Genomic DNA, 203,765 nt, shown 5'->3' on the forward strand with positions numbered 1-203,765 from the left:
CTGAACTCAAGTGGGAAAGAGTCACCAGTACAGCGGTAGTTTGGTACATTTACACATGTGCTGTACATTTTTGAGGTATTTACACTTCAATTGAGTATTTCCATATTACTTCACCATATTTGTGAGGGCAATGTTATGTTTTTACAACTTTTATTTATTTATTTGATAGCGATAGCTACCAGTTACCAGGGCGACACGAGTAAAATCTGATTTGATTCTACTTTTATATGGCACTTGGTGAGTTTGCTCCAACAAGTCGGGAGTGTCAGTTTCACTGGATTAGATACAGATACATCACATGCATGTCCGGGTTAACCTGCTTGGTTCACATCAAGCACAGTGCACACAGCTATTTTATATTCATAACAGACACTACTGATATTGTGTGGCATGAAACTAGTTCAGGGCATGGTGGATCAGTGGTTACTGCTGCCACTGGATGAAACCATGTAATCACAACACAGCAAGTGATGAAAAGACAGAGTGTGGCCCCTGAAGGTCTCAGGCCCCAGGAGCAGCTGCTCATACTGCTTTTATCCAGGTAACATCGCACCATCGCCTGCAACTGCCTGATACGATAAGAACTATAAAGTGCATAAATACATTAGAGTCAATGGCACGACAAAGTATTCTGATCGTTTCCTTGAGTAAAAGTACCACAAAACACTGTAAAGATGTCCCCGCATTCAAAATCCCCCAGAAGAAAACATGAACTGATGACTCATGCACAGTTTCATTATGACCTTATGACGGATGCAGCAACAAGTGAGCAGCATTTTTAAGTAGTTTGGTCTAGTGGTTCCCAGCCTGCAGGAGTCAAACCCCTCCTTACCCCGAGGGCTCAAGATTAGATCAATGAGAGAAAAAAAGAAGAAAACAATTCCGATTCATAAATTGCCTGTTTTTACTGTTCTTTAATGTTTAATTTGTTTTGTCAAATAATGGATACTTTCACTTCCCTGAACCTCAAACTACTATTTACATGGAACCATGTGAGAAGTTAACACTGGGCTAACAATAAACAGATGTTTGAATCCTGACGTGACAGTTTTCTGTTTCTTTTTGAAAAAAAAAAGCTGCTTTATATTGTCAAATGCATTTTATTTTGTAGATTTAAATAAAAAAAGTAAAATCTTAAAACCAGAAAACTACACACGCCTAATGATACTATATTACCACTATGTGTAAAAAAAAAAAAAAAAAAGTTCTGTAGCTACTTTAATGTGACGTTTTTGAAAACATTGCTTTTACTAATGAAGTGACACGTTTACTGAAATGATGAGTCTGAAACCTCCTTCACACCGTGAGGGGCCACAGCTCCGCTGCCTTTAACGATGGTCGCTGCAGAAGAGTTTTTTTCAGGGCGGTGATTTATTCGAAGCTCGTCCAACATATTTAATGGCGTATTTGACTTTATTCTCTGCCGTTTCAAACATCCACGCGTTCATCCAGAGGTTCGTGAGCGCTTAAGTTGAAAAATAACGTCAAGCTGCGTCTTTAAGATAAAACAAAGAGACGCGTCGCTGATAGGTCCCCCTCCATCCCCCTCCATCCCCCCCCCCTCTCTCTGTTTCTCTCTCTGGGACCCAAACTTGTTTCAGGAAAGCGCCTGAACAGGACAGCCGCCTCCGTGCCAAGGAGAAGGCGTAGACTTCCTCCAAACGCTTCCTCCGCCATCTCCGCAAGACTTCTTTCTGTGGAATCTTTGCACCGACGCGACTTTTTCCTCCCTTTTCTCCGCCACCTGGTCGCTTGTTTCTCTGCCCTGAACCAACACGGAGGATTCCTCCCGGTCGACAGACTTGGCAGACATGGGCTGGGGAACAGAGCTGTGGGTAAGTTAACAGCTGACTCAGAAAGAGCGCAGCCCTCCGCCTTTAGTCAGTACACGGAATACTTTCTACACCCCTGTAGATCAGACTGTCCTGCTCTTGCTTTCCACTGTGGGGACTCCCCCTTTGTCCACGGTAGACTCTTGGTAAAGTATTCTTGAGTACAACAGCAGGAGTGTGTCTGTGAGGCCAGAGGATTTCGCAACTCCTGCTGCTGCAGCAGCTGCATACCTTATCATGGGCAGAGTGGATCAAAAGAAAGCTTTACTGCTCTTTGTGCTCTCTGAAAGGCTCTGCATACTTGAAGGTGTGCTCCAGCAGCTTCCCCCCCCCCTCCTCTTTTTATTTTTTTACTGCACTTTGTTGATGTCTTGAACATGCACAGCTTTGGTTTTCTGAGGTGGCCGGGCACAGGCGAAGGGTTCCTTTGAGTCAGTGTCTCTGAGCTCTTGAGCTGTGAATCACACAGAGACGCTCATCAGGTCAGACAAGCTGCTCCGTCCCTCACTCGCATCCCAACATCAGTGTAAGTAAAGCAGCTGATCCACAGATCCGAGGCTCCAGCAGCTCAGTGTCTATAAGATATCAGCGGAGCTCATCACTGTTTTCTAAATCTGAGATGATGTTTGTTTGACCAGCAGCACAAGACCAAAAGGTGTTAACTTTGTGAGGATGAAAGGAGGAAGTCCTCCCACTGCAGAAGCTCCAATTAGATCTTTTGCTTCAGTAAATGCCATGGTTTATCAAAAAAGTAAATATTTCTGATGATCATCTTATTGGTAATTATATTCTGATCACACAAGATGACTTTTGTACAAGTGTAGTGTATGCACAGTATACACGATCCAGCTCAGACCTGCTGCTTTTCTTTGTCTTAACTGATAGTAGGTTAAATATCCCTGGATTTCAGACTGTTCAATCTGCTAAACAACCATATGTGAAAATGGAATATAAAAGAAATTGGAATAGGTTTTGGAAATGATGGTTATTTGATTAATCAAGAAAACAGTCAGGAAATGAGCAGAAAAATAACTATAATTTTCAGTTGCTATGGCGCCTTAAGCTCACATATCCAAGCAAAGCAAGAAAACAGCTGTCAGCTCAAACAAACTGCATGTCCACATGTACAGGAAGTAAATACTGAAAATCATAATAAAACACGATCTCGACAAACCCATTAATATGCCAGGGTTTTTCAGCAAATATAAAGTAAAAAAAAAAAATCCAAATGCCTCATTCCTCATGGTCTACATAACAAATGCAGCCAAATCCACAGATCGCTGGTAGTTCAACTACTTTTATATTTGCATAGTGATGCAACTAGTTTTTGTGTAAGAAAACTACTGAAACTACAAACACAGATGTGATTGTTTCATTTAGGGCAGGTTTATGTCCGAGGAAGAAAAAGTTTCAGCTCACACGTAAAAATGATTTGGCTATAATTGTTAATTCTTTGATTTAAAATAAAAAATATAGCAAAATTTGTAAAACTAAACAAAATGTTATGTATATTCAGCTTGTCATATGTAGTGGTTATTGGTATTTATTACCTAATGTCCAGAGAGATCCGTTGCATGCTGTTTTAGAAGTTACCCGGATAAGTGAGTCTCCCTGTTTGGTGCAGGATTCCTACCTGGACTCTGGAAGAAGGGCACATGTCTGATAGACAGCAAAACCAAAACCAAAGCTGACTACATTTATTTTTTTGGTTTAAGCATGACCTGTATGGGCACTTCTAAAATTATACTTTGTTATAGATTTACATCGTGTACATTGTCAGCTTGTCGTTTGAACTACTCTTCCTAAGCAGCTTGACTCCTTAGTGTTGCTGTGGGTTAACGTCTTCCAGCGCGATGTAGTTGGTGGCTGGCAACACTGCACTTTCAAAGCAGCCTCCCCAACACTGGGTGCTGTTCACCTGCCGCGTTCTCATCACATCGCTACAAAGAACAAGAAATGGTTGGATCTCTGGCATCTAGATTTCTGTTGCGTCATAAGTTGTATCCCGAGCCTTGGCTCAGAGTGCACGTCAGACTTTGAATCTGTCTGCTGGGGAGGAGGTGCACGCTGTGATCAGGAAACTCAGCTCCTGTGTCGTTTCCCTCTGAGTAGTTTCTGTGGTTACCAGAGCCAAACGAAAAAAAGCCCCTCCCTTGCTTGGCACTGACCTTGTCCTTACATTTAAAACAAGGCTGAAGGGAGTGGCTAGTGGCCTTCTGAGTAAGGCACATATGACATAACTGCAGATTTGATACCTGGCTGGAGGATCATCGTCTGTGTCTCCCAGTTTCCTGTTTCTCTAAGCAGCCGTCCAATTAGGATTTGCTATGATGGAAATTCATTTACAACTGTCAGGTGCAGCCACTCCCGTTGTTGGGTAGCCTGCATTATGACTGACTTTACGGGCAAGAATCTGACCTGACATTAGCCTGAGTTATGAAGCGCCACTGTGATTAGTCATAGCGAGGGGTGGGACAAGTCTGACTGGTTCCAGGGTTTGGAAAAGGCTCCTGGGACCGTCAGTCACAGGGCGGCGGTTCAGGCTGAGCTATTGATTATCTCATTCTTGAACACTTTCTGTTTTTCTTTCTCTCTCACAAACATCCAGATGTAACAAAGTAAAGCAGTAGGGCTCAGCAGCAGAATATGTTCTCCACAATCTCTTTAATCTCCCCATCAGGATCTGGATTAGCAGTAACACTCTCCTTACTGATGCAGGTGTCATCTGGTTTTCAAGTCTATTTCTTCTCGTTGGTATCCGAGACAATGCTCCATTTAGCGTCCTTCCCCTCTGAGGGCTCAATATTTATGTTTTTGCCTCCAAACCCTCCCAGCTCCAAATCCAAACACACACACACGCGTACACACACACGCGCACACAAAAACAAACAACTAAAACTAGAGATCCAGAAGCAGAACCGCCCTGTAGCTTTGCGACAATATGGACAATATTGCCATGTGTCTGTGTTGAGCTTTGTGGTCACATCTGTCTTCAGCAAGACATTTGCTGTGTTTCACGATGACAACATGAAGATAAAAGCCTGTAGAGACAGTAAAAACGGGACAAAAGTAACCTGTCCAACAGGTTTACGAGGGTTTGTGTCTGTCTCTGTGAGTGTTTGAGGGCTGTGTGTAAAGAGAGGGAGGAATGTTGAAAGGAGAGAACCACCAGTGTTTGCTTTTTATCTGCTACACCTTTTGTGTGTGTGTTTGGCCAAATACAGTTTTGATAGTAGTAATTCAAAAATTACTCATTCCAGCTGTGCAAATGTTGGTATTTTCTGATCATCTTACTCTTCTACGGGTATTTTTCACTATTCTATATATATATATATATATATATTGATATGAGCTACCTTGGTGTGTCAGTTAATCAATCAGTAGATACATTGATGGTGACAATATTCATTATTGCAACCCTAAATTCAATAGAGGGTGTTTCTCAGTCACTATGGATGTGATGTACAGAAATTAAGCTAAAGGTTACCTTTATGATAAATTACAGTGAGAGTATTTGCTACTCATCTTTGAATTTTTCATTTGGGGCTTAAGTAAAGTGTAATGGCCATTTAAAACCGACAAATAATCAGGAAAATAGCAGAATCATTAATAATGAAAATAATAATTAGTCGCATCCCTATAGGATCTTTTCTGATTCTCTGCCTCTCACTCTGGAGACACAATGACATTCAATACGCTGGAAGCAGAGTCTGTACATCACAGAATAAAATGCAGAATAAAATTTGCAGAGAGAATTTGTGCAATGCACCTTACACAGAATCAATTATGTAAACATCAAATGCCGGTAAATGGGAACAACAGCACGTGTGGACCTTTTTTATGAATAGTCTCCCAGTATCAGGGAACCACTGGATAAAATAAATGTAAATAATATAGTTATATTACGTGTCAGATTCTTTGCTTGCAATACATGCTTGAGGTAGGGTTGCAAAATGTTTTTCATTAGTGATTAATAATTTGACAATAATTTTGATTCATTAAGTGACCGTTGCATTATCTTGCAAATGTCTGTGGTGATACTTTGTCTCCCAAACAGAACAAGGCCCAAAATTAGTTTGGGGGGATTGGTTTCACACAAGACAAAGAAAAGTACCTTATGATCACCTTGGAAAATAAGTAACCTACTGTATATTGGACCTGAACTATAAAAATGCCTTAAATCAAAACGACTCATCTGATATCAACTGATTAATCAACTTAGCATTTCAGCTGTAGGGTGAGACTCTGATGCTCTGCGTGGCCTGAACTGCAGCCTGCTTCACTTCTTGTTTCAGGAGGGGGGTGGGTTGCTTTCATAGGGAATTTCTGTAAAAACATGAACTGTGTATAATCAGGGACATCGTTCCGATGCACTGGCTTTAATATGGCTGTGCTTAAAACAGCTAAAGCTTAACCGCATATTATTATTTTTTTCATTTTCAAATACAAAGTGTTATACGTCATCCTCCCCGTGTTTCTTCACAGATGGCTCCAGTGCTTTTGCGTGCGTACATGTGTGTAAACATCTGTTCCTCTGTGCGGTTTCTCTTTTAGGACCAGTATGATGTCATTGAAAAACATACACAGTCGGGCATCGACTTGGTGGAACGTTACGTCAAGTTTGTGAAGGAACGCACAGAGATAGAGCAGACCTATGCAAAGCAGCTCAGGTGAGTGCGATGGTCTCTTTCTGATGCTTTAATCTCATTTACATAAATCAGGATCCGAAATGTCATTGTGGCTTTGTCCCTTTGCTTCTTTAGGGCTCTAACAAAGAGATACAACAGACGAGGGAACAAGGAAGAGCAAGATTGCAAGTAAGAAAACAGTCAAATGTTTCCATAATGCCTCACTCACCTTTCTCGTTTTCCTTACACAGAACAACTACAATATGCAATTTAAGGGAGCACTAGTATGAGACCCAGAATCAATCCCCTGTGTTCAGCATAGCCCTTCCACTCCCTGCACCATTGTGCTCTGCTACATTCTGTCGTGCTCTTCCCAATCCTTCAGATAGTCATGATTAAGCAAATGTCTCTGCACAACTGCCAGTGCTGTTCAATGGAAAAAACCATTTCAATAAATCACACACTGTAGCTTTAAGCCACCTTCAGTTAGTCTTCTCATGTATTAATAGGAAACCTGATCACAAAAAATGTGGGTTTCGCTGCCATAAAAATGCTTAACCATGCTACTGATCTTCAGACAGGGAAGGTAGAAGATTCAAGTGACGTGATATAAAAGGACATTATTACAATGATCCATGCTAAAACTGAAACTAGCACAAAGTTTCATAGTGATGTGATGCGTATTTGTGAAAAAAAAAACAGACATTCTGCGCTGTGGCCACGAGCCTTCTGTGTAGGCCATTAAACAGCACCTTCTATAACTATACAATTAAAATCTGCGAGCCAAGAGGATTGGGCTCAACAGCACAGGTAAGGATATTCCCCAGTTACCTGTGTAACCTGGTTTCTGTGAGTAGCAAGGTTACTTCAGTGCATGTAAACTCAGTGAATACTGTAGGTCTTCAGTTCTGATTGAAGCTAACAGTCGGTAGCCCTGCTAAGATTATCTGTCTAATTACCAGATTAATGAATCCCAAAGGAGAGTATGTGTAAAAAATGTAAACTCTCTCTCTGGCTGTCTCTCCTTCCCGTTGCAGATTCAGCAGTCATGTCTCGTTCCAGGAGATTCTGAACGAGCTGAACGATTACGCTGGCCAACGGGAGGTCATTGCCGAAAACATGATTACTGGAATTTGTCTCGATCTCACCAAGCACCTTCAGGAGCTCAAGCAAGAACGCAAAACTGTGAGAGATGGAGAGAAAACGCATGGGGGGGCGGTGGGAGAAAGCAAGGGATGGAGGATAGAAAGAAAGAACATGGATGCTTGGAGCAATGCAGATTAACATGATAATGCCATCTCCTCCTTCCCCAGCACCTGGCTGATGCCAAGAAGGCCCAGCAGAATTTGGAGGCCAGCTTTAAGCACCTAGAAAACGTGAGTGTCGGCTGCTGTTGTTGCTTGTAAATGTCTAGATCTGTTAACACTGTGGTTAGTGATCACGCAGATTGATGGTGAGGCTTTATTTAAGCCTTTATTTGACATTTTTGGGAAATAGAGCTCAAGGATTTGAGTTTTTGACAAACTTGAATCCGAGAAGGAAATTCATTTATTTGTTCGAAGCTCTATTCTATCACATTTCTATTTACAAAGTCTAGTTTAGCCAATATTTGGAATTAACCCGAAGTGTAATAACTGAACTTTCTCCCTTTTACCCAGAGCCCAGGAAAAATGTTTGAAATATAAGGTACTTTAGTGATTCCTGTCATTTTCCTGTCAGTGTCTCGCTCCTCCTTAGTCTAATCGAGCCATATTTCATTTTATTTCTTGGGATAAAATAAGATGTAAAACAGCAACAGGTCACATGCTGTGTTTTCTTGTGAAGAAACATCGTGTTTACATTCAGTGTTTGTTATGTCAAATGTTTATACCTGCATACCTTTTTAAAATAATTGATCTGTATGGGGAGACTCCCTATTGATGCTACAACACGCAGCTCGGGTGCAGGCAGGAGGTAAATGGTAATGGACAGGGTAAGTTAGGGTAACAACAATAACACAACTAAGTGGGCTCGTTACCAAAAAAAACATTTTTTTTTTCTGGCTCTATGGTTGGCAGCGGAAATCTCTGACACAGATATTGGAAAATAAGACCAATTGAAACCGAAATTACATTTCACAGTAAGTGAAAATGTATGTTTATGCTCATTTTTATTTTTGCATTTTGGATCGACTGATCTTTAAAATATGATAATACACAGTGGACAGTTCCAAAGCGTCTGTCCTGACATTTATATTGTTAATACTACTAATACCACTAATGTTTGTTAAAGTTTGGGTGTGTGTGTGTGTTCATGCCTACAGATTAAGAAGCGCTTTGCAAAGGAGTGGGCAGAGGCTGAAAAAGCCACACAGCAAGCAGAGAAAACAGAGCATGACCTCAATGCTACCAAGCTCGAGGTCGAGAAAGTAAATACACAACTCACACACATCAGCATCGACAACTGAGCAATTTTTTATTCATTCACCTTTTGGTTTTTAACATAGTTTCTGTCTGCCTGTGTGGCGTCCACCTCTTTGTGTCCATGTCCTCCCTGCACCTGTGCCTGCGTTTCTCCCACTTTGCATTTTGTTTTGCATTCCTTCATTTCTCCCTCTTTTTCCTTTGCTGTCATCTTCGCCTCCCTTACTCTTGTGTCGCCCCATCTCGCCCTACTCCCAAGGCCAAGCAGCATGCCCATGCCCGCACACACATAGCGGAGGAGTGCAGGAGCGATTATGCAGCACAGCTCCAGAAATACAACAAGGAGCAAAACTTATTCTACTACTCAGAGATACCGCAGATCTACAATGTAAGCGCGCACATTCACAAGGCAGAACAACTGGGCATTGCCAAAAACACCCTTGTATTGCCCATTTGAATTTTGATTGAGCGAATATAAAATAGAATTAAAGGAGGTTGTCTGCATGTGTGTGTGTGCGGCGAACAGAAACTGCAGGATATGGATGAGCGGAGGATCCGGCGGCTGGCGGAGGGCTACTGTCAGTTTTCAGACTTCGAGAAGAACGTGCTGCCCATCATCTCCAGGTGTCTAGATGGAATCTCCTCAGCGGGAAGGAAAATTAATGACAAACAGGTAAATGTTAGACGTCGTTTATAGGAGTACGTCATTACGAGGAGCAATGCAGTATGGACAGGTCGAGTTAGGTCGTTAACGGCCAGTGTCAAACATATTAAAGTAAGCATTAAATACCATTGATGCCGTAGACAGTCCTTGCAGACAGTATTTATTTTTATTTATTTATTTTTTTTGTCTGCTAGCAGTCGTCTATCCAGAGCCTGTCTGGACCCTATTGGCCTGGGGAGATGATAAACACTTGCGTTTGAACAAACACTAGCAATGTGCTTGCAGAAAAATAGAGCCCAGAGTCACAGACACTGACTTCAATATTTAAACATTAAAAAAAAACTTCCGGTGTAGATATACATCATATCAGTCGTGACAGTGAGGAGTTAAAACCGTTGCACACCACATCACCCATGGAGCTTTAAATAGTTCCCATAAGGCTATTCACAGAGAGGCGCAGAATTTAGCAGCAACTACTTTTCATGACTTGAAAAACCTTGCAAAGTAATTCAATGTACTGTAAGTCGGGAATTGTTTGAAGTATTTTTCTATCCAATCTGTATGTTTATTGAAGACGACTAAAATATTAAAAAGTCATACACTGTTAGTTTAGTGCTAGTAAAAGTCATGTTATGACTGTTAAATATGTTTATTTATTCATTTCAGACAAATTTATGTTGCAAATTACACGTTTTTCTCAATACAATTAGCCGACATCATTGCATTTTGGACATGACGATACAACCAGCGGCCTGTTACCTTAGATTAGCATGTTAGCACAACTGCGGTCACCAGCGAAGCTAAATACTAAAAGCTTGTATATGTTTGGTACTAATCTTTTTCTCAAGAGCATCGATACTGGATAATTTATCTAGATAACCATGTTCAGTTGCTATCAAAAGTAGCATTCTAGCTACTTTCCTGACCTCTTAAAATTTAAGGTCAAATATGAGTTAGAAATTGTATACTGCAAAAGCAGTGCACATAGAGTTTGTGTTTTTCTAAATTTTCCATGGAAACAAAATTCAAATCTAAAATAAACAAGTTTTTAAAAGTTGAAAAGCTTACAGTATTCTTAATTACAAAACATTTCTAAGGCAATCCGTCACAAGACCCCAGTAATAAAACTTCCTCTGAGAAAACATGTTGTTGACTGCGTCGGCTTTAATCTTGTCTGCGGTAAGTTTTTTTTTTTTAAGCCGTTTCATTTTTTCAAAGATCATTTCCAGAGAAGTTTTCTTTTGAAATAAAAAAAACTAAATGCTTTTTACAATAAATATAAAGTTTTTGGCTGTACAATGTTCCAGGCAGTACATTTGCATTACAACCATTACATGTTTGTGTTAAATAACAAAAAAATATTAACATCTATAACATATTATCACACTTACTTAGCATGTGTGTCTGTGTCTCTGATGTGAATGAACCTTAGTTTATGTCTTCTCTTCCTGCAGGACTCGACAATGTTCATAGAGCAACACAAATCTGGTTTTGAGAGACCTGGAGACGTGGAATTTGAAGACTACAGTCAGGGCATCAAATCGGCAACCTCTGACTCCAGCCTCAACCCGCCCAAAGCGCGCGGCAAGCTCTGGCCTTTCGGCAAGAAGAACAAGGTGAACCAGCACAATGTGCACTTTGCATTTACCTTTACCTTCTCTTTTGCACCCGATTCAGTATTTAACAACCTAAAATGTGTCTTTGTTCTGTTTAACTAACCCTAAGTAACGATATCCGATCTAAATTGTCCAGTTATTTCTAATCCCTGTTAGCTGCATCTAAACATCCGCTTACAAGTTTGAGTTGTCTTGAAAACCTCATGGTCAGGGAGTGGAAATAATCTGCTCTCAAAGAGTAATTGGCTGATTTATAATCAAAAATTGCCGCATGTAATACTGCTTTGAATGAGCAGTTTCCATAACTGCTAGAAACTGGTCATTAATAATAATTATTTACTGTGCAAGTTAGAGTGGTAAGAACAAGCTGATTGGGTGTTTTTGCTCAGTCCGCAAATCAAATTTGGATTTAAATTCACGTGATTTTGCATATATTTGATGTATAGGTACAGTATAGACAGCTCTTACATATTAATGTAAGTATTAATGTTTGATAGTAACAATTTCAACACTAGATTGTGATGGTGATGGTGAAGTTTTTTGTAGATTTTACGTGTTGGCACATCCCATGAAAAAAACATTGATGACAAAGCATTGGTCCATTTCCCAATATTTTTTTGTTCAACTCAAAGTTTTTCCTAAACACTGGGTATTGTAGTTTATATTTAATAATGCATTTACTTTCAGCTGCAGATTAATAGGCATTGTCTCGGCTTGCAGGCGAGGTTTTAAGATACCACATTAGTGATTGTGGGATTGTCTCAAAATAAACCAGAGGAACATGTCACCCAGTGGAAAGATGTGAATCACAAATGCATTTATTATAATTTTAATAACAACAATAGCTCAGTGTTACAGAGGAATAAATTATTGTTTATCGACACAGAGAAGCAGTGGCGTTAGTTCTTTGTTGGTTTTGGTCTTCGGAGGTTGTTGGCTTAATATCTAACACCAGACTTATTAATTTATCCCCTAAATATTTTCATTTCAAACAAAATATTACATCACAGTTTTTCAAATTTCTCAACACACTTCCAAGCAAAGGATTGAGGCCACAGCCAAACCTGTATTTTGACAACATTTTTTGGCCTTACAGCGTCTCCTCATAAATCTTTAAACAGACCAAATCCAGTTTGACATGTCCAGCAGTGATGTGAAGAGCAGGGCCCAGCTTTCTTCTTATCTTGCTTATCTTGCTCCCGATGACGACTGTAGAAGTGCAACATGACACTCGCATAACAATGCTTTAAAACAAACACTCGGCACACATTCCAGTCATGTCTTACCCCACCACCCTGTTGCCCTCAGGGGCTAATGCTGACTCCAGTCTGCTGCTCAGACTTGCCCCAAAAAACACGCCTTGCTCTCCCTTTAACTTTTTATGCACTTTGTAACAAAAATCTCTACATCTCTTTGATTCACTCCTCTCTTCTTTTCTTCCTTCTCCTCCTACCTTGCCTCCCCTGCTCCTTGTTGCGTCATCTTGTCTGCCTTTCCTGTCTCTCTTCAGTTTCCCAGTCCTTCTCCCTCTCCCCCATCCCTGTCCCAGCAGCCATCCTGTCTCCCTTCCCCTTTCCCTGCCCCCCTCTCCAAGTTGCCCTGCTCCCCTCTTTTCATATCTAAGGTAGTTAAATTGTTCTGTCAAACCCAGGATTTCCACCTTAAAGTTACTGCACAAAACTCACTCAATGAGTGACGCTCTCAATTTGACAGACTTCGACTCAGGCTTGAACTCCATCTCCCCCTCGCCATGTTCACGTGTTCAAATCCTTATTTTTCTAAACATCTCATTGATGCTATTCTTGGTTTGTACACATGGTTCTTTCATGGTTTCTTTTTGAAAAATTGTTTGTCTACACCTGTCTCACAGTAAGTCTCCATTTTTCTCTGTTCAGACATCTCAGGCTGAAAAGCACATGGTAACACTTATTATTGTTAGTCAGATACTGGTTCTCTTGATGGGAAAATACTAGTTAAAGGATAAACTCACAATGTTTGAATGAGGTACCCGGTATAAATGGGAACCACGGGTTATCTGCCGTTCCTGCTGTTCATACTAACATTAAAGATCCCTTCCTAATGTGCTTGTACTTTAAATTATAAGGGACTGAATAAAAAAAAAACACTTGCTTTGTGCAAAAAGTCAATATCTCCCTTGAAAAACATTATACTATATATACTTATAATGTGCAAACTTCACATGCTACATAAATGTTTTCATGCTTGTTGAGAAGGACAACGTTTGTTCTCGATCAGTTACGTTTCAGGCGAATTAGAAAATGATCTTTTCGTGGCCACTAAAAATAGGCACACACTTATTCTGTGTACACATTGACACCTGGCTATTCTTTGAAGAAAAATTGTGAATTTGCCCTTTAACTAAGACCTTAGTACTCCCTGCTGCACTGACCTCTTCGGTTTAAGGTGGTAAAAGTCTGGTCACAGAAGAAAGTAGCACAACAGAGGTCACGTTGTTTTGAACTGTGCACTGTGGCATTTTGTTTTCAAGATCATATGTTTTGAGCAATAACAAATTATTAATGATTGCTTATTGATTGGTTACTAGCATCAACTATGTAATTAATATGACCATTATGTTTGAATCACAGCCAGAATTTTTAAAGCCCTTGTAACTGCCTCCTTTCTCCGGGCTCCGGCACTAAGGTTGCCCTTGGCGGCTGAGCGGGGCCACACCTGATGGGGTGGGATTCAAACTTGTGGCTTTCTGCATCACAACCTAATGCTCAACCACTAAGCCACCACTACTTCTCTAATATTTTAGAAAGAACCCATGTTTTTCACACAGATGTTTAGAAGAGGCTTCTGGGGATATTTGCAAAAATATTAGAAAACAAATTGCTGTGACTCAAATGTAATTGTAGCTCTCGTGGATTTAGCACCATTCTGGACTCTCCGGCTGCTCGTAAAAGTGCAAATTTGATGCCAATAATTCACACTGATTTACTTCAGCATGGTGAGTGAATTCACTGGCTGCACAGATTTCCCTCATTTAAACTGACTTTGCTGTAGAGTTTCACTGCTTTCGAATGCAATTGTGACCAAGGTTTATTTGACCGAACCTGTGAAAACAGCTGGGTTGATGCACAAAGTTTCGGAACAGCACATAGTCCTTACTTTTTGGCAGTGCCAGCAAGTTTACTTGTCTGAGGGTAATTAGAACATCTTTCTATTGGCAGAGGGCTCTGCGTTTTCTATGCAGGGAACTAATTTAACTGAATTCAAAAACTTTCCCCTCTAGACTAAAAAACTAAACAAAAAAAAAACATTATTTTGTTTGTTCCTTTATTCTGTGAAGATTTTAATTAATAGATATAATTTAAATAATAACGGGAAAAAAAAGAGTGGTTTTGCACATCCAGAGAGCAGAGTCAAACTAGAAACTTATTCCACTGTGTGTGTTTGTGTGTGTGTGTTAGAGGGTCAGTCCACCCAAAGGACACACATGCATATTTATTTATACACCCCCAGTGGTGTATAGTTATGTAAATAGGTTTGCTTTTAAGATATCTTGAGAAATAGTGGTGTTGTTTGGTTTTTGTTGCGTTGGTTCAGCCAAACTAACATCCTAGTTTCTTTCTTTCACTCAAAATAGTCCCAATATGTTTCCGGGCTGTTCTGGTGTTGCAGAGCTACATTTCACAGAAGTTGTTGCTCAGAGGAGACAGAAAACTGCCTCTTCTTTATACTCGGCTTAATTTAACAAAATCAAGATGGAGATATTAAAGCAGTTCAAAGGTCAAGGTTAGAAAAACATAGGAACAAATTTTTTGTTGTTACAATTTCTACAACTATTTATATGTTGTTTTCTTGAAACAAAAAAAAAATATTTAATAGATTCTATATAAATTCTTACATTGTTATAATAGTAAATAAGGAGAGGCAGCACTGTGGTATGGCATCAGAAGGCAGAGAGTCTTTCTTGTTCATACAATACGCACATTGGTTTTCTCCTGTTGAGAAAGGACGCCACAGGATATTACGATTATTTACACTCTCTCTCTCTGTCTGTAACCAAGAACTTCTAACTAAGAACAGGGCTCTCCCTTTGACACAGAATGACTATGGCTTTCCATTGTTAGATATCTTTGACTCACAGAGTGTAGATGCCTCTTGTCAAAAAGCAGTGACACCTGGTGGTAAGGATTTGTAAGGCTGTTCTAAACATGATGCTCTGGATACTTACGTGTGTGTGTGTGTGTGTGTGTGTGTGTCTAGCTGGCTGCTGCAGAGGATTTCTCTCACCTTCCTCCAGAGCAGAGGAAGAAGAAGCTGCATGCGAAGATTGATGAAATCACTAAAGAGCTGCAGAAGGCGCAGGACCAGAGGTAACAATGTCACAGCCAACCCTGCAAAAAACATAAACGTGTGGAACATAAACTTATGGAACACTCATTTGACCGGATGAGCCCTTTTTTTGTGCATCGTTACAGATATGTTTTGGGCCTACAAAAAATTAATATGAAATTTTTACCGGTAGATGCCCAATTAGCTACTGCAGATTAACTATAAGGGTGTTAAGCTTTAGGCTTTTTATTTTTAACTGGACAGCAACATCTATGTGGTGGTTTGTCGAAAGTGAGAAGTTTTGAATGCGGTACAGATATTTATGGTACCTAAACGATAGATCATAAGGTCTTTGTTGATCTAGTACAATACTTTATGAAAGTTTTTCAATCCACTTCTTGAAAAATCCATGACTTTTTCATCAGTCCACATTAAGATTGGATGGTGAGAATAGTGAATAGTGAACATCACCATGTTAGCAGCTCTTGAGAGCATAAAAGATAATGTTTGCACACCCAAATCCCAGTTCCTATTTAGAACTAACTGATCAGCACAGGAGAGAAAGAAAAGCACAAATATATATTGCTTTTTTCAGTGTACAATAGTTTTATCAAATAAAATCCCTCAAACAGGGGCCTTCCCAAAACTGCCCTTCTAAAAATCCCACAAAGCCCCTAAGAAGAGTTTAATCCCGCAATCATCAAAATACGAAAAGCAGAAGATAACACATTATCCAAAACTAGAAGAAGAAAAAAACCACGAGTCCCCTGGTTTATTCATTCAGCTGAACTCTTTCTAAATCTTGGGAACAGCATGGATGAGAAATGACCTTAAAATGAGCCACAACCAAATTTAAAGTTTATTTCTGAGCTAATCTGCTTGAATAAGACTGTGTTTGATCTGATATGATTGGCAGAGACCATGTGAGCAATATCTTCACAATTATTTTCGTCTTTTTATACAAATAATGTTAACCTTGATTAACATGTGGGAATATGTGACATCTTTTTCCAACTGAGCCCTGCTCACTGTGTGGGAAGAGCACAAACAAAACCAGATGCAGACAACTCACTGTTTTCAGGCCCGTTTATGATACACTTTTACAATATTTGAGTTTCATTGTAATATCCCTGATAATAAAACCTTATAACAAAATCCGACCACATACTTTGTGTACTTGTGGTCTGGATTGGGACAGATCTTTAGTTCCAGTGAAAGGAAATGTAAATGTTACATCATGCATTGGTGTTTAAGACAATAGTGTGTTTTCAGCTTTGTGACAACAGTTTGAAAATGCTTGTTTCCTGTTTCAACATGATGATGCCCCTGTGCACATAAAGTTTCCCCGTTTGGTCTGGAAAAACATGATTGGCCTACACAGAGACCTGACCTCAGCTCCACACCTTTTGAAGTTATTGGAACACCAGGTCTTATCACTTACCATCAGAGCCTGACCCGACAAATACCATACGCGCCAATACAACACGTCCCTTCGGCAAATATCTTCCCAACTTGTAAACAGTTCAGCCAAACCCTCCTGTCCTTATCAGCAGTGGTGCACAAGAGAGACACTTCCTTAATCAGTGGTCACATTTCCTAAACAATAACACTTTTCTCCTGCTGTTTGACCTCAGTGACGCACTGGTAAAGATGAAGGGCGTGTACGCGCAGAATCCACAGATGGGAGACCCCTCCAGTCTGGAGCCACAGATCTCAGAAACCACCCAGAACATAATGCGCCTGAAAGGGGAACTCGCCAAATATGAGGTTAATGAAAACAGATTTACAGCACCCTCCATATTGCTGTGGACGAAGAAGACCTGTTAATCATTTGCCTGTGTATTCCATGCGCTGATATTTATAATGTGCTTGTGCATATTCTCTTAATTTTATCTGAGTTGATTTTATAATTGTTGGTTTTATATTGACACCTGACAGATCATCTCCAGATAGATATCGAGTAGGTGGTCCTGTCTGTAAGTCACAGACTTACTGCATGCAGAGGATAGAGCACTGTACATGACTATTTTCATTTCATAACATTGCTGTGTCCCAAATGTTATGGTGCCCTGAAATGCTGGGACGACGCATAAACAGTGCTGTAATTACTACATGCTAAAACCAAAATGTATAAAAATACCCTTAAATAAAACCACATGTGGTTAACTTTAACCACGTTAATTTTTTTTTAAATTACAAACCTCAAAATGTGGAGTACACAGGCCAATGAATACATTAAATAAAGATCCTCGTCAAAACACTGTATACAGGCTTTGTTTACGACAGATAATATTAAGTATTTGTGCTTTTAAAAAAAAAAAAAAAAAAAAAAACCAAACCCTTTTATGTTCATTGCAGACGTGGCTGGCAGATGCGGTTGGAGGAGAGGAATCTTCTAACACCATCAACAATAACAGTCGACATAGGTAAGTGCTTTATTAAATGGACCAGTTGTGGTAAATGCTGAATATTGGATCAATACCACCCTCAGCAAAAAAGCTACAGCTAGCAATCCCTTAACTTAGCATAAATATTCCAAACAAGGAGACTCTCAACAGAGCACTTTGACCTGAGAGGTGAGGGTCAGGTGAGCAAGCTGAGGCAGCTCTACTTGCTAGTGATCTGTTAGATTACTGCAGGCTGAGAACCACCGCTGTGTGATACAGTGTTATCTAATGCATCGCACTGGCTGCCAGTAAAACAATCTTGTTTTGTCTATTGAAAATTCAGCTTATCTTTTGCCTACAATGCTGCAAAGAGCTCCTTTCAGCCCGTAACCATGTTTTTTTCTGTGAGACAGAATTAAATGTGTTGCTCTGGTATACACACACATCTTACAGATTTGAAGGAAACATTGAGACAGAAGGGAACTGTGGTGAATTGTAAAGTTGTTTTTCATGAAGTAATCATTTTGGAGTACTTTCACATTCATATTATCCAGGACATGTTTCTGAGGTAAACTGGATAGAAGATATAATACATGATAACTAAACTGCAGTTTTTGGGGGGGAAGTATGTAAATGTAAACAGTTTTTGATAACAGTTGTTATTCTCTTTCTGCAGTTCCTCTTCAGAATGTAAGGACATATGCTAAACTAGAAAGGCTACCAAAAAGCACCAGCCCCCTTTATTTGAACCCTCATTTCGCAGGTGGTAGTGTCTCCTATTGGAAACAGTTGTGTCTTGTCAGTGGGAAGTTGCCAAATAATCAATTGAGAGTCAAGAAAGTCATTTATTATTTCAGACAATTTTCTCCATTTTCCATTCTTCATGCTTAGCTGAGCTACCCAGCTGCCATCCATCTCATATTTGCTGACATGATAATTGTATTAACCATCTCATCTAACTCAGAAAACTGCCTAAGCAAAAAAAATCCAAAACTTTTCCTTTGAATCTGGCTGTTTAAGCAGTATACACTGAGGCATGGGTGGATAAGGAGAAAATGGGCTCTATAGCCAAAGGACCTGGCATCCATGTCTTATTGGTCTTTTTTCATCTATTTATACTCTGTGTCTTGTTTGGACGATCACCTCAGTTTTGGACCATTTGTCTTTGTTCATCATATGTTTGTGGTTTGTCTCTTTGGGATAATTTGCACCTCCGCACACAGGGGCCCCATGATCCCTCAGGGTATCGGAGTTGTACTGGTTAGGCCTGTTCAGTTATTTATCTTTCAATTAAAGAAATTGCATATCTTAATTTTTTTTTTTCACCCATGTGAATGTTCACTTTTAGTGTCGTAGCAGCTGAGCAGTTTCAGAACATCTACGCAGACTGTGACGATGAGTTTGAAGATATAGAAAGTCCTGTTGGCCATTGCTCTGCTCTCTACACCTTTCAAGGTATATTTTAAAACTCACACTTAAGATTTTCATAAGTAAATTTTCCTTCCAGCCTTTTATGCATCTTGTCCTTGTGTTTGTGTGCAGGCAACAGCGAGGGCACCATTTCCATTATAGAGGGAGAGCTGTTGAGTATAATGGAGGAGGATAAAGGAGATGGATGGATGAGAGTCCTTAGAGCCAATGGAGAGGAGGGATATATACCTTCATCCTATGTCAAACTCTCCCCGTAAAACACACACACACACACACACACACACACTCAGAGCTTGTGATGGAAGTTAAAAGCTAAAGGTGAATACAAAGTCACCCACGATAATTGGAGCTGATCTCTACATCTTTTATCTCAGCCTGTGACGTGTGTGGTGAGATGAAAGTGAGTGATTATAAAGCTTGTTATCGAGGCTGATTGCAATATCATAAACTCCCCGTCTCTGCTTGCAGCGACAGAAGAGGCCGACTGTCAATCCTGCCTGATCTTTATAGATTTCAGCTCTTTTAAAACCCAACTTTTGAATGTATACCTGACCTTTTTGTCACATTAAGTGACTACTTGTGTAACATATTAAACATCATAGTAGCCTGATGCTACCTTTCTTTGTGTTGATATATCCAACCACTTGACTTTCCCTTAACCTGCTGAACATTCCCTCTTTGTAACCCTCTGCCTAAACCTCTTTCGTGACGGGACAATGTGAGTTTTTTTAATAGTAGTAATGTTATATTCTAATGAATGAAAACCACTATTCTATAGGGAGTGCACAAGTATAATATCCCTCAAAGGATAAAGGATAAGCTCATATCTTTTTATGTTTGTGTTGAAACAATAATGAGGTGACCATTTGTACACTATGACATCATTCCACAATTCAGTGACCCTGAATAGATCCCTTCCTAATGCACCTCCAGTTTAAGTAGATTTATCAAGTCGGTATCCTCCAGTGTCAATACTAAATTCATCCTTTGTGCTGCTCTCCTCTTCTGCTATTCAGCAATAAACACTGAGTCGGGAAACAAAATGAGGAATGTTGCACTTTATATAGATTGTAACTTTGGAGGTGCCCGCTTAATGTGACAAAGTCAAACTGCTGAAGTCCCACTCTTAGCTTTAACAAAGCTAAATTTAAGATTTTTTTTTTTTTTTTTTTACAGAATAATGATTGCAGTGCATTAAAAAGGGATTTCTTAACAGACAGGAAAAAGAGATTCTGTGTACACAATGGCATTCGAGTTGTTTTAAGACCGACATGCAAAAATCTGAACCTATGCTTTAACTCTGCAATTTTAACAGAGCTGGTAAAATCTAACGGAAAAGCACAATGTTGTTCGTTAAAAATACACAAGTTGTTATTTTTATAATTCCTGTGTCTGTATTTGATGGTTCGGCACTGGCATCATGCAATCTGATTAAAGTTTAACTCAAAAGAAGATAGTAAGAATTTATTTAGTCTCATCTTATTTTCCAACTGTTAATAAAAGTAGCTGGAGCAATTTTTCTTGGTGCAGTTTTAGTTCTCGTGAACAACTGGTTCTTCTTTAAATTGTTTTAAATTTGTCACGTTATATTTTAAATGATGTTCGTCACATGGTGTTTTAAATTATTTAAACATCTTCGTTCATGTTGTGACCCTCAAGACATCTGGCTATACCCTCTCCAAAGCGATGGGTGGTAGCACTTGGCTTTACAGTTCAGTAATAGCAGGGTAATAGTGGGGGGGTAATAACTTGTTATAAACAAGATAATGAGTAGTTTATTTCTGTGTAATAACCATGAATGAGGGCTGTCAAATGCATAGCTCCCTGTTTCTAACCAATCTCATGGTAATATACACTCACTGGCCATTTTATTAGATACACCTGTAAGACCTATTGCAATCCAATACAGTGACCCAACTCCACTACTCACTTTGACCTCAATAATAAACAGAGTAGTAGAATTATCACCTTTCTAAAAGTTTCAACCTAAAAACTGTGAAATATAATGTTCGTTGTGAAAGTAGAGCTGCTGTATTGGATTGTATAGGTGTATCTGATAAAGTGGCCAGTGAGTGTACAATACGTAGTGGTAAAGATGGACAACATGATGGCTTCCTAAAACCATGTATTATGCATTTTATAGAGCTCATTCATGGTCATTACACAGAAACTATAAGAGTAATTACCTGGAAACACAGCTAAGGTGTTTAGTTTTCACATTACGCACTTGATTTGACCTCCTTTTACCTATACATATCTATTGCTTATGCCAAGCTATTACCCATTTATTACTTGGTAATTACAATGTCATTTCTTAACATGATGTTACAGACATACCAACCACCCATTAGTATGAAAAATGACACCCCATTACCTTATTACAGAATCATTAACTTGCTATTACCCTGCCTTTTACCTTGATGGTAGCCCTCTTTTACCATGTTATTACTGAGCTGTAAAGTGAAGTGCTACCCAATGTGCATTTCTGCAACTTTGAGACAAAATACAAATGACCTGTTGAACCAAGGTCTGACAGCAGGATTTCAGTCCAGAGAGAGTATGTTAAATAACAAATAGTAAAGGCCTACAGTATTCACAATGAAATGTCTGTGGAAATAAATCACCTAAATTAACCAATGTTCCTGGAAACAGTGAAACCAGTCAAGTACTACCTACCCTCGAGTCAATTGACTACAATGCCGTCATCAGCTGCACGAACAGGATGACAACATTGTTTTCAGTCAGTTGAAATTCTCAGGTCATTTCCTACCAATTACTGAGGCTGTTTCTGTGATTTTTCTAACATGAGATGATCATGTAGCACAAATACAGTCATATCCAGGAGAGAAAAAGATGCTTGTAGTTTATCTGTAATTAGCTGAGACACTATTGTAAAGATCAGGTTTTTTTAAAGTGTTTTTCCCATAGATATTTACTTCAGCACAGAAAAGACCTAATGGCAGAGAAGCGTTGTTCTTGTTTCCTGGGAGAGACACTGGAAGCCGCATTTAAACTGTTTGGTAGGAGATGAGTCTATGGACATGGTGATGACTTCATTTTGTTGATTGTGACACTGATTTCACAATCAATATTATTTTATTTATTATCATCACTGAAAATTTTATACTGTATGAATGTCATGTGAGAAAACATGACTTCCAAACTAGTTGTGATGCAACAAAACCCTGCTTGTTTGTACATGTCCTACGTTCCCAGAGAAACTCTGCACCTTCAGCAGATAGTTTAAAACGGTCTTCCAGTGTCACAATCTCTGAACGTGCATCATTTTTATTTACTGGAGGAGGAGGGGCATTAATATTCTCACCCTCAATGAGCCAAAAGGTTTACTCAGCTTTCTGTACCACTGCGCTTCACCATTTTTCTTAACATTTAGGGGTTTTATTGTATGATCCGTTTTTAAAATGTATTTACTTGTATCATTTGAGTCATAAATTTAAAAAAAAAAGCACAATTTCTTGTCTTTGTGTTTCTTGACAGTGTTATTTATGACAAACATTACATGTATTTATTACAAAAGGAAACACTAAAATTACAAACAAACATTTCCAGTGTGGTCACTTAAAGCAGCAGGTTATGTACAAAGGGATGAAACTTTGTTTTATAATGTTCACGCTGGTCTTTGGTAGTGTCAAGTATCATTGTGGCTTAATAAAACAGTGTCTGGATATCAGAAATGTAAACGGATGTAAAGTTTTGGGATTACAGATTTCCTCAAAAGAGAGAAATCAATAAAATGCTGCAGTCATCACAGCAAAGGTCTGTCCACGTATTGTACAAGTATTTAGTTTTTAAATATGTTAAGTTTGCTTACTAAGTTCAACAGTCACATCGCAGCAAGTTAAGGGGGAAAAATGCAATTCTCCCTCAATGTCAGGGCTGACGTATCTGCCTTGGTTACCTCGACTCACCGACTAAAAGCATCTCTTCGTCCTGTCTTCCTAATTTCCCTTTGTGACGCAGGCCCTGAGGCTTAGCTTAAATGCCCAGGATGTTGTGGGGTTAACTCCGCAGGTTCCAGTTTATTGGAGAGGACACAAAGAATCTTGTCGAACTTCTCATAACGTTCCTTTCTGTTGGCCGATGCCCCCAACTGACCCCAGAACAGCCGCAGGGCGAACTCTGTCCTAAAGGCCTCCAGCAGCTCAGGGACTGGATCCCAGCCTCCTAGTGGGAGCGGCATAGCAAACATTTGTTCAGATAAGACACCACACATGATGTAATATAAAGTCAAAGTCACAATGAACACTGTTTTTTGAGTCAAATACTTTTCTCCTTCCTGTCAAAGCATGTCTTGACTTTTTATGGGCCTTATTCAACAAACCAAGCAAACAGACATTTCTTCTTAAATGACCTATCGAATTTTACAGAATTTTTACATAAATGTTATCCCTGACTAGTTCTGTCATAGTACACCGCTGTTCTGATAATGCCACTGGCAGCTGTATTGATATTCTCCAATTGTTTTACGTCTTTAAAAGTGACTACATAAGTTCTAATCATGTTTTTCCCTGTCCCAAACAAAAAAAGCAGAACACAAACTTTAGCCTTAAAAAGCAATTTAATGCCAGCTGGTGATGCTAATGATGAAGTGTGGACCTCTTTTTAACAGGTGAGATTATTAGTTTGCACAGTTGAGATTAACAGAGTTTGGCAAGATCTCCTTCCTTAGCTTCCCATAAGATCTAAAATAGAATTCAAACCCCTCCTCCTTACATACAAAGCTCTAAATGGTCAAGCTCATACTTAAGACCTCATAGTACCATATCGTCCGATTAGATTTCAATTTCAGAATGCAGGCCTAATTGCGGTTCCCAGTTTACAAAGGTAGAATGGGAAGCAGAGCCTTTAGCTATCAAGCTCTCCTTTTTCCAGTGCACAGCTACTGGTCTTACCAACCTGTCCGATGTTTTGTTGCCTTTTTTTGCTTTTTTGCTTTTCTCTCTCCACTTTCCACTCACCCCAACCGGTCAAGGCAGATGGCTGCCCCGAGCCTGGTTCTGCTGGAGGTTTCTTCTGTTAAGAGAGTTTTTCCCTCTCTACTGTTGCCTAGGGCTTGCTCATGGGGGATTTGTTGGGTTGCCTCTACATAGTTGTTTAGTCTGGACTTTTAACTAATTAGTATAAATACTATATAAATAAAGTTGAACTGAATCAAAACAAGTGATTTAGGATTAGAATACAGGGATATTCTTCCATGAAGCCCATTGTCTGTAACTGTGTAGATGAGAAGTGGACATCACTGTGTGTACCTGAGAGCAAAGCGTGTGCGTGATTCTGATATTCTTGAGCATGCAATGCAGCACTGCGAGCCGATTGAAGGACGTCATAGAGAAGCTGACAGCCTCGCTCACTGTTCTCCACTGGATCCTCACCCTCCATTAACATCAGCAGAGGAACCAGGTGTGGCACAGCTACAGGACCCTGGACTACAGAATCTACTGAAAACAAAAAAATAAAACAACTCTGTGTTTATAAGACTTATTTCAATACATTTAGTTTCCCACTTTATTTAAATAAACATGAAGTGCAGCATTTTTTACATCATGTATTTCCAGGTCTTAGAGTACTGCTGCATAGTATGTAAAAATATTTATATAGAGCTTTTTGTGGCAGCAGAGGGGGCTGCATCTGATAACCTGATGAAAATATAATGGCTGAAGACATAAATGTGACATTTGAAAATGGTGCTGTGGAGTTATCATCAGGCCTCTGTAGACCTTACATCCTTTCTGCTTGAGGCTAGAGGCTAAAGGCATATTCTGATTATTAATTAAACACTCAATTACAAGTCATGTTTGAAGCAAAAATGGCAAAATGTCCTTTCACATATTTAATAGTGTTAGTCTGAGCTTAAATCCCCAGCTGCACAGTGCCGGTCCAAAGCCTGTTAGAAATTGGGGAGGGTTGCGCCAGGAAGGGCATCCAGTGTAAAAACGGTGCAAAATCAACACGACGGCAAAAGATCCGCTGTGGCAACTCTGAACTCACAGGAGCCGAAAGGACAAAAAAAAAATAAATACAAATCTGACTTTAAATACATTATAAATATAAATGTAATAAACTGTTTGTAAATGAAATACACAGCAAAATAAGTCAAACAATTCTTATGAAAATCTGTCTGTAGGTCTGTGTTGCCCAAATAATAGGAAGAAACTAGGAAATGTTTATTTAGTTACACAGTTTTAACATCATGAATATTTTATATTCAGTAAAAAATATTGAGAGATTGATTTCATATAGATAAACTGCTTTTAGCTCAGTTAGATTTTTTATTTAATTTCTTTAAAAAAAAAATCATCAATCACTTGCACTGTGGTGAATTTTTTGGGCAGGGTTGCACTTTGTAGAGTTTAGCTGTGTGCATCTAACAGAATATGAGAGATTCTATTTTCTTAGAAAGGTGAAAGATTTAAGCTGACCTTTAATAAAGCAAATGCACGTTTGTTTACTTCATTGGCTGCTGGGGTGAAAGTGGTGACGGGGGAAACTAAGAGATTACAGGGTGCCGGGTTTATTCATTTACTTTTTATGTGAAATAATGGGGGCTGAGAGAATAATAAATTGGGTAGACAGTCAAATTTTATTATAAGGGTACTAAAAGGAATTCTTAAAAAATTAAACACCACTCACCATCTCCCTCATTCAGTGACTTCATGAAGGGTTTGAGTGTCTTCTCGTATAACACAGCGCTCTCCGTGTGGCTCCTCCTCAGTGCTCGCCACATCATCTCCAGCCGTGTGATCTGCACACAAATATCTGTTAGAGGGAACCTCAACCACATTGTCACATTTGCATAACAATTTTGGAGAGCGAGCAGATCTTGCCATAACTACCTGAGGCATCTCCAGTGCCTTCATTACGGCAGAGAAGGAGTAAAGATTGTGGGCATGTTCTTTTAGAGCCTGAGCCAACAGAATTAATTTATGTAGGGTGGATGCCCTCTGGCTCACAGAGCCTGTGCAGCCCAGGATGTCCACAGCAACTCCCAGTGACATTAGATGATGCCTAAAAAAAAAAAAAAACAAGTCAGTAGCACACATGTAGAGCCCAGTAGAGTGGTGGTGCAAAGAGAATTGTAATAAAAGCCCTTAAAAAAAACTGTGTATTCTACATTGAGCAGGACACTGTAGAAAAATAGGTCACTGCAAAATTCAAGCTAAATGTATTCACCTAGACTGATTGTTTTGGTGCAATAAGAGTTGATACTTAAAAACAGTGCTTGATATGCCAGCTCTAAGTGATTGTGTTTTTCGTAACTTCTCTATTTATCCATTGTAACTGTATTAAGTGTGTGAGTAGTATGTACCTTTCTAACAAATCCTGTCTCAACTGGTGTCCATGTGGCAATGTGACAAGCTCCAGCCCTGAGCCAACTCCCATAATCCTCTTCTGCTCATCTGTTACACCAACGATGCGTGCTACCTGCAGCACAAAGAAATGACAATCAGGTTTTTCAAACAAATTGTGAGATATTTTGGAGAGACTGTAAAAACTGTAAAAAAAGTTTGTGATGATTAATGTTAGCTGAAGCAACATCAATCGTTCAGACTAGGGTAGTTTCATCTTATTATTTGCATTTGATTTGATTTTTTTTTGTTACTCCTACATTTACCGGGTGAGCAAACAACATTAAAGAAGATTAGACTGCTGTGAGTACCTGGCAGTCCACACTGAGCATGTGCAGAGCTGTGGTTTTGGAATCACAGCGATTGAAGATCTCTTTGAGTGCCAGCAGGACGCTGGGCTCCAGGGGTCGGTTGTTTGCCGGTAAGAGGAGTGACTCAAACTGATCCAACTGGAAAGACGACACTGACTCAATCTGTGACGGTGTAAGAAAGACATTACAATATCAGCAGGTGAGTGTGGTGCTAAAGGTGTTTCATACCACTGGTAAATGTTTTGGCCACAGAGGGTATTACGGGGCAATTTTATATCTGAACAACAAGCAGCTGTTACACCTACAGTATCACTCTGACACCTGGTGGCAAAACTGTCATAGTAGAGAAAGGGTAGAAGCATATATTCTCTGAAAAGCGAATCAGCACAATGCAAAGACGACATTCCCACTACAACACTTCCAAAGTTGCAATCTAAATCTGCGTCTGTTGGCTGATGTTTATAGAGAAGGGGTCTCCTGATGAAAATGGGTTAGCAGACTCTTTAAACTTTTTTAATAAAATCTGTAATGGTTGTTAAGCTGAGATAATAGTGGAGGGTGCTTGCTTTATTTGACCATTTACCATCAAATCTAAGTTAATCAAATTTATTATCAAATAACCACAAAAAGCAGCAAATGGTCACATTTGAGAAGTTGGAGCCACTGATTTTTTTTTAACAGTGGGTAACATTATGTTTTCTGACAAATTGTGGTTGACTGAACCATGACTTAGAAAAGATGAACTGCTTTGCCCTGCAATAATATGCAACTTTAATGTAGACTTGACAGCAGTGTGATGGATTATACTCTAACTATATAAGAGTGGGGTTTTTTAGATCTCAAAAGAACATGCATAAAACCCAACAGCTGTCAAGAAAGTTAAAATTACAAATGTACAGAATGCATTTTAAAAAAGGACCTGAACATCAAAAATGTAAAGATCACGTGTTTTGAATTTTGGCATGGTATTATAATAAAACACTCCATATCTACTTAGAACAGAGGCAAATTTGAAGACTACAAACTGTAAGTGAAATCTCATGTATACAAACTTGTGGTCGTTCGAAATGCCAGTCTTCCACTTCCTGTGCTGACTTCCTCTGCGCCTCTTTGTAAAACAGCAGCTGTGATGATGCCTCGTTCTTCTGGGCCTCTAGGAAGCCAAAGGAAGTCTCTGTGATGCGGGCGCGACTCTGCCATTTCTCCTCTGCACGCAATCGGTCCACGTGACCTTTTCGTTGGGACTGTGGCACCTGGATGCCACAGCAAGTGGATGTAAACTCTCCATAGACAATTTACATAGGGCTTCACCATTTTCCCAAATAGAGAGATGACAAGATAAACACCATCAACTGAGCTGTGAGTAAACTGAAATTTTCACCTTAATAACAAGCTCAGTGTAGAGAGATGAGGGGTCCTCGTCCAAGTCACTGGGTGGAGGGGGAATGGCGTTGGGGAAAACAGTAGAGACCCTGAGAGGTTTAGGAGGAGCTCTGGGATGCAGCTGTCCATCTGAACCTCGCAAAGTCACTCCCCCACCTGCAGGGACAAGGAACAGAGTTATGAGTTGTCTTTAGAAAGAAGCTGCATGTGTGCTTACTGATTGTACAGTGTATGTTTTACCTGGATGAGAAGGATATGCATGTCGTGGTTGTGGGCTTAGCAGGGGCTCACTGCCTGTGCGAAACACTGGGGAGATGGGGGCAGGGCTTGTTTCCTCTGATGGAGGGTTCTGAGAAATACCTGGATGAGAGTAATGGCATCCATATAAAAAATAAATAAAGGCTGTGTTGCAAGTCTCCCAGTCACTGCTCAGTAATGAGCCTCAGCCTGTTATAGTCTGAATGATACTGGACTTTTGAAGCCAATACTTGGGGATTAACAGATGAGATAATGATCTATTGGCCAACATTTACCAACATAAACAATATTCTTATGGATCTGTTGTATTGTAACTAAGATACATATCTTATATATAATTTGGCATCCCTACATTTTCATTTCTTGTTTCTCATCAGCCAACGTGCACACAGATGCAACATACTGAAGGTGCAACAATCTAGCTCTACTGTCTATAGACTTGCAACCAAGTAGCAAGGCACTCATCACAAAGCAGCATCTAAAAAAAGCTGTGAGCTACTTGCCTCAAGCAAAGATGAGAAGCAGGCTACAGAGGTCTGGTAACCTCATTTCTTTTGAACTTTGCACCATCATTTTTTTTTTTTTACATTACTAATCTTCAATCAAAACCCACACTTTATCAGATCAGCTTGTTCATGCTTAATATGGCTACAAATTCACTGTGGCTGTATTTATGTTTCCCATTATCTTATATTAGAAATGAGTATCTTTTGTATCAGTATTTCCTGATTATTGTATACCAACAGAAGAAACTTGAGCATTTCTCCAATTGCATTGCAGGCTGGTTTGTGTCTATTGTATTTACAAAAAGTCAAATTACCAAGGAAATGCAACAAAAATATGTAATCTAAAAAAATGTAAAGAGGTCTATTATGTCAGTAAACACTGACATTTCTATTATTCTCACACGTGACATTATGTGCAGCTGCTTTCACACAGCCTGAATCCAACACATGACAGATGTGTATACTGTATGTAAGTGTTACTGTATGTTTATGTTGAAATACCAGGTCGCAGGTTGCTGTCAGACTGCGCAGACTGAAGAGACGGCCTTCGACCTACATTTTCCAAGTTAGCAGGCTGACTTCCACTCCTGCCACACATGAAATAAAGTTGTATAAACATGTATGTATTTCACAGCATACAGTGTGTTCCAGCACGATTCGATTCAACAGGCTTTTCCGCCCACCTTAGCAATGGATTGTTGACTTGCAATGTGTCCGATTGTGTCGTGCTTAAGCTTCGCCTTTTGTTGGCGTCTTTTGGCTTTTCTCCCCCTACACCTATGCTGCTGCTTTTGGATTCTGCCTGTCTCTCGATGATGACACGCAGAGGTAGGGTCCGTGCGATTGGGCGGCAGATCACAGCACCTGAGGCCTTGGAAATGGGATGACGTCCGCCCACATAGTATCGAATTAAAGCGGGGACATTGTCAAACCGATCCTCCTCAAACTGGAAGAGCTCCCGAGAGTAGCCCTGTCACACAAGAACATTTTATGAAAACCACCAAAAAGGGTCCTCAAACTGTTGTCACAGCAAACTTCTCTGCTAATAACCTGCATGCTCAGTAAATATTTCTGCTGGAGTTTGTGTAGGTGACTGGGAACAACATACACACTTTGAGGAGTCTGAATTGACATTGTGATACATGTATTGCTTTTCAAATTTACAATTCCCAATATTTTCCCCTAAAAATATGTCAGAATGACAATTCATATATTCTATAAAATCTAGAAAAATAGGAAAAGTAGTTCCTTGGGCCCAAGGTGACATTCTGGAAATGGCTTGTTTTGATTTAGCCCCATAAAAAAGCAAGGAAGTGAATGTGTGGTTTAGTTGGTTATCAATTTACTTTGACAACATGGTGCTTGCAGACACATTGACACACCTTTTTGGGACGAAGAACCACTCGTATAATCTTAAAGTGCATAGGTCCATTTTTCCACCAGCAGCTCAAAACATAGTCCCCGGGGGCAGAACTTGAGTCTCGAACCAGGAAGTCTCCATCCTTCTCAAACAAAGACTCTGCAGCCTGGAGACATATCATAGTTAACATAGTCAGGTGGGAATGGAGACTCACGTGTGTTTAAAACATTCTTTTAACATAGATACTGGGCATACACACTTGTTTGCCAGTTTATTAGGTACAGCACCATTGCAAAAATGACATAACATGAGATGTGAGATGGATTTTTTCTTGGCTGTGAGCATTAACTTTCTTAAATCTTCACTAGCTGCCTGACAGTCCCAGGGTGACAACAAGTCTCCTTTGGATTTTACAGGTGGATTTTGTCACCCTTGGACAGGGTCAATGCATTCATTTAATTTTCATGCATACAATGTTTTGGTGTCTAAAGTAAAGTGTAAATACAGCGCGAACAGAAGGACCATTGAGCACCTCTCGGCTTGTCGGTCCATGGTACCAAGGATGGCTCCTCAGTTCCTCATTGCTGAGCTTCAACTCTACCTCCAGCTCCTTCTTCAGTGAGTCCATATCTCTCCGACCACGAAACACCTACAACACAGACAACAGTCCCCAGGAGAGTCACTCTGCATGGTTAAGGCTATAAAGAGCAAGTGAGAGAGAAAGCAGCTGTTTTGCTTACCTGGCTGAGGTATGAGCTGACACTCCTTCTCTTACTGAAAAACAACAGAGAAGAGTTGATTTGGGGCAACTATACTAAACTCCAGGGAGCCTTAGATGATGTTGCAATGTTTTTCCACTTAACATGAAAAATACAAGGATGCAAGGGCTTTGCCAAGGTCTGGGCTTCTCATTAATGTCAGACAAACTAAAGGGACTTTTAATAGTCCCTTTAGTTTCCCCTCTTTCCTTCCTCCCTAAGCTTCCACCTTCCTGCCTCTGTATACACAAGGCTCACAGATGAACAATTTAGAGGGCTTCCAACAGGGGCTGTACTAGATAACCCCCCAGGATCACGTGAACTACTACTCATTGTAACAGGTCTACATCTGTGCCTAGTGTGTAAACTCAAACAATGTGGAACAAATCGTGTGTTCAGAGACTGATGGAAGGATGTGCTCCAACAGCACTGTGAGGGTTGCTTTTTTGGCCTGGGTTGACATGGAATGTAACTATTAACACCAAAAAAAATAAAAAAAATAGTACACTAATAAGTTGCCATTTCATTAGGTGCATGTAGCTTAAAAGTGATTCAGTCTAATTCAGTAGCTTTGTAACAAATCCTACAAGCAACCTTTTGACAAAAGCGATGAAGTTTGCAGTTTCACTTACAAATCCATTTAAACCAGGCCTTGTTAATACACCAATAGGGTTTTACCAAGATTTTAGAAACTCTGAGGTAATGAGTCAGATTCGCCCAATCCGAGACTTATTGGAAAATATTAAGCTCATTTGTTATATTGAATTTATTGAGTCAGTAGTTTTTTCAACTAGTTAAATCTTCTGGTGAACTCCAGGTCTCGAGAGTTTTCCAGGCAACCCTGCTTAAGAAACTGCTTCCAGCTTCTCAGTGATTGAACACACCTGATCCAGGTAATCAGCAGAGATAGTTGGGAAACAAGAAGGACAGGGGCTCTTGAGTCTTTAAGGTCATAACCACTGTGCTAAAGTTTGAACAAAAAACTGTGTCTCAGAATAGTGGTCTCCATTTCCCCATAATTAGTACAGTACAGGGTTTTACTATTTATTATTAAAAAAAAATCACAAATCCACCAAAACAACCTGCAATTGTACAGGTGTATCACCCACAGTACTCTACTACCTGACAACTGAGTCTCTATGGAGATATTTTACTGTCTCTCTATATAGAGATAATTGTCTCTATATAACATCAGGGCAATAATGCAAAAGTCCAGGTTGAATGTAAAAGTTAGTCAAGACCCTGACAGACACACACATACCAGGTAAATAACAGTTATGACGTTTGTTTTGAGGTGAGAGGGTGCAACATCCTGTTGGAGGGGCGTTGGCCCAGGTAACACACCAGAAACACCTGTGCAATGTGCTGAAGAGCCACTGTTGTGAAATACCACCTCAAATCAGAAACAGTGATATAAGACTTTTTTTGTTTTGTTTTTTAGCTTTAACAGCCGATTGCTGTTCCCCTGGGTGATCTGACTAAGGAGCTAATAGCTAGCTAATGTCAAGGAAAGTATTTTAAGTACTTTGATTTGTTGTTCTGGCACTAAACATCAAGTCTCCACAGACAAAACTCCAAATTGTGCAACAGGTAGATAAGCTGACAAGGCTACAGATAACAGCAACAGTGGTGACTTTCTTTCGTTAAAAAAACAAAACCAACCAAACAAACAAAAAAAACTATGAAGTGAGATTTTCGGTACACGGTCGTGTAGTTAGCGTTAGCTTTATCGTACCTTAACGAACGATTACTACGTTAACTCCGAACATCTCGCGTGAATTTATGACGGTCGTTTAAAAAACTGCCAACGGTAACGGACCTACCTGTCGGCCCGCTTCAAAACTCACTGCTCCGGGACATGTCTCACGGTTTGTGGTCAAAAGTACAACACCAGTGGCAGCCCAGCAGAGGGGACTCTCCAAATCCTCCCAGCACCCCTCTCCTCCCTCTGCCCTCGACCTCTTCCTTACAACAGGCAGTTTCGGACGAGTTACCACACGTTTCTCCCGAGCTCTCCACCTCCTCCTCCTCCTTCTCCTCCCCCCCGCCCCAGGCCCTGGTGTTGGAACACCGCCGTCTGCCTGACATTCCTCGGATACCGACACAAGCTAAGCTGACATATCACCTGGCTTCAGTCAGGATTAGCAGGTGGGTCACAGCAGGCGATGTTATGTGACAGACTGGACACTGGCCTCAATAACACTTGAGCTACATTTTAAGCAGGAATAAGTTTATATAAGTTTATGCGAGATTATATTCTGCACATTCTCAGTTAGACCCTCTACTTTTGGGAAAAACACTCTTACGTACTCATCAAATTCCACTGAAAAGAGTCTGAGATAAAGAAACATTTTAGAAACTGAAAAAAACGGATTATTGTTTTTACAACCACCAGGTTTTATCATTTTGAAGCTTGTTAGTCCACTGTAAATGTATCATGCTTATGAAAATGGATCTACCTATTTATATTTCCATATTTAAAATGTGTCATAAGCAACTAACCCCCCCCCCCCCCCACACACACACACACACACACACACACTATTGAAGAAAAAAACTCAAAACCGATTGAGTTGGGCAGCAGTCAAAAGCCCAAAAATAGCAAAAATCCACATACAATCACATACTTGAAGCTGGACTGGAACCAGAGAAGGTTTTGTATTTTAAATCACAAGTTGATCAAACCTTTCTGTCATGTGAGCTATTGGGGAATAACTTATCATTTTGCCTCTGGAGTTGGTTTCTGGTTGCCTCGGGAAATAACAGGACTATTGGAAACCATACCTTAGGAATCAACAGCAGCCAAATGAGAAATGTTTGCCCTGGAGCCTCGTAGAAGGTAAATCCAACATTGCTTTAGATGAAAACAAGAACAATCAAATCCACAACAGCCATACAAGTTCACAGTCATTATTGTTTAAATAATACAAAGTGTACTGTACATGTTTTTCTCCCATTTGCATTGGTTAATCAATTACTATATTCCTGAGTTGAAACTTCTCATAGCCACTCAGAGTAGAGGGGTGGTGCTCACTACTTTACTGTGACACACGTTTGGTTTCTGACCTCTGGGGCTTTTAGAAGTCATCACTTTACAAATGGTGAGCAGAGATGTGCCCGAACTTGATAAGCGTGCATGTGCTTCTTTACTTGAACTCAAAGATTAATGAAGGAAAGAAACTTTGTGACTATGTTAAAGGGTCATCTCACCCAAATTACATAAATACAACATTGTCTTAGTAATCTCTTGTCTTTTTTTAAAGATAACAGAGAAATATAACAATTCAACAGTAACATCTGGCAACAGTTTCAGACTCAGAAAGTGACAACTTTTCTTATTGAAAAATCAAAGGTCTTAATTTTAAATGCATTTGTTGCCTTCTAATGTACATGAACCATACCTTGTAAGATTTTAGATTTCATTTATAACTTTTAAATGTTAATAATTATTGTGCTAACAAGCAAGTAGCATTTGGAAAAGGCTATGCTATCTTCAGCCGCATTACAAATTTCCTTACCTCTAAGTCCAGTTTGATCTGGTTTCTATTTTCAGAATCTGTATTTCCAACACTGAAACATCTGCAGCAACCACAAAGTCTGTAAATGTTAAGCTTTTCAAATAGAAACCTTCAGTGCATTCAGCACCACAAACTGAATCCCATTGGCTTCTACTGTACTGAGGTGGCAGCAGAAAGAGTCAGAGCTGGATGTTTTACAACTGGACTACAACATAAAACCAAACCCATTTGCATGGTTCAGAAATACTAGAGTGAAAAGAAACATGTTTTTGTAATGTACTGTTATGAACTTTACTTTTAATTTTAAAAATTACCCTACATTATAATTTCAGTAGAGCCCTCAACTTCAAGATTATTATTGATTGAGAAACTCGTGCACCAGCCTTTCTCCCTCAGTCCTTGACCTCTCACTGGTGGAAAGGTGTGACCAAAATATCAAAGTCCCAAAGTGTGCTGTTTATCATATTAGTCATCAAAAAGCTGAGGTTTTCCTCGTAGATGAAAATGCGAATTAAAATCAAGAACAGTGTTTGGCTAATTATTAGCCAAACATGCGTAGACACCCAGGAGAAGGTGGATCTCTCCCACACAGCCACACAAGCACTATCACACTCCAGACACCTCCTCCCAAACACACCAGCCATGTTTGGGAGGAGGGGCTTACCTGCGCTTGTTGTCCTGACAGTGGTGTCCACTAATAGTGTTGTATTTATCCGGGAGGGGGAGCTGCAAGCAGGAGGCAGAGAGTTGGTGCTTTAATTCATTGTGCTGCAGGCGAGGCAGGACACTCTGACGAAAGAGATCTTTTTCAGGTTTTGCCTGCATGACATGAAACCCAAATATTGCGGCTTGTGGGGTTACTGTTTGCTTTAGTTCATGCAAACTATACAATGTGTTGGTGTCATTTTAGGCTTATAGAGGCTTCTACAAATTTGTGATGTGTGGTGCCAACTTTGCAGTCTCACCAGATCCATAGCTGACCCCAAGGAGCACTTTCGGCTCACCCTACGCCCTGTAACCTGCACACCTTAGAAAACAAAAGCACATTTTGATGCTAGTTACATTTTTACATTAAACATTTTACATATTTACTCTTTTTGAGGCCAGTAAAAGAGAATCTATATCTGGTAAGTCTTCCTCCGTCAGATTAGAGGAATTCTAGCCAAACCTTTTTTTACAGAACAGATTAAATTTTGTGTTCCTCTGACAGGCTGCTTCATGTCCTTCCACATTGTTTCTGTAGGATTAAGGTCAGTACTTTGATACTGCTTTTTGAAAACATTAAATTCCTTCTCTAACCATTCTTTGTTAGAATGACTTGTGTTCAGGATAGATGTCTTGGTCCATTATCCGCTTTCTGTTCATTTTACTTCACTAATGGATAGTAGGATTGGCTTAAGCAACTCCAAATTCATAGCTCCATCAGAGATCCAGGTCCACAGGCAGCACAAAAGGCCCAAAGTACGAGATTTGCACCACCATCTTTCATAGAGGGGATAATGTTCTAATGCTGCGATGCAGAGTTTGGTCAACACTGAACTTAATTTCTCATTGAAGGCACAAGTTCTGGTTCTTGTCTCATCTGTCATTCACATTATTCCAACAGGCATGTGGCTTATCCACTGGCCTTGAGCAACCTGTAGACAAGCAGCAATGTTCTTTTCCTAAAGTAGTGGTTTCCTTTTTGCAATTTTTCCATGCACACTGTTGTTCAGTGTCCAAAGGTCAACACTGACATTTGCCAATGCAAAAAATGTATTAAATATTACCCAGGGTCACATATGATTAGCACCCCACAGTTTGAAATGCCTGACACCTGATAATCCTAGAGGTTTAGATATGTTTTCCAACACAAGTTGGAGTATTATTATATATAATATTACATATTATCTTGCATCATTTACTTTAGTAAATACAGGAATAAATATAACTCTGTGTCATTGTGTGTCGCGTGTTTAATTGGGTTCCCTATATATATAGTTTTAAGACTTTCATAAAAACCCATTAATATTTAAGTCAAATTTATGCAGAAGAAAATTCAAAAGGGCCCACAATCTTTGTAGTGCCACTGAAAGTGCAAAATAGATTTCAACTTCTGACATCATCCTTCTGCCTCTAGATTTTCATATTCATTGTCTTTTAAAATTATATAAAGCAATAACAAGCCAGCATAGACCTCCCAATATATAACGGTTTGACTTGATAAACTGGCTTATCGTGCTAAGCAGAAATTATTTCAACAGATACTGCTCTCTCTGCAAATTGAAAAGAACGATCATAAGATAAGAGTCTCAGCTTGTTTTCTAACACAGAAATTTAGAAAGTTGAGTCCTGCTCTAGTGTGTGTATATGTGCTTGCACGTGTTTAGTGTCACCAGAGTATGGGTCCAGTCTCTGTCGGTGTCTTGAAAGCTGATTGAGGATGGTCTCTCTGTGTGTTGCATCCTCTATGCCTGCCTCCTTCAGCTGTCCATTAGTGACATTCAGCAAACCCTGCAGGAACACAAAAACAGGAAGAATTAAATGAAATTAAAAGACTAAGGGAAGAAGACAGATAAAAAAAAATCATATTGATGCAGCTGATTCACATACCTCCAGACCATAATATTCATTTTCTAACATCTTGGTGTACTCAGGTAGGCCGATCTGCCTCAACCACCAGGCGATGGAGCGATTATTCATGTCTGAACAATGAAAGCAGAGTAGCTACGGATAACATACCAGTACCTATACACAGTCGCATACATACTTGTACACGTTTTTTTTTTTTTTGTTTTGTTTTCATTTTGAGTTTTTTTCTTTTTTGTACAAGTTTCTGAGATGAGTCTAAATGAAAGGGTAGTCTGACATGAGCTTACTTTGAGAAAACAGGCAACCTGACACGCAAGCAGAGACTGTAGACACCTACCTGATTACAGGCTCCAACAAACACTCTGGTATTTCACTTTTGCCTTTCTCCTTGTAATGTTTCTATTGCATAATGTCTCCGTATTTTCTGACTTTCCTTTGGATCTCCTCACTTCTTTTTAGCTGCTGTCATTTAAGTCGTACCCTGCGTCCATAGGTCTGTATCTCACTTTCTCTGTGTGTTATCAGTGGAAGCCCGCTCCCCATCAAACCTGGAGGGTCACTCAAAAAGCCAATCAGATTGTGCAGTAGGTCCACAGTACCCCACACATACAGCAAATCACTGCGCAGGAATTAGCATGAGCTCTCTGGAGGTGTAGAGTGCAGGTTGAGGCATGTTGCAGAAGATAGATGAGTGTTCAGGAAAACCTGAAAGTGGGGGATGAGAAAATGTTACTGTTAGGCAGCTGTCAAGTCCTGTCAAGTCAGAGAAAGGCATGAATGCACAGTGGTGTCTTCCAACCTGTTATAGATAATAACATAGAATAACTGCAGGTAAAGCATTAATGTGTGTAAGAGTGACACCTAGTGCTAAAGTAAATTGTGGCATGTACCTTTTTAAAGCCACTAAGTTAACACCTAAAAGGTAACTCGGTTTACTTATTAGGAATATGAAGAGTATGTCTTCTGTTACTCTGATTTGGTTTAAGTGTGTATACAGAAAACCTGTGTTTACCATTCAGTGTATGTAGTTTTGTGGGTAGTGACGAAGTGTGAAGCCTGTTGCATTCATTTTCAGAAAAGTCAGGTCATGCTACCTCCCACTGCTTCACTTTTGACTGTTAATTTTTAACTGTCTCCTGAAGGTTCACTCGCTTTCTGGATGCACAGTTTCCCTTAAAGAACATTTTCTTAATATGGAGAGATGGATGGTGGCAAAAACACAATGTTGCTTTGCAAATGTAAGTTTAATATGTGTTTTCACTCTTCATGATTTAAATGTATGGCATTTTAGTGGCCACATTCCTTACTTAGTTTAAGCTACACGCTCAGAGGTATTGATGGTATACAATATATACCATCAATATCTCATATCCATTCTGGAGCATCAGTGTATAGATCTTGGCATTTGGTTGAAATATGTGTTCAGTTATAAAACTGCAAAATTAGGACATAAAGATTCTTAAATAGGAAAAAAAAATTAAGAGTAGTGGACTTGGTTGTATAATAATGAGCATCGACCATGGGAAAAAAATATTTTTTGAGGAACAGTCCTTAGTACAACCTGAGTGATGTGTACCTCAGCCACAACCTCAAATACCAGTCCTCTGTCTCACATGATCATCATCATGATCACCTCTGCTCCTTGTCCCACCCTCATATTTTAAGCCTTGAAGCGAGACAGTGTAACTTTTGAAAGACAAGAAACAAATTCTTTTTTTGCACTACATTGATACTATTTCTATTTTTTCCTTTTTTTTTTTTTTAAATTCCCATTTATTACCACAGTGGTACATTTAAAAACATTATAAAGTGAGTGTGATTTTAACCTAGTCAATTTAAAACCACAAAAGAAAAAAATGTGTTTTCTTATTTATCTCACCTGGCATGTAGAGACATGCAGGTAGTTTAAGTGTTATATACAGAATATTTAAAACCTCTTCCAGTACTATAATACATTGGAAGCAAAAGTGCCTTTCAAAAGTATTAAATGTTTTACAAATAGATATCTAAAAAGTGCAGTGTGCATTTGTATTCAGCCCCCCTGAATAAATACTTTGTAAGCCACCTTTTGCTGCAATTACAACTGTCTTTTGGGGTATGTCTCTATCTGCTTTGCCCATTTTTTCTTTGCAAAATAGTTCATGTTCAGTCAGATTGGATGGAGGGCATCTGTGAACAGCAATTTTCAAGTCTTGCCAGAAATGCTCAATTGGATTTAGGTCTTGACTTTGACTGGGCCATTCTCAAAGCATATTCATGTGGAATATGCTTTGATAAACCATTCCATTGTAGCTCTAGCTGTATGTTTTGGGTCGTTGCCCTGCTGGAAGGTGAACCTCTTTTGCAGACTCTTAACAGGTTTTCTTCTAAGATTGCCCTGTATTTGGCTCCATCCATCTTCCCATCAACTCTGACCAGCTTCCGTGTCCCTGCTGAAGAAAAGCATCGTCACAACATGATGCCGCCACCAGAGTGATGTGCAGTGTTAGGTTTTAGCTACTCATAACTTTCTGCATTTAGGCCAACAAGTTACGTTTTGGTCTCATGTGAGCAGAGCACCTTTTTGCACATGTTTGCTGTATCACCCACATGGCTTGTCACAAACTGCAAATGAGACTTCTAATGGCTTTTTTTTTTTTTAAACAATGGGTTTGTTCTTGAAGGCCTTTATGCCACTCTGCCAGATTTATGGTGGGCCCGACTAATAGTTGTCCTGTGGACAGATTCTCCCACCTGAGCTGTGGAACTGTGCTGCTCCTCCAGAGTTACGATGGGCCTCTTCGCTGCCTCTCTGATTAATGCTATCCTTGCCCAGGCTGTCAGTTGAGGTGGGATGGCCATGTATTTGTAGTTTTACACTTGTGCCACACTTTCCACTTTTTTCCATTTTCAGATGATAGATTGTACATTGCTCGGTGAAATGTTAAAAGCTTGGGATATTTTTTATAACCTAACCCTGCTTTTAACTACTTTATCCCTGATCTGTCTGGTGTGTTCCTCGGACTTCATGATGCCATTCACTAATGTTCTGTAACAAACCTCTGAGTGCTTCACAGAACAGGTGTATTTATATTGAGAATAAATTACAGACAGGTGGACTCCACTCCACAGACAAATGGTTCCACTGGATTTTAGTTAGTGGTATCAGAGTAAAGGGGACTGAATACAAATGCACACCTCACTTTTCAGATACTTATTTGTAAAAAAAAATTGAAAACCATTTATCATTTTCCTTTTACTTCACAATTATGTGCCACTTTATGTTGTCTATCACATAAAATCACATCACATATCACATTTATGTTAATAACGTGACAATGTGGAAATGTTCAAGGGGTATGAATACTTGTTCAAGGCACTGCATATGATGTGATACTCAAAGCTTACAGAGATGCATTTATAAAAAATGTAACAACTTTAAATTTAAGAAACACAAATTGTAATATCTCTGGATTGTCCCTTCATAACTAAGGACGGAAATAGTTTTTTTTTTTTTTTTTTAAAGACACATTTTCCAAATAAATGACCCAAAATATGTTCCCAGATCATTTAAATAACAGTGGGTTCTCTCAAGTCTGAGCAGCTGTTTTATTAGGCTTTGGACTATCTTTAAATAATATCATGACTGCAGTGTAAACTGCAACATATTTAATTCATTTTATTGTGTGGTTCTTGCAGCATTTTATAGCCATAAAAGTAGATTCAACAACTTTGTAGACAAAGAAACCGGATCCCTCTAAATTTGCATATTATCTCCACAGTTTTGAATTACACTGAGACTATCTCCCTCATGTAGGCTCACATTACCATTAGAAGTTTGTTTAGAGGTGTTTTAATTAAAGTTGTGTCAGACCTTGCATGGTATTTATTTAATCTTTTTAAAACTTGTGTTCTGTGCCGCATGCACAAGTACAGACACTCCAGTTGTATCTGATCTTCAGTAAACATTTATGCACCATTTCATATAGAGATCACACTGTTTTTTTTTTTTAAATCAACTTCTACCACTTGCAGCAGCAGCAACAGTAGCAACTTTGTGTGTATGCATACATTGTGTGTGTGTGTGTGTGTGTGTGTGTGTTTGTGTGTGTGTGTGAATGTGACAGCGTGAGGGTGCGTCAGAGGAAAAAGGAAGTTGCGGGATGAAGTTAAAAGCCTTCAACACAGTGCAGCTCTGCAGAACACCCACCACGGAAGAAGAGCAGAACAAGAGCGCCGAAGTCTGAAAATAAGATAATGAAAGGAAGACAAGGAGGTGAATATCGAGAAAAGACACCTAGAACTGCCAGGAGAAACTACTAAAGGTGAGAGCTGATTGCAATTTTCGTGCTAAATTCATATGCTGGTAGAAAATGACAGTTTTGTGGAAGCATTTGCCTTTTTGTTAATTAACAGGGTTTCAAGAGTGCCAGCTTTATAACTTACTGAACGGACAGGTTGACAGCTGATTGATCAGTGTAGGTCGACTGATCTGCTTTAGTATCACACTGATATTGGGACAGACTGAATAATATTCAGTAATTGCTGTGTCCTAGTTCTAGTGTACTAAGAAAAAAAAAGAGGTTGTGACAAAGTGAAATTTGTAGCTTTTTCATATATGTTAAACTTGTATGAAGTTGTCATGCTACAGTAGGTTTGTGTCAGAATTCAGACGGTAAGTCCATCTAATTTCCAATTGGTGATCAGTCTACAAATGATCCGAAAATCCGTTGTTAGCTTCTTATGAAGCTGACTTTCTCTCTGATTCAGGAGTCCTCTAACAATCTGACAAACTACTTAATTGCTACAGGATGTTCTCCAAGGCACTAGCAACGACTGGTTACTGAATATCTTGCGGATAAATTTGGTCAAATCTCTCACATCTCATCACATTATCTATTAATTAGAAAACAGAAATGGAATTGTGGCGGCAGTGTGCGATGTGGCTGATCGACTGCCGAGTTCTTCCTGAGAACCATCGTGTCACATGGGAGGGCGCACAGGTAAGTCAGCTGTGTCACATATGCTCATACGTTTGTACAGTAACGCACATTCTGGTTCCTAATTTTTATTTGTATATGTATATATGTAAGGTGTGTGACCTGGCTCAGGCTTTGAGAGATGGTGTGCTGCTCTGTCAAATGCTAAACAACTTGCTGCCTCAGGCCGTCAACCTGAAAGAGATCAACCTGCGGCCACAGATGTCCCAGGTGAAACACAGGCACAAAGACACAAACTTGCTTCAGTTGGCCATTTTCATAATGATCGGCAGGCAGAAATGTTATCCGATAGGAAAATGCTTTGATTTTTATCTATCTACATCCGGGTGCTGGTGTTGAGGGTGGAGAAAAGGCAGATGATCAACGAAATTACAAAAAAAAAAGTTTCATTTGTATAAAATATTCTTCTCTCTTTAAAAACGAATTATTTTTAAAAGAATTGCAGGAATCACCTCATTACTTTGAAGGAATACAGTATATGCACTAGAAACAAGAAATTTATATATTTATTTATAATAGACACAAGTTGAAAATATTTCTTTACTCTACTTTTCACGTTTAGAACCGTATAGAAGATTTCACCATTGTACCACCATTATATCTGAGAACAATTTTTGCATTTACAAAACTACAAAATGAAACATGTTTAACTTGCCTCTGGATCTAGATCTGGGCAAAAATACACAAAATAGGGTTATAATGTACAATTACAAGCCCAGTTTCTTTCGTTTCGTAAAATACTTTCAAATTCCTGTCATGCAGTTTTGTGGGCAGAATTACACAGTTTGGGAAATACAGTTCAAGTGATACTGTTGTCTGTTTGTATGGTGAATAATTAATAATTGTCAGCAGTAATAAACGTATCCTAGCACAAATGCTGAAAATATCTCAGCTCCAGGAAGTCCAGTTTGGTTTTGTGCGGAATTAAACAAGCCAGACTTGACAATTAACTATTTTTGCCCTTGGACATTGCTAGATTAGCTGTTTCAGCATCTTTATGTGAGGCTAAACTAACCTGTTGCTGGCTGCTGCTTTACATTTGTTGTACATTAGATGGAAGTGGTATCGATAAAAGCTGATACATTTGTTTCTTAAAATGGCAAAATAATCAAATGTCTGTGCTTGAAGTATAGTTCTAAATTTTATCGTTATCTATTGCCCAGATAAAAGTAAACTGAAATAATATTTAAGCAAAAAAAAAAAACTGCAAAAAGTAAATAGTTTGTATCTGAGGGAGAGAAATGACAGAGACATGGTCAGTCAACCATTCAAGGGAAGTCCTTGAATTATATCTGTTAGAACTCACCAGGATGTCTTAACATGCTTGTGTGCAGTAGGTACTGGGCTTTGGCACGTGCAATGTGAAACACTGGGAAATCCTACGAGGTCAAAGGTAGTTATGAAACATCCGGTGACTAATAGTAGTGGAGCAGGACTCCAGTCTTATGTGTACATACAGGCACACACATTACAGCTGATGACATTACACAATAAATCTCCCCCTGTGGTCTTGAAATAAGATTTACAGCGGAAAGTTTTACTGCTGCAAGGATGAATTTGTTGCAGTTAATATGCACTCCTAAGTTATGTGATCTGTGCAGCAGTATCAGTGCAACCGAACATTTCCCCTTTTCTTAAATTAGAGTTCTGCATTTCCCAGTGTTGAACAGAGAGACATACATAGACACACACACAAAGAGACAGGGAGAGCAGTTGTTCAGGAAGTTATGTAAAACAGCATATGTTTGACCACCATGTCACTCACAATGTGCACTATGTTCTCTGTGGTTTCTTATGTAGCTACATTTCAGCTTTAATATTCTTTAATTTGTATGGCTTCTTTTAGTACTAGTGTCTTTGTAAACCTGCATTAGTGTTACTGTTCATGTGGTCCGCGTGGCTGCTTTTTAGACGCTGATAATGTTTTTTGATGTGACCGTCTGTGTGTATCTGCCTGCTGCTGGTTTTTGTAATGTGCATCTTGTGCTACATTTCTTTGAGAGTTCAAATTCAGTTTAATTCACTTGTACTTAATTAATATTTACCTCCTTTTTAAATGTTTTATTGTTAGACATATGTTTCAAAATTAGAGGTGCTGGTGACACCTCCCTTGAAAGTAGACTCACCGAACAGCATTGGCAGCCGTGCAGAGATATTTGGTTTTAAACAAATATCTCTGCACTGTGACCAATAACATTTCAGTTATGTTTGATATGTAACCTTTCACGGTCTGCTTTATTTGTCATTATACATACAAGGTGTGCAGCGCAATTACGTCAGATGGAGGGTTAGTCCTGAGCCACTGCGACTTAGTGCGGGGCCTCTGGGCTAACCTGACCTGGTGCCTAACACAAACTATTTTAGCGGTAGGGGAAACCGGAGCACCCGGAGGGAACCTACACAAACACGGGGAGAACATGCAAACTCCACACAGAAAGGCCCCTTTTTCTATTGAACCCAGGACCTTCTTGCTGTGAGGCAAGAGTTCTAACAGAATGCTAACCACTCGGCCACCGTGCCACTAATTTATTGTAATTTGATATGCTATAGCTGTAGGCTGTGCAAATTAAAAAAGAGAAAAGCAGCAGCTTCTTACATTTAAGATTGTGAACATAAAACAATTGTCAGTTTCATATATTTTATTTAACTTACCAATTAAGTGTTTTGGAAGGTTTTTTCCTCATCAGAACTGAGTCTAAGGAGGGAACATAAAAACATTACAAAAAAACATACATTTTATTAATTGACTAACTGTTTCAACACTAAAGTAAGATTTCATTTGTATTTAGTTCCTGTGTCTGAAGAATATCCGGACATTCCTGGGAGTTTGTCAGGACAGGTTTCATCTCAAAAAGAGTGAACTGTTTGAGGCCTTTGACCTGTTTGATGTTCGAGACTTCGCAAAGGTATCTCCCCACCACATCTATCTATCTATCAATGTGTCTCTCTTCTTAATTCAGTGCAGTAATTAACACAGTGTGCAGTCATACTCTAGTGATTAAGGTAGGAGTCGTATGTGTGAACAGACTCCTCCTCACTCCTCTCTGCAGCTTGCAGACACCCACATACCCCCAACAGGAAGTTGCTTGGTGATTTTCTAATTGAAGCGTTTCAGTGAATGCACAAATTCAGTATTTCACAGGTCTCTTTCACTTTCAGTGCAGGCTAGCCACAGCATTTTGTGGTAAAATGCAGTAGGCTCGAGATCTGTACTTATTCAAAATGTATGTACAGAGTAAAAAGATGCAGAGTTCTTAAGAACATAATGGGTCAACTTGAGGTGGACCCCTAAGCCAGAGCCTGACTGTGGCCTTTTTTTTTTTTTTTTTTTTTTTTTTTTTATATACAGTTTATGTAAATAGTGTGTTCCTGTCACTGAGCTTCTTCTTTCACTTTGCTGCTTGCAGCCAGTCTGACAGTCAACTACAGTAAATACAGTTGTGGTTTATTCTGTACAGTATAGTTTAAGGTGAAAACAGTGTTGTGTAAATGTGAATGAAAATACTCTATAATTACTAAGAGTAATGCAATACAAATGTATTTAATTATTTTACTTAAGTAAAAAACAAAAAAACAAAAACATCATATATAAATGTTAAAAATAGGGTCTTGGCCCATTCAAAGGGTTCCCAGTATAAATCTGGGAAGTCTGAGACGTTTAATGTATAAAACAAAACGCTCTGCTGAACATATAGTAGTTATTAGCTTTGGGCTTTAGATACATTTTTGGTATTGTGTGCGATTTTTGGTAATTTTACCTCTAACATTTATTTCAGTGAAATCATAAGAAACATTTTGTTTACAGCCAAATACATCCAACATCAGAAATATTTTTAGCCCCATCTAGATACTGTATTCTTTTTTTAATATGTCCAACAGTGCACTGTATTTTACAAGCATATCATACACTTTGTTTTTTCAATTTGCAATCCAAATAGGTCAAAAATAAATATATACTCATAACTATATACTTATTAACTGACCGGGTGATTTAGAAAAAGTAGTTACTGATGGACATTTAAAATCAACTTCCTACAATACTCTCAATTAGGTTACAAGTCTTCACCACACACTTAATCGATCCCAAAGCCAGATCTATATCATCACAATAAAGGAGGGAACAAAGGATTTGGCTTAACTAAACTTTCAAAGCCAAATTGGACCAAAAAATAAAGTCAAAGTAGTTTACATTCACAAAATCACCTCTGTAGGTATCATATGCCAACAAAACTCGTACATACTTTTGGGCATAGTACAAAATTATTAGGATGTGGTTTTAATACAATACATTACACCAATGGATTTTATTTCCCCCAATAGGATAGTACAAAGCCTGCTGTCTGTAGATTAATATCAAATAGATATCAGAGTAGATTTTCTTAATCTAACTCTATGACAGAAAGTATAAGTATGAACATCCCTAAAAGTGTTTTTTTTTTTTTTGTCTGCTTGGGAAAAAAACCCTTATTAGCTCGCTGTAGGCTAAAAATCAGTCCATTCAGATGTTTTTTCTGTCACATAACTTCTCCTACAGACTTTCAGTTCGTGTTACATCTTTCCTCCTCTCTCTCCCTTGAATGAAAGTAGACATCTGATTTAAAAACTCTAACTCTATAGCACTAACTTAGAAGGTAGTCTTTATTTTTAGATTATATTTATTTTAAATCTGCCATTAGAGGCCCTCCTTCTTTTTATGAGAGAACCGAAGCTTAGCAGTCAGGCTGCATTTTCTGTTGGATGTTTCAACTACAGCAGTCAAATTAGAGAAATGAAACTAAAAGTCTATTATTTAATACATTATAGGTTATACAACATTGAATACATGGCAAAGAAGCTTAGTGACATATGTTAATCAGAAACAATAATCGGTTTCATTTGAACTGCTATGTGAGATCTTTAAGTTTCTGATCACATCTCTCATGACATTGGTTTCACCCAGTCATTTATCATGATACTGCATTTCATTTAAACTGCCAAACAGAATAAGAGTGAAACCATGTCAGGTGGGGTTTTCAGTGCTCATCTTTAAGGTGTGAAACAGCTCTGAGTGTGTCCCACACGTAACATAACATACTAATTATGCCTCTTTATGTTCTTTATGTTGTGTTCGTGTGTGACAGGTGATAGACACTTTATCCATCCTGTCTCATTCACACATTGCAATACAAAAAGGATTCCAGTAAGTACTTTCATTCCCTTTTTGCATAACAAATGTGTTGGTAACATGTTATTTTAAGTCCTTCCTTTAGGATTGGTAAACTATATATACAACCATTTAACACTGTAAATGCATTTAACACACTATATTGCTGAATTGAAAGCAGATATAAGGATTTTTATGTTGTTGGTTTGGATGCACAGTATTTGTAACAGTGATGTTATTTATATTATTACATCTGTTCCACTATACTTAATCTCTTCGGGAGCAGATATATTTAAGTTTGTGCAATAAAGCATTTATTGATTGTAAAATTTCAGTTAGTTTTTGGATGTAATAATGAAAATCAATTGATAATTCATACTGTGTTAGTCCCATTCTCCCTACTGTCCTCCTTTACTACTACAACGCACACTTTTCTTCCTCCAGGCCTTTTCCTTTGGAAGGATGCACTCCTGATGACGAGATCTACAGCGGACTATCAGATCAGATGGAGTAAGAAGTTTTTCTTGAAAATATTATGTTGATAAACTCAAGGAAGTCCTGTTTTTGTGATAATTTGTGTTTTTTTTTGTTTGTGGAACAGAAACTTTTGTTTTGGTCTGCCACTGTACATGGTTACACTTATGCCTTTCTAAAGTTTGGTGGGACATTTTTCAAGAGTGCATTCCAAGTGCCATAAGTGCCAGAAACAGTTATTAAAAATCAAAGATTTGTAGCCCCGAAATTTTACATTATTGTCATTAGAATAACATTAGCAATTAGGAGACTGAAGTATTTTCTTGTCTCATTTCTAATAAATCTCAAACCACCTAGATTTTTGTCAAACAAACCTAAATGTGAACAAAAGCTGTTAACAAAACTGCACCTGCAATTAGGGAATGGCTCAGAAGAACAGCCATCATCTCAGGAATGACATATGCACACTATGTATATAAAAAAAAAAGAGTTGTCTTGCAGTAAGTGTAAGTTAGTAAGTAAAATGTATTTTTATAGCACCTTTCACAGAGAATAGCTCACAGATTGCTTCACATGAAAACAAAACAAATAGAAAACAATAGGACATAAAATGGGAACAGACCAAAATAGAACTCATCAAACATTAACAAGTCAAAGTCAAAGTAACCGATTATCTACAGTTCAGGCATTTGCAATTAATTTATGGTCAAGAGTTGGGAAAAACCTGTCTATAAAGGTTTGTTTTGAGAAGTTTTTCTTTAAATATCCACTGATGCAGCAGTCAATAACTCTTGTAGAAGAGCGTTCCACAATATTGGTGCAACAATAGCAGAGTGACTCTATATGTAATAATCAAAAGCCTAAAGTTAATTCTGAAACTAACAGGGAGCCAATGTAAAGAAGCTAAAATGAGGTTGATGTGACAATGTGTGTGTGTTTTTTGTTAGCATCCTGGCAGCAGCATTCTGCACCAGCTGGACATTTTTTATTGATTTTTTGCTGACCTATTGTAAAAAATATTTTTAGAGAGCTTGAAGGATGTCATGTGTAGACCACCAGCATTTTTTATTTGGATGGTGCTTTGGACCTTTACTTCACTTAGGTATAGGACATTATCAAACCCAGTGATGTTCTGATGATAAGCTTGTTATTTACACATACAAGTGATGTAAATAGAGCTAGGTTATCTGAGGAATCATATTTTTGATTCCCTATAGGAATATTAATGAAGGAAAGACAGAATTATGATGCTAACAATGTTTGCGATGTTTATCAGTGACACGGTGGATGAGGATGATGACCTATATGACTTTGTGGAGGATGAGGACCATGAAGGAGATGAAATCTATGAAGACTTAATGAGGACAGAAGAACAACCTGAAACTGTATGTGAACCCTACACAACACAAATGTCACCAAATCAAATAATTTTTTCTTGTAATCAGTTTATCAATAAATTATTTTTGATACCAGTGTGTATTTTAGAAATACCTTATTTGATTGGGCTTTTTAGAGACTTGCAACATTTTTTATTGAGGCATAATGATTGTACATCGTACTCTTTAATTTATAAAAACCCTAAGAATTTAGTGCCCAGGGTTTACTTTTTTTGGGGTTTTCTAACATCATTACAGGCTCAAAGTTATACATTGATACAATAATCAGAATATTACTTCAGTGGTGATGAAAGCCCAAGACAAGTCGGGAATATCTCTTGGGAGACTTTTCTAAACAACTTGAGATCCAAAGATGATCAGCTCAATCAATTGTACATAAATACAAGTTATTTGGAGGTTTTTCTAGATCTGTAAAAACATCCACGCTGTCTTGACTCAGTTGAGAGGAAATTGGTTAAGATGGTCAGAAATACCCCATGAACCACTAGGTCACAGGTACACCATGAACTAGATGGTACTTATACATCAATGCTACCATCTATAGTCACGTTTGTCATCACCAACGAAGCCCCAGCCCCTTCAAGCTTTGTAAACTAACCACATGGACAAAAAGAAATATTTGTTCGGCCGCAATGACCATAGGTATGTGTCGATGCATTCAGCACCAATAACATTGTACCAACTTAATTAGGCTAGTAGAATCATGCTCTGTTTTTCTGAGGTTGTTTTACTGCCAGTAAACCTGGTGCATTGCAGAGAGTGCATGGGCTAGAATTCTTTATTATATTTTTTATCATCATCATTTGAAGACACTGAACCTCCAACAGCCCATTCCCATCCCCAGCTGTGCAGTGCCGGTCTAACAATGATCCGCTCTGGCGAACCTGAACTCATGGGACAAGCTGAAAAGATAAAAACATAATTTCTTAACAGGACTGTGACCCCAAAAACATGAAAGCTGGTTCTAGAAAACATAAATCAGGCTAACGTTAGGTTTATTGTAAAATCCTGACCTCAATACTATCAAAACTTTTAGGTCTTTCATGGTCACAAATAGCAGAAATTATAAATATGATCTGACATTGCATGTTTATTCTGCAGCAGAAGACTGGCGTGGACAAACGAGAGTGCTGCCTGCAAGAGATCAGACAAACAGAAGAGAAATACACTGATACGCTGGAATCTATATTACAGGTGTGCACACATCCTCAGTCTGACGCTTCAAGCGTTTATGCGCACGATGTATAAATCACATGCAGAGAAACATTAACAAGCATCCATATGGCCAGTGAATTGCACACTAAATCTCTGAACCAAATCTCTGCCTTTACTTTTGTGCAGCACTTTATGAAGCCACTTCTAAAGTTTCTCCATCAACAAGACATTGAGAGTATCTTCATCAACATAGAGGTATGGAAGACCATAAACTACACACCTGTTCATGTGTACAGTTTTACATGAATGAATGCCCATGTTTTCTTGCTGTGTGCGTGTGCATGCATAGGATTTGGCGAATACCCATCGTGATTTGTTGGAAGCCGTCCGGAACTCTATCCTAAATGAGGGCGCCAAGAATCTCCACCAAGTGTTTCTGAGCTACAAAGAGAGGTGCACATCACACACTCAACACACACATATACGCTTATTAATGCTACAAAAACATGTACTTTATGGTTTGGTTATATTCTTACCTCCTTCAGGCTCTTACTCTATGGTCACTACTGTAGTCAGGTGGAAGCGGCCACAAAACACCTTGACAAGCTTTCGAGTATGAGGGAGGATATCAGGATGAAACTGGAGGTGAGGAAGAGACACAGTGTCAAAAACAGAAGTGCAGGGTATATGTAATTTTGAACTGAAACATCACTGAGTCATAATTGGCTGGATTAACTGCATTTTGCTGTCTATGGTTGCTTCTAATGGCACTCAAAGTATTTATTACCTTAAAAACTTTTTCCAGAATCTAGAAAATGTATTTTTATGTGCATGATGAGGCAGCGGTTTGAGAGGACACACTGGTGCACTTTAACCCAGAAAAAAACAGGATCTGAGAATTGATCAGCAACTTCTTTTGCTATATATATTAAACATAGTGTGCAATACACATCTATGACCTACACTTCAATATAGGGATTTGGTGGCAAGAAGGACTGGAATGAATGATTCAAAGAGTTTTTGAAATATCCCCCCAGTTATAAGGACACGTTGGTCACGTTGGGAACATTCTTTGCCACACTAGAAGCTGTAAGAATGGGAGTAGCATGTAGTAGCATGTAAGCACAGTAATATTAGATTGGGGTAAATATAGCTGCTGTAGTCTTAGCCTTTGTTACTCTCAAGATGTAAGAATTTAGCTGTGTCTAGTTCAAGCTTTGGTTAACCCATAGCATGTCTCTAGATTTATGTATGGCAATCATCCAAATGAGTATTTTAATATGTTCTCCTGCCCCAGTGATGCTTATGCTACAGTTTATGCTATCAGGATTGAACCACTTTGTGTTTGTATTCATTAATATTTTAGGTGAATTAAAAACTATACATGTAGCATTTACCTAAATGTAACTGGCTTCTTTGCCACTGTTGTTATTTTTTACATGGTTTGACCAGGTATTGTGCAGCTTATCGCATTATGCTTTACTGTATCTTTTTCTCTGTCCCCACATTGCATACTGGGCTTTTTGACCTTTGACCATTGGAATGGCCTTGTTCTAATTTGACCTTGCTTGTTGTTTGATGTTTCCTATAAACAGTTGTACAGACGTGTGTGACTTTATTGCCAGTCCACAATGGAGTTGTTTTGAGTATGATTACTAGTGTGTAATCGTTACAAAATTGCAATACGAAATCAGGCATCAGTCAAATGTGAGATTGCATCCTTGGCACGTGAACATTGTAACTGCTGCATTTCTGCAGCTTTTGTAAACGTGAGCGTTAATGACCGTGTCAGTTCACATTATGAAAGTTATGAAAGTCCTTATGAAAACTGACTGAATTGTTAAAATAACAGAATATTTTCACCAAATTTTTGGTAAATAATTTGGTAGTAAAATACATTTAGATGTAGCCTGTTCGTAATGCATTCAGCTCATTGTGCTTCTCTCAATCACATGATGATGTATTAGCCGCTTTCAACAATAAAAAAGTATCTTGCTGTTGATATCAGGGATTCTGGACTTGGTATTACTTTATATGAAAATGAAACAAAAGTTTGTGGTGTGGCCCACCCCTACCACAACAGGTTTTTTTTTGTTTGGTTTGGTTTCGGTACTGCATTTGGCCACCAGGGAAACTGGCTGGAAGGCTGAGTATGCCACACAAAAATCTCACACTTTTCTAGCACATCTCTACCTTACTGCTGATGTTCACGTTGCTGTCTTTTTTCTTTTTTTTTTCTTCTTCTTTGTTTTTCAGGAGTGTTCAAAGAGAGCCAATAGCGGGCGTTTTTCTCTCAGAGACTTACTCATGGTTCCTATGCAGAGAGTCCTCAAATACCACCTTCTGTTACAGGTGCGGTAGTGCAAATTACTTTGATATATCCTTTTTCAAGAACGATTGATGTTTGATGTGTTTTGTGGGCATTTGCAGGAGTTGGTGAAACACACCACTGACCCAACAGACAAGGAAAACCTACGCATAGGTCTTGATGCCATGAGAGTAAGTGTGGGTACATCCTATTGTGTCCGTCTCTGACTTTCATTTATTATATTAAAACATTTGGTCTTTTGCCTTTGCATGTGTGTTTCCAGGACTTGGCACAGTGTGTGAATGAGGTGAAGCGAGACAACGAAATCATCAAACAGATCACCACCTTCCAGTTGTCCATAGAAAACCTTGTAAGCTCACAGTTGGTGTTTAGCATGTGTCTTTTTGGGAGTTGTTCTATTTATTTATTCTTCTCCCGTTTCCTCTTTAGAGTCAGTCTCTAGCTCTCTATGGTCGCCCCAAGATCGACGGAGAGCTGAAGATTTGCAGCTCGGAGAAAAGGTCTAAACAGGACAGGTGTGTTTTGCTTATGTCTGAGTGTGTCTCTTACGTGTTTATACCATGTATCTGACCTGGTCTGTTTGCTGTTTCTCAGGTATGCATTTCTGTTTGATAAAGCCATGTTTGTATGTAAGAAGAAGAGTGGAGAGACTTTTGAGCTAAAGGAGATCATTGAACTACAGCAATACCAGATACGAGATGAACCCACAGGAGAGAAGGACAAAAAGAAGGTCTTCTGCTCTGCTTCCTTCACTAGTGTAATTATGCCACATACAATGGCGCATCCGTAAAGCGTGTATAACTTTGTGTGTGTCTTTGTGCGTGAACAGTGGTCCTATGTGTTCCTTCTGCTGGATGGCTACGGAAAATGTGGATATGATTTATTCTTCAAAACCAGAGAACTGAAGAAAAAATGGCTGGAGCAGTTTGAGATGGCTGTGTGAGTTAACACAAGGGGTGTGATAATCCATTGATTAAATAATTGACGACCTAATGTTACCGATGCTAAACATAAACATCGGTATGTATAGAGTTTTGAAGATTCACCTTTATGTTGACAGTGCCATCCGTTTTTGTATGTGTTTCTGTCCAAATGTATGTTGTCTTGCAACTGGACAACATGGTGACAGGTGACACAGCAGCTCAGTAACAATGGGCAGGTGGACAAAACCTATGATATTCATTTGCAAAACCAAAGAACAAATGCCAATAGGAACTGAAATAGTTTGTGTAGATTCTAGTGCTGTGGAACTCGGGCACAATCACAATAGACTGCTAGATCCCATACGCTACAGGAACATTGGTAACTGTGACCTGCTTTTTTTATTGACACCAACTGGGAAGTGAAATGTTCTATTCTTCAGACACTTGTTTTGAGTGACACACACACCGGAGTAAATATGGGTTTAGTATGTGAGGAGTTGAATATGTGTGACAAAAAGGTTGCACTTCTAACAGCAGCATGTAAGTGCTATTTCACAGCGTAGCAGCTAAGAGCTATATCATTTGACACACAATTAATGTACTTTAATGACAGATGGGTTTTTGGTTTTTCAGCTTTTTTGTAGCAGGTATCACAGTGTAAATGCTTCTTCTTTTTTAAAATTCAAAGTGGATTCTTATTTCTACTGAAATAGGCCTTTATACGGAATAAGCACAGTTAAAAAAAGGGATAGTTCTATTTTGGTTGCAGGCCTCATAATCGAATTGACTTAAAATAGCATTGTGACATACTTCAATGCATTGGCAAATATCAGATAATGTTTATAAGATCATATTGTAATGGTATGACACCTGCAATTTAGTTACCACACACCCGGGCACATACAGACATGGGCAGAAACGTTGGTACCCCTCCATCTTCCTTTATATTGTGAAAGGGTACCAACAATTTCATGTCTAAACCAAACACATTGAAACAAACACACACACACACACACACACAATTATTGCCAAAAATCTAGATTATTACTTATTTATTGTTGGCTTTTATTAGGACTGTATATGACTCCAGTCATTATTTTTGAGATGTTTAGTCCTGCATTAGGTAAGGGGGGTTCGGGTGGGTTAAGGGGTAGAAGGTCACAGGGTCGTATCACCCAAACGAACGTGTGGAACATGTTTCACCGTGGTGACCCCTGAGGTGAGCAGCCAAAAGCCGTTGATCTAGTTCTACATTAGGAACCACAAAAGCAGCTTAAATCAAAAATTTGTATATTGACAAATTATTAAGTATGTGTAAAGTGAAAGCAGTTTGCAGCAACCTACAGAGAATTATCACCAGCGATGGTTTTAGCTTGGTGCTCATCATATACTCACAGTACATCCCCAGTGAATTTCATTTTGTCTCATCTTACCAGAAAATCGTTGTCCCCGTTTTCTCGGAGTCCTTTTAAATGTTGTTCTCGAGTGTTACGGGGCCGTTCGCTTGTCTGTCAGGGTCTCTCATCTCTGCAGAAAACCTCTAATGTTTTGCTAGAGTGGACCCTGAAAGTCTTTATTGTCCACTTACTCAGCCTGGCTCACCTGGTAACATTCAGCACTTCAGAAACTGTCTTAAACCCTTGCAATGATCTATGCCTCACCACAAAATGTGTTTGGGGAGGTCTACAGAGAGTTCCTTGGAGTTTGCGACATGGTTTTTGCGCCAACATTCAGCGTGAATTGTGGGGGTTTTAATTGCCTCAGGTGGGCTCTATTCAAATTCTAGACTCCTCCATAAAGACAAAAATAAATTAAACAAATAGAATGCACCCAAACGCAATGTGGATGGCAACAGGAAAACATGTCCTTTTTGTGTCTAAATTGATGGGGGAAAATGGCATTTATACATATATACAAAAAAAGAACGGGGTCAAAAGACTTTTCATTGTGACTGTACTCTGATTTCGAAAGGTTTAGCTGTAGCCACATTTTCATGTTTGGTTTTGAGTTGCAGTTTTGCTGAATGCTCAGCTATACAGGAAACAAACAAATTAATTATGTCATTTGCAGTCTGACTGCACTACGTTGCTCTCTTGAGAAGAAAACCTTTTCTAACTTACATCAAAGTTGAACCACTTGTTGGATTAAAACTGAAATGTTAAATGCTTGGTTCCCCAGTTATGGTCAAAATATCCATAATTAATGTTTTCAGGTCAAATTTGTGTCCGGAGAACTCCACAGCCAACAACCATGACTTTCAGATGTACTGCTTCGAGGAAACCACCTGCTGCAAGGCCTGCTCAATGCTGTTAAGGTACCTTTGTCCCACTAGGGTTGATCTCTTAGCTCCACTTTAAAAGAAAAAAAAAACCCAGCAAAGTCTTTGGTTTAAATGACAAGACTTCTGAGGCTGAATCTCTCCATCTGTCATCTGCAGAGGGATTTTTTTCCAGGGCTACCGCTGCACTCGCTGTAAAATGGTTGCACATAAAGAGTGTTTGGGCAGAGTCCCAGCCTGTGGACGTAACTCAGGTGTGTATACGTGCATGTGTGTGTGTTTAAATACAAATTCTAATCAGCTTAATTATTTTTGAATTTTTTTTTTTTCGGCACTACGTATAATTAATAGTTCTCTTAAAATTACAGATCATGCTGGGACTATGAGGAAGGTAAGAGTCAATTATTTCTGATGCTGTGGAAATGTTACATATCATTAAAGTAGAGGTGATGATTTGCATTGTATTTTTAAATTGTGCAGACACATAAAACTTGAGGGATGATTGTGTCAGACCTGTTTTTTTTTTTGCCCTCCAGAATAAGACACAGAGGTCCACCGGACATTCCAGCATTGGTAGGAAGCAACACATTTTTTACATAGAATTATTTTACAAAATGTAGGATTTTTCAGTGTGGTGTGACTCTATAACAAACTCCTTAGTGGTCACAAATAAACCCAACATTTGTTTTAAAATGGACTTACATTGCCTGCATTGCCTGTCAGATCTCCTTCCCAATATATCTCAGTCTCTCCTTCTTGCTCTTCATCTCAGGATTTCCTAAGATGGAGGTATGTCAGGAATATTATGGCTTGCCACCACCTCCTGTAGGCTTTGGCCAACCGCTTCACCTCTCCAAAGGTGATATCATTGAGCTCACCCGGGCTGATGCTGACCTACCGTGGTGGGAGGTAACCAAAAACAAGCATATATATATTTTCTCTGAATTCTGAAACCTAAGGGGGCCACACTTTTTCTTTGTGTTTTCAAACCTTGTTTCCTGTGGTTGGTGTGTAGGTGTGAAATTCTTGTGTGTTTTTCATTTTTTTCAGCTTTTTTCCTTTCTGCATCTTCTCTATCTTCCACTTCCTCCCTTCTGCCCAACTTGCACTTCTAGCTGCAGTCTATTTTGTGAGTCATTTGAGAGGTCTTGATTTTGAAAATCTAAGGCTTGGATTGCATTTAGTTGTTTTAGTATCAGGGTCCTGGTATTGTTCATGCTTGTAAGACATTGTAATAGAAAAGGAGTGTCGAACAAAGGCAACTTTATTTTTGCGTTATTGGCAACTTTGAAACGAAGGACTTTTATTTTATTTTTTAAATTTTTTTTACACATTTTGTGTAAAATACTTTAACAGCATACAACAGTTTTCTGTTATTATGCTGTTTGGTTATAACTCACTTACTCATGTTGATCTGCTGATTCACTGATATGTTGCAATGAGTGCTTAATCCACCCAGTCCAGTCATGTGTTTGTTTCTGTGTTTCTCTGTGTGTGTGTGTGTGTGTGCGTGTGTGTGTGTGTGTGTGTGTGTGTGTGTGTGTGTGTGTGTGTGTCACTCAGGGACGAAATCTAACTGTTGGCCAAATGGGATGGTTCCCCTGCCAGAAAGTTCAGCCCTACCTTTCTGTGAGTAAACAAATTGAAAATGTTGTTCAAAACCTAAAATTGGTGAAAAGGCAACGTTTCAAATACTTATTTTTAATCAAAAGAAAGATCTCAGTACACAAAACACACAAAAGACATATACAGTATGTTGAGTTTAGTCCAGTGGGTATTTTGTCAGCTTGCACAAGCTGTACTGGCACCATTATCGGTCATATTAGGAAGTGAAGAACACGTACTGCCATAAATACAAGCGTTTGCAAAGTTTACATCTAATCTCTTTGATCTCAATCTGTCCCAGAGGCCAACACCTGACTTATCTGGCTTCAACTGGTGAGTATGAACAAATCACTTGCTCCCCACTGTTAACCTCATACTGTCGCTTTATTTCTTCCTGTACCATATTGCGCTGCTGAGAATCAGCCCACAAGCTGACACTGAATATACTATTAGTAGCCCCTGAAAAACAGAACTAAATATTGAAGTGTACAAACTGTATCATTGTGGCACTGATGGGATCTAGCTCCTCATGTAAGAATTACCGTTTACTGACTGTTCACTGCAACACAGTAAAAAAAAACAGTATCTAAAATTAGTGGCATTGCCCAGAAAAAGTTATTGCTCTGACGCCACCTCATGGTGATGGTGAAAACCCAAAACCAAAACCCCAAAGTAACACATTGGCTACACAAAGTTTCACCTCTATAACTTATTATTCTCAAACTAAACTTTTTGTCAGCATAATCTAAGTGACGCACTAGAATTACATAAAATTTCTACACGAAGCCTCCAAGTTCCAATATTTAGCGTTTATAACTAATGTGTGTGTGTGTTTGCTAAATAGTTCAGAACTCACTGTAATGTACTTGTAAACAGATAGAAGTGCTTATTAATGAATTTATTGTCAACTGAAAACAAAGGGGGCAGGAATATTCAGAATTATTATTCAACCAAAAGTTCCTTAAATCATATTCCACAAGTACACAAGTACACAAATTCCAACTAACTGAGTTAGTTTTTAAAATTCAATTAAGATTTTAATCACTAAGAATTTAAACACTATTAAACTTGGTAGTGTTGATAACACGAGTATGCAAGACTAGTCCAGATTAGTTTGACACGTGCCTTTTTATAAATAACATTTATAACAACAAGTCATCAACAATCATTCTGTAGAATGGCTCATTTCAAAATGGTTACATAAGATGGTTATATTACTGAAATATTCTTATTGATGCATTAATGTGAAAACATCACTAATGATGCAGCTGTTAAAGGCACAGCTTTTTTAATAAGTTTCTGTATCAGAATATTAAAAATTATAAAGTTTTAGTTATTGCTTTTCTTTAATAATCTCTTCAAGTGAAGACAAAGTGTTCAATGTACTTTAGCCAAAATATAACATTTCCCTCTGAATTGTGGTGTAAAATTAACCCAAACCGGAAATACATAGGACAACTGCCTCCAAACTCTACTGAGCTACACCTGGTCCAGAGTCTGGGGTATAACATATAATGAATGACACGCAAAGGAGAACACAGTAATACCATAAAATATGTTGTTTAGAAACGATTACTACAGAAAGGCCCTGATGACTGCATGAAATTACATTATATTATGTTATAAAATACATTTATTGATTGTCTGATTTATATTGCTTATAAATGCTAAATAATGGAACATTTCCTAAATGATGTTAACTGCTGCAACTGTTGTGTAACAATTAACCATGTAGCTCGAAGCATAGCTGTGTTAAGAATAAGGACCTGATTATATGTGTGGCTCCAGGTTTGCAGGGAACATGGACAGAATCGCTGCCAAAAACCTGCTAATGTCCCGCTCTGATGGGACCTTCCTTGTGCGGCAGAAAGATGGAGGAGAGTATGCAATCAGTATCAAGTAAGACTCCACAAAGCCCTGAAAATATGTAACAACAATATAGTATTGTATATTATTAGGTGTTGAAATGTAGTCAATGAAATAATGTCAAAACAGAGATTAATCTGTTAGAAAAAGCATGGACAATTGTTTTCGTCCTCTTTAATATAAATATTTGGTGCTTTTTGGAGTTTACTTATTTATTCAGGTAGTTTAATTGTGACAGTCATCCTTTTTTTTTCCCCCCTAGAGAACTGAGAACAGAAACATTCATAGTCAGAACACAATAAGTAACAAAATGAATACCCACACAAAACTATCCTCAGCTCGAGAAACAGACAACATAAAATTAACACAGTCTACAGTGAAAACCAAATTAATGGAACCAATAACATGAGTCATAAATCATCATCGACAGTAATTTAAACTGTAAATGGTAAATTTAAATACATATGGATTAATGAATTAGGCATAATAGGCAATTTTGAAGATTCACTTGAGCTCTGGGAAGTTGTCGACAGTTTTCTCGCAAGATTATTATCTATTCATCAAGAAAATTCTCTGCATTAAACAATAATGAAACTAATCATCGGTTTTATGCCATAAGCTAATCCTGACTCATGTAAATTTTTCAAAACCAAAATGTTTTCAAAACGTTTTACTTCCTTTTAAAAGCAGGGAAACACTGTACGTTTCCAACAAAACAGTAGTACCCGATTTATTCCGTAGTTGCCAAACAAAAGCCATTTATTGCAGAAGTAGAAATGTCTCTGGGAAGAAAATGGAACCAATCATATTTCAAATTACACAAGATGAAGTTCATTATCATTCCTCTCTGGAGGTTTTGTGGGCTTCAAAGACAAAGACATAAAATTGTGAAACACTGAACTTTTCCCTTTTAGCATGATTAATCTCAAAGCATTTATGTTTTTTTATTCATTGTTGTCATCACAGAAGCATCGATTAAGATCTCTCTTATGTGTTGACCTTAAAATCATTATTACAATTAGTTTTGTAACAAAGGATTAGTCATAATTTATAGCTATATTTTGTACTAAGAATCCACACCTGTACTAACTAGTAACTAAAGCTGCCAAATTCCAGGTAAGTACTGTGTAAGACTTGAGTAAAAGTATTTTGTAAGTTACCACCTCTGTTTAACCCAGTCCCTCTGTCTGCTCCCCCAGGTTCAACATGGACATCAGACACATCAAGATCACGTCCTCTGAAGGCCTGTACCGCATCAATGAGAAGAAAGCATTCAAGGGTTTAATTGTAAGTCTCTAGTCAAAGTGAGACACTGAAAAGAGGACACGGATCAAAATGGTCTTTTACAATTGCTTTAATCAGGCTACATCAACACATCTATGTTGTTTCTCACGCTCTTCGTCTGTCAATGTTTTTTTGTTAGGAGATGATTCATCATTACCAGCAAAACTCTCTGAAGGAGTATTTCAAGGATGTGGACACCACGCTGCGTGTGCCATACAAGCAACCAGAGCAGAGCAACTTATCTGACAACGCACTGAATTCCACGCCAGGTACATTACATGTCTGTATTTCTGACCGTGCAGAGAGTTGAATGAGAAAAGAAATTTTTAACCAAATCTGTGGATGGAGGCCAGCAAAAGACACTGTGCCTAACTCGAAGATGGATAGTCTAAAATTCTATCATGTCTAAAACCAACCTAAAAATACAAAAATACTTTTCCAATAAGCTCTAAAAAATGTAAACTATAAATTAAGTAGAGGAACAGAAATTAGCTGTATTTTTGTTAAGTAACTTGCACCTGGTGTGTCATATAAAACAGATGAGCCCATTGGAACATTATACCTGACCATGATCTGATTAACATTTTTAGAAACAAAAGGGTTAAATGACAAGTTATGGAAAACATCCTTTTTGCTCCTTCTTGCAGTTGCATCTCATGAAATGTGAACACTTTTCTGATTGGATTTTGCTTTGATGTTTTCTCCTTGACATAGATTTCTGCTGCCTTGTAGCTCACTTGTGAGTCGCTTTGGATAAAAGCGTCTGCTAAAATGGTTTTACATACTAATGTGTCCCTCTTCTGACTGCAGCTTTAAACTGAAACAAATCTGAGTGGTGTCAATATTCTCTTTAAACTCACGAGGTTACGTCCCAGAATGATCTTTTTAAGCTTACTCATGCTGCGATGGGGGCTTTGTCTCACAGGGGGAAGCATGAGCAGTTTTGGTGTGGCGAGGGCCCGGTACGACTTCTCTGCCAGGGACCGCTCAGAGCTATCGCTGCGGGAAGGGGACACCATCAAGATCCTGAAAAGGGGACAGAGTGGTTGGTGGAAGGGAGAGGTGTACGGCCGGGTGAGACTCTGCAAACATCCACACGTGACCACAATAAGTGTACGGATTCACAGGTATTCTGTCTTACCCGCTCTGCTCCTGCGTTTCCAGGTGGGGTTTTTTCCAGCAAACTATGTGGAGGAGGACTACTCTGACTACTGCTGACATGGCTCCAGAGATGTGTAAACCTCTACTGGATGTGTGATTCCTGGTTTCCATCGTCTGAATTAACCAATATGCACGATTGTTTGTGTGCGTGTGAGAGAGATGCTGTTGCTTGTGATTTAATGACTGTCTAGTTATGTGAATACAACTTTGTTCTAATGACCTGATGATGTGTGGCTTATTGATGCACAATTAACTTAAACACCACCTTCACTACCACCTCCACCTCTACATAAAGTTATGGGGACCAAGGAAGAACAATCCTCAGCTTCAAGCTGGGTGGATTGTGAGAGTAGTTTTGAGGCTGACAGTGCCCTACTGGCCAGATTCAGGTAGAATAATCATTTCTCCATTTCACCTAAAACAAGCCCCAAACACTTTGTGCAGCTCCCAATTTGTAGACACTGCCAAAATGTACTCGTCCTTCAAACACAAACAATCTTTACGTTTTTGAAAGGATTGAGATTTATTTTACTGAACCTTGTTGTGCCTGTTATCTCCTTTGTGCCAGTGTTCAAGACTTGTCCAAGATGTGCACTGTCCTTTGCACCGTCACACTGACTTTAATATTGATTTGCTGAAATGGATCAAGCATAAGTTTACTACTGAATTTTGCGATACAATGTTTAGTTTTAAGGCTTTGGCCTCTTCATGGACAAACCAACTACGATAACTAAGGAAAGCAAAGAAAATTCACTTTATAAGAAATAGTTACAACTGAGAACTGGTGAAAGTGAAGAATAGAAGTATACAAATAAATTTACTTTGATAATCTTAAGTGAAAGAAAGATATTACAATAAAATATTATTATTATTGTATTAAAATACAAATCTGGCATTCCTAGTTATTGCCATGAGAAATCTTGTTTTGCAGTGGACAAGTTAAAAAGTTTTGTTGATAATTTTCAGGACAATTTTGTGAAAGTTGGGACTACACTGGCCAGCAAAATACACTTAATGAATCTTAATATTAATTCTATTTTCCTCTGCTGGGTAAATGAAATTGATGTCATTGAAAAAAATAAAATGCCATCTGATATATACGTATTCTATTGATATGAAAATTATTAAAGAAGTTATATATATTCTATTGATAGACCTTTGACTTATATAAACAACCAATCATTCCAATGTGGTGTTTTCCCCAACAGCATGAAAACATTAAAGTTAATACCAATATTTAAAAGATAAGAGATAAACATCATATGGTTAATGTATCGCTACTTCTTCAATTTTCAAAAATATTACAGACACTGCTAAAAAAAATTTGATGTATACATTGATATAAATATTTAAACTAAAGAAATGTGATGACAAATTTTTAAAACAGTTCCTTGGAATAGTGATAGATTATAAATACATATAGTCAACATATTGATTATATAAAAAGTAAAAAATCCAAATCAATAGAAATTCTATTTTGATCCAGGGATAAATTGCAAATGCTTTCATACACAGTGGTCTCTACAGTAGACAGTTATTCAAAAGCTGCTCTCTTGTATATGCATATAGGCCAACATAGTGGATGCTTGCGCATCATCCCATACACTGCCACCTATTGGCCAGTCGTGGTAAGTGTTTATTTTTTTTTTTAAACTCAAATCCAAGATGGCCGACAGAAAGTCACAAATGCTGAAGATCCCAAGAATAGCTTGTTGATCCTTTTATAGAAAAATCACCTCACATGAATGTCTGCTAGAAAAACAAGGAGATGATCAGGATTAGTGAATGCTGGCAGTAGTGACAGTGGATTTGAAAATGCTGAAGCGGCTGTGGGTGGTGAGGTAGCTGATGATGCTGAGGGAGCTAAGGATGTTCCACCAGACAGAGCTCAGGGACAGAGAAAAATCAGAAATGTCTGAAAAACCAAAGACACCCGGTTTGAGGGCAACCTGCCTGGTTTTCTATGGGAGTGGAAGTTGAATGTTGAAGAAGCATCTGTTGCTCGTGCACTAATAAATGCAGGTTCCATGATGACACCTACAAGAGGAAGACCAAGTGACATGCACAGCAGCCTCCAGGCCACCCCCTGAGATCAGGTTTGGCCCTGGTGTGCACTGGCCTCTTCTCACTGAAGCAAAACCTGCCAAAGATGGTATGATGCAGAAAAGCACATGAAAAATAAAGTATGTCTGCATGCAGTGTCTTGTGACTGTGTGTCCTGGATGCTTTGCCAATTTCCAGATGGGTGGGATAGATGGGAAGTGTAAGACCGTGCTGCTTTCTGAGAGAACGGGTTTGTCTAGCCATGAACAATATTTCTCTTTCTTTTTGTAGAAGTGCTATAAACTCTGCAGTTCATCGGTCAGGGACTAGGTTCAACATTTTTGTATTGTTTGAAAGTATTAGTATTTGTTAAAATGTGAGAAAACATCAGATTAGCAGCAGTGAACGGTTTTTATTTCGTAGGTTTCTCACAGTATATCATTTTCTGCTATTGGTTCATTAAATTCATAGTTTTTGGTTCAAAAGTCGTGGACATGTTTGTGTCTCCATCAAAATGCTCAGGCTTAAAATATTGACTGAGGTTCTCATAGTTCATGTATGAAAGGGATATTATTTATAGTTCACTTATTCTTCCATATTTATTATGTCGAATTGTGGGGATCAACTTTGAAAATGGTTATTAATTCAATAATTGTGTTACTAAATAGAGCTATATGTTTTATCTATAAGGCTGGTTAAGAAGTCACATATTTTGAAATTCATTGATTTAGTTTGTCATCAAATCATGTACAGGGCAAAAACAAAGTCATCGCCAGAGACAGTACAAAGATTTTTTTCTCTGTAGGAGGGAAAATATGATCAGCCTATATTATTTCAGTCATCACCATTTTATATTAGTTTATTTATTTATGTTTTTCTTATCTAGAATATATTAATATATTTATTATTGTCTTATTGTTTATTTCTATGGTGTGTGATAATGACTGAGTAAACTACTATAGGTGTTTTTTTTTAACAATATTCCATTCCATGCTTGATAATGGCAACCCTCCGAAATTCCTGGGAGTGTTTAGTCAATGCTTATCCAGATCCAAAGTCCCAGATCCACAAAACTGCTTAAAAATCCCTGAAGGAATGTGGATTTGCACCATAATGATACTGTCAAAGATTCACGGCTTTCAGCTTGTCCCTTCAGGTGTTGCCACAGCAGAACACGTTCCACGTTTTTACGCTGGATGCCCTTTTGTCCGGGCTCGGGACTGGCATCAGGGTGGCCCCTGGTGGCTGGGTGTGGCGGGATTCAATCCTGCTGCCTTCTGCATCCCAGTCCGATGCTCTACTACTGAGCCACCAGGCGCCTCCTACCACGATACTGTGATCTAGTTAAATCGACGTGCGGCCATCATATTGAGCTTATCTTTCCCCACAAATTCGAATTTCTTTTGATCCCTCTAGTTATATTGTAACCTTCTTTAGAGACTAACATGTTAATTTGCATTGTAATTGCCAGACATTTTTCATATATTTACACAGCTGAAACAATAACATGAATGTGTATTCATGTTGGGTATGAACACATTTAAATGTCCTTTGGGCTTTTTTTTTTAAGCTACATCGTGTGAATACCACAGCATCACAGCTTTTACCAGTGATGTAGCTTTAAGTCATATTCTCGTTAAACTTGACAGTATTAGGTAGATCACTTGTGGTACATGTTATCTCACACACGACAATGTCGCACAGATACTTGGGAGTAATTACAACTCAAATGACTTTCAGTACATAGTCTAGTTTTGAGACACAATCTTAAAGCACTGAGCCAATTCACCCCTAATATTCACAGGTTATGGGGTGCAACAAGTTTTGCATTAGCAGTTCTCTGTACCCAGTCTTAGGGGGCCGTTAAAAAAAAAAAAACACAATTATTTAATTTTTGATCAACTTCAGTTATCAAATATATCTCTTTATTAGGAGAAACTTTAAACCTATAAAGCGGTATTTCAGTCTCCTAACATTACAAAACTCTGCTAATATACAATGACCAGTACTCAGTCGTAGGCATGTAAATATCTGCTTTATTTCCAAAATATCAAAACAAAATATCTAACAATTTGTAGAACATGCTTTTCACATAATGATTTAAAAGCATAAATGAAAAGCTAAAAATGAGATGTATGTATGTATGTATGTGTGTATTTTCTTTTGATAGCACTTCTATTCTTTCAGTCGTGTTGCCTGATCACGGTGGGTTCCAACGACAGACTGCCATCTGTGTGTGTGTGTGTGTGTGTGTGTGTGGCATGGACTTGTGGTCCTCTTCTCATCTACTGGTAGTACAGCTCCAAGTTCATCCCATCATGGATTTCATCTGGAGAAATCTAGTTAAGCGCAACACATCCAGACAATAGTTGCTGACGTTTGAAAGCTTTGAGCATCATCAGTCGTGGTTTTCTTCTTTCAATACAATGGACGAACATGCTGTGCTTCACTGGAATACAACAAGCTTCAGTATCATCTAACCATCTCTAGTATTTTGGTAAACAACATAAATGCTTTAGAAAATTTCTGATGTCATCTAAATTACCATGACATGCACCAGGGAAGATGAAAATGAAGGGGTCTATAATATTTGTCCTTAGAGATGGGTTTGGATTTAAGAAGCATTTTTGGCTTCCAGTGAATACAAGGAGGCTGAGTGGAACAGGGAAGATACTAATAAATATCGGGTATATGGCAAAAAATACAAAACACAATTCTTATTTTCTGATGAAATAAGTTTGACTTTTAAGCATCCAGTTAGTGATAGACAAACTGCCGTTTCGTGACTGTGAATTAACACTGCAACTGTAATAATGTCACGGGTGAATAGATCGGTTTATGGGTAAAGGATACAGTCACCCAGGGACACATGGTCCTTGAATATGGTATACCTGTGGCAACAAAGGCAGATCACTTAGCTGCAAAAAGAAAACCAAAACATTTGTTTGTCAAGCAGCATAGAATGCCAGATTAGAACTTACCATTTCTTTAATACAATCTTGTCGTGCCGTGTTCCTGTCTGTGCAGCGATGAGCTTCTTCAAATCTCCAATGGTATCCTCAGAGCTAAAACAAAGGGTTAAGGAAGGAGCAGGACTTTGTGGGTAAATGTGACCAATAGAGTCCTCCTTTAAAAACATGGGTACATCTAAGCATAGTTTAAAAGGAGAAACTACTTTTTTTGAGGAGTCAATATTTAGTCTGTGTTTTTCTTTTTTTCCCTTTTCAAATCGACTTCAGCCAACAGAGAGTGCACTGATGACCAGCTGGGGGTGGGCAATAAAAATATAAAATTATGATATGAGAATACTACAATTCAAAAATATCTTTTTAGAATACCATCAAATATGAGACTAAAGCAACTTGGTATGAATGAATATGAAAAAATTCAATATGATCTCAATATATCTTTGGTAGAAGCAAAACTTTTCTGGATTAAAAAAGAGTTCGTCACTGTTGCTGGTCCACCATCTGCCAATTAATTTTAGAATTTCCCATCACATCTTATTGAGTTTATTTTCATGATTGTGATATGTCAAATTGTTATCATGGGGAGGAAATATGATATATATCTAGGGTTAACGGAAGCTTGCTGTATCCACTCTTCAGCTAACTCCATATTAGCCGTACATGGACTCAGGTACGACACATGTGGCAGGACGTGCCACTATTTTATATCTATGCACTTTTCTTGAAGGATACTTGCACTTGACCCGGACTTTCTTGCCCAGTCGATCGTTGCAAACCACCTCGATCATCTTCTGTTTTGAAGAAACGGGAGAGACTTAACATAACGTTTTAGTATTGAATGTATGTTAAGTATTCCGCTAACACAAGACAGTATCACTAGAATATAGCTGGAAGTAAAATTTGATGTTGTGTGTGTGTGTGTGTGTGTGTTAAAGTTGTTGTTCGCAGCGTGTCCATTAAGTAAAAACTAGTATTCATATATCGGTTTAACATCATTAGCCATGCTGTTTTGTTTAGCTAACATTAGCTAAGATCAAAGCATCGTCGCAAATTGTTCACACCAATCATCCCAATTCAGAACACACACATAACCGACAATCTGTTTTTTAAAATGACAAGCATCAATGTATGTTTTGATTAAAAATTTAATGCAACAGTCCTACCTTTGAATTACAAACGATTAACAAATATCCGTCTGCTGTTTTGCTGATATCTTCTTGAACGCACTCGGTGATCGCTGCTTTACGGTAAAGCAGACTTGGTTTGTATTAGACTGTCAACCAATCGCATGCGCACAGCTTAAGATTGATAGCTCCAATCAGCCCGTAAAAAGACAAAGAATCCCATGAAAGGCGGGCCGAACTCCGAAAACAACTTGTGCCGTAAAACCCTGCTAACTGTCGTGCGCTGCAGTTCAGTTTGTTACAGGACAGCTGGTTAGAAATTGAATTAGAGAACGCTGCTGTAGAAAAGTAACGATAATGGCTGACGAAGAGAAGTTACCATCTGGATGGGAGAAACGAATGAGCCGCAGTTCAGGTAAACATACGTAAGGAGTGAAATGTGGTAGCTAGCTAGTTAGCCAAATGGAAATATGCACTAAACTTAGCTTACTAGCTAACAGACGCAGCATCGTGCTTCACAGCTAAAACGCGGCCGACCAAACCTACAGTGAAACGATGAGAGACTGAAGCTATTCAGACTATTCCGTGCTACAGAAGGGTTTTGTTAAATGTTATGTTTGGCTGCTGGGTTGCTCCGTGATTGCACCAGAACTGATCCATTAAACCTGCAGGGCCACAGCCCCGGTGCCTCACCTGCACAGATCTTCACTCCCTGGACATAACGTTACATTGTAGCATTAAATTACAGCTGTAATCAAACGTCTGGACGCTTCGCGGCCAAATTGTATCATTATGCTGATTTTGCAGCGGAAAGTAGCACATGCAGCAAACTATAGCTGGCGTTTTAGTCATCGATTAATGGTTTGGTTTATTTTAGTTGTGTTTGTTTGCAAACACGCCGCTCTCTCAAAATAGGCTTAAGTGTAATTAAGTGTAATTAAGTGTAATTTCTTTAAATGTCTTGTTTGATTTGATCAAACCTCAGCATATTCAGTTACCTGTGATATAAAACGGCCAGTCCTCAAAGTGGGAAAACAGGAATTTGGAAATGTTTTAGGGAAAAAAAACAGTTTGTTGGCATGTAGTTGTATCTGTAGTTGTCGAAATCACCCCAGTTACCAGTAAACAAATAAAAAAGATTATGCCTGAGTTTAAAACTGATAATAATTATCTTTGCTTTTGGAATTGTAAACCCCCCTGTTATAATTATCCTTTACAGAGGATTGAGGTCAGTCCAGAAGGCTTGAGCCTTGGAAGGGTATTTAACAGATCAGGCAGTTTAATGCCAATGAACTAGTTACTTTAACATGTGAGGGTTGTTCCGGTCGGGGTTTCCGTAAGTTCCGGAGGTCTTGCATAGAGATGAGTGGGTGACCCTGCTACTTTCATTACACCTGTGTTAACCACTCTCTTTTTGTCCTCCAGGCAAAGTTTACTACTTCAACCATATCACCAATGCCAGCCAGTGGGAACGTCCAGTGGGAGATGGCCGTGGAGAGCCAGATAAGGTTATTATGAGTAAATAAATAATATGGTTGTTTATTATGTTAAAAACAATAAGCTCTATGTAGTTAAAATGAGACTGAGCTAGTTTAGATTAAAATTAGTGATGGAAGGACAAAGACCTTGCCTGTTTTAAGACCCCAAAGAGATTTGGTGCATTGATCTTGGAAAGAACAGTGTCACCTGGTGGTTTCTAGAATCTCTAGTTTAGATCAACACACGTGTAATAAGGCTGCATTTTGTTTATTTTCTAGCTCTAATAATCTTGTTTACAATTTCTGTTGTGCATGCACATATTTTTTTTTACAAAGCTATTTTAATAAAATAGTCATCTTTGAACACAGAAGTGTGGTGCGTTTTGTTTTTTTTCTTATGGCTCTTTAAGCTTGTTTAGTGGTGTCGTTTCAGTGAAAGCCCGTCTGCTTTGGACATGAGCACCAAGGTTTGGTGGTTTTAATTATTGTTCATTATGCGGGATGAGCCACTCCCACTGTTAACCCATATAATTCTACTTCATACAGGGATTATAATGTTCAACTACTGATGCAGTTGATAGCTATGATGATTGGCTTTGATGTATATTTATCATTTTCCTATCTAAAATATCTGAATCCCTGAGTAAAGAGTTGGTGTGTGTATGAAATGATCAAAAGACAAGGAGGAAAAAGCCCTTCACAGTTTTCCCATAACTAAAAGTTTTATATTTAAATTGCTTGTTCAGTCCAAAGCTCCAAAATATTCTCTTTGTTTTGATACAATTTTCTGTCAATTCACTTTTCAATTAAAATATTCTGCCACAATTTGTTGCAGCTTTTCATTGAAATGAGATCACGTGTACAAATATTCAACACCAAAGCTACATGTTTTAAACTTTGCATCTTTCCATCTAATGGAAATGTATAAATGTCGATGTCTGCTGTATCTGTGTGTTTAGGCCTTGGTTGTTCTTGTATTAGCAAGTTACTGACTTTTATGTCTTGTTAGAATTTACAACTCCTTGTCTCAATCAACAATAACAACTTTATATAACTTCCTGATGTTTACACCTACAGGTGGATTATTCAAAGGAAAAAAATATTTTTTCTGTTTGTAAAACTGTTCATTATATTAGAAAGTAGTACTGTCAGGTCTAGGAGGAAAGAAAAGCAATTAATCAGTTTGTTTCTGGGAGGTTTTGAGACTAATCAGTTTTGTTTTTTCACTCACTCAGGTGCGCTGCTCTCACCTCCTGGTGAAGCACAATCACTCACGTCGTCCATCTTCCTGGCGAGAACAAAATATCACACGAACAAAAGATGAGGCCGTGGATCTCATTCAGAGTATGTAAAGCAGAGGACAAATGAGGGAAGTTATTTTATTTCAGTCTGATAAACAAATGTAATAAATAATTTTTAAATTTTTATTTTTGCAGAGTACATAGAACAGATCAAGTCTGGAGAGGAAACATTTGAGTCCCTGGCTTCTCAGTTCAGCGACTGCAGCTCTGCTAAAAATGGTGGAGACCTGGGATTATTTGGCAGAGGTACATACTCAAAAATGACCCCCTACCCACACGTACACATGCAAATGCCTAGATATGCAGTTGTTAATGTTCATGCACATACAAAGAAAAGGAAGTTGTGCACAGGGAGATAAAAGCAAGTCATACAAGTGATTAAGCTTATCTGTAGCCACCAATGTGGTAGTACATCATCTGAATATGTATGAGTATGTAATGCAGAAGCCTTTTGAAGTTCTCTCAAAATATATATATTTTTGTTGATAGTAACAAAACTATAAAGTTTCGAGAGCAATGCTTGTATAATTCAGTTGCTATCAGATATTGAGAAGTTCCATAACATCTGAGCGATTATTTATAGCATCATTTATATATTAATGAAAAACAGTAAGGTCCACAAGCTGAAAGAAACTAATTCCATAAATTACGGCCAAATGACCAAGTCAGGTTTTGTGAACATGCACGTGGTTTTGGTGTTTGGCAAATGTTCGATTTGTCTTTTTTACATTTAGCAAGTGCATGTGTAAGTGCGCCCTCCCCCACCCAAGCCATTGTTGCTGTCACTTCCCAGCACTGAGGTGACAAGTTGCCAACTTCTTACCCATAATGGGTCGAAATGACTCACCTACATTTGAAACTGAAACTAAAAGGAAATAACTGAATAAATGTAAAAGACTATCTTTTTAAAAAAAAAAAAAAAAAAAGCAGTTGAGGTAACATCAGGAATGTTTGTATGATTATGTGCAACATATTCAGTCATTTTTACTTTTACATACGGTGTGTTTATGTTTTAGGTCAAATGCAGAAGCCTTTTGAAGACGCTTCCTTCGCTCTTAAAGTGGGAGACATGAGCGGCCCAGTTTTTACCGACTCTGGAGTCCACATCATTCTGCGTACTGGTTGAAAGAAAGAAAGCCGCATCCTGTAATTTCCTTTGTTTTCATACACACACATACACATGACGCACAGTACAACATAACCAGACCTGTGATTTCTTTTAATGACACACATCTAAATAACCAATGCCTAAGCGATGAATTGTGTCATGTCATGGAGTACTTTCATTAACACTGAATAACAAGGAGCATTGCAGATGATTCCTGTAAGACCTCAAGCTTTTATAAACCGTGGCAATGCTGTAGAATAAAAACATGAGTGCCTGTGACTCTGTGGAAGTGGTTGCTTGAAACAGTTTCACATGATGAGTGAAGTTTGACAACGTGTCTGTAAATGCTTGTTTTCGTGTGTGCTCGCCCTCGAAAGGACCATTTATTGTATGTAACCTTTTTCAGTTTCTGCTGTACTGTATTTGTGCCAAAGCAGTGCCCCTCTCGGTTTTACCATTTAGGATAATGGCTTCCTTAGGATGTGGATACTGTCTAGCCATTGCAGACCCCTTCAACTGGGTTAATTAAGTCTTGTTAGTTATACGTTTTTTTACATTTAGCAAGTGCATGTGTAAGTGCGCCCCCCCCCCCCAAGCAACACACACACACGCACATTCGCACGCACGCACTTGTTTATGCAAAGCTGGCACTCCTGAAGGCTTCCAGGTTTTAACATTTGGCTCTGCAGGTTTTAAATACACCGAGGTTCAGGCGACCTGTTAAAACTGTTGTGTGATTGGCACTGTTCTCCCATCAATAAAAGTCTTTCTTTGTTTTTGTATGTTTTGCTTATTCCCTCTTTGTTCGAGTTTAACAGTCGATCTTTGTGTGTATGAGAGATGGTCGAGATGTTTTTATTTATTTTTTTTTTTAGAACAAATGGAGCTAAATGATCATTTCAATGCAAAGAATCCTTCAGATTTTGGAATGTTTTACTTTTCTTTGTCTCATGTAAAGGAAGTCAATGCAAGTGAAGTCTCTGTAACACACTGGCTCCAAAGTTCCATTTCATACACTTCCCTTCTGGTGAGCTTCTAGGAATGTGATGGCTGTTCCACAACATGGACCCATAGTAGGATCTTGCCATATAATTAATGGATCTTGTTTACGCCTGTTCATGATCCATATCATAATAACCTTAGTAATCATCTGACTCCCTTCAGTTCCACCAGTGGATTCAAGATTTTGGTTGAGAATTAAATGTTTTGAAAACTTTTAATTCCCGTAAAATGTGGTGTTGCTGTCTATATAGGTCTCAATGAGTTATTTGTTTATCCTTTTTTGTTTTTTCAGATTGTTTTGGGGCTTATGTGCCTGTTATGGACAGTGGACAGTTTACCTTGGACAGGCAAACAAGTTAGAAAAGTGCCCAAGCCAGGATCTCAACTGTGGACATTGCACATATTTGGTAACCTCAACCCACTTTTACCCACATGCCCCCCTGCAACATGATGCAAATGATACTGTAAATGCAGGTTATAGACACAAAAATTATTGTTGGATTATGTTCACACCATCGTGGTATTTTGCTTAGACAAAATCACAATACTGTAGTAAAACCATCAAGAGGAGGTGGGTTTATCAGGAGCAAAACAAGCTCACAAAGGGTTAAGGAGATGAAAACTAGGCTGTTGTGATGACCGCGAAGGTCTGGGGTGGTAGAGGTTAGGACTGTGCAAGCAAGCAAACAACAAATTCCAGAAAACAGCAGAAAGTCGAAAACAAGCCAAGTAGCCCAGAATGCAAAGGGTTGACTGAGGAAAATAGGATAAAGGTCTACAGGTTGGAGGAGCAGGGTCAGGGGGTAGCACTGATGAGATGCAGGGCAGGAAGAGAGGTGTAGGGGAGCAGCTGAACCTCTGGTATCTGAATGGAGAAGTGATGGAAAGAACAACTAGCTGCACAGGGCCAAACCTGACAAACCTGTTGAGGACGTCTTCCAGTGTTTTTTGGAAGTACACAAAAACGTGCCCCTATCCACTGGATAGAAGTGTTGTTATTCCCAAATCCAACTGTGCATTTTTAAAATCAAAGATTTCAGTTTCTAAATCTCTTAGATTTTGTGCCAACTTGAGACAATGTATCTGTCTTCCAATTCTATAATCTATAATCAAAGAACAAGTGCTATTACTGGCCCAGGACTGATTTCAGTAACAGGAACTGGAACTGCACTTTAAATGGTAAAACCTTTTTACAGGACGATGCCATCAACTTCATAAATTTAATAAATAGGAAATGGGCTCTCTGTAAAACACACGGTAAATGGGTAAATGTTAAATCCTGATGTCCAGGATTAGACCGTTACAGTGAAGGGAAGCAGATTTCAATTTCCCCAGATCCTGAGCTTTGGGATCCAGCACCAACAAAACTCCTCCTCCTTCAATGTTGGCAGCTGTGCTTTTGTTTTCGGACTGATCCATTTGATGCACCAAGCTCTGATCCCTCACACACAAGTTAATCAGTCGAAGGTCCACACAGGTAAAACACAGACTATGTTTTACATATTTCTTCAATGTATGTTAAGTAGAAATTGTTTTTCATAGTAGATCAATGTATCTGTGGTGTAGTATTGTACCTTTTACTCTGTACATCCACTTCACAGATTTAACTACTCTCTATTTTTACTGTTTATTTTTTGCCGATGTAAATTCCTAACACACATTATAATCAACTAATAAGCCTAAATGCCGCAGTATCCGTATGGACTAACCATAAAATTGTTAAAGTGAGCTCCACCATTGCCTGCTGCTGTTGTTTGTTGCTTGTTTCCACACAAAGGTAACAAACCTGGACTAGTAAATCGTTGTAATCAACGGCATCAAAACAAATTTTAAAAAAAGAATTCTTTAAAAAAATTAGGCCTAGATTGTGTTCAGAAATTTGTAGTAAATTAAAAAATGCTTCTCGTTCACTGGTGTAGATCACTTCTGCTGAGATATTTTAAGCTCTCTCATATGCAGCATAAGATGGAGATTTTGGATGATGTTGAAGACCTGGGGCTGTCAGGGCCATCCTCTTTCCACTTTTACTTCCTTCACAGATTGCAGTTATATCCTGAATTTGTGGGTATTAATTGGAATCCATTCCTCTCCCTATTTTTGCAGGGGTAGTTTCTTCTGTAAGTGGCTGGAAACATGTTGATTAAGCATCTTTGCAAACGCAACTTCTTTCTAATTTAAAGAACCAAGACTGATATATTGGCAAAACTTATGAGGTTATGAGCAGTTACTTGGTGAGGCACTATGTTCTATCAGACAACAACAGCATCAGCTTTGCTCAGCTGAATCTCAAATACTAGCAAAGCTAATTCAGCAGTGATGGGAGATGGTTTGTGCTGTTTCTGAGATGTTTATTGTCTCTATGAAAAAGACCATCATAACTGTTATAATTGTCAAACTGATTTAGTGTATTTGGTGAACATGTTTATTGTTACCTGCAGGCTGGTCTGACACTCTGCTCATCTCGACTGAGAGACACACAGCAGAAAAACGTGCTAAAGCTTCTGCAGAGGTAGAGCGACGTGTTTTAATACGCACAACTTCCACTGCATCATAAATGAGGCAAAACTGATTATCTCATTAATAGCAACGTACTGATGTAATGATCACACGCTGATTTTCCTTTTCTACTCACATTTCTTTCTCTGAAATATCCCCCTTGATTCCAGCCATGCTCTTCTTTTCAACCCCACCCCATCTCTGTCTCACTCTCCTCCTGGTTCTGTCGTACCACTCCCCTGTTTTCCCCTGTAAAATTGGGAGTCGCAGCCAATGTGAGTCTGCTGACTTTGTACCAGGGCACAACCTGATAGGGGAGGGTTTCGACGTGGTCGCCCTGCAGCACAAAGGAGCCTACGTGATTAATGTAAACACCTACCTCGACCCGAATGGCACCTGTACTCTCTGCTCCAACCGTCATCTGGGCAACAAGTTGCAGAAAGTAATTTTAATTAACAAGACACAAACGCAGACTTTTATTCTGCAGCAGTTAAACTGATTTAATGTTTCTACCTTACTTCTCAGCTGCCACTCTCTGTTGTGGACTGGCATCCACTCAGCTATTGCAATTCTGGAATCTCCAACAGAGAACACACCTCTGTTAGGTATTTGTATTATACCTCACTGCATTATTTACGTTAGGCATGTTTACATTTTCCATTTTCTTGGAAAAGTTTCTTGTTGTGGCAAGATAGCTAGCAAATATTGGCTGCTAGCCGTGGCTGCAACACACTGTCATGAATTACAGCAGAGAATTGTCTTTCCTATTGTTATTTGTATTTCATTTGGGAAGTTTTCAGGGTTACAGAAATTATGACAGACCTCGTGGGGTTAAACAGAAATGTTCCTTTCATTCTGATTCTTTCTGTAATTGTGTCTGCAGCTCACTGATTGACACTTACACCTCAGAGGAAGCTAACAACTGGCAGGTACTTTATTATAAGTAATTTATTGTCAGTAATATATATACTCTATCTAATATCTATCTATCTATCTATCTATCTATCTATCTATCTATCTATCTATCTGTCTATCTGTCTGTCTGCCTGTCTGTGTCTCTCTGTCTGCCTGCATGTCTATCTGTCTGTCCGTCCGTCCGTCTGCCCATCTTTCGATCTTTCTATTTTGTTTCTTTTAAAATGACTGAAGTTCTCCTTATCCCCGATATTATTTTGGATAATAAAAAAAAACATTTAGGGTCGGGTTGTGGTGATGTACACAGTGGCCAAATATTTACAAACCTGACCTTTAGCCAGAATTCTGATTTAGAAAGACCTAATCGGATCAGCTTTTTGAGCTTCTTGCTGCCTAAACACTGTGACTCAGTATTATTTTGAGTCTAATGTGCTTAATGCTAACAGAGTAACAGGTAGGCTGCTGATGTGTTAAAATAAGTTCATCAGATTTGCTTTACAGTGGTTGACGATTGAACGTTAAGCAGCTTGTCAGGGTTTGTTTCCTTTCTATTTTGTCAGAATGGCCTAGATTTGAAGTTTAATATTGCTAGTATGGGAGGAACACTTTCCAGGGTGTACAACTTTGCTGCACACAAGGCCAAAGAGGACCGCTACACCTTCAGCACGCATGAGTTCGTTTGCAAATATTACAGGTGACAGATTCCTTCATGACTCCCTTGTATTTTCAGTTCAGTTTGTTGTGACCATGTACAATTTAAGTCTCTTTGTGTCTAGTTACCGTCTGTCTACCGTCAGACTCCAACTCAGCACTGAGTTCATAGAGGATTTAAAAGAGCTGCCAAATGTCTACAACTCCTCCACCCAGGAGCAGTACAACAAGCTCATACAAACCTATGGCACACACTACATTCGAAAGGTTAACTCGCACACAAATAGTTTTTAGAAAATCATTTATTTTTCTGCCTTAACGATGTTTCACTTCATTTCAGGTTGAACTTGGAGGCCGACTCAGGCGACTCACAGCTACACGTACCTGTTTGTCCACACTGAATGGGCTCTCTACACATCAGGTATATGTGTCACACTTAGCTGAACAAACTGCACATTCGTACAAACACACCATGTGCACAAACTCATCTGCTGTTTCTTTGGCTGTATATAATGGGTAACTAGGCTACCTAATTAAAGTTCTTTTGTTCTGTTTTAGCTGAGTTTACGCTTGTGTATTCCTACTTTGTTATGCTGCAGCTGTCATTGGTTGAAGGTTCATAATATTTAAATTAAATGCCGACTATGTCAGTGGTTTAACCACAATATTAAAACAAACCTAAGAAAGGACACAGCTTCCTTTAATTGAGTGGAGAGCAACATGACGAACAGTATAAGCAAATTAACACTTTCTAGTAGAAAGATGTTTTAAATGCTACTAACCATAGATCAGCATAACTTCTTCCTGTCCTCTAGGTCCACTTCTGCTTATCATATGGTGTCCGTTTAGGGCTGGGGCTGGTTAGCTCCAGTTCCAGACATCCTTGCAACAGGGTTCTACAGAATCAGGACCTTTCCACCTTGTACAGTGGTGGTCTTCACCAACACTACGCAGACGTGACAGGAGGCACTGGCTGGAATGGAGATTTTTCACTCACTGAAGATAACTCCAAACACTACAAAGACTGGAAAAATACCCTTAAGGACCATCCAGCCGTTGTTCGGTACGACCTTAGTCCATTGTATGAGCTCATACCAAACAAGGCACAGAAGGAAGGGATGAAGGTTGCTATAGAGGGCTACCTGTCAGACAACACCGTGCTTAAATCCACTGAACCACATTGTTCAGATTACAAACGTAACATCGCTCCCAACTGCTGTCCTCAAGAAGCCTGGAGAGGGACACTAGTGGTAACCATCGTCAAAGCCTGGGATCTGTACGGAGATGTTGAAAGTGTCACCGATGCGTGAGTTGAAAAATGGATGATCTGTCTGGTACATTCATTTAGCCACAACATTCAACACTCACTGAGTCTTCAGTTCAGTAGTATTTTACAGTGGTAATTTTGCTTATCTTTGTACTTGTTTTGTCTACATTTACTCACTTTGTCTCTCTGCTCGCTGGTTTGACTTTAAAACAAAAAATGCTTCCCATCATTTCACTCATTTCTCTAATGAGACGCAACTTGCTGTGTAGGCTGCATGACAAGTCAGTAGAGTTTAGACTTACAGGAATATTCACATAGCTATATACTGTATTACAAACTGCATCCTATTATGGGAATAATATAGTAATTCACGCTTTAGATCATTTTAATGCTTAAAAGTAGAAAAAGCTGGACTTATTTCATTTATTTGGAAAAACTATATCAAGTATCAAATTATTTTCAATAAGGACATTTGTTTGAGTGAAGTTTACTGCTCTTAAGAGCTTTGGATCCATTGTGTTGACTTCCTGAACGGCGAATCATCTGCCTCCATCTAATCCTATCTTCTGCATCCTCTTCTTTCACACCAACTAACTTCATGCCTCTAATATCAAACAAAAAGGGATTAGCTGCTCTTGTTTTTTCTCATTCAACAGGTATGTTACGCTGTCGTTTGGTTCCAATAGCTTCAAGACAAGGATGATCAGCTCAGACAACCCCGTATGGGATGCAAAGTATGATCTGGGCAAGGTCAGTTTTCTCTGTACATGTCAGCCCAAAAGAAAACCCAATACAAATACCTAAAGCATTATTTAGTCTCCCGGCTGCAGTTACCACGTCCACCATCTGATGTCTAAAAGTTTAAAAAAGGCTCAGTTCACTCAAACTACTTGATTTGTGTGCATGTAGAGAGTCTAATCATCCTGTATGCAGGTGACAATATTTGCTTCTACCAGCAATTCAACTATGCAGTTAAATCCGATTAATAACAATAACAATATCAACAAGATGTGAGTGACACATGTCAGGCTAGTGACAGCTGACCAGCTGTGTCCCTATTAGAATCATATTTGTCTGTAATAACAATTGATCGCACAGTCTGAAACACAACATTTGAGATGTTAAAAGGAAAGTATTTTAAATTGAAATTTGATTTTTGTTAATGGAGGTGGACACACACAACGTGCTGAAACTCCAGGTCTGGGATGAGGATACGTGGAGTGCTAGCGACCTTCTGCTGTCATGTGACACAAAGCCAACTCAAGGGCCATGCACATTTACCTGTGAGAGCGAATTAGGCCACATACAGGTGAATTACACTCTGACCTGTGACGATCATCTGACTGGTGAATATTGTAACCAATACAAACCAACTCCAAACAGTCAGAGCGATATACTAATTCTTGGGTGACCTTGTATATAAAGGTTGTCAAAGGATGTGTGTGTGTGATGTCCTTAAAAATAGAGAAAACAGAATTTTCTTTCTGTTTTCTAAATCTATGATTTTAGCTTATTGATCTCGAGGAGGTTTTTTTTTAAATCATTTAATCTTGAGAAGTTAAACTGTTAAATAATTTAGTCCAGCTGAGGGTGTTGAAACCATGTAGACATTCACAACTCTTTTGACAAGTGTTTATGCAAAGTGATTGTAATATTCATATTTTCTAAGGAAAAATCAATACAAAGTATCCCTTAAACAAATTAATCTATATAAACTTAAACCTTTCCAATGTATGTACTTAATATACTTAAATAAATATAATATTACTTAAAAATACATTTTGCTTATTTTATGACTAATCAAGCAGGAATTTAGTGACTTAATGTCTAATAATAGACAATCAGTCTGGGGTTTTTTGCTGTAGCTGTGTGTGCTCCTGTGCAGTGAATGCAGATCTCTAGATGTAACACAACTTAGATTAGAAATGTATTTCAGAAATTTGCTCTTAGATGTAGTGTCATAGTAGCCAAAATTAAATCTACTTAAGTAAAGCACAGATATGTGAAAAATGTACAGTAACAAAATATTTGTACTTTGAGTGTAACATTTGCATTGGAGCTGTTAACATGAGGTCCTTTTGTTTTAAATAAAGAAGTTGCCTCATCCATTTAATGGAAGTGTGCTCTTTGTTTCTATTGACACTGTCTTCTAAACACAATTGTCTTATTTTTTGTTTTAACACACACTTGAGAACATTCATTATTTTTCTTTATTTTCTATAACTTCTTATCCTGTTCTGGGTCGTGGAGGCCCACTGCCTGTCCCAGGTGTCAGTTGGCCAGACACGGGCGCCACCCTGGACAACCTGCCAGTCTACTGTATATCAGGGCCAACACAGAGAGACATACACAGACTGACAGCCAAAATTTCCCCACTGTGGGACGAATAAATGTTTGTCTTCTCTTGTTCACACTCACATTTACACCTATGGACACTTTAGAGTTACCAGTTAACCTAACGTGCAATTCTTTGGACTGTGGGAGGAAACGCACACAAGCACAGGGAGAACATGCAAATCACACAGAAAGGCCTCAGCCGTTCAGGGATTTGAACCAGTGACTTTCTAGCTGTGAGCCAACAGGAACTATAATGGGGGCGGCTGTAAATCAGTTGCTAAGGCAGCTGTCCACTGACCACAGGGTGGTGGCTCGATTCCCGGTCCCAGCTACGTGTCAAAGTGTCCTTGGGTAAAACCCTAAATTTCCTCCTGGTGGGTCAGGTGAGCACCCTGCATGGCAGCCACCACCATGTGTGTGTGTGGGTGGGAGTGAGTGAATGGGAATCAACATTGTAAAGCCTTTTTAAAGCGGTATATAAGTGGTCATTTACCATTTAACTTTAAAATAAGCATTTTACATTTTCCAGGAATATTCCAACAATGTAATGTAATAGAATAGCGTGGAAATGAAGTTTACGACCTAGACGCTCAGATCCAGGCAGTTTCCGTGAAGGTTAATGGTTCAGATTAAGGTGATGGGAAATCTACAGGGGAGCACATTTAAATTTCCCCAGATTCTGCTCCCGAGCTTTGGGATCTAACACTAATCACACTCCTCCTCTGCTTCACATTGGCACATTTGGCAGCTGTGCGCGCAGCTCAGCAGCGCGTGTTTTTGGACTGATATGCTCGACGCGCCAAGATCTGATCTGTCACACAAGGTCATCACTTCTACTCAGGTAAACTAGAGTCTTCTTAAACCGTTGAATAGAAATCTCTCTTCTTGTAGATAAACACATCTGTAGTGTAGTTGGGTTTTTTCAGGCTCGAGGATGATCCGAGTTTCCATGCGTCGTTTTTCTTTCTAAAATCAGAGGTGGAAAGAAAATTATGCGCATTTAGGCAGTACACTTTTGAGGTACTTGTAATTTAGTACTTTTACTTGTTACTTTTCAATTCAGAGGGAAATATTGTACTTTTACCTAACAATTAGATTTAGATTTTTTTTGCAGATGTTTATCATCTAACCAACTGCAAATGCTGATGTATTGTTACGGATTAAGCATCGTCAGTACATAAAGTTGTTAAACCAGCGCCACCCAGTTTACAACAGGCACAGCACAAATCTTTCATGTACAAATCTTTCAACACAAATCTTTCATATAGACGCGCCAGGTGCGTCAATATGAGGATCCACAAACTCATTTAAGATGTAGCTACTGAGTAACGTTAATATCTTATTGAAAAACATGGTTTCGATGTTCTTATAGAAGCTGGTGTGCTGACTTGGTGACAGTAAGTTAACTTGCAGATGTGCATCTGTCTCAGATGAGGGTGGGGCACAATGTGCCACTGCCCTGTGAGTGTTAGCGTGTGCAGGCCAGCAACGAGTCCCGAGAAGTGGAATTTCTGATCAATTTTTTAAAAACAAGAGCTAGTAAATTACGCATGTACGGTTTGAGCTCGACATTTATAATAAAATGAAGTCCCAAAGCCTCAGAATTTCCTGTGCCCTTGTTACCAAGAAACAACTTAGAAAACGGGAAAGGGCTCACAAAGATGATCCAAGAGTTTAATCTAACCCTAGTATATTTTGTCTGCAGGCCCAAAAAGGGAGACAAAAACTTGTCAGGGGCAGGTCTAGAATGAAGTTTAATGCGAGGGCCACAGGAGGGCACACTTTTAAAGGAGGAGAGCCATTTAAAATCTGTTAAAAAGGGTCTCACTCAAATTCAAAGCTCTGCTTTTAGGACCAAATTACATGCTTTGTTGATTTGGAGGTAAAATGAAGTGATTACCAACTGCGCAGGGTATCTTCAAATTTTAATATAACAATCTGAAAAGTGTGTTTTTGGAGCCAGCAGAGAGTTTTAGGAATTTTCCGTCACTTTTCCTGTTGAGATATTTTTAGATCTACCCACAGATTTTTAAGGATGTTGCAGTCAGGAGATGGTCAGGTCATCGTAAAAAAGGCTGATTCATAATCTTGATTGATGATTGTCCTTGTTGTAGAAGACAGACACTTTATACTTTCACTTTCTAAACGGCACATTTTACAGTACTGTATTTCCCCATAAGTGTCTTGTCTGACTGCTTTTTGATAACATTTAAATTAAAAAAATATACAGTAGAACAATTTCTATTCTGCAGCCTCAGTGTGTACGACACTTTTGCCCCGTCTGAAAAAGAAGGCTGTGAATCAGAGGCGATTAGCTCCATGGTACAATTCACAAACATGCAGCATGAAGCAGGCATCAAAGCTGAAAAAAAAAATCACATAGTTTAATAATATGTAACTCAATCACCATATTGTGTTTGTATGCTTCTGCGTCACAGCGACCCTGAACTTTGACCTTGAACCTCCAAAATGCACTAAGTTTAATCTTGAGTCCAGATGAACAACAGCTGAAAAAAACTCTTTGAAGCTTTACTTTGATATCGCGTTCACGTGAATGACAGGAGAAAAAAGTGAAGTGAGTTGAGCAACTTCATAAAGCCTCCATCTGATTCAGCTGTTCCTGTCTTCACCTCAGGCGAATCTCAAAAACAATAACAAAACTAATTCAGCTGTTGAACTGTGATGGGAGATAGTTTGTGCTGTTTCTGAGATGCTTATTGTCTCTATGAAAAACTGTTATAATTGTCAAACTGATTTAGTGTATTTGGTGAACATGTTTATTGTTACCTGCAGGCTGGTCTGACACTCTGCTCATCTCGACTGAGAGACGCACACAGCAGAAAAACGCGCTAAAGCTTCTGCAGAGGTAGAGCAACGTGTTTTAATACGCACAACTTCAGGTGCATCATAAATGAGGCAAAACTGATTATCTCATTAATAGCAACGTACTGATGTAATGATCACACGCTGATTTTCCTTTTCTAATAATTTCTCTGAAATATCCCCTTTGATTCCAGCCATGCCCTCCTTTTCAACCCCACCCCATCTCTGTCTCACTCTCCTCCTGGTTCTGTGGTACCACTCCCCTGTTCTCTCCTGTCGAATTGGGAAGCGACTCCAATGTGAGTCTGCTGACTTTGTACCAGGACATAACCTGGTGGGGGAGGGCTTTGACGTGGTCACCCTGCAGCACAAAGGCGCCTACGTTATCGATGTGAACACTTACCTCACCCCAAACGGCACCTGTACCCTCTGCTCCAATATTCTTCAGGGGAACAGGCTGCAGAAAGTAATTTAAAGCAACACGACATAAATACAGACTTTTCTTTATAGTTGAGCATATTTAAGGTTTCCATGGTAACATTGATATTTTTACCTTCATTATCAGCTGCCACTCTCTGCATTAGACTGGCGTGCATTTTACCAGTACAAAGATGAATTCTTCAACGCAGCACACACCTCTATTAGGTATTGTATTATATAGAATTATATTGACTGAATAATGTATACTAGCAATTTTTAAGATTTCTTTCCAGTGCCTCAAGACTGGCCAATCATTACAGCAAGCAGGCGTCATCTTGTGATCTGTAAACTGTGTTTACCCTTGCATGATACAGTGGTTAGAATGGGTGAACTGCAAACTTTTTGTCTAGCTAAGTTTTCTAAATTGTTCACATTTCATGGGCAGGAGCCGAAGAGGGGAAATCATGACCATATGGATGCAATGCATCCACAATCACATTCACACCGACGGACAATTTAGAGTCACTGATTTAACTTAACACGCATGTCTCTGGACTGTGGGAGAAAAACCTGGAGTAACCCGAAGAAAACTCACTCAAGCACAGGCAGAACATGCGAACTACACACAGTAAGGCTGCAGCTGGCAGGTAGATTCGAACCAAGGAGCGTTTAGCTGTGAGGCAGCAGCACTATCCACTCCCCCACCATGCTGCCCAGGACTCCACCTAAATGATGAGTGATGCTTTTCAGAATCATGACAGAAATTCAACACAGTCTCCAACGGCAACGGAAAGGCAGACAACATGACAACATGTATTGTGATGTCAACTTCACATTCTCTATTGGGGTCTCTTATATACCTTTAATACTGTTATTACTATCTTACCCCTACCCTAAATTATCCTTATTTATCATATTCATTACTGCTGAGAATTCTTATCTTTATTTTCTGTTCATTTGTGATGTTTTTAATGCAACTGAAATTATAACAGACTTAATGGGCGAAAAAACACAAAAATGTCTGTTTATTGTTATTCCTTTTGTTATTGTGTCCACAGCTCAATGATTGAAACTTTCACGTCAAATGAAGGTCACAATTGGAAGGTAAGAACACATGTCACAACTACAAAATGCAATTTACAGGGAAATTATGTGGGGGACCTGTTGATGCCAGACGTTTATCAAAGCTCTGCAACTTCTAAACGAGCATTAAACATTTTTAAAAGTCAAGCAAAACAAGAAAAAGTGAAAAAAAGAAAATAAAAAACAGCTAAAAATAAGTTGAAATAATAGAAATCAGTTAAGAGGCTGAAACTAAATAGGAAAGTTGACAAGTAAAGAGCAAAGAGCAGATGTGATGGAGAAAAGACTCAATAACACTAAAACTGCCTGTTAGTTTGAAGATTGATATCATGAAACTTAGACGGACTCCATTTTGCAAAATGGGCAACTAAATAAAAATCTATAGTCCACACAAACAGTGGGACCTTTGATGTAGGTGGAAATTTAAAAAGCCTGTGCCTGTTATTTCTGGGACCCTGTTATTATGAGCCCCAATGGGAGAATCTTCTCTACTTGCCTCAATCTTCACTTCCTCACTTCCGCCTCCCTACTTCCTGTAGATTTTCCGCTGACCTGCAGGTTACTCTCTAGACGTTAATTTCACCTGTTTTCCAGCACAGTCTCGTTTCCAGATTTTGCTCATGCAGGTGAACTCTCCACCTTGGGTTTGGCATCTGGACAGGATTTGGATTTGGATGTAAGCTGGATTTTGGATTGCTATTAAGATTACCTGAAAACCGGAATTCTAGATATTGTCAGTTTGTATGTTAACACTTGTGTTTGGACCTTTGAGTCTTTGGATTTTGGGCTGAAAGACTGTGCAGGAAGTCTTTCAGCCCTTCTGCGAGGAAGTCAGATTCCAAGGCATTCCTGGGCCAAATTAGATATATAATCACTCAGGGCACTCAATGTATTCAGGGTCTGGCACGGGGTCTCCTACCAGCTGGGCATGCCTGGAAGACCTCCAACCAGAGGTGACCAGGAGGCATTCTTATTAAATGCCCGAACCACCTAAACTGACTCCTTTCAACGCGAAGGAGCAGCGAATCTACTCCCTTTGGATGTTGCCCTATGTCACTACTATCCTTCGCAGGAAACCCATTTTGGCCGCTTGTATTCTTTTGGTCATAACTCAAAGCTAATGACTATAGGTGATGTCAGGTTGGAACATAGATTGACTGTTAAACTGAGAGCTTCACCTTGCAGCTTAGCTCCCTCTTCACCTCAATGGTTCTGTACAATGTCCGCATTACTGCTGATGCTGCACCTAATTTACCCTCACTCATGAACAAGACTTAATTACTTAAACTCCTTCAATTGGGGGAGTGACTCATTAACAACCGAAGGGGGCAAACCAGACACTCCCATCTGTGTGTGTGCCTGTGCCTAAAAATCCTATCCATGAAAATCACAAACAGGATTGGTGACAAAGGGCAACCCTGACGGAGGCGAACACCAACTGGGAACGTGTTCGACTCCAACTGGGAACGTGTGTGACAACCCTTTTTACAATATATTTGTTCATGTTCTGTGTATTTCTGGGTCCACCAACTAAATCATATGGCTCTCACAGTACTAACGTTTGGTTAGACGTCTACAATGACTACAATCTGGATTAGATTTTTTCGTCTGTGCCATAGTCCTCCCCTGTTGTCCAAAAAGTATTAAGAACACACAAGCAAGACACACATATCCTATTGATGACCTTTCTTCATCCCAAACGTCTTCTTTCTGCCATGTCCAATCAGCTGCAGATGAGCAAGATCTCAGGTTACAGTTCAGTTTGAACAAAACCTATTCTGATCAGGATGTTTATAATGATGAAATGTGTCAAATTGTGGCACAGTGTGTCTGGCTGATGTGTCATTTTTGGAGGACAGTGGAGGTCACGCTTCCAGACTGCAGGCCAAGCAACCAAATGGGAGCAGAGAAAATAAAATGTTGGTCTCAGAGTCTGTATAGTTATGGTGCACAAAATGATTGAGAAAATGACCAAAATTTATGCTTTAGTGCTAAAAGAAAAATTGGCTACAGGTATGACTAATAAAACGGTTGCTATATAAAGATTTATTTTACAGTGGTTTATGGTTTATCCTTAAGCAGGTTGTCAGCTTTCGTTTCTGTCTCTATTTTCTCAGATTGGCCTAAATTTGGAGAGGTTTGTGTCTGCTGGTCTGAGTCTGGGGGGAACACGTTCCGGGCTGTATATATTTGCCAAAGCCAAGACCAGAGAGGACCGCTTCTCCTTCAGCTCACATGATGCCATGGTTAAACATTACAGGTGACGATTCCTTCATCACCTAATGGTCAAATTGCTAGTTAAGTTTGTGAAGACAGCGTACGACCGAGTCTCTTTGTGTCCAGTTACCGCGTATCAAACAAACCACCACTCAGCGCCGAGTTCAAAAAGGATTCGTCCTACCTGCCAACAGTCTACAACTCCACCACCAAGGAGCAGTACAATGACTTCATACATACCTATGGCACCCACTACATTCGCCAGGTACATTCACAAAGTACACACACACACACACACCATATTGTATTTCACATATTTTCTGTCTCACTAATAATCTTCATTCTAGGTCCTCCTTGGGGGTCATCTCAGGAGAGTCACAGCTACACGTACCTGTTTATCCACACTGAACGGGCTGTCCGCAGATGAGGTACATGTATCACACTTTCCTGTACACGGTCGACCAAGTGTACAGTATATTTATACAAACACACCGTGTTCACACTGCTATTACTGTACGATGACCTAAAAAGTACTGAAAACTAAAAACTATATTGGTGTGTTGTCATTATTTATTTTTATTGTTAGATTTTTAATTTATTATCCAATGCAATTTAGTTCGTTTAGTTCGTAGCCAATTAATGAGTCTGAGACCTTCCCAGGTGGCAGCTTCCCACTGAACATCACAAACTAAAGTCTTGGCACCCATTGGTTTTTTTTTGTGTGATAGAAAACCTGTACCACAAATAATACAACTCCTAATATTTTTGGACAGCTGCCCATGACGCCCATGTCTAAATCCACGCTCTGAGCAATAGCACAACTTCAGTGGTCCATAGTAAAGATTTTCCAAATGTCTGAATTTCTGAAGTTCTTTTAAACCATTCCAGTCCACAATTGTTCAGTTGGGTGACTGCTTAACTATGAAGAGTTGATGTTTTTCACTGCTTCAAGTAGAAAGATGCTTTAAATGCTAAACTAACCCAAGATCAACATAACTTCCTCCTGTCTTCTAGGTCCACTCCTGCTTATCATATGGTGTCAGTCTAGGCCTGGGGCAGACACCCGTTTCTAGTCTCCCAAATTCTTGCAAGAAAGTACTACAAAACCAGGACACTAAAATGCAGTATAGTGGTGGTCTCCACCAACACTACACAAAGGTGAAAGGAGGTACTGGCTGGCATGGGGAGTTTTCACTCACTCATGAGGATTCACAGGGTTACAAAACATGGCTGAGTACTCTTAAGAACCAACCAGCTATCGTCTGGTACTCCCTCAGACCAATGTATGAGCTGATGCCAAAGACGACACAGAGGGACGGGATGAAGGCCGCCATAGAGCTATACATAGCACGCAATGCTGTGATTAATTCACAATCTGAACCATATTGTGGATGGTACTCACCTAACCTGGCTTCCAACTGCTGTCCTCAACAAGCCTGGAGGGGGAAACTAGTGGTAACCATCGTCAGAGGGGAGAAACTGTGGGGAGACTACAATAACCCCACTGATGGGTGAGTTCAGTAAGACAAATTCTGTAGAGGTGGAAGTCTTCAATGAGACTCAGTTAGCTGTGTAGGCTGCATCAAATGCTAAATTATACTTTATTATTATTTTAATGCTCAATAAAAATTGAAAATACAGCTGGACATATGGTATACAGTCTATATCCAATGCATTATTTTTAATAAGCACATTTTTTTGATTTGCTGCAAAAAGGGAATTGAATTCCTGAAAGGTTTTGCGTTGGATGTTTGCAAAGCACATTTCAAAGTTTTGAAGAGACTTGTTTATAATACTGAAAAGAATGTAGCAAATATTTATAAAAACCATCATTTTCAAATGCTTGAACATGAAATTTTTTAAATCCTAGTTTTAATGTTACAGATTGTTCAGTCAATGATAAAGATTCAGTGATTCAGTGCAGTCAGATCAGTCAAAGAGTTTTTGTTAAAGATTTGATTGTAATGTGTTGACCCCCTTTAATATCAAACAAAAACATGAATGGATTACCTGATCTTATTTTTTCTCATTCACAGGTTTGTTAAGATGTGGTTTGGTTCCATTTACCGCAGGACAAGGATGATCATAGCAGACGATCCCTACTGGAACACTAAATATGATCTGGGCATGGTCAGTAAATTGTTGAGTGAAAAAGTTTGATTCAGTTTAATTCACATTAAGCTATTAGAAATCTTCCTTCATCAGAAATTAATTAGTTAATTTTGATTAATCTGTCGTAGGGTGTGCAAACTTTTGCACTAATATAATTGTCAATATTTTAATATAAAATTTCTTTATACACTCCTTGAATATTTTTGTTGCTTCTGATGATGAAGATTTGTACCACTTCAATGTGCATTATTGTCAGATTAGGGTTGGCATCCCTTTCCATGAAAATTCCATGTTGGGCAAACCTTAATAAACGCTATTGGTAAAATAAAAATGGTAAAATAATGAAAAATAATGAAAAATTATATTGGTGCAAAAGTTTGCACATTTTAACTGTGGAAATTAAAAGATGTGAGTGAGACATGTTAGCTCAGTGGCAGCTGACCAGCTTCAATTGTGTCCCTATTAAAATCGTATTTGTCTGTAATGAAATTTGATTAGACCCACTTGTAGACTCCAATTCAACATTTAAGAGGTTAAGGGGAAAGTATAGAAATAAATTTTTTTTCTCTTTTTGTTAATGGAGGTGGACACACATGGCTTGCTAAAGTTCGAGGTCTGGGATGAGGACAGTGGTTGGGATGACGACCTCCTGTTCAGTGGTGAACACAACCCAATTCAAGGGTCATACACACTGACCATGCGGCATTCGCATGGCACCTTGAAAGTCGAGTACATTCTGACCTGTGCTGATCATCTGACTGGAGAACATTGTGAACGTTATAAAGCATCTCCCCGCTGAGAAGTAGATTTATGACTTATTCACGGCTGCTGTTTGCTTTTCTTTAATCATTTTTGATAGCAGATCTCCTGATTGCTTTAACCGTAACAAGCCACAGTCAAACACCTTCTGCACTCAGTCAGTTTTCTCCTTTTGATTTGTTATGTTATCAAATCTTTTTTGACCACGTATATTCATCATATTTAACTTACATTCACTTATATCTAGGTCTTGTGTGACTTTCAAAATATTGTTTGTGTTCTTAAAAATACAAAAAAAAAAACATAATTTGAGGGGGTGACAACTTTGTATTGCTTCATCTAAATAAACACTGCTGCTTGTCTACTCGTGTGTGGCTGCACCGGTTACAATCATTCAGATCCTCCTGGCTGGTCTCACAGTGACTCTCTGACTAAAATGAACAATCATCAAAGCCAAATGATTCTCAAAATGTTTGACAAAATCAATGTAGAGGCTTAGCCTAGGCGTGTCAGATTAACAGATGTTATTTAGATACCTAACTATCTAACAAACATTCAGCTGGGAGAGGACCTGCATGCACAAAGCAAGTTCTACTGTATGAGATCTTCACCCGGCAGCTAAGACCTTACATCAAATTACTCACTAATTTAAAATTTTACATATGGTTTAAGTTGTAATCATTTACTTCTCAGGTCTTATTATCTGAATTAACCGCCAAGGCATATTGGCAGGAGCAGGATTCTAACTCTCACTGCTTCTCCAACTGTTTGCCACAGGGCTCAGTTCTCGGCCCTCTTTTCTCGATCCATATCTATCTATGACTCCACAGTCTCATCACACATTTCTTCCTGTCTGACAGCTCTGCTTGGATGAAAAACACATCCTCAACTTAATCTTTTTAAGAAAGAAGTGCCAGTCTTCCCAGCCACCTTTAACCTTCAGTACAGCACAGCAACAGTATCAACTTAGGATCTTCGGTGACTGTACCTACAAAATCAACCAGGAATCTGGGTTATCATTAACGACCAACTGAGCTTTACTGACCACATCTCTTCCATCTCTCGGGCATTGATTACCCTCCACAAGATCACAAAGACTAGACTGTACCTTTCTAAATATGCAGCCAAACTCCTCGTGCAGGCACTGTTCATATCTTGTCTCAACTTTTGAAATGCCCTCCTGAGAGGGCTATCAGCAGGCTCAGTAAAACCCCTCAGGATGACTCAAAGTGCAGCAGGCTTACAGGAGCTGCTCCCATCAGGTTCAAAGGTCTAACTCCCTACACAGGGGTCAACCAAAACACCCTCATCCAGGTCCACAATCCCTCCCACCCACTGCACTCCGCTGACAAATGTCATCTGGTGGTCCCTATACACCACACAGAAAAAGATCCCCAGATTTGTGTAACACACATTGGTATGTGCATGTGAGAGTGCCAACGAACCGCCGCCGCTTTCTCATGTCTTCATTCCTCCTGTGGTGCAAGTTTCCCGTGGAGCGCAAACGCAGTGGGTAAAAACCAGCTGGATTCCTTCCTCTAATCTTTGGAAATGGCCATGGAATCAAACACGGACGAGCTCGGGGGGCGGCGTAAAAACCTCTCCCCCGCCGTCTCTGTCCATCCAACATCACAGGACACCGTGTCTGACACACGTGGATCTAATTTAGGTGACTGCGCGGCGCTGCGCCGCTGACAGGAGTGCGGCTTCCGCTGCAAGGAAATGATGGAGAAGGAATGTTTCTGACGCCTCTCCGTTTGGTGGGGACTGGCCGCAGGAAAACTGGAGATCATTTTCGCTTTGCCAACTCCCATCGTAACGCACAGATCCTGTAAATGTCGATGATCTGTATGGATTTAGGATTAATAGGCTTCCCGACACTGAAATGTCTCAGGATTGGAAATGCAGCTCCACGTCTGTCTGTTGCTTTTTATTATCACAACAGGTAAGAAAATCTCGCAACCGCTGGAGTCAGTGTTCGTACGTGCATATTATGTTTAACTGTCCTCATTTCTAATTCTTTTAGTATCAGTGAAATTTGTAATGGACCACGCGAACATTTTAGTTAAAATTGTCATGGATCATATTATCCGCTATGTTTAGTAATTATCCTATTCAAAATTTCACCTTTGCCTCAATATACAGAGTATAATGTCTGAATAATTAGTGAGTTTTATTTAAGACTCCCACAAATGTCAGGGGATCGGAGCCAAAGTGGTTTACCGTCTTTTACCGTCATTTTGTTTTTTCTTTCCTCAGATAAAACCTGGGCTTTGTGGCACCATCGCTGTGGAGGAAATGTCAGCCTGGACCCAAAGCCTGCTGGTCACATCAACCTCACCCTACCTAGAATCTTTAATGAAACCAACGGGCTCAACTACACAAAGCAGCAGTCCGATGAAAACCTTTCACTGTGTACTTGGCTGATAGATGTCCCTTTGGGTGGAAAGGTATTGGTAAAGGTAGAACACTTGGGAGGTGGGTTGAACATAACTGTGCGCTGCGTTTGGACGCAGGAAGATCAGGATCTGGTCTTGGAGATTGGTAAGACGGTTCTCCTCCCCAGCTGTGCCAGAAACAAAGCCATCCTCACTTGGACAGGCACTCAACACTTCCCAGGAACAATTCAGCTGTGGTATTTTGGTGAGGACCCTTTTGCTTAGTTACCCAGTTTTATTGAGTCATAGGAAGCACTTGGCTGCTCTTGACCCTGATGACAAGAGTCTGATCTAATAATCGTTATAACATTGGGATCAGACTTGTGTTAGAGCTGCCTTTGCTCCAAACATTGTTGTTTGTTTACAGTAGAAGAAGAAAGCGGTGGTTACGCTGACTGCACGGCGTGTAACTGTGGAAATGTAAGCTGGAAATGTATTGTTCAAAATGTGCTGTGAGCTATAAATCTGTCCGTTGGAAAAATCTCATCACACTCACTGTGGTGTGTGTGAGAGAGAGATGTTACGTTGTTATGGTTTCCACTGTGTCTGTCCTCAATGTGTCTCTCTCTGTTTTTGTGTTGGTTCCTGGTGACCCAGTCCAGGAAGATGAGAGGAATTCCTCGGAGGACCGCACAACCCGCCATCTGGAACGAGGCCTCGTAGGTTGGTCTAAGACAGGGACCAGCTTTACAAGGATGACTCCTGTAAGTCAAGAAGTGCTGAGAGGGAAAGACCGGGTCAAAGGTCCTCTTTACCAAGGATTGCAGCGGAGTGCTAGGACCTTGTCTCTGTCTGGTCCCTCCTCACCGACACAGGGGCTACACCCCACCTCACCCCTGCAGGGACTCTCTGTAGCTGGGAAAACCGATAGGGAAACCCTCCCTCTTCCTGAGGAAGGACAACACAATGGAGTGGATACATCTGGAGCTACTCACCTCACTGATAGTCCCATATCGGCCAGAGAGGGAACACACCCCTATTTTCACACACAGCACACACTCAGTACAGACCCATCAAACACGGAAACAAACTTCGGCCACAAGCTCCATCGCACCCAGATGGTGCCGATAGATGCTAGTGACTCCAACACCACATGGGGCACAGAAAAACACAAATATGCAGTAACCCACACACATAAATATGCAGACAGACATGCAACCACACAAGCTCCACCCACTGTGTCCACCTTCAGCATCCCACCTTTCACCTCTTCTCCCCCCGAGCTGCATTCCCGGACAAACTGGGAAAGAGGTCCCATGTTTAACACACATGGCGAAGCTGTTAGTGAAGAGCATCAAGCACATTCCTGGAGAGGCCAGGAAAGCACAGACACTCTTAAGTCTGATCTGACCTCTGCTGTCACCTCCGAACCTTTGAAATCGCTCACTGAACGTCCGCAGGATGCCTCCAACAGTCTACACACTGATACTGAAGCTGCTGCATCAACAACATCCTCACTGGGGCCCAGCAGGAGTCAATTACCTACCACGCACATCACAGAGCTTCACACTGCTGTTAGCACGGTGGCTGCAGCATCATTTCATCCAACCTCAAATCGAACTGACTCGTTTGGATCCACCACATCACAAGTTACCAGTCACACTGCTGCGTTTGAGTCCTCTCATCCGTTTGACAGCACGATGAAGCATCACACTACCACTTCTTCTACACAGGGTCAGACGAATCCTCCACAAATTACAGAGGGCCTCGCCACATCCACCCCTGTCACACAAACACCAACACACAATACACAAACAAACGGAATTAATGCACACACAGGTAACGCTGTCTCCTCTTTGTCTGGCTTTACTGAAGTTGATGACCGAACATCAAGATTCACAAGTCTATCTTCTGCACCCAGAGCAACGCAGACGTTGGGAGATGTAGTCCGCAAGTCAGCAGACACAGGAACTACTGCTAAAACAGACACGCTGCCTCCCACTGATACTCGTGCACATAAAAAGTCATCAACAAATCCACAGACCTCTCTTCCTCCTTTGGCCCCCACCGTGCTCATACATTCCACTACACCTTCATACAAGCTTCAAACACACATTACATTTTCTGGTAGTTTACAGCCGACTCGGATCTCCCTGCCTTTTACCTCCCCCACCATGGAGTCTGCTGCGCACACACCCCTCATCGACCCCAAAACCATGCCTGTTCCCTTTGAAACACCCACAACCGAATCTACATCTTCTCTCACGTGGACACACCTGCCATTGCAGACTTCTGCTACAATTCCTGCAACGTATAAACAGCCCCATAACTATATTGCTACCACGCAGATTTCTCTGCTTTCTCTCGTGACATCGGCAAAATCCAATTCAGAAGTGAATACACCGGTAGAGGTAGTGGATGAGGATGAGTCCTGGCAGTGGTTACCCAGTAGCACAACGGCACACACTACTACAGCTGGACCCCAACCTCCATCCTGGCCAACCCCACATCCAAGCCAGGAGAGCTATTTGGACCTTACACCCTCTGCTTTAACCTCTGCACCCGCTTTGGGCTCCACGACTAGTCAGACACCCAGGTTTTACATTGTGCCTGACCAGCCTGCAGCTATTAGAGGTGGTGTTTGTGTGTTACTGTGTTGTAATTAAATATCCAAGTTCAATGTCCAGACGCGTTGTAATTAAATTTGTTCGCTTGTTCTGTCCAGTGGAGTCGATCGAGTTGCTGCTGCAGATAATTGTAGAAGAGTCGAGATCAGCGTTGGATGCAGGACTGGAAGAAGACACTGCTGCCTGGGTTAGGGATTATGTAAACTGACATACATGCATGCATCATTAACCTGTTATTATACAATGAATCTGGACTTACTACACCCATTAGGCATAACATTATGACCCCCTTTGCAGTTTAATGCAATCCAGTACAGTGGCTCTGTTTATAATTTCTCTGTTTTTGGGTTGAAACTGTCAGAAAGGTGATAATCCTACTATGTGTTTATCACTAAGGTCAAAGTGGGCAGTGAAGTCGTTATAAGAGGAGGTGGTTGTAGTTTTTATTGCACTTAATTGAACAGGTGGTCATAATGTTATGCCTGATCGATGTATATTTAGTAACTTTTGCAAAGTTCTTACTTCCTTTTTTTCAAAGGTGGAGCCATACTTACAGAAAGCCCCAGGGTTCAGCAGGCTGTTGGCAGTCTGGAGCAGGTGAGAAAAAAAAAAGAGAAAATAGAAAATAGCTAGTCCTGTTTGCAGCTCTCTTAAAGGGTGGCTTCAGTTTTTTTACCAAGTTATCCACAATCACCGCACAGACGATGACTCAAACATTGAATCTTCTCTACTTATGTTTGGTCACTTGTCAGCCTGCAGTCTGGATGAGCTTGTTTGCCTATTAATGACACATCAGCTAGACATGCTTCTTTATTCCAAAACATGTGGTTTGACATAAATATTGTCCAAATTGATGTGAATTGATGTGTGGTCCAAGAAAGGGATTTGGAACATGCGGGGGCCATGTTTGTTAGTTTTGAAATAAAGAAATATGTCATCCAGTGGACTGGTTTGTCTGGCAGAAATGACAGAAGTTAAACTAAAGTCATAATGAAACCATCTTCCAGAAATAAAGATCTTTTGATGTTTGAAACATCATTCAAACAGGTTTAATGTAGCACTTGTTCTGAAGTCTGAGTCTGAACTGTCTGAATGAAAAATATTCCATCTGCTTCACGATCTCACTCAGAACTTGAGAGTTAAAAATCTTTATCTTGCAAATAACAGATTGCTTTTTTTTTTTTTACATCCAGTTGGTAAGAGGTGCTTTGAGGATTCCTTTATAACAAGACAAAGTTTTATCTTTTAGAACACCAGATGCGTACTGAAGGTTAATCCAGTCTTCTGCTGTTGTTGCAGTGGCCACGCCGTGCAGATCCTGGTGAAGTTTGAAACTGTCGGGGCTCTGCAGTGGCTCAGCATGACGGGACCCACCTCACTGCTGGAACGAACAGGACTAGGGCAGGCTGTTCGCGAGGCGAGGAGCTTCAGATCGTCCAAGATCACCAACGTCACACTGGGAGGTAAGTCTGGGTCAAGCAGCCCATCTCGCCCTGGTGATCAAAGGTTGTAGGATGAGCTCAGCTGCAGAGGTTTGCTGGCGTTCTCTACCTCTCTCCTCTCATTCCTTGTCATCTCTTAGCTGTCAGCCTTCTAATAAAAGCACAAAAAAGTTACAGCCAAGCCAAGTCAGCGGTGGGTTATATTTGCCTGAGAGTGAAATCCTTTCTTAACCTGCATACCCAATTGCCTGAGTCACAGTCAAACTCATGTGAACATCGTAAGTCAGTTAGATTGACTCAGTTAAGCTCCCAATCCTATTATGAGCCATCGAGTTAATGCTGCTGGCCAACAGTAGTAATCTTCATCTGCACAGATTCAGAATACCACTGTGCTGCGGCACATGGTGTTAAACAAACCAACCTGTTTTTTTTTTTTTTTTTAACTTTGTAGGGCTGGAAATACACGTTCATTATTTTATCCACTCTTGTGCACTGTTCTGTTATCATGCTGAACATTACTGCTGCTGTAATTAATTTAAAATTAATTCCACATACATGTGTCCTGCTGCTGTGAACAGTACCCAGTGCTGCAATTGTGTAATAATCCCCAACAGGTGCGCTGTTTGCTAGGAACTACAGTTCCAGCTGCTTTTCGACATTGGACACAAAAACACACCAGGCGCTTAACATGTCTTTCCTCCAGGTGTGCAGACTGGTGTGTGTGACTGGTTATTGCAGTGCCCATCAGGTTATAAATGCATATCCCAGCTTGGAACTGCAAACTACAGCTGTTCTTCGATCTGCCGCTTTGACTACTGCCACCACCACGGCATCTGTACACACCATCCAGGGCAACTTCCAGTTTGCCGGTAAGAATGTTCTCGCACACAGAGGAACACGTGCACTGTTGGTTTCAAGTCTGCATGTCCATCCGGTGTTTTTGTTTGTGCATTAGCTGCCTTGTAGGAGAAGACTTCTGGTACATGGGTCAGCGGTGTGATTTGAGGATGACTCGAGCCAGACTTGTGGGCGCATGTCTTGCCACCTTACTCATCACGGTGATAGTCATCAGCATTTTGGCCTTTGCTGCTGTGCGACGCTACCGAGCCATTCTGATCCAGGCCAAAGTAGATCAGACTCGCAGCAGGTACGCATATATTCATGTAATGACTGCTCAAAGTGTGCAATCCACAATATGATGAATAATAGACACAATATTTACTAACTGAAACTGTTTTGTTTTTTTGTTTGTTTGTTTTATATCACATAAATGTTACACAAAACTGTAATTACAATATTGTCCACTAGGTGTCACAGCCTGGTTGCTAAAACACACACAGACGCTCTAGGCAAATCTGACTGAATCAGAATATCTGCCCTCAGACAGACAGTCCTCACAACTTCTGCCATATGTACAGTGGCATGTTCACTGTCATCATGTCAGGTCGGTTAGGCTGCTGGCCTAACTATAGTATTTTGTCTATCGTGTTAGGAATAGTTTCTTAATTCTCAGGAGTTGAGATACAAAAGTACATAATGTCCACGATATTCTAAAAAGTAATCCACTAACAAAGCTGTGCATTATAAAAAGTATTAAATTTGATACTGTTGTAAACATAATTGTTGAAGTCTCATTCAGACTTATTAAACAAACTCTCAAAGGTGAAAATTATGAAATTAGCTAGTAACTAAAGGTTTAAAATAAAAGATGTGGAGTAAAAGTATATTTTCCTCTGAATTGTTCAAAAAGTAAAAATGGAAACAGTCCAGTAAAGAACAAGTAACATAAAATTGTACTTACGTACAATGCGTTAGGATTGTAGATACTTACCACCTCTGCCATCCGACAACTTGCTTTGTTGTCCAGGACGGAGGATGCTGGGCTCAGTGAAGCCAGTTTAGTCAGAATAAGTTAAACTCAGTTCTCCGTGCAGTCCCCTGGTAAACGGTTAATGGTTTGCTTATACAGCGCTTTTATCCAAAGAGCTTTACAATGTTGCCTCTAATTCGCCCAATGACACACGATCACACACATTAAAGACAGTGGCTGTCATGTAAGGTGCTCACCTGACCCACCACGAACATCTACTATCTTTTGCAGTACTTTTTTTTTTTTTTTTTGCTAAAGATAGTTTCTTGACTCTGGCTGATGTTTGGGCTGAATTTGAGAAGTCCATGATGGTTTAGTGTGTTGAGGGCCAAAAACGTTTGCACAGTACTGTATAAAAAACTGTTGGACTATAAAGCAGGTCTAACTGTAGCAGGTGCACTGTAGCCTGTTGTAACCTAACTATATAACGTCTGCTCTGCGCAGCTACCGCAGGTTTAATCATTTTGACGAGCTGTCAGGTCGGTTCTGGTTGCGTTCGTGGGCTGGGTCAGCTGACTCTCTGGACAATCCGGCCTTCATGCGCTCTGATGAGTTACTGCACCTGCGGGCACTTGACCGCCCCTGTTGTTACCACGATGACACGCTATCGCTGGCTTCCACCTGCCCCAGCCACGGACCACGCATTAATACAATCTACCCACACAGGTGCGTGCACACACACACACACACACACACTGATCTATTATTGGATAAAATATGTTGGTGATTGGAGGCAAAATATTTTGTCTGTCCTTTTTATCCCTGAAGCCATTTTTTGTAGCTTAGAATTGAGAATTAACTAACTTTGTAATCGCATATATAAGTCTTTCAGATCTTAACTGTTCAGAAAAGTAATATAACAAGTAATGCAATGAGTTACTTTCACCAGGGAGTTTAATAATAATATTAACGTTAAACAGAGTGAGTAATGTAAGAAAATTATGATCAAGGTGAAAACAAATAAGCGAAATTCATACAACCTGGCTGCTAAGAGCATCCATACAGTTGTTTCTCTAAGGTGGATAAGATGGGAAATGGTAAACAAACAAGATTTTTTATGTAAACAGGTTGGGATAAGAGGTTCACCCAGCAGTAAAATTCACAAAAGCTTTTTTCTGATTAGTCTAATTACCAGCTGTGGCTGCTAAAAATTACTTTGAGGTCTGTAATAAACTAGAAATCAGCTCTATAGACATCACTCAAATCAAAATGCTAACTTGAAATTGTGTTTCTCCGCAAGTAACAAAGGAAATGTTCATTCTCGTTTCAGTGGGGGAAAATATTTGCATCTTTAGTTGCCAAAAGCGCTTCATGTCCTAGTGGCTAACCTTGACTTTTACAGCTGGGCAGGTAGAGCACGTACATTGACTTCATTGGTGGCTTTTCATTGAACAACCACGAGCCTCTGACAATTACACTAACAAGAGCAGAAAAACAGAACCACAACAACAAAGGTGTTAAAACCTTAAAACCAAAATAATGGCCTGGGTTAGATTACAAAGGCCTGTTGAGCTGAGAAGGGTGATAATTGTCTGTGGGCTTGTCATTCTCTCAAGTCCTTTTCATGATCATGTTATTCACTGTTAAAAAAACAAATATTGATTAATGCAATTCTACATACAAATTCAAATATGACAAATTAAAGGTACTTCAATAATGTTAAAAGTCAATTGATCAATACAATTTGTAATTGTAGGCATAAATTAAAACATAAATTATTCTCATAAATATACACTATAACAAACTTACTGTTGATATAAATAAATACATAAGTAAATAAATGAATAATTAATTGAAGCTAATAATTAAAACCCTATTTTTGGCTATTTTCTAATCTTTATTTGTAGCCATTTCACCTTATAGAACCCTTTATATCAACAAAAAGGGATGTTTGGGTTTACATTAATTTGACTTTCGATTCATTATGATAAAAACTACTCCTTTTTATGTTCCCCTTTATGTAGCTCCCAGTATGCATGGAGGGGGAGTGAGATGAGTATGGGGGATGGTGTGTTGGATTCTGGTAAGGCCAGTGACCTTTCGGTCTGTAGCTGGCCCGTGGAACCTATTCAGTGGACTCCCTTTCCACTTCTGCAGCAACTGGCTTCCCACAGGACGCCTACCGTGAGTGTTTGACCATTTGTTGTTAGAGACGGGGAGAAATGTGGTTTCTGGTTTCATTATGTGATCATGTGTTGTTTGCCTGTGAAACCAGGTGAGGATGTCAAGGCCACGGTCCTACTGTGAAGGCATGGAGCTGGTGGACCTGGAGAAGAGCTGGACTGCTTGACACACATAAACAAGAATCAAATCTAATCTGGCACTAGTGTTTAGATAATTGTTGCACTGTAAAGCTCCAGTTTTCTCTCCTTGTTAATAAAAATATGTAAATCATAGAGTGTAAATGTGTGTGTATATATGTAAACATGCTACAATCTGCTTCTAAAATGCTGATCTGATGGTAAAGACCCAAAAATATATTATTAAAGCTTCTGGTAAACATAAATTCTTATCAGAGAGAGATTATACAGATTTTCTTTTCTTTGTGGATTAAAAAAAAAGGGAGTTAATGCATTTTATGCGTCATTTAATTTTGTTAAATATACTGCATTAACCATTAACAGGAGTAGAATATAAATGTATACTTGTAGCACTTGTATTTTTAAGGCACTTTACACTTCTACTCCATTACATCTCAGAGGCTATTTTCAGTAACTTTATAAATTCAGATCACTTGAAGACTGTTGTGATGATTTTTTTATATATTTAACTTAACAGAAAGATTAAACCTAAGATCCGTGCAGAGCTGAATCAATCCGTATAAAGAAAATTAATACTTACTGAAAAACCTCAAACAGCAAAGGAATCCTTAATGTAAAAAACAAATCTATTACTTTCAGTCCAATACAAAACTTTTAAGTAGATCCACGTCACGTAAAAAAACGGCAGTGATATATAGTATAGCAGCAGCGGTGGGCCAAACGGGTGGCTCAGAGCCCTCCCCAAAAAATGGAATTGCTAGATGTTGCAAACAAGCCACATGTCACCTGCCAACATTGTTTATTACGCAGCTATATGGTTACCTGTTGTGATGCGTTGTTCTGATTATACTGTTCTCTGGACTGGAACCAGAGGAAACGACACGTCTGGCTCTGTCAGAGGTCAACAAAATCCAGATTAAACAAACAAGATATAATGTGTCAATTAGTGAACCTTAGAGGTGCTGGAAGGAGGATATTGTTACCGCTGGACAGAGCCAGGCTATCAGGTTTCATCAGTTTTCCTGTCTTTGAGTTAGGCCAAGCAGCTGAATGAGACATCTATCTTCTAATCTAACTCCCAACAGAAAAGAAAATGTTTAACGTTGATATGTGCCAACAAATATCATAAACTTTTTAAACCTGAATTAGAGCTCTATTATTCAGCAAAGTTTTTTTTTTTTGTTTGTTTTGTTTTGTTTTTTTGGCCCATCTGGCAGTTCACATGCACACAACCTTTATTGTTTTGGGCCTACACTCACCACTTTAATAGTGTTGTTTGTGTTGGTGAACACAGTAGAGCATTTAGCAGCTATTGATATTTGCTGAATGGGCAACTGTTTGTCATGTCAGCTTAAAATGTGATATGTCAGTGTTGTTTGTGCGCACAGCTTGTTTCTGCTGATCCTGCCTGGTCAGTAAATAAGATAAAGTATATAAAAAAATCAAAGGGTCAGTGTCTGAGGTTTGTGCATGTTAATTATCTGTGATTATAGACTTCTATATACTTGCTAAATATTTTTGCTCCAGCAATAAATTGATTACCAACCCAAGCAATGCAAGTTACACCTTGGGGCTTTGAGAAACTTTTCTCAAGGTCTTGGACCTTAGAAATGAGTATCATCCACTATTATGTCAAAAAGTTTCACATACCTTCTTCCTAACATAAGCAGAATTACGCAGGAGACACACCTCCTCTTAACACTGTGGATGAAACTCAGCTGGAATGTGATGCCTTAAATGACTGTGAAGACTGGTAGAAGGAAATAGGCAAATATGTACACTGACCTTATGTTGAACTCCTATAATTGTCCCTGCCCTGGGAAAATAAATAGGGGAGTAATTGATTTAGGAGAAAGAGATACAGAGGAAATGTGGCGAGTGAATGTCTGTTTAAAAGAGAGGGAGAGAGAGATAGGGATGAGTGGAAGTGGGCAGAATCTACCTGCTAGCTTCTTCCATATACGGTCTTAGTCCGAGCCGAGAGCCAGGACTCTGAGTTTCATTGAGTGTGTGAGTGAGCAATGCAGGGAGGGACTGCGTTTAGTATGCATTTTAGCATGAGTCATGCATGTGGCTAAGTTTTGAAATGGTTTGAGGTATAATATGATTGTTCAGAGGAAACATTGAGAATTTTCTGTCAGGCAGTTGATTGTAAGGACAATGTTTATTGGACAAAATAAAGGGTGTTGCCTTTTTTTAAAATATGAATCTTCATGTACAGGTGAAAAAGAACACAGAAATCAAGTTGGAAGTGACAAAGCAAAGTAACATGCACATCCTCGCACACATGCACTTATGCAAACCAGGCCTTAAAAAGGGAGATTCATTCATTTTCTCATACTGGTCACATGACCTGAGCAGTGCATTCTTCCCTACATGTGACCCGCTCCAATATCTCCTTATATGGATGTCATCCAAAGGAACTCTTAAAGGGATGGATGTCCTGGTGCCCTGAGTCTATACTTGGTGTGTGTGTGTGTGTGTGTGTGTGTGTGTGTGTGTGTGTGTGTGTGTGTGTGTGTGTGTGTGTGTGTGTGTGTGTGTTTAGTGTCTGTCTGAAGCAGGATAATGCTTGACTGAAAAGCTAATTCCCTGATCAGCTCATTCTACTTTGTCCTTACTTGTTCCATAGCTAATGACATATGGAGGTGTGTGTGTGTATGTGTGTGTGTGTGTGTGTGTGGGTGCTCGTAGGGCTTGATGGTCACTTCCTGCATGCAGCTGCAGAAGTGAAGCTCTATGAAACCTCCTTCCTGTCTCTTTTGGTAAGCCAGCTCCCATATATCCTTATTAGGAACCCATAGAGCCAGTGAGAATTCTTGGTGTAAGTTTATGAGTGTTTGTCCGGTGCCCTTATTGAGTTAAAACAGCACCCCGACCCACCCACTTGGTCTCAGGTCACTTTTTACCATGAGGTTTGCAAGAGGCATTTTTAGGTGTTTTATCACCATATTACATGTCAACAGTGTGTGTCTTCAATATTCCACAAAAGGGACCTCTTGGTTTTATTTTGACACCAAATGTAGGTATGTACTGTAAAGTACGCACCTGTCTATTACGTGTAAGTGAGCCAAGCAAGGTTAATGTTCCCATTGCACTAAGTTACACATTAGCAGACAAGTGATGAGAGATAAAGAGATTTAAAGCCGCTGTAATGGTTACTGTAAACATAACTCATCTGAACCCCGTGTTGTGTCACCATCGGGCCACTCTGCATGTGTGTGTCTGGCATGTGTGTGAGACTCTCGTATGCCCGGGGGGGACAGACGTGTCAGCCAGGGCGTTAACAGCGCTTTCACCCTCTGCTGTCACCCTGAGACTGTAACCATCCCATGGCCTGGCACTGCCAGCCAAGAGTATCAGTGATGAGCGAGAATATTTTGCCTTGCAATAGATGAATTAGCACAGTCTTGAATGCATTCCAGGCCTGTCACATTCCCTTGTGCCTGGCATTTAAATTAGATGAATTATGGGGAGGTTTGTCTGTGAGACTCATCGAAAGCACAAAGACAGAACAGAAAACAATGGGTGTATTAAGTCAAATGATGATTAGGGTTTATGTAAGTAGCCTAGTTGACAATTTGGATGATTTCAGGGATTATTACTATTAGTGTGTGGGGAATAAAATCTAAATGTGTTTATTTGCTCAGTGTATAAAAGGCAGATGTGTGTGCAATCCAGGCCTGTTGCATTTTGTTACGCTCGTCACTTAAATCATCACAAAATAGCTTAATTTAATCAAATGTTGTTTAGAGTCGAGTAACAGGGATACTGCATGTGCATCTTTACAATATAGATGTCAGTGATTAAAGCTACTGAATTTTAAACTGAATTGGATACATATGTGCTTATGTATTATTCTCACAAATAGCAAATACACAAACACATTTTTTGTATTTCTCCTACACCCATCAACTTATGGATTTTCAAGCATGAACCCTATAAATTGTCGCCCTCTTGTGTATTAGACATGCATCTCGTAACTATTATGATCTTAATCACAACAAAGACAAAAAATATGTGTTATTGAGCAGTGAGTGACCCGAGATTGATCTCTGTGTGGAGTAAAGGTTAGTATTCCCGATGCTAGTCCCCCTCCCCGCGTATTGTCAGAGCGCAGTCGTTATCATGGGGCCACACCCAGTGGATGCGGCTGAACCAATCAGGAGGCACCGTGCGGAAAGTTTTCCTTATATGGAAAGGGGCTGCAGCGCGAGCTGTGATAAAACCCTGCAGTCCGTTGGCTTTCATTGCAGTGAAGTTCAGACACTAAACACCACGGGAGTTAAGCGCTCAGTCAAAGTCCTGTAAACGCTGACAACCCTCCCTCATACAGGTAAGACAACTTCAGCATGATCGTGAATGTTTTTGACATACGATGCATTTGTGTAATTCGGGTGGTGGGATTCTGTGCGACTTGAGTGAAGTTGAAGCAGCCGGTGGAACTTTAGATTCGCTCCGTCACGTAACTAAAAACTAATTTTTAGTTAAACTAATTTTTCTGCTTTGAGCCGCTATTGGACATGCAGCTAGAAATGTGTCTGCATGCTTTCTTTTATATTTAGCTAATGGATGATGCACGTTGTCGTCCCTAAATCAGGTTAATAAATCAGACTGCGTTTAACAAAAAAGGGGAAAAAAAAAATGTAAGCATCATCTTCGGCAGTGTCTCCGGATCCGCTGTCTCCAATTTCACACATACACACGGGTTGAATGTAAAAGACGGGGCTGTAACTGCACGCAGTTTGTGTGTTTTGTACATGTTAAACTGTTGTGACGTTACAGTTGTAAGTCTATTGCAGATAAGAATGAGCGTTACATTGACGCGCATCACATAACCTTGTAACTGGGCTGCTCACGTCATGAGTATAACGGTACACCTGATGACAGCCATGAGAGAGGATGAAAGTTTCATTCACTTTCAATGCCATAATGGCCCTAAGCCGCTAGTCTCTGATTGATGGTTAATTTCGCTAGGATGCTCCCGGTGGAGGGAGTGGCCCGGTGTCGGTGTCATTTGAGGTTTGCCGACACATGGGTCGCGCTGCCGCTGTCTCCAAGCGGCTCTCACTTTTGCCTTATATGGCCATAGACGGACAGAGTGAGAAAGTGCCTTTGTTTTCCAGCTCTGGATTTGGGCTGGAACCTGCGCCACTGCGACATCCAGTGCCCAGCCTCTATAATTGCAAAACTTCACCTGGCTTGATGTTTGCCAGATGTAGCATAACCACCGTCAGTTTTTTTTTTTTTTTTTTGTCCTTTTGACTTATCCCGTGAGTTCAGGGTCGCCACGGCGGTACATTGTCCACATGTTGATTTGGCAGTTTTTATGCCAGATGTCCTTCCTGACGTAACTCTCCCCAATTTCTACCGGCTTGGACCGTCACGACCCAGCTGGGGATGGGAATGGGCTGTTAGGGGTTCAGTATTTTGCCCAGAGACACTTTAACATAGGCGGGACCGGGGATCGAAGCACTGACCTTGTGGTCTCTGGACGACTCCCTTAGCCTAACAACATGTCAGAGTACTTTTTTTTTCTTTTTTAATTAACCTTCTCTCTCATCTTATCCCTCCTTTCTCTCTCACTCCAGAAAATGGAAGATGAAATTGCCGCCCTCGTTGTTGACAATGGATCTGGTATGTGCAAAGCTGGCTTTGCAGGAGATGATGCTCCCCGGGCTGTGTTCCCCTCCATTGTTGGCCGTCCCAGGCACCAGGTACAGTTTTTAATGACATCCACCATAAATCACAAATGACCTGCAATTTATTACATTGAAGTTTTTGATTTTTAATCCTGCTTCTCTGCTACCTAGGGTGTGATGGTTGGTATGGGCCAGAAGGACAGCTATGTTGGTGATGAGGCACAGAGCAAAAGGGGAATCCTGACCCTGAAATATCCCATTGAGCACGGTATTGTTACCAACTGGGATGACATGGAGAAGATCTGGCATCACACCTTCTACAATGAGCTGAGAGTTGCCCCTGAGGAACACCCAGTCCTGCTCACAGAGGCCCCCTTGAACCCCAAGGCCAACAGAGAAAAGATGACCCAGGTAAGAATGGCAACACACTCATAAATCCCCTCATTCTGGAAACTTTCTGTTCACCTGCAGGGCTCAACAACAGGAAAGTGTTGCTTCCTAGGCATTTCTTTTGCTCAATCTATCATTTCCTCCTACTCCTTTTTAATTTCCAGGTTTCCTCTGCCATGAGCTGATCTCTTCATCTCTGCGGATGCTTCAGGTTTATATCTTTCTGCACTGTGGTGCATCAGAAATTATTAGTTGATGCATGGACACGGCTGGTTTCAAATTTCACTTAAAAAGTGACAACGCATCTAACAGCACTGGTGACTGCATGACCTAACAGTAGAACAGGTCGCAGCGCTGTCATTTCCAAACTAAAAGATTGTAGTTACTGATTTTATACTCAAACCAGGCTATGTTGCTGTGCTTTTCTCGGTCTGATTGTACTAACTTATACAGTTTACTTCAGGTTACTTTGATTCACAGACTTATCTCCATCTCTCTCCAGATCATGTTTGAGACCTTCAACACCCCTGCCATGTATGTGGCCATCCAGGCTGTGCTGTCCCTGTATGCCTCTGGCCGTACCACTGGTATTGTCATGGACTCTGGTGATGGTGTGACCCACACAGTGCCCATCTATGAAGGATATGCCCTGCCCCATGCCATCCTCAGGTTGGATCTGGCTGGCAGGGACCTCACAGACTACCTCATGAAGATCCTGACTGAGAGGGGTTACAGCTTCACCACTACAGGTGAGGACAAACACTGAGATTAAAGCAAGTTATTATTTAAAGCTGGGCAAGAGCTGGAAAAATCTAAATATTTTTTTTTTTGTTTTCACAGCTGAACGTGAAATTGTGCGTGACATTAAGGAGAAGCTGTGCTATGTTGCACTGGACTTCGAGCAAGAAATGGGAACTGCTGCCTCTTCTTCTTCCCTGGAGAAGAGCTATGAACTACCTGACGGACAGGTCATCACTATTGGAAATGAGAGGTTCCGTTGCCCAGAGTCCCTCTTCCAGCCCTCTTTCCTTGGTAAGTAACACAAGATAAAGTCACTTAAGGCAGTAGTTTTAAATTGAAAGAATTGGATCAGAATAAACAATTTGGACTCAACTTTACACCCTCTTAGGTATGGAGTCTTGCGGTATCCATGAAACTACCTTCAACAGCATCATGAAGTGTGATGTGGACATCCGTAAAGACCTGTACGCAAACACTGTGCTGTCCGGTGGTACCACCATGTACCCTGGCATCGCTGATCGTATGCAGAAGGAAATCACTGCCCTTGCACCAACCACTATGAAGATCAAGGTAAATCTCCACTTACAGCTCTTCACGTGTAATGACGTTCCACATACCTCTCCACTGCCTCTCAATGGGAAAACACTGTTGCTGCTTCTTCCATATAAAAATGAACTGAAGTATTAACATTTGCCTTTCCATCTTGCTCCCTGCAGATCATTGCTCCCCCAGAGAGGAAGTACTCTGTATGGATTGGAGGCTCCATCCTGGCTTCCCTGTCTACCTTCCAGCAGATGTGGATCAGCAAGCAGGAGTATGATGAATCTGGGCCCAGCATTGTCCACAGGAAGTGCTTCTAAACGGACTGTCAGTACCCCCCCAAAACACACTGCTATAACTCCAAACGACTGGCTCTGCACACATGCCTACACCAACACACTGGTGTGTGCTGAGCCCACAACACCTCTTCCATTTGCCCTCATCACTATGGCTTTGGCACCATGCCTCCTGATGGGGAGAAACTCTGCAGGAAGTGCAGAGTTCCAGGCGGTGTGAATGTGTGAGGAACATGATGTCCATTGTCGTGTTTGTGTAGGTCATTCCAGATGTCTTTGTTCACCACCTTATTTGCCTCTATGAAGGTTTATTCTCTGGTGGGTCCATTGCCCAACAGACCTGTAGTATTGCTTAATATGTAAATTATGTAATCTGAAACTTGTTTTGTTTTTGTACTTTCAGCCTTAAACAATACTTGGTCCAGTTTGTTTGTCATTATGCAAAAGACAAAGCTTCTACCTTGTATGGAGGTATATAGAGGTTTGTGCATGAGGCTTCAAGCCTCCGGTGTACACCACAACCCAATAAAGCGCACATGTCTGAATACTTGGTCTCTGTTTACTACAAAAATAATGCAGCTGGCTGCCATATGCTAATGGAGGTTAGACACTTTTTAAATCCTGTAACTATGTTCCAATATAGTAAAACCTGAGGGATATTTTAATAAATGCAACATCAGCAAGCCTTGTTAAGGGATGAGTGGAGTGTTGCATTTGTTAAATCAAAGCAACATTGGATACCTTCTATTAGTTGTATGCTGGGACACAGAATAGAACAAGACTGACTTGCTAGAGATGGGAGAGGGAACAAGAGCATATAGGCTACTAACCAAAGGCCTAAACACAATACTTACAACCAGAGACACACATTGGGGGTTCAGTGTCACGAAAATGTAAACCACACAAAATGGCCACAGCTGGCATATAAATTCAAACCAAGGAACTTCTAGCTGTGAGGCAGTGGTACTGGGTTGTCAATACATTATCTGTTCATTCATTAGTGGAATTTACATTTTTAGGATGTTTTAACTGTGATAACATTTCCTATAATGACATTGCAACACAAAAACTAGTTTGTAGTTTCTCACTTAAAGCTGCTGATTTGTATCAGAAAGTACAAATATATAGTTAATTTTGATTTGATGTAAAATATATAATTATATATCCCGTAATAGGAAATCTGTCAATGTTATGTATTTTAATTTACAGTTACAGAAACGTGGACAAAAGAGTTTTTGCTTATAACGCACACTATTTCACTATAAGAAGCCTATAATACTAACAGTGTAGTAGTCAGCTCTTTTATTATAAAAATGTAGCACATGTAGTGTAAAAATACTCATTAGAAAATGAAATAAAACTTAAGTGCAAAAGTGACGGGCGACTGTGGCACAGGAAGGTAGAGCAGTTGTCCACCAATCTCACAGTTGTTGGTTCAATCCCCGGCTCCTCTGGTCACATGTCGAAGTGTCCTTGAGCAAGACACAGAACCCCAACTTAGTTGCTCCCGGTGAGTGTTGGCCAGCTGCATAGCAGCTCCCCCATCAGTGTATGAATGTTTGTGTGATTGTGAGTTTGAATGGATAAATAAGAAGCAGTGTAAAGCGCTTTGAGTGCCTATAGGTAGAAAAGCGCTATATAAGTGCAGACCATTTACAAAAGTATTGTAAATACAATTTACTAAAAGCACCAAAGTAAAAACTAATTTCTAAGTAATGCATATTACTGGATTATAATGAATCTACTGATGAACTGACATCACTTTAGTGTTGCAACTTAAAAGAATCAGTTTTAAACAAAAGCCTAACTTGAATGTTTGATTGGGGAAAAGGAGAGTGCTTTTATAAATTAGAATTAGACTTATACAAGCAGAGTGAAGAGAAAGAGCAGAGGAACTGACAACATTTGAAAAACTCAGACTATCAGATAGAAAATTTAACTAAGAAGTTAGAAAAAAGGGCAACAGATTTGCTACGCTGAGACTTGGAGAACTGTTTAAAAGTCATCTTGTCAATGTGGCAGCATGTAATTCATTCAACTACTTAGCAAATTCAAATTCATGTCTCGGCTACTTCTCTCGTCAAAATAATCTTCAGAAAAGAAGTTTAAAAGTGTTAAGAAAGCAGTTTTAAAACATGTACAATCCACTGGACAGTGTGTAAAAGATTAATTAATAAAAATAACAGATAACATTATTTGCCTACTGGAAAAAAAAAAAAAATTTTTATCTGAGGCAGGCAGCATTACAGTTTACACCCTACCGGAAATATATTAGAAAAAGTGTGTCCATCACTTAAACGTCCGCCGGTGTGTGCAGCAGCAAATATCGTCCGTGCTGTTAACGCTCGGTGTACGAGCAGGTTAACGGAAACATGTAGCGCAGGCTGGACGAGCCTTTTGGAATCCTGCTGATCATGAGTGGGACTTGGAGAGGGATTTCAGAAGACATGGATCGACAAATTGTACAGGTTGGTGAACCGACAAACCGTATTATCAGTATTTCCTCAACGGTAAAGCTGAGCGGGGCCGCTGAACTGGCTAGCTAACGATAATGTGAACGTAGAGTATGATTAGTTAGGCTTTTTTCCACTCAGGTTGGACCATCAGGACAGTGGAAGTATGACAGTGTAGAAGAATGTCGTGTCCCAGGCCTAACTTAACACACAGATAAACAGTATTATTCATTTACGGATGAGTGGTCAGATCATACACAGGTATAAAACAGCATACGGCTCAAACAGAGACGCTTTTGGTGATGATAGTACAGATATGAATATGAATATGAATATGTTTTGTACATTGCTCCTCAGCGCCTTGCATCAGGATGCAAAAGGATATATCCTAGAAAAAAATGATACTAGCTTATTTTAGTTGCTGCGTGTTTTACCTCAGTCTTGATTGTGGGAGGCAGTCATTTTATGACTTCCCAATAAAAACATTGCGTTAAATATTGTGAGTTTTCATGTAATACAGCTTCATCTATAGTTAATTAACTAGCAGCTGAGTGTAGTACGTTTAGTAATACTACCACACATTAATAAAAGATTTGTGGTCATCTGTGATTTTTTTCTAAAAGGTTTATTGTATAGACAGAGGGTCTATGGCTCCCCATGACACTATTTGCTGTCCACCTCAGGCTGTATGTGACGAAGACACCATGTCTTCCACCTCGGTGGGAATGTCAGATTTGTCTGATGAGATCCTGTTGTGCATCCTTCGCTATGTTCCAGTGTGTGACCTGCTGCTGAGTGTGGCAAACGTCTGCCACAAGTTGCACACACTGTGCCATGACAAAACCCTGCTCACAACCGTCAGTCTGTCTGAGGAGTATACGGTAAAGCTACTGAAAATCATTTTTATGATGATGTGTACGGATAAGACATGCTGATAAGACATCAAGATATTAATTTGCTTTTTTTTATTCTTCTTTACAATTTTCTGCTAATGTTTTAGGACACGTGTGTGAACATGGGGAAAAGCATTAGATTTTTCACAGTAGTTGCATTTTAACCGAGTGAAACACTTGATGAAATTCAATTTATGTTTCACTGCAGGCTGATGACGTCTTGGTGCGACAAATATTGAGACAGCTAGCCAATCATGTCCAGTCTCTCAGCTTGAATGGTTGCTACTGGCTCTCTGGCTCGACCATGGAGCATCTTGCTCGGTGCAGGGCAGTGACGCACCTCGATATCACTGGCTGTCGCCTCACCTCCCTTCGTTTGTCCCGTCTTCTCTCCTCCCTCTCTCTTCTCAGATCACTTGCTTTTGACGTGACACCGGGCTTCAACTCTGCTCAGCTCAGTTCAGAGGCGGTTGATTTACTGAGCCGCCTGTCGGAGCTCAGACAGACATTGTTGACACCAAGCTATGGTGTGGTGCCATGCTGTGCTCAACTCCGCAAGTAAGAAACTGTCAGATTACTATAATATTATGTAAAACTGAGGTCAAGAAAGAACTTTATTTGATACACATTATTCATTTTTATATGATTATCCACATCCAGTTCTGAATGCCTGTGTTTGTGTGCATCTCTTTCTACCTGCAGGCTGATGCTGCAGTTTGACATCCCAGATGTGACAAGAGAGGGTGTCGGTGTCTGCTGTCAGTTAATGGTGGGTCAGAGCAGTGTGCCACATTACCAGCATCTGGAGAAGTTCACTGCCAGGTTGGCCCCTGGAGAGGTGGGTTTATTAGTGTGTATGTTTATGAAACCTATTTCATACATTTGCAGTATTGTAGTATTGCGTGTAGTGTCTCAGACTAGTGTATGTGTGTATTGATTGCCATAGGTAAACCAGACCTTGCTGCTTCTCTACTTGGCTGTATTCAGCGTTCACGTTCCAAAGCGCCTCCAAGTTTTCCTCGTGTCGATCCCTGGGCCGAACCCAGCTCACTGGCCTGCTGCACCCTCTCTGGCCCAAAGTTTGGGTCAACGAGGTGACCTGGAGGCACTGCAGCTTCCGCGCTCCTGGCTTGATTCCTTGTCACTAAAGAGAGCTCTTCAAGGAAACAGTCCCAAGCACCTGAGCTTCAGCCGCTGTCCAGCATTGTGGCCACAGGTGTTCCAGTCACTCTTGGAGGGAGGGGTGCGAGATGCTACGCAGCTGACCAGCCTTAACCTCAGCGGCATCAACCAGGTCCTTTACTCAGAATGTAGGAGTATGGAGGATCAGTTGGTTCCTGGGACAATAAGCCGGTTGGCAGTTGGCTGTTCCAACATTAAACACCTTAACCTGATGCATACGCACTATCATCATGACAACTCACATGGAACAGGTGGAGAAACACACCTGTGTGCCAGTTTAGCCAAATTCAGACACCTGCGCTCTCTCACTCTGCCTGGCTGTGCTCTTTCAGACAGCTTAAATACACATCACATGTCTACAATTAACACCTTTCCAGCCCCGTCGCTCCTGGGTCTAAAGAAGGCCCCTCGTGTGGGGCTCCACAATTACAAACCTGATTCCGATTCTTGTTTGTCAGGAGAGAGTACCTCAGGACTTGCTCAGCTCTTAGCTGGTTGCCCTTTTTTAGAGACCTTAGAGATAATCGGCCCCGGTTTTGTCTCCGTGTTGCCCCGGCTTGAGCCTTGCACTCGTTCCAGCATGGAGCCTCGTGGTATGTGCGCATGGGCTCGAGGAGTTGGCGACACACATCTAGCAGCGCTTGAGGCTTTGCCTCGACTGTGTCGCCTGACTCTGGCTGGGCTTCCTGGGATGTTAAAGGGGACAGGGCTGGTACAGCTGGCCAGGCAGTGCAGAGACCTACAGGTATTATCCCTCGCCAATATGGGATCACTGAAAACCATGAACTACACCCCTGCCTTGCTGGACACGCTTAAACTGTGCACACAACTACAGGAACTCAGGTTAGAAGATGTCTTTGTGTTGTCTGTTGTCCTTCCATGACTGCAATAACAAACACTAACCATAAGAGTCAGTATTATTACTACAGTCATAATTATTATATTATTAAATACTACAGTAAATAACTGATTTAGCCTCTTTTTAATATACGTGCATAATATTAATTCATTCTAATATTTCTTATTATTTGAACTAATTTTATCTTAATATAATTTTATCCTCTGTAGATTTATAACCATGAAATGCTTGGCCAACAATGAAAACTCAACCATTAGATCCAAGCGTTTTTTTTGTGTGTATTTTATTTTTTATTTTATATTTATTATAACTCTATGTAATTACATAATGAAAAGCAATGTTGTTATTGTGTGTAGGTGTGTTTGAAGAATAATTCAACAATTCAACTCACTAAAAACCACTGGTCAGTGCCCCAGTTACATCATTGTTCCGCTGTTTATTCATTTACATTGCGTGTTTGTTTCTTAGGTTAGAGCAGCCTTACCTGAACGCCAATGCATCATTCTTTGAGGCTCTGTCCTGCTGCTCTCGTCTGCAGCGTCTCTGCCTTATCTCACGCAGCGGTACCTTTGACGCATCAGCCACGGAAGCCTTCATGGAACGATGTTGCAATGTAATCATGTGCCACATGTTCATGGGCGGCACCTTGGTGGCGTGTCGCACGCTGCAGAAAGCACTACTGGACAGGTTATTGGTTGTTTGTACGGACATACTTTACATTTTAATGGTGAGAGAAATTTCAGATTTCACATGTTCTTATTTTTCTCTCTCTCTCTTTTAGATTTTCAATAGAGCGCTCAGCCCTCAGTGTGGTCATTTATCCACTACAGCATGAAGACTTGCCATCAGTCATCAGAGATATACCACTCACACTGCTGGATCGTATAACTTTGTTTCAGAGCCATGTAGCCCAACCACCACATTTGTCACCATTGTGACATCACCAGTAAGCTTTGCTGTGATTGGTGCTCAACAGCTGAGGTGCTTAGATTGTTTTTTGGTTTTTTGTTGTTCTTTTTTTCTGGGAAATAAAATTTCCAAATTATAGAGACTGATCAATAGCACCCAGAGTTATGAATGTGTTTACATTTACATGACTGACTAAAAGTGGTCTTTAAAGGGAAAATAATTCACCTGCACATGGAAATCAGAAGCCAGGGTCAGATTAATGTCATGGAACTCGTATGGATGTATCGTCTCTTATTTAAGGACTTTTCACATTTGCTGCCACTGGGACTTCAATTGTGGCTTATCATTAAAAATAATGTCTGCTATTTTGAAAATAAGTGCCAAAATATAAATAAAGAGCGTTATTAGTCTGAAACTTTGTACGTGAGCCCATGATTCAAGCTATGTTGTAATAAAGTCCATATAACTTATTATTTTCAAGCGTATTCTTTATACCATTGTCTGTTTTGTCACTTTCGACATTTATGAACATAAATGAATGGTACATTAAGTACAGCCTAAGCTAAAACAATAAGAAACAAGTATAAATTTAGACTCACGAGAATTAACCAGCTTTATTCGTATTCAACATAATCAAACTAGTAGTTTTTAAGATGTCGTAACCTCTTAGCACTCCAAGAAGAGGGGCGAGATAAACGTCTATTACCAATTATTCATAATCGAAGATGTAACGTTATCAACGGCACAGGCTTACTAATCTATTATCGTTGTAGTCGATCGGAGCTGTAACCTCCTATCTGGAATGTATAAAACTTTATTTATGTAACTTGTGTAACCTAGTTTTAAACAGTGATCTTTTATGTATTGTCCATTCTTTCCTGACACTAAATCGCTAAAACAGGGAGCTTATAAATATCGTTCGATATCTATTACTCAGGTCTTGCTTGGTTTGTGTCATCGGAACATCGTGGTGCACAACATGCCTGAATCTACGCAGGTTAGCTAACCAAAAGTTTCAGTAAAAATCTCTTAAGGTCCTAAAACTCGATATGGGTAATTAGCTTGTAGTTAAGTAGTTAAAGCTGTTAAATATGTTAACGTCCCTCGCATTTTCGTGGGTACGAAACGGGAGGCAAATCTCTGTTCCTGTTGCTAAGTTGTCCGTCCTGTTAGCGGCTAAGATCTCACCCAGGACCCTGCATCTGACAACGGTACAGGAATGGACACGACACGGGCCGTCCAGACTCCTCACACCAGCTCCCAGTCAGCTATCGAGCTCAGCGTCCCGGTCGACTGGTCCTCACGGGGATGCAGATCCGCTGGGCTCGTCCCCAGTCTCAGAGGACAGGGAAAACTTCGGCACCCTTTCTACATACTTGTCCTCCAGGAGGTCGTTTAGGAAAGCCAGTCCAGACATCCAGGACCTGCGACATCGGGAGGAGGACGACGCCACTAGGGAAGAAGGTCCTGTTAAACCTCGCAAGACATTTAGGAGGAGAAACACACCGTACTGGTACTTTTTACAGTGCAAGAAGCTCATCAAAGCGAACAAGGTCAGTCTGGAGTAGATACCCATCATATGATGTCTTACTTTTTCTGTGTTTACAATCCTGTTTATGTCCTCACAGCTGCAGGAGGCGTTGGATTTGTTCAGCCGAGACATGCTGGAGGGCGAGAGGCTGCAGCCGGAGGAGTACAACTACACTGTCCTGATAGGAGGCTGTGGTCGAGCTGGACAACTCAAAAAGGCCTTCAGACTCTACAATGATGTGGGAACCCTTTTATTTAGAATTCTTTATTTTCATCGTGTTAATATTTTTGTATAATTGTCATTGTTGTCATGTTATTCCACACTTTCAGACGTCAAAATTTTGACCCTCGTATTCAATCTGTGACTTTCTCAGATAGTGTATTAATTAAAGTGTGTGTGTGTCTTCCAGATGAAGAAGCGAGACCTGGTTCCGGTAGATGCGACCTACACTGCACTATTCAATGCGTGCGCTGAGTCACCCTCAAAGGAAGCTGGTCTTCAGCAAGCGTTGAAGTTGGAACAAGAGCTCCAGCGTGACAACTTCCCCCTCAGCACCATCACGTACCATGCTCTTCTTAAGACACACGCCATCACCAACCACCTTCAGGCCTGTTTTCACACGCTCAGGGTGCGACACATGCTTACTTTTATGCGAGTCTGTGGAAAGTTGAGCCACTGAATTGTGTTAGCTTTGTGTGTAATTATTGGTTTCTGCTTGTGTAGGAGATGCTGCAGAATGGTCATGTTGTGACACAGGAGACGTTTCACTACCTGCTGATGGGTTGCCTGAAGGACAAGGAAACAGGATTCAGAATGGCACTACAGGTATAGATGCATGATTAAAAAGAATAATGTTCCCCCTAATAACCTTCACTGTACAGAATCAGCAGTGATAATTTCTGTCTTTTCACCTTTTTTGACCAATGTTGAAATTCCTGTTTTGAGCTTCTTCATTGTGCCACAACCAAAGCCTGGTTATTGTTTGCATGCTTGAGCATAGAGGAGATAGCTTACAATGGTATTGCAGTGTCCAGAGGTGCCACAAGTTTTTGTTTCTATTTCAGGTTTGGCACCAAATGCTGAGGTCAGGGATTCGTCCAGACGCAAAGAACTATAACTTGCTCTTGAGAACTACGAGGGACTGTGGAATTGGTGATACTGCGTTGGCCGCTGCCATTCTAATCAGGCCTGACTGTCAGACCCTGAAAGAAAGACAGCATGTTTCAAAGGGGAAGTCCGAGTCCAGAGCTAAGTATATAATAGACCTTGATCTTCTGGAGAAGCAGTTATTTATCCAACCTGATCCACACAGAGACAATGAGAAGCACTTCAGCAGTCAAGAATTGACTCATTTGGTACCAGTCAGACAAAAAGAAAGTTACCTACCAGTTGAACTAGAAGAAATTTCTACAGCCCCTAACCTGCTGGACCTTTTTGAGGGCAAGAAGAGTGCTGTAGTTTCCCTCAGCACTGTAAATGGACCATCTGATAGGCTCATGTTGATTGGAGGAGCAAAAGGTTTCTTGGAGAAGATGGAGGCTAATGGACTCAGTCCAGACCTCCGGACTTTGACCCTGTTGGCAGATACAATGGAACCGGGCTATAAGTCTCTGCAGATGTTATTAAAAGTTGCCAAACAGCATCAAGTGAAGCTTGATGTCGCATTCTTTAACTCTGTGATTCGCAGAGCGGTCAGAGCTGGGGACCTGGATGGAGCAAAGGTACACACAGAGCAGAAAACTCCCTTTTATTCAGTTTAACCACAAGTATCTGTCTGGCCCTTTACCATTAGAAGGTTATAATACATTTTTTTTAAATTCAACATTTAAAAAAAAAAGGTCACTATGTAATTATGCATGTTTTTTTTTGTACTACTTTCCAGGCGGTTATTAGTGTGATGCGACAGCGTAATGTAAACGTGGATGTACAGACATTTGGAAGCTTTGCGTTAGGCTGTGAGCGACAGAAGGATGGTCTGCAGCTGTTAAAAGATATGGAGGTAAGGACATGCATCTTAAAAGTCAAAGGAGTTGGTGTCAGTACTTTAAGGGGAATAGATGTGAAACTGTTTTATGGAGAGAAGAAGAAAGTTAAAAAAATTTTTTTTTTTATTTCTTTATGTTTCACAGGAGGCAGGAATTAGGCCCAACGTCCAGGTGTTCTCTGCTCTTATTGGCCGTGCATCTCGGAGACTAGATTATGTTTACCTTAAAACCATCCTCAAAACCATGAGTGATATGGGAGTATGGCCCAATGAGGTTATCATCAAACAGCTGGAGTTTGCTGCACAGTATCCTCCCAACTATAACCAGGTGAGCTTACTGTACATGAAGTCTTCATGCTATTGTACTGAAAGTTTGCAGGAAAATAAAGTAATGGGGTTTTCCAAACATAACTGGGGCTAATGATAGTTCTTAGTTCTTTTCCTCATTTAATCAAAATTAGATTGTTATGGGAGTCAAAAGGACTACAGCGTGTGTCCTGTTTCAATTATTGAATGCACTGTAGATGAGGAGTGCGTTTGTAATCTGTGGCAAAGCCTTTCCACTAGAAGTCATGACAGTGAAAGCACCCATTGCTCTGTCTACAGGAAACTGACACTCTGAAGAACTTTCTCAGACTGGTAGTACTATAAAAGGTTACTTGGAATATGATCACGTAATACATCTCATGACAGACTGGGGTGTCAACACGGCCATTTTCAAAAATAATTACAAATATTTGGAAGCAATGCTTGACCATGAATACAACTAAAACCATTCTACAAACTTTTAGTTACATGTTCATACAAGTTTTTAAAAACTGTCTATACTCATCACAAGGGGCTAACAATATTATAACATAAAGTCAGCAAGTTTGAATGATGTAAATTTTCTGGAGGAGAAAGAGGATTGAGATTTTGAATAGAACACCTGTAGTTTTATCAGTGTCACATTCATAACGCAGAACCTTTTGATTTCTGCTAATAATTGAGCTCAAAACCTCTTATTTATTGTGTTTATTTATTGTGTATATTGTGAATTGTTCATAGAGGAATATAGAGGAAATATAAAATGTTAAATTAAAGTTGAATAAAGCTTTAAGTAAACATACAAATCAATGCATATAATTTGAAAAAAGTATTTTTCTTTCCTTCCCAACCCCTTTCTTATCATCTTTTCTTCTTTTCACTCTCCTCTCTGCACTATGAATCCCAGTACAAGTCTAGAAACAACTACCTGGTCCACATCGATGGTTTCCGTGGTTACTACCAACAGTGGCTGAGAAATATGCCAGCCTGGAGCTCTGAGGATGAACAGGCAGAGCTGGAGCTTGAGACGTCTGCCGCACCACTGAAAACAGAAGCTGCAGATATACTGACAGAGGCCCAGAGGAACCAGAGAGCAGCTGGAAGGAGATATCATTCTCGTAACAAGGACAAAAACAACAGCACTGTGTCAGCTCTGTAGCAATAGTACTAAAAAGATCTCTGATTCATCTTTTTGATTTTCCGTCAGCTGTGTGGCTCTGGATGGACTTTGGGTCAAAGCAGGGTCTTATGGTGTGGACTTTCTGTCCCTTGACTTATTGTGATTTCATTTTTCACAGAAGCTCAATGTTATTGTCATTTAAATTGCAATTAAAGTAAATTCGTACATTCAGTACAGCTGAGAAATTAAAATCTTATCTTGGTATATTTTATGGTGCAGTCAGTGTTAAAAATACTGAAGGTATTGATTAGATATAAATAATATATGAGTAAAATGTGGAATGTACTTGGTGTTTAGAAAAAAGAGTATTACAGCAGAGGACAAACATTAGGTACAAAGTGATAAAGTGAACATACACAGATTGTAACAAATATAAAGACTGGGAAAAGTGCATAAATCACAGCTAAATTGAATCAATATGCAGATACAGCTCGATTTGTTAGCAAAAAATTTCAAACTGTACAAACTTAATACTCAAGTTAAATTGCAAGTGTTTGCCTAAAAATATACTCCACTACAAGTAAAAGAAGAGCTGAACAATCAAGTTCATGCTCTTAATAATATCAATTCAAAAGTCTAGTTCAGATTTATTCAACAAAGCTTGAAGGTGAAAATGATCAATCTCAGAACTTACTTGTCCCCAGGTGGCACTTTAAGGCACACAGACTAGAACACTAGGAACAACTACAATTGGAATGAAATTAACCAATATCATGCAAATAAAACTGGCAAAGAAAATGTTTAGTGATTATCTGAAATAAGAACCAAAGTCACCTAACAACTTGTTTAACTTTGAGCCGTTTCTAGTGTACTCACAGGTATTTAATTCAGTACAAATCATAATGTATTAATATTTTTTACCTGCAAGTGTGAATAAAGCTGTAAAATGAATGTAGGGAGTAGAAGCACAATATTATCCTGTGAATTGCAGTGGACTGAATGTAGCCTAAAATGGAAATATTGTTGCAGGTACTAGTAAAGCAAAAACACAGTACTTGAGTAAATGGACTCGGTTACTACCAACTCTCGGTAAAAGCTGGAACACAGTTCCTCTTACTTGGAAAAAGTAACCATGTTCGGTATATATAATATACGTATATATTAATGAATTGGGTAGGCGAACACAAGACATAACCACTTAATGAAATAAATAGATTCAGCTGGGAATTACTTAAGCTTTTTATTGGATAGGCCGAAAGGACAAAACAAATACTAATAAAAAAATTGTCAATAATGTATTTCTCTTATAGTGCAGTCCAGCAGGTGGCGGTAGCACTCATATCAGCTTGTTCGTCAACGGCCAATAAAAACAGCGAAGAAGACGGAGAAGTTTGAGAACTTCGGCGCGAAATAAAAATATTTATGTTGGTTAGGCGGACAATAAAGGTAAGAAAACCTTGTTGCTTTGAACTAAAACAGTTACCGTTATATATTATAAAATATTCACCTTTCTATCAAGGCGTGTTGTAAAAAGTACATCAGTTTCACTTATGATCGGTGAGGATTTTACACGAAACAGTCAACGCTGCATGTAACTTTCTGGACTTCCTGAAGAACTAGGAAATAGTTTTTTAATAGTAAGAAAAAATATTTACGTTTGGTTTACGTTAGGTAATTTTTCTAACTAATGCAAAGTCACATCTAGGTGATATACCGTGTATATGCTTTCAGTTTTCACATGTAAGGAATTTTTCTTAATTTATCTTAAGACCCGACTAAAGGCCGAATTATGCTTCTCGGTCGATACACGCACGAGGACCTACGCTCGGAGACGTTCACACATGTAGAACGTGCATTTTAATGCTAAAATGGATCCGATGAATGTCCAAACCACCTCAATCTGGCGTCTCTGACTTTATCTCCAACACATCTAACATGAGCTGTCCCTCTGATGTCCTCATTCCTGATCCTGTCCATCCTCGTCCCTCCCAAAGAGAACCTCAACATCTTAAGCTCTGCTACCTCCAGCTCTGCCTCCTGTCTCTTCTTCACCTCTTTTCCACACTCTCCGTTGCTCTGAACCGTTGACCCTAAGTATTTAAAGTCGTCCTTCACCTCTGCTCCCTGTAACCTCACCGTTAAGCTTCATTCCTCTTTTTTCCAGAGCAGAGCTCCACCTCTCTAGATTTTCCTCCACCTCTCACTGTAAATCACAATGTCATCTGCAAATATCATAGTCCATGGAGATTCCTGTCTAACCTCATCTGTCAGTCTGTCCATCACCAGAGCAAACAAGAAGGGGCTCAGAGCCAATCCTTGCAGACCCACCTCGACCTTGAACTCCTCCATCACACCTACAGCACCTCACCATGGTCTTACAGCTCTCATACATGTCCTGCACCACTCTAACATACTTCTCTGCCACTCCAGACTTCCTCATACAACAAAACAGCTCCTCTCTCGGCATCCTGTCAATCTACAAAGAAACAATGCAACTCCCACTGACCCTCTCTGTACTTCTCCATCAGCATCCTCAAAGCAAATACTGCATCTTTTGTATTGCTGCTCACAAATGCTCACCTCTGCCCTTAGCCTGACTTCCATTATTCTTCCCCAAATCTTCATTGTTTGGCTCATTATCTTTATTCTTCTGTAGTTGCCACAGTGTCCCATTTCCTCCCACCCTCTTAGTTAAACTCTTTCTCTGTATACACTCCTGAACTTCCTCGTTCCACCACCAAGTCTCCATGTCCACTTTCCTCTCTCCAGATGACACACGAGTACCCTCCTACCTGTCTCCCTGATCACATTAGCTGTAGTGGTCCAGTCATCTGGAAGCACCTCCAAACCACCCAGAGCCTGTCTCATCTTCTCCCTGAAAACTACACAACATTCTTCCTTTTTCAACTTCCACCACATGTCCTCTGCTCTGCCTTTGTCCTCTTCATCTTCCTCACCACCAGCATCATTTTACACACCACCATCCTGTTTTGTCTGCTACATTCTCCCCTACAAATACTTTGCAGTCACTGATCTCTTTCAGATTACAAAGTTGAAACAAGATGTCGTCCACCTCAGTGCTTCTACCTCCGCTGTTATATGTCACCCTATGTTCCTGCCTCTTCTGGAAGAAAGTGTACAGTCATTTCCATCTTCTTTGCAAAGTCTACCACCATCTGTCCTTCTGCGTTCCTGTCCCGAAGACCAAACCTGCCCATCACACTCTCATCACCTGTTTCCCCTTCACATACATGCCAATTGAAATCTGCACCAAACACCACTCTCTCACCTCTGCGGATGCTCTGCATCACTTCATCTAACATGCACCATGTCAATCAACTCTCTAGCTTTTCCTGTCATAGTCCCAACATTCAAAGTCCCTATTGTCAGTCTTACACTGTTGGCTTTCCTCTTCACTCTGCCTACAAACACACCTTCATCCTCTCCTTCAATCAACAGTAGCTCAATTTCCACCGTTGTTTTCTGCACTCATTGCCCAGATGAGGGTGTGATGTATATTGGAGAACTATAAGAATGTCCTGTTTTTTGTTATTACATAATCCTATTATTGTTTTGAAAGGTAAATGGAAGGGTCATTTCAAAGACCAATAGAAAATCATAAAACCCCATGTGAAGTATACCATGCAATCAAACTCAGTTTTTTTCTTACCCATTATAAATGTTCCTTTTTGGAAACAAAAACTCATAATTTGAAATGCGCATCTCCAACCCGTGAAAACAAAATGTATAAACTGAAAGACTGAATAAAAAAGATGTACAACAATAGAATATTTTAAACAACATATATAAATATTATATAGAATCAGGGCGAACGGTTACAATTCTTGTTCTACTTTTCCGTATTTCTTTCCGGTCTAATTACCGTTTCGACTAAGACTCCCAAGATACAATCAGCTTGTTTGACTCACATCTGCACACAACGCATTGTTGAGGTTTGGGAGGTGGGTGGGCACGTCGGGGCCTCTGAGACCTACGGTTACCCCATAATTACAAAGACATGATTGAGCACCCTTTTTTTAATTGTACATCTTCTTTTGCCAGGCAATCTAATGTCAATAGCTGAGGACAGTGGAGAAATAATCATCCTCAGTGATGATGATGATGATGATGTATCTTGCAGTGAACCTTCAGTTCTCATTGTGGAGCTGGAGGATGTGAAGACAAGTGGTAACATCTGTGTTTATTATACACCAACTGCATGTGTTATATTGGAGGTTATAAATAGTCACCAGCTACTGCTGTCTTTCAGATGTTTTGTTGACTCAAAGTGCTCTGGACGAAGATCTGGTGATCACCTTTTCCCGCCGTGCCGAGGTCCTGCCTCATGCACGCTACGACTGTCCCATACATCCTTTCACGTTAGTACATTGCCCCGCACACACACACAGTTTGTTTAAAACTTAGGACTCATTTTCGGCTACGATTGAGAAAAGGCTGTTTCACTTCTGTCCCGCTCAGGGCGTCCGACGATGAGATCAGCGCTCCTGTGGATAGTAACCAGCTGTTTTGTGATCAGTGCTTCTGCTACATCTGCGACAAACTTGCGTCATTGGTATGTGGTGAAGTCTGAAAATATGCTTATTGCCACTGTAGTGACTACGTACATCCTCACATACTTGCAGTCTAGAATTATACATGGCACAAAAACAGACACGATTAACATTCAGGTTTTTTGTGTGTGTGTGTTCAGTGTGAAGTGTGGTGTGACAGTGGCAGGTGTCACTGCAACAGCCACAAGAGGAGCAACTTCTGGAACAACCTTAGAAACGGCATGTTGCTGGGAGGACTGAAGAAGTTCAACCTAACTCTGTTGGAAATAGATGCTCACCTCCGACAGGCAGGTAATGGCTCTCACACACAACGTGCATATGGACAAAATGAGATTCATGAAGCGAAAACCTCAAACTCAACCACTGTCTTATTGCAATTGCAAATAATTTTGCTGCTACTGATGTGGTCTTCCTTCTGTTTAGAGATGATGCTGCAGAGCTTCAGACAAGAGCTGGCTGCACTGTTCTCCATCTACGTGAAAGGAAAGACATTACAAGAATATGGACCGAACCTACCAAACCAGCAAGGCCTCATCCATGAGTGAGATACAAAGCAAAGGAGTCACCTAATTTAAAAGTCTGCTTCAAAACTTTAGAGCAGCTACTGCAAAGGCACAAATGACCTTGTCCAGTTGCGACTGAAAATCAAAACCGTGTAGTTCTTTAGATTAGCGGTAGTGAGGTCATAATTCAGGTATGACCTCAGGTTCACGTCCTAGCAGACTTCTTCACTGCCTTTTGTTTCAGTAGATTTCTGTGTTGCTGCCGTGTCACAACCAAGAACCGGCGATTAGTTAAAATGCCATTAGAGCTAATTAAAGCACTTCCATTTTTTCCCCCATTGGACTTTTCATTTGCTGTTTGCTCATACACATCTAAACTTTTCTTTTTTGCAGTTACACACCTGTGTATGAGTCTGTGTCATTGTTCCTGAACAAAGCAGACAAACAAGATGCCAGAGCTGCTGCCATCATGAGACTGGGAGCCACTGAAGACTTTATTCGACATTTTCAAGCATCAGGGTAGACACACACACACACACACAGATACAAATGATAGTTTACTGTTTAGAATATTTAATTTCTTCAGATAAGATTTTTTTTTTGTTGCTTTAGTTTAATAACTCTTAATATTATTTTCTGCAGAACATGTATTTTACTGTCTCCCATGGCAAATGCTGCTCATGCCAAAATGGTGCTACTGCAGAGGTAAATGCGCATTCAGAACCCCAATTTGTGTCAATTCTGTAACAAATTTATTTGAATATTTATCCTTGTGCTCTATTTGTGTGTTTCGGGTTTTTCAAGGGTCATAGAATCAGTCCAGCGACAGATGGTGATGGGTGATTTAACTCCAGAGTTCACTCTCAAACTGCAGGATTTTTACAAGAGATTTTATTTCCCTGCCGAGATGAGGTGCATGAAAAACAGGTGTGTGTGTGTGTGTGTGTGTCTCTGTGTGTGTGTTTTTCTTTTTATCCTAATAGTCACATTAAAGTATGTAGGTTTGTGTGTATTTCAGCCTGTGTGTTCGTCCCTGGGATGATGTCCTGCTTGTGTCTGTGCTGAAGGGGCAAAATGTGTCAGGTGTTCGCAAAGACAAGGGCAAGAAAGAAGTCCTGATTGAACCGATCACTGTAGTACTGCTGAGAACAGAACTGCTACAGCAACAACACAGGTACAAAAATAGATCAACACACCTCTTCACACATATTTGACCCCAAAACAAGGATTTAAACCAAACATTTCTGTGTCGTGTTTGCAGGTACAGAGAGTTGTACCGTTACCTGCGAGTGATCCAGACCGACGATTCCAAAGTGTGAGTATTTAGGATCAAATAATAATATTTACTGAGGATTGTTTTTGAACAGGAGTATCTCGTTTTCTTATATTACTTATGTAAAGTCTCATCCTAATGACAGATTCAAAGGTCAGAGAAAAGAATTGTCTCAGGTATATTGTCTGCATAGATTTACAATATTATAAATATTTCTCTAAAATTGTTAAGGCTACATCTTTTATTATTGATTTAAAAAGCGCATTTGTTTTTAACTTCTTATGTTGCAAACTAATATTGACTAGTTGAGTTGCATAATAATAACTAGCAATGGTTTTTTTGTTCTGAATAAAAAAAATAAAAAGTTTCATGTGTTTTTGGTTTTCTGTTTTTACAATTTAGCATCACAAAAACGGACTTCATAAAACATAAACATTTATATGCAATGTAAAACGTATTCTTTTACAATAAAATCCCAACAATAGAAATATAAGTTTTGACATCAAGTGACGTGATGCTATGTTGTTGACCTGCTGCCATTGGTTCGTGTCACTTGTAGTTTGCAGCAGCTTCAAGACCTCCTCCCTTTCTTTAAGTGCATGGACGGAGATATGATGTCCGCTGTGAACAGTTTGTTCCCGTCTGTGAACGCCCCTGCCACCCGCCTCACTCCGTCCCTCTTTATGTTTTATCTCCGCGTCCTCGAAACGGCTACAGCGCCCAAGCTGACGGTCAGTGAGCCGGCACAGCTCTGCTGTTCTGATGCAACATGGGAGCCAATTAAAGGTCAGACAAAGAGACCCCCCCCTTTTTTTTTCTTCTTTTTTTACACTGATAATCTCAAAACATCTGTTCTTATAAGGAGAACTCTCATGTGTCTAGATGCTGTGCCACTGAAGCGTGCTGAGCTGGTGAAGTTTGCTCTCAGGGCTCAGACACTCTGCACTGCTGTGTTTATAGACGTAAGTCTGCTGCTCCCATCACAAGTTAGTTTGCTTATTTGAAATCTCTGTATGAAATGGAATCTAAATTAAATTTCCACAACAACACAACACATCCGCCTTTTTTCTAATTAAATATTTATTTATTTATTTTATTAAATAAGACTTTTTACAATCAGAATTGCACTTGCAGAGATGTGCAGGCTTTGAAAACAGACCACTGCACTCGCTTTCTCTCTTGTCTTCAGAAGAAGTTAGGAGATTGTTGCCTTCAACTTTTTATTGTTTGTAAAGCGCCTTTCTATCATCCAGACTTACTAAAGTTGCATATTGTTGTCTACTTTGTCTTTCATGTTCCTCTGTGTGACTGTATTAATGTTGTCCTGACCCAGTCCCAATGTTGGACCCGTTTACTCACAATTGTCAACACACCTTGTGCCTCAGTCACCGCTTTACCATCACCAAACCCACCGTTTCTACACGTATGTATTTTTAGTTTATCTACAGACCTTTGTTTTGTTTTTTTTTCCCAAGTTTGCATTTATTACTACAACGTATTAAGTGTTTTCTTTCTGTTTTTTCTTCACTGGACTTCAGGAAGCAAGGGTTGTTGTTAACTCCTTACTCCGCAACCTGAACGGGTCAAACATACAGATCCCACGGTTCTTTCAGGAGGTAGGTGCTTCAAGATGTTCAGACTCCTTCACGTAATCAGTGGTAATATTGGTGTGTTTTTGTTTGCAGGCTTACCCAGATCAGGCCTTGTTGCTGTTGGTAACAGGGGCTTTATGTTGGAGAATATTTAGTGCTTCTCTGAGTCCAGTGCTGCCTGTTCTCAACACCTTTAAGGTATCTTCCAGCAGTTACATCCTGTTTGTAAATCCAAACAACAGACACACAGGTTCTTCCTTATCGACCACGTTGTAGCTGAAAGAAATGAACACTTTCACAGAACGTCTGTGATCACTGACTTGATCTAGATAATGTTTCAAAAACAAACTTGTTTCCCAACTTGTCCTTTGCTATGAGCTGCCATGACAGACATGAATCATGACAATTTATTAATAAGCACATTTAAAAACAGCATTTAATACAAATGAAAACACGGTAGATTAAAGAGTCTCTAGAAGTGGCAGACTTTTTTTAAATCCAGTATTAAAAAATAATTCTAGAGTTGTACAATCTGCTGGCTGTTTAAATAATAGTACAGTACAGTATATAAACAATGGTATGTAAGTAGTTTTACACAAGTATCTCAAATTCTATATTACTCATAATACAGTAAGACTTTATCTTGTGCTGTTTCTGAGTGTATATATTGAGTCATGAAGTATGTAAAGCTTGGATCTGATCTTTCTGTCTCTCAGGATAATGTGTGGGCTCTGGAGTGGCTGTGGGATGGTTTGGGGCTGCGCCTCAAATCCTTCCAACAGGAAGTCAAACAGGAGATGGAAATTGCAACAGGTGTGTGTACAGTGAGCTGAATTCCCAACGTCCAAGTCTTTGGGTTATATCAGTAGTATATTGAAGTATATTGACAAGTCTACCAACACACACATAAAAATATTCAAAACCTTCATATTTTACACCTCAGGTTAGTCGTCACCTTTTCATCTTTTAGCGCTGGTAACCTGCTGCTACTCGGCGAATGGTTCTAGCATATCACCTCCTCATGCACCGACAGAGCATTAGAAACCAATACAAGCATCCCAGCACACATCAAAGTCAACAGCACCACCAGTGGTCAATAGCTTTAGTTTTAGTGTGTCTGTAAATGAAGACAAAAAATAGGTGATAGGTACATGACGCCTCATGGAGTGAGAGTTTCCTAACTGTGCTGACAGTGTTGACGCTGTATTTTCATCACTTAATAGCAACATCTGGTAGGATACAAAAAACATGCAGCATAAAGCATGTGGAGACTGAACTAGGTTCATCTCTTCTGACATGTGGATGAATGGCCTCCCCATCAAATGTGTGTGTGTGTGTGTGTGTGTTTGAGATGTGCCTGAGGCAAAACACAGCCACATGACAGTCTTTTTTTTTTTTAAGATTCGGAAAAACTGTTACCCGTTCTCAAGAACATCATAGTCACTCTGCCTTCTTCAGCAGAGACCTGGAACCAGTGAGTCACTGTTAATTTACAACTTTAGCAACAAAAGCACCACAATCCTTTGAGTTAGCAGAGGTCAGGTGTAGACGTTTGAAGGTTAGGAAAAGGCTGTATGTCTCATCTGTTGCCTTTTTTTTCTCATGTCCTCTTATGTGGTGGTGGTGATCAGCACATATAGTAAGTTGTTCTGCACATGTGGTGATCCTTCATTATTTGTCTTATTTTATAATATTATTATTATTATTATCTTTTAAACCTTCTGTGTGTTTTTTACCTTTTGCAGGCAATCCAGCAGCAGTTAAGTTCTGCATCTCTCACACCAAGGCCCTGTCTCAGAGTCAGCTGTAAGTCTTAAAGTTCTCGAAAAAACAAACCAAAGTTGATGGAAACATGGTCTAAATTGTGCAAAATAAACAAAATAATAATGAAGCGTAGTCAGTGTTGTTCAAATCATGATAAGAAAATAACTGACATTTTATGTTTATTCATTTGGAAAACACAAGTTTCGTGAGTTGTGTTAGTCACACAAAAGCTATTTAAAGACCTTGGGGGTCACTTTTAGATGAAACTATCAATTATTTTGGAAAATGAGATGAATCCATGCTGACAGTTACCGACAGCTGCTGACCTAAATAATGTGTTCTCAGGCTTATTCTTAAAACCATGTTAATTGGTTACTGTCTGTCTAAATAGTCTTGGTGCTGCTATGATCAATTACATTTGATTAATGCATCACAAATATGAGGTTACAATAAATCATTTCTTGGTTAATAACTTACTGAATGACTGCATTTAATCAGTTAATCAATATTTTTGATATGAGGATTTAAAATGATTAGTGTAGTTCCTTCAGTTGGAGCTGATCCTCACACTTTCTAATAGCCATTTTGTTGCAAATGGAGCTAAGTGTAATTTTTAAAAAAGGATTAATTTTAAAGTTGATTGTAAGTTACAATGTGTTAAAAATTTCTTTTGTTTTTTTTTTTTCCTTTTTTGTTGTTGCAGCTTGACCTGATTGCACATTGATTGTTGAAGTCTTGAAACACTTCAGGTCTCTGCATGGTCTTCTCTCAAATACCGTGGAGTTTAACTTCATGCAGCTGTCAGGAGCAGGGCTCCAGACCAGTGCGATGCAGAGCTCATTCAGCATTTAAAAATCCAACACATGTTGCTGCTTTATTCTTTAATGGCCCGATCAGTGATTGTTTATGTGTGTGTGTGTGTGTGTGTCCTTTGGGGACTGGCACTGCACAGCTGGAGATGGGGATGGGCTGTTGGGGGTTCAGTGTCTTGCCCAGGGACACTATGACATGTGGTCGGGAAGAGCGGGACGCAAACCTGCAACCCCATGGTGGTGGACAGCCACTCTACCAACCGAGCCACTGCCGCCCCCAGGGATTGATTGACGTACTGCTGGTCTTAAAAAAAAAAAAAAAAAAAGACACCAGCATAATTCTACAGTATAAGACTCTTTTATTTTAACTTTTGAACTTTTGTTTACTTTATCAAAATTGTTCATATGTAAATAAATGAAGAACAGACATGTTTACTGACCAGTTTGGCCAAGTTTTATTTTGTTTAAATTGCGTAATTTAGAATCTCAGTGTAAAATATAACTTTATTTTCAGAGTAAATATACACACTAACATAGGCTCATATTTGCAACATTAACAAATATAAAAGTACTGTGTTTAACAGAAGGAGGTTCTGTCCTTCAATCGGCTGCGGTTCTGAATCTAAGTGTTTCCTAGAACAGACTGGTCCTGGTCCAGATCCTTACTTAAAGCATGTGGGTGTTTAGCTAGTGCTACGATTAGACTCCGTCATCGCTGTAGCTTTTTTTTTTTTTTTTTTTCTAAAAAAATATTTTGAGAACCCACGTTAGTTAAGTTTAGCAACCTGAAAAAGAGGTAAGGCTGGTGTTGTGAATTTAAAAGCTAGGGTCCTGAAAGAACAATTTTAAAAGAACCCATTAGAGAGCAAGACATTCTTTTGAGACAGTGTAATGACAATACTAAAATCCACAATCTACAAGCCTCAACACCACGATGCTTTCACAGTACAGTGGGAGCTACAGATTTTATTTTTTTTTTATATTTAAGTTGTACCACGTAAATACAGCAACTAGTAAAAATTCACATTCACTGATGAGCCAGCATTATAAAAAAACAACAGTCTAGCACTTCAGCTAAGGAAGCTAACAGCAGTGATAATGCAGGGTAATGCAGACGTGCATGACCAAAGGGACTGAGAACAAATCACTGATGCAAACAGCACGTCTACGCTGAAAACAGTCCGTGTGCTCCTCTCAGTCCAGACGACTACATAACCCGCTTCATAGCTTGTTTTATTTGCTCGTATGCATCTGATCACTAGTCAGAGCATAGATTTGCTGTTTATGTTCCTGTGTTTACTCCGAAACAATTGAGGAGTCAACAATTCTGACTCTTTTTTTCACTTGTTCACAGTTGCAGATAACTGATTCACAAAGTTATTGGTTATCTTAAAGAGAATTTAACTTTAATATAGTTATAATAATTTTATTCGGTGTCTTTCACACTTTATGTATCATATGTATTTCTATGGAGATGCACTGAGCTATAAGAGAATTGTAAAACTGGTGGACCGCGCCCTGCGTGGTTCTGTTTGATGAGGTCAGACAAGTAATTCATCACTCTTAAATCATTTTCACTGGTGCAGTATCCCTGTCTAAACAGATATTTCTCTTGCTCTGTGTTATTCCACGCACCAGTGTTTGGATGGTGTAAAGCAGGAGTAAATGTGTACAGTAGAGCCAGGTTTGCTAATGCACTCAAGCAGCTCTCCAGGTGCAGCAGGTAGGTCAGGCCTCGGCCAATGCTGGTGTGAGGGTCAGCCAGTCGGCTGAGGAGCGACCCGGAGTATGAGGGAGAGCGCAGAGTCTTCTGGTCCAGGTCCAGCAGGGCCAAGTACCGGCTGTAGCGAGTCGGAGAGTGAATGATACTGGAGGAAGAGCTGGATGATGATCTGGTCAAAAAGAAGAACATTTTTAGGCTGCGCCTGGTTGAGTGCTAAAATCTAAATTTAACGCTGCTCATGCAGAACCTTCAAACTACTTACTGATTTGCACAGTACAGAATATGTTGTTTCAATATTATACGTCACTAAATTATAATATAATTGTTCTTTTAAGTAGAAACACAGATGGAAGGAATGCAATCTATTCAAAACGCAAAGTGTAAAGACTCAAACTGTCTGAAAACCTGAAGCTACCGTGCATTTTGTTGTAGGAGTAACTTAAATCCAAATGGCAGAAACAGTACTGAACAGTCTTGATTTGATTAAAAATGGATTAAAGATTAAAAAAATAGATAATTCAGCCCACTAAGAACGTCTGAAGACCCACCTGTGTATTCCAATCAGTCTCCAGGTGAGTAAGTCGGTCAGTTGAAGTGGTGTGGTCAGAAACGGCATCACAGCATGTCCATCGGAACCAGGGGCAGGCAGAAAGAGACTCAAGGCCTCCACCATCTTTCTTACCGAACTCTCGTCTCCTCCAATGATGACTAGTGTCCGGCCGCTCAGAAGACAAAACACAGCATGCTGGGAGAATGAGTTCTGTTTGAGGAACCTGAGGGCTCTGAGGCCAGCCTTTCTTCTCCTCCTCTTATGTAAATGGCTGCTGCTGTGGGTATTTTGGGTAGGAGAGGGTGGATCTGAGGAGCCGGCGAAGCTGGTGCAGTCGGACGCTTCATCGATGCTCAGCAGCCTGAGAGGACTGCGGGGTGGAGGGCAACGGTCAACTTTCGCCTGTGCAACAGGTGGAGCAAAGTCCACATGCAGCCCCGGCACTAACTGCACACTTTGATGGACCTCAGAACCCGTTTGCATCGACTCCACTAAACCTGTGTAGTAAAAACAGTTTGGTTAAACTTTGTCAATGGGACGCTGAAACTTTTCTCACTAAATCCGGGAGGTCACAAGATGATTAACTCTTCTTCAAGCTTTTTATTCTGAAATAAATCAGACTTTTCTTTTTTAGGAATTTAAATTGAAATGGTCATTACAATTTTTGCCCTTCCTTTTGTATTTATTCATTTTTTCAAAATACCTGAATGTCTAAGTATTTTTTTTTTTAAATGGTAGTTTATAAAGCTGTATTAACAAGTTGGAATCTTTTTTCCAAGCCCACAAATCCCACTGTGGCTGGATGAGCATTACAATTCCAGGAAATGTGTAAGGGAATCTGCATTGCTCCTCAAGGATCCAATGTTTAGCAGTTGGTTGCAGCAACCTTTCCACCACTTTGGCCAAACCTTTTGTAGCGATGCTGAAAGATCTACATACACCATGAACTGGAGCACAAATTCCTGTTATTGGAGCAAAGCATCTCGTCGACTGATTGGATTTGTGCCCTAATACTGAGCATGCAGCAGGACCTTTTGAACACAAAAGGACGACGGCATGCGAGTGCACAGAGCAGCAACAGTATAAAACATAAGTGAGGTTGAAGTGAGCCTATTATTTTGCAATGAGCTTGTTGTGTAATCATGAGCACAAACATGTTTGTTTGCTCAAAATTAAATTCTTTGCATGACGCACATCAACAAAACATGTGCTAATGACATGTTTTTCAAAATGCTCCACTGTATGGTCGTTATTTAGGCCTAAAATGCTCCTTTGATTGGATGGTTTTCACAAAGGTTTGCACACAGTCAAAGCGCAGAAATGTAGCCACTTAACCCTGAAGCTCAGAGGATAGAAAGGTTTCTACCTTTGGCAAAAGAACCAAAACAAACTCATTCGTGTATTCAACACTCAAACACAGTCCCCTTTAGAGAAGAGCAGAATCACACTTTTTTTGGAAGTTCAGATTAAGAACTTTACTAAAACAATGGTTATATGTAAATGTGGATGTACAGTGTTTTCATACATTCATTAATCATGTTTGGAAATAAATAATGTAGCAGATGTGTTACCTTGTTTGGAGATTATCTGAGGGCTCTCGTCTGTGTCGCGTTGGGTTACGTCCTTGATCATGATGCCACCTCTACATGATGTTAGTTGAAAGGACTCTTCTTTGTCAGCAAAACCTACATCTTCCTGAATATTTTCATTTGCTAAAATTGTTCCATTCCCTGTGGTCTCTTTGAGCCCAGAATCACACTCAGCTAGTGTCTCTTCCCTATTGTTGAAGTTGCTAATCAGACTTTGGTGCTCGGCGTCTTCTTCTGTGATGGCGGTGAGGTCTTCGGGACAGATGGACTCAGTGGTGCTAAGCACCTCGATGCTGTCCTCGCTGTTGGCCCGTCTGGTGTACACTCGCATGCGCCTGACGCCTGCATCTGCCGCTGCTTGCCTGAAAGGCGCGTCCGTCATCCCAGCCGCTGTTTCTGGTTAAAGAGAGTAAACGGTCAGCGGGTCCAGCTGTAACAGAAGCAGCTCAAAGGCATATTACTGCAGCTGCATTCGTTTTTTTTCAGTCAATCAGTTAGTCAGATGAAAATTCAGGAGATAAACTACTGAAGTGCAACAAGAAACACCAAAAGCCTCACAATACATCATGAATAAAACAATACAGGTTCCATTTTTTGCACCAATGCATCAAGTAGATGTAGAGGAGCTACATCACGGAAGAAACACCAGTCCTTAGACCCAATCCTCTAGGAACCTTAAGTAAGCTGTCAGGAACCACACATCAGACAAATCACAGCCAAATTCAGCAGACTGCATCCTCTGGGGATGTTTAACTGAGTGGTAGATGTTGCTAGGAGGCTTTAAGAATACACAAGTTTCCAATGTTTGTTTCAAATTTTAACTGATCAACAGTCCAATGACAGAACACGAAAGCCGTCAAGTTTGAGAAGCTAAATGTTTCGGAAATGTTTGGTGTTGATAAATGATGCAACCGAATAACCGTCTGTCTTTCCGTTGACGTACCTCTGCTTTCTGATCCAGCAACGACATGCTGCGTTCGATAAGACTTCTCAGTCCCGAGCACCTCGATGCTGTCACTGCTGCTTATGCTTCCTGTTGTCTCCATGGCAACACTGGGGTCAGGGGTCATTGTCCTGGTCACTTCTCCAGCCTCCAGTTTGATGGGGATCTCTTCCACGCAGGAGCAGAATGAGTCGAGGCTCATTGGTTCCGACTGAAACCCCTCGACAACCCGCTTACCCACTGTCGCCCTCTGTACCTCAGTGCTCTCCTCCTCCTGTTCATCTTCTGGGCTGCAAACCTCAAACAGGAAGTTGGTAAGCCTGAGCCTCCTGGACAGCTGACGTGTGACAAGAGCAGTTTGCAGTACACTTCTGTCACCCCGCAGGCGATGTTCTGTGTCTGCAAGCTGCTCCTTCATTAAAGACAGGAAGTAGGTGTTGCAAAGCTCCTGCAGCGTCTTGAGACTGTGTTGTGACCTGCAGGAGGAGGAGGTGGAAGTGGTGGGAAAAGGCTCAGGAGGCACCAATGCAGTTGGATCATTCAGGGACTCAGCGAGGTCGTAGGGCAGGAAGTCGGGCTGTTTGAGCTTCCTGTTTGGGTAAGATGTGACCTGGCAGAGGAGGTCTCTGTGATTGAGGATCGCAAGCTCCACAGCTTCCAGCTCAACAGCGTTGTCTCCAGCTTCTGTGAAGCCATTTGCTGTCTCCTGCAGCAAATTCATCCGTTTATACCTGAAAGTGAGGAGACGGGTTAAATTTAGTGAGGAGACTGAAAGTATAACAGTAACTTCAACACCCCGAAACACCAAGCCAATGTTAAAAAAAAAAAAAAAAAAATCAGCTCTCACACCCGTGTGACGGGAAGGCAAAGCAAATCCAACATACAAACCAGAAACAGTGTTTTCTTACCATTTACTCACCACTCGGTCACCGCAGACAGTCTATAGCTACCAATCGAAGACACGTGTAACACGTTTCAAATTGTTCCGGCAATGACCCAACGGTGGCTGACAGCCCACCGTCAGAATAACTTGTTGATTACAAATATAGTCACCGCCTCAGTTTGGTTCTTCATTTTGTCAATTCTGTATTTGAGATGACGTTTCTTTCCTATCTGTGAACAAATCATGATGTAGGGATCATGATGTGTGGTCGCTTTTGGTCTGCCCGATCATGCTTTTGATAAAAAGTGATCGAGTCCAGCCACGATTTGATGCTGGGACAGTCCCACTTGGCTTACAATAACAATCTGATTTCTGACCCTCTTACTCTGCTCTGATGCCACGTTTCAAACTATCCTGCTTGCAAACAATATTGACCTGAAAAGTTGAGGCAGATTCATTTTTTTTTTACAACATATGAACAATGGCTACAAGTGAATGTGCTCTGATGCCACTGATGTGAAGGTCAATCAGACGGTGCTTCAATAGATCAAACTAAATTAAAGCTTTAGAGTTTTGCTGGATTTGACCTAAAACTAGCACATAAATAGACTTATTTTTCTTTATTTACACTTTGATTACTTCCAGGTGAACATGAAACGATAGATTCCTGAGAACTTCTCCATCTTACTCGAGTTCTTGTAGTTTTCTCTGCAGCTCCATTGAAAACGCCTGTCTGTTCCCAGTCTTGAGGCTCTCAGATGCCTGCGAGAAGCATGTTGACAGTTCACAGAAGTTCTCCACCAGCTTCGCCTGGTCCGAACACACGTAGGCCATGCAGAACGGACGAACCATGCCCCGAGCCTCCAGGTCATACAGGGTCAGGTGGTGAACGTACGCAAAAGCGTCATCCGCCGAATCCCCCAGAATCACTTTGGAGTCCTCGCTGAAGTTAAGACGGGGGCCAGGGGATGAAGCAGGGGACTGGCCAGGGCCGGAGGCCTGATAGTCCACGGACATGATGCGAACAGAGAAGTGGTTGAGGTCAAAGGAGCCGATAACTCGAGGGTCATCTGGTATCGTCAGCACAGGCTTTGGACCCACCTAGAAACATAGCAAAGGTCTGAAAGATGTACTGCTGTCTAAATAATGACATTTTAGAGATGGAACAATTTACTGATGCATTGATGAATGAGAGGCAGTGTTGAACAAAAAGGCTTCACCGTTTATGAGCAACTGGCTCAGACAAGACAGGCACATAAACGTTGTGGACACTTTGACTGCCACACGTTCATGGGTGTTGTTATGGTCACCGCTTCAGGAGGGAAGAAAGAACTGCATTATAAGTGTTTGACTAGTGGCGTCGTAGTTCACCTTCTCTGTCGAGACCGTGCAATTCGAGTCTTACATAAATCACTTCCTAGACGCCTCCTTCAAAATAATAGTCTTCCCATTTCAGAATGTGGACATTGTGGTTTTCAGAGGAGTGACCTTTGGCTTTAAGATTGCAGATGGACTGTTGAATCGTGTCTAGGGGGACGGGCTCTCCTGTGTTGAGCCATGTGTTCATGAAGTGGTCGTGCATACCACACAGCTCTGCTTATGTCTTATGTCTCCTTGTGACCTTACCAGACACTTACAATGGAGTTCTTCATCCCTCCCGAGGTGGTTGAACAGTTGTTTCTACTCTAACTCATGTGACTCCAACATGAGAGCAGGGTGGGACAACAACCCCCAGGTGACCATCAAACCACTCCGCGGGCTTTATGTGCCTGCCTCTCTGTGCCAGTTGGTCGGAAGTGATGAAGCCTTTGAGATGGGAGGTGAAACATCTTTAAAACATCTTCAAGTGCAATTGCCACTGAACAGCAGTGTCGAGATAACGGTGACCTAGATTACTGATTTCACTGACTTTCTGATTTCTCTTTAGTTTACAACATTTATTCCTGGCCCGTTTAAATTTAGCTTTTTTACACGTACATGTGTCTAGAGGTTTGTAGTATAAATACCCATGTATGCTGGAAAAACTACAGCATGAAGAATAGAGAACATCCAAACCAACTCTACAAATAAGGTTAAACACATTACCCGCAATCAGATGATCTTCATTTAACTAACTGTGTGACTTTTCAAGCTGGACCGGCCGCACGGGGGATGAGTTTGGTGAGTTTCTTTAAAAGGGCTGATTATTCATGTAGTCGCCTATTTTTAGTGATAGCTTTCACGTTGACATGATATCGATCATGATGTAATGTTGATAGAAATTGCAATGTAAAAACTACAAAGGGGGGAGGGGGAGGGGGTACATCTTATAGGCAGCTATCATACAGGTTACAGAAAATAAATATGTTTGGGAATTTTTGTCATAGTTGGCTCATTTTTAAAGTCTGAAATCGAGCAATGAATCCGAAAAATATATTCAACAGATTCATCAACGAATATAAAAAAAATGTGTTCTTTTTTATGTATTTCAAGAACCAATATACACAATGTATGAGACTCAAACTAAACATAAATACTATGAAGCACTCAGTCAGTTTGTTCTCAGTCTTTGTTTTCAGTTTTGGTTCCTTTTCTTTTTACACTCCAAAATGTTGTTTGTGGTGTGGCTGGGATGCAATAATGCAACAATTTCCCATCAGTCATCTATTATCACCATTGCAGCTCTCATTGAATTGAATCAGTAACATCTGGAAGCCACCGACAGACCTGTTATCTTTCACGAAGCCTTTACAATGTGTCAACAACTTAGATATGTCCTTATATCTTTACACCCGATCGATGCTTCAAATATTCCCAAGCTCCGAACCGTGTTGTGCAGCACATAGCATATACAGAAAATTGTCTGATCTGCCTGACTCTTCATCTTGTGAAGCCAAACTCGTGTCATTTTGTCTCTCTTGCAAAAGACATCTTAATCTTATCAGTACTTCCTCAATAAGAGGAGTGAAACTCAGTTGTGACACCATTAACATGACATTTTTATTTGGGGCTCCTTCTCTTGATTCAGAGCCCCGAGTGATTCCACCTATGAGAAATGTTTCCCCTAAACCACTCACACGGCCTATTCAGTCAAATTATCCAAAATTCGGACTGAAAAATGAGAACAAACTTCTACATCAGCACGACACTGGTGTCTATGAACCTTGAACTCCCACTTTTGGATGTTTTAATAAAGTCTTTCACAGGGCAACAAGCAAAGAGACAAGCATTCACGCCTGCCGGCAAATTAAGAGTCACCACTCGACCAATGTTAACTGAGCGTCTGTGGATTGTGGGAGGAATCCGAAAACACCTGGGGAAAACCCAGGCAGGCACGGGAAGAACACGCAAAGTCCTAAACACACTTCCTGAATAAACTACCAATCTATATAAAGTATAAGTAAACTCTATGGGCAACAGTACAACGCTGCTCACACGTCTATAAAAAGAATAAAATAATGTCATATTATATGTCGTCTCACTGAAAACCACCAAGTCCGTTTTTGGAAAATACTTCTGCATTTTTTTGTAACTTGTGCGTTTATTCTATTTATGTTTTCAGGATTGGGTTGTGGTTTTCTGTATTTTTGTTGCATTTTAAGTATTTGGAAAGCATTTCTGTACTTGCTGGTGTTTTCCATATTTGGTGCATTTAGTGTGTTTCCTGCAGTTCTGTTGTATTTTCTGTATTGTGTTTTCAGTATTTGATGCAGTTTATAGTGTGTTTTTTACGTATTTAGTTGTTTTTTGTCACTTTACCACATACTGATGTACTAGTGCTGTACAGTTGCTGATGTATTCATGAGTTGAGCTTTTATGGTCATTAGTCATAGTAGTACTTTCACTTCACTAACTGATGAATGAAGTACTTGCATTGTGATACTGTTACCTAACTAATACTTCTTCCACCCTTGAGAAAAAGTACAGCAATGTGTATCCAGATTGAAAAAATACACACCTGCTCTGAGAATTCAGCGACCAGGATGAAGTCTCTGTTGAACCGGGCCGAAGTGGTCCAGGGGTGGGAGAGTGGGAAAAGGGGGACCGAGAGCCCCTCAGGTAAACCAGGACCCTGTGGCTCTTGGAGCTCTTCTCCCTCCCCAAACCCCTCAGCGCTGGTAAAGGCCAGCAGGTCCGGTGACCCGATCATCTTGAGAAAACCATGGGGGGTCTCAGCGGAGACATAGGTGCTCAGCGGCGCGGCCGAGCTTGAGGATCGTCCCGGTGCCGCCGGCCTTCAGTCGGTGAGTCAGCTGTTCACGCTACAACAACAACAACAAAAACAACAACAACCGGAGGGTTCGAAAAAGTTGTTGCCCTGTTCAGCGCAGTCATCAGCGGCGGACACGGACGGACATCTTTGGAGTGACGCTCCCCTGTTCACAACAACAAGCGCCGCGTAATCGAGCGGCGCCCCCAACGACGAACGTCCGACAAAGTTCAGGGACAAGCGAAAGTTCCGCGCGGGCGGCGGCAGTCACACGGTCGGCCAACGATCGTCCCGGGATTCCCCTCTGTCGTATCTAGCACGGCCGATTCCCTAAAAACACGATCTCCGTGTCACCGATTGTACCAACCCCCCCGCTCACTTCCTCCAAAATAAAATAGACTTTGAAACAACATCCGCTGCAGTTAGTCTTTAATCAAGTAAACCGCCCTGCGCCTAAATGCGCATGGATACTGCAGTTTGTGCTACTGCATTAACGTTACACTGTCAGTTTCTATTATTTTCGATGGAATTTGCATATTTACTGGAGTGAAACTATTTATACTTGAGTATTTCCCACTTATGATACTCATGGATTACATGATCTCCACTGCACCATAGTAAATGTGGCTTTTATTAATTTATGTAAAAACTACTGGCTACACAAGTGAAAGGTGTAATTTTTTTTGTGTAAACTACAAAATGTACTTTTGAAATACAGCTGCTGTAGGTCAGATGTCACAAAAATAAGCCCCGTGTTCCAAATAGGCTTAATGAACTTGGGAAATACACCTGTGATAGTTTTAAGCATTGGCTTTGCATGACGGGAAACTTATAGATACCTTGTTTACTCATGGGAATAATTTGTGTTCATAGGATGATAACACCGTTAGTAACATATTTCATCGCGCGTAAAACAGGAAATTGTGAATCTGCATATTCATTACACTGAAATTCAGAGTGTTCACATAAGAAAAATAAACTCCTGTACAAGTGGTGAAAGATTTTGACATTTTACTTAAAAAAAAGCAGCGATACCACAATGTAAAAACATTCTATTAAAAAGTTAAAATTCCACTAAAGGAAAAATACTTCTTATACATTATTAGTACCAAAGTAGATGCTAAAGTACTAACTGTTTAATTATGGTGCCGCAGGAACGGATAGAGGATTTTTAAGTGCACGAGAGTGGAAATACATAATTTTTTAATGCAAAACATTTCTGGTTTAGTGTTCTGCTAATTTAATTTAGCAACAGAGCTTCTCTCGGTTTTATTAAGTTTTAGGATTATAGCAATTAATACGCCGTTTACTCTTTACAGCATATATTTTTTATATATCCTGTTCAATATGTATAATACACTTTTTAATTTTGTGTTGCTCTTCTTGAAATATACTATTTTTTATCAAACTAGATTTTAAATAAATAAAAAAATTAATTTCAACCAAGTTTAAAATGACAACACTTTTTTCACATTAATCCTTAAGAAATGTATATTTCTTGCCATCATATGAAGCACTGTACTGTAGCAGTGTAATTGTAAATGGTGAGATGACAATAAGAGTCTTTGTGTCCTTATACATGGACACAATGTTTGTTTAGGAATTTTAAACGTTGACGTCACACGTTAGCGCCCATTTATTGCTCTTGTTTACACCATCAGCTGATAGTAGTAATCAGCTGAAAAATCACATGATGTGAATTTACCGTTTCAACATTTCCTTAATAGCTGCCAACATTTGAAAGACTTTCTAATGTAACAACCCTCGGGGTTGTTAAATAATGCAGCTGCAGTAAGATCACTTTAAAGGCAACAAAGCACGAATGTAAACAAGTGCTTTTTATTTTTTTATTTCCAGTTTCACTGTTCAAAGGAAAAAAAAAATTATGTCTCTTACTTCCAGTAAGTAAACGCAATTGAAGAAACGCTCCGAAAATTTGTACTGTATTTAAAAACGACTGCATAAAATAATTAGGCAACTTTGACAGTGATTTAAAGGGTTAGTTCACCCAAATACGATTGGCAACGGACTGAACACTAAATAAGACAAATAATATTTGCACACTTCACCCTCCCAGTATAATAAAATAGACAGGCCGAGTTAAATATGTCCAACTCAGGAAAGTGCAGTGAAACCTGGTGGTTTTCAGCGTAATTATTTTTCTGCATAGTAAGAATATATTAAAGGAGATGTAGGGAAGTGACAAATACACAGAACACACACACAATTAAAGAACACTTTAGCAGAAACACAGACTCCTTGTGTAAAATAATGATCACACAAAGCGCTTGGCTGCTGTGAGTGTGGGGAGTTATGATCTGCCACGTCCTGAAACACCACTTTAAACATCCCGATTAATACTTCCTCAGCTCCTTCCACTGGAAAGCTTACAGTAAGTATTTTCTTTAGTATGATTGTCATTTTCACTACCTCCAGCTTCCTTGTAGCATCTCCTCCTCCAGGACAGACATCAATCCATGGTCCCTGCCATTTTTAAATACAATCGTACCCTGTTCCCTCGCAACAAAGCAGGACAGAGGAGATAAATGAGGACAGTAGGCAGTGGGAAGTATCATCTCTGCCTAGAACCAAACACCACGGATGATAAGATGAGATTAATCCTCTGATCTGTGTGCAGGGAGTTATATGAACAGTATTTCAGGCTCTGTCACAGCACAGTAGAGCATGAAGCCCATCTGGTCCACCTGGTCCTCTGACAAGCCGCTTAGCAGATTGACAGCTGGTTTGAAGTAACTGTGTAAAGCCCCTTGTTCGAGGTAGCCAATCAGCTCTGTGATACACTGCTGGAACCTCACATCCAGGCTCGTCTCAGACCAGTCGCCCTCACTGTCGCTGAGGTGAAGGATGAGATTGGCCAGCACTGCAGCTTGAAGTGGTCGCAGGGCGGGGTTCAATCTGCATACCCCCTTCAGGATTTTAAGTATGTGTCTGCGGGATCCGTCATCAGCGGCGTCGAGCTGAGCCAGACGCTGAGTCTCCCAGGGGTAGAGTGACAGGTGCCAAGCATTGACCCAGGGAGAGGTGAGCTCAGGCTCGGCGGTCAGGACCACGTCACACTCCCTCAGCAGAGGCAACATGGTGATAAACAGGGGCTGATCACTGCTCCCTGGACTTCCCCTTTCATTTCCAGGCCTAAAGGATTATAAAACATCATTCATTAGACACATCAAGTTAAAAAGAAACAAATATGAAAAAAAAAAAAAATATTACAATCATTATGTAAGTTTTAATCACCTTAGTCAGCCAACTATATTTATACATTAGGAACGTTATTAATCACAGGCAAACATAAATATAGTTGATTTTCAAAATACATTTAAAATATAGATGTAGGAGTGAACTAATTACTGCGCTCAGAAATGCTAGTTATATTATGAAAACCCACTTGTAGCTTATGTCCCACACTGAAAGCAGCAATGAAATGATGGACAGAAAGCAGGCACAAACCGAATCTCCAGTCTCAGGTCTGGTCCTCCCAGTACAGGTCTGACGAGACAGTCCAAAGTGCTGCTGATTGACGGCCAGTTGATTGTTTCCATGACAGCTTTACTAAACATGTTCACAACAGCTTCTGCAGACAGGTAACCCCCCACCAGGTACCTAAAAGATAGAGGGGACTAGGTTCACTTGCCCTGCTGCCTCGTGTAAATATTAAATATTTTACTATTGTTTTAATCCAATGCGCAAAGGCTGATGTGGAGTAAAAGGCTTTGATGGGTAGTGTCAAACATTACACTTGTTGCTGCTCAATCATGAAGTTGAGAGAGGATAAAGAGCTCACAGACAACTTTTTGTGATTACCTGTCCCAGTAACTCCGTCCTCTAGGAAAGTATTCCAGATTGATTCGTCTGACCATCCAGTGCAGTGGGTGTGTGAGCAGTGTTTCCTCCCCCGGGATGAGACGCCACAGAGAATCTTCTAGCTGCAGTGGCACCAGCAGACATGCATGGTCTGCACTGACCACCTGGACACACAGACAAATCATAGATCTGACCATCACTGAGCAATAAAAGAGTGTTGAGCAGCCAGAAACACACTCCATTTTTGAGTGTGTTAGTGTGTGTGTTTCTGTACCTGCAGGTCATCCAGCAGAGAACCTCCGAGGCTCATTTCCCCAAGTGGCATGTCAGGGTGACGAATGTGCAGAAAGGCCTGGATCTCACTGCAGATGTCCAGAGCCAGAGACTGAGCCCTCTGGACCTCCTGTGGTGCTAGAGCTGCTCTTGTGTGATAGAACTGCTGCAGACGCTCCTACACAGTTTATACAGTTTGGATGGACACAAAATGTGAAACAGGCAGACAGGTACTGTACTACATCCATGTATATGCATCATTCCGAGAGGCACAAAAACTGTTGCCAACAGAGCAACTCTGAACATGAAGTGAGCAAAAATTGTTAAAAGTTTTTACATTGCCACAATATTCAGTCTTTTGTGTCTCTAAGAAGACTTGAGAGCAGTGACGGAATGACTTTTTTTTTGCCTGGTAAGTGGCTGCTGTTGCTGTTACAGATATATTTAAAAAGTTGTAGCAGTAATTTTCAATAACACGTACAGCTCTGAGTTACTTATGTCTGACCCTTAAGCCACCAAGGGGTATTTCATTTTTCCAGATAATTGAAAGTTGCATCTAAGGATTGCAGGGCTGATTAGCACCAGCTCTGCAGGGAGGCAAGCTTAGTGTTGTGTCCTGCGCTTTGCCCCAGGTTTTACCAGGACTTTGTCCTGGTTCGTGTAAAGGGCTGCAGTGGAAAGAACTGCAGTGATGAGCTAAATTAGGGCCTAATCAGACAGGACACACTTTAAGATCAGAAAATGTGAGGTGCATTGCACTGCCTTTTTTTTTAAATGCTAAATGGCCTTAATCAGACAGAATGTTTTTTTTTAGCCATCTACTGCTTCTTTAATTTTTACTGTTACTAGGCAACCATTGAATCCCTAAAAGCCTAACCGCCAAAAAAATTCTAATTAGTTAATCATTTCTATAATCATTTATTTATCTGCAAAATGGACAGGTGCAGGGTTCCTGCTCTGGCTCTGGCTTCGCCAAACAGAGGTGGAGAGCTTTTCCACTCAGAGTTGAATTTTTGTCAACAAATGTCACAATGGCAGCATCCTTTTTTTTTTTTTTAATTATCATGATGATTAATTAAACACCTGATGTGCAGCATGTAGTATTAAACTACTGTATGTAGTATTAAAGCTGTACCCAAGGCAAAACAGATAAAATGTACATCTGAAAAATAGTGGATTCTACTTTAGATGTTGGCCCTAACATTACCTGTCTGTGCTTTTGGCACAGATAAACATATGCAACTGTTTATGAAAGATAATCGGGTCAAGCTTTCTTTAAAGGCAAATCCTATTCCTCTGTTTCCTTTTTTAAGTCCAGTCATGCATCTGCAAATGTCCTACTAACATTTACTTAACGAATTACTTCATGGCATTACTGCAGAACAATTCGTGACCTTTCTGCTTATATGGATGTTCTGCCCATTAACTAAAAGCTGTTTCATGCTTATTTGACTGCTTTCATACAGTCACTGCACACGCTTATGCAGCTCCTGGGGCTCTGTCCCGCGTGCCGGTGCTTAACAATGCGTAACCCCCGAGCACTACACTTTACCAAACATGTTACACATGCATAAATGAATGAGCCAACACTGTGCAGAGCTCTTAAAGCAGTTGCTAAGAGTGAAAGCAAGATCCATGCCTTCAAGAGTTAAGAAGCAAAGTGTCAAAATGTACCTGCAAACTGAGCACACACAGCGGGAGTTTTTTGGACTTAGTTTCAGGCTTTGACTGCACATCAGAAGAGGATATTTCAGGTTGTTGGCACAGATCAGCTGACAGAGAAACAAATGAAAACAGCTGTAAAAAAGGGGTCTTCAATTATGATATACCCAATATACCTTATGCATTTAATATGTATGATATAACTGTGTGTCTGAACACTTTCAGTTGCTGAGATGTAGTCAATACCTTTCTGCTGTTTGGCGGCCTTGGAAACGTGTTTCATCACCACACCTTCTATTCCCTTCCTGATCAGTGTGGGTGAAGCAGAGACCAAACTCAACTCCTCCCAGCTGTCAGCCATCTTCTGTTCCACTTTTTCATCATTGGCTGCACGGCCTGTGCGCTCTATCAGCTAAAGACAAACACTCGCCGTCACAGACGAATAGTCACGCATCCACCCCACGACTAAAATTGCACGGCCCAACCATAATAATATTTTAGCGTGACAAATAAAACTAAGAAAAGTGTACAATGGCTTTTGCTCCACAGTGATACATTTTGTAGTAATTCAAATCTTCAAACCCGGATCAATTTTCTATATTCACAAATAAGAGTATCTAGGAAGACCCACTGGTATAAACAACTTAAAACCACTCACCCGTTTCACTGCAAGAGTAGCAATACCTAAGATGGCAGCTCCTCCAACTCCCAGAACCAGCCGGGCATTAGACAACAGGAAGTCAATCACCACGGCAATCCCATCCTCTCCTCGCCTCCGACTACCCTGGAAGTTCATTGCTTCCTTTCTGTGGTTAGCCTTAGGAAAGGAGAAAGGCAAAAAATAACAAGATATAACCATGGGATAAAATAAAATAATCTCTGTAAATCATGGCAGGAATTTGCAATGAACAATAAACCATTTCATCATATAGTTCTACCTAAATATGTAAAGAGAGGTGACCAAGCAAAACATTACATAAATGAATTTAGAAGATGAACAAATTCCTTCATACTAGATGTAAGGAGCCACTGAAGAAGTTGACCAATGTGTAAATGATGTTAATAAGTTGGTCAATCACCAGATTTCAACCTTAGCCAACATCTACGGGGATAGTTTGTGCAGACACATTAGACAGATTTCTCCAAAAGCCATCATCGAAATACCAACTGAGAAATGAGTAATCATTCACATCAATCTGAAAATCTATAACAATAACCTTTGAAACTGTGCCTGCTCGAACACTTATCTTTGCTCCTTCCTTTACTTGTCATCGGTCTGTATGTCGGCAGAGCCACAAAGCGTTTGTCATGATGACTAAACATGTTTTATCTGCCTGAAAATAACATCCTTTTCAGTTAAGCAACTACTGAATCTCCGTAAAATAACTGCATCTAGAAACATTACCTAAACATAGTTGCGACTGCATGGAGAAATTAAAATCCATTTGTTTTTTCTGCAGGAGGGGGCCTTTTTTAACTATAGTTAGGATTTAATGTACAATTTTACAATATCTTCTACCAGCTTTATAACGACCAGTAAAATAGAGTCTGTGTAATATTTAACTGTTGTAATATTAAGTTACAAAGAGTGTTTTGTTTTCCTTTGCCAAAACAGCTGAAGGTCACCATATGGTTTGTATGATTTGTATAAATAATTCTTGTTTCCACATTACATTCACATATACATATTTTCTGTTGTACTTTATTTAACATAGGCGTGACTGAGCATGTGAGTATTAGTGCATGTGGGTCACATGAATACTCACAGTAATTTTACATTTATGTGCAAATAAATAAAACGAAGAGATTTTAAATTATTCTGTCAGACACATACGCGAGTGCAATTTAAAATTCTGCCTCTCTTGCTGGCAAATAGAACAATTCAAATTTCAAGGTGAGATTGTTTGTTGGTTATTTTAGAAATTTTCACCATGTTTGTTAAAAGCTTTGTCTTGGAAACTACCGACACTGCAGCCTCTCACAGATAATCTGTGGTCATATTTTAAGACTTTAAAAATGGGAAGCTCACATGAAAATCAGAAAGGCAAATACTTTCAGTACACACAGTCTTTGCCATGAAAAATAATTTGTTCGAAATAGACAAGCTGTTTAAAGTAATGGTTTGTGACTAGGTCTTTTACCAAAGCAGCAGGAAAAATGTATTAACAATGTCTCTCTTCCATTGTAGTCTCTCACTAGCCAAATAGAATTCAACTATCATTATTGATATTAATTAGACCTGTGACTTTCCTTTTGTGACAAAAGGCCTAATAGCAGAACAGCTGATTGTTTGCATTCACAAACATTATTCATACAATAAATGTAACAGGAAACCACTTTGTAATGTGGTCTGAGCTGGAAAAAAGTGATCATTACATACAGTAAATATATTTTTATGGGCTGAATGCATGAAGCTTTATTTAGTTTCAGACACCTGAGAAAGGTGTCAACTGTGTACGTGTCCTCTCTCCTTGCCAGTTGTACAGTGTCCCAAGAATGCAAACATAATCTTTTTTTAGATTCAACCCATACCTGGTCCACACTGTCATTGGTCAAATATATAACCCCCTTCCTCATTACGTTGCAGCACATACCAGAGCAAAGGTCACTTTTACCTGTTTAATTGCTGATGTTTAGGTACATTGCCCTCAGGGAAAAGGCGAATGTCACCCGGTGGTGACAAAAGTTACCCAACATTGGTCAAACAGATATTGGAAAGCAAAGCAAACACCTGATACATAGATATAAAGAAATCTAGGGATGTCCCGATAACACCTTCCCCAGACTTAGTACTAGTATTTCAGGGCTGGTATCGGCACAGAGACACCTCTACAGAAATAGGTCAGTCATGTTGTTAAAAGGTAAAATAATTGCCAGTTGCAGTCCTACGTTAGGAAAACCAGCATTAACGGAGTACTTTGGCTTCTACTATATGAATGTTAAGTTAAATAAAGGATTTTTTAAAACTCCTCATCCTTCTGGATGGTCCTGTGTACCTCACTATTTACCTGCTCACTGTTGACCCTTAGAGTGACAGACACTTCATATCCATTGCACCCAATGGAGCCTAAGAATGCAACGCCACAGATAACGATACCATACCAGGACATTATCACCTGGCAAACCCACATGAACACCTGCCCCATTAATGTTACTCATTACATGAATGAGGGGGAGCAGGAATGAGGTGAACGTTTGAGGGAAGCTAATATCCGTCAGTGAAGCTTAGCTAGGCAGCAAATCGGCTAGCTACATTAGCCGCGACAGCTTAGAACTTACTGTTAAACATACTCACCACACAGTGCGGAGAGAAATATTACAAATTGACCCCGAACCATTAGCGCGCACTACAGTGATCTTCCGCTACTTTTACAAAAACAAATCCTCAGACACTGTCACTGTCATATAGGGTAATGTAATGGTAAATATAGCTCCACTAGCTAACAACCAGCTGCTGCTTCTTCTTCTTCTTTTTAATTGCAGTTGGCGCTCAACGTTGAGTCGCAGCAGCGCCCCCAGCGGACGCTCCTGAACTACGTGGAGGTGTCTGGACTGAAGCATTCTGTTACTTCAGCTGGTTCCAGTGGTTGTTGATTCTTGTTGACTTACAGATGGACTTCAACCAAGAAACGTTTCCATTTAAATTCCAGTAAATACTTAGTACTCATTAGGATAGATATGGTCCCTCTAGCCACACAGCAACTGGTGAGGAACAGTAAAACAAAATATGTGAGGAATAAAGTCTATATTAACAACAATAATAATAATAAAGAATTGACATTAAAAATAAGTACAGCATTATAGCATTGCATTGGGGGTTTATTCATTTGTTACTTGGAGCTTTAGTCGATGAATAGCAGCTCCCCCAATGGTGTCTAAGTGAGTGTGTACATTTATCCGGCATAACATTAGGACCACCTGTGCAATTTAATGCAATCCAATACAGTGGCTCTGCCTCGAATTCTGCTTTTACAAGATTATAATTTCTCAGTTTTTAGGTTGAAACTGTCATTCTGTGTTTATTATTAAGTGGGTTGTGGAGTGCATTATAAGAGGTGGTTGTAATGTTTTTGCCACATCATTCATTTTAAATAGGGTGGCCAAAACTTTCGAACCACCTCTTCTTTTAATGCACTCCAGTACAACTGCACTACCTATTTTGACCTAAGAATGACAGAACGAGAAGCGAAGTAAAGTGCTTTCGGTATCAGTGCTATACGAGTTCAGGCAGCTAATTGACCTTTGAAACAGAAGAAACACACCAATGTATTGTTCCTTGGCCTAATCTCTAAACAGTCAGCTTGGCAAAATGCAAAATATGTCTTAATGATGGGGAAATCAACTTTTGAAACAATTTCTGTTTTATTTCATTCAGCCAGCACCGTTTTAGTCGAAAGATGTAACAATTGAAACCCATTAAACCACCTTAAGTGCCACCTGTGTTTACAAGTCTCATTTTGTCAGAATCTTGCAAATTACTACTTTCAACTTTTTCTAACATGTTCAAATTTACAACATAGCAGAACGTCCGAAAACCATGATCACCAGTCATCCTGTTTTTAGAAAGCAATTCCTCCTTTTGAACCAAGGTTATTTTTGTTCATGTGTAACTTCAGACTAAAAGTCAGCTAATGGGTACTTCTGCCAAACCAAGTTGAAATGAAGCAACACATGTGCCTGTTCAGCAAACCTCAGGCACAATACATGTAGAAATTGAGCATCTTCTTACCAGAGAGTGTATTTAAATAAGTCATGATCGGGTTGGCTTTGCTCAATTTAGTTCTGGCAGACCCATTTGAATGAGGAAAATTTTGATTTAATACAGAAAAGCAAAAACATAGCCTCTGTTAGGGTAGAGCAATGTTTCTGAAACGGATTAAAAAAAAAAAAAAAAAAAAAAAAAAGGTCCAAGTTTTTCATCAATCCATAAAGCATTAGTTTGGTTGATCTGTAGAGTTGTGACCACCACCAACAGCTCAACAGCTGGAGCAAACTGCAGAGAAAGCTTTAGTGCACATCTGCCAGTAACTGCAAGAACTGTGGTAGAGAGGCCGAAGTGCGCAAACAGCAAAGACCTGGGATGAGATATTTTGGTGCAAAAAAGCCCAAAAAGAAAAACAAAAACAGAAAAAGATCTCTCGTGCGTAAAAGCTCCCCCCAAATCAAAGACTATACAAACATATTGTACAATATAACAAGTTAGATTACAGGTCAGGTTTTATACAAGTCCTCCTATTAGCTTTTGAGGTCTGAACATCAGTCACCAAAAAAAAAATAAAAAATAAAAAAAACATGCCATATTGAAATATTTCTGAACATAGAAACAAAAATCTTTTGATTTAAGGTAATTGAAAAGTTTAACAACAGGGCATACCTGCAGCAAGTAACTTGCAGTGTCATCTGCCAAAACAAATACACAATCAAACCAATCCAGACTGTGACCATGCTCCATGTGCCAGACTAAAACTGGAGCGAGAAAACGTCTGATTAAAGAAAAGTTAATCAGGAGGTAATACTGAAATACATAAAAGAACAGATACATTTGTACACAAGCGACTGAGACGAACTCAGTGTCGTCTCATTTTGACTTTGCGTCCCGAACCCTCGCTGTGTTTATTGTAGCCCTGCTCACGTCTCCAGTGGTTTTCTGAGCTGATGTGACGACGATGACGGGTAAGCGAAGGATGTCTGTTCTCTTCCTTATCCATCTCCAGAACCCTTGGCCTGTCGAAGGTGAATGATACAGAGATAGCAAATCATATTCTGCGCTGTTCATTATTTTAAAGTTTTTGTAACACATGCTCAAATAGAACACAAACACTGTTTAACTTTCAGCATACAAAAATGGGTCTACTTAGAAATGCGTGCTATGTGGCAGCCATCATTTTATCTTCTTTCTGCACGCTAAAATACAGAGCTCACTTGTTAGTAACCTACCAGGATATGCGTTTTTTTTTTTGTTTTGTTTTTGTTTTTACTGGCCAGCAACTCTGCATTTGTTTCAGATTCCCACGTGATGACATCCTTGCTGCCTTGACAGACTAGTCTTAACCAAATGAATTTGGGTGGTTGAACTGATACCCACTGGGAGGTGGATTCTAGCAGACCTAATTGTTATCCTATGATGTGTCATGACCCTTACATACAAATGCTTGTGAATTGTATCAGAGATACAAGCCGGAAGTCACATCATCTCCATTTTTGCTTGACTGTGATGTTTCTGGCAATGTTGGTGTTCTGTCTCTGTTTCCTTGAAGCGTAAAAGGCTAATATATTAGTTTACATTTTACAGTAAGTTTGTACGTTTTACAAAACTAGCTATGCTCTGGCCTGTTTTCCTGTTGGGTCTGACTTCGAAGGCCCCTTTCAGTTTGAGTCAATTTATTTTTATTGTTCTATGCAAGTGTGGTCAGGTTTCACACAAACTGGCTTTGACAAGACTTGTATAAATCACTGGTGTAACCTCTATGTAGGGGTTTATACCTGTGAGCAGCATCAGGTTCTGCTTTGCGATGAGAGCGTTTCGCTTTAAGAGACGCAGATCTCTTTGCAGGGAAAGAGCTAAAAGGGCTATACGTGTCCAATCGGGGAGCATCAGGTCTGGTCCTGGCAAACAGAGGAGGGAGCACAAGTAGAAATACATGTATTAGTGCAAGATTCTATGTAAGATCATTATAACTTAAATTTAAGTAGGGTAGACTCACTTTCTGAGGATGATAACTGCACGCCGCTCTTTGATGTCTTGGGGTCGGATGCAATGTGTGATGTCATCTGCAGCGTAGCCACTGTGACAGAGGGAGAAAGCTTTTGGTGACAACTTCAGGTCTGAGCAAATACAAAAAACAAAAACAGTAATTCAATCAATGACAGCAAAACTCAGCCATAATCACCTGAGCACTGTGACACTGCCTCTCCTCACGGGCAGGACAAACACAGGCTCAGAGACCCGGATGGGCTTGAACTGGAAGCGGCAGCCGAAGCAGAGAGCACTGTCACTGAAAAAGGACACTGAGACGATGGGCCGTGCAAAGATGTGCAGGGGGTCTACATGTGACACAATGCAGCCACCTGGTTGATAATCATTGATGACTGCACTGTTGACAAACCCTTCTGGGATCACCCCATTGGACACTAGACGATTGATGACCAGCTCATGCACCCAGCTGGGGATCTCATCCACCTCGCCTTTGCGGTACAGCCTCTCCTGGCCCGGTCCACGCTTCTCCAGCTGAGCTCCGTACGTGTAGCCCTCCCCAAAAAAGTACTTGTTGCGGAGGGGCGCCCTGTCCACGGTGTGCTCACGGTAAAGTCCAGCCTCTCCTTTTGCGACCACCTGGTCGATCTTCTCCTCGATGAGGGCACATTCCTCTGGCGTGAAGATGCTCTTCTGCTGGATGCTGCTGCTCACCCTGTGGGCCTCCTGCTCCCGGAGATCCGAGCTGTCATCGCTGTGCTCGTATTCATCGTCATCGGACTCCCTGTACTTGCGCTTTCGACTTTTATCGCTGCCGTTACTTGTCCTGTCCACGTATTTATTTTTGTACTCGTCTGTGTGTGGAGTCATGGACTTCAGCTTCTCCCTGAGGTCAGAGTATCCGCTGGCTGCCATGTCAGCCATTGCAATATGACTGTGGACTAGTGCGACGTACGGTCCTTAATAGCAGATAAACATATATCAGCGCTGCATTTCAGCACCGGTTTATCGGATTATGGTTAATATACACGGACTGGGTGTCGAAATTAGTCTCTGCTGATTAATTTTGTTAGCTCTACTATGCTTACAGCGGTGCCTAACGCACCAAAGTAGCGGTAGCTAACATTAGCGTTAGCTCAGTTGTTCCACTGCCATATGTGTGCATGGAAACTGCAGTCTGGCATGAAATCTGGCAAACGGTAACGGCTACTATTACAGGCGAGCAGAGCTGAGACAAACACTGCCAACACTGCACCACGCTCAGCCAGCAGTGAGGCTACCGAAACCTAGCCGAAGGGCTACTTAACGTTAGCTGAACTAGCCTGGCTTGGTCTGTCCGTCGCCGCCTGGAAATACCGACAATCCACGCAGCAGCATTTCACGTGTCCCCACCAAGTTTATAAACCTCGGCGCTCCGGTTTTCACTCAGATTTTAACTCCAAAAAATAAAAATAAAAAAAGCCACGGAGAACATTGTGGTGCTGGCACAAAGCCCGGTAAGTTTACACGTCCCCAACGAGATCGCTGCAAATAAACTCGTGTAACCTGCCAGAGATGTGCGCATGCGCGGTGGTGACTGCCTTTATGGGGAGGGTCTGTCATGTGTCCTGTCCGAACGTGGGAGGACGCATAAATCCATGTTGGGAACGATGAGGGGACATTTCAGACCACTGCTAATTTTGTCCCACTAAACTCTTATTTACCTCCGTAACGGACACTCCCATTTAAAGGACTATGTTACTGTTTTTTAATAATGCCTGATAATAACGGGAGAAGATAAGATAATCCTCACACTTTATGTCACCTGTAGGGGAAATCCAGGTGTTACAGGTGCTGGACAAATTCTATGTGCAAATTCTAACAGCAGAGTGTGCATGTGGCATACATATGTCCCTCAGTATTGTTCAGACAGTGGGGCCAGAGAGGTGGGAAAGATTTAAAAGGCAACTTTATTCTGTGTTACCAGGCAAATCAGTCAATACATATTTGGGTTAGTTGATTTTGCTGGGAACAGAGATGTACGTGGTGGAGTTTAATACTTTGTGCAATGCATATTTACCTGCAATAAACACAAAGTACTCATGCATGTTTTAGTTGACATTTACAAATGAATATTTACTCTTGATTAACACTATATTCAAACGTATTTAATTTAGGGTTTAGGGCTTACAAATGTATGTCTTTGTATTACATATTTTCGTAAATAGGTAATATTTGTAATTTGTGTATTATGCTAAGTAAACAAATGAAAAATGAACAACATATGTTGTACACTCGTGTCTAAATACCTGGAAACAACTTGGAAACTAATTTTACAGCTCTGCACACAAATGTGCTTCTACATATTCTATATACTTGACTGTTGTGGGTACATATCTTCACTTGTGCATTTCAAAGTATAGATACAAAGCCACACAAAGTTTGTTTAAACCCTCAGCTAATCAAATAAAATCTTCTATTTAAAGTTTACAAGTTTTTACTTCGGGCAATAAACAAAGAAAAACTGTTACTTGCAGCCATGAATGAGACTATGGTCATTATATAAATATTAATGATCCCTTTTTTTTAAAACACCATATAGGTTTATGCTGATACCCAATAACAAATAACCACACAACTTAGTCTCTTTTTAAAACTGCTTATTTTATTTAGAAAAAATATTCTTTACAAAATAAGTATGCTTACGCATTATCTTTGGTTGAACGTTTGAATTAACCTTTTACACTAACATGATGTTTTACATTCAACAGTAGCAATAAAAACAAAATAATATTATATAAGTTATAAAAGCTTGCAGTGACAAGACACAGGCCTGTGAAGCTGCCTCATACACAGATAAAACAGATTTTATGTAAATATCTGAATTACTGAAAGTGCAATTATCAGCGTTGATCCTGAAAAACACTGATCAATATTCAATCAACATTCAGTGCTTCTAGGTTGCAATTAATTCAGTTAATGCAGCAAAATAAATAGAAGTGAGACTGATTTGTGCATTTACATACAGTATCAGGTGTGTACGTATTTGTATGAGCCACAGACACCTGAAGGTAAGAAGAGGTAGGCGGTTTTTCTACAGGTGTAACTACACGTATGCGTGCATGCTGTTAAGACTGTGTTACAGCATGGTGATTTCGCTGGGTGGCAGGGCGAGCCTCTTCTCCCGGACAGACATCATGTTCTCCACCTGCATGGCAATGACTCGACACAGCTCCAGGCCCTTTGGAGAAAGACAACAAGCATAAGCAACAATAGCACTGCAGTTCCACTGAAAATGAAAAGTTGTGTCCCATGAAGTTTGTCTTTGTCTGTGTTACTGCCTTGTTTGCACAATACCTGCTCCAGCTGCAGCTGAATGACCCGCTGCATGCTCACGTCCTCCAAGGTAAGGTCCACATATGGGTAACTGGTACCTGCAGTGGGCCTCTGGGTGCGGCAAGACTGCACATCCACCAGGGGGACCACTGCCATCAGCTCCTGCACCACAGAGACCGAACATAATCACACAGTGAAACTATTTAACTCGGTTTCTCAGCTCATGTTTCAGTCACGATGAGCTGAGTCACATCAGTGCCTGCAAATCGTGCATGTGTCTGTGTCGTTCCCTACATGTGTATTTTTGTGCAGGAAGTGAAGACCATGTTGATTGACTGCAAGAATACAGGGGGCGTAGAAGGTGGTGGAGCTGCTGCTGTGGATGTAGAAAAATGAGGAGCCGAACATGGGGAATGCGCTGACCAGCCCTGCACATACAGAGACACAGAATTTACAGAGAAAACACAGACTGTCACATTTATTCTCTGAGGGGAGACATGTACTGTATACTACATGTTTAGAATTCAGTATCTGGTGTTTGAGAAGCTTGATTTCAAACTATAAGTCACGATAGGTTATACTATTCTCAGTTTGATATGTTTCTCATAACCCACACCTTTATGAAGTGCAAAAATGAGTCCGTTAACACACAAATAATTTCGCTTCACCTAGACCTTAAACAAGATTATCAGTTTGAAAAATGAGACGATATATACATCAGATACGTCAAGCACTTGAAAGATACTTTTCAGGGACTTTTTTTTTTTAACTAGGTAAGAAACTCATTGAGATTTTAAATCTCATTTTCAAGAAAGAGCCACAAAACAGTACAAACACTCATACATTCACTCAATGTTAGTAAAATAGTTGTGTTTCATTACATTAAAAGAAACCATGTGTCGTTAAAAACAATAACACCTCCCAATAGATTCAAGTTCCCTAGCATCCAAAATCTCTTCAAATTTAGTCCCTTTTAAGTTCATTTCAAGGTAGCAGAAACCGAAATATACATATACAGTACAGAAAGTAAAATAAAAATACAAAAAAACTAATTGCGACAAATTGTCTGTGGTCACACATTATAATGTTTGGATTTTTATATGTAATATGTTTTTTAAATTTAGAGTTACAGACAATTTCGGGTTTGGCCATTGGTTTACATGTTGATGTTCTTAATCATAAACCTCTGGCCAAAATCGTAAGAAACGAGCCTACGAGCCTTTTCCCTACATAGGCCCATCACCCATTGCCCCCTAAATGCTAGGAACCTTTAACAATAACAGTTACTCACAAAATTAATGTTCTGGAATGTGAGTTACTGTAATCGTCTACTTGCCACATTACAATAAAACGTGTAGTGAAATTCTTCATGTCCTCTTGATGTAAACAGAAATCTTACCCAAAAACTGTGCTCGGGCCTGGTGCTGGTTGAGGGTCTGCACCTGCTGCATGTGCTGTGTCACCATGGCAACCCACTGCTGTGGCGGCTGCTTTTTGAACAGAGGTGTGGCGATGTACTCCGATAATTCATGTCTGCATGAGGAGAGAGGAGCAGAAAGAGAATCTCAGATAAACAGAAGTCTTAGGGATTTGCAGCCTTTTTCACAGTGGTTTGCATCGACTCAGCGAGCAGTTCTGTTCTGCTGCTGCCTCTGCGTGTGAGATGTAACAGGACGTGATAACTGGAAGAGCAACATGAAATTTTTTTTGAGTTGAGAAATAAAATAAAAAAAACTGCTGCAACAATTGAGGCGTTACTTCTTGTCTAATTGGCTGCTCCTGCCGTGACCATACGCAGAACTATTCATGTGACCAGTATATAAATAATACCGGGTTGGGGTTGTAATAGAAAAATGAACTATGACATTTTACACTACCTCATCTGGATCTTTAACCTCCACATCATCAGTTCCAATCACTGAACTTGTACCTCATTGGGTATTATCCCGTTTATTTCTGACATAATGGAAAATATATTCATCTTAGAAATATTGATAATTGTTGTAAATATTATTGGGTAAAGGCTAATGTACATATTAATGTACAACGGAAATCTTATCACTGATGGAGTAATTGGAATTCGGTGGTTAAAGTGAGGAAGGAAACCATGTGTGCTCCTTCCCCTCTTTTGATCCTTTTTCTTGTTGTAGTAGTTGTAAGTGCAAACCTCTTTTTTTTTTTATTCTTACAACTTTATGATCCACAACTGTGGATCATTTACTCAGTAAGAATAGGATTAATAAGGTCAAATGCAGATATTTGGTATCTGTACTGCCAAGTGAAACCACATTTTCACACAAACAATCTTCTCTGGGCACTAACAGAAAGAACAGCTCAACCCTTCTCTCCTGTTCTTGTTTTCTCACATGCTGGGAATGAAGATCATATCTTTGGCTCTGTGCTGCAGGGCGGCCAGTTTGGAGATCTGGTGGAACTGTTGATCGCTCACTTTTCCATGAGGAAGGACATTCAGCAGACCTTTACGATAATCCGGCAGGATCTGAATACACACACACAAACACGGTCACATAGGTATTCAGATAACACATACTGTATTTATGTTATGTACCTGTACCTGGTTATAGTGCATGGCGACACAGAGCTCATTGTCAAACTTGAGTGGTTGAGTCCAGACGACTCTTCTGAACCAGAAGCTATAGTCTGAGTCGACCAACTCGGCTTCTGTCGCCACATCCAGGATGTACTCGTGTTTGTTCAGGGGACGCACATTCTGACCTAGACACGCGCACACAAAAAGGATGTAAAAAACATTTGTGAGTATGTATGTTTGACAAAACCCAGTGGTTCTTGTTCCTCAAGCCCCTCTGCCCTGCTAGTTTTCCATCTTTCCCCACCCTACCCCACTGCTGATTACCTGAATCAGGTGTGTTCAGTCAATCAGAAGCTGGAAGATACCATCTAAGATGAAGATGGAATGGGGGACGACGAAGTCAGTTGGTATCTTCTAGCTTTTGATTGACTGAACACACCTGCTCCAGCAGCGTTAGTTGAAACGTAATGATGATGTGTATGTTGTGTAACCTGCTGTGGCACACGAGCAGGAGAAACTGTTACCGTCAGTGGGGAAAGGAATGGGTTCAATCACTGCACTCAAAATGTTTCTTGAGTAACAAAAGCATTAGTTAAAATAGTGCAAGTAACAAAAGCAGAGCTATTCTTTAAGCAGAGTGGTTTGTTTTACATAACTAAGAAATTATATCATTGAATTATAATTACTGATGGCGCTTATTGTAATGGCCTTATACATGTTTTGATGATCAGGTTTTGAATGTAATAATTATAATCTTATTTATTTTACAAACTGCTGGGTAGCTGTGATTTGACACTAACATTGTGATTGTATATTTTTATTAATCAAGTTCTGAAATGTAACAATTATCGATTAAAAATAGATTAAGTACAATGTTTACCTCTGAAATGTAGTGAAAAGCTGAAATATAAATTAGCAAGAGATTAAATATACTAAAGTAAAGTAGAAATACCTCAAAACTGTCCTAAAATACAGTATATGTACTTGTACATATACTGTACTTATTTACTTTGCACCATTGGTTATTATGTTGAGCCTTTTAAATCAAATGCAATGGGGGGAGATTAGTGTTGAACTTTTCATTACTGAAGCAGAAATTGTGATGCAAAGAAAAAAGCAATTTGCTGAAAGACGGTAAAACGTGTCACGGCGCGTGCTGCCACGCACACAGTTTGCACATTGGTACATAACGAAGAGGAAGACGTGGACTGGATTGTTTCTGGCATAGACTGTGTGTTGTGACATGGTTATCGGAAATAAAAGGTGGAAGCCGAGCCATCTCTTGTTATTTTGCCATGACAGCCCTATCGAGGCTCATCCTCACGAGTAACTTTCTCCGCAGCTAGAAACCAGATAACAGTGTGATACATGATCTGCGAATGGCTCTGCTTCACTGACAGGGAGGAAGCCATTGACTTTGTGCACTGATGTTTAATGTGTGTGAGAGACCCTGTGGTTAGTGCGACTGTAAACACACCTCTGTTGGTGACTAAAAATATGGCGTACTCTTCCATGGCTTCCAGCCTGTGTAAACCCATCTCATAGCACAGCTCCTCAATCACCTCCAAGGCAACCTGAAAAACACAGTATTAACACACACACGTCTTCTTATAAGGACCCTGCTCCTCATGCGCAGCCATACTGGGGAATCGGCAACACTTACTGTGCATGTTTTGATTTTCACGTGGCGCTCGATGCCTCCAGGAAACAGAAACAGCTGACGTTTTGAACTTCGTCCTGCCTGAGGAAATAATAACACACTCACATAGTTTACATAGAGCACGGAACGTGTCAGATTGTGGCTTCGTTTTTCAGGATTGCCCCACATCTAAACCTACACAAACACTGTATCTGGGGAGCACAAAGTAAACACCGGAGTAGCTATAGTTTCTTTTGTTTAATTTCCTAAAACAGCCGAACATTGTTTTAGGCTTAAATACTGTATTTGTTGGTATTATTTTCAGACTACAAAGGCTGTATTAATCATTTTTAAACAATGGAGCCCTGTGGTACAGAGGAAGAAGCTCTAACAGGCTTTAGGTGTGGAACCGATGTTAATAGCATCAGCTGATTGTTGGTTTTAGTCTTTTCATGAGATTGGTTGACAACAACAGAAAAATACAATATAATCACATTCATATTTTGGTCCAACTAGCTGCCACAGTCATTTGCTGCTTACAACAATCATGCTATATTTATATCTTGCTAAATTATAGCTCTGGATGTAGGTCTTCTGTGGTTAAATCTGATACTTCTTAGCACATGTTTCAGCTAATATTTCTACTCTTTTACTTCTTTGTGTAGCAGTATATCTTTACACTCTGTAATTAGTAGCTTGACTCATCTGAATTCTTCTTCCTCTACTGCAGGTGCTGTAAATAAGAGCTGGCACTGACCATCATGGCCTTCAGCTCCATGCTGTTGGGTGGAACACTGCGCCCTCCGTACTGGAACGACTTCTTCAGGTTCTGCTCGCATGCCTTAGCTATGCCTGAGACATTTAAACAAAACATTAGAGAGTACATGCTGGTAGCTTTGGTAATGAGTTCAACAGATTCACACCTGGTGATAGTTTACCCTGAAACTGGGCCCCGGTACAACGGAAAGCCTGCTGCAAATATTTCAGCAGGAAAGGCTTGAGGACCTCAGTGGAGCGGTGGAAAGCAGTCAGGATGTACAGCAGCCTCCAGCCTCGTTGGCAGCTATCACTGTACAAGCCAAAACAGCACAGCCACAGCTTGTTGAAGAAGAGTACGGTGTGTGTGTGTGTGTGTGTGTGTGTTTGTTTGTTGTGTGTTTGCTGCTAGACTTACGGTTTGGAGCTGGTGTTAGTGGTAAGCTGTTTGAGAAGCTGGCAGTAAGCCTCATCCCTCATCAAGGTGAACTCTCCTACAAGCTACAAAGAGGAGACACACACACACACACACACACACACTTATTAACACACGGTTAAAGAGAAAGTAAGTATAAAATGATGGTTTGGGCATTTACCTTAAGGAAATTGCTGACCACCTCCTGCTCTGTCAGTCCCCTTAATGGGGCATCCCCCATAAAACGCATCACCGCTACACAAAATACACAACCCACGGACATTAAGACGCACAAGGATGAACAATATTTGAGTCCTGAATGGCATTTTTAGAAGAAAATGTAGCTGTATGAACAATCAAAATCTCATACATCAACTCATCTCATTTTAACAGAGGATGTAATAAAAGTCAGACAATGTCATTATAGGACAGACAAGAGACGGTGAGGACTTACAGAGGAAGAGATCAGCTGCAACTCTGTTCATCGCTGGATCAGTGAACTCTATCAGGGACTCATTCAGAGGAGTCTGGGAAAGAGGCAAGAAAAGTAACGTAAACAAGTGAATACACCCTTAAAACCACACAGCCTTATGGGAATACAGTGCTAAGATGCTTTACGTTATAGTAAGAAGAAAGGCACCTTGGAGAACTTGATCATTTCAGTGGGCTCCCGGGAGTCTCTGTTCTTGCTTTTGCTCTTCAGGGGATCTCTGAGAACAAAACCAGACACAAAGTGCAGGCTTTGGATGTAAACGGTGCTGGAAGGAGTATTCACCACCAAAATTTTCAATGATACGCTATAAAATGGATTAACCTGCACTCAGCATTCGAAAAAGCACAGAAACATAATCAACTAAATGTGCTTGATATTCAAGGAGACATTTGTTATAGTAAATATATTATTCATTGTTGTTAACTTTAAACTCAATGCTTCAAAGTAGTTTGTTGAGATGGAACTATTTCTAAATACTTAATACACTGTTAGTAGGTCATTATTTCTAACAGTGCATCATATTTTGGTATTTAACAAAATGTTTTGCATTCAAACTCATAATCAGCAAAATAACTAAAGCTATTGAACAAATGTAGTATAGTAAAAAGTTTCACTCAGTAACATAGTGAACAAAGCACGATAAGATCAAATGAAAATCAGGTTTTCAGTACAGAACTTGGACACATAATTTTTTTACTACTTTTGAGATCATCTGTGTATCAGTGTATATGTTTTTCTCTGGCTTACCCCTTCCCGCTGGGGCCTTGTCTGAAATACTTCTTGGCAAACTCCAACATGTCATATTTACTGTCCAGCAGGGCTCTCTCATCCAGCTCTCCATCCGAAAAACCATCAAGGGAAACTTTCTAAAAGGCAAAGACCGACGGGGAATAAACAACCTGCCACTCAACTCGGTTTGATGCAAAAGCTACGGCACTACTGTGCACCTCAATTGTTTGATCGATCTCATGTGCAGCCATGGTGGATGCCACAGCAACAGCGACGGCCGATGACACAGCGAACTGCCCCGCTCCTCCGCGAGGCTCGGATTTGCGGTCTAATGGCAGCGACAGGAAGTCAGGGGGAGCAACGGGATGCACGCAGTCAGCCGGGAAAGCTCCGGAGCGGCCGAACACAGCACCGAACTTCCAGCCTGGCAAACACAGGGCAGAGGGATGAGAACATGCAGTTATACAAAACCACATCCACATTGTTGCTTCGTGGCCCTGAACGGTCTGCTGTAAGGCCGGAGCAGTATTAGCCCTTCTTCCAACTTGCCACCATAGTTATGCTGATGCTGAAGTTGGACATAATGTCTAAGTTCTATATAAACTAAATATGCAGGTATTTCTATCACTTGTAACAATATTGTAGTGACTTCATTGAATTCCCCAAGAGTAACTCTCAGGTCCATGCTTGACCCCAACCTCCATAGGAGGGTCAACATCAAGTCTCAACCCTGAGAGTGAAAAGTGTCACCTGTAGAGACAAATGCACAAAAAGCTATTGTCCAGCTCTTCGGGGCAATTTAGATGATATTGCTTTTCTGGCTCAAATGTTCGAATTTGATGAATTTTCACCTCTTTTACCAACTGCCTGCTGAACATAGTGAAGAATTTAGTTGGTAAAGAGACTGATATTTCTACCTTTCAGCGCTGGAGTTGGTGGAGAGCCAAGAAAGACATTAAAGTAGTAAAGCTCTTTTCAACTGGCTAAAAACTCCAAACTAATGCTAAAGTTGCCTGATGGATTACTGAATGGATGACCCGGGCATGGACATCTAGGCCACAAAAGACACAAAATGACCACAAAGAGGTGCACAACAATAAAAAATGAGCAACATGACCAAAAGCAGACACAAATGACTATAAACAGACACAAAATGTCATTATATACACATAAAATAACCACGAACAGACACAAAACCTTCGAAAATCGATATAAAAGGGTGAAGACCACTTCCCCTGATTGTGCCCAGGAGGCCCATTTTCTCATCATCTGTCAGTGTGTCCACTGGCAACTGGCGGGTTTGCAACACCTTTCAAAGTGAAAGGATGTGTTTTCAGTGTGGTCCATTATCCCAGATTGGCCTAAAGTGCTTTAAATAGGGACAAGGCCACCTCTCACATTCACAGTGAACACTATTAGGATTCAGACAGAAAAACTCTTGCTCTTTTATCCAAATAAAAACAACATATCAAAGTAGATGAAATCCAGAAAACATAATCATATCCACTATGAGATGTTCATTTATGAATTTGAAGTCAGATGAGGGTTTAAATTACAAATACTTGAGCAGGAACTACTCTGTTTGGGTAATGTCACTTAATATTTTGTTGGGCAATTCGGGCATTTTATGAACTCTCACCAAAGTCTTGTGTGTCCCTCTTCAGTTCCTCCAAAAACACCACTTTCTTCCTCACCACACAACCGTAGCTGGAACCTGGAGGGGTATAAACACACATTACAAACACCGGCTTGCACCACAAATGTGCATAAAAGATGAAAGACTTTTTGCTACGTGTGCCACAGTGTGTCACCTCTCTCCAGGCCATCCATGACCTGCAGCCTGATGATGTCACCTTTGTGAAAACTGAGCATGGAGCGGTCGTCTGTCACAAAGTTACATTCTGCAACCACATAGTCTGAGTCCTGAGAGAAGGAAGGGAAAACATATACATTTTGGATTTTCCCATCATCCCTGAACCTGCCTCATGTGATCTGGCTTCACTCATGATATTAAAAAGGTATGAGTATGTATTTTCAGTATGTTTTACTCTGTAAGCTGACAGATGTTTGACAGGTGTGTGTTTATGCACATGCTGTACCTTTTTGATCTCATTGATGAAGGTGTCTATGAGGTGTTTGACCTGTGGAGCCTTGGCTGAGAACAGGATCAACTTCTCATTGGTCATGTTAAACTCCAGCATGTTTTGTGATGGGATGGTTACAAACAAGATGTCAGCATAGCTTAAAAAGACAAAAACAAAACTAAAACTAAAATAAACTGTGTGATTTGGAGGTAACACACACATATGAGGATTGTCTCACAAAATAAGTTCAGCATTGCCAAGCTGTCTTCAGGGTAGCTGGATTTACCAAAACAAACAAAGATACGGAAATAGTAGAAATGAACAACATTATAACAGTAGAGAGTAGAATAATAGTAGAGGACATGTAAAAATTATAAAAGTGATAGTTCAATTGTAAAAACCAAGTCCATTAGAATACAAGTGACAAATTAAAACATGACATCTGTGTGTGTGTGTGTGTGTGTGTGTGTATATATATATATATATATATATATATATGTATATGTGTGTGTGTGTGTGTGTGTGTATATATATATATATATATATATATATATATATATATATATATATATATATATATATATATATATATACACACACACACACATATACACTGTATATCTGGTAATAATTGTCATCTTGCAAATTATGTGCTTTAAATGACATTTTATAAAAACATTTTCCTTTTTGTGTTGACAGTTTGTGAAGATGTTAATCTGTCTGTTTACCATCAAATTAGTAGTTTTGTCTCTATTGTGATTAGATATTTATTGGGATTTTTTTTTTGACTTGAAGATTTAGCTTTAGTAGTTTTTTTTTTTTACATGTTTACACCACAGTGAACCAAAATTGCACCTGATAAGTTTGAAACAGGTCTCTGCTGCCCAAACACAAACTAAAAAAGACTATAAATAAACTATAAAGAACTATAAAAGTTCAAGGGGTCCACTGCTACTTAGGTGTAGTTTTATGTGACTGAATGGTAATGGTAACAATGTGAATTGTTACAAATTATTAAAACAAATCTCCTTGGATTAGAAGGATTAGAAGACCCCCCCCCCACCCCCTTCTTTATAGTCACTTATGTCTATTTGTAGTGATTTTTATGTCTCTGCTATGGTAGCTTGGCATCTCTTTTAACTAAGCTCTTTTAAATAAGAAATATGAACCGTAACTTTAGAGGCTCTGGCCTACAGGCCTCGTGACGTCTCAGGTCCTTAGGCCCTCACCTGGTAAACCAATTTAATAATTTAATTGTGGTTATCCCAACAGGTTAAATGAAATAGAAATACATGCTAATGCAAACAAAGCAAAAAAAAGCACGTACGTGTAAGGCCGGAGGACTCGGAAGTAGTCTGGAGCGGCAGCGCTGCTTTTTACAGTCTTCAACAGCTTAATGCCGCTGTGGGACACTGACAACACCTGCACACCTGTTCCAACACTACCCTGTACAAACATAGGTTGAAGAAAATGAGAAGGTGAAAAAATATGGAAAAGAAATTACTGAAATGTTCCACACAGTAGATATTTTGCTCGTACTATCCTCACCGAGGCAGGGAACAGTCGGGAGAAGTAAATTTCCCAGGTTTCTCTCGCCGCCGTGACGATGGTTTTCTTCACGTGCTCTTCCACCGGATCCACATTCTGTTGAACTCCGTGCTTAGCTGTCATTCGCACAAACAGACACATGAACTGATGAATGTCAAAGAGCCGTGTTTGGACTAGAGCGTGAGGTCTAAAAGAATGTCTCCAGGACGAAAAGACAAACTACCGAAAAGGGCTTTCATTTTCTGCCTTTCATCCCGGGTGATGCGAACACACGCCTCCGACAGAGTGTCATTCACTATCTGTGCGAGAGAACAGACGAGAGGAGAGGCAATGTTTGAAATAATGTAGTTTGATCTTTCTGTGATTGTTCTGGTGTTAGATAAAAAAAATGTGGAGCACAGGTGGCGAGAGGCTAAAAGAAGCTGATTGAATTAACAAATGCATTTAACCAAACAACCACGAATATCAAACCGAAGCATTTATTTATTGATGTTTCGTTCATTCATCCAGCACTGATTTAACTCTCTCTGAAGTTACCTGTTTGAAAATTAGGTCAAGCACCAGAGGACTGTTGAAGCTGTCTTTGGGATAGAAAACCTGTAAAACAAAGTAGACTAGTAGTAGACTACAAACACAATGACAGTGGATCCTAATGTTTTGTGTGTGCGTGTATTTGTGTATGTACCCACCTCTTTTCTGAGGTAAAGCCTCCAGGGAACATTGGTGTAGGTGTAGTGTTCTTCGTTGGTGCTCTGATGAAGCTGTGTCTGTATGGTCTCTGTCTCCACTGGGAGCTCACGAGAAACTGCATCAAAAGATTGAAGAAGAATTTTAGAAACAATACAAACCACTTGCATCCACTGCCTCTGTTTATGAGTACAGCCATGCATGTTTTTAACGACTACGAGTTACCTGGAGGAGGTGTGGCCGGAGGACGATCTGAAACTCTTGTCTTTGGACTCCTGGTGGGTTTAGTGCTCGCTTCTTTCATTCCCGATGCCAAAGGCGAGAGAGCAACAGGAGGTTTGGGCTGGAGAGGCATTAACATTTTCTAACTTTTAAACCTTGCATGTGGAGCAATAAGTAAATCCGTGTTGTTGCTTATTCTAATCTGCGTATTCTAGCATTTGTCAGGTTGTGTTCACCTGTGGAGCGGGAGGGTTGTCCATCTGCGGTTTGAGGATCTGCAAAGCTTCATCCCGAGGGGTTCGCTGCATCTTAAACTTTCCTTCTGGTCTCCTAAATACATCCACACAGTGTCAACATCACAGTTGTAATGTACAGTATAATCTGTATGTGAACTACAATGTTTGTTGTAGTGTGTGTGTGTGTGTTTGTGTGTGTTGGATGTGGGTTTTTGCATTTTCACCTCTTTCCAGGTGGCAGCGGGTCCGGTGGTGGAGGTGGGGAGTTGTACCTTTTGATGATTTCTTTAAAATATATAGTTACATAAGCATCATTGTAGCACACAAAATATCTTTTCAAGTGTTGTTTTAAATACACGTGTCGAATAATTTTCGTGTGAGAAAGCAAGAAACAAAATAACCGCATTGGCTACATGATTATCCTTTAGCTATGCTTAATAAATCTGTTTAAAATGAGCGTTTTTACACTTTTAAATTCAGACACCTTGGATGTCCTGACTGGGAACGATTTGATCTGAAGTCCGAGTTGAGTACTTCACCACCTCTCCAGCAGGGGGCGGTGGAGACGTTACCACAGGGGCTGAATAACACACACAAAACGACACATGCAATAAGCTGTTATGCTCCCCTGTTTAAAGCTCTCTTAAATTAGATGCCCTTTAACGGGAATTTCTATTTCCAACTTGTCTTCTCTCTCTTTTACCAAACTTCCTGGCTGGTTTGTCCTTGTTTATGGGGATGCCTGGAGCCTTCCTCCGAGGGACGCTGTCCTTACCTGACTCAACCTGTGTGTCACAGAGAGAACAGAGAAATTGCATCGAGGCATTTGCAGACATTGCATTTTATCCTAAAGGTCAATGTCAGATGAAAGCAATAATAAAAAAAAGAACATTGTGCTGTATTATTGCGGCACAGTTCTGTTCTTGCAGAGAGCTGCAGAAACGCAAGAAAAGAAAGCGTGGAAGAGATAAGAAAAACAGATAATCTGCTATTCTCCATAATTATGTTTTGTCAGCATGCTTTCCTGGAAAGGTAGCTGTGGCGTCAACCTCAGCAAACAAATTCATCTCATGCTGCACTGAGCTACAATTCTAAATCCCATTCTAATGTTAAAACTGGGATTATTAAGATTATTAACTAAATGGCATACACTCTGTAGCAAAACATCATAAACAACTTCATATGACAGAAATCTACTGAATAAAAATACTGAAACGTTGTCTTGGATATGTTTGGAGATGTACTTTCCCACTACACCCACTTTCTCCTGACTAATTAGGCATAGAAATTGTTTTATTTTGTTCAGGAAAATGTTTCCATTTTAAGTGAACCTTTTAGTTTTTCCACATCCCCCCCCCCCCCCAAAAAAGGAAGCTGCATCCTGTTTTATTTTCAGAACATTTCTTGAAATTTTCAACAACAACAACAACAACCAGTTCTGAATCATTATGCAAGATGTCAGTTTGGATGGTTACCTCACGTGTCTCAGAGTTACTGACCTGTGCAGCAGAGTTAGCTCCAGGCTGCGCTGGCTCAGTTTTGTTCGTTTTAGCGGAGCTCGGCTGAGACTTGGGGTTAGGGTGCGAGGCCTGAGGCCGTGCTCCGGGCTCAGCAGGACGCTGTGATGGAGTGCGCTCTTGCTGAGCAGTGGAAGCATAGGGGCTGGATGGGATGTTTGCTGCAGCGTAGGGTGTGGGGGTGAAGTTAGCGTAGGGGCTCGGGGGGATGTTTGCATATGGACTCGGAGGTATGACACCATAGGGGCTGGGAGGGTGGTGAAGCAAAGGGCTCATGGGAGGGCTTGTGATTGGGGTGGCGGGGGGGCTTACTACGGGGCTGCCGACCATGGCCATAGCCTGCCTGGTCATCTGCCGGGCCTGAGAAACAGGAAAATGGCACATGAAATTCAAAACAAGAGGCCTGAGATAAACAAGAGACAGACAAAAACAGACGTGGCTCCAGATGGAGGGTGTACCATGATGGTGGCCTGCTGGTTCACGAACGCCTGCTGCTGCTGGGACAAAACAGCCTGCTGGGCATCTGGAGGAGGAACACAGTAAACAGGATGAAAGGATGGAAAATGATGTCTGATGAGCTTTTCTCTCAGATTTCTTTTCACACTTGATACAAACCAGTTGTTACAGGTGCCACGGCAGCAACAGGAGGTGCCATCACGCCTCCCACAGGAAGGACTCTCACAGCTGTGGACACACAAAAAAAAAAAAAAACACACAAACACATTGCTGTCAGATTTATTGCTGAGATTTCCCCAGTGTGAATACTTATTTATGTGTGAATTTGTTTAAATCCATGTCAACTATACACCAATCGGACAAAATATCATCACCACCTGTGCAATTTAATGAAATCATATACAACAGCTCTGCCATGAATTCCAATTTTACAAGGTAATAATTCCTCATATTTAAGGTTGAAACTCTTTTGAAAACGAATGAAGTGGCCAAAACATTAGAACCACATTCTTATTTTCTACTCCAGTACGACTCCACTAACCACTTTGACCTCAATAATAAACACATAGTAGAATCATCACCTTTCTGACAGTAAAAAAATGATAACCTTGCAAAAGCAGAATTCATGGCGAGGCCACTGTATTGGATTGCATTTGATTGTGTATGTCTCTCACTGACCTCCTGGTGGAGGCGGGGGGCCAGTCGATTGGCCTTGCTGCTGCCATCCCCCTCCGACTCCCCCGGTCCCCTTCAACCTGCTGGACAATCCTGCAACTGATTCTACATCCTGTTTGAAGAGGAAAAGTGTTTGAAAATAGAAAATCGGATCGCGACATGGATGCACAAGTGTTAAACTGTTAAGCATTAGCGTCAAATGCACGATCATTTATTTTTTTACTTAAAATGTTGCCAGCTTTGCCTTATTTTATTTGCAAAAACTCTTTCTTTTCCTAAATAAGAAAGGGTCCTGTTGTAATATTACTTAAAGTAGTGTATTTAGTTTCAGTATGTCAGATCAGCAGTACAACAGTGTCTAGATTGTCCCTTTGCAAAGTATTGCTGCTGCAATGGCTTTAGGATAGTTTCATCAGATTCTAACTGCAACCCAGAGTCCTGGTAAAAAAGATCTGCAACAGAATCTATTTCTCTGCAGTTGATTAGTATCTATTAGTATTATTAGGTTCGGCATGTAAAGAAAAAAACGTCAGATGACTTAATAACCAATAGTAATTCATATTGGCTCTTGAGGAGCAATAAGGAGGCAGCAGCTCCACATGGTTGTAGTGTATTTAGCGTAAACACATACATACACACTGATCAATGATGCTGCATTAATGGTTTGTTTTTCCTCCGAACATTCAAACGCGTTTTGACATGTTTTCTTTCCACAATAAATCTGAGTTACCATTGAATTAAACTGTTAGAGCTGTGAATCCAATCTGAATGCAGACCCCATGCTGAGGGAGCAAGCTGCAAACTTCAATCACAGCTTCACTATAATCCTACAGCCACACAGATTTCTTACAGAGAGGATTTCCCCTCTTGAATGTGCAACCATTCCATCAGAAATCAGCCACTGACCCATAAATCTACAGGAGGCTGTGTTTGTAAGCCATGTCCCATTAAATAGTAAGCCCTTCATTTGCCAGAGTGTCAGTTCCACGTAAGCAGATCTGCGACCTAGCAGCTGTGACAGTTAAGGTAACTGGGTAACGTGATCGGCTGCTGGGCAGGTGAGGTCTGTAGAACACATCTGATACATGCCAATTCCTGTCAGCCACATCCGATAGCACGGCTAACATTCGCCACATCGCCGTCTGAACCGAAGACTGATCCAACACAGCCAGCACTCACTGCATCGCTGCCCTGTCTAAATACATAAAGCTTTCACTCCAAAAACAACCAACCATTTTATTACAACTACTACTGTTGTTTGTGGATGTAAGTCCAAACTGTAGGACGGTTACACCACTGTTGTCCTCAGCTTCAGCTTCATTCAAGTTCGACACACACAATAATTAATGCAGCCATAAAGTGCCAAGTTTTAGGTTTAATTTGAGCAGGTATACATCAACTCTGAAAGAACTGGGTGAGAACTGTGTGCCATCGTAACACATAATGCCCATACTGCAAGCTTCAAAATCAAAAAGCCAATGGCTCGCGTCCCAAGGCACTACCTTATCTGTCAAACACGGTGCTGGTTCTTTTTTAGTTTGAGGATATAAAACCAGAAACACCGGAGCATTCTGTGGGCTCAGATTCAAGACAAGGACCTGAAACACCGAGGTAGAATAGTCCTCAATGGCTCAGTCGATGACCTGATCGATGACCGGAAGAACCAGACTGAGGCATCAGCAAGAGCTGAAGGTGTCTGATGTATTTGGGATCATACAAAGCAAAGTCTACAGACATTGAAGACTTAAGCAAAAATGATTGTTTTGTTTTTATTTGCATGCATCTGTCCAATTACTTCTGAGCCCCTCAACTTTGAACACAATGCGTTATAGGGTCATATCTCCCCCACTGTTGTTTTTATATTGATGTAATCCTACAATTTAGATCAAAGAACTTAGTTTATTAATGTAATATCTTTTTTTTTTTAATATCAAGATTTAAAAAACATCATTAATCCCAGGGAAGCTGCCAAGAATGGATTTCACTTATTGTCATTCCTGTTCTTAGTGAAAAGCAAAAGGCTTTTGTACATTCAGAAGAATCTAGCTACAAAACTGAATGTGCTGAACCAAAACAATAAACACGTAAAGTAAAAATGTGTACAGTCGGGACTCTGTGTTTTATTGCTGTCCAATCTGAACAGACAGCACTGGTCTAAGTATCAGTAAGTGACACAGAGCTCGCAGCCAATGCCTCATGAGTTACACGTCTGTGTTTGGTATTTACACAGGATCCTGCTGCATGAAGGAGAAACTTTCATATAATTTGTGTTTACATGTGTAACTAAAAAAAAAAAAAAAAAAACAGGCTCCATCTGCACAATTAAAGAAATATTGACCGGGCTCATTTTACTGGATGGTTTATTGACAAAAAAAATGAATGCTTGGTCTCTGTATTAAAAATCTAACTTCTCTTTTAAAAACTTGGACCTGGATCTGAAGACACATCTGTATCTGGTGTATGTTACAGTACACAAGTATATAAAGTTAATGTGCTTGGTCCTGTAATTGTGTCTGTTCACTGTTTTTAAAATCATACAACTTTTTATTTTTTGCATATGACATCTTTTCCTCTTCTTTTTAACAGTTGCATTTTTCATTTTCTGCACTTTTTTAAGCCTGTTAAATTCACCCCATGCTAAGCAGAGCTTTAATTGGGGTTTTACATTTTCCTGTACAGTAATCAGTGAACTTACTCCACTTCCTTCAGACAGTACCGGGTCAAACAGGCTGTCAAGATAACGATCCATCCCTCTCTGAGGCTCCAAGTCTGCGAGAGCAGAGGAGAGGATTTATGAGCTTCTATGATTAAAATCAATGTGTGTGAGCGCTCAAACGTTTGCATTCATAATGTACCTTGGCTAGAGAGTCCATCAATGCCAGGTATGGCTGAAGATATAACATCATCATTCATGTCAAACCCACCACCCAACAGGCTTCTGTATAGTAATAAGAAAAAACAGCCTCTTCATCAGTATTCAAATTTAGTACAGGTGGAAAAAAATACACAGACTGAACCCTGCAATGCCCTTTAGAGGAAATGGAGCCAAATCTAAACATTACACTGATACCAGCATATACAGAGCTACATAATCATTAACTGGCCATATTTTCAGCTCTGCTTTCAGTCTCTAATAGCAGGTTGGGGGGGGGGGGGGGGCGACAGGATCGGGGCTTCTATCCCCGCCTCCTCCGGTCTACATGTCCAAGTGTCCAGGGCAAGACCCTGAATGCCAAGTTGCTCCTTGTGTGTGTCATCTGCTAAATGACTAAATGTGAATGTAATATCTCCTTTGGCTCTATAGCTGCTAAATGCCCCTGTATGTTCACCAGCTAGTCTCAGCTGCTTTTATTTTGGGCTGAGCAGTGAATGGGTTTCTTTTTTGTTGACACTTGCCTGCTGTGGAGAAAAAGGACACCATGAGAGCAGGCAGAGTGAACCAAAACAGTGAAGTAAAATAACTTAGTACTTGAGTGTATGTGCTTAGAAAAACTACTGAGGATTAACTAACTGGATGGAAACCTATGAAGATATCTGTGTGTGGCCTACATGCTGGCATTGCGTCGCACTCTGGTCGGTTCCTGCGCAGAGATGATGAAGTAGCTGGTGTGTTTGGGAAAATCAGTAGGGAGCTCCAGGTCTGACATCAGGTCCAGAACGTAGTCCGAGCCCTCCAGCTCCACCCACTGAGCCGGCTCCTTCAGCAGCACCGACCAGCCTCGGCGGCCCTCCACCACTCCTCTACACACATCCAAATACAATAACACACATAAATGTGTTCACACCTACAAAAATTATGTAGCAACTTCGTTTGTTTCAGTGTTTATTTGATATCAAATTTATGTATTTGGTGCTGATTATTGACAGTAAGATGATACCTGTGCTGTAAGATGTCTTTGGCCATCTCCTCTCCTGTGGTCCAGGAGTGTAGAGAACACAGGAAGGACACACCTGAAGCAGAAGGGACAAATTGTTAATGTGAGAATAAAGTCTGACAAACAAACCAAACTGTGAAACTGTCCTTTTGTTTAACTTTGTTATGCATTAAATGCTGTCACAGTCAGATTATGAACTATTATCACTAAGATAACGTTAGCAGCTCCCTGCTCTGTCTGTTAAGATTTATAGAGACACCTGCACCAACAAACTGACACAGCTAGTGAACCAGAGCAAGTATCAGGTGTTGTCTAATCCTCAGTGGACTTGTCAAACGGCCAGAGGACAGATTAGCTGTAAGAGAGGAGTGAATGAGAGAGAGAGAGAGAGCTAACTTGTCTGTACTAAAGAAAAAAAAACAAGAGGTGAGGATGTTTAAACTCAAAGGGAGGTCAAATAAATGGGTTTCAAATTGCCAAAGTGGAACGTTTCACCAGGACACAGATAGTGCTGGTGAATGCATATTAAAGATCTATAAATCCACATCCGGTCCTTTTCCCCAAACAGTCCAGGGACTTCAAATCTGTCTTTGACTACCACATGTTTGTCTGTGCTCACCATCGAAACAGTGTATGTGCAGGACGGTGTGAGCTCTCTTGCGATTGGCAGTCCACTCGAGGAGACAGGGTGGGTACGTCCGGATGTACTCTGGTCCAACATTCAGCCGCTGCAGAGCTTGAAGCAGACGATGCTGACACACAAAGTTGTAGCCTTCCGGCCCATAGTCTGAAACAAATCTACAACAGTGAAAAGAAAAAAACAGAAATATCTGAACATCTACTGCAAACATATGCAAAGGAGCTCAGGCATGTAGAAAAAGAGGAAATATCAATTCCAAACCTGAGAGGAGTAAAATTACTCTTTTATTAACAGTATTGCCTTTTCTGAGAGTGTTTCTTACTTTAGCAGGTACTTTGCCAGTCTTTGAGAGGGCGGGAAGGCAGAGAGACAAGAGGAGAGCAGGAGCCAACCACGCTCGGAATTCAAAACGTTTGGATTCTTCCACACCTAATGGAGGAGAAGATGGAAGTGAAGAGCGGATGATTATGCTCAACAAAAGTCACTTCTACCTAATAGCTACAAAAAGCCTCACCTGATTGGCCACCTGAACCAGGATCTCGTCTCGGAGACTGGGATTGGCGAGTCCTCGCTGGATGATGTAGTTCCCAAACAGATTCTCCTGAGCTCCATTCAGGTTCGGGTCACCCATGAACCTTAAAATCTGTCAAAATCACAGGCAGCAAATATAACACACCCTTTACAAGTCAAATCCCACCTAGGAGGACTGGACCTTAGTAACAGAGACAGTATTTCACATTACACTTGTTTGAAAAAGTGATACAATTTACTTACAGGATACTCTGAATAATTTAATCGGTGCATTTAATCTGATGGTTGGTTAGAAAATGTTACTTCATAAGTTATGAAGATGTTTTTATCCAATAAGTCTGTGGGTAAAATCAACCCACATATCACAACAAAACGTTTTTTTTTAAAGGGCAACTTGACCAATATTTAAAATGCTTCCGGAGCTGCGTTTTGGGAAGTACATGTTATGGTATTACATTTCTTTCTGCCTTCCATAGATTACACTACTCCAGATGATGTCATCCAGAGGAGTGTTTCTATATTTTCATAGGGTGCAGGCAGAGGGACGTTTAACACACTTTACATTATTTTATTTGTTTAGCACATACCAGAGTGAAAACATCCAGGGCTCCTTGTCTCAGCTCCTCATCCACTCGAATCAAAGAATTCTCCAGTGGAGCAGTCAACATGCCGAACAAGGGATCCTACAATGCACACACACACACACACACACACACACACACCCACACACTTTTTATAGTTACAGTACAGTAAAGTCAAGTGAAGATGACTAAGGTTAATTATTGTTTCACAAAATTTCCCATTTAGATACTGTGTGTGTGTGTTTGTGTGTGTGCCTTTACCCTAAATATGGCCCGGATGTAGTGTGTCATGAGGTAATTGTTGATATCCAGTGGCAGAGTCAACTGAGGGTCCACCTGAACCTTCGGAGCCTGAACCACAGCCAAGCAGTCAGAATGCAGTTCTTCACCACCTGCACACACACACGACAGAAATACAAGACGCTAAACATCACTGCGCCCACCTGAAAAAGGGGCGGAATGCATCTGTTGATGGGAATTTATTTATAGCACCGAGTGATTGCATATCATTGTGTGTGTGTGTGTGTGTGTGTGTGTTAATGTATATGTACGTATTCTGTATATATGTTAGTGTGTGCTCAGTCACACACCTGAGGCCGCCTGCAGCAGTGCTGCCAGCTCAGCAGGGATAGGCAAAGCTGTCACATTCACCACTTCTCTGTTGATGCGATCCTACACACACACACACACACACACACACACACACACACACACGCTTAAATTACACACTAATGCTACATCTTCATCTTGGTTTCCAAACATGTCCCTCCTCCACACTTTCATCTCGTTTCCCCCGTCACTCACCTCCTCTGCCTTCCTTGCAGGCTCCACCACTGTCTGACAGAAAGACAACAGTATCACGCTTCACACATTTGTTCATTTTGCACTAATGCTGTAAAGACACCAACACAACTTTGCACATACCCTCATGTAACGCTGCCGGTTGACGACGAGCAGCACGGTGGAGCGTAACTTAATGAGGTTCCTCCTTCTCGAAGCAAACTTTTTTCTGTTCAGGAAATGGTTAAACATGGATGGTGGATTTTTATACAGACAGCAGAGAGACAATAAGAGAGAGGAGTTGAAGGAATAGGTGGAAATGAGCACGTTTGCAGTAAAAAAAAAACTGCCTGAAAACACAGACATGCTGAAATAAAAAGTCTTTCCTATCACGTCAGTCGCTCTAAGTGGAACTAACAGGTACAGCAGACACCACAGCAGATGTGTGTAAATCACACTTACAGTGCTAGGTATAGTTTTGGTGCACGTAATCTTTCAGTTCCCAAACTCATCAAACTGTGACATCTCTCAAGTATCATTACAGATTCAAAACATTTGGTGCTGAGAATTCTTTCCTCATTAAAGCAGTGAGGGAATTTTTTTTACAGATGTGAAGAAAATTTAAAATTTTCTCACGTCTCCAGGTTTCGTCAGACTCTTGGTGAGCAAGTGATAAACTTGGGAAACTTTTGATGGATGAGCACAGCCTGAATCCTTTGACCCAGTCTGCTTTTATCAAGGACAAGTGAAGCAGGTTTGTTCATGATAAGTTTTGACCTTATCATGAAATAAAAGAAGTTTTCGGCTCAGCCTAAATAGCCAACTTATAACTACAAATATGCACTTAAGCCAGAGACTGCTGCATAATAAAGAGGCCAGAAAATGCTTGAGGTAAAAGTTTGTTTCCATGCTGCAAGTAAAAAGGTGTCAATCTACTCTGTTGGTTTGGGTAGATGGTGATAGAGTGGTTAACACTGAGTTTACAGGTTTGTGTCTGTAGCTGACTATAGCCTTTCTGTGTGAAGTTTGCATGTTCTCCCTGTGCTGCCATGTTTGTCTGTGTTTGCCTCTCTGTGTTGCTTGGTAGTCAGAACAGAGTGAGCTATGGAGCCTTAAAGACACAACATTTCACTGACTTGACCAGATAAGTTGTTGCATTAATAATTTGCAAGCTATAAGTGAGTGAAATCAAATAAAACAAATAATAAAAAACAAATTTCTTGAGCTGTTCTTACTTAGAAGAGTCTGTATGTTTTCCCTTATTTCTCCTTACTTAGGTATGTTCACAAACATTATGAGTAATTACATTTAAGAATTACATCATGTTCATACTGGGAACATGTTTGTCAGGTACTGTAACTATTACCTGGTCAGGTAGCCCCTGCACCGAGCTTTAAACAGGGTTACACAGTGCCGGAGTCTGATATAGTTCTTTCGGGCAAAACACACGCGTGTGAACCTCTGCAGAGTTATGGCAGCGATGTTCAGCAGACGATCGCGCTTGCCCTCCAACAGCTGATACAGCTCCTCTTTCAAGAATATCTAACACACACAAACACACAGAAATTCAACAATATTTCTAGTACATGATTTGCTTTGCCTCATGTGTGCAGGAATATTTGTTCCTAAGAGAGCTCACCTTGCTCACTCCCAGCTGAAAAGAGCCGCTCATTAATGGGCCGAGCTGGTGGAGCATGGCGACGCAGTTTTCTCCATCTGCAGGTGGAGCGTCCTCCAGGCAGAGCAGAGATTTATACCTGTGTGCACAAACAAGCCCACTCACATGTTAAAAATGTCAATGAAGTTGAATTCTGAAATCTATGTGAGCTTTAAGATGTGTATCAGCTATGAATCTAAATCTTGGGTTATTATTGGCTGTGAGATCGAGTGTGAGACTTTTTGGTTGTTGTGTCGTTGTTTGTTTTTAGTAGTTTTAGTGTGAATATAATTGACTGCAAATGAGTTTATTTTCTGTAACACAGTAAGTCAGACTACTTTGGCAGCCAGTGGTCATTTGGTCTGTGAGATCAATTGGTTTGTCTGTTTTTTCCTACTGCAGCAACTGGCAAGTGCCACATTGCGATTTCATCACAAAGAAACTGGTGTGTGAAATATACTCTCGCCCCACAAATAAATTGATAATTCAAGCAATTTTGATAAAAGTGTACAGAAAGTCGAAACAGACTAAACTACAGTAGTACTACATTTTAGATTATATTGTTGCACTGGAGCTCAGACAACCTTGTCAGGAAGCTGTGAAAGTGCAGTCTGATTGGAAAACCCTCCTTCCTGATATGGATGGTCTCCATGATGCCAGAGTAATGCAGCTGAGTGTTGACCAGATCCATGTCAAACACTCCTGGCTCCTACACACACACACACACACACACACACACACACACACACACAGACACACACACATGCATGCACAGAGGGAGACAAATGCACACAAATGAGTTTTGTAGCACATTTAACTCTATGTACATTTAACCACTGCAAACCTGCACACAGCAGCTGACTTGCAATTATACCTTATGATGGTTTGGCTTGATGCATCGCACAAAATATGGGTTACACCTGTCACAGATAGATGAAAATAGATTGATGGATAAAGGGATAAAAGTCTCAGTACATTTGATTTGTGCATGGAAGTTAAAGTTTCCAACTGAAAAGAAAGTCAACTTTCATTCGAAACTACTATTTTCTAGACTTAAAGATCCAGAGGCCTCTGCATTAGAGATATGACTGAGCTCCAATTAAGCAAAAATAATTAATCTTCCCTAGATAAATGGCTAAACACAGATTACAAAGAAAGATCCCTAATCACTTTAGTCTAATGACTCACCAAGGAATTAATAATATCCACGATAATAATGATGAGAACTTATTGTATATGCACAAGCCCAGAACACGGGGCCTTTTATTTATTTGAGCTGTGAAAGAAATCCTTCTGTATTTTACTTAGTGTCATACACAGCCTATATCTCACAGTAAAGTTTGGACACTCACAGTATGACTCATTACTTTGAGTCACTGCTAACAGATACGTTGTCACATCAGTATAATAACACATCTGCCATGTCAGGAGCAATTATAAAAGTGTGTTAGACGTTTCTATGTTGTCCATAGGAATAAAAGGATGCTCCTTTGATCAAACCTTTGCATCTTCTCCAGCAGCTCCTGCAGGCTGCTCTGGAACTTTGCGCTGACGGTGTTGGCCTGGTAACGTCGAGTCCCGCTGCTGCGCCGCATGTTTGACCGCTGCTGAGACACAGACTCTGAATGTTTCAAGAAGAGGCTGGATACCATCTGTACACACACATACACACACACAACATAAATATAGAACAAACAGGTTAGCCAAAGACAGATGAGTCAGCCTGGAGTATCCTATCGTATAATATGTGGATGATGTTTGTAGAATCAGTACTTCAGCATCCGATTCAAAAGTGGTGCTTTAATCTGGCTTTCAAATAGCAGGATAAAACTATTGAGCATAAGGTAAACAGAAAATGTTTTCCTACCTCAAAATAAAAATTACTGAATTTCTACTTGTATACTTTCTGGTAAAAAAAAAGAGCACCAGCAGGCACTGGAGACATGATCAGCACTTCTCATGCACACCTCAGTAAAACAGTAAGCACACTAAGTCGTGGTAAAATGGCGTGTTTGCATATCTCACTCTATTCCTGCTCTGGATGAAGAGGTCTAAAACATCCTGGCGGACCATGTCAAAGTTTTTATCCAAGAATTTGTGCACCTGCAAAACAAATCATCAGAAAAGTGAGTGAACAAATTACCAACTTGTGATATCAACCTCAAACAGTGAACGAATAAACGTATAACAGCTCTGAGCATATTATGTAAGTCAAGCAAGAAGATGAAAGAATTATTAAAGAATTTTAAGGAACCAATTTAAGAGATGTTTGAGGGAACAGTACGCAAGAAAATGAAAACAAAATCAAATGAGAATCATTCAGAATTGAATGTAGAGAAATCAAAGGTGCATTAGTTTATAGAGTTCAGATTCTGTAACACAACAATATTTAACTGCAGTGTTGGGGATAGTGTGGGAACATGAAAACTATAAACATGTTGTGGTTATATGAAAAGAGATATATTATATAACCTAAAACATTCAGAGTTATGAGGGACAGAAAGTTATTGCAGAAATATTGCATTTAGGTTTAATAACATAATAAGTGGCAAAACTTTAATGATGACCAGTAAAAAGACAATAAGCTCATATGAACTGAACTTCCCAGACAATAAATGGGTGTAATAAAGAAAATGTGTGCAATGATGTTTATGGCAAGCTGTAAAAAAGTTATTAAAAGAAAAAAGAAAACAAAAAAAAAAAGAAAAGAATAAATGGTAAAATGTCTGTGGTTGCCTGCAAAAAGGCAATAATTGTAAGCCGCTATAAACTGAAGCAGACAACAGATCGGCACATAAAGAGAAATATATGTAATAACCACTGAAGTTTGAGGACATTAATACAGCACAAAAAAAAAAATACAAATGTATGCCTCACTCGGTTTTTGTTGATATTGGCCTTCATCTGGATTCCTTTCTCTCTACGTATTCCCCTACTTAAAAAAAAGGCACAAATGTCCCAAAAGAATAATCTTTAAAAAAAATAAAAATAAATAAATCTACCAGTTCAAATACAATAGTGTCTGCGTGAAAAGAAAGAAAAAAAGGGTGCACAAAAGGGTGTATTTGCAAAATTGCTTAGTTTTTTTTAATTACACCATCTGGTATTTAAGTTAACTCAACAGTCAGTGGTTACAGCATTGTGATTTTTAATGATGAGTATGATACAATATTAGCTTTATGGAGTGACTTGGTATTTTTCTGTGCTATTTAGTGATGTATGGCAGTGGAACCAGACTATTGTAGATGCAGAAAAGTCTTCAGCAGTTAAAAACTGGAAAACTTGACTATGGATAGAAACAAGATTTTGACTGTGTTTGCATGTATTTTTTGTGTTAGGCACAAAAAATGAACTAGTGGAACATGGGTCAAAAAAAATAAAATAAATAAAAAGCCTTAGAGCTGGTGGCTTGGCAAAAGGGCCACTACAAAACAACGGGAAAGAAGTAAACCGAAAACAGAACCGAAATGTACCTGGTAGGTGACCTTCCCAGCATAGTGTTTCACAGTAAACTCTGGCAGTGGCATCTTTGGCCTGGCATACAGCGGGTTGTTTCCATGGTGATAGTGGCACTTCTGAAGAAAGGTGTGGTCTGTTGCCTAGCAATGATTGGAGACGGTTAACGGTTGGTGAACCGTGGAAACGAAATCTCTACAGCACGAAAATGTGATGCCTGTGTGTGAGTGTGTTCAGCTGATTACATCGACCAGTTCTGTTCATATTTCACTTTGAACATCAGAGACGGTCCGTAACATGTTTATCTCAGCATATGAGCTCAGTCAGCTGGAGTACGGGAATAATAATAGCAGCAGGTTGGCAATTAAGTGAGTGTGTGTGATAGTTTTGTATTGCAACTACAATATACTTAACTGTCTTGGTTTATGAAGAATCCAATATGTGAGATGTTTTTTTCAACTAATGTTTTGTTAAAGCTGAGTTGAGACATATTTGAATCACAAATTATTGTTAGCTGTTGCAATATTTTAAACATTCATTTTAAGTACACTTGCTCAGCACAGGAGTGTATCTCAGTTGACTGGAGCCATGTAAACGTAAGACATCTTCGATTTTATAAAGAACTGCTTGTGTCATTTTTACTTTCCGGTCACTACCAGCTCTCTGTTTCTTACTAAACGTGAGTGATTCTCTACACACTTGCAAATGAGCAGTTCAGTTCGACAGGTGTGGGAATACCTGAGGGAAACCACACTGGTCATCCAGTATGCGCAGTATCCCATGGGGTTTAGCAGCAATTAGGTCAAGACAGGCCTGGTTGTGGCTGAAAGGCTGCTGCTGCCACTCGATCTGCTCCCGCATGTACTCCTCCTACGGACACAAAGGTTCACCAGGTCAGTCCGGTGCGCGTCAAACATGTCTAACTTCCCTGTTTCACTTCAGTTTTGCTGCGTCCAACATGGTTTGTCACATCAATGACCTCCAGTGTTCATGAAAGCTTTCGTGAAAGGCCGATTCAGGTTAAAAATAAGGTTGCACACATCAATAGAGTTTTTATTTCTATAGTTGCATTGAACTAGTGCACATCAAAAGATGAAGTCCATTTAAAACCTGGCAACTGAACATCTAATCACATCTGATCTGTGTTAACTTTACTTACACCAGGTCAGAATCTCCCCCCCAACATCTTTTGTAGTTAGTTGTTTTATGTGTAGTAGCAGTACAAGCTATATCGCTCAACTTCTAACCTGTGGTAAGTGATTTATTTTGACCTATTAAAGCTACTTTGAGTGTTTTGGTTTTAGTTGGACTTTAGTTTTAGTTGAGCACAGGAAGGAATTGGTACACGTGACAACCTTCCCTTTCATCTCGCGGCTCTGCTGTCACAGTGATACGTTCCCTGTCTGAAGTATTAATCATGCACATCTGCATGTTTAAAAGGCTGATGAGAAACCCTCTCACATATGTACATGGCCAAAAGAGTGAAAAACGGCTTCTTTAATCCCCTAATAAACCCATACTGGGAAAATATACATTTGTGTATGAAAATATGAACTTGAGGCTTTCCTGACCTGCTCCTCCTGGAAGATGACCCTGTTGAAGAAGAACTGCAAAGTTTCATTAGCGTAGTTGATGCACAGCTGCTCAAAACTGTTCACCTGTAGATCCTGTGGGTGAAGAGAAGAGATATTGGGGGGGTTGTGTGGGTTATTTCACACTGGTCAGCTCTGAGCGTCACCGCCGTGACATTACTGAGTGAGATTGTATTTCAGCGTGACCTCAAATCCATATATGTCCAGTACGGAGATGGAAAGGGCTTCGTTGCGAGGGTAGACCCGGCCGTTGATGCGCTCTGTCAGCCAACTAAACAGCAGCGAGTACAGGATCTTGGCAACAGCATCTCTATGAAAAACACACAATAAGGTTTCTATGGAAACAGAAAACCCAGTTCCTATGGAAACAGAGGACATCTGAAAAATCTTTCCCCTAGCCCTGACGTCCTTTGTCCTCAAATGCCTCTATCAAACACTGAAAGAGAATATCAAAGACTCTTCACTCCCTCTCAGTAGTCTCTTGGTATGACTTTAGAGAGGAGTAAAAAAAAATGAGGACATTAAAGTGGCTTACACAAGACTGTCAGACAGGCTTTTATTTCAGGTTGTGCCAAGCAAAAGTAGGTGTGTAGTATTTAATTTAACAGATACTATATTCAGACTTTTACTCACCTGGCATCCACAGCACTCTCCACTGTGAGCGGAGTGTAGATCTTCTCCCGCACTGTGTCCTAGGAGGGTCAAACACATCTATAACAACGTCCCTTTCACTGTTGGAAAAGAATTCATTATATGTATTATATGTGTGTGTGTGTGTTTGTTACTCTCACTGTCAGTTTAAAGGTGACAGACTTCTGCAGGCCATCAGGTGAGACCTGCAGCAGCTCAGCGACCACCCTGATCTCCTGTCCACTGACCACTGACGCAGCCTCCTGACCCTCCGCCTGCTGGGACACACAAGCACAAGTGCAGAGAGGCACATTCATTACTACCATCATCCATCACCATCATCATCATTATCATCATTCAGGCGTGAAACTAAGTGCTTTTATGTAGCCTGTGTGTGCGTGTGTATGTGTGAGTGAGAGAGAAAAAGAGAGTGGGACAGAGAGACCTGATGTGGCTGAAAGTAGACGTTTCCTAAATGAAGGACAGAGGACAACAATCTGTAGATGCTGTTTTGCTCCTCGGGGGTGAAACACAGGATGTCCATGGCACTCAGCAGACGCCTGAAATCCTCTCCATCATCCTTCCCCTCTATGGTGCAGTCCCCTCCCTGCGCTCACACACATGAACTGTTATCAGCAACAACATATGCACCCGTGCCCTGTTTAATTGTAGCCGTAATTAAAGATCGGCCGATTGGCAGCTGCACGTCTTGTTTTCGCCGACCTCCAGGGTCAAGTCTAACCTTGACACCGTGATGTAGAAGTGAACTTAAGGTCGTGTCCGTGCACCCTGACATTACTGCTGAGCATTAATTAACAGAGCACATTATTGAAGAGAGAGGGCAGTGAAGCACCGCTTTACAACCTGGTGTTAAGTTACACTTTAAAAAGACAAGAAACAAGTTCTCAAAGTGATAACCGCAAACTCACACACGAGTCGACAGTCTGGAACCTCTAATCCTCGTTGCTATGAGCTATTTGTAGAGGTACAGAGGAATCCAAGAGAGAGCGAACAAATGTTGGGTTTTCATTCAAATATTCTGACCAAATTTCCAGAAAATCTGTATAAAAAATAGTAGAATACAGGAGGAAAACTAGTGAAGTCTCTAGATTGGCAGAAACCAATATGTAAAATGTTTTAATCTGCTAGGGATTGATGCTAAGAAACATATTAAACAAGCAGAAGTAAGTAAGACGTAAGGGATGGATGTTTTTCTTTCCATTTGACTGTTGAGTCGTCCTGCAGTAGGCGTATTATGTCACTTCCTGTCTCCGCACGCTGTTCCAGCAGTTCCTAGTAGTTCAGTAACTCTGCGCAGACCGATTACACATGTCGTCATGCTGTCTAGGTGGTGTCCAGCAAACGACGCGGGCTACGTAGATAACTGGAAAAGTTTTAGGGGAAAACCTCGACTGATTACGAGAGATGGCCTCCATCCTACTTTAGATGGTGCATCTCTCTAATCCAGAAATCTGCCTGGCTTGATAAGACAACCAAATGTATGACAATCCAGTCCTACACATCTCTGCGCAGTGTCCTTACAGCAGTCAACTCCCAAATACCTATAGAGACTCTGTCTGCTCCCCGACCGTCTAACTTACATAAACCAAAAACGACCCCAAGAGGAGTTAATCATGATAAGCCAATTAAAATTAATAGTATTACTCATACAGAACAACCCCCCCCCCCAAAAAAAATTTAAATAAAAGTGGCCTATTAAGCATCAGTTCTCTCTCTTAGTAAATGACTTAACTCACTGTTTTTAGTCACATCCTAGAGTTTATCCTTATCTATGGCATCGAAACTAATAATTTAACAGTATTTTCTCGTAATTCTCTTCTGTCTATTTTCTAATAACATTTGAATTTACAATAATCGACGATACGATAGAAAAAAATCTTCTACAGCAGATGCTTAAGTGAAAATGCTGTGAATGACTTCAAAGAAATTATTCTTTCATTTGCTTCACCATGTGTCAATACAATGGAGCATATACACCTTAACTTTACTCCTGTGGAAGTTGATTATCTTGTTGACAATTCTGCAGCCTCACTACGTACAATACTCGATAGTGTTGCCCCTCTGAAAAAGGAAGGCAGTAAACCAGAAGAGGTGATCTCAATAGTATAGTTCACAAACTCGCAACTTAAAGCAGGCAACACGAAAGTTAGAAAAGGAAGTGGCGTTCCACTCATTTAGCCTGGAAAAACAGTTTAAAAATGTACAAAAAAAAGTGCTCCTTAATGCCAGAAAAGAATATGATTCATCATTAATAGAGGAAACAACCCCCGGTTTCTTTTCAGGACTGTAGCCAGGCTGACTAAGAGCCATAGTTCTGTTGAGCCCAGTATTCCCTTAACTCTGAGCAGCAATGTCTTCATGACTTTCTTTCTGAATACAATTTTAGTTATTAGAGAAAGAATTCACCAGATCCTCCCCTCAAATATCACAGGAGATCTTCTCGTACAACAGTGCTAGAATCATGAATAAGGCCCCAATCCCTCTGCTTTTTACCCACTGAGCTAACTTCAACTATTACCACATCCTGTCTGCTAGACCCTATTCCAACCAGACTGCTCCAGGAAGCTTTACCCTTAATAGATACGTTCGTATTAGATATCATTATCATATATCTTTGGAAACAGGCTATGTACCACAGGCCTATAAGGTAGCTGTAATTAAGCCATTACTTAAAAAACCCTGTCTTGACGCAGGTGTTTTAACCCAATTACAGACCAATATCCAAACTCCCCTTTATTTCTAAAATCCTTGAAAATGTAGTTGCAAAGCAAACATGCGACCACCTTTTACAGGAATCATTTGTATGAAGACTTTCAGTCAGGATTTTGAGTCCGTAACAGTGCATGTGTTGGCGGCTGTAGCTCAGTTGGTAAGGCAGTCGTCCACACACCACAGGGTCAGTGGTTTGATCCCCAGTCCTGGCTATATGTTGAAGTGTCTCTGTGCAAGACACTGAACCCCTAACAGCCCATTCCCATCGCCAGTTTAAAGGTGCCGGGCCAAGCCCGGTAAAAATTGAGGAGGGATGCGTCAGGAAGGGCATCTGGCGTAAAAACTGTGCCAAATCAACATGCGGACAATGATCCACTGTGGCGACCCTGAACTCACGGGATGAGCCGAAAGGACCAAAAAAAAAGAAAAACAGTACATACAGTATGTTGGTTTAAATCTTATCTATCTGATAGAATTCAATTTTTTCATGTCAATGATGAATCTTCCATGCACACAAAGGTTACTTATGGAGTTCCACAACGCTCTGTGTTAGGACCAACACTTTATATATGTCTCCTTTACGCAACATTATTAGAAAACACTCTTTCCATTGTTATGCTGATGATACCCAGCTATATCTATCCATGGAATCTAGAGTAACGATATTCTGTCCAACCATATGGGGGACCCACCCCCCAATGCACTGCGCTTCTTTCCTCCTCTCGTCCCTCTCTCCTCTTCTCTCACCCCACAATTGCCACCACTGTATGACATTAACTTTGTGTCTTCTCTCTCCCGTAGTTGTCTTTCTCCCTCTCTGTCTCCCTCTCTCTGTCCCTCTCTGCAGGTGTCCCCGGCTTTGGAGCTGTGCCTTTTCCAGTGTGCAGCCCACCCTGAGCCTGGTTCTGCTTGAGGTTTTTCCTCTCCACTGTTGCCTAGGACTTGTTCAAGTGGGAATTGTTGGGTTTTCTCTCTACATCTTTATAGTTAGACATTATTCTGTAAAGTGCCTTTGTTGTAAATCGGCGCTATATAAATAAAGTTGAATAGAATTGAATTAAAAAGCAGGTGCGAGTCTCACTCAGTATTTATAGGTAAATATCTCTGCACTGCTGCCACAGTGTTCACAGAGGCATCAACAGCAGTTTTCCAAGATAAAATAAGATTTTGAACAAATCTCTAATAAAATTCAATAAAAATTTACATACTGTTGCTTTTAGTTGGATTCAGTGAACCATACTTAAGATTTTCAACTTCAGCCAAACATCAAAATGTATTTTAAATTTGTCATTTAAACAAAAACAAGTGGACAGAGATCCAAAGACTGTTCCACAGAATGTTTTCATATAGAAAGGAGTAATTTTATACATCTCATTGACAAGTACAATCGTTTGACAGGAACCACAATTTGTCGTCCAGCACCAAACATTTTCAACTCAATCATCAAATGGTCTCCAAAAGATACACAATATAATAAATTATGCAATCGAATGTTTCACTCATCATATCTCAAATGCATACAATCCAGGTTGCAAAGGTATTTACCACAATGACTTTTATGTTTGTGCCATGAATCACTGGTTAGAATAAATGTCACATTTTCCTAAAACTGACACCTCATTTGTTACCGTGAGTGCGAAATTGATTACAGTGACCACTCCTTATCTGAGCTCAATTTAAGTGTGTGTCCGGGCTGAAAGTGTGCTTCACATTTGTATGCGCACCTGATTCAGATAAAAGTAAGTCTCAGCTTCCTGCAGGTACAGTGAGCGCTTGTCATGAGGAGGCAGACCTGCCAGCATCTCATAGAAGATGTGGTAGTTTCTCTCGGATTTGGCCTGTGGATGAACACACGCAGATAAATAATAGACACACACAGACCACACAGATTCACTTTTACAGTAAAGTTTGTGTTTGTGGACTTTCTGAAATCACAGTGATGGGCAAAAAAAACAGAGAAATGGTTAGATGAATAACACCTCTCATGCCTCTACACTCTCCGCTTTCTCACAGTGACTCACTTGGAATATGACTCCACCTGACCTGCTGTATGTGTGTGTGTGTGTGTGTGTGTATGTAGTAGTCCTCTTGTCTTTTTCACCTGAAACACAATGCGGGACTTCTCCAGCAGGTACTGAGACGTTATGGCACCGCTGATCACACCCCTGGTAAATGACACACACACACAGGCAAGTGCACATAAACATCAATGCAAAGATGAACGCACACAAACACACAAAGTCTGGGTTAACTAACAGGTCATGTAAGCTTAATGTTCTCCGATCTTCACCGTCCACTACTCATCTAACTGTGTGTGTGTGTTTGTTTGTTTGCATGTATAAGTGCGACCTGAAGCCTAAACTAATACACGGGCTGCTTGTTTAGCTCTACAATGTCTCATGTTCAACCCAGAGAAACAACAGCAGGTCTGCACTCTCATTGGCATCCAGCTGGAAATATAGTTCATTCCCAGGACATGCAGTAACCGTGGAAACGACAGCAAAACAGGTTGTTGCCTGGTATCATGGAATTAAAACCAATATGAAAATTCAACTGCAGTTTTACTCATTTCCTGGACAATATGCTGCTTGCTGAAATAGTTGTTATATGGTTCAAAAAGTATTTCTCTCAAGAGGGAATTCCCAATAAATGATGTTTTTAGTCATGGTATTTTTTGGACTATGTGTATTTTTCTATTTGTTTATTTTAAAATTTTTAATTTATTTAATTATTTGGTTATTTTTCTGCATTAGTCTGAAAATCTTTTCTTTTCTGTTCACATTTGATCATAATATAAACTTGGACCACTTGGAATTGCATGGACGTGTACAAAAGGTGCAATAAATAAAGTTTTCTTGACTTATCGAACTAGTTCCACGTGATCTGATTCTGAAATCCCTTTTTTTTGGAAATTCTTTACTTTCATAGGCTGAAAGCTCAAAACTGTTGATTTATGGCAACATCATTTGAACTTGTAATGACTTACTCTTCCATGTAGATTTGGGTGTATTTGCCAAAGCGTGATGAGTTGTCATTGCGTACTGTTTTGGCATTCCCAAAAGACTCCAACAGTGGTGTGGCCTCTAGGATCTGAACAATCAGCAGAGACAGAAATTTATTCCTTTGTTACATTAAACAGTGATGATGTTTGTCATCAAAGCTGTAACAACACTTTACCTCTATCTGGTGGGAGATGGTTGAAAAGAAAAGAGAAAGAACAATAACATTGTTAACTTGTTAACGTCTTTGTTGCACTTTCTTGTTTCTGTCTAAAGGTGCATCGTTTACAGTAAATCTACCTGTTGTGTCACATTGCGTTTGTGATGTATGGCTGTCAGGTAACGCAGGATCAGTTTTGTAGCTTCGGTTTTACCCGACCCACTTTCTCCACTGTAATAAGAACAGGTAACCTTGTCTGTTATAGCAGTTTCAGCTTTTTCCCACGAGCAGCTTGGTGGAATTCAAGGTTTTAGTAAAAGCATCTTGTACCTTATAACAATACACTGGTCCTTTTTGGCATCCATCATGGTGGTGTATGAGAGATTAGCAATGGCAAAAAGATGACTACAACAAAACAAAAACGTACAACATTGATTAAAGACGTGCATTTACATGCTCATCAGCTGTGCGTGCATGTGTGTGTGCAGTTTCACGAATAGATGTGAAGTGGTAGTGAAATCCATAACCAAACTCTCCCTTGGCAACCAACCAACTATAGTGTAATAGGAGCCGGTCACTAACACCTGAGAGTGCTGACATTTACACCTCTCTTTATCACTCTCAGAGCTTACCACCAATGTGGACGCAGTAGAACAGCGCAAGCACACAGAGGAGCACGCAGTCTGAAAAGTTTCCCGAAACACAGTGTGGTTGCTTATTCTGTTTGACACTAAATCTACCTCTAAATCTACAAAAATGCCATTTCATATAGAGAAAATGTTTAGAAATCCTAGATTCAAGCACCCACAGGTCCAATATGCAAACACGCACACACACACAAACACACACACACACACACACTCCTGGGTCTTACGGAGGATTGTCACTCAGGCTGCGGCCCTCATACTGAAGCACCATGTCTGTACCATAAATGTTGAGCAGCTTATATGGATTCAGAGACACAAGGATGCTGCCAATGTAGGTCTGTGTGGAAGGTAAAAAAAAAGGAATAAAAATGAGTGAATGAGTAGCTGAGAATGTCCATAACATGTGACAATATAATATTTCTTCTGCATACATAGACAAGTTCCTGGTCATAGCGCTTCTTCAGGTTCATCAGAACTGTCGTCTCATTCAGTTCCCTGAAATTAAACACAACGGGACATTAAACACACAGCATATATCGTGACACTTGGAGCAGGATTCCCTGACGTAGTTACGTAGCCAAGTCTCCATATTGATGTCATGAAATGATTGTGGAATAACTGCTGTTTAGATAGCACAAATATCTGATGTAGGGGTTTCCCGAGGATGTGACGTGAAGATCATTCAGCAGAGATCACCTTTTGGTGTTACATTTTAATAAAACACTTGTGTACTTAAGATACTTAATACTAGGGATTTCTCTTTGAGCTTCACAAATGTTTTAAGGATTTTCAAACCCTGCAGGCATGCTGGCACACACACACACACACACACACACACACACACACACACACACACGCCACATTTTCAGAAACTGAAGGGATATTCATTGAAATTAACTGTGCTGCTCCACAGTACGCTGGAGCAACAAAACGCTGTAAGCGTGTGACATGAGTGAACGAGTTGCGAGGCTGTTAGTTAATACTGAAGTATGCTTACGGCAGCTGAGTCATGTCCTCCATTCCCTCGGCCCAGCGTTTTACCCTGTGGCTTGTTGTGGGCATACTTAGGATAGAGTAGATCTGGACACATACACATAATGGTTTGTAATTAGTCAACACTTTCATGAGACGCTGTCAAAGCTCAAGGGCCCATGTCACCAAGAGCTGATGTAAGATATGCAGAAATTGGATTGTTTTTGTTTGTAAACTGCACAGCAAGCTCGATCTTTGCAATTATTGTTTAAAAAAAAAAACAACTATTTTTGTTCAGCAGCTATCATAGAAACTACAATCCTCCTAACGATGGGTAAATGGCCTCTATACAGACACATATGAATAATTTGTGAATTCACATTACCTTATCATACCAGCTTTGAGCAGGTACTCTATATCGCTCAGGACTCCACTCAGGAGTCCAGTCAGGGTCGTGAGGCTGTCCATCCACAAATCGAGGTGTCAGTGAATATCCTTCTAACACCCCATCTTCTCTATACATGGACCATTTTGCCAGATTCTGGACCGTCCCGTGAGGCAAAACCCTCTCGGCTGCCCAAACATCTTCCCCTCCGTCGCCTCCCCCTTGTGCATTCCTAGCCCAGTGGCCTGAGCGTGGCCCGTAGGGAGGAACTACAGCATAGCGATTATCCTCACCCTGCAGAACTGTTGGCACCCTGTATGAAGCATAGCGAAGATGCTGGTTTTGGATGGCATTAGACAGGTTTGGGTTGTGGAACCGGCGTGTGAGAAGAGAACCGTCTGGAAGCCTGTGGGGAAAGATATAGTTTTCTTCAACAAATAGTAAAACATTGACATTGACAGAAATATTACTTACATTTTTGTAATTGTGACCCACATAGCAATTCCTTTAGTTATGCCAGTGTCATTGTTTAATCTGTCATCAATCTTTGGAAATGCAAAAGGGCTAGTTGAGTTTCTGAGTGTACTTCTTTTAGTTTCATAGTACTTGCAACGTTTTGGTCAACAAGGGTAATATTTCATTTTCCACTGGTGAAACGTTATTGACTACCTTGCAACTCGATTTTGGACAAGCATATTTGGTCATTCTGTTTCATATAATTTCCATTAATAATGTGGTTCCCTACCTGTAAGTGACACCACGGAGGTCTTCATTCAGCAGCACAGAAGTGAGGTTGGGAGGGGAGGGTTTGGGCATGCCCGACAGTACTGAGTTGTCAGACAGATGATACAGACCTGCTGAACGTAAAGCCGAATTTTGCCTCAAAGCAGCTGTAACACTGGGTTTCTGGCCAGGGATAACCAAAGTACCATCGGGAAGGTGATATGACACATTACGAAGGTTTGCATTCGTAAGAGCCTGGAGGTGCAGAAGCAAGACACCAAGCAGGTATTCAATGTTAAAATCACAATTTGTTGAATTTTCCAAGTTACTGTATTTAAAAAAACGTGTTTAGAGGGTACACACTTTAGACAAGTCAGGGCCAACTGGTTTCCTTGGGTCAATAATGATGGTTCCATCAGGCATGGTGTAAGACACACCCTTTAGATAGGGATTCTGCAGAGCGGCTGTCAGCGTAGGGGTCTTTGGTTTCCTTGGATCCACTATAATAGTTCCATCTGGGAGGGTGTATGAAGCTCCTTTCAAAGCTGGATTATTGAGGGCCTAGGTAGAACAACAATTGTTTTCAGTTAAAATAAAAGATTTGTGGAAACAAATTACATGTCTATACTTTAGGACGTATATGAAAGTCTCGTTATATGTAAGTACATCTTATTTCATAGATTAAAGAATTCATAGCTAACCTTAGCCAGGTTTGGTGACATTGGTATATTGGGATTATGAACCCCTTCTGGTAGACTGAAAGAGGCATTAAACAGGGCAGAGTTTTGAAGGGCGTTGGAGAGGTTTGGAGAGACAGGTTTCCATGGATCAATGACAATAGTGCCATCTGGCAGGGTGTAAGATGTACCCTTCAGGTAAGGGTTCTGAAGTGCTGCTATCAGGTTTGGAGATTTCGGTTTCTTCGGGTCAATTACAATAGTACCATTGGGGAGAGTGTAGGAGGCTTCGCGGAGAGCTGGGTTGTTTAGGGCCTTAGCCAGGTTTGGGGAAATAGGTTGCTGAGTAAACCGAAACAGAAAAATGTTAACAACTTTGACCATTTCCTAATACAAGAGGGAAGAGAATATATTACAACACAATAAAACACTAATCTAGTTAAAGTAAAAGATCAGGAGTCATTGGTTACATGCGGACTGGGGCCTATAATGGTGCCATCAGGGAGAGTATAGGAAGCAGCCTTGATATCCGGGTTTTGAAGAGCTCTGGAAAGGTTAGGAGACATGGGCTTCTGGGGTATACGTGGGTCCTGTGTGGATGGGGACAGAGAATGTTATAGGGGAGTACAGTTGTAATAACACAATTTATTGTACTGTGTGTAGACAAATATACATCTCAGGCTGTATAGTTATTGGGATGTTCCTTGTTTCCTACCCTTATAACTGATCCATCAGGCAAGGTGTACGAGGCTCCACGGACTTGCTGGTTTTGCAAAGCATGGCCAAGCAATGGGGACGAACGTGGATCTGCATAGGGTGACACTAAGGTCCCATCTGGCAACCGGTAGGATGCCTGCATCAACTGTGGATTTTGCAGGGCATTTCCCAAAATTGGTGAAGAAGGTGGTGGTGGCCCATATGGGGACTGTCTGAGTTGCATAGGTGTCTGATAAGATGCTTGGCGTAAATTTGGGTTCTGTTGTAATGCACTGCGGAGCTGAGGTCCAGGTGGAGCATAAGGGTTGTGTCGCTGCATAATCGGAGATCTTAAAGATGAAACATTCTGCAAATCAGATCGGTTCTGCAAGGCATCATGGAGCATTGGTGCTGGGGCAGGCTCGGCGATATAATCATATGGGGTTACAACAGTTCGTCCATATGGTGAATGGAGCTGTGGAGTCTGATAAGAGGCCACACCTCTTAGTGCCTGGCCATGTCTCATGGCTCCAGAGAGCATTGGAGATGAAGGCACGGATGCAGAATATGGGGACTGAGGCCTATGAAGAGGAGACCTGTAGGATGCTTCTCTCACTGCATTGTTTTGCAGAGCTCCAGACAGCAATGGAGAAGAAGGAGGTATAGGGTGTTCATAAAGTGACACTGATCTCTGTAGAGGGGAAACATAGGATGCATCTTGTATAGCTTGATTCTGCAGAGCCCCAGACAGCATGGGAGATGAAGGAGCCCTTCGCTGCTCATAAGGTGACATTGGTCTCTGCAGTGAGGGAACATAGGATGCATCTCGTATAGCTTGATTCTGCAGAGCCCCAGACAGCAAAGGAGATGAAGGAGCCCTTCGCTGCTCATAAGGTGACATTGGTCTCTGCAGTGAGGGAACATAGGATGCATCTCGTATAGCTTGATTCTGCAGAGCCCCAGACAGCATGGGAGATGAAGGAGCCCTTCGCTGCTCATAAGGTGACATTGGTCTCTGCAGTGAGGGAACATAGGATGCATCTCGTATAGCTTGATTCTGCAGAGCCCCAGACAGCATGGGAGATGAAGGAGCCCTTCGCTGCTCATAAGGTGACATTGGTCTCTGCAGTGAGGGAACATAGGATGCATCTCGTATAGCTTGATTCTGCAGAGCCCCAGACAGCATGGGAGATGAAGGAGCCCTTCGCTGCTCATAAGGTGACATTGGTCTCTGCAGTGAGGGAACATAGGATGCATCTCGTATAGCTTGATTCTGCAGAGCCCCAGACAGCATGGGAGATGAAGGAGCCCTTCGCTGCTCATAAGGTGACATTGGTCTCTGCAGTGAGGGAACATAGGATGCATCCCAAATCCTCTGCTGTTGCATTGCACCAGAAAGACTAGGGGATGAGGGAGCATAAGGTTCTATGTATTCATTAGCCATTTCACCCATGCCTACTACCTCTGGGCCAAAGGGGGATGAAAAAGCCTGATTTTGCAAAGCACCATACTGCATGGGAGAAGAGGGGGGAACAAACTGCTCAGTGTAAGGATCAGCAAAGGGGTCCATGACATATGTTTCTGGGGTATAAGTGGGTAGATGGTCAGCATAAGGGGCCAGGATGGGGGAGGATTGACGAGAAAGTCGAGGAGAGAGGCGTGGGGATGCAGTGCGAGGCATGTGTTTAAGGGAGGGTGCGGGAGAGGCAGGTGGTATACTCCTAATAGATTGCTGAGCCATGAGGGGACGTCCACGAGCTATGGGGCGAGGGGGATATCGTCCCGATTCTCTCCTGCCAAGGGTAGTGCGGTGGACCATGTGAGGGGAGTGGAAAGGGGAGGAGTGGAGAGAGTCCACTGTGAGAACTGAAGACCTATTGCTTCTTAAAGAGGAAGCACGGAATGGACGCACATTCTGAGTGGGTGGGGGCACCGGACGCCCTCGGAGACCCATAGGGGAGGGTCTGACAGTACCTAGAGGAACAGTACCTCCCATCCTAGGTCGGGTTAATGGGGTGGGGTCTCGGAGAAGTCTAGTTGAGCGACGAGAAAGAGTAGGAGATGATGGAGAAGGTCGGGGCCCTGCAGGGGACAAACTGCGATGGGATAAAGAGGGAGATGGAGATGGTTTTCTACTGAGCTGTGTAGAGTGAGGGGGAGATGCATAACCAGGTGATAGGGGAGGGGAGGGTGGCCCACGCATCTTTCTCCCTCCAAATGGGCTGTGGGCAGGAGGGGGTGAGGGTGGGGGACTTCGCCTTCTCATTGACGCCCGGGGTGAGGAAGGCGGAGAATGTCGCCTCATTGATGTTCTTCGAGAGGGTGGGGGGCTTCGTCGAATCATAGAAGCTCGGGGAGAGTGAGGGGGTGAAGGTCCTTGAGCTAGAGGAGATGGTGATATCTGAGGTGGCATTCTACGATGGGTAAGGGGGGATGCCATGGGGGAGGAAGGTGGTGAGAGCCGTCTTGACATAACAGAAGGAGGTCTTTGGACGTTAATAAACCCACTCCTCATGGACAGTTGTGGGGAGGGGCTTCGTCTCTGTGGAAGCATGGGAGAAGGTACAGGGGAGCCCATGGGATGGCGCTGCATTTGCGGAGAGCCTATGATGACAGAGCGTCGAGATGGAGTCGGAGAGGGCTGCAGGCGCCGTGCGGGTAGGGGAGACATGCTTGCTTGCTTAATTATCATCGCAGTGGGAGTAGGAATTGAAGGTGGGCTATAACCATGTTGCTGTGGCATCACCATTGGGTCTGTCATCATCTGCTGCTGGAATAACATAACAAAAAATATGCATAGAATAAATGGAGAATGAAATGATTTCAGGGACCAATGTGCTAGGATTAGTGTAAAGGTTGCAATTTACGGTATTCTACAAAAATACTATCACCCTGCTTATAGAAAACAACCAATAGATTTTTATAGCACATTTGCTCTAAAATGAAATGCTTTAGTGGACATCCTGTTAGGGACACATTTCACTGTCAATGTAAAAAGGTACAAAAAGAGATATTTGTATTCACCTAATAGCTTTGTCACCTGTAAGAATACCCATTTTTAAGTTACCATAAAATGGGAAATTAGCTGCTGATGGAACGACTTTAACCAATCAAATATGGATTTCATTGTTTCAATAGTTCTAATTTGAAGAAAACAAAACAAAAAACAGTGGAGATGATAGGTGGGATTAATTAAAAGAGAACCTATAGTACTTGCTAGCTTGCTAGCTGAGTACTAGCTCATGTTGGTTCCATTAAGAGGCAGTGGAGCTGTGGTCTCTGGAATTTCACATTTTCATGCTTTCACTCACATTTCAATAGGAATCAGTGTTGGTAAATTGGTTTGTAATTTGGAAAAATAAAATCCCCCTGTGGCTCTTTAAAGAGCTTGATACTTAACACCAAATCAATAACAAAACAGAGTTAAAATTACCTGTGGTGACATCATTTGTGAAGACATCATGTGTTGCTGTGGCAACATCATATGTTGTGACATCATCTGCTCTTGTGATGACATAATTTGATCTGATAACATCTGCTGTGGTGAGAAAATTTGCTGGGGCCGCATCTGTTGCATCATTTGTTGCTGTGGAGGCATCATCTGTGATGGCATACCTGGGGACATACTCTGTTCTTGTAACATAATCTGCTGCTGTAGTGACATCATCTGCTGCTGTGGTGACATCGTCTCGGATGGCATGATTGGGGACACACTCCGTTCTTGTAACATGATCTGCTGCTGTGGTGACATCATCTGCTGCTGTGGTGACATCGTCTCGGATGGCATGATTGGGGACACACTCTGTTCTTGTAACATAATCTGCTGCTGTGGTGACATCATCTGCTGCTGTGGTAACAACATCTGGTGCTGTGTTGACATCATCTGTTGCTGTGGTGACATCATCTGCTGCTGTGGTGACATCATCTGTTGCTGTGTTGACATCATCTGCTGCTGTGGTGATGTCATTTGCTGCTGTGGTGGCATCATCTCGGGTGGCATGATTGGGGACACACTTGGTTCTTGTAACATAATCTGCTGCTGTGGTGACATCATCTGCTGCTGTGGTGACATCATCTGCTGCTGTGGTAAGAACATCTGTTGCTGTGGTGACATCAACTGCTGCTGTGGTAACATCATCTGCTGCTGAGGTGACATTATTTGCTGTTGTGGTGACATCATCTGCTGCTGTGGGAAAATCATCATATGTTGTTGTGGTGACATGATTTGACCTGGTGCAAGAAGAGTCTGGTCTTCGTACTGGATTTCTGACATGTCTTCAAATTCTGGATCTGGTGGCAAAGTAGGTGGAGGGTGAAGTGGCACGTCTAGACGTTCTTTCCCAAACAGGCGCACTTGAGGTCTAGGAACTCTAAAAGTTATTTCCCCTCCTTGAACTCCACCAATATCATCCTCAAACTGATCCAGCTGGCCTAAATACTGGTCCCCATACAAGCCCTGTACCTGATCCATCCCTTGACCTCCATAGCTAAATGCCTGCTGGCTTTGTGGTTGGAATCCCGTGACCTGCTGGGAGCTGTAGTCATTGTATGGCATGCCCGTATCATCATAGCTAAGTTGATAGTGTGGTGTAAATCCACTTTGCATTCCCATTGCTGCTGTGTACTGGTTCTCATAAAAACCTGCCTCTCCATTGTCATAACCCCCTTGTCCATCACCATAATAAACTACCTGACCATTTTCATCATAATAGCCCTGAGCATGAGGGTCCTCACCCATCAAGGCATAATAGTCCATAACTTCATCCCCATACACTGCGTGCTCTTGCTGGTAACCAAAGTTAACTGTTTCCTGGTTGTTATAGTAGCCTTGGTTATAGTAATCCCCCATAACCTCATCATCAGGAACACCTTCATAATATTCTCCATGTTGATCATAGATCCTTTCTTCCCCATAGTAACCAAAGTCTTGATAGTCTGCTTCCCCCGCTCCATTATTATAGTAACCAAACTGTCCCTGTTCCCCATATACATCTGCCTCATCAACATAACCGGCATAACCATCGTCATAGCCTTCATAACCTTTCTGGCGTAATGAACGTCGCCGGCTATATCCATAAGCCTCGTCCCCATAGTCATAACCATTGTTGTCGTAACCATGGAAATGGCCTCGGGAGCCAGCACGTCGGCTTTGTCCTCTATCCCCCTCCCACCCATGGCGTCCTGAATTTCCTCGCATTTTAGAGGACAGGAAACGTTTGGTTAGCCAGTTAGTAACTGCTGCAACTTTACCTAGCAGCAGACTTCGATTCTTGAAGTCATCAGCAGGCCCATCACCATCCTTTCTTTTTAATAAGTCTTTAAAGAAGCCCCCTTTCTTCTCATTTGATCCTCCCCCCAGGCGAAGCAGCATATAAGTTGGCTTCTTCCCACCATTTGCAGCAGCTTTCTCTTTGGCCTCCTTCTCCTTTTTCTTCTTTTTGCTGATCTTAAACTTCATCATGAATCGAGAGGCGTTCTTCAACACTGACTTTCGGCGCTTCTTCTTAGCAAGTCGGGTCTTTCTCCTCCCCAGTCCCAGAAACAAACGAGATGTACTTTTTAGCTTCTTCCTGCTGTTCCTGCGCCTCTTGAAGCCAGAAAACTTCATGAACATCCTGGACATGTTCTTCAGACCTTTCCTTGGGATTTCTCTTATTGGCATCTGCGGAGGTTCCTCTTTCTTTCTGCCTTTTTTCTTCTTAGCATCGGCGTCAGATTTACCACCTTTGTGGCGGTCATCTTTAGATTTCTTTTTGGATTTGCCATAGTCCTCTTCATCCTCGTCATCATCGTCTTCTTCATCTTCGTCCTCCTCATCATCCTCTTCTGAGTCTTCCCCACGTCTAGACCTTCCCCCTTTCTTTCCTTTAGCCCCCTTGCCTCCTCGCCCTTTCCCTCTCCTGTCATCCTCTGAGTCTTCCTCCTCATCATCCTCTTCATCACTTAACTCTTCTTCCTCATCACTCAAGAAATCATCCTCTTCCTCCTCAGACTCCACTTTCTTACCTTTACCCTTGTCTTTTCCTTTCTTTCCATCATCTTTCCCTTTGGGGGGGTCCTCTTTTCCCTTCTTCCCACCTTTCTTATCATCCTTCCCGCCTTTCTTATCATCCTTCCCGCCTTTCTTATCATCCTTGCTGGCTTTCTTGACGTCTTTCCCTCCCTTTTTGTCATCCTTTTCCTTCTTTTCCTGTTCTTTCTTTTTCTCTGGTTCAGGCTTTCCACCCTTCTTTGCATCCTTCTTGGGGTCTTTCTTGCCAGCCATTTTGACAAGTGGCTAGGAGCGCACCATTCCCTCTCTTTAGGAAGCAATGCTTTAAACCTTCAAATACAAAAAGGTTTCATTCACATTACAATTCAGTACTGTAGAGTATTTTCAGTTTAAGAAGAAAATATGATATATTTAAGAAACTATAATCAGGAGTCTGACCTCTAACCGATTCCTTGGCTTAGATATGCTGGGCTGACTTTGTGCCAGCACAATATGCAGGTTCGGTTTCTGTTCGAGGACAGGTCCACCTGGCCAAAGCAGTTCTGCCCCGCCCAAATCTGGTCCCCATGAATACTCCTGTTCAGACATATGTAACATCACTCCTATAGCTGATACACACATATACAATATACAGTATATAAAGTACCACTGGAACCCAAGTAAGTTTAAACTCTGTTCTTCATATCAATGCCCCATCTTAGAATTTAGCTAAAATGTATTTACTAGGACCAAAATCTGCCCTATACACTTGTATTGCTATGCTCCTTAACTGTAAACCTGATGTCTCAAACCTACAACCAACTAAGAGGCTAAGCGACCCTTTCTGGAAAACCTTCTGGATTTCCAGAAATCCCCTCTGATCCTCAAAGTAAAGTAGATATTGTCCAGGAACATTTCACAGTTTAAGGTTAAACACCTTTTTTATATGTAATTATCCTTGTATATGCGTACCGTATCATCTGCTGTTAAACTCAACCTCTCTATGAACTCTTGCTAAAGAGATTTTCACCGTGTTCGTTTTACTAATTTCCACACAGTATGATCCATGCAGCATTAGCTTTCTGTAAAACTGAATGCAAACATTAAAAATGCACAAATAAACAATGCAGCTGTTAGTCCGATTCAAGTTCTTCTGATCCGGCAGAGTTCAAGACAAAATGTGTGGCCCAATCTTTCATCAAGACAAAGTCTTAAAATAATAGTCACCTCCGCATTCAATGACAAACAGAACAGATGAGAAAATGTGGTCTCTGCCGTCTATGAATTTGTTGCGTCCTCGCTGGAAGTTTCCTCTTAAAAACGAAAAAAAAAAAAGGTCCAAGACAAAGTCTCTAGGTCATGCTCAGCTTCTTCCTCTGACTTTACTCTGTTGCTCACTCAATACAACGCAGCACTCTGCTCACACTTCCCTCCTCAGAGTGTGTGACAGTTTGTGTGTGCACGTGTGCCTTTGCATGTGCATACATATGCATATGTGCGCTTGAAAAGTTCCTTGCGGTGGGCTGTGGAAGGAGTCTTAATTTGTCATCTGGCTCTACAGGTGAAACTGGAGATCTCTGGGCAGCTGAGGAGGCGGGGCATGAATAATACAAAAGGTCGAGAGAGACTGAGGAAAAGAGAGGAGAGAGAGACCGACTGACAGACAGACTTGGGATGCAAGAGATAAGGCTGATTGGCAGTGAGATGCCATCAAATCTACAAGCATCCAATGATTGACAACCCCAAATGTCTGTTTTACATCTATGCCTGTGTGTGAGAGAGGTTGCATAGATCACCTTTACACTTATCTGACCTTAAATCTTCTCCTCCTGTTTTTTTCCAGAGTAACATACGATCAGATGGGTGTCAGTGTGTGGTGATAGGTGCAGATCAGTGACGCATCTATGTGTGAAATTTAATTTTTTTTATAGCATCGATATGAGCAATGCAGGCAGCCACCAACCTACTTCCACATACAAAAAAGCAGGAGAAGAAGCAAGGGCAGGAAAGACGCCCACTCATCATATACCGTATATGACGTCTTCCCTGTAGGTATCAGTAACAGGGAAAAAACACTCAAACACGCACACACACACACACACACACACACACACACACACAGAGCCAGTGGAGGATCGGTAACAGGGTTGTGATTATTAGTGCCATCAACCAAATGATTCCTCTTCCAGAGGGAAGGGGTCGGATTGCCAGATCTGTCCTGGTACAGGGTATAGGTGTTGGGTTGCCAGAGCTTGATCTTTTGCTCTTGGTTTGTAAGTCTATCTGATCATTACCAACCAGGAAAGAACACATGTAGTGCATGATTGTGCGCGTGTGCACATGTTGTTCGTGCGGAGTTTTGTCTCTGAATGCATTCGAAAGACGGAGAGCATGATGAAACAGTGACAGTTTGTCTCTAACTGTACGTCCGTCTTTGAAGCTGAATAAAAGGCCTCTATCAAACGTGGAAAGCTCTGAGTTGCAGTCAGTGTCCCTCTTCCCAAAGCAATCACTGCTGGCAGGTGGTCCTCTATCTTTTGATAGAATTTGTAGAGAAGAGACAACAGAGAAAAAAACTAGGATACATGCCCGGGAGGAAAAAGCAGACTTATGACAGAGGTGGCATTCAGCATTCAGGTCCTGAGGGGGAGCAGTAGACGTATTTGTCTCTCTCTCTTACTCTCTCTCTCAAACACACACACACACACACACACACACACACACACACACACACACACAGCAATCTGCTGCTATCTAGTGGAGCAGAATTACAGCTTCAGCCCTCTTTGTAGTTTGGAGTAAGTTTACAGGCCTGCAGCAACTCTAAGACTTGCACAACAAACTAAACCAAAACCCTTATACACTGGTTTTCATGACTTCACGTGCTCCTATAATGTGTGTGCATGAGAGACAAACCAGCGTGCAGGAAATACCAACTGATACAATCTATGTGCGGACTAAAGGGGAATGAGGGTGCACCCAAAGACCCTACCTCCTCCTGCGGCCGGTCTCTGATGTCGCTCATGTCACTGGAGCTCCGTAGTCACTTTTCCTCATCTTCCCGTGCGTTAGATTTTCTCCATCTTAAACACGGCGCCCACCTCTGTTGCTGCTCGTCTGGCTCAGAGCAACATGGGCCGACCAGGAGGGAGGAAAAGTGTGCCACTGGGAACGGAGGATGAATATTTAACGAGCGCTATTCTTCGGCGCCAGGCCGGGGGCTTGAGTTCCGCACACTCCGGGGAGAAGCGATGAGCACCGCGGGTGAGCAGTGGCGGCCATGAAAAGGAGGGCAAACTTAAGGCTAAATTAAATTATTTATTATGTAAACGTAACAATGGCGGCATTATGAGTGTAAAAATGCATTTCTTTTTATTTTTTTTTAATCTCGATGTTTTTCCAGATTGCGCTTTGGATACGTGACATTCCCCATTTCCATCCAGACTGAACACGGTTGGGAAGTATGTCACGGGATGGCTCAAGGGCTAAGTGGAGCATAACAGATGAAGGTGAGAGTTAAAACAAGAAAATGTGCCACCGGAGCAATGCAACTGTTGCCCAGCAGATGGACCCGGCTGACAGCAAACCGCACAGAGTCACAAACTGCTGCATCTCTACTGAAATCTCTCCATAACCCAGACGACCTTGTCGTCTCCCCCACATGACCGGCTGGGCGACCGCATCAAAACAAGGTTTTGGCTTTGATACTGAAGCTACTGTGGAGGGCCATGATGCAAGACCCCGCTGGTCTTTAGAAAAACAAGCCTTTGGCTACCTCGGAGCTATTTTTAGCACCGTTCCTGAAACAGTGACTTACATATACATCAAACACGAGGCAAATTTGCAGTGTTTGGGAGGGAAACAAATTATAATATTCTGTTGTCAGTCTGCAGCTGGCAGCCAAACTGTGCACAGCCAGCCTCCTCAGCCTGCCTTTCTACACAAAACTAGAGCACTGTTGTTTTTGCCAGCAGCACAGCAGTCCGTTATCTAAAACACAGCTACTTATATTATTCAGAAATGGTTGTCCTATCAGTTATTGGTCATGCTACGAGTTAGATCGGGTCAACGCTTTTAGCCTGTGGGTTAGGACCCCCATTACAGTAGAACTCAGGAAGGTCATGAGACGATTATCCAGGGCGTCCGCCTGTCTTAAAAAGGCTTTTAAGACATTTTACGAAATCCTCAAAAGAGGCCTAGTCTTAAAAAGTCACTGACAAAGGCCTTACATATAGCCTGCAGGCAGTAATGTTGGGGTCTCAGAAAGTCTTAAACTTCCTGAACGGATCCCGTCATAAGACAGAAAGGAAGAAAGGTCTTTACACAGACACTTGCTGTAGGTGAGATGAAAGGAGCACGGTGGTGGCGGCAGGGAGATGGCAGAAAAATAAGAAGCCATTTGACTTCAATACACAATAAATAAATAAATAATCAAGGGCAAACTTTGTGCTGTTGGATCCGTAACCTGCTTGGT

The 203,765-nt window shown here is 40.5% G+C and overlaps 15 protein-coding genes across 31 annotated transcripts; 9 read left to right on the plus strand and 6 right to left on the minus strand.

Annotated features, from left to right (window-relative positions):
- Positions 1-1,554: 1,554 nt before the first annotated feature.
- On the plus strand, positions 1,555-20,435 carry LOC137124425 (cdc42-interacting protein 4 homolog). Its single transcript, XM_067499344.1, has 14 exons — positions 1,555-1,835; positions 6,387-6,502; positions 6,596-6,649; positions 7,498-7,645; positions 7,774-7,836; positions 8,763-8,867; positions 9,122-9,250; positions 9,389-9,535; positions 10,981-11,142; positions 15,379-15,488; positions 17,082-17,214; positions 17,806-17,873; positions 19,183-19,289; positions 19,377-20,435. Exons 1-14 carry the CDS (start codon positions 1,812-1,814, stop codon positions 19,520-19,522), a joined length of 1,512 nt encoding a protein of 503 aa, XP_067355445.1. The 5' UTR covers positions 1,555-1,811; the 3' UTR covers positions 19,523-20,435.
- A 2,181-nt stretch (positions 20,436-22,616) lies between these two features.
- On the minus strand, positions 22,617-37,857 carry sh2d3a (SH2 domain containing 3A). Of its 7 annotated transcripts, none has more exons than XM_067499338.1 (19): positions 37,635-37,853; positions 37,319-37,410; positions 37,102-37,219; positions 35,692-35,753; positions 35,391-35,545; positions 31,191-31,224; positions 30,983-31,099; positions 30,473-30,616; positions 29,774-30,060; positions 29,592-29,677; positions 28,567-28,686; positions 28,325-28,482; positions 27,996-28,196; positions 26,944-27,105; positions 26,593-26,708; positions 26,120-26,291; positions 25,917-26,028; positions 24,536-24,721; positions 22,617-23,450 (listed from the first exon to the last, which is right to left on the minus strand). In XM_067499338.1, exons 2-19 carry the CDS (start codon positions 37,406-37,408, stop codon positions 23,257-23,259), a joined length of 2,514 nt encoding a protein of 837 aa, XP_067355439.1. In that variant the 5' UTR covers positions 37,409-37,410; positions 37,635-37,853; the 3' UTR covers positions 22,617-23,256. The 7 variants fall into 7 exon arrangements, with proteins under 7 accessions (XP_067355439.1, XP_067355440.1, XP_067355438.1 ...); XM_067499339.1 differs by having other exon boundaries at positions 24,536-24,724; positions 35,391-35,515; positions 37,635-37,852; XM_067499337.1 differs by having other exon boundaries at positions 24,536-24,724; positions 37,635-37,852.
- Positions 37,858-41,448: 3,591 nt separating this feature from the next.
- LOC137124423 (proto-oncogene vav-like) lies at positions 41,449-62,115 on the plus strand. 3 transcript variants are annotated; one of them, XM_067499333.1, is made up of 29 exons: positions 41,449-41,601; positions 42,184-42,279; positions 42,370-42,486; positions 45,066-45,182; positions 47,397-47,455; positions 47,864-47,929; positions 49,170-49,278; positions 50,392-50,484; positions 50,632-50,700; positions 50,795-50,898; positions 50,991-51,090; positions 52,702-52,797; positions 52,876-52,944; positions 53,037-53,123; positions 53,204-53,289; positions 53,369-53,504; positions 53,604-53,713; positions 55,910-56,011; positions 56,135-56,229; positions 56,344-56,366; positions 56,512-56,548; positions 56,748-56,884; positions 57,539-57,604; positions 57,882-57,913; positions 59,369-59,479; positions 60,646-60,733; positions 60,870-60,999; positions 61,656-61,804; positions 61,895-62,115. In XM_067499333.1, exons 2-29 carry the CDS (start codon positions 42,193-42,195, stop codon positions 61,946-61,948), a joined length of 2,529 nt encoding a protein of 842 aa, XP_067355434.1. In that variant the 5' UTR covers positions 41,449-41,601; positions 42,184-42,192; the 3' UTR covers positions 61,949-62,115. The 3 variants fall into 3 exon arrangements, with proteins under 3 accessions (XP_067355434.1, XP_067355437.1, XP_067355436.1); XM_067499336.1 differs by having other exon boundaries at positions 56,748-56,764; XM_067499335.1 differs by having other exon boundaries at positions 50,395-50,484.
- Positions 62,116-65,950: 3,835 nt separating this feature from the next.
- Positions 65,951-68,222, minus strand: ubl5 (ubiquitin like 5). Of its 2 annotated transcripts, none has more exons than XM_067499262.1 (5): positions 68,067-68,222; positions 67,636-67,694; positions 66,916-66,999; positions 66,788-66,825; positions 65,951-66,263 (listed from the first exon to the last, which is right to left on the minus strand). In XM_067499262.1, the coding sequence occupies exons 2-5, from the start codon at positions 67,689-67,691 to the stop codon at positions 66,220-66,222; spliced, it is 222 nt and encodes a 73-aa protein (XP_067355363.1). In that variant the 5' UTR covers positions 67,692-67,694; positions 68,067-68,222; the 3' UTR covers positions 65,951-66,219. The 2 variants fall into 2 exon arrangements, with proteins under 2 accessions (XP_067355363.1, XP_067355364.1); XM_067499263.1 differs by having other exon boundaries at positions 67,636-67,717; positions 68,067-68,177.
- A 72-nt stretch (positions 68,223-68,294) lies between these two features.
- Positions 68,295-72,696, plus strand: pin1 (peptidylprolyl cis/trans isomerase, NIMA-interacting 1). Its single transcript, XM_067499261.1, has 5 exons — positions 68,295-68,442; positions 69,453-69,535; positions 70,741-70,849; positions 70,942-71,052; positions 71,823-72,696. Exons 1-5 carry the CDS (start codon positions 68,385-68,387, stop codon positions 71,930-71,932), a joined length of 471 nt encoding a protein of 156 aa, XP_067355362.1. The 5' UTR covers positions 68,295-68,384; the 3' UTR covers positions 71,933-72,696.
- Positions 72,697-74,010: 1,314 nt separating this feature from the next.
- LOC137124700 (uncharacterized) lies at positions 74,011-90,333 on the plus strand. The gene is made up of 20 exons (XM_067499794.1): positions 74,011-74,393; positions 75,355-75,425; positions 75,583-75,854; positions 75,938-76,017; positions 76,296-76,341; positions 76,888-77,021; positions 77,104-77,245; positions 77,319-77,399; positions 77,794-78,284; positions 78,902-78,995; positions 79,414-79,654; positions 83,600-83,871; positions 83,971-84,050; positions 84,884-84,929; positions 87,026-87,168; positions 87,252-87,390; positions 87,473-87,553; positions 88,140-88,636; positions 89,162-89,255; positions 89,821-90,333. The coding sequence occupies exons 3-20, from the start codon at positions 75,585-75,587 to the stop codon at positions 90,034-90,036; spliced, it is 3,147 nt and encodes a 1,048-aa protein (XP_067355895.1). The 5' UTR covers positions 74,011-74,393; positions 75,355-75,425; positions 75,583-75,584; the 3' UTR covers positions 90,037-90,333.
- Positions 90,334-91,507: 1,174 nt separating this feature from the next.
- Positions 91,508-100,707, plus strand: si:ch211-14k19.8 (mucin-4). Of its 2 annotated transcripts, none has more exons than XM_067499254.1 (11): positions 91,508-91,941; positions 92,256-92,639; positions 93,032-95,008; positions 95,100-95,188; positions 95,540-95,598; positions 96,301-96,464; positions 97,147-97,312; positions 97,399-97,590; positions 98,758-98,979; positions 100,278-100,437; positions 100,529-100,707. In XM_067499254.1, exons 1-11 carry the CDS (start codon positions 91,899-91,901, stop codon positions 100,601-100,603), a joined length of 3,531 nt encoding a protein of 1,176 aa, XP_067355355.1. In that variant the 5' UTR covers positions 91,508-91,898; the 3' UTR covers positions 100,604-100,707. The 2 variants fall into 2 exon arrangements, with proteins under 2 accessions (XP_067355355.1, XP_067355356.1); XM_067499255.1 differs by lacking the exon at positions 91,508-91,941 and adding an exon at positions 92,802-92,854 and having other exon boundaries at positions 92,503-92,639.
- Positions 100,708-104,758: 4,051 nt separating this feature from the next.
- On the plus strand, positions 104,759-108,730 carry actb1 (actin, beta 1). The gene is made up of 7 exons (XM_067499260.1): positions 104,759-104,910; positions 106,166-106,291; positions 106,388-106,627; positions 107,109-107,355; positions 107,447-107,638; positions 107,736-107,917; positions 108,064-108,730. Exons 2-7 carry the CDS (start codon positions 106,169-106,171, stop codon positions 108,205-108,207), a joined length of 1,128 nt encoding a protein of 375 aa, XP_067355361.1. The 5' UTR covers positions 104,759-104,910; positions 106,166-106,168; the 3' UTR covers positions 108,208-108,730.
- A 1,764-nt stretch (positions 108,731-110,494) lies between these two features.
- Positions 110,495-114,949, plus strand: fbxl18 (F-box and leucine-rich repeat protein 18). 4 transcript variants are annotated; one of them, XM_067499257.1, is made up of 7 exons: positions 110,495-110,651; positions 111,320-111,517; positions 111,738-112,087; positions 112,232-112,367; positions 112,476-113,554; positions 114,039-114,257; positions 114,352-114,949. In XM_067499257.1, exons 1-7 carry the CDS (start codon positions 110,598-110,600, stop codon positions 114,506-114,508), a joined length of 2,193 nt encoding a protein of 730 aa, XP_067355358.1. In that variant the 5' UTR covers positions 110,495-110,597; the 3' UTR covers positions 114,509-114,949. The 4 variants fall into 4 exon arrangements, with proteins under 4 accessions (XP_067355358.1, XP_067355357.1, XP_067355359.1 ...); XM_067499256.1 differs by having other exon boundaries at positions 110,499-110,651; positions 111,260-111,517; XM_067499258.1 differs by having other exon boundaries at positions 110,503-110,651; positions 111,260-111,517; positions 111,941-112,087.
- Positions 114,950-115,410: 461 nt separating this feature from the next.
- ptcd1 (pentatricopeptide repeat domain 1) lies at positions 115,411-119,671 on the plus strand. The gene is made up of 8 exons (XM_067496846.1): positions 115,411-116,032; positions 116,108-116,248; positions 116,420-116,638; positions 116,734-116,835; positions 117,075-117,731; positions 117,893-118,009; positions 118,140-118,322; positions 119,208-119,671. Exons 1-8 carry the CDS (start codon positions 115,571-115,573, stop codon positions 119,457-119,459), a joined length of 2,133 nt encoding a protein of 710 aa, XP_067352947.1. The 5' UTR covers positions 115,411-115,570; the 3' UTR covers positions 119,460-119,671.
- A 1,047-nt stretch (positions 119,672-120,718) lies between these two features.
- On the plus strand, positions 120,719-130,215 carry zgc:112980 (uncharacterized protein LOC503706 homolog). 3 transcript variants are annotated; one of them, XR_010913826.1, is made up of 20 exons: positions 120,719-120,866; positions 123,483-123,608; positions 123,691-123,799; positions 123,900-123,993; positions 124,132-124,282; positions 124,415-124,532; positions 124,888-125,013; positions 125,137-125,199; positions 125,299-125,421; positions 125,513-125,668; positions 125,756-125,809; positions 126,327-126,553; positions 126,650-126,729; positions 127,101-127,190; positions 127,306-127,383; positions 127,453-127,557; positions 128,076-128,172; positions 128,761-128,998; positions 129,105-129,165; positions 129,827-130,215. XR_010913826.1 is itself a non-coding variant. In XM_067496847.1 (20 exons), exons 2-19 carry the CDS (start codon positions 123,491-123,493, stop codon positions 129,121-129,123), a joined length of 1,881 nt encoding a protein of 626 aa, XP_067352948.1. In that variant the 5' UTR covers positions 120,719-120,866; positions 123,483-123,490; the 3' UTR covers positions 129,124-129,165; positions 129,827-130,215. The 3 variants fall into 3 exon arrangements, 2 of the variants coding, with proteins under 2 accessions (XP_067352948.1, XP_067352949.1); XM_067496847.1 differs by having other exon boundaries at positions 128,761-128,833; XM_067496848.1 differs by lacking the exon at positions 128,761-128,998.
- A 193-nt stretch (positions 130,216-130,408) lies between these two features.
- On the minus strand, positions 130,409-141,489 carry smcr8b (Smith-Magenis syndrome chromosome region, candidate 8b). Of its 2 annotated transcripts, XM_067496845.1 has the most exons (7): positions 139,561-139,696; positions 137,261-137,429; positions 136,312-136,724; positions 134,741-135,471; positions 133,780-134,193; positions 132,207-132,705; positions 130,409-131,827 (listed from the first exon to the last, which is right to left on the minus strand). In XM_067496845.1, exons 2-7 carry the CDS (start codon positions 137,273-137,275, stop codon positions 131,383-131,385), a joined length of 2,517 nt encoding a protein of 838 aa, XP_067352946.1. In that variant the 5' UTR covers positions 137,276-137,429; positions 139,561-139,696; the 3' UTR covers positions 130,409-131,382. The 2 variants fall into 2 exon arrangements, with proteins under 2 accessions (XP_067352946.1, XP_067352945.1); XM_067496844.1 differs by lacking the exon at positions 137,261-137,429 and having other exon boundaries at positions 139,561-141,489.
- A 156-nt stretch (positions 141,490-141,645) lies between these two features.
- mief2 (mitochondrial elongation factor 2) lies at positions 141,646-149,056 on the minus strand. The gene is made up of 8 exons (XM_067496849.1): positions 148,865-149,056; positions 146,228-146,386; positions 145,816-145,981; positions 145,582-145,679; positions 143,909-144,085; positions 143,635-143,798; positions 143,281-143,433; positions 141,646-142,965 (listed from the first exon to the last, which is right to left on the minus strand). The coding sequence occupies exons 2-8, from the start codon at positions 146,363-146,365 to the stop codon at positions 142,455-142,457; spliced, it is 1,407 nt and encodes a 468-aa protein (XP_067352950.1). The 5' UTR covers positions 146,366-146,386; positions 148,865-149,056; the 3' UTR covers positions 141,646-142,454.
- Positions 149,057-150,422: 1,366 nt separating this feature from the next.
- alkbh5 (alkB homolog 5, RNA demethylase) lies at positions 150,423-153,841 on the minus strand. Its single transcript, XM_067496850.1, has 4 exons — positions 152,460-153,841; positions 152,274-152,354; positions 152,053-152,175; positions 150,423-151,293 (listed from the first exon to the last, which is right to left on the minus strand). The coding sequence occupies exons 1-4, from the start codon at positions 153,185-153,187 to the stop codon at positions 151,137-151,139; spliced, it is 1,089 nt and encodes a 362-aa protein (XP_067352951.1). The 5' UTR covers positions 153,188-153,841; the 3' UTR covers positions 150,423-151,136.
- Positions 153,842-154,893: 1,052 nt separating this feature from the next.
- On the minus strand, positions 154,894-203,470 carry myo15ab (myosin XVAb). The gene is made up of 76 exons (XM_067499110.1): positions 202,284-203,470; positions 199,751-199,888; positions 196,754-199,642; positions 193,340-196,090; positions 193,095-193,214; positions 192,649-192,966; positions 192,311-192,508; positions 191,970-192,202; positions 191,225-191,630; positions 190,865-190,947; positions 190,299-190,362; positions 190,095-190,204; positions 189,551-189,625; positions 189,361-189,451; positions 189,239-189,244; positions 189,048-189,151; positions 188,163-188,226; positions 187,786-187,899; positions 183,774-183,935; positions 183,490-183,603; positions 183,332-183,390; positions 182,885-183,008; positions 182,678-182,773; positions 181,845-181,976; positions 181,124-181,249; positions 179,676-179,753; positions 179,151-179,302; positions 178,525-178,570; positions 178,235-178,359; positions 177,633-177,750; positions 177,360-177,535; positions 176,138-176,222; positions 176,018-176,050; positions 175,804-175,885; positions 175,475-175,605; positions 175,220-175,315; positions 174,616-174,744; positions 174,424-174,530; positions 174,081-174,259; positions 173,465-173,537; positions 173,136-173,327; positions 172,442-172,524; positions 172,282-172,355; positions 169,590-169,698; positions 169,071-169,139; positions 168,914-168,978; positions 168,438-168,815; positions 167,642-167,723; positions 167,423-167,518; positions 167,163-167,223; positions 166,939-167,032; positions 166,706-166,823; positions 166,483-166,598; positions 166,331-166,390; positions 166,017-166,092; positions 165,794-165,909; positions 165,573-165,691; positions 164,261-164,402; positions 163,973-164,084; positions 163,801-163,875; positions 162,380-162,585; positions 162,180-162,298; positions 161,580-161,649; positions 161,394-161,466; positions 161,121-161,194; positions 160,943-161,025; positions 160,707-160,837; positions 160,526-160,620; positions 159,793-159,870; positions 159,607-159,703; positions 158,154-158,314; positions 157,945-158,078; positions 156,978-157,111; positions 155,873-156,006; positions 155,600-155,740; positions 154,894-155,483 (listed from the first exon to the last, which is right to left on the minus strand). The coding sequence occupies exons 3-76, from the start codon at positions 199,583-199,585 to the stop codon at positions 155,382-155,384; spliced, it is 14,061 nt and encodes a 4,686-aa protein (XP_067355211.1). The 5' UTR covers positions 199,586-199,642; positions 199,751-199,888; positions 202,284-203,470; the 3' UTR covers positions 154,894-155,381.
- Positions 203,471-203,765: the final 295 nt, after the last annotated feature.

Source organism: Channa argus, chromosome 3, assembly GCF_033026475.1.
Source record: "Channa argus isolate prfri chromosome 3, Channa argus male v1.0, whole genome shotgun sequence".
Lineage (NCBI taxonomy): Eukaryota > Metazoa > Chordata > Actinopteri > Anabantiformes > Channidae > Channa > Channa argus.

Bases quoted from the DNA above. Each gene is read 5' to 3' on its own strand.
- fbxl18 (XM_067499256.1), top strand. From the start codon at position 110,598: ATGAGTGGGACTTGGAGAGGGATTTCAGAAGACATGGATCGACAAATT. The intron at 111,518-111,737 runs GTAAAGCTACTG...GTTTCACTGCAG, and splicing joins GTCTGTCTGAGGAGTATACG to GCTGATGACGTCTTGGTGCG. The intron at 112,088-112,231 runs GTAAGAAACTGT...TTCTACCTGCAG, and splicing joins TGCTGTGCTCAACTCCGCAA to GCTGATGCTGCAGTTTGACA.
- zgc:112980 (XM_067496847.1), top strand. From the start codon at position 123,491: ATGTCAATAGCTGAGGACAGTGGAGAAATAATCATCCTCAGTGATGAT. The intron at 126,730-127,100 runs GTAAGTCTGCTG...GTCCTGACCCAG, and splicing joins GCACTGCTGTGTTTATAGAC to TCCCAATGTTGGACCCGTTT. The intron at 127,191-127,305 runs GTATGTATTTTT...ACTGGACTTCAG, and splicing joins CAAACCCACCGTTTCTACAC to GAAGCAAGGGTTGTTGTTAA.
- myo15ab (XM_067499110.1), bottom strand. From the start codon at position 199,585: ATGGCTGGCAAGAAAGACCCCAAGAAGGATGCAAAGAAGGGTGGAAAG. The intron at 181,977-182,677 runs GTCAGGAAAGCC...TTGTGTCCGTAG, and splicing joins TCATCTTCCAGGAGGAGCAG to GAGGAGTACATGCGGGAGCA. The intron at 156,007-156,977 runs GTAAGATTTCTG...CTGTATGTGCAG, and splicing joins GGCCCGAGCACAGTTTTTGG to GGCTGGTCAGCGCATTCCCC.
- ptcd1 (XM_067496846.1), top strand. From the start codon at position 115,571: ATGTTAACGTCCCTCGCATTTTCGTGGGTACGAAACGGGAGGCAAATC. The intron at 116,836-117,074 runs GTATAGATGCAT...TTTCTATTTCAG, and splicing joins GATTCAGAATGGCACTACAG to GTTTGGCACCAAATGCTGAG. The intron at 118,323-119,207 runs GTGAGCTTACTG...TATGAATCCCAG, and splicing joins ATCCTCCCAACTATAACCAG to TACAAGTCTAGAAACAACTA.
- si:ch211-14k19.8 (XM_067499254.1), top strand. From the start codon at position 91,899: ATGCAGCTCCACGTCTGTCTGTTGCTTTTTATTATCACAACAG. The intron at 97,313-97,398 runs GTAAGAATGTTC...TTTGTGCATTAG, and splicing joins GGGCAACTTCCAGTTTGCCG to CTGCCTTGTAGGAGAAGACT. The intron at 98,980-100,277 runs GTGCGTGCACAC...CCCTTTATGTAG, and splicing joins AATACAATCTACCCACACAG to CTCCCAGTATGCATGGAGGG.
- mief2 (XM_067496849.1), bottom strand. From the start codon at position 146,365: ATGAACTTCCAGGGTAGTCGGAGGCGAGGAGAGGATGGGATTGCCGTG. The intron at 145,680-145,815 runs GTATTGACTACA...TTTCTCTGTCAG, and splicing joins GGCCGCCAAACAGCAGAAAG to CTGATCTGTGCCAACAACCT. The intron at 142,966-143,280 runs GTTTGTGCCTGC...ATAATCCTTTAG, and splicing joins GACCTGAGACTGGAGATTCG to GCCTGGAAATGAAAGGGGAA.
- ubl5 (XM_067499262.1), bottom strand. From the start codon at position 67,691: ATGATCGAGGTGGTTTGCAACGATCGACTGGGCAAGAAAGTCCGGGTC. The intron at 67,000-67,635 runs GTATCCTTCAAG...CCTTTGTTTTAG, and splicing joins AAAGTCCGGGTCAAGTGCAA to CTCTGAGGATACCATTGGAG. The intron at 66,826-66,915 runs GTAAGTTCTAAT...TTGTTGCCACAG, and splicing joins AAGATTGTATTAAAGAAATG to GTATACCATATTCAAGGACC.
- LOC137124423 (XM_067499333.1), top strand. From the start codon at position 42,193: ATGGAATTGTGGCGGCAGTGTGCGATGTGGCTGATCGACTGCCGAGTT. The intron at 56,885-57,538 runs GTAACCAAAAAC...TGTGTCACTCAG, and splicing joins CTGACCTACCGTGGTGGGAG to GGACGAAATCTAACTGTTGG. The intron at 59,480-60,645 runs GTAAGACTCCAC...CTGCTCCCCCAG, and splicing joins GAGTATGCAATCAGTATCAA to GTTCAACATGGACATCAGAC.
- alkbh5 (XM_067496850.1), bottom strand. From the start codon at position 153,187: ATGGCTGACATGGCAGCCAGCGGATACTCTGACCTCAGGGAGAAGCTG. The intron at 152,355-152,459 runs GTGATTATGGCT...CCTCTGTCACAG, and splicing joins GGCAGTGTCACAGTGCTCAG to TGGCTACGCTGCAGATGACA. The intron at 151,294-152,052 runs GTATAAACCCCT...CACCTTCGACAG, and splicing joins GAACCTGATGCTGCTCACAG to GCCAAGGGTTCTGGAGATGG.
- smcr8b (XM_067496844.1), bottom strand. From the start codon at position 139,752: ATGATCGGGTCACCGGACCTGCTGGCCTTTACCAGCGCTGAGGGGTTT. The intron at 135,472-136,311 runs GTAAGATGGAGA...CCTCACTTTCAG, and splicing joins AGAAAACTACAAGAACTCGA to GTATAAACGGATGAATTTGC. The intron at 131,828-132,206 runs GTGGGTCTTCAG...CTTTTTGACCAG, and splicing joins AGACTGATTGGAATACACAG to ATCATCATCCAGCTCTTCCT.
- actb1 (XM_067499260.1), top strand. From the start codon at position 106,169: ATGGAAGATGAAATTGCCGCCCTCGTTGTTGACAATGGATCTGGTATG. The intron at 107,356-107,446 runs GTGAGGACAAAC...TTGTTTTCACAG, and splicing joins TTACAGCTTCACCACTACAG to CTGAACGTGAAATTGTGCGT. The intron at 107,918-108,063 runs GTAAATCTCCAC...TGCTCCCTGCAG, and splicing joins CAACCACTATGAAGATCAAG to ATCATTGCTCCCCCAGAGAG.
- sh2d3a (XM_067499337.1), bottom strand. From the start codon at position 37,408: ATGAATAATCGCTCCATCGCCTGGTGGTTGAGGCAGATCGGCCTACCT. The intron at 28,687-29,591 runs GTATTTCAACAT...ACTCTCATCCAG, and splicing joins TGACAGCAACCTGCGACCTG to GTATTTCTCAGAACCCTCCA. The intron at 23,451-24,535 runs GTACACACAGTG...CGCTCCCACTAG, and splicing joins CGCACACGCTTTGCTCTCAG to GAGGCTGGGATCCAGTCCCT.
- pin1 (XM_067499261.1), top strand. From the start codon at position 68,385: ATGGCTGACGAAGAGAAGTTACCATCTGGATGGGAGAAACGAATGAGC. The intron at 68,443-69,452 runs GTAAACATACGT...TTTGTCCTCCAG, and splicing joins ACGAATGAGCCGCAGTTCAG to GCAAAGTTTACTACTTCAAC. The intron at 71,053-71,822 runs GTACATACTCAA...TTTATGTTTTAG, and splicing joins CCTGGGATTATTTGGCAGAG to GTCAAATGCAGAAGCCTTTT.
- LOC137124700 (XM_067499794.1), top strand. From the start codon at position 75,585: ATGCTCTTCTTTTCAACCCCACCCCATCTCTGTCTCACTCTCCTCCTG. The intron at 77,022-77,103 runs GTGACAGATTCC...CTTTGTGTCTAG, and splicing joins TTCGTTTGCAAATATTACAG to TTACCGTCTGTCTACCGTCA. The intron at 78,996-79,413 runs GTCAGTTTTCTC...TTGTTAATGGAG, and splicing joins CAAAGTATGATCTGGGCAAG to GTGGACACACACAACGTGCT.
- LOC137124425 (XM_067499344.1), top strand. From the start codon at position 1,812: ATGGGCTGGGGAACAGAGCTGTGG. The intron at 11,143-15,378 runs GTGAACCAGCAC...GTGTGTGTCTAG, and splicing joins CTTTCGGCAAGAAGAACAAG to CTGGCTGCTGCAGAGGATTT. The intron at 15,489-17,081 runs GTAACAATGTCA...GTTTGACCTCAG, and splicing joins CAGAAGGCGCAGGACCAGAG to TGACGCACTGGTAAAGATGA.